The sequence below is a fragment of the Hydractinia symbiolongicarpus genome, chromosome 5 (genome assembly GCF_029227915.1).
Source record: "Hydractinia symbiolongicarpus strain clone_291-10 chromosome 5, HSymV2.1, whole genome shotgun sequence".
In the NCBI taxonomy this organism is placed as follows: domain Eukaryota; kingdom Metazoa; phylum Cnidaria; class Hydrozoa; order Anthoathecata; family Hydractiniidae; genus Hydractinia; species Hydractinia symbiolongicarpus.
Window position 1 is genome coordinate 26,899,547 of NC_079879.1, and position 262,840 is coordinate 27,162,386.

General features: G+C 33.8%; 18 protein-coding genes and 2 long non-coding RNA genes across 23 annotated transcripts; 15 read left to right on the forward strand and 5 right to left on the reverse strand.

Annotated features, from left to right (window-relative positions):
• Positions 1–19,645: 19,645 nt before the first annotated feature.
• Positions 19,646–22,046, forward strand: LOC130645749 (protein sprouty homolog 2-like). Its single transcript, XM_057451839.1, has 2 exons — positions 19,646–19,905; positions 20,107–22,046. Exon 2 carries the CDS (start codon positions 20,389–20,391, stop codon positions 21,526–21,528), a length of 1,140 nt encoding a protein of 379 aa, XP_057307822.1. The 5' UTR covers positions 19,646–19,905; positions 20,107–20,388; the 3' UTR covers positions 21,529–22,046.
• A 3,657-nt stretch (positions 22,047–25,703) lies between these two features.
• Positions 25,704–53,174, reverse strand: LOC130645748 (putative pre-mRNA-splicing factor ATP-dependent RNA helicase PRP1). Of its 3 annotated transcripts, XM_057451837.1 has the most exons (14): positions 52,983–53,173; positions 31,863–32,085; positions 31,302–31,489; positions 30,668–30,800; positions 30,343–30,588; positions 29,537–29,791; positions 29,107–29,219; positions 28,815–28,960; positions 28,167–28,366; positions 27,329–27,443; positions 26,771–26,961; positions 26,407–26,457; positions 26,098–26,216; positions 25,704–25,994 (listed from the first exon to the last, which is right to left on the reverse strand). In XM_057451837.1, the coding sequence occupies exons 1-14, from the start codon at positions 53,078–53,080 to the stop codon at positions 25,889–25,891; spliced, it is 2,184 nt and encodes a 727-aa protein (XP_057307820.1). In that variant the 5' UTR covers positions 53,081–53,173; the 3' UTR covers positions 25,704–25,888. The 3 variants fall into 3 exon arrangements, 2 of the variants coding, with proteins under 2 accessions (XP_057307820.1, XP_057307821.1); XR_008982733.1 differs by lacking the exon at positions 25,704–25,994 and having other exon boundaries at positions 26,118–26,216; positions 26,407–26,535; positions 52,983–53,174; XM_057451838.1 differs by lacking the exons at positions 25,704–25,994; positions 26,098–26,216 and having other exon boundaries at positions 26,314–26,535; positions 52,983–53,174.
• On the forward strand, positions 33,063–37,232 carry LOC130645750 (uncharacterized). Its single transcript, XR_008982734.1, has 2 exons — positions 33,063–33,151; positions 37,136–37,232. It is a non-coding gene; the product is annotated as an uncharacterized LOC130645750 (long non-coding RNA).
• A 4,809-nt stretch (positions 53,175–57,983) lies between the features above and the next one.
• Positions 57,984–73,988, forward strand: LOC130645751 (uncharacterized protein KIAA0825-like). The gene is made up of 23 exons (XM_057451841.1): positions 57,984–58,258; positions 62,467–62,612; positions 62,715–62,826; positions 62,935–64,023; positions 64,677–64,820; positions 66,257–66,378; positions 66,524–66,677; positions 66,788–66,978; positions 67,463–67,601; positions 68,125–68,249; positions 68,774–68,846; positions 69,548–69,599; positions 70,101–70,293; positions 70,436–70,475; positions 70,689–70,741; positions 70,816–70,952; positions 71,266–71,373; positions 71,493–71,545; positions 71,922–72,063; positions 72,135–72,258; positions 72,625–72,686; positions 73,079–73,125; positions 73,491–73,988. The coding sequence occupies exons 2-23, from the start codon at positions 62,482–62,484 to the stop codon at positions 73,806–73,808; spliced, it is 3,609 nt and encodes a 1,202-aa protein (XP_057307824.1). The 5' UTR covers positions 57,984–58,258; positions 62,467–62,481; the 3' UTR covers positions 73,809–73,988.
• An 864-nt stretch (positions 73,989–74,852) lies between these two features.
• LOC130645753 (cathepsin O-like) lies at positions 74,853–86,406 on the forward strand. Its single transcript, XM_057451844.1, has 11 exons — positions 74,853–75,118; positions 75,446–75,554; positions 76,174–76,315; positions 76,456–76,492; positions 76,568–76,581; positions 76,677–76,827; positions 77,164–77,237; positions 77,651–77,695; positions 84,797–84,891; positions 84,960–85,130; positions 86,051–86,406. Exons 1-11 carry the CDS (start codon positions 74,861–74,863, stop codon positions 86,083–86,085), a joined length of 1,131 nt encoding a protein of 376 aa, XP_057307827.1. The 5' UTR covers positions 74,853–74,860; the 3' UTR covers positions 86,086–86,406.
• A 1,378-nt stretch (positions 86,407–87,784) lies between these two features.
• LOC130645752 (major facilitator superfamily domain-containing protein 10-like) lies at positions 87,785–98,989 on the reverse strand. Of its 2 annotated transcripts, XM_057451843.1 has the most exons (13): positions 98,796–98,948; positions 93,817–94,109; positions 93,623–93,726; positions 93,323–93,481; positions 93,033–93,224; positions 92,509–92,599; positions 92,307–92,418; positions 92,127–92,182; positions 91,670–91,722; positions 90,759–90,849; positions 90,461–90,508; positions 90,087–90,176; positions 87,785–88,658 (listed from the first exon to the last, which is right to left on the reverse strand). In XM_057451843.1, exons 2-13 carry the CDS (start codon positions 94,037–94,039, stop codon positions 88,543–88,545), a joined length of 1,335 nt encoding a protein of 444 aa, XP_057307826.1. In that variant the 5' UTR covers positions 94,040–94,109; positions 98,796–98,948; the 3' UTR covers positions 87,785–88,542. The 2 variants fall into 2 exon arrangements, with proteins under 2 accessions (XP_057307826.1, XP_057307825.1); XM_057451842.1 differs by lacking the exons at positions 87,785–88,658; positions 90,087–90,176; positions 90,461–90,508; ... (7 more) ...; positions 93,623–93,726; positions 93,817–94,109 and adding an exon at positions 94,294–96,119 and having other exon boundaries at positions 98,796–98,989.
• Positions 98,990–99,794: 805 nt separating this feature from the next.
• Positions 99,795–117,174, forward strand: LOC130645755 (uncharacterized). Its single transcript, XM_057451846.1, has 5 exons — positions 99,795–99,943; positions 113,454–114,608; positions 115,413–115,603; positions 115,813–115,973; positions 116,179–117,174. Exons 2-5 carry the CDS (start codon positions 113,454–113,456, stop codon positions 116,802–116,804), a joined length of 2,133 nt encoding a protein of 710 aa, XP_057307829.1. The 5' UTR covers positions 99,795–99,943; the 3' UTR covers positions 116,805–117,174.
• A 900-nt stretch (positions 117,175–118,074) lies between these two features.
• LOC130645756 (xaa-Pro aminopeptidase 1-like) lies at positions 118,075–134,566 on the forward strand. Its single transcript, XM_057451847.1, has 22 exons — positions 118,075–118,228; positions 118,933–118,996; positions 119,327–119,431; positions 119,527–119,567; positions 119,650–119,701; positions 120,054–120,203; positions 120,781–120,876; positions 121,361–121,442; positions 122,353–122,497; positions 122,882–122,926; positions 122,998–123,084; positions 125,460–125,510; positions 125,628–125,686; positions 125,763–125,840; positions 126,125–126,196; positions 126,557–126,617; positions 126,934–127,108; positions 127,546–127,691; positions 127,778–127,825; positions 127,892–127,942; positions 128,485–132,004; positions 133,808–134,566. Exons 1-21 carry the CDS (start codon positions 118,109–118,111, stop codon positions 128,602–128,604), a joined length of 1,848 nt encoding a protein of 615 aa, XP_057307830.1. The 5' UTR covers positions 118,075–118,108; the 3' UTR covers positions 128,605–132,004; positions 133,808–134,566.
• Positions 134,567–134,990: 424 nt separating this feature from the next.
• On the forward strand, positions 134,991–139,667 carry LOC130645758 (ATP synthase subunit O, mitochondrial-like). The gene is made up of 8 exons (XM_057451850.1): positions 134,991–135,128; positions 137,473–137,517; positions 137,592–137,702; positions 138,398–138,470; positions 138,547–138,606; positions 138,688–138,800; positions 138,873–138,959; positions 139,477–139,667. The coding sequence occupies exons 1-8, from the start codon at positions 135,084–135,086 to the stop codon at positions 139,585–139,587; spliced, it is 645 nt and encodes a 214-aa protein (XP_057307833.1). The 5' UTR covers positions 134,991–135,083; the 3' UTR covers positions 139,588–139,667.
• Positions 139,668–140,960: 1,293 nt separating this feature from the next.
• LOC130645757 (cytochrome b-245 heavy chain-like) lies at positions 140,961–149,685 on the reverse strand. Its single transcript, XM_057451849.1, has 20 exons — positions 149,525–149,685; positions 149,009–149,104; positions 147,895–148,002; positions 147,732–147,816; positions 147,337–147,482; positions 146,928–146,955; positions 146,808–146,854; positions 146,147–146,172; positions 145,564–145,644; positions 145,030–145,144; positions 144,378–144,470; positions 144,216–144,287; positions 144,068–144,130; positions 143,858–143,912; positions 143,523–143,583; positions 143,330–143,449; positions 143,077–143,197; positions 142,835–142,906; positions 142,640–142,764; positions 140,961–142,148 (listed from the first exon to the last, which is right to left on the reverse strand). Exons 1-20 carry the CDS (start codon positions 149,564–149,566, stop codon positions 142,031–142,033), a joined length of 1,674 nt encoding a protein of 557 aa, XP_057307832.1. The 5' UTR covers positions 149,567–149,685; the 3' UTR covers positions 140,961–142,030.
• A 4,036-nt stretch (positions 149,686–153,721) lies between these two features.
• Positions 153,722–160,728, reverse strand: LOC130645759 (sorting nexin-12-like). The gene is made up of 5 exons (XM_057451851.1): positions 160,478–160,728; positions 155,666–155,761; positions 155,452–155,515; positions 154,615–154,675; positions 153,722–154,525 (listed from the first exon to the last, which is right to left on the reverse strand). Exons 1-5 carry the CDS (start codon positions 160,634–160,636, stop codon positions 154,420–154,422), a joined length of 486 nt encoding a protein of 161 aa, XP_057307834.1. The 5' UTR covers positions 160,637–160,728; the 3' UTR covers positions 153,722–154,419.
• Positions 160,729–166,377: 5,649 nt separating this feature from the next.
• Positions 166,378–180,012, forward strand: LOC130645754 (unconventional myosin-VI-like). The gene is made up of 33 exons (XM_057451845.1): positions 166,378–166,545; positions 166,850–166,919; positions 167,499–167,572; positions 167,663–167,792; positions 167,862–167,921; positions 167,999–168,044; positions 168,381–168,442; positions 168,745–168,842; positions 168,938–169,102; positions 169,187–169,370; positions 169,641–169,785; positions 171,960–172,117; positions 172,200–172,291; positions 172,370–172,442; positions 172,595–172,722; positions 172,811–172,906; positions 172,992–173,153; positions 173,301–173,339; positions 173,699–173,865; positions 174,205–174,340; positions 174,443–174,572; positions 174,692–174,782; positions 174,866–174,927; positions 175,688–175,776; positions 176,149–176,357; positions 176,924–177,014; positions 177,139–177,179; positions 177,254–177,311; positions 177,417–177,460; positions 178,053–178,135; positions 178,557–178,694; positions 178,768–178,897; positions 179,677–180,012. The coding sequence occupies exons 1-33, from the start codon at positions 166,423–166,425 to the stop codon at positions 179,903–179,905; spliced, it is 3,603 nt and encodes a 1,200-aa protein (XP_057307828.1). The 5' UTR covers positions 166,378–166,422; the 3' UTR covers positions 179,906–180,012.
• Positions 180,013–188,206: 8,194 nt separating this feature from the next.
• LOC130645761 (uncharacterized) lies at positions 188,207–188,882 on the forward strand. The gene has a single exon (XM_057451853.1). It carries the CDS (start codon positions 188,508–188,510, stop codon positions 188,865–188,867), a length of 360 nt encoding a protein of 119 aa, XP_057307836.1. The 5' UTR covers positions 188,207–188,507; the 3' UTR covers positions 188,868–188,882.
• A 1,672-nt stretch (positions 188,883–190,554) lies between these two features.
• LOC130645760 (metal transporter CNNM4-like) lies at positions 190,555–200,022 on the forward strand. Its single transcript, XM_057451852.1, has 4 exons — positions 190,555–191,090; positions 195,396–196,512; positions 196,666–196,803; positions 198,998–200,022. Exons 1-4 carry the CDS (start codon positions 190,764–190,766, stop codon positions 199,723–199,725), a joined length of 2,310 nt encoding a protein of 769 aa, XP_057307835.1. The 5' UTR covers positions 190,555–190,763; the 3' UTR covers positions 199,726–200,022.
• A 12,224-nt stretch (positions 200,023–212,246) lies between these two features.
• LOC130646097 (P2X purinoceptor 7-like) lies at positions 212,247–212,987 on the forward strand. The gene is made up of 2 exons (XM_057452236.1): positions 212,247–212,529; positions 212,692–212,987. The coding sequence occupies exons 1-2, from the start codon at positions 212,247–212,249 to the stop codon at positions 212,985–212,987; spliced, it is 579 nt and encodes a 192-aa protein (XP_057308219.1).
• Positions 212,988–213,754: 767 nt separating this feature from the next.
• LOC130646098 (uncharacterized protein K02A2.6-like) lies at positions 213,755–217,249 on the reverse strand. Its single transcript, XM_057452237.1, has one exon. The coding sequence runs from the start codon at positions 217,247–217,249 to the stop codon at positions 213,755–213,757; it is 3,495 nt and encodes a 1,164-aa protein (XP_057308220.1).
• A 12,243-nt stretch (positions 217,250–229,492) lies between these two features.
• Positions 229,493–231,354, forward strand: LOC130646307 (chymotrypsin-like elastase family member 2A). The gene is made up of 4 exons (XM_057452479.1): positions 229,493–229,653; positions 229,916–230,229; positions 230,582–230,858; positions 230,927–231,354. Exons 1-4 carry the CDS (start codon positions 229,599–229,601, stop codon positions 231,244–231,246), a joined length of 966 nt encoding a protein of 321 aa, XP_057308462.1. The 5' UTR covers positions 229,493–229,598; the 3' UTR covers positions 231,247–231,354.
• Positions 231,355–233,885: 2,531 nt separating this feature from the next.
• On the forward strand, positions 233,886–236,468 carry LOC130645762 (uncharacterized). Its single transcript, XM_057451854.1, has 4 exons — positions 233,886–234,082; positions 234,164–234,422; positions 234,512–234,828; positions 235,941–236,468. The coding sequence occupies exons 1-4, from the start codon at positions 233,953–233,955 to the stop codon at positions 236,081–236,083; spliced, it is 849 nt and encodes a 282-aa protein (XP_057307837.1). The 5' UTR covers positions 233,886–233,952; the 3' UTR covers positions 236,084–236,468.
• A 17,454-nt stretch (positions 236,469–253,922) lies between these two features.
• On the forward strand, positions 253,923–258,131 carry LOC130645763 (uncharacterized). Its single transcript, XR_008982735.1, has 2 exons — positions 253,923–254,114; positions 254,532–258,131. It is a non-coding gene; the product is annotated as an uncharacterized LOC130645763 (long non-coding RNA).
• A 1,614-nt stretch (positions 258,132–259,745) lies between these two features.
• LOC130646099 (uncharacterized) lies at positions 259,746–262,301 on the forward strand. Its single transcript, XM_057452238.1, has one exon. It carries the CDS (start codon positions 259,746–259,748, stop codon positions 262,299–262,301), a length of 2,556 nt encoding a protein of 851 aa, XP_057308221.1.
• The last annotated feature ends 539 nt before the right edge of the window (positions 262,302–262,840 follow it).

Genomic DNA, 262,840 nt, shown 5'->3' on the forward strand with positions numbered 1-262,840 from the left:
CGTAATTTCACCAGCTCCTCAAGTTGGGAATTGGATATATCCGTTTTAAACGTTTCTTCTCTGGTACTAGAACTCTCTGCCAATTCTATTATATTAGGAAAAAACTATCCTCTAAATAAAATAATGGCGGACATTGATATTGATCCGTTTGGTGACCATGGACAACCCGACGAGGGTCACGATGACACCACACCTCTGGTACCGAGGGAACGCACACGAGTACAGATACATACTCCCGATGAGGAGACATCATTCGGTGGAGGAACCTCTCTGCGCTCCAGAGTTACCAGTGAGCTGGTTAAATCGCTCTATGAGAAGCTACTAACTAAATATCCAAACGAGGACCCGAGTGTGATACATACTGATCTGTTTGAGTCTCGTGGTGGTGAATTATACTACAAGGGTGATAACAGACCTCTGACAAATGGTGGATCTCTAAGGTCTACCGGTACCATTGCAGATCTATTGGGCAAGAAAAGGCTGCGCAATTTGGGGTTCGATATACCGAAAGGTAGTATAACCCCCCGACAGGCCGCTAGGCTAAACAAAATAGAAGAGAGACTACCGTCACCGGATAAAATAGAGAATGCGACGGATATAGAATTAGAAACCATGTCCGGGGATGTGGTGAACAGCGCTGAGGATCTGGTCTCGCTGGTCGATGATAGTACACTGAGAGCCGAATATCCCGCCGGTGATATTCGCGGATTGGATAGTTCGGTGCAGCGGATCCGCGGAAGTCTCCAACTCTCGACAGCCAAAAAGGTAGATGTTGAGAACAAGATACAGAAGGAACGAAATAAGTTGAAGGAGTTGGAAGATCCGTCGTACACTGACGAACAGAGGGAGCAGGTGGCCGAGAGGTTGGAAAAGCTAAACGATGAGTTGGAGGCTCACCAGTCTGCCATCAATATCCTCAAGGGCTAACTTAACACCCAGATAAAAAGCATAAAGGAGACAATCGCCAAGGTACTTAGCAAAGATACTACATTGGGTGAAAAGATACGAACGCTATTCCGCGAACAGGGTATCACCATTGTCAGTGTACTAACAGCTTTCGGGATGGTTATCGGTCTTTTGGTTGAAACTTTGACACCCGGTGGTGGAGGACAGTCGACATCCACCACAAAAAAGCATGCTGAGGACGGTGGCGGTGGTGCGAGGGAATGGATAAAGAACAAGCTGAACGCTCTGGGATCTCTCCTAGGTAGATTGGCCAGTGCCGCAGCCGCGTCCCTACCGGGTATAATTGGATCCATCGTATCGTGGATCCTAAATAGAGCAAAGGAAGCGGTCGGTTGGTTGAGTCAAAACCTGTGGGCTTTGATAGTCGGAATCGGAGGTCTGATATACACCTACATGGTAACAAAGCGTTAGCGGAATCTGGAATATATGTTACATGTGTCATGTAACATAACACCCGCGGCATGGTACTATTTTTCGAAATACCACACGGCACCTCCGACGCCGATCATGCTTAGCGCGATAAATGCCAATTCCCTCTCATGCTGACCATTGCTGGGTGTATAAAAGTCGCTCAATACGGGCCTGCGCGGAATATCCGTGAGAGGTGATCCTCCAAATACTTTTTTATATTCCCGCATCGCGTCATCCAGCTCCGTGAATTTACCCTCGGCCTTCTTCTCAAGTCTGAGCTGCTTATTGATAAAGTCAACCCTCTCCTGTCTTTTACGTTGCCATATAACCTGAGCCTTCTGCAGTTGTTCTATGGCTAGATCATGCCGCTTCCGTTCCTTATCTATCCTATCCTTTGATAAACTTGAAAAGAGGTAGTTTGATCCGGTGAAGGCCAGAGCGTTCGCGAAGGCACCTCCCAACATCATTGCAATTGAAGCCATGTTTATATAATCCGGTATAATATAGTGGCGTTATTTTAATGCGATAGCTTCGGAGTCCATGACATCAGAGTCGTCCATGACCTCGGTATCGATGTATTCCACCTTGGGTAAAATCCTCTCAACTTTCTTGCGTTGGCATAAAACCCATACCAACCATTCCAGTATTCGCAACATTATATATTTATAGTTTCAGGTATAATTTTTTGCTTAACCAGATATTCTCTTGACATTTCACTTGCGGCGACTATGGCTACAAGCTTTCCGGTATCTTCCAGGTCAAACTTCTGAATTGAGGGTGGCGTCATTTTTAATACCTTTTTCCCGAGCATTGAATAGCCTACAGCGAAAACGCATGCGACCGATGCCTTATAAATATCGTTGACTATACTTTTCTTATCCATGTTTATATACTTCGAGATTATAATATCGCGATATTATCCCTTTATTCCATTTCAAGTTTACTCCTAGTTTTTCTAGCGTCCGATGGAGCTCTCGGTGGGGGATCCTTCACCTTACTCTGCGAGGTGTTGTTCCTCATCACCACCAACGCTCCAATTATTACCATGAATATCACACCACCGCCCATTATTGCGTAGTTGTTAACCCCACCTTTGGGACCATCTGTCGCGGAATCCTCAATTACAATATCCTTAGGATCCTCCAACAGTGTCTGAGGTGTCGGCTGGGTTGGTGTCTCCGACTGTGTCTCCGACCGTGTCTGAGGTGCCGATTCCGTCTTCGATTGCGCCTCCGCCTGTGCCAGGAGCAGTCTTTTATAGTCTTCCCTCTGTTTGCGGTTGTATTCGGCCACCCTCTTACCAGCCTCAACCTTTTTAGGGTTCTTCGTTGTCACCTGAACTGGAGTATCCGACATCTTTAGTATCCGTATCGATATTGTTTAAATTTTTTCCTGCGATATAATGCCTACCTGTTATTAAACCCACGCTGATTGGTGATAGTAGTGATCCAAACTTATAATATAGATCACATGTGAACCTTTGGAGTGCTGAGTTTAGGAACGGATCATTCTCCAGGTCATCACTCAGAGCCTTTTGATTTTTTATACCCAGAGCTGCACAGGCACCCAGGGAGTACATGTGGATTATTGACTCTCCCAGAGACTTTACCATTTGACCGGACAGTTTAGCCTCGTATATGGCGAAAAGTTTATCCACCTCACCATTCCCGAGCTTCTGGATCCCCGCCTCCGTATACATCTTCCCCAGATACAGGATGCTATTTCCGGTCAGCACGCACTCGAGCAATTTCTGTCTCTTCCCATCATCCTGTTCATCCCGCTCATCAATAAAAATTAGGTTGTCAATTGCCGTTTCAGCCATTTTCAATAGCGATAGGTATTTTTTAATACAAAAAAGGCAAAAACTAACCAATACCAGCAATAGCGCCACGGCTGTCACCAGTAATATGAAATTTATATATTCTATCATGGTACTGTAGTACTATACTGTAGTTTTCCTATAGATTTGTTACAAGAGTCTTGTAACAAAAAATGCCCATTCTAGCAAATCACGTGGGTTCGTGGGGATTCCATCCTCATGACTAAATGTGTATATTTGCCATCTTTCAGCCTTTCCTTGACCTTCTGGATCTCCGACAATTCAATGACATCATTCTCTTTGTGGATGGTTGCGAGATCATCCCTGTCCTTCGGATACCACACATATAACATTTTTGCCTGCCTTCGTAAGTTCTTCGGTATCGCGGTGTATGATTGCGTGAGTAGCCACATGGAGTGGTTTCGATGTCGACCGCTGATGGCCAGCTCCAGAAGCGGTTGCCTCTTTTTGTCAAGTTTCTCATCCGCGATGATGTCGTCGATCAGGAATAACGTTTTGTATCCGGCGTATAAATCCGTCAGCTTTTGAATCCATTCGTACAACATGCCCATGGGCTCAATTAGAATCACATATTTATCCCTCCAGAACCATTTACTCCCCATATATGTCTTGTTCCATCTTAATGTTGGACATATAATCACAATGAAATCAAAGTGGTTGCAGTACACACTCTCCAGCAATTTTACAACACGTTGGGATTTTCCACAGCCCGTGGGACCCACGAATAGTGCAGTGTGAGGATCTTTCATGTAGTCCATCTTAATATAGTACATCCATAATTTCACCGTTTTGAATATTTAATTGGGCATCCATGATTAGATATATGTAGGCGTTTAAGAATCCCGTTTCGGCCGCCTTTTCAATTTGCAGTGTGATGCCCTCGCTCGCATTTTCAATCCGTCGTCCGGTACTGTGCAGTGAGTTTTCATCTATGGTTCTGAAATCCACCCATAGGGCGTATTTCGTGGTCAGGTAGTCCGCGACCTTCACATCATGTAGTTGCAGATGATTTTTGTATTTCACCTGCATTACCATCCCTTTGCTTGCCCTCCGCAAAATACTTGCAAATTTCAACATAATGCTCAAACGGTTGCATCCCTTGAGCGAAAAGTTGGTTGGGCTTACCCTCAACTATGGCGGATACCTTTTTGATCTTAGGATTGTAGAACCTACCTGTATCTCGTTTGTAAGCTTTCTCTTCCTCAAACAGAACCAATATACCCTTCAGGGACTTGCATGGTGTATTGAATGACCAATTCCACGTTGTGTCTGACTTATCCACCCTAATTTGTCTATGTCTCAAGAATCTGTCATAGAGCACGGCCATGTTTTGGTATTCATTTGAGATGAATCTGGCGAGTGTGGGTTGTGTCACAATCTCATATTCTAGAGATATGTTGGAGATTTTGTATTTAGCGTCTGGCGATGGTGCCGCGGAGGCTCCCGAGGGTTTTGCCGGTGTTGATAGCACCACCCTGTCATAATTGTTGAATGTTATCTCATAAGACAGTCTATTACCAAGTCCGGCCTGATAATATGGGATCGTGCTATCCAGCATTTCAAAGTCTAGTGGTATGGTGAACTTATTGCCATATGCGTCATGGATTGCTTTGTCCGCGACCTCTGACGCGTCCTTGTCCGAGGCTTCCACTCTCAGCTTCATACAATTTTCCGTGCACCCATCGCTGGATATGATACCTTGTCTGACCGAGTTCCCCTTCTCATTCTTTGTCAGCCATAAATCTCTGTAGCATCCGAAGATATCAAAGTCATCAATGCTCAGAATCTCGGTACCCTCGAACTTGATAGCCAGCTTTTTAACAATCGCCCTCCGGATGTTGGAGACCAATGTTCTCTTGGTGTCGACTTTCGAATCGAGATTAATGTCGAAACTTAGTTTCGAAGTACCCGGAACAATGACATCATCCTTACCTAGATTGGGGAACCTAATCAGGAGTAGCTGGTTCTGATCAATCTCACTTGGGTTGTGAGTGACAATTACTTTTTGATGCGTTCCCTTCACACCGTGCGCGATTCTAAGTGAACGCTCTGGGTTTAACTTTTTCCCGTATTCCATGCTATTCCATATTACTTTTATTTTATTTTACTTTAATTCGGTTAATGTCGGCTATATGTATCCGCCGCGTCCCTTATGTGCAGTGTAACTGTTTTATTCATACCTCCCCATAGCACCTTATCCTCCTGACTAGTGACTCTCAAGGTTAGTGATTGAAGCAAACCGTTCTTTAGTTTCTTATATTGCGGGTTTTTAGGTTCAACATGCGTAAAATCATCACCATGCTCAGATATATGGTGTGTCATCAGCGTGCTGCTGTATTCACCATCTTCAAGATTTGATGAATTATCCAATTCATCAAGGTGAAAATATAGCTCCGTTATGCCATGTAGCTTCATTATTTTCGCCAATTTAGGGTTTCTGCTTAGGGGCGACGATTTCACATCACCTCCCACTATCGAATTCAAATCCCTCGCGGTGTACTGCTGACCCTTTGGTAAGCTAATCTGGGTATTTCCATCCGTCGGGAGTATATCTATTTTATCTAAAGTTATATATACGATATTGTCTGAAAACACCTCCACGATCGCAACCTCCTTCGTGCCATGCGAGTTGTCGATCGGACGATGCAGATAGATTTTCTTCTCGCTATTTACGTCTTTTATTGTAATATACATTATTATATTAGAGATTGTGAATATATTTAAATCAAAGAATGGATGACATTTTCAAATATAACCCGAACGCGACATATAAGCCGAATGGAGGGACGTATCTTCAAATATTGGGTGCCAGGGATCTGTACAAACAGGCCATTATTGTGTCTGAAAGCGGATCCTTCCCCGCTTCCTTTCCTAATATTTTTACCAATTATGAACTTGGTGAAAACGCGCAACGTATGAACGTGTGGAATGAGCAACCTTTTAGACTGTGGCAAACCCAGCTCAATTTCGCCACCTGGTGCGCTTCAAGTGCCTGCGGAGTCAGCTCCGAACACCTGAAGGATGGTAGATCCATGGTCAGGTCGATATATCGCTTTCATGTGTATTATCACATTAGACGAATCATTAAGCGCTTGCAGATACCTCTGCCCTTTGAGGATAGCTTCAACCGATACGACAATCCCTATTCAAATGAGGAGTTTCTAAAAATCTGCGGCGATTATGGGGTTGATCCCAACCCCATGAAATACAGGGGTCAGAACTTTTTCAGCTCATATCAAAAAAGACGTAAAGAATATCCAACTCCGGGGTTAAGTTATTTCACAAACGACTCCATGACGCGGTGGATTGTGGAAAAATCCGATGGATTTACAAAAACGGGCCTTGTGAAGATCTCGAGCAGTGTTAGGGCCTATGCCTATCTTGTTCTTAGTTCTCAGGCCTCGGCGCGCTCATCCATCCTCGGTAATGATTCAAGTGCTCTGACCGCCCAAAAAGTTTTTATGAATAACCTTGAGGATATTGTTAACCGTAGGGTCGATATTCAGGAGGACATTAAGCGTTATCAGGATACTCTAAACTACGCATCATCGAAAGTTGATTATTCCGTCGGGAGGGGTATTTATATGATACCCAGCGACATGAATCTCAGAATTAAGACCGGCGTGGTGGGTTACAACAACAAGATTTTGATATCCGGTGAGGATCTTAACATTGGTATTAATCGAAAGGTTAATGAATCACATAAATCCGTAGCGCCCGTCCATCCCGATACTCATCCCGATACCCATCCTGATCATCCCGATAAACACACCATCGTGAAACATGTGGATAAACACATTACCGGTGCTACCGGCGGTGGCGATGTCGGCGCTACTGGTGCTACCGGTGATACCGGGGGTAGTACTCATGAGGATGAGAAGATTGCTCTGATTTTATCTTTTACCGCGGCATTTAGCATATGGTATGCTTTTCGATAGAATCTAGAAATCATCTTTACCTGTTTCTGGTAAAGATAGACACCTATCACTATAATTGGGGGGCACGACAGATGAGGGTGGGGAGGGACCCATGGGACACGGTGGGGATTGGGGGACACGGCTGGGGAGGGGGGTTTTGGACAGATATTATAGAGCATGCCCGCTTATTTAACGTAAAGTGGTAAAGTGCACATGGATTTTATGGACTCTTCTATCGTTGATTTGACGTGGATGATCTATAAATTGACGTGGAGTGGTACAGAATATATTAATCGCTGTCCTAGGATCGGCATTTTCCTATCTCTACCTCTTGCGTGTATACCTTGTGGCCCTTGTTTTGAATGAGTGCCTGGATTTGTAGATATCTACGCCCTCTTCCAGACACCGCCAATAATCATCAAAAGGTAATGGATTTTTTGGTTACGCATTTTTTCACACCCTTCGCTTTTCGATCACCGCCCTCCTTTGTGAGGCTCTTGTAAGCATAGAGTTTGACCCTCAGGGTGACGAATTCAGTCGTGATTTTACCGCCTAATTCGTCCTTCATCAAGCCTACCATCTTGTTTTTCCCCACAGGAAAGTGGGGCCTTCTATCATCCTTGCTATACGCACTTGTGTCAAAGCGTGTTTCAACATCGTCCCTGATATCCCTGTAGAAGTCCTCCGTTCGTATATGGTACACAAAACTGTCTGTGTCCATGTAGCAGAGTTGCAATTTGCTACGGTACTTAGGTTGCATGAAATCGTAGTGAAACTCGCACATGACTAATTTCGACATATCCAATATAGCCTGGCCAATGTATACGGGCTTATTCATCTTGCCCGTCTCAACGCTTACCAGGTTTTTGCTGAACCTGCTTTCACCCTTGAAATTTAGCTTCATTACGAGTTTTGTATACTTATCCTCGTTGGTAACCATCTAAATATTGCGGTGGTTTCTAATGTTCTCCATGGGCTTGCCAAATACGCTTAAATTCATAAGCTTTTAGAAGGCTTTTTCGAACTCGTTCTTGGCAGGCGTTCTCAGCCTCGTATTGTGATCAATGTAGCCCCTCAACCATGCCTTTTGGTTGAACCGGATCACCCTGTGCACTTTCTTCAATTCAAGCCCATGTTTTAAAGCCTCGTGAAGGGTTCTTATATGCACCACCTATCTGCGCATATTCTCCAAATTCGGTACCAGTTCCTCAACCCTATGGACCATCGTGTGGTTGGGTAGAAACGGCAGTGGTCCCTCCGGGTAATCGATATCTACCTCTAAAATGTACCCATGCCTATTGTCCCTAACGAGCTTCCCGATCCGCCTTTCAGTAAATGCCTCGACGTTTGATACCCATTTGAAACCACCTGTTGGGAGATCCTGCCTCATAGTCCATCCGTATAGGTTGTTCGCATCGAGGTACTGCAGGAAGGAGGACTCCTCATTCCGGTTATACTGGTCCCCCATATACTTGTTATTGGCCTTGGCAGGCGCCTCGAAATGTCTCGAAGACGTCGGCCAATAGCAGTACGTTTATAGTCAGGTAGATGTCATGATAGTCTCCCATGATGACGTTATCACCCTCTGGGGTAATGGCATTCCATACCTCTTTTGCATATGCTTGTCCCTGTCACTTATGCCCTTCATATTCAGCTTTCTGTAAAAGGCCTTCTTGGGAGGTAGCTCCGACTCCTCAAATCGCTGCCATCCATCCATGTATGCAAACGGATACACGCCTTTTCGAAGCATCAGCCTGAAGGTATCATCTTTGTCGATGAAATTTGCCATTGACGGTACGTTTGCCTTTACCCGATCTAGATTAAGCTGCTTGGTGGTACTCGTCGATTCACAATTTTTACACCAAAATCTTGCGATATATTTGGCGTCTATGTCCTGAAATTCTAGGCATGTATCTGCACACTGCTTACATTTCATATCTGCAGCGTTCGTACCAATGAGGTTGCATGCCAACTTATCCAGGCTTGAGGGCATGAGTCGAAATGAATCGATGAACCTAATCTCTATTGTCTTGTACTTTTCCCCATCACCATATCCCATACCTCCAAGGGGTACCTTGATTTTCACGTTGAAACTTATATATTTTTCAACATTTTCGGCGATGCAACCAATGACCTGGGTGTCGTATTCTTCCCCTAATTCCCGGATGAACAGGATACACGGTACGTGCTTGCTTAGCCTTTTCGTCTTGGTGTCCCTTGCATTCTCTACCGATACTAGCAGGCTCTCGAAATCCGCATAGATGGCAAAGGGTACATTGAATTGCATTTTTCAGCCTCTGTTGGCATTGTGATCTTGACTGCCTCATGATCGATGCAATATCTATAATGCTTGTCCCTCCCTCGATTCAATTGTGGGAAAACCATGCAAACAATTCGGGCAGAAGTGCATTGCGTTCCTGTTCTTCAAAGTCTCCTTGCCTCGACAGACTTTTGACTGCCGTATAGTGGGTCTTTTTATCATCAGCGATGTGCAGTAGGGTCACCACCTTGGTACGCCCGTTATGTACCGATCGACGTAGTATATTGATCCTCTTTCCCGCTATATAGAGGACGTTTACGCAATGTCGGGGTTATTCGCCTCGAATTTGTATATGGATTTGATACTTGTTGGGAACTCTATACCATCCCAGTTATAAAGGCCTACGTAGGGTTTCAGCTTATCGATCCTTTGTGCGTCTTTTTCAATCTCCTCGTGATGCAGTGATGCTATAATGGCCCACTTGAAACACTCCTCATCATCGTTTTTTGGATTAATGACGGCCTTTTTGGATGCTACTCATTTGGGTAGTTCGATGTACGATGAGCCTCTTGTTAGTCTCAATTTGTGAAAGTTCACGTCGAGGTATAGTATTTGAGAGATTTTGAAGCCACTTTGGGGTAACGCTGGATTTTCCACATGTGTTTTAACCTGGGCAAACATCCTATCAAGCACGTCATCCACATCGTTACCCTGGAATACCGAGGCCATATTGCTGTGGAACACCTTCTTCACCTCGATGTACTCATCGTTGGCCCCCTCTATATTTGACGGTTTCTTCCACATAATCCACAGGGATAACTGTATCTTTGTGGACCCCATATCTTCCACCTGGTCCCCAACCAAGGTTTTCACGTTTGGTCGCACCATCCCGATATATCCGTCAACGTTGACACTTCCCATACCGGGAATTCGGAAACTTTGGAAGGTCCTGTGGAGAGCATGCTTATATTCCTGGGGTGTAAAATCCTGTCCTGGCTGTTCATATAAATTTTCGATGTCTTCAAGGTAGTCCTCGTCGGCCCCTTTTTCCACTTCATGATGTGGTGTGGGTCTTGTGTTGGCTGCCCCGTTATATAGCCCCATAACAGTACGTTTGAAGGCCGCATAGATCCTCTTGACTCCCTCCTTTATAGGTTTGAGGACAGCATCAACTAGCCAGTTGTACCATCCCCGCATCTTGGTTTTCACGATCGATTTTTTGACAGCTCTTCGTTCTCAAAAATGTCCATAGCCTCGGGCGTTGGTAGTATGGTTAATGGCCTCCAATAGGGCAGCCAATTCAGCATTGCGTAGGTTATAATACCCTGTAAGTCCACGGGTTTTTGCAATATCGCGTAATTGTTTGACTGTGTATGAATTCATTTCTCTTTATTATATAGTATTTTTTGTTTTGTCAGAAGATTTCGTTCTGCTCGACCTAGCATGTCTTTATTGCGATTAGGGAAAATTTTTTATCATACAAAAAAGAGTAGGGAAATTCCCCCTTATGCACGTAGAATATTATGGGAAATTGCGCTAGAAATTTTCGGATCTTTTAATATACTTTTGATGACGTTATCAAAGTAATGAATATTAGGGACTAGGTCTTGGCTATGCGGTGAATACTAGGGGATTGTGCTGAAGGCCGGACGCTGCCTATTAGGGACTTTTTCGTGGGCGTGCGCGTGCGCCAGATGTGCGTTGCGCCAGAAGGAACATTTCTCTATCTCTGCGCGTGGCCTTGTGGTTTTGGAGTTTGTTTCGTACTCACAAAGTCCTTGGTTCAGTCCACAGCGAGGGCATGTTTAGCAAGTGTCTTTACCACAGCTGCGGGTCAACCCATTCCATGTGAGGGACATTGGGTAGGCATATGCCAGTGTATACTTAATGCATATATTCGGAACGCAGGACCCGCGTTAATAACAATATTTTCAACACTGAAGTGGCTTTATCCTGTATAAACATTTGGGCTAATAGTCTAACATAAACAATACGAGGTTTTTTTGCTTCAAATATAGCTTTGTTAATTGAGCTTTCTTCGATGATATCAAAATGCAGTTTTTCTCATACGACAGCTCAGGGGGGTTTCTGCCCGATATAAAATTTCAACTCGGCGCCGGGCCAAAATCTTTTATGCTTTTCCATGAAAATTTAAGTATTATCTCATCCCGAATAGAACAATTATTAACTTAGCCGAGCTTAAACAATAGAACTTGCCAATCAGAAAGCGCGGTCACCATTTGCGAACTAGCGTGATTTTTTCTATTTTCCAATTCCTCGATATAAAGAAAAATTATGCTGGGTCTCCAGGCTACTTCGAATACAAACAATTTAAATTTCTGATGTAAAACGAGTTTCATTTAATATCTGACGAAAACGTACAACTTGAACAGGAAAAACTGCATCAAAGAAAAAACGACATTTCTCTGACAAAGGTTGTATACATGTCATTTTTGGCAAGATGCATAATATTTCCTTCCTTTTTGTTAAACTTAATTTCTTTAATTTGAAATTAAAAGATAAAGTAAAATTAAGAGCCGACTCTGTATTTTCCTGCTTTTGATGAAATCTTGTAAACAATGCGATATGTTTACATCCGCTAAATTAGATTTCAGTGATTGCAATTGTAATATTTTATCCGCTTGTCTGTGATATTATTATTCATTATCGGGTATGTATAAACTTTTTCCGCATTTGAAATAACACTACAAACAGCGGTAATCTTTTTGTTCTAACTTCTGACTATGCAGTGACGAAACGACGAAATTTTTAATTTCAAAAAGTTTCCCTATGACGAGACGTGCTTTATACTTTTCGTGACTGGGATGTACTCATTTCAGTCTTTTGTTTGTCTGTGTGCCTGTCTGCGTAAATGACAGGCGAAATGTCAATTACGTAAAGAGTACACGAAATTTATAACCGTGTGTATAGTTGTTAAGAATTCCGGCACTTTTCTTTTCGGGTTCTCGGAAGGGACAGTTTGAAGTCATAGCTGCCTAGCGTATAAGAGATTATCGCATTTTTGGGACTATGCTTAATGTCAAAAAGACCATTCTCGTCCCCTGAGCTGTTTGAGTTAAAACCTGAGAGTTCTGGGGTCGAGTATGACTTCTGCAGGTAATGCGTTTTGGCTAATTTAGGGGGGGGGGGAGATACATGTTGATAGATGAAAAATTTTCATTTGTGCCTATAACTTTCGTATAATGCAACCTTTTTCCCATGCTTTTTTGCCTTTTTGAATAAGTTAAGGTGTCAAACAACCTCGGAGACGGGAATACGTATAATAGTAAATGATGAAACCGCACCACAAAGAAATATTCTTTTCTACTAGTAATAACAACTCAGAAGCACGATCAATTTTTCCTCAAAACATTTAACAGCCGTAAAATGGTTGGTAAATCGCAAAGAAATTTGCTATACACTCAAGCGCTAATTTACGCCTTTTATCGTGTATATTATGGTTTTAAGCTACCATTATGAAAAGTTATTCAACTTGTATTTTTAGCAGAAAAACCAGAACGTAACTGTGTCTCGTTTAATGCACTGCCTCGATGCTTTCTAGATTTAATGTTGGGTCATTTTTGATGGAACTGATTTTCAGTCATTTTTCTTTATAAAATTTTTACCCGCTACATTGCATAATCTATCGACCCTGTTATCAGTTTGAGCCCTGTGAAGGGTGGATGAATGGGGTACGCTTTTGAGAGATGTATTATGAATTCATATTTTGAATGAATGGTTCCTGATGCTGTTCGTGGTCTAGAAGAATGTACTTAACACATACGAAAAATTGGTTTAATGATTTGAGTTTAATCTTCATATTTATTTTGCACACATTGGAACAAATTCTTATTTCAATTTTCTTTTATTTATGTCAGTGTTTTTTATGTTCTCGTCTAAGTTATAAGACGTACGTGAATAATAGAACTCTTCGTCATAAGCTATGCGTTTTTACTTTCCTTTTATGAAACATTATAACATATACATGGTCATAGCATTTCTTAATGTTGTCTTCCCACAGAGAAGCGCTAAGAGTCAAAGAGAAAAGTTTGAGGCGGGTGCTTCTCAAAATTTTCATGTTTTAGCGGGTTTAAAGATTTGCAAATCCAATGTGTCAATATTTTTTTTCTTTATTTCTAAAAATTATAAGCTGTCTCTCCAGGATAGCTCAGTATGCGCAAAACTGAATAAGATGATCTAAGGAGGTGCAAATTACCAAAAAAATTAAAAAAAACAATACTTGCCTTCTTTGAAACGAGATGACAACTAACAGATTTATATGTACTTAACTTTTAGGTTAAGTTCCAATCTCGTTTCCAGGATGGTGGGAGGGAGAGGTGGGCGCTTTTTCGCTTTTAAAGACGGCGAGACGAAGAAGTATCATTTACCCAAAGTCAAAAATTCGAAAAATGGTTTGGTTTGGCCCTTTCTGAAAATTAACTCGTTTTTCCATGCCTCCAAGTACTTGAATATCAGTTATCAGTGAATGTGCGGTCCGCTGCAACAAAATGTATATATTGTATGTATTTATATCGCATAGATAGCAAGCCATGCCAGACGAACGATTATGTAAAATGCTTGCTTTTTTTAAATACTCTGGTTAATGGCAGTAAAAACTTTGGATTAGGGTGAGAAAGAAGCGACATAAGTTTGTTTTAACTGAGCCTACTAATGTTAAAATTTTTTTTTCAAACATTCTAAACATGTTTTTCAAACAAACTATTTACGGGAACAGCAAAATATTTAGTAAGAGTATTTGCACTATTTTTATTATTCTCGATCCTTTTATATGGATATTAGCAGTGCCAATTTTTCTCTTTGCACCAACATGCGTTTTTCCTCTTTCATTCTAAAGGAGTACCTCGAGTGAGTTGATTGGTTATTTTTCCAGTTACCATGACAAGGAAGATTGTTAACTATACTCTTCTTCGCATTATGGCCGGTTTTCATGCCGCTACATTTTGCGCCCAGTCGTATAATGCGCCGCGACTTTTATCACATACACCGAACTATTTCCATTTAGCGATTTTTGCTCACGTGTTTTTTGCAAAACATGGCTGATGTAAACAGACGATATTTGTTGCTGCAAAATTTGAGAGTAGTCATACCTATATTTTTATGGCGTAGAAATAAACAACGTTGAAAATACGTAAGAAAAACATGTGGATGAGACGACTTTCCATAGAAAGAAGAATCAAAGGACTATACAACGTTTTGCTTATGGATTTAATGTCGTCATATCACGAGTAGTCTTTTTAAGTTTGTTTACAATGTTGTTTCTTTGTGCCTCCACAGACTCATTAAGGTTATTTTGTTTTTCATCTACTTCACTTGATTGATATATATTCTGATTCTCTATATTCATTTGGCTTTGACAAAAATTTAACACAGAAACGAGATGTTGCTAGCCATATTGAAATGATCTAATTAAAAATTCTTTCGTAATTCGTGTAGATTGCTACCTTTTGATTGGCTGTTAAGCTGAAGCGCACAATGTAGCTCGCAAAAAGTAGAGCCTGTTCAACTTTTTTTAAATCGCCCCAGCGCATGCAAAAGCGCGAGCTCAGCAGCATTACTCTGATAATGCGCATGCGTAGATCAAAAGTCACGGCGCTTTTTACGACTGGGCGCAAAATACAGTTGTATGGCAACCGGCCTTTACAAACGATACAAGTAAGAGCTACGTAGGTTGTTGTTATGGTTTTTAGTAGCTATTGTCGTGTCGGTCGCCGTTGTCGTTGTTGAGAAAAACGTATAGGTATTATTTTTAAATTTTAAGCCATAGTCCCCGAGTATACATACTGACCCCGTAGTAGCCATCATGGTCCCGTGTTTCTTATCTGCAAGCGTTTTTTCGTCGAGGCACTTCTGAAATCTATGAAATTGGAACGATATGTCGGACTGAATTTCCTGTTGACGGTGTTATTCGTCGAGCATAATTAACATCAGTTTTTATAAAATAAATATACGCTCGTCTCATTAAACAAACTAAAATTTTTGTTGGCTAGATAATGTTGTAAAGATTATTAATTTTCATCACCCTTGTTCCTAAAATGATAAGGCAACGAACACTGGGAACGAGGATGCACTTTTATCCGACAAAATTTCATCCGATTAGCATCGTTCATTGGTACAATAAATCACGCGTGGAGAAGTGCGCATTCGAAATGATGTAACACCATACGAACCGATAGGAAGCATTATTTCGTATAAACAATAATAAGGCTCGTCAAAATGTTATAATAATTCTTGTATGTAGTATTTTAGAAACACAATATTTATAAATAACAGAAAATAGAACAACTGAACCGTCAATCGTCGCTCCGTAATATATTATCCTTCCGGGGGTAATATATACAACACATACTTGTACCGGTTGATGTTTATTTCACTCTCTTGACAATTCTCCGGAAGTTTAATAATACTTGGATAGTTACAATGACTATTAAATGAAATAATAATCCGGGGGTAAAAAAGGTAAATAAAGTTAATTAGTGTCTTTCAATGAAAGGTAAAAAAGCAGTTGACATGGCAGCGTACAAATTTTCGTCATAATAGATCTGTGAGATAAACGTTGAGGTTCATTTTAAAGTTCTCGACGACAGACGCAATGCTAAAACGTGACGTTTATCCAAAGAGCTCTGGGGAGGAGAATACAACGACCATCCCCTAAAAACAAGATTGTTATGAATAAAAAAGGATGTTCACACACGTATATTCTTCCTCCTTTTAACACTGAATGGGCGAGACAAGCTTATCAAGTTTGTGATAAGAAAATCTTATATCTGCAAAAAATATCTCTTCCAGGGGCGTGGTGAAGTTGTGCACGAGTAATCTTTTTTTATTCGATGAAAGAATTAATTTTATTAAATTGGGCATTTCTACACGAATGAACAATATTAGCTTTATAGCTAACCTGGTTTATAAACCGTGTCGTACTAAGTTGTAGTTGTTGAACTTCATTTCTTTTCCATCTTTTTTGAGTCATGGCATAGAAATGTAATAATAGGTCTTAAGGTCAAAATTTTAAAAAAAAGCAAAACATTAAAGAACATATTTCATTAGGCAAAAAATTGTCACATTTACTTAAGAAATAAACTAAAATAATGAACATGAGTTGGAAAAGGTCTTGATCTGGCATTCGAATGTTTTTATAAAGACATTCGGATTAAATAATCGATCAAATAATAACCAAATAAAGGGCAAATTAACAGATTTCTGGCGAAAATAATAATGCTAACTTTAGTTCTTTTTGAAGAAGTCAGCAAGGTTAAGTCAATATTTTCTCGACTTTCGTTTTCATTGCTATCTTTTCTAAGTTGACATGCTAAAATTAATTCCGCCTGACGTGGCCCTGGCGTTCGTTACTAATTAAAAAATTTTTGTTTAACGAATAGTTTAGTGAGTTCCAAATTTTTGATTTGAAAAAGGGTGAAAAAATCTGTGCAAGTAACTGGGGATATGATTTAGCAAAAAAATGTTTACGTGTCAATTTTTTGGAGGGAGTCTCTAAAGAAACGACTTTTGATTTAGCCTATTATATTTTTGACGCCTTAAAATTACGTCATGTTTAGGCCGAGGTCGCTCTTTTTCCAAGGCAGAAATGAGGACAACCGTTTAGCAAAATTGATTTATAAGTTTTTGTTTAGTTGTATCACTATAAAAGTAACAAGTGCAGAAATTATGTAGATATGTGTTTATACAAAGTTTCATAACGGTTATTTTCAATAAACTTTTTAACAAGTGAAGATAATAAAAACGACACAGGACTCCATTGCAGTTTAATTTTCTTTACAAAAAATAATTCTTCATCAGACTCGTTGCAAATCAAAAATGAAATTTTTCCGTGAATTGTGTTGTCCCGGAATCTTTAGACCATAAAGGCCGGACCAAACAGTTCTAACATTTGATCCAACTTTTCATGAAAAAGTTTAAGGGATAACATTATTGATATTTTTGGAAAAGAACGTGTTTGCAAGACGTTTCTGACAAAGAATACACAAAATTGGATTCCATCACTTCCATCCAAAACATATCTCTGAATCCTAGTCTATCCTTTTGCATTTCGCTCTTTAATAATATTATCAAAATAGTCTTTTATTTTTCTTTATCAACCCGTCTTTTTGTTTTTCGATTGGTGGATTTCTTCGTCGTCTTAGTCTATAAGCTCGTTTTAACGCGCGACAAGAGTTGCAAATGCTTCCGCCATTTTGAAATTATGAATGAATGAACATTTGAATGTTTGATGAAATGTTTGATAAGCGTTGTGCAAACCAAAATTTTTAAATCTTAATCCAACATACAGAAAGAATGTTAGATGAAATGTTGGACTAACTTGCTCCGGCTTTAAGTGTCCTCCTCGAACGGCCCCCTCCCCAAGTGTCGAAGAAGCACTCTGTTTAAAGCAGCATAAATAAAATCAATTATCAGAATTAGTTAAATTTAAAAATTAATAATACAAGAATAATAAAATTAACGGCGTCATGTACGCGTCTGCTGATGTACTGTTTGGTATTTGTAAACACAACGGCGCAGTAACAAGCGATAAGAGAGATTATAGTTTTAACAACCTCTAAAAAAAATTTTTCTAGCAGAGGAGAGATATTGCATAAAAAACTGACTGTTTAGCCGTTTATATCTTGTTGCCATAGCGACATAATGCACTCAAGGCTTATAATTACAACAACAACAACAATGAATATTTTTAAAAAACGAGGCTATAAAAATATTGAGTTTAACGTTTGCAAGTAAATTTTAGGTAAAATAAACAAGAAATAAAATTAAAAGTAGTATTATACATTGCTTTATATTCTGAAAAAAAATATTTTTCTCTGTTTTAAGTTATAGTAAGTCAACTAAATATTTATTGAGCGTTTTTATGTCCACTATTTTTTGTGGATGACCCCCTGGTTTATCATAATAAGATAACGTCGAACAAGAAACCGCTTTCATTATGAAACGGATGTGCTTGTCAAAGAAACGTATAATTTACAGAATGGAACGAATGCCAGAACTTCCTCTAAGATAAAACCCTTATCTTCGTTGAAAAAATAGAAGTTTTGAACAAACTAATAAGTTTGGAGGAGTGAGACTATTCTTTATTACATATTTAGCAAAATTCGATTTATCGTAATTCGAAATTGTAGCCATTTTTTAGAATGAATGGACATAACGGAGATTTTTTTTCTATCATAAATCGTTTGCCCACGTGTGATATCTTTGAAAGAAATTCTTAATAGCAAACAAGCCGCAAGTCAATGGGAGAGAAAGAAAATTAAGAATTTGGAATATTTAAATGCAACTGTGGAAGTAAATACTTGGCGTTTTTTAAATGGCTTTTTTTAATGCCGGCGACGTAAAAAAAGGTCGTTAAGGGCAACTGTAAGCGCACTTTACTTGACCTAGCTTATTTTGTTGTCGTGGAGAAAGCATTTTAAAATCGAATGATCCTTATATTGAATATATCCGCGTAAAGCTCTGTGCATAACGAAGAGTCAGGAAAGTCAGTGAGATAGGTATTGCATTGCTTGTGTTGACGTTATGTTGTTTTGTTTTCCAATCGCAATGTTGTGAATTATAAATAGAGCACTTGTGCTGGAGCACTTCAGCCAGAAGATGGCTGCAAGTAATAAAACTTCTACTAATGAAGGCGAGTGTTTGTTTTTGAAAACATTTTAAATTTATTCTAAATTTTTTTGATCGTGTGCTTTGAATGTGGGCTACAATTAAATAAAGATAAATCTTGTTTGAATTTCGAAATTTTAAAGTTATGACTAAATGGGAATCAGACACTTTTTTCCGCCATAAAATCAACTTTTGTCAATTCATTAAAAGAGTGGATACGTCGTCTAATATTACTGTACTTTAAAACGGATGTAAAAATAAAATTTTAGTTATATTAACCACACAAAAGTTGCTTTGAATGTATGCAATTGACTTTCCGTTCTATTTTGTTGTCAATGAATGAACGTGGAAATGAGTAATAACTTTTAGACATGCGACGTTTTGTTCAAAAAGGCTACGGAAATTACTTCCAAACGTTTTTAGGAAACCTTTGGAATAAATCATCAGTTATGTGGGAAAATTTCGAGCAGTGTAAGCCGAGCCTTCTGTTTGTGGTTTAAAACGACTTGAGACAGAAGATCAATGAAAACAACAAAGGTGGTGTTCTCCGTTGATTTAAGAATTTGCGATCTCAAAGGGAGTTTATTTTTGTCCTAAAAAGTATAATTTGTTGTAGGTGTTTTTGCATATGGTGTCAAATAGATAAATTTTTAAATGAGGGGCAATTAAATGGTGTAATTAGCTTAGTGGTAATTACCTCGCAGACAGAAGTTTGGATTTTATCGCACTTGCTAATTATATGTTCTGTCAAAGTGAAAACTGCAGAGATAAAATGAGCTTGAAAGCAGTGAACACGTTACGAGGAGCCATATTTTTGTATATGCTTGCGATATTTGAAGCAAAGTTTTGAAAGGCTTGCAAAATTACACTCGGAAGTAATTATTGAGGTAATTTCTATTTAATGATGAGTTTCTTGACGAAATAATGCTATCAATAGTAGTTCCACTCGTATTTCGACTTAAAAGATTTTTGTACAGGTCCTTCTGCAAATTTTAGATGTTTCAAATACAATGTGTGTTAATAGACCAGGCGACTGCCATAATAAACGTCTACCATTGATAATAATGACTTTTTATTTATTTATTTAGCAAGTATATATGAGACAAAAGAAAGAAAAAAAATTTTACACTGGAAAGCAGATATCGTTTCACACGTTTATGAGGAAGATTTCACGCGAATAATCGATGTTTTGAAAGACGTAATACAAAAAAAGTTGTACTAGCCTTCGACAGTGTTCGCCAATATAAGAAGTTATTATCAAGAGAGAAATTGTTCTTGTAGTAATTAAAGAAAGTAAAAAGTTTTAATTGCAAACACTAAGAATGAATAACATGCAGAGATAAAATATTAAGAGAGAGAAAAAAGTTGAGATGGAAGCAAAATGTTCAACGAGTGATGATGAAGACGACACAGAGTTGTTATGGGTGAAAGCAGGTGAACCGGGTGAAAAACCAACTATTATTCGGCAAATTCGTTCGGAGAGCTCGTCCAGCGGATCAAGAGATAATTCCGGCGGCTCAGGATGCAATCGTAAAGCATTACTTACTGTGGAAAACGGTACTGTGTATAGAACTGGGACAAGTAATGAATCGTTGAATAAATTACAAACTCTTGCCAGAACTTCTAGCAATGACTCTCGTGTTATTGTGGTGAACGTTAGTGAACAAATATATCCGATTAATATTGACAAGCAACGCCTCCAACGGTGGAGAGACTTGCATAGCCCACGAGGAACAAGAAAGGAGCTTAGTAGTAGCGTCAAAAAGTGCCAGAATAATAACATTGAGACTAATGACAAAAGCACGTCGATTAGATTAATGAAACGACCCTTGAGTCAACCATTAAGACCTCTGTCTAATGTTTCGCCAAAAATTGAAAGATGTGCAAGCGCTGAGCATTCTTCTAGTCCTTTCAACAGAGTTAAAGCCCTGAGAACAAGAGACGAAGGGTACACTTCTCTCAGCGAAGACTGTAAAGATTCAGATACTGAGTCTGTACGTTCTAGATCTCTTCCTAGTTCCTGGAGGCCTTCGTACCTTAACAAAAGAGAAGAGCCTGACATTCAAAAATACGCTCAACGATTGACGAGTAATCAAAATGTCGACGTAAACTTTACTTCTTGTGAGCAAGAATGCTCGAAACACCGTTTGCTGAATAAAAAAACAAAGAAAAATAAAAGGAATCATAAAATAAGACATCATGTCGAAAATGCTATAGAATTATGCACTTGTTTTGTTTGTTTGCGTTCTGCAGTTTACCACGCTGAAGACGAAGATGACACAGACAGCTTAGTGGATCATCCCTGTTCTTGTGAGACACCAAACGGGAAATGTTGCGCACGGTGGGCTGTGATTAGTTTATTGGTCTGTTTTTTACCCTTTTTGTTGTGCTATCCACCATTGAAGTCATGCCTATGCATTCACGATGCACGAATAAGAAGGAAAAAAAAGAAAAAAGAAAAGAGAATGGAAAAGAAAAGAATTAAGATGCAACATCAACAAAAGTTATAGCAGGAATTATTTATTTTTTGTATTTTTTTTTGTTTTCTTTTTATATTTTGTTATTATTATTATTTTTCTACTTGAGTTGAAGTTTTTACAAAACGTTTGCGAAACTTTCTGTTCGAAAAGTGCCCCTTTTTTGAGAAAATCTATTTGCTGGCTTAACATTTTTCAAATAAATAAAAATTTTAAATTGTGATATTGGAAATACAGTTAGCCAAGACAAAAAACTGACTAGGTTGATAAATCGATTTTTAAATGCAGTTGGATTTATTACAATTCCTGTTTGGTACACACACACAAGCACAAAAATAATCTTTTCGGATGTAATATATTTTGATCATGTTTCCAATAAGGAAATGGCACGTAATTTGTCAGCCACTTTTTGAACAAACATGTACAGAATAAAAAATGCACAAACTTTATATATGTCATATATATATACTAATTTTATTTTTCTAGAGATTAAAAAAAAAACCTTGTACATACGATATCTGCATATTTATATTCGTGAAGAAAACTTATCACCTAAGCATTTTTATTGCATCTTTTTACAAAAACGGGTCTAACCGTGTTTTGAATGAAATAGCATTTGATGGATTTGGTAAATTTGAAAACATAACGTCTCAGCAGTTTTAAATAGGACTATTCTTACATAAGTTATATTCTTATAGAGATGTATGTACAATTTATTTAAGCTTGAATTCAACGTAGGGAAGAAAAAGATAAGCTTACAATAAAAAAAGAACATACATGTTGTACAACAAAAATGATACCAGATGCAATATTGAAAAACTATTTTTGACACTGGTGAATAATTACGTCCCTTTTGTTTTAAGAAAGTTTTCCCCGGTACTATTAAGAATGCATACAGTTCAACCTCTATAGCAGGCATCATTAGAACTTTGAAAGGAGTGTTGAGTAAGTTGCAACTTTAAAAAGGCGTCCACCATGACAGGTGTTCATTATAAACTGTCTGCTGCACATGATGTGCGCCATAAGGGGGTTTCACTGTATTTTCTACCTTTTAGGACAGAATCTTTATATTAAACAGCCTGACCCAGAACACGTGTAGTATCTAGGCTGATAAGAGTATTTAGCCCAGTTAAAAGAGAAATACGAATAATACAAGATCTAATTGTTGACCCCACTTTTTTCCATGTTTACTATTAGCATTACACTTTATCTCAGCTGTCATTGCTAAATGTCGTTTTTCATTGACAAAAAAGTGTTGAGCAAAATTACAGATTTTTGTGCAAGTGCGCACGCACTAACAAAAAACTTTTTTGCGCTTTAGCGGAAAATGCAGTCATATAAAATGAGCCATGAGATATTCCTTTTGGTTTGTACCTACTGCCATCATGGTGCTACGGAAACATCTGAATTTTAATTCAATATGTCGGTAAAGCTGCTGTCACCCTCTTTTCTATGAATTTCTGTTCTTAAAGCGTTTGTGGCACGAGGACGCTACTTCCCCACTATTTCGCTCAGACTCATTTGTTCTGTTTACACTTTACACCTATTGCTCGATCTTTTCGAGTTATGGAGAGTAGTTTGAAGAAAGTGTTGTGTTCTGCACATCCACATTGAGATGTAGGAGGACATATAAACATTCACGAGAGCAAATAATTCACAAGAGCCATTCCGTATTCAAGCTAGCTCCGGAGTAATTTTTTAATTATCAGATCTCTGAGGGGCGCTTATTCAGGCAATAAGTTTATGGAGTCACTTATGGAAAAAAGTAAATTTTATAACACAAGCGCCGCAAACTGGTTACGTTTAATAGCTACATCATCACCCTCATCTCCAAGAATTTTTTGCCTTTTTGATACGAGTCTTATGTCAAAAAGGCACAAAAACCTGAGAACGAGGGTGTTACATAATTTCTTTTACACTAAATGCTAAACAAAATATACTGCTGTAGTTTCATATTTCGCAGTGATACTTCCCTATACTCTTTTCTCTAAGTATCATATCTAAACCCTTTAGAGGCAGTTGTCGCCTTTTCAGAAAAAAAACACACTATGCAGTGACAAAATACCTTTTTTAGGTCCAGATAAGCGCCCTGTTAATTAGAAATTAGGGCGTAACCTCAATCCCAGGACCTGTTGTCTCTTTTTGCTTATCGGACGGCATCAGACCTATCAATAAGCGCAGCGCCAATGAGAGAAAAAAGGTCTGGAAACGAGGTTTGTCTGACGGATCACTTATGCAAAGCTACTACTTCTTTTCGCTTCATACTTTGTACTAGCCATATACGATCATAAAAAAAAATTACGGCATTTTTTAACTGGTTGGTATACATGGGAAAATCAAATTCTTTCTTAAGTAAAGTCCATGTTTAAGCGAGCGTACGGTTTGTACTAGCCATATACGATCATAAAAAAAAAATACGGCATTTTTTAACTGGTTGGTATACATGGGAAAATCAAATTCTTTCTTAAGTAAAGTCCATGTTTAAGCGAGAGTACGGTTCATTTGTCTGCATATTTTAATGCTTCATTTCAAGAATTATTTTTGACTGCACTTTGTTTTGAATTAAACAGTTGAGAGCGAATATATAAGGTCAAAAGTTAATCGTTTTTGATCAAAATAAGTCAATTTAAAAAACGAAATGAAAGCGAAATAAATTTAAGAACAATCTATAAATTTAATAAAATTATTTTCATAACTCTTTGACGACACGAAGGTCTGTGCTCAACAATCGAGCAGAAACTGTTAGACTTCTATCAACTTAAAACTTAATTGTAGTGAAAAATGCCATCCATGTTGTCGAGAGTTGAGTTGAGCTACCAATTATCGAACATTACGCATCTCAGATATTTTGTTTACCAACAACCGCAACTTTAAACTGTGAACTTTTTTTTCTCAATCAAAAAGATTTTTTTTTAAATTTATGGTGTGTGGTCTAAAAGTTTAAAATAATATTACAAAGCTAACTTTACCTAAAAATGTTTCGAACACCTCGCAAATTTAAAATGACGACCCCCATTTTTCCTCACATTTTCCTCACTTTTGCGGAATTTCAGATCTATAACAATTTTGAATTAATACTACAGAAAATAAAAATTGAATTACAAGCAATACTGGACAAGCACACTGAAACATTTTTTTAAAAAAATTAACGCAAAACGAAAACAAATCTGAAACTAAAATCAAAATTTTGAAAAATGAAAAGTTCTTCTTAATCATATAAACCCGGAATTTATGACTTAACACATTTATGAAATTCCGTCTATTTTTTTGACATTTTGACAAATTCTGAAAATTTCTGACATAGTGGACACCCTGACGTTAAACAGCAAATTGTAGTATTCAAATTCAGTAACATCACGATTGATATATGTTATCAGGATTCTCGCAGACTGCAGGGATATTTGAAACTTTAATAAAAAGTAAAATATGAATGCAATGAAAAAGAAAATTGCGATATAAGAATACCGTTTTTCCTCTATCTTTTGGTAATCTATTCAAAAGTAAGATGTAAGCAAACTTTGATGAAAAGGCATAAAAAAACAAGGCACATTAAGCTACGGCGCTTATGCGGACCAAATCACTATTTTCATTTGTTCAGGATTTCTTTTCTTTCCTTAGCGGGAACAAGTTACATTCAAGAAATGCTAACAAAAGAGCGAAAATTTGAACACGTGATGATTGACGAAATCAATATTTTCTATGAGAGATTAATACTAACGAAATGTTCTGGTTGATTTCATCTAACTTTATTATGCACGGATGAGCTAATTATATTTTTCCTTCCTTGACGAGGCACAAAGATGGTATCGATCGACATTGGAGACATGTGATAAACAAGTCATAAAAGAAAGGGGAAGCATAACAAGTGATTATTGAACACTATTTAACGAGTGATTTGCGTTTCCTTGACGTCAACGATGTTATCGAACTTATTTGACAAGTTTTAGTTTTTTTAGTTTTTTGAAGAGGACAGCTTTATCGAAGTAATCTAAATTATGCCACACGTACGTTAAAACTTTTTTCTGCATGAAAACCTTCGCCCAAGGTTATACCTGTCATACCGTATTAACACGATTAGGCGTCTGGATTAAGGTTTCCTGGGTTTAGAGCCCCTTTGAGTAAGAACTTTCTTTAAATACGCTCCTCTCCTAAAAGCCCAAGCGCTTATTCGAGTCATTACGATTACTTGCTTTATAAATAAATCTGCATGAAAAGAAATATTAGCAGTGCTGAAAAAGTATATCAAACAATACATTTAAAACTCATTGTTTTTATGCGAGGATTTCATGTACTCCAAAACGCCGCAGTGACAACTCCAATCAAATTATCGTTGACCACAACTCCATACAGTTCGAGAAAGTTTGAACCCATTCGAATCGGGTCGTTCGAGTGTCTATTTTCCTTTTTTCATTCGTTCGATTATTCTTTCGAGCACTCTCTTAGCTTCGCAGTTAGGAAAGTTGTTCATGTCGTAATAATTTGGAGCAGTGCGAACCAACCTTAAGTAAAGAAATGAAAGTAAAGATTTGCTTACATGAAAATGTTTTGTTTACTTCCTCTACATATGTTTAACACCACTCCATAATATTGTGAGCTACATACCATTCAGCTTTGACATCTGTACATGTTCGTATATAATTCTTTGTTGTTAACACAAACTCATTGTAGAGTACCCATTCAGGTTTGTGGTCAAGACAAGTCGAAGGATGCAGTTGGACCACCTGTGCTCATTATAATGGAAAAATTATTAAGTTATCAAAATAATAGAACAAACAATAAAAACTATTATAACAGAAAAATGTGAAAAAGTACGTAGAATGCGAAAGCAAAAGAGTTATGAAGGAAGGAATAAATTTTTTTTGCTGTATGCAAACTTAAACACAGTTTGTTAGATTGGATAAAAACACATACCTGATTGTCTTTTACAGTCAGATAGTGTCCAGTCCTCTCCAAATGTGCAATCTTGCAATTCAATGAAGTAGATTGGTGAGCAGTTAGTTTCAATCATGACACAGAACAAGCAATTGGAAAGGTAATCGCCTTAAAGGGAAGACCAAAAGGCCTCTTCACACAAGCGCTTTGTGTGACATGCCCCAAAAGAATTCCCCAGTTTCCCAATTCTACCTCACTACTTTAAAGAGAAAAATTCTTTGTCAGCACGCAGATGTTTTCAGTTTGGAACCTTGACTCATGACACAGTAAAAAGAGAATGAGACATGTCCGCACAATGCCTTGAAAAACACTTTTCAAATGACAAACAAAAGAAGCAACTTACTTGCATGAAGAAACCAGTCACTAAGGATTTGCGAATATTTATGTAATACTCTCTGCTATTAAAATCTGTGCTGGTTCGTTTCAGATTAAATCGATCCATAATGCGAGCTAACTGCTGTCGAACATTATCAGCGGATTTTAAAGATCGCAAATTCAAGAAGTTGTCATAACACCATTGTGTATCTTCATGATCTAAAACATTTTTATACAACTCTTAACACAGAGTTTCTTTACCCCATTGAAAAACGGTAAACACAAGGGTTACATAAATTTGCTGACATTCTGGTAACAGTACTTATACTAGGCACTGAAGGGGATGGTATGGAGTAAGTAGTAAGTACCATGTATGCCTAGAAAAATTAATAATGATACTAAATGTTCCTTATGCATAGGTTACCATACTACCTGATAAATTGGTCTTACTTCTAGGAATCTAATAGCACTTCCTAGTAAATCTATTAGGACTTAGATGCCTTTTATCTTAAACTTATAAAAAAGTTTATCTAACTTAGTGCCAAATCATTTAAATATTTTTTTCACTACAGGCAAAGAAGCTTACTCTGTTTAAAAGCATGGTAGACATTGAGTAATGTGAGATGATCACCATCAATATGAGCGAACTTCATCTTTGATTCATCGGCCGCTTTCTTCGCATCGTTTGGCCGCATGAAAACCTGAAGAAAATCAACGTTTGATATAACAGCTAGGCTCAATAACAATATCCAATTTTATGTTGTAAATATAGATAGCATAATAAATACATTGAAGCGCGATTGCGAAAAGAATTTTGAATTCAAAATGTGCAGTCAAGATAAAAAGAAAGTTCAATCAACTACAATGAAATAGTTAAAAATTTATCTCAGAGGCTAACTTAGTTTTGTCAGTTTAAAAAGTTAGCTTATAGATTGGGATACCATTATTATTAAAATTTACATGGAAAACCACTCCTGAAAATCATATTTTAACTTTCTGAGACAATAAAGCGTTTTGACGTCATAAACAAAAGTACTTAAAAACAAGGTATCTGTAATCTTTTCTTCAGTACAATTGTTTCGTTAGTTTAAGGACTTTCCCAGGACTTGAATTCTATTCTCAGGATTATCCAGGATAATCAATATTATCTTTTATAGAAGAAAAAACAATAACGTTTCCTTTCAATTTAGCAGCCAGCCGATGTTTGCCCCCTGTCCTCATCTACATAAAATTCTTACGAGATATGGTGAGTAGTAGTACATCATAAATGTCAATAAAAAATTCTTTAAACAAATGTTAAACTCTGGATCTTGCAGAATATTTCAAAAAATGATAACTGGTATTTTCCATGCCTCTTTAAAAAAAATTCCCGGTCTTTCTGGGAACTCTGGACCATGTATGAATATAGAAACAATACTACTGACCTGTTGAACAGACAGCATGGCCACGATGGAGAGCGCTTCATTTGAACAATTGAAATCAGTGCTAGCTATAACCATTTTGGCCAGTTGTGGATCTAGTGGAAACTCCGCCATCATGGAGCCCAGCTCAGTTAAATCGCCATCATCATCAAGTGCATTTAAGTAATTCAAAAGTTCTAATGCTCTCATCAGAGTTTCAGGTGCTGAAAAAGAGTTCATGATTTGCAGATTTTCGTTTACCAAACAAGTATTACATCCGTCATATGGAAGTTATACTGATGCTGTATTTAACGACACAAGAACTACAATTATGTATACAAGAATTAAATACAAAGAAAAAATTATAAAAGTATTAAAGTTTGCTTTTCATGAAAGCTTTATGGCTGCATCTCCTACCATTTCCACGTCTGCGTTCAAAATGTCCAAACTTCTTCATTACATTAAAAATGTCAGTGTCGTCTAAATTCTTATTGTTTGTTAAAAAGTTGTTCATCTGTGAAGGCTTGAAAGTTGACGTCTCAATTTTAAAAAAACTATCAAAATAAAGGCGTCGCGGCCAAAAAGAACTAACGCACATTCACAGACGTTAAACGCTGGCAGCTACAGCCAATAAAGCCTTCAATGTAAAGCTGCCTTTAGGTCACTGTGTACCTGGTGGATCCATAAAATCAAAATGAACAAGATCATCAATTCCAAGCTTTTTTAACTGCAACACAACCGAACCAAGATTCGATCTCAATATTTCTGGATATGTGTTGCTTTGCATTTCAGATTTGTAAGCTTTTTCAGTGTATAATCTATCAACAAGGAAATACATTTGATGATAATAATGGTAAATATAATGGCAACTCACTTAAGATTTGAAACTGGTCCAAATTAACTCCAATTTGAAGGATGTTTCATGACTTGTTGTTATTTCTCTTACTCTACATGCCTTACTTACCTGAAACACTTGCCAGGTTTAGTCCTTCCAGCACGTCCTGCTCTCTGTTGTGCACTTGCTTTTGATATAGCACTCACTAAAAGAGATTCGACTCGAATTCTTGGATTGTATACCTGTAAACGAGAAATGAGTAGCCAATTACGCAGGAATTAAAGTTTTCGACAATCCGTTAGTTAAAGCAAAAGAAGTTAAATAAAACCATTGTTGCATATTCTTGTTGAGTGCCATAATTTAAATTAATTTAAATATTTCCCCCTGAATTTATCATTATCATTTATTAAATTTATCATTATCATTTATTAAATTTATCATTATCATTTATTATCTGTATACGTGGAAAAAAATACAAGAATATTAAAAAAACTATGAAAAATGACTAATATTCTTCATGGCTATTTTTTAGTAAAAAAATACATACAAATGGACTCACTTTCTGTTTCGAAAAGCCAGGATCAATCACAAAAACAACACCATCTATAGTCAATGATGTTTCTGCAATGTTGGTCGACACAACGACTTTTCTTCCAATACCACCATTCGGCTTATTTGGAGGAGCGGCTTCGAAAATACGTTGTTGCAAATTAGGTGGCAATGTTGAATATAGTGGTATAATTTTCATATCACCCACTTCAGGACCAAGATTGTCAATTTCTCTTTTAATACGCTTACATGCTTCATCAATTTCCTAAAGACAATTTAAAAAAAAAATGTGAACTTGACTAAGGTTGACACATCAATGCTCAGAATGATGGAGGGTGTACTTCTTTGAAAAGTTTAAGTTCGGGGAAAGGCTGTCTATCCCACAAACTAACGGTAGGTATCAGCCTAAGAAAAGCTGTCGTTTGCAACTGAGCAGTTTTAAACATGCTGGTTGAAATCTTACTCAAATGTTTAGTTAATATTTTAGAGAAAGCACTCGCAAAATATTCTAGTTTAGAATGATCCAAATAATATCAACGTTCAATGTCCTCATCTTCATCATAATTTGAATCAGATAAATAGCAATTTTACTTTTGCTTAGAACTTGACCAGATCATACTTTTCTCTTCCTTTTATTACCGTACATAAAATATTGCTATAACCCTGACAAAATTTTTGGGGGCCTATTCGAAAAAGCAGAAAAATATTTTTAAAATAAAGAGGGCACTCAATATTACAGATTTGACATTTACGAGGGAGGGTGGTTAATAAAGGAAGTACATAGCATTCCGGTGCATATTAACATAATGGTACTACCTCTTGTCCAGTTAAAAACAACAAGACATCCCCCTCCACTTCCTCACAAAGATGTATTTGAACAACTGTTCGAATTGCTGCTTCTAAATAATCTCGTTCAGGTTCTGGTGTGTAGAATATTTCCACAGGAAATGTACGGCCAGGAACAGTAAGTAATGGTGCATCGTCAAAATAACCTTGAAACTTTCCTGCATCTAACGTAGCCGACATAACAATGACTTTTAAATCTGGTCTTTGTTTAACAACCTAAAAATTAAAAATGATGAAAAATAATGCTCATATTATAGCAATCAGTTTAAAATGCTTCTCTCTATCTCTAGATTACCTCTTTTATCAAACCCATTAAGATATCAGTAGCTAGAGTCCTTTCATGAGCTTCATCCAGAATTATAACTCCATAACGATCGAGTAGAGGATCAGTCATAGCTTCTCTTAGTAACATACCATCTGTCATGTATCTAAAATTATCATGCTTAATACCATAGATCCTTCAACAGCAGGTGGCAAGCATTACCTTCAAAAGGTATTTTCTAATAAAGTACGAAGTAAAGAAACCACATCCAAAACTATGCTGCAGGTTCAATATATTGCAAAACATTTTTTTCCTTTTTACTGTCTTAGATTTTGTACAATAAAAAAAATAAAAAATATATATTTTTTTCAAATGTTGTGAAAACGATTTTTCCTCCTTTGTGATCATCACTATTTTGGAAACTCTCCCTATTATTTTGTATTTACTAATTTAAAGAAAACAGTATTTTCACCTAATGAATAAAGAAACTCATTTGAATTTATTTTGAAATATATTTACTTGGAAAACAACTGTAAAAAGATCAAGCTTTCTCAGTTAAACTGTGAAAGCTTGGATTACACCTTGAATTGCTACTGCAAGCAAAAAACATTTGTAAAAGCACATTTAACTTGCATTAAATTAAAACGAAAATTAAAAAACTCTTTACTTTAACGCAGTTCTAGCACTTGAGCAGTCTTCAAAACGAATGGAATACCCAACTTCTTGTCCAAGAACCACATCCATTTCATCTGCAACACGTTGGGCTACACTCATGGCAGCAACTCGACGAGGTTGTGTACAACATACATGTTTACGTCTGCCTAACAAAACCAAATCTAAACTCCACTGAGGGATCTGAAAAAAAAATACATGTAAAGGAACATAAAACAACAATGTTAATCAGCAAAAATGTATGGTGGTAAGTTTAAATTGGCTTTTTGCCATTGTCAATAATGAGCAAATATGCTCAATAACAACATATAGCATTCTTAATATTATTGTAGCTTTGTAATAAAATTTGGTACAAGCTTTTTTTATGTTATTGTTCCAATAATTCTGTTGATTACCTTATTTAAGCTACATATATAATATATTGACAAAGTTTTAATTTTTTGCATTCGTGATAATGTTTTTCCATGGTTGTTTAAATGAAAACATTACATGTGTATATAGTACTTACATACAGTGATCATAAAAAAATTGGATACTTGACAGAAGATACACAAACCTGTGTTGTTTTACCACTCCCAGTTTCCCCAACAAGTACTACACACTGATTTTCAGTTGTCATTTTTATGAATTCATCACGGTATTCCCATACAGGCAATTGTAAACGTTTTTTTAATATGGCTTGGAATCTATCACTAAAAGGTCTTTGTGTAAATGGATTTAATTTTGGCACATGCTCTTTTAGGCCAGTAACAACAAGCTGGTTCTGTTGGATAGCAAAACTAAAAAAGAAAAAATATGTATCATGACACAAATGATGTAATAAATGGAAATAAAGATCACAACAATAACATTAAATAATTAAATATAATATATTTCTTTTGAATTAGGACTAAAGTTTTACAACACTTTTAAACTTAATATTTTCATTCTATAAATTCAGCAAATATCTCTTTGCATCTTATGCATGACAAAATGTATGCTAACTATTAAGGTAAGAATCTAAATTGTGTTGCTAATTCATTTCACTTAACATGCTCAATTTACATTTTCAACGATTATTTTCTTGACTAAAATGTACATTTAAGGTGGCAGTAACCCTTTCTAGCTGTTCAAATAGCTGAATTATTTACTCAGTATTTTATTTATACAATTTTTATACAATTTCCTAGAAATATAGGCCTTAATACATAATAAAATGATTTTAACTTAACACTAAAATTGCTGAGTCAGCAGAAATTTCTATTTAAAAATGTATCATAAACAAGAAAAATTGGCTTGTACGAGCTCCAACTCTTTACAATCTCATTATTTTTTATCAGCTTCTGTTTTTAAATGTTTCTTAGGTTAACCCTGTTAAAATGGTGTGCGGATTTTTTTTGTTCATTCTTATTTTTTTAAAAATAACATTTTGTTTTTGTTAAAAGATTCTTTGTTAGCATCCCCTGCTGCATTGAAAGCTGTTAAAAGAAAAATATTCTGAATAAAAGGATTTCTGCACACGGTATCATGGCTGCATGGTTCACCAAGCATGTCTGAAAATTTTAAAGTAAAATGAAAATGTTATCGAAAGTTAAAGCTCGTGCAGTGTAGCATAATGAAGATTGTCCTAAATTTCTACATGATGCACCATCTTTGTTGTTATTAACGTTTCTCTTTAATAATTACGTCATTTCTTTCTGTGCAATTTCGCAAGCTCATAGACTTGAACTATATTCGGCAGAACTAATTAATTATTTATGAATTTTATTTTAAAGAGGAATTGTTGAGGCTGAATATTTTTGGTGAAAGATAATAGTATTTTAGCCATAAAATCATGACAATTGTGCTATAACAGAAGAAATATAGGTATATAGTTCGAGAATTTTTAAAAGGGTTACTGCCACCTTAACTGACTTGGGTTTTTTAAATTGTTTATTATATGTAACAAAATGCTCAAAGCAACCAGACTTATTTTAATTGTCCTTCCTCAAGCTTGGAAATTTCAAAAACTCATGTGTCAGACTAAGGGAGAATACTGCATTATTGTGTGGACTCATTTAAGTCTGGACATTTTTTACATTTTTAATCCTGTAAATCTGGTGATTCTTTTATATTGGTTAGATACTACAGTACAGTTCGAATGTAAGCTTCCACGTATGAGCTATACAAAACTTTTTTCTGTTTATCCTGATTACTTTTCTGATCTTTGTGAGAGCTATATTGTGAGTGATTTAACAAAAGCTTTGCAATAAAGCAATACAATAATTTTTCTGGAGTTTCACTGTTAAAATCCCTTTCATATAATAATAAAATTTAACAGCTTGTTAATTATATATATATGCATGAAAAAATAGAATAAACTGCATACGAAATATTGTTACATGCAGTTTTTTATGCATGTTTTTAAATATTTTTTAAGAACAGTTTAAAACAAATATTATCTTTCTCAACATTTTATTCTATACTTTTTCTTTTAACAAAACATTGCACAAAAGATTGTAAAAATTTGGCATGAAACTATTGACCTTATACAGTGCTTATTTTGATATTTTTCAAACAACCTTGGGTGAAGGGTCTCTTTAAGGGACAAGAGAGGAGTTCCTCCACCATACCTTAGTTTAAAGGGGCGATTGTGGAAGTCCCAAGAAATGCCACATAGTGATGGTGTCACTTAAAGAAACACCCAGTCCAGTGTGTGAACGGTTGGCGCTAGGAAGGGCATCCAGCTGTAAAACAATGCGAAAACTCTTTATTAATGACCGTCAGAACAGTTGACCAGACAAACTGCGTGCATGGAGGCTATGGATTTGGGAGCAGAAATAAAGGAAGGGGAGAGATTGCTTGAGTTTGGAATGGCAAAGGACATGGTAGTTTGCAACATATCATTCAGTAAGAGACAGAGTAGGCTGATAACATACGAGTCAGGTGGCTGTAAGATACAGATAGATTACTTCCTGGTTAGAAAGTCAGACAAGAAAGTGGTGAAGGACGTGAAAGTTATATCGGGGGAAGAGTGTTTCCCAGCATAGGTTGCTGGTTTGTAATATCATCTTGAAGAGTGTTAAAGCCAAGGGAAAGTACAGGTCCCGTCGTAAAGTCTGGAAACTGAAGGAAGAGATTGTAGCAAGACAATTTAGTGCAAAAGTTCAGCAGTTAGCCCACAATGGTCAATGTAATAGTGACAATGTTGAAAGTACTTGGACTACTTTGAAGAATTGTCTTCTAGAAGCTTCTGATGATACCTGTGGGTGGACGAAAGGACCGGCTAGACATAGACAGACCTGGTGGTGGAATAATGAGGTTGCCCAGTGTATAAAGGAAAAGAAGAAACTTTGGAAAGAGTGGAAGTCAGGTGGTAGTAAAAATATTTACTTAGAAGCTAAGCGTCGTGCTCATACAGCAGTGTATAAGGCAAAATCAGAAGCAGAGAGAAACAGATTTGCAGATGTGTTAAGAAGGGAAGACCAGCGCAATGAGGTATTCAAGATAGCAAAGCAAATGAAGAAGACTAATCAAGATATTGTAGGTGAGAAGTGTATATATAATGATGAAAGTGTTTTGGCTAGCACAGAGGAGGAGAAAAGGGTAGCTTGGAAGAAATATTATGAGAGGTTGCTTAACACTGAGTTTGATTGGGATGAGGATAATTTGTCTGATGATGATGTTGTAGAAGGGCCACCTATGCAGATCAAGACAGAATGGGTAGTGGAGGCTATTAGGAAATTGAAGATTGGCAAGGCTGCAGGAGTATCAGGTATTGTTGCAGAGATGGTAAAAGCATCTGGATATATTGGAGTTGAGCTTATTACAAGTCTTGCTAATTAAATCATAAAGGATGGTGCTATTCCAAGTGAGTGGCAGTCAAGTGTAATGGTAAATTGTCTCAAGGGCAAGGGTGATGCATTAGAAAGAGGTAACTATAGAGGTTTGAAGTTGGTTGATCAAGTAATGAAAGTTATTGAAAGAGTGATTGATAAGTTACTTAGAGAAAAAATTGATATAGATAGCATACATTTTGATTTTGTTCCAGGGCGTGGCACTACAGATGCAATATTTTTACTCAGACAGCTTCCGGAAAAGTATTTAGGAAAGAGAAAGAATCTCTATTTTGCCTTTGTAGATTTAGAGAAAGCTTTTGATAGAGGGCCACGTAAAGTTATTTGGTGGGCTATGAGAAAATTAGGTGTGGATGAGTGGCTAGTTACGATGGTACTATCTATGTACAGCAATGCTAGAAGTCGTGTCAGGGTTAACAATTCACTTAGTGATGAATTTAGTGCAGGGTTCTGTACTTAGTGCTTTGTTGTTTGTTCTAGTCTTAGAAGCACTGTCGATGGAGTTCAGAACAGGTTGTCCATGGGAGTTATTGTATGTAGATGATTTGGTTCTCATAGCAGATTCGATGGAAGAATTAGTTGAAAAGTTTGAGAAGTGGAAGAAAGGACTAGAAGAGAAAGGGCTAAGGGTGAACACAGCAAAGTCTAAAGTCATGATTAGTAGCATTAAGTGTGATCTTGTAGTTGGAAAATGGCCTTGTGGAGTTTGCAGGAAAGGGGTTGGTAGTAACTCAATTTTTTGTCAGACTTGCGAGCATTGGGTACGTAAGAAGTGCAGTAGTATTGGTGGAAGGTTAAGAGCTGACATTCAGTTTGTATGCAAGCGTTGCAAAGGTGAGATTATAGAGAATGAAGTATTTCCAGCTTTAATAATGTACAACAGTGGCTCGTTAGAGATAGTTGAGACCTTCTGTTACTTAGGTGATATGTTGGGCAGTGAAAGGGGTGTTGGAAGAAGTGTTACTTGCAGGATAGGTTCTGCTTGGAAAAAGTTCAGAGAGTTACTTCCTTTGTTGACTAGCAGAGTCTTGTCAATTGAGGTAAAAGGTAGGTTGTATGAGGCCTGTGTAAGAAGTGTTATGTTGTACGGTAGTGAGACATGGGCAGTGAAGCAGGAAGATCTTGACGGTTTTTAAAGGAATGATATGAGAATGGTTAGATGGATGTGTAACGCCAGTCTGAGAGACAGAAAGAGTTCAGATGAGCTAAGAAACAAGCTATCCGTAGAATTTAAGATGTTATCCAGATAAGAAGATTGAATTGGCTGGGGCACTTGGAAAGAATGAAGGAGGGTAATTGGGTAAGAAAGTGCAGAGACTTGATAGTTCCTGAGGCAAAGTCCAGAGGCAGACCGAGAAAGACTTGGCAGGAGGTTATATGGACAGACTTGATACAGAGGAAGTTGAGTTTAGATCTAACACAGTCTAGATCAGATTGGAAGAGGGTCATTAATATACCCCGTCCAACCCATGATAGCATGGAAAACAGACGTTAAGCCGAGAAAGATGATGATGATGAACCTTCGGTGCTAATTCTCATTCTACAGTACTATTCTGACAAAACTTAGAACATGGCCCACCTATAGACGGGTTGTAACATCTTTAGAGTTGTGGGCTCATCTTTTGACAAAGTGGCCCATCTTTTGACATGCTGCCCTGTCAATTGAGAAGCCAGGACCAACTGGTGACATGGCGTTAAAAGGTATTTGCTTACATCGAGACCTTGTATGCAACATAAACAACTCCAATAAAATGGCAAAAAAGAACTGCTGCAACTTTCTATGGTGTAATCTTCTGTATAGCCAGCTGAGATTAAATCCAGTCGTGCATTTCAAGTTTGTTGTGGGCATCAAAAACAACACTACTTAGCAATGTTTTTAACTGGATTGTTGGGTGTATAATGATAAGCTAAATTATTATGACTCAGATATTAAGATATAACATTTAGCTCAGTGTAATGTAATGTTATATATATATACAGCTAGTTAGCTATTTTATAAGCTATTCATTTTTAGGTTTCAAGATAATCTTCAATGGAATTATTGCAACTTGACCCATTACGTTTGAGAGGCAGGATGGCTTTGGTTGGGGCAGCCACGATTGAAATATTTTGTAATATATTTAAAGATAGACGACAGACTTATGTGGATATCAAACTCACAACCACTTGGACATGAGTCAAACGCTCTACTGCCTGTGTTACTAATCCCCATTTATCAAATTTATTTGTCAGTTTTTGTGTTTGTCCGATTTTTGAGAAAAGCAGAACTTAGGACATGATATTTGTATTCATTATTACTTTAGCTATATTTGTAATAGATTATATTTAGATTCATGATTTATTCTCCTCTATAAATTTTTTGTCCCATTTAGTCCTTTCCTATAGACACTGCATTTGTCTACAGTTAAGCCAGTCCTGTCTTAATTTTTTTTTAATTTAAAATAGTGTATTGCCCATGTTAGTCTTGGAGTCTTCAGACTGACCCATGTTGTGGCTGTCTCTAAAAAATGTCAAGTTTCAAGAATTGGGCCTGTCCCATCTTTGACACATTTTTTTTTAAAGCATGAGAGGCTTGTGCCATCCTATAACAGCCTTTTAAAAGCAAAAATGTCCTTTCTCAATAGCTAGGCCTGTCCCATCTTATGACAGTCTTTTAAAAGCATGGGAATTGTTTGTCAATAGTAAGGCCTGTCCAATCTTTTATTACACTTTTTTAAAATGTGTACAGTTGAGTTGTGCCAATATAAGACTAATTTGCATACACTTGTACAAGGATGGCCCGGGCCCTTCAATAGATGGGCCATCCCAACTGCGAACACACTAACCCATATTTTGACAGGTCGTCCAATCTGAAGACGGGCCAGTCCTCATTAAAATGTAGGTTGGGGTCCGTAGTTGGGTCAGAACAGTACCGTTTACGTCCACTAAAAACAGTGTTCCAGATGTAACCGTGGCCAAAAAACAAAAGTTTTGCAGCACAGTGCATGCGTTTCAAAACGAACTAAATGCTATATATATCTTCTGAGATTGCCAATAAAAAAAATATATCATTGAGAGTAGGTTTAATAGAATGTTTTCAGCTTAATAAAATAGTTGTGGATGTGCAAAGGAACAGCGATTGACAGCAAAAACCATGATGATAGCCTAATTAGGAGAGGTAAATTGTTTAAATAGCCTTTTATAGACTATCTATCATAGCCTAGTTTGTCGTTATCCCTGATGATAAGACAGACTAACACTCCAAACATTTTAAAGAAAAAAAGAGAAAATGTTTGTCAAAGAACTGATTTTAAAAAATAAACATATTTATGTTTGTTGCTTTAATGGCTTAAAGTTACAAATTATTGCAGGCTTGCATTAAGATGGCGCCGCAGCTTAGTGATTATAACTCTTGCACTTTGAACAGGAGACCGGGGTTGTATTTCCCTTGGAAAAGGGTGCTGATAAGCCGCAAACTCCGCATAAGGGCAAGTTCGGGCGACTTTTTGAATTAATTTGGTGGTTGTCCTTCGAAACCGGCCATACTTTCACGAACACGCCCTGAGCATTTCTGAAATGCAACTCTGGACAACAGTTAAAAAAAGGCGCTTGGAGAAAAAGAAGTTAATAAAGTTTACATATAAGTTATTTGTCAAGTAAATCTTATCAAAAACCATCAAAAACAGTTATTTTAGGAACTTCGCTACCACATAGTAAGTTTATTTTAACGGCATGGCTAAAGAACCAGTATTGGCTCTTTAACTAAAGAACCAGTAAACTTTTAGGTGACGTGATTCATCTGGACCACCATACTAGAAGGCGTGCATTTCCTCATGTGCGCTCTTTCTAAAATGGCTCTTATTGCGGAAGGTCAGTTGTATTCTTCATTCAAAGAACTACAACAGAAAATTAGCTTGTATAAGCAAAGAAATTTTACTGGATTGTGGATAAGGGATTGTAGAACCATAAAAGCAGCACAAGAAAGGGTTAAAAAAGAATTAAATCCTGATTTGAAATATTACGAGTTAAAGTATGCATGTGTTTATGGAGGAAGGTCGTTCAAATCTCATGTGTCAGGATTGCGAACTTCATTAAGAGTTTTTTATTTATGCTTTTTTGTGAGAAGATTCTCCTAAATTGACAGCTCTTTTATTTTGTAAAGTTTTCCATAGAACTATGCAACAAGGATGCCCCTTTACCATAACTGTAAGAGCGTCTAAGGATGAAAAACACTTGCAAGTAAATTCATTTATAGAGGATCACAACCACCCTGTCAGTGAGGCAAATATGCCTTATTCAATGCACATCTACCTATTCAAATTGTTAGATTTTTCTTGGTTAACCTTTGCTTTTAACAATTAGAAGGTGTCCATCTGCAGTAAAAGGTATTTTGTATAATTTCCTCAAGTTTAATTAAAAGAACAAGAGGCATATTTCCCTGTTTTTAGTCAGTCTGGTAGTGAGTTAAGAGGGTTCCTTTCATACTCATGCTGCCATTACATAACTTTGGATGTTTTGAGGTAGGGTTTATGACCGTTATAAATAACGCATCACAGAATTTATTAATTAGGGCTATTGCACTAAATGTTTTTGAATATGTTTGAAACTCGTGGTCTAAAGGTAAGATTCTTGTGAAGAATTTCATAAATCCTGGCAGGAGTTATGCCTCTCTTTGGTCATGCTATTTTGTTTTTTGCAGATACAGTGTGCAAAAGCAGTATTTGGAAATATGGCATGACAAGTGAATAAATATATATTTAAGTTTTTATAATTTTAATTTTAGAATGTTCTCTTCCCATTGCACTTTTGATCAAATATTACTTCAATATCCACTGTTATTTCCTAAGTTACTGATTACTTGTCTTCTTTAAAAAAACGTTTAACCAGCACTGTAAGATCTGAAAAAACCTGGTGCTTTAAGTCTATTGAATCGCACGAAAAAACCCAGCACTCTAAGTATTTCTTAAAAAAAACGGTGCTTTAATTCTAATAAGTCTCACGAAAAAACCTGGCAACCTAAAGCCACTGTCTCTTACGAAAAAACCAGCGCTTTAGGGTAACCTTGTCTCCTACAAAAAACCGGCACTCTAAGCCTAATGAGTATCTTACAAAAAAACCCAGCACTGTAACTTTTACGAAAACCCGGTTCTCTAAGTACAGTACAGTACAGATGTAAGCGTACGCGTATGCTCAACTTGCAAAAATAATTGCTTTCAATAAAAAAAACAATAGGATAGCGAGTTCCTTTCAAATTGCGCGAAAATAATTGCTTCGTGTTAAAAACACAAGCATAGCAAGAAACATTGTTTATAACCAATACTCTGCGCAAGAAAAAATTAAACGCGAAGGCCATTGAATTTTTATTTTTTTTAACAACAAAACTAATTATAGTAACGCGATTTTAATCTCGATATATTTAAAAAACACAAGCTCTTTTAAAAAACAGCAAATCCAATGTTTTAAATATTTAAAAAAAAACTAATGCTACTTTTAAAACTTTTAGGTAATATTTCTTTATCGTCAAAACATATTTTTTAACATGCGAAACTTTTAAAAGTTCTTTTTATAAAAAGCAACGTTTAGCAACGCAAACGGAAAAACCCTACGTTCGGGACTTTTTCCTTCGCGATAAGATTTCGAAAACAAATTAAATTTTAATACCGAAGAAAGAAAAAATCTAAAAATATAACTTTTGACGTTTTATGGTATCACGCTACATTTTATTGTTAAAAACATTGTCTTTGTTTTTTCTAGCGCGCAACAGCTCTATCTCTTAAAAGATTTAAACAATGCATCTCGCTGTCTATTTAGTTTTCGCGCAAATCTTTTATTTTATAAAACTGTCAAACAATGGCTCGCCGTGTCACCTTGATAGGGTTGGTAACATTTTAAATACTTAAAACACTATCTAACGAAGCTTTCCTATCGCCGTTCTTTGTTCTTTAACTTTCTAAAAAATCATTTCTATCGCTGCTTTTCGTTTTTAAACTTTTAAAATGCGATCTAAAAAATCATTTCTATCGCCGTTTTTCGTTTTTAAACTTTTAAAATGTGATCTAAAAAAAACATTTCTATCGCTGTTTTTCGTTTTTAAACTTTTAAAATGCGATCTTTAAAAACATTTCTATCGCCGTTTTTCATTTTTAAACTTTTAAAATGCGATGTAAAAAAACATTTCTATCGCCATTTTTCGTTTTTAAAGTTTTAAAATGCGATCTAAAAAAACATTTCTATCGCCGTTTTTCGTTTTTAAACTTTTAAAATGCGATCTAAAAAAACATTTCTATCAAAATTAAAGTTTCAATCTTTGTTAAAATATAATAATTTCTATCACTTAAAAGCTTTATTTAACCCGCGCAACCAACAATGCCTTCTCGCTAGTTTATTTAGTTTCCACGCAAAACTTTTGTTTAATAAAAATATTAAACAATGGCTCGTCGTGTCACATTGATAGAGTTGATAACATTTGCAATTATGCTATTGGGAATAGTTATGTTAACACTATTTAACAATGGTTAAGCGCAGTTATAATAAGCTATTTTTTCTTCGATAATCTTTTGTTTATTACGCGCAAGTTAATGACTTACAAGACTCGCAAGATAATTAATAAGAACAAAAGACAAACAACTACCGCCTCCGAGAAAAAGGTGTGAAACTTGAGCGTACGCGTACGCTTACATCTGGACTGTACTGTATAACTACAAAAAAACCATCACTTTAAGTCTACTGTCCTTCACGAAAAAACCTGGCACTTTAAAGTTCAGAACGCTATTAGCTTAACCAGTACCTCTTATACGCCATTCACATTGATTATTTAGCAAAAAAACTGCACTGTTGAGATCCAAAAGGTGTAATACTTCATTCAGTTTTAACAAATACCATGTCATTTCTTAAATATCGTTGCACACATGCCATTTATAAATTTACCAGTTTTTTGAGCGATTTTGAGCTTAAAGAGCCGGTACCGGTGCACTAGCCAAGTTCTTATTTTAATTTTTATAGTTTTTTTGAATTGTTTGTGGTGAATCTTTGAGCATTTTTGTGGTAAATCTTTATTTTTTCGGGCATTGTTCGGGTCTATGCTGCTTTTTCGGGCAAATACCGAATTTACTTTAAAATACTGAACTCGCCCAAAAACGCACGCAATTTTTATGGGGCATGTGATACTTTTCCCTTTAGACGAGATATTAACTAATTAAAGTAATAACAAATCATAGCTGTGGAGGAGCTTGAGTTATACCAGTGATATTGTTTAATGGTTACATTGGAGAACATTGTTAATTGCTAATCGTCGTGTTAATGATATTAATAGTGGTGTTATTGAGAGTTAATTAATTGTTTGTTTTCACTTGGATTATTTGACTGGAGAAATTGTTTTCTGTTCAAGGTAACTAACATTTAGTACTAATTTTCATGGTAGCAGAGAAAAATGGCAACGTCGGTGTCATACAATAAAGCTCCTCCTCTGCTATCCCAAAGTAAGAACTATGAGGATTGGAAGAAATTAATTGGAATTTGGACGGAGCTTACAACACTAGATAAAAAGAAACAAGGACCGTCCCTTGTACTTACTCTTGATGGGAAATCACAGGAAGCTGCATTGGAACTTCCATCTGAACAAATATCATCTGAAGACGGAGTTAAGAATATCTTAAAGAGGCTCGATAAGATATATGCAAAGGATAAACTGACAGAAAAATTTGATGCAATTGAAAAATTTGAGACTTATAAACGAACAAAAGAGAAGAAGATTCGAGATTTCTTAACAGAGTTTGAAAAGAGGTACTATAAGATAAAGGCTTACATCAATTACCCAGATGACCTGCTAGCCTATAGATTATTAAAGGCTGCTAATCTTGACAGTTCTCATGAAAGACTCATAAAAGCAACAATAACAAACTTAGTTTATGATGATGTGAGACAGAAATTGATAAAAGTATTTGCCGAAGAATCAATTGATGGTGACTTAGACAGTAGTATGTCCTCCATCAAAATCAAAGCAGAACCATCGTTTTATGCTAATGAAGCATACCCAGACGAGTGTCAACAATCATCATCAGATGAAGAAGGGATATATTACACCAAACGTAATCTAAATCAAAGATTTGCATCATCATCAAGATACAACAAAAAAGGGAATACATGACGCCAAGATAAACATGCTTCTCGACCCAAAGCAGATGGCACAAGAAAACCTACTAAAAACCCACTTGACAGGAATGGTCGTGTATCTCGATGTGCGATATGCGAAAGTGTTTTTCATTGGCAACAAGACTGTCCGAAAAAGCAAAATGATACATACATGGTTCATGAAATCGTCCTTCTCAACGAAAGCGATAAACCAGGTCAACTCAAACATCTAGTATCAGAAACATGGAATTGTGGCCTACTCGATTGCGGTGCCAGTAAAACCGTTTGTGGGGATGTTTGGTTAGATCAATACATAAGCTCTCTATCTGATGAAGAAAAGAGGGAAGTAAAACATCACCATAGCAAAAGTTTATATCGCTTCGGAGACGGTGAACAAGTCCAAGCTTGTGGAAGAGCATCTATTCCTGCTATCATTGGCAACACAAAGGTAAAAATAAATACAGATGTGATACCAAAAGTCCTACCCCTGTTACTATCAAAATCGTTTATGAAAAGGGCCGATATGATTCTTGACTTCCAGAGTGACACTGCAAAAGCATTGGGAGAAACTGTTCACTTGGCCACAACCTCAAGTGGACATTATACCATTCCTTTGACTCGACCGCGTCAAGTAATTGCATCAATCGACAAACCTTATGAATGCAATTTTGTTTTTATCTCAAGGGAAGACAACAACATGACTGTAATCGCTGAAAAACTTCACCGACAGTTTGCTCACCCATCTCTCAATCAACTCATGTCATTGATCAATAAGGCAGGACCACCATGGAACAACAATAAAGAATTGATATCAGAAGTAAAAAGAATTGATAAAGAATGTAAAACATGCCAAATCTACCGACGACCACCACCTCGCCCTGTAGTAGGATTACCCATGGGATCTAAGTTCCTTGAAACCGTTGCGATGGATCTAAAATTCTACGACAAGAAAATCATCCTTCACCTAATCGATCTCTGTACTCGCCTATCTGCTGCAACAATAATAAAGGACAAAAACCCGACCACTGTTATTGAAGCAATACTAAAGACATGGATATCTGTTTATGGCTCGTGTGATAAATTTTTAGTCGACAATGGCGGTGAATTTGCTAACGAAGAACTCATCAATCTAGCAGAACAATTTGGCATCACAATTAAGACAACTGCCGCGGAATCCCCTTGGTCAAATGGTATTGTTGAGAGACACAACCAAACACTATCCAACATGCTAGACAAGGTGCTCAATGATACAAGTTGCAGCTTGAATATTGCTCTTTATTGGTGTGTAAATGCAAAGAATTCACTACATAATGCACACGGTTTTACACCATATCAGTTAGCAATTGGAACGAATCCACGTCTACCATCACTAATGGATGACAAACCACCAGCCTTGTCAGGAAAACCAGCAACGCAGTTAATGAGAGAGAATCTGGAAGCCCTTCACAAGGCTCGAGAAGCATTTATTGCAAGTGAGCACTCAGAAAGAATCAGAAGGGCACTATCTCACAACATTAGATCTTCAGGAGAAACCAAATATCTTACAGGTGATAATGTTTACTATAAACGGAACGATAGCAACGAATGGAAAGGTCCTGGCACTGTGCTTGGTCAGGACGGCCAACAAATTTTGATCAAACATGGAAGCTATTACGTTCGGGTCCATCCTTGTCATGTAAAATTGGTACATGACGGCGGCTGTGGTTCATCAGAAAAAACGACAGAGGCAGGGGACAACACCTTCACTGAGGAACAACCACCTAGATTCCAAGAATCAGAATCAGAATCAGGATCTGGCAATGAAAATGAAGATCATTCGTCTGAAAAATCAGAAAATGAAGATCAATCGTCTGAAAAATCAGAGCCTTTAAACAATGATGCACCAGCTCATCAGACACAGCCAATTTCTGCTGAAGCACATAGCATGCTGCCGAGGGAGAAGCCGAAATTAAGACCGAATCTTTGTCTAAAGTATAAGGACAAAGGTGGGGAATGGAAAAAGGCTAAAATCATATCAAGAGCAGGGAAAGTTGGAGGCAAGCATGATGGCTGGTTTAATGTAGAAACAGAAACTGGTATGAAGAGAGCGGTAAACTTTGCAAACATCAAGGATATTGAAATCAATGATGACCCTTCAGAAGTCACTCTGATCACCAACAGCAGTGAAGTACTGTCAGCAAAGTCAAAAGAACTACAGTCATGGATTAACAATTCAGTCTACATCGAGATACCTAATGAAGGACAAGAAACTATGAGTCTACGATGGGTTGTAACACCAAAGATTATTGATGGCCAACCTTCAGTTAAGGCACGACTTGTGGCACGTGGTTTTGAAGAAGTCCAAAATTTTAAAACAGACAGTCCAACGTGCTCTAAGGAAGGATTGAGATTAGCATTGACGATAATTTCATCCAAAAATTGGATGTTGAATTCTCTGGACATCAAAACAGCATTCCTTCAAGGAAAGAAGATTGACAGAGAAGTCATTGTTCTGCCGCCGAAGGAGGCTAATACCAAAAACCTTTGGAAGTTGTCAAAAACGGTGTATGGTCTTGCTGACGCAAGTCGTAGCTGGTACCTAAAACTGCGAAGTGAATTAATTCAACTCGGTGGAAAGCCTATTGAACTAGATAATAATAATAATAAATATTTAAAGTGGCTAGCCCAGAAAATCACAAAAACCTATAGTTAGTGGATTGTTTCCACTGGGGGCCACTAAAAGTTTTGGCACAGTAATGTGGCAATCTTGAGATTTCAAGAACTTTATCGTCTTATTGATGAGTTTAATATCAGCTAGAGTAGCTGTTGTTACTCTTGATGACACATCGCTTACGGTAAAGCTAATTTCTGGTCTTGACATACATGCCAACCAATTGAGCTTCCCAATTGATTGTCTCATTAACTTAATAGATCAAGGAATATTCATCTGGTCTTCAAATACATTGATTTTCGGAATATTGGTATGTTTCGTTGATGACGTGATTTGGGCAGGAAGTTCTACCTTCGTTAATGTGGTATCAAAGTTGAAGAGTATCTTCAAGACCAGTAGTGAACATATGCGACACTTCAAATATATTGGTATTGACCTCGATCAAAATGAAGATGGAACAATCACCATCAAACAAGCCGATTATATCAATGAGCTAGAGCCAATCACTCTCAGTATGGAGAGAATAAAATGCTCTAAGGATGAACCAATCAATGAAGTTGAAAGATCTAAAATGAGACAATCAATTGGGAAGCTCAATTGGTTGGCATGTATGTCAAGACCAGAAATTAGCTTTACCGTAAGCGATGTGTCATCAAGAGTAACAACAGCTACTCTAGCTGATATTAAACTCATCAATAAGACGATAAAGTTCTTGAAATCTCAAGATTGCCACATTACTGTGCCAAAACTTACCTTGAATAACCTAAGCATCAAGGTTTTCACTGATGCCAGCTTCAACAATCTCGAAGGAGGTCAAAGTCAAGGTGGTCATATCGCCTTCTTAACTGATGGTTCAGGAAAATCATCACCAATTTCCTGGAGCTCAAATAAAGTTCGTCGTGTAGTACGTTCAACTCTTTCAGCGGAGTCACTAGCTTCTGTAGATGGAGCTGACACAGCATTCTTCTTGGCTAAAATGATTGAAGAGTCTTTAGCCGAAAAACCTGAAGTTGTATGTTTAACTGATAGTAGATCACTCTTCGAATGTGCTGGTTCAACCAAGACAGTATCAGACAAACGACTCCGAGTGGAAATAAATGCCTTAAGGCAGATGATCAACAACGATGAAGTCACCCTACGATGGATCGATGGAAAACATCAAATAGCCGATGTGCTGACAAAGAAAGGGGCATCTCCTTTTTCCCTGATGGAAGTTCTCAAGTCAGGGGATTTAACATCGGTCATTGATGGTGAAAAATAGACATTTCACCATTGTTTGTGTTAAAAAAAAAAAAAAAAAAAAAAAAAAAAAAAAAAAAAAGGGGGCAAATTGCAAATTTATGTTATAATTGCTCATAGAAATTTGTTATTGAAAAGACGTTGATTTTCGTTGATAGACATCTCGTTGATAGATTGTTGTAAAAGGGACATTGAGATTGACATTCATTTTCGGGAGATAGCTAACCATGAGACTATGGCCTGATACTGTGAATGCAATTGATACGAATTTACAATCAACGAAAAGAAGAAAAGAAGGGAGATTGATACTTTTCCCTTTAGACGAGATATTAACTAATTAAAGTAATAACAAATCATAGCTGTGGAGGAGCTTGAGTTATACCAGTGATATTGTTTAATGGTTACATTGGAGAACATTGTTAATTGCTAATCGTCGTGTTAATGATATTAATAGTGGTGTTATTGAGAGTTAATTAATTGTTTGTTTTCACTTGGATTATTTGACTGGAGAAATTGTTTTCTGTTCAAGGTAACTAACATTTAGTACTAATTTTCAGCATGTGGCTTATCGACACCCTCGTCCCTTTGGCGGCGATTCAATATGGCTGAGTGAATGTTACAATAGCCCTGGATTAACCCAAGCCATGTAAGGGAAATTGGGGAAATGCCACAATGTGTAGGGGATCGTCTCAAAATGTTCGTATGTTTTTTTCGTATAATTATACGAACGCTACGAAGTACTTCGTTTCGTGAAACGAATGTCATACGAAGTGCTTCGTTTAAAATAAAAAATGTAAACGAAGTTTATACGAACTTTGTTAATATATGATACGAACTTAAACGAAGTTTTTTTTACCGTACAAAATGAAATGATACGAACTTTGAACAAAGTAAATTGCTATACGATCTTGAAACGAACTTCAAAAGTACCGGCGTGATTGCGCATAATAACGAAACCAGAAACAAAAGAATTAAACAATTTTTTTTAAAGACGAAAAGAAATAATACGCACTTTAAACGAAACCAGAAATAAAAAAAGTAAAATATACGAGGTTGACTTCTTTGAAAAGACTAGTAAAATTGCATATTCATAGGTTCAATCTACACGATCTACGGCGATCTTTTCGCTTTATACGATCCCGTTTTCATGATTTTTAAACGATCTACGGCGATCTTTTCGCTTTATACGATCCAGTTTTCATGATTTTTAAACGATCTACGGCGATCTTTTCGCTTTATACGATCCTGTTTTCATGATTTTTAAACGATCTACGGCGGTCTTTTCGCTTTATACGATCCTGTTTTCATGATTTTTAAACGATCTACGGCGATCTTTTCGCTTTATACGATCCTGTTTTCATGATTTTTAAACGATCTACGGCGGTCTTTTCGCTTTATATGATCCTGTTTTCATGATTTTTAAACGATCTACGGCGTTCTTTTCGCTTTCTACGATCCCGTTTTCATGATTTTTTAAACGATCTACGGCGATCTTTTCGCTTTCTACGATCCCGTTTTCATGATTTTTAACGATTTACGGCGATTCTTTCGCTTTCTATGATTCCGTTTTCATGAATTTTAAACGTTCCACAGTGATCTTTTCGCTTTCTACGATCCTGTTTTCATGAGTTTTAAACGATCTACAGAGATGTTTTTGCTTTCTACGATGCCGTGGAGACGATCCTTAAAGACCTTAGATAATAAATCCAATTAGAATAAACGAAGTTCGTATAACGAAACGAACTTTATAATTGTTGAAAAAATTTCAATATAAAACTATAGATAATAGTCCAATTATAATAAACGAACTTCGTAGAAGCAAATTTTTATACGAACTTCTTTAAAAATGATACGAACTACATACGAACTTTATTTTAAATGATACGAACTTTATACGAACTTGTAATTTTGATGATACGAAAAAGTTCGTATTAAAAATAAAATGATACGAAAGATTTAATAAATCGATACGAAGTTTTTTATACGAATTATACGAACTACGTACGAACATTATGAGACGATCCCTAGGCCGTTGGATATTGGAAGGGGTTGTCTGGTAGAGCGCAGACCCTAATGAAGAGGATGCCGATAAGCTGCAAATGCCCGCATATATAAGGGAGAGTTCAGACAACTTTTCAAATAAAATTGGCAGTAGGCCCCCAGAAACTTTTTTTCTCATAAAAAAACATACAGGCGCAATTTCATTTTGGACTGGACCCGATTATAAATAATGACATCACGTTGTGCAGAAAGTTTAAGGGAGCGCAGAGAACGTTCATGTTAAGACCTATAGCTTACATTAAATCGCTTTTTGCATGTAATTTACATTTAAATCTTTAAAAAATGGTTAGTTGCTCTGTGTTTCAATGCACCAATCGATTAGAGAAGTAAGTTTTCCCAGAATCGCATCTGTGAAAAAGAAAGAACTCAAAAATGGCTAAACAAAATACGTAGTGCAGGTGATCTACCAAGCGATCAAAGTTTTTATATTTGGTTAGCGCACTTCACAGATAGTTCTTTTAAAAGAGATCTCCAGGAAATAAACCTCCATATTAAAATATTGCCACTGTAAAAATGCCATTTCAGCTAGTGAACGCGATCAAAGTTTCTCATTTCTTCTCATTCCATTATTTGTACTTATATCCACAGAACACAACCAAATACATTTTTGCACATTTTTATATTAAATAAAAGAACATTATACCAATTTCCAATACAAACACAGACAGAAAGTGTTCGTAGCGTCGTAGCGCTCAAGTTTATATTCTTTGTTTTTCAAAAAAGAACTTTTTTGATGGAAGGACATGCCAAATATTTTCAGGGGGTAAATGTACACTTTTTTTGCAATCTTTGTAACTGTTTAAGGCTGCATGTAATGCTGATAATGCAGTTTCTAAAACAGCTTTGTCAAAACAACAGCTTATAAGTCGGTAACTTCTGCAACGCATTTATGACCTACCATAATCATAAGAATGATTTTTATTTATACAACATTAATACCCCAGTTTTACCGACTTATCACGACCCGAACATTATTCGATCTTTCGGACACGCATTTGAATGGTCCTCCATCACGGAGAAAATTTCAACGTTACATAAAATTTGTTTGCATTTGTGCGCAAAAAAGCGCATGTGGAGGAAAAATATTGCTGAATTGTGAAATAAAAATAAATTGGCTTGTAAAGTAATAAAGTTTTTTTACTGAAGCAAATGATAAAGTTTTTTGACAAAAAAATGTTAAAAAAAGCGATTAAATATATTTTTTATTTCTTTAAAAAGAAAATATTTTGCTAATAACGTTACTTTGAGTCAATAAAAGACACCTCGTCACTTTGCATCATTATTAATTTCTCCCCTTGTGAGACACAAGAGGTTCGAAATCGTGTGGCTGTAGCTTTGTAAAGTCTTTTTTATGAAGAGAATTATCCGATTCTATGTTTTCTAAGTTGTAATCTTTGCCATTATTACAAGACGTCTTATCAACGAACAATGTAAACAGTAAGTAAACAAACTTTTAGAAGGTGTGCTGCTGAGCTCACAGACTTTTTGCACGATGTGACGTATGCTTATTTATTCGGACCTAGTCCTCTCAACTTTAAGTGACCTTGCAAATTTATGTAAAATTGAAGATGTTTACAGATTAAGGTATAAATAAAGATTTTTAACGATTGTAAAGGGTTTATTTTGACATATTTATGTATTAGTTAATCAAAATAACATTTTTTTCAAATATTTTTTTTTTCACTGCAGTGCCCCTTTAAGTTATTGAAACTTTTTTTGTATTGTTTTAATTTTACTGAAATAAAAGTATTAAAAGGAACTACTTTTCTCCTTTTTTAACATATAAATATGTTATACATATGTGTTATGGATTTTGAGTTATTTCGTTGAACAAAACACACAAAACTAAAAAAACATTTTTTTTTGCGAAAGTATACCATCTTTCCAACCTTGTGCCAACGCCGTGCTACTAGCCACGGACTTGAAAATTGGTATTGGGGCCCTGGAAACATGGTTTTATCGGCCGGTACTGTGACCGTCTGTCTCGCAAACTATAAACTACTTAAATTTCAACTTAAAGTCTTCTTTAGGCGCTAATAAAGAGAAGAAAAAGTTGCCAAAGTGGTGCATGGCAATTTGATGTAGCGTGATCCCTTTTCTGTCTAATTAAATGAATATCTAAACTTCTAAGCAAATCACAACGATGGCGTTTAATGTTTTGTGGGTATCCCAAAAAAATTACGGTCGGTGTTTACTTTGGACTTGATTGCTCGACCCTGGAAGCCTAAGTTCGTAACCAGAATTTTTCGAAAATGTTAAAATAAGCAAGACAACAGCGTCTTAGCAATTTTTAAGCTAGTTAAAGGTTGGCAGACCACGGCGTAAGAGACAAAACAGTAAACTACTTTATTATGCAGGGATTTTAATATTGTTTTTTCGCTTTAAGAGCACCCTTGATATCAAGAAATTGTTTTATAGCTTGCAAAACTTCAAGCGTGGCTAATTGTTATCTTTTTTAATCTTGTGTCCTCTATTTTGTATTTTTCTGTAAAGAGCAACTATTTTTTGGTCCTATACAGTTTTGCATTGTGTTCTGTAGCTAAGTAACTTAATACTTCTTTTTTATATTTAGTTACAACTTTGGTGGGCTTTCTCAAGATGAAATTGTTGAAATCAAAGATGGTTATAGCTACCTAGCTAATGCTGGCTTTATCACAAGATTGAGTGCTATTTTATACAATTTATAAAGAAACAAAAAATGATTGCTTTGTATATATTTAATGTATATAATAAATAAACTATTTAGCGTATGATCCGCCAACTCCGTGAATCCAATAACTCCGTGACACTGCTTTCGAAGCCCACAACAATTTACCACAGCTCTGTCTACCATTTTAAATGAATGAATTGGATTCAGGGGGTTTGATACTACCACCTAATCTTTTTGGGGTGTCGGAACTCGCGCATGACAAAAATGTGGCGGTAAGTTCAGCCGGCTACACCTTTTTGTGATTTTCAAGTCAAGCACGACGGTGGTCATTTTTGATATATATTGTTATCTCAGTTAATTGATTATAATTATGGTCATGTTATATATACCTTTTCTGAGGGTCCAATGATTCGAGAATGTTTTCTAATGAATATTTCAATTTTTAAAATATTTTTGCTAGTCATCAGAAAGCAAACGTGTTTTTCAAATTTCACAAAGTTGAAGGATCCATCACGGCATTATTGGATGATAGTACATGTGGGATTCGGCTTATTTGTCCACAAATAAATGTATTTTTTTCTTGCCATCCCCCCCGAACAGTCCGCAATAGATAGCGCTACGATAATAAAAGTCTGAAATAACCGATATGTTGACGATATGGATATAAGGACGTTAAATGTGTTTTTTTCACGAAGTAGGCGGATTATACGCTATGGACAACTTGAGATATTTTCTACTAGCATGATAAAATAGAATCTTAGGACCAAAAGTGACCTTTTGGACAATTTCAGACAGTCCAAAAATTTTTTTAATAATATGGAAAATTTATCTGAGATTATTATTTTCTTTACAGAATATAAAAATCTTATTTCGTTCTTGACATATCCTGCATTAACTGAGAGGGTAAATCGAATTATTTTTTCGTAACATTTTTGTCCGCTTCAAACCAGCTGTGAATATTGGGTGTGCGTAGCTCAAAATGATAGACAGGGTAGCTATATCTCTCAATATTTGTGAGGCTAGCCATGTAAAATATGCATATCTATCTATTTATCTAGCTATCTATCTATCTTAATTTTATGGTTGAATTTGAGCCTTGTTTATTTCCTTGAATAAGGTATGCAAGTAAAAGAAACAATTTTAATAAAGTACCTGCTGGAAAGCACTTGCTTTCGCATCTCTTCTTCCCTATTTTTTTTATGATGAGAAGATGAGCCATCCACATCTAAGCGTCGTTTTCGATCAGACATTTCTGCAGTAAAACCTCAACACAGCACAACACAGCGCACAATCACTAACCCTCAAATAATCTGGACGGCCATGCATCCGCCATGCAGTTGGTAGACCACTGGATGTGAATTTCCGAAACCTCATAATAGCGGAACAAATCCGGTTCGTGCAATCCCATTTTCAACCCCGGGTTATATCTCAATTTGAGACTCGAAAAGAGCGGGGGAAGAAAATTGCATACACCTTCTTTAGTTCTTTTTCCAGACAATAGCTGATTTTCCCAACCTCTTCCCAGCGCCTGTTGTCTCTTTTTTATGGCTGGATGGCCCGCTGCTGGGAACGAGTTTGGGGTTTTGTCCAATATAAATGAAGCAAAATTTGTCACAAAATTATTCAAACGCAACCTCTCTTTAAAACAAATCTGTCGTATTTGTTGGATGAAAAGGTTGCAAACAGTTGTCACTCAGCAGCTAGGACGGAGACACATATATAAACATATGCGAGCGTTACAATTAAAATTTTTTTTTTCAAAAATAAGTACAGGATTTCCTTTGTCAGAAATAATTTGTGATTATTAGGGCTTATTCGAACGGGAGGATTATTGGCAGAAAAGTTAGCAGTGAGGATTATGTTTTGCTGCACGTTTTATCTTCGTACTTTAATTTCGTAGTACAGTGGAGGATAATTTTGGCGCTACATACTTTTTTTAATACAGATGCAAAAGAATCCAATTAGTTTATGTGAGTTATTTTTATAAAATCACTTTAAACGAAACTTTACAATTTCTAGTATTCTCTGTAGAAAAAGCTGTAATAAGTCCACACGCACGTGTTAGTTTCAAAGCATCATTGATTCTAATGTAAAAGTAGGAATTCCGAAATTTGTTTTGAGAGTCGTGCAAAAGTTCTAGTTACGAAGTTGTAATTTGGCTCAAGGAAGGGATTTCCAATTAGCGAATGTTCCACTTATCCGGGGTTCCACTTATCCGAAAAAAATTAGGAGATTTGGTAAGACAAATCCAAGGGAACGGGGAAAATGGTTCCACTTAGTGAAAGTTCCACTTATTCGGGGTTTCCACATATTGAGCGGTAACTGTATATCTTTTCAACAAATTTTATACAGCTCGTTGTGAAAACATATATTCATTTTAAGCTGCGGTAATAAAACTTGATTTACATAAAAGAATACTGAGGCTGCTTCAATCTGTGTCAGTATTGGATTAAAGAACTTCTTCGGGTTTTGAAATGTTCGTAGCATCTTATAGTTTATTTTAGCCTCCGTTGGTGGAGCAAGGAAAAGACGAGTAAACTGATCAAACAACCTTTTCATCCAACAAATACGACAGATTTGTTTTAAAGAGAGGTTGCGTTTGAATAAGTTTGTGACAAATCTCCATCCTACCGGTCATATCTAAAATAATGGAGAGACCTGTTTATGTTCAACTTGTGAACTATCTTGAAGAAAATGAAATTTTAACACCCAACCAATACGGATACAGGAAGAAACGATCTACCGAATTAGCCACACTCTATCTGGCAGAGGAAATCAGGAAGGAGATGGACAAAGGGAATTTAACAGGTGCGCTTTACGTTGACCTGTCAAAGGCTTTCGACACTTTAAGCCACTTCATTCTCCTGTCAAAACTAAGAAGTTATGGAGTCAAAGGTTTGTCACTAAACTGGTTCGCAGACTACTTGTTTAACCGCGCCCAGATTTGTGAAGTAAATGGTCAATGGTCTAAGCCCAACCCCCATTGTTTGTGGTGTACCACAGGGGCCCATTCTTGGACCCTGTCTCTTTTTAATCTACTTCAATGATATCGAAAATTGTTTGAAACATTCTAGAGTACTAAACTTTGCGGACGATACCGTGTTATACATTGGACGAAAAACAAGCCAGCAACTTGAGATCGCTTTCAACGCTGAATTGAAAAACGTAGACAGGTACTTCATTGAAAACGAACTTGTATTAAATCTGAAGGCTGGAAAAACCGAATCGATGATATTTGGCATTCGCAAAAATTTGAATAAAAACGGATCAACCTTGAACTTGGATATCAACGGAAAGCTAATTAACGCAACCACCGAATATCGATATCTTGGGACTGTTCTCGACCAGACTTTGTCAATGAACCATCACTTTATAAGTCTTTACAAGAAAATGTCTGCCAAGCTTCGTTTACTACTCTCATTGAAATCCAACTTAACGAACAATGCCATCACTAAAATCTATGTCGGAATGCTGCTGCCAACGCTTCTTTACTGCTGCACTGCAAACCTGAATCTTACCAACGGCCAGCAAAATAAGCTTCAATCGCTTGATAGAAGAATTGCGAAGGTGACAGAGAAACGTCAAGTACCAATTATGAATAAAATAAAGAAACATGCTGTCATGCTCGTCAGAAAATGCTTGGAAAAAAAGCAGTGTGTAGCAATTTTGAAGATTTCTTCGAGATAAGATCACACAGTAGAAACACCTGAAACAACAATTACTTACTGACAATACCTAGAGTGAGACTTGAAGTAAATAGATCTGGTTTTAAATTTATGGGATCAAAGATTTATAATGACTTGCCAATCGAAATTCGAAAATCCGATACTTCACCAAGTTTCGTAAGAAAAACTAAAAGCTATTTTAACCTGTGATAAATTATTTTATGCCTTATTGTAAAGCTAGTATTTTTAACTCATGTTTTTAACTGTTATATAATAATATTTTATAATTTTATTTTTCACAGGACATATATTAAGAGCAGTTTTTTAAAACTGAATTATATCTATCCTGTATAAACATTCATAATAATAATAATAACGGTATTGACAAGCATCGTCTTCAAAAATTTTCTAAGTGATATAATATTGATTTTGTGAAATATATTCACATACAACTTCTTACGCTCTTCTTTACGCATGAAAACCATGCCCTCTGCTTATATTTTTCCTGGATGTGCTATAAATCGTAAGAGCGCTTGCTTAAAACTAAAATGAAAAAATGCAAACAATTTTAACTTTAATAGAAATAGATAACACAATTCATTAAATTCCTGTGATAAGAACATCTAGTATTCTAATCTTTTAGTGCAACGATACATCGATTAATGTGCATATACAAGTCTTTAATTTTTTGGATATATAGAGGTCCACCATCATATCGCCTCCAGTTTACGTGTGCTATTTTTGCAACGTGAGTGTTTCATATTTCCGTCATTGAGCGAAGGAATCAACATGCATTTTGTGAGGGGTTTTGTTCAAGTAGACATAGATAGATAGATAGATAGATAGATAGATAGATAGATAGATAGATAGATAGATAGATAGATAGATAGATAGATAGATAGATAGATAGATAGATAGATAGATAGATAGATAGATAGATAGATAGATAGATAGATAGATAGATAGATAGATAGATAGATAGATAGATAGATAGATAGATAGATAGATAGATAGATAGATAGATAGATAGATAGATAGATAGATAGATAGATAGATAGATAGATAGATAGATAGATAGATAGATAGATAGATAGATAGATAGATAGATAGATAGATAGATAGATAGATAGATAGATAGATAGATAGATAGATAGATAGATAGATAGATAGATAGATAGATAGATAGATAGATAGATAGATAGATAGATAGATAGATAGATAGATAGATAGATAGATAGATAGATAGATAGATAGATAGATAGATAGATAGATAGATAGATAGATAGATAGATAGATAGATAGATAGATAGATAGATAGATAGATAGATAGATAGATAGATAGATAGATAGATAGATAGATAGATAGATAGATAGATAGATAGATAGATAGATAGATAGATAGATAGATAGATAGATAGATAGATAGATAGATAGATAGATAGATAGATAGATAGATAGATAGATAGATAGATAGATAGATAGATAGATAGATAGATAGATAGATAGATAGATAGATAGATAGATAGATAGATAGATAGATAGATAGATAGATAGATAGATAGATAGATAGATAGATAGATAGATAGATAGATAGATAGATAGATAGATAGATAGATAGATAGATAGATAGATAGATAGATAGATAGATAGATAGATAGATAGATAGATAGATAGATAGATAGATAGATGTGCATATTTTACATGGCTAGCCTCACAAATATCGAGGGATATACCCTGTCTATTATTTCCAGGAGGGGCCATGGCTTAGATGGAGAGTCCTAGAGTATTTAATGCTCATTTTGAGCGACGCGGACCCAATTAGGGCCCGCGCTCTACTAGACAACTCCCGGCAACATCCAACGGCCCACACAGCGTGCCATCTTCCCAATTTCCCTCACATGGCTTGGGTTAACCCGGGGCTATGGTAACATTCACTCGTCCATGTTGAATCGCCGTCAAGAGGAATCGAACCCCGGTCTCCCGCACAGAGTACGAGAGCTATAACCACTAATCTACGGCGCCATTCTCTATTTATTACATTGTGTGCTAAAATATCGAATTTAAACCAACCTCGTGCCCAGCGATTTGAGACCTCTAAAAATGTCCAATGTAAAAGTTACAAATATACAGCATTTTTTCATTATGGATTTGGATTCGTTTCGAGTCGTTTTTTATTCCAAGAAGTCACAAAATATGGATTATCCGGTAGCAGTTACCACCCGGGTACCCGGATTAATTTCGTTGTTCCGAATATTACGGTACGTTGGTTGATGGCCCTGGGTCGAAAATAAATTTTTGGCCATATATTAATTCTGGTAATTAAATGTTATAAGCTTTTAAGAAATAAACACATCACAGAAGAAAATACTATTAATAAGAAGTATTAAGGATTAAAAAAAATACTACCAAATAGCAGCATTCAGTTGAAGGGTCACGTAAATACGTGTATTTAGCGGCAGAAAAAAATATTCGTGACCAAGTAACACAGGATCATAACATTGTATCAGTGCAAAGTGAAAGCTTGGACGTGCGAGTCTGTTTATTCGGTTATGCCTTTTTTTCCCATTTTTGTGGGAAAAGAGGATTTGATCTATTTTTTACAAACGTAAATTTATCGCTAGCTACAGGAAATGACTTCGCAGCGATTTTAGGAACAAGACAGAGACCAGCTAGCTAAATATTTGGGAAATTGTTATCGACGAAAAGTGTGGAAATCCAAGCAAAAAAGATTGGAAGTGCTGTATATAGGCAGCTAGTTATATTGTACGTACCGTATAATTATCCTATATCATCCAGTTCTTCCAGACTGACAATGTATGCATTATGAAACAATCAGTCAGGGAAGATCCTCTTAATTAAACGGTAGCTACAGCTTAATTTTGATATCAGATTAATAAGGATGTATGATACAGTTAATTGGGCGTTTCACAGCTTGGTTCAGATGTACAAAACTTTGGTCACACACGTTTAACTGAATTTTAGCTTCTATCTAACTGAATAAATCCAATATTTACGTGCATATAAACATCTCCAATTAGTTTTTTCGTCAGTCAGTGTAAACACTAGGCGACGGTAGGCTAATTAGGGCATACCACCTATTTAGGCGACTCATTGTAGCCTATTTAGGCCATATGTAACCTAGTTAAGACATTACAATATTTAATGGCTTTTCACACATTCCTAAAGAAAAAAACGCAAAAAAAACTTTGTTCATAATGGATAGCCTAGCTACGCGATCATGATTCCAAAATTGTCACTCGTGCCTCGATATGTTCGCGCAACTAAGAATTATGTTAAAATGAACTATATAACCTAATTAGGTTAAGTGTCGTCTATTTAGGTGACGTTTTCGTCCGCCATATTTATTTTTAACCTGCGGCGTAAATGGCTGAAATCAATTATTTAAAACAACAAATAGTGCCACATGAGGTTTGGGCCATAAGTTACCAATGCGCGATGCAAATAAGACGATAATTGGTCAAAATTATCTGCAAAGTGGACAGATTTAATTCACATAAAAATTGTAGTGCGAAACGCAATGATTTCAACATATTTACAACAGAAATCTTTCGTTCACCTAGTTAGACTACGGGTAGCCTAATTAAACTACATCACGTCGCATAACTAAATGACTCGCCGAATTAGGTTATGCCTCCTAATTAGGTGTTTACGCTGACTGTTCGTGCACACAGGAGATCCGCTAAATTTGAAGTGTTACTTGCCTGGTAACGTAACGTGACATCCTAACTAGGATGCAGTACAGCTTAAATAGACTATCACTACGATGACCCATCTTTTGAACCCTGGGCACCGGAAATACCACTCTTTTTTTATAATGTAGTGGCCAAACTGAAGATGAAAAAATTTACTTTTTTCGAGAAGTCAAGGAAAAACTTTTTCTACCTCCTATATAAGATGTATGTCACCTAATTAAGCTGTATGATGCAGCTTATTAGGATATCTACTAATTTAGCTAATACAGCTTAAATAACACGATTTCCCTGACTGACAATCTACCACTCCACCACTCGAAAAAATTCTGAAATGTGATGGAATTGGAGCATGCTGACGTCAAAAATTAGCACCCATATTTGTATTACATGACGAAGAAAGTTTGTTTTCAACCATCAAAACAGAACCCTGGAAAGCAAAAACATTTCCATAGGTTGTTTAAAAACTGTTAAAATGGGATAAAGTGAAAACATCACAGTACATTGTATGAAAACAATCAAAATGTGATCATAGGAAGCCATAAAAGGCCTTGGATTCCTTAAAAACCACCAAAACAGGATCATAGAAAGCAGAAACAGTGCTGTAGATAGTTTAAAAATAATAAAAATGTAGTCGTAGAAAGTAAAATCATTAGCATAAATCATTTTAAAGACAGGTTATGTTAAAGTGCTCATATTCGCAAGACTTCTCAGAATCTTTACTTTGGCTATAAGAGACAAGAAAGTTAAGACTGAGTATGTCAATTCTTTTAACCCTAAGTTTTTGGTTGTTGGTTTTTTGGAGCCACAATTGTAAATAACCTCACTTGTTTCCGGCAGAAAAAAAACTAATGTTTGCTAGCAAACATGCATGCTTGGCGTCTTAAAAATCTTCAAACTTATTTTAAGTTAACCACAACAAATTAAATAAAGTCTAAATTTAAACTTCATTAACATTTTTAATTGTCTAAATAATTCCAAAGATCACAATTTAAAAAAATGAAAATGAGTATCCTGTGTCCAGTCAATTATCTCTGCTGCTGTTCATCAAATGCTCGTGATCATACGGAAGCCCATTAGTGCCATTTAATTTGGAAATGTGACCAAAGTGTAGCAAAGAAGTATTTAAAATTTGATATGCCCCACTTATGAAGACATAACACAAGCAGTGGAAATTTAAATGGCTGCCCCAGTTATGAAGTCTTAACACAGGCAGTAAGTAAACCAACGTCTACCAAACACAAACAGTTTTTTAAAAACCACAAATCTTTAAAAAAAAATGTCTTTGTCTCAGTACAATTTAACTGAAGTGAACAAAAAACTTCTAAACAATTTGCTTAAGAACAAAAGCCACCACATTCAAACTACTTAGCACTGTAATTAGCATTATTAGCTTACTTGTTAAAAACAAAACTGTATTGGACCGTGTTTTTGCTTACATTTAACTTAACCAGCTTTTAAGGGAAATGCACCTAGACAAAATAACCTTACAAAGTCTTTCGAAAAATTTTAGTCCTTATCTTTTGTGTGTCATTTATGACATAAGTAATATAGCATGTAACAAATGTAACTATGACAAAGCTTTACACATTGTGTAAAGCGGATAGAGTAGAAGTGTACACAAAGTAATGTTTTAAAAATTTGTTGCTATAAAAATAGTAGTTTTTGTTGAGCAATGACAACGTTTAAGCTTCGAATTCGTAAAGAGTTCTTCCTTGACGCTTCAAGGCATAAACAACATCCATAGTGGTAACGGTCTTGCGTATAGCGTGCTCTGTGTATTACATTAAATCTGGTTAATCCTTTAATTAACAGTCATCAAGAACTTCACGTGGTTTTTACAACAATAATGGTAGCAATGCTGTAAGTGGGGCAGCGAAAATGTGTTTTTGCGATGCTCCTGTTATGAATTCATAAGTAAAGCATGTGTTATAGTTTTCGCTGCTCCTGTTATGAATTTACAAGTGAAGCATATGTATAAGTAAAACATATTCAGTACAAACTTTCTAAATTGTCGATTCACGAAAGTTTATCCACTAACATTTTTAAAAAATTTGCTGTTTTTGAAAGTTATTTCTTAACTCTCCCTCACTTGGCTCGCCCTCCCGATATAAAAAAGCGACAATGCTGAAGCCTTTGCATGCTGGTTGGGTGATTGCCTTTTGCAACTACATAACATTAGCCGATGGTAAACATATCATCATTAATGGATAGAAAGCCGTTGGAATATACAACGCCATTGTACTTCGATTAAGTAAGCTAACAAAGATAGATCCTTTCTTTGATATTGATCCTTTGGTTGATCAAGACCCTACCTTAATAGCTTTGAATCTGGACACGGTTTTCAGAATTGATGAAGAGGAGCTTATAATCGAGTTACTGGTGAAGAAGACGATGACGACGATGCGTGGTTCCTGGAAGAAGACAAGCCTAGAAATTTGTTTTATCTATTTTGTGATTTTGACTATAAACCCAATTTTGTAAAAAGACATTTTACATACCATCAGAAAGAAAATTACATCGTTAAAAAACACTTCTTCCTTTTTCTATCATAAGAAATATAGGTCACCTTTTTATAAGAACATAAAAAGTAAGTTCATAATCACCAATCTCGAAAGTTTATCTCGCCAAAACTTTTCAATTTCGGATTTTGCGAAAGTTTATCTAGCGAAAATATTTCAATTTGTAGATTCGCAAAAATTTATCCAAAAAATTTCGCGAGTTTTTTGGACTTGTAAATGTTTCTCTTGTGAAAGTTTCTCTGAATAAAGTAATAATAAAAAACTTCATAATTTAATTGCTGTTGTTTAAAAATTCTATGGACTTTTTGCTGAGATGTTTGCAGGACTGTTTCACGTTATTTTAATAAAAATGTTCTCTACCTAATCATCCTTTAACAATCTAATTATATATTTTCTTAAATTAATGGTCAAATAGAATTAATGAAATATGCAAGTCAGTAACGGGAATTTTTAACGTCCTTGGGGATTTCATCCTAAGGGTTGGCTCTTTCTCCCCTGCGACTGTAACTGTGTTACATTACTGCCAGAGATACGTATAGCATTGTTATAATTTGCTTGCCTGCCACACATGCTGGTTAGCGGTCAGTAGATGGCATCAAATGGGCTGACAACACTGCATTTAAATTGACATACCACCTCTGGAAAAAATTTCTAATTTCTATTTGAATGTTCTTGATTATCATCTGCTATCATAAGGAATATTATGGTTAAATACTATTGTTGATACATTACATTTTAGGCAACTAAATCAATAATGGATTTTGATGTGGACCAATTTATGGAAAGCCTTCTTCTAAGACTTACAGAAGGTCCGTCATTTAATGGTGAAGAATATATATTAGCAATAGAGAATGTCAATAAAAAGATCAGTGATGTTAAAGTCCAGTATGTTGATATGAAATGCTTACAATAAATTCGGTTTATAAAAAAGTTTCCTTTTATATATTTTTCTTCTTATTATGTTTTCTTTTTCTTTCTAAATTTTAGGATTGATGCTGGGGAATCAGAATTACAAGAACACCTAAGGCATCTTGGATCTTCACATGCTGCAAACTGCCAGTCAGATCCACTAGCATTAAATTGTTTTCTCAACAATGTAGTAAGTATTAGACAAATCAAGTAGATATAACAAATCAAATATAGAAGCCCTGTCACAATTGGTTATACAATCAGAGAACTATATTATAAAAAAATCCTCTATATTTAGGTACAAGCAACAGAAAGACATGTTGGTCTGGAAGATTATATTTTAAGAGATCTTATAAATTTTTGTCACCGTAATTGCATTACTATTCCTTCATCATCTGAGGATAATGATGTTTGTCAGTCAAGAATGTCTTTAAATTTTTGCGCAGATGAGATAGAAGACCAAACTATTCATTTGTGGGCTAAAATTGGAAGCAGATTAAGGAATGGAATCATCAATCTGTTGAAAAGACTGCCTCTAACAAATATTCAGTTTGGTCTGCCTGAAAAAAATAATTTGGAAGTTAGTGATAATCGCAGGTTGCATTTGTTAGAACTAATGTGCAGTTTTTATCCTTCTGAAGAAGTTGCTGGTATTTACTGTCAGGTGCAGTTAGGAAAACTTGAAATTAGCAGCCAAAATATGAAAAAACAGTCAGTTGTATTTGTGGGAGATGATGACTCTTCCAGAACAAAAGCATTTAAAACATTGGAAACAGTGATAGAAGTTGAACTATCTATGGTGAATGAAGACTTGCAATTATTCCAATGTTTATCTGATCAGAAGAACAAGTATATATTATTTCAACGACTTCTTGATATATACACAAATAATATTATTCATTACCTTCGTATATTTGTCTGCTGTCACATTAAAGATTCAGGATATAATTCAAGTTTATGCAAGGATAATTTTATCATTGAAAAATTTACTGCCAATGATTTGCGAAGTTTTGCAAAGTTGTTTTACAGTTTAAGCAACTGGTCTGTTACAGTGGAAAGGATTGCTGCTGATCTTTCACTTAATGAATCAGACAACAAAGCTGATGATTTGACAGCAAGGTCTAGTAAAATTAAAGTGACTAGTCTGATACAAGATGAAAGCAATTTCCTTGGAACCTTTCGCATACATGACTGGAAAGAGGAACTGAAACCCTTGGTGTCAATTTTAAAGCAGGTTGTATCATCCTACATATACTGTGTTCGTGAGAGTGTAATTGGGGCAAATGCGTTGCAAGAAAAGAACATGGATAAAACAATGCTAACCAATGTTCTAATATCAAATAAAGTTTTAAAGTACCATAGCTTATATCCTATCAGTGTTTCTTATGTATGTACTTATATTTTCAGCTTTTACTTTTACTAAAAATTCCATATATTTTGTGTTAAAAATTTGTCAGTGTAGTTTAAGCTCTTATGTTCTTTAGTTCATTATTTTTACAAAATTGTAAGACTCAAATTATCCACACATATTTTTGCCCTTTTAAAAATTGAGTTTTTTATACTAACCACGGAAAGTGCTACAAAAACTTTATAGATTATTTCATTATAAAACATTTTACAATTTTTTGTCTTGGAGAGCAGACAGGTTAACAAAATAGTGATAAAAAAGAACAAACGGGTATAAAGGAGTTTGGGTCAATGCTAAGGGCCAAGGATAAGGTTTGGGTCAAGTTTCAAGCAACTGCTAAGCTTGCCAGCCCTGAAAAGTTAGTAAGTTAGCATCTTGAGGCTTACGTTTGCAAAATCTAACAAAATGGAAAAGTATTTTAACTAAGAAATAAAAGCATTAAACTACTGTTAATAACAAGTGGCAAGTTAAAATCTTATAAGGTTTGAATATTAGCAACTTGGTAAGCCATATTAAGATTCAAATAAAAATTTAGGAAAAAAGGAGTTTAAAAAAATTGTGTAACTTCATTCAAAAATCCAGCCTGGGTTAATAGTTTTTAAATTTGCACTATAATTTTTCTTTCTTTTTAGAATTGTGGTACATTCATCACCTTAATAAGTGAAATGATCCCTTTAACAAAATCTGAAAATATTGGTGTATTAGACGATATTAGAGAAGAGACATTGAAAACTTTAGTAGAGACTATTCAGAATTGTATTTCTTATTACAGTAAGGTAAACTGCCTAATAATTAATTTTGAATTTGCTTTTTAATTTCCATACAGTAGGTCAAAGTGCCTCTAAATCTTTCTATAATCTTCTACAAGATGAAAAATGTTATTCTGAATTCTTGTAAATAAATATTGGCTTGTTTTTTTGGGGAAAAGTTTACATAATTTAATGATATTTTTATATTGTACTTAAAGCGGGTTTCCACTGAAGCCAATGTGGTCAAATTGATCAATGTTGATTTAATCGATCAACGTTGATCGAATTGATGTTACTAAAGATAAAAAATTGCATAATCTTCATTGGTCGACATCTACCTGGCAGAAAATTCAATCAAACTCAAAAGTACTTTTCAGTCGATCAAATAAAATTTATCCAATGAGATTGATTTAATTGATCGATGAAGGAATGAACTTTACTGACAAGCGGGAAAAAGTGAAAGATGGCTGAAAACATTTTAAACAAATGAAAATTTAATTGCATATTTGTTGCAGCAACATCAATACACTATTTAACGCGAACAAATGTTAAAAGATGAAAATGCATCACTGATAAGTGTTTATTCGCAGATGAATGTTGAGGAATTTAAGATAATATAAGTTCACAGATTTTAGTGTCTTGGGACACCACTTTCTCTAGAAGTTACAAAGACAGTCTCACAAAGCAAAGAGTTTAAAGGCAAATGGCTGAGAAATTTTAGAAAAATAGTACGAAAATATTTTTCTTTATCGTATTTAAATGTCATGAATTTCTAAGTACACGCTTAATGTCATTAGTTCTTATCAAATTTTGTGTTATTGTTGTGAAATAAATTTGAATGAATCGCTAAGGATCAAGGCATGTTAATTGAATGTTAATTTAATTGGAAACCACTTTTAATAAAAACGCCATTGATTGATTCAATCGCTGTTGATCGATTCGACCACATTCGTTTGAGTGGAAACCCGCTTTTATAGATAAAGGGCAAAGATTTGACATAAAATTTTGCAGTTTGTTCTTCAATAGTATCTGCTATTTAACCTTCATTCTGTTGATTTGCATATTGTGTTATATATCTGTTAACACTCTTTTGCCAACTCTTTTTTGCTATGCTGCATGGTTTTCATCGTGGTCAATCGTTTTGAGAATTTTGGTCACATGATTAATCCAATTACCCGATTTTTTTAAAATAACACGGAACAAATAAGGTTAAAGGGATCTTAAAAGTTGTTTCAGAAATTTTTAAATTTTTTTAATTATGCATTAGTATTAGAATTTTTATTTAAAATTCCCCTAAACCTACAGAACATTTGGTCAACTATCCTATAATTCTATTTGGATCATTGCCTGGTAATTGTGGCACCCAATAAAGAGGTTAGCCTGGGTAAAAAATCAACTTAAGATTTTTCCATGTTATTTCACCATACAAAATAATTTATTTCTGCTTGTTTCCTGCTTTCAAGGTTGTGGTTGAATTTAAAAGTGCACCTTCAAGCATTGATGTGGTTTATCGAAACTTGTCTGATATCTCACTTATGTGGACACAGTTGGAAATATGGGAGAAAGTTAGTGGATGCCATATTAGGTAAAATTCCCAGGATTACTCTGAAATTGACTACTGCTATTCTATTTAATTTAAAAGTATGACCTGCAATTTTTATTTTTCTTAAAAAAAACATTAAATTTAAACTAATAATGCGTTATAAATGTTACTTCTTTGTTATTTTTAGAAGAAATGATTTTGTTACAGTAAGAAAGAATCTTGAAGATGTTAAGGAGACATATGTTCACCTAATTATTAGCTACCATCTTGATTTATTAAAAAAGTCTATTGTGTACGATGCTCACAGCACTAATTGGGAAGACGATAAACCACTATTCGAGGTAGGTAGTTCCTGAAGAATAATGCCTGGAGAAAAATCCTTTGTTTTCTTTTGTTTCTTGATCATTTCAACGTATTTTCTAATTTCACACGTCCGGCTTTTTTCTTCTAGGGAGAGAGGTGTTCGTTTCCTGTTGAAATGTTTAATTTTTACACTCGTAGCCTTGTACATGACTTGCTATCAACACTTCCTGTTTCTACATCTCAACGTATTATAAAAGAAATCTATACAGACATGCTAAAGTTTTTTGCTTTTCGTTATGCATGCATTAAACCATCTTATTCAAGATTAAAGCAAATCAAGTAAGTCTTTTATGTGCCGGCTGTTTGTCAATGTGTTGATTGCCAGGTTGTTACAAACAAATATACTTTTCCTCCCGTTCTTTGTTATCATTTCTTAGTATAATTCATCGAAATAATACTGTTGTATCCATAGAAGGAAAATATTTAATATATTTCCTCAGCATTTTCGCAAAAGTAAAACCAACTAATTTAAAGAGAGAAAAAATTGCTGAATCTGAGAAAAGCAATAAAAATCCTAAAAATAGAAAAAATATTTTTGAGTGCAAACATCTGAGCACCATTATATTAGTAATGGACTACCACTGAACATTAATATTCTACTGCTTGTACTGGGCAAATTGTACAAGATATGCAGAAATTCTTGTGGCAGTCTCATCGATTTATAACAATATTTGGTAAGGTTTGCAGACAAGTTAGAATTTTCTGCCAATACTTGACGTTCTGCCAATACTTAATCTTAATGATTTAATGTGAAATATTATAGGGCAGACATCTTGGTGTTACTATCAACTTTTGAATCGATAATGTTCTACCTAATTGAAAGTGCACAAGAATATTTTGATGTAAAGAATCCGTTGTTCTCTTTCTGGCATACTCTGTGTGGATCTTTACTTGAAGTGTTGGTAAGTTAAAGGTGTTTCTAAGCATCCCAAAGTTAGTAGTTCCGTACTAATCATGTTTAAATGCAAATCTATTTTAAAAAGTTATTTGCAAGCCGGTCAATAAGAAAATAAATTGCTCGCCCAAGGTCACAATAATTTGGACCGGGCGAGCAATCTGAATAAATATAGAATAAGTTTACAAATGCATATTTCAGTCTTTTTTATCTATATTTGTTATCTTTTTTTATATCTTTTGGTTATTTTTTACTGTAAATAATAAGAAAAATAACATTGATTTCTTTGTGAGATGAATTGATATTGCTCAGCCAGACAAACTTTTTGTGGAATTGGGGGAGCAATTAATGGCTCAGCTAGTTTCTCATTTCTCAGAATTGGACGAGCCTTTGCGTGAGCAAGAGTGATCGCTTTACCCTTATTGATAGGCCTGTAGTTGGATCAAGTGTCAGACCAAATCACACTATGCTTCTGTATTTTAAGTTGTGTAGCGAATATAAAAAAAACTTGTCAGTGTTATGTTTTTTAGGTTATTCTAACTGCTCCATTAAATGTGATCACTGCTTATCTGTCAGAGTCGGTTGGGTCTGAAAACAATAAAGAAAGTGTGGGAATAATTTGGTACAAGGATAAGTGCATCTCACCAAAGGAATTGTGAGTTATTTTTTTTTTTAAGTAGAGCTGTATTTTTTTTGAAACACAGTTGTTGGAAATATGACAAACTGTGAATATTAAAAATACTTGTGCACAAAGATTTTTTTTACATGACATTAAATAATAATGCTTTTTTCTCGTTTTAATTACACTCTATCATATAACAGGTTCAAAACTGTCATTTGACACTCTGTAAAGTAACAGGGCTGTAGTGAATTTACCTAGGATGGTGGAATATTGACACAAAATTCTTTCACAAAATAACAAGTTATGCATTATGTTTTATAACTTTTATTTTCATCATTTCCTCAAGAAAGTGTCAAAAATTATATTTTGTCACCAGTTATTTTTGTTTTTCCAATTTAACGAAAATAAAAACATGCACAAAACAATAGATGTACATTTGAAAAGTTTATGTTGCGCTTTAGTTTATATGGGGAGCCTTATATGACTAAGAATGAGTAATGATAAAAAGTTAACTTCTCTATAGATTCATCCTATCTATGATTTTTCTTTGATTTTAGATATGCTGAACGATTAGTTACATTTGAAATTTTAATCAAGCATCCAGTGGTCAATTGGAACTTGCTGATCAAAGTAAGTGTACACGAATACTCAGTCTTCTGTTGGATTCTATGAACTTACTAATTTGTGTATTTTAAAAAAAGAATAATTACATTGCCCTGTAATTTGGTTACTAGCTGAAGTTTCTTTTTCGAATTATCTTATCGTTTATAAGCTTATCTAATTATATATTTAAAAAAGGTTCTTTTGGAATTTAAATATTTAGTTTAGATTGTTTAAAAATACACCTTTTTTATTTTACGTACTTCCACATTAGCTTCACAATTATTTGCTCGGCAAGCAATAGGTCACACTTGATTTATAATTTTTTGAACACTTCTTTACATAGCACAAGTTTTCCTTAAAAAATTTTTCCTATAACATGTTATTTATAACAAAATGCAAAAGTTATTTTTTGTTGCGAGTAAATTGTTTGTGTATGAAGTTATTCATATTTGTTCTAAAAATAATTAGGAAATCAGAAGTTTAAAAATATGTTTTCATGGTGTTGTTCGTTTCTACCTAGTTGTAGGGTGTACAAATACAATTAACCATAACACCGTTTTCTCTCCCCCGTTGGCCTGTCAATCTGTATGAAATAGTAAATTTTTATGCCCTTTTCCAACTACCCCTTCTCAAACTACCAATTAATTTCAACTATCTCCAATCATTATACACTTCAACCATTAGATAGAAAAGAGTGCAATTAATGTTATTTCACACTTGTCTTATAGTTTATCGCTTCAAATAATGCTGATTTAGCAGTTTTAATTTGGAAAAACACAGGTATGTAAAACATTCCTGGCATCAGGTTCAAGATTAAAGCTTTTTTTGTGATTTTTGTGGTAAAATATAACTTTAATAATTACTTTCATTCTCAGAGGTTGTATAAATAATGTTAACAACACTGAATGTCACAGTTCAGGTTTTAAAATATTATAAATCAAAAAGTAGCATATTGATTTACATCAAATTTTATTTATTTTCTTGCATGTATATATTTTGAGAAAATTATTTAAAATATCTCGTGTTAGGGAATTTGAATTATGTACAGGGTTGTGATTTAGAACCGAATTTGAGGAATTATGATTTGTGCACAGCCTTGAATTACTGTTAGGAATTCTATTTAAATTCCTTTTCGAATTTTTAAGCGAAGTATGCATTTATTCTTGACAAATTCTCTTGATATTCAAAAATTGTTTTTAATTTTTTTTCAAATTTTTGGTAGTTGTTTATTTTATACAAGTTTGTGAATGTTTTGTGAATAAAACTCTATCTTTATTGCAGAATATTTAAAGCAAGTCAGATACTATGAAGATGAGACTTCAAGTTGGAAAATGAATGAAATGTTCACCGGTACAAATATAAGTGTAGCAGAAGAAGCATTAGTTAAAAATAGTTACTTGAAACATCTTTATTACGTTCTGTTGAGAACTTCAAGTTCATCATATATTGCTTTAATGGCAAGTTTGATTGAGGAGTAAGTGAGAAATTTTAATAATCTTTGAATTGATGTAAACTATTCCTTTTTACTGCTAATGATATAGATATTATTTAGGATTAATGTCGTACAATTTTTATTGCGATTGTCTATTTAAAATAAAAAATGGTTCTTATTTTAGTGATAATTCGAAAAGTTTTAAAGTTTCGGAAGGTGATGAGGTAAAAAAATAATTTCTTGATGCCATTTTTTTCAACATTTGTTTGATTTGTTTGTTTGTTTGTGTACTTGTTTTTTCGCTCGCTTGATCGTTTTTCATTTGTTCGTTCGTTCGTTTGTTGGCTCGTTTTTTGTTCATTTGTTTGTTCATTTTTTTATTTATTTTTTTATTTGTTCATTCAAGCATCTTTTTTAGTTTGCTATCTCTTTGTTAGATTCCTGTGTGGTTGGAACTGATTGCAAACCATTTAAAACCTGCTTTCTTAAGGTATGTTGGTTATTAACATGTTAGGCTGTTTTTTATTGATTAGGCTCTTTCTAATCTGTTAAATATGTTATCAGGATTCTTCATCCAGCCATCGACCTTCTTCTTCATGAAGATGACATAAAAGCACAACCTTCATTCACATTTACGAAACTTCAAACTTTACCATGTGGCTGCCCTACTGTTGCTGAAACCGATGGAAAGAGCTTCAAATGTATGTTACTAAAAATTGTTAGAATGTTAGACCGGACCGAGTCATGCCAGAGACTATAAAAGTGTGAATCTATCCCTTCTGCTTAGTACCCAGCATGAGAATAGGATCGATATCTTAGGCGGTTGCCTAGTTGAGCGATTGCTGTGCTTGTACGACTTTTGAGCTCAAATGGGAGCTTTAATTGCACTAGGAGTCCCTTTGTAGGATCCTCGTTGATAAGAGCAGCAAAAAGGAACTGAAGAGGCTATCCTGGGTAAATAATTTCAATAAATAAGCAAAAAGCACATGTATTGTTTGATATTTTTTGTTTTAGCTGTAGCAAGCCTTCTTCATAGTTGTCTGATGACAACACTAAATAGTTTAACGGATACCATCACGTCCATACCAGATGTTATTTGGGAGATGCTAGCATTTGTAAAAAGTATGAACCTTTTCCCACCAGCATTTGTTTTTTTTATTAATTTGAATAAATTGTATTAAAAATCTTTGTGAGCTTGATACTGATCACATACTGTATATAGTATTTTTTTTCTTAAAAAGGCGAGGAAAGATTTACTGCATCCTGGCTGAAACAAACACATCTTGGAACCAAAGTATGTTAACCCTAGCATTTTTTGTTTGATATACTTTTCATATTATCAATTCAGAAGTATTAATTAAAAATTGTTTTATTAAATTGCTTTTTTAAAAGAAATTAACGAAACTTTCTAAATTTGTTATTTTAATGCTTCAACTTGGATTATATCTGTTTACTTAAGTGACCCCTATCGCTTTGGCTTTATTAAAAGTAATGTATAAAATGTGTAAATGGGTCCACGTTTTAGGGACCAATAACGTATATACATTTAGTTGCATTGTGTTTTGTGTTTTTTATTAGTTTGCACATACCAATGTAGTTTTGTTTTGGTTTGGTAAAAAACAGTAGTGCAATGTAAATATATTGGAAATGAAGTTTTTACTCATATGTAGATTCTTGCTTGTCTTCTGTACTACATTCTGTCAACAAAAGAGATATACAATAACTTTAACACCATCCCATCTGAAGCTAGCCTTGAAAATGTCAAAGCTTTTGCAGAATTGTTATGGCATGTGGTGTACCATCTAACACATGGTAATATCTATTCAAATTGAAAGAATTTGCATTGTAATTTCTGTTTACCGAGTTAATGTTCTTTTCTGTAGATGTAATGGACAATCCAAAGATCTCGATGTATGTATTTAAGGATTTGCAAAAAACTGCAGATAGTGTACAAGAAAAACTCTCTACGTTAGATCACTATTGCAACAGAAGTGAATGCAAGCACAGGTAATCGCGATTATAAAAGCGGTACAACTATACTATACTTTTTTCTGCTTACAATTTTGCATCCATGACTTCGGTGGATCTAGAAAGTACGCTCAAGGTGCATGCATGACTTATGCATGAAGTATAGCTAGTAAGTATGAGGTCTTGGACATAGGGTGTAACTGATAGCAATATTAACTAAACAGATATGAAAGGAACCGTATATTGAAATTATTTGCTTAGATAATCATCTAGAACTTGTTTGTTTACTCATTTCCCTTAATTCATTTTACCAGTGCAGTGACTAACTTTTTTCTTCATATTATGAAAATTGTGTAGGTTTATGTGTTATCTTTTCTTAATTTGTTTTTATTTTTATTTTGGCAGTATGGAAAAAGAAGAAGAAGATATTTATCAAGCCACTTTACAATTGGTTGATTCTGAGGCTGGTATGTGCAATAAAGAATCTTTTTTTTAACTATGTTTGAGAGATCATGTTGGTATATATAGTAAGCATTTGTGTATCCCTGTACTTACGTTGCTGTGAAGAATGACCTTTAATTGGTGACTCACCCCTTAGCATGTTACACGGCACAGTATACAATATGGCATATATTCTTCAAGTGTGTTAATTTTTTGTATCAAAATAAAATTCTGAAAGATCAGAACTAGAAAAATATATACACTCTGTAATAACAATTAATTGTAGAAATCATCAAGACTCCATTTCCAAAAAATTAAGGATATTTGTTAAACTTATTCGTATATGAGGCAATATAAAACCGCCTTGGATAGACATGGCATATTTTCTATAGTTGAGCATGCCCTAATCTTTTTGTAGGTATGACTTCCCTGCAGTATCTGTATGATATTTTAAAGATAAATCAGGTAAAATAATATATTCTGGTTTTGTTTAGGAGCTTAATAAAGAAACAAAAATGCAGTTATTTGACAGCTATTGTATAGGATCTTGTGTTTTACTACAGTTTGTTATAATATAGCTAGCGTCGCATTGCTACATATTTGCAGAGATGCAAGAATGTTTAGTGCTCCTCATGATCAATTTTGATGTCTTTTGCCAGGCCTCAAATAGCCTTGAAATATCAGCATTTACAATTATTTACAATTTTTTACTTAAGCGCCTTGTTGAAAAGCTATAAACAGTAAAAAAAACGCCTTAATGTTTGACACATGTCAATTGTCTTTATAAATCTAGACTGCATTATTTAAACTGTAGTTGATTTTTTCTGTAGCAATCGATTAGAGAAATATTAAGCAGACCTGATGAGATTATTAATTTTCAAGAAATTGCAAACAACAACTTAGAAACAACAAACAACGGTTTTAATCCGCTGGTTGAGTTTCGAAGACTTGGTAACCGCGAGTTTGTTCATGCTGATTTGTTAGAAGCCGAATTAAACTGGGAACATCTTATACGGTGTATAAAAATCGAGAAATGGAAATTAATGATCCAAAACAGATTTGAGTTTCAACCTACTTATGAAACTATTCTTCGAGAAGATGAGAAAAATGAGGTGGCAAAAATTCAGGAAATTTTTTGTTTACACTAAAATAAATTATTTTTTTGTAATTTTTAACCTAAATTTCCCAATATAATTGTTTTCAGCTTTTTGAAGATATCGAATGTACTTAAATTAGCTCTAACTTGTGCATTGTCCTTTTTTAAAAAAATGTCTTCCAAGCAACAATTGTATTTAAAAATATCGGATGGTGTTTTTAGATATATTCAATTCATGATTGCAAGAAGTGCAAAAGATTTTCAGATTTAAAAACATGTAGGTTTTTATTATCGCTTTTCTTTAAACATGAATCTATGTTTGTATATTTCATTATCCTTAAGTCACGTGTCAATTTGTCAATGAATATAATTTTGTACATTTTTTATTTATATTCTTGTTTGTATTTAAAATTATTTATTTGAAGGTATAGTTTTTGAATTTTTGATTTTAAATAAATAAAAATACATGATACATATACGTGTAGCACATTATTTTTATTTTATATTTTTCTCTAAATAGTTATTGTATGAATTCCACAGCATAAGATATACTGATAGTGAGCATATGAAAGAATTCACAGAATTTTCCGTCTTCGTATTTCGGGCACCAGATTTTTGTCCATACAACGCATCAGTTGATCTTGACGCAAAAACAGACCAAACTCACCTATTATTATAGAGGTTCACAGAATTTAATTTCGCAATTCACTATTTTTCAAAGTTTCGCGGAATTAATTTTCGCGATTTTAAGTCTTCTAAAAATATATAAAGTAAATAGAATGATTTTTATAGGTGAGTTCTTATCATGGCACCTCCGGGAATGTTTTACCCCGATCGGAACTTTGGTCATGGCAGGCGGGCATAATCAGATTTGCCATGATAAAAATTCAACTATATATATACACAATCTGGATAAAGTATCTGCGTACATCGTCAACATATATCGTCGCACGTAGTGTAGTGGGTTCGTCTGCGGCTCGCAGTTCTGGGGACGGCGGCAAATTTACTCCTGTAATGCCTCATGCTTTTGTTACAGTGTTTTTTACGGTATTTTTATGTTGGATGTTATTATATTTTTATATTTTGTTTTCTTTAGTAAAAACAATGTTACATATTTTCTTTCTCCTGCTTCATGTTTATAAGATATCAACTGGTATTCCATATCACCTCGTATTTGATGAAAGCTCAGTGTACACTCACAGCGTATGGAAAGAGAAATTATTTGCATTGCAACTTCGTGGAAGTGCTCAAAGCATGCTGGATGAGGAGGTTTCCAGAAATTTATTTAAAGAATTTATGAATATATTTGAACGAAGTTACAAACATGATGAAGAATATCATCAAAGATTTCAACATTTTAAGGTTGTTCATTCTCGCTTACTTTATTCTATTATTTTCTCCATACCAATAAAAAAGGTCCAATGCGATGTAGGAACTCCACAAAAGTCGAATGTGACGTTGTGCCGCCCAACAAAGTTAAATGTGACGTTGCAACAGCACGAAAGTTAAATGTGACGTTGCAACACCCATAAAAGTCGAATGTGACGTTGCAACGACCATGAAAGTCGAATGTGACGTTACACCGCCCATAAAAGTCAAATGTGACGTTGCAACGCTACAGAAGTTGAATGCAACGCCAAAAAAAGTCGAATATCTGTGCACATCCTTTTACATCTATACTTTGTTTAGGAAAGTCTCAGAAGGCATGCAGTATCAAACGAACGAGAGAAACGTTTGAATGGAACAGCGAAGTATGGAATAAATAAATTTGCAGATTGGTCAAAGGAAGAATTTGAAAGTAAGAAGAACTCACACAGGCTAATAATTGTTTCTAAATGAAATCTTGGGAGATTTAAGGGCCGATTATTACTTTAAAATATATCAATAAGGCAGATTTTAGCGGGATAAAGATGTTTCATGGTTATGTGAAATGTTCACAAACTATCTTGTCTTTAGTAATCAAGTCACGCCACAAGTAAATTTATTTAGCATAAAAGCAGTTTGAGGATATAATTTGACATTCTTTTTGGATACATGTGTAAACATGAAATATACTTCTAATGGATATGTGTTAGGAAAAACACAAAATTTGAAGAAGAATATATATAAGAATATATATAAGAATATATATAAGAATAATAACAAAAAACGTTATTTAATTGAAGAATGCGCACAAGTAATTTCCTCATTCCGGATTAAGTTCCTATTTCGGCTGGTAGCAGGTCGGTTAGGATTTTCATTGACCTGGACTGAGACGTTTGTTTTGTCATGGCGCTTTATATATTGTAAAAGTTGCTTTTAACCATGCTGGACTCCTTACACATACAAGATCCTAAAATGGACAGCCTCGAATTGACATGGGCCATTGCTATGTACAACAGGTAGTTGATGGAAAAATGACTAATGCTTTTCTTAAGATTTGTTCAGCGATGTCCAACCACAACGAGATAAATATGTTTCTATGAGTAATAACTTCAAGCCGATGGATGTTGTTGCAGAGACAGAAAACATTCAAACACCCTGCCTTCTGCATCGTCGCAATCCTGACAAGATAGATTGGTAGGTGGTATTGTCTCAAGAATTTAAAGCATTGTATTAACGGTCTGTCTATTGCAATTAAATATCACAGACTAGCTGCATTCTATTTATTCTAAAATCTTCACAACCTAAAAACTTCTTTTTTATTTTTTTTTATTTAGGAGAAAGAAGATAACTGCTATTAAAGATCAAAAGAGTGTATGTATATATGTTTTATAAAAATGTTTTTTATCATCTTAAAGCACCACTTCAATCAACTTTTTTTATTTTTAGTGCGGCAGCTGTTGGTAAGATTTTCTTTCGATGTAGACAGCATGATAAACAGACAAAGCGTATGCTAGCAACATAATGAAACGTAAGCTACGATATGTTTCGTTTTTAGGGCATTTGTTGGTGCAGAGCAAGTTGAAACCTACTGGGCTATAAGTGGTAATCCATTAATGGAGCTAAGCCCTCAAGAACTGCTATCTTGCTCACCTTACATGGGATGTGAAGGGGGAAACACGTGTGCAGCTTTAAGATGGCTTATTGACGTAAATACATGTTTTGTTATTACGATCTAATGATTTTCATGCATCTATATACAAACATTCATAAGATCTGTTTTTCTTTTCTTTAAGGAAGGAAGCGAGATTTCTTTTTGATTTTCACTTTGCATTTGCTTGGTTTTATAAAATTTAAAAATATGTATAAAATGTAGAGGGTCGATAAATCTATGCACTTTCAAAACTTCTATTTTGGGTACGTACTTGATCTGAATACAACGTGTACGTCTTTTTTATATATCGACACTTTTTCAAATTCAAGAATCAAATAATTCTATCTTTTATGGAGCAGAAGAACATGTCTCCGCTCTGTTGTGTTTTTAGATGGATAGAGTCCTTGTGACGGAAAAGGCATATCCATATGAAGGAAAGGATAGCAAATGTCAGTACCGTAACCTGTAAGTCCTTTTCAGAGAAAAATAGAATACTTAGAAAAGTTGTTTTTATCAAAAAAAAACAAAAAAAAACTGAAAAACTGGGGGAAGTCTTTTTGCGGTTTGAATAATTTTAGCCATCTGTTCTAATATCGAAAAAAATTCTTATATCGAAAATTGGATGTTTGGACGACCTATATTTTCAAAATTGAAGTTTTCTAATGAAGCTGAAGCCTAATATAATAAAAACTCCAAAGTTTTTAGTTAAAATTATAAAAGTGGCCTAAAAACAATGTGGAAAAGAATTTTTCTGATTAGGTATTTTCTCCCTCTTTTAATCTTGTTAAAAACCTTTACACATAACATGTTTGACTTGTCCAAACATTCTCCAAGAACAACGTTTATTGATGGTATGAATTCTACATCTCTGATTCTAGAACAGATGTTGGTCCGAAGATTAGTCATGTGTGTGGTTGTAAGCCGTAAGTGAATACGCTATTTTTTGTAGGTGGGATGTTTATACATCTTTTTTTGTAGACCGTAAGTTAATACGCCCTTTATTTGTAATCAAAATGATGCACAAATCTTTAAAAAAAGAAGCAGTTTCTGAGCAAGAGCTCATCCTAAAGTGAGTATGAAGAAAATAGCTTTTCTGTATAATAGCTTTTCTGTATAGTTTCTTTTATTATGTTAGACAATACGTTGTATTTTGATTGGTTTATTTTACGGCGCATGCGTTAATGTAAAAACGTTGTAAACTCTGAAACAGCGTGGTTAGACCCGCGAAGAATTTAATAAAAACAGACAGAGTTATTTCTCTTTTTTCTGGTTTTTAAATGGCGCCCGATGAGGGACACAAAGATTGATTTATATAATTAAAGAAAATTGGATGCTATTGCTGTTGAGCAAAGACATTGATCAAGATTGGATCAACGAAATTTGAACGAAAGACACGTATGAAACGAAAATAGTTCAGTAAGCTCATTCGCTACTTGACTTGACTGACCTTTTTTTTGAACTGCTTAATAATTTAATTGACATTTAAGAACGTTTTTAGACAGCCATCTTTGACGTTACGAAATCGATATTTTTGCTTGATTGCAAAGATATTTACGGATTTGATTGAAGTTTCTTTTTTTTGTTTCTTGTGTGCCAGCACGTGGTTTAGACATAAGTATAGTTTTTGGTTTTACAGCTTATGGTTTGGGGCTATAGAAGAGTACGAATTCATGTTTTTTCTTGGTTTGTTTTGATACGTGGAGTTGTTGTTTAGACTTATTTATTTTGAAGGTTGTTTTATTTTAGTTTCTAAACGCGTGTTTCTTTACATGCCATTTTTCTGTTTTGTGCATAAGAAAAAGTTTACTCCTGTTGGGTACAGACTGCTGTTTACCCTCCTTGTGGATAAGAATTAGATCGAGATAGATTTTGGCTCCTGTTAGGCACAGGATACTTTGTAAGTGTTTGGGTATACTTCTATTTTAAAGCTTCTGAAGATGTCTGATCTACAAAAGAAAATTAATCAAAGAAAGGCTATCCGCATCCAAACTTCCTCGGTTATTAAAAGAATAGAAAAGCTATTATACAGAAAAGCTATTTTCTTCATCCTCCCCCCGTAATTGACAGAAATCAATTACTATACTTGTCCTTAAAACGACGAAAGTTCTGCCCCTCTATCGCAGCCCGCCGGCGTACTCTACTTTCTACGCGGTGTTCATCGCACGCACCACCTGAACTACCTGAACTCTGTTCGTCGATGACCATAGGATAAAGTTGATTATCTTCCGCCTCAGTTGCCTTCACCTCTTCTTCTATCACTTCGAACGGTATTAACTTTTGAACAGGTCGATGCACATAAGTTGACCGGCCTGATGTCGAATTCACTTTTAATTTTGCACCTCGAGTTCGACCCAACTGTCCTAGCAACTATTCTTGTCGAAAATGCAAACACAGACATCACATTTCCATTTGTTCTTCTGATGGTTCGCAAGCAGGTGCTCATCACAACAATTTTGTATCATCATACAGTGGTGTTTTAATGCAAACTGCTTCTGCTGATGTATCTGATACATCAGGCAATGCAAAAAAGCACACGCGGATTCTATTCGATAGTGGCAGTCAGAGAAGCTATCTATCTCAGGACTTATGTAAGACTTTAAAATTAAAACCGTTAAGAAAGGAAAAGGTTATTGTTAAGACTTTCGGAAGTGACGATTCCAGGGTTCAGGATCTCCAAGTTTACCAGGTTAAGATTAAACATAAGAACTGTCATGGATTTTGTTTTGTTGAAGCATACTGTGTTCCAAATGTTTGTAGTCCGTTGACCCACCAATACCTTGAGTTTGTAAAAGCAAGTTACCCTCATGTGGAAGGTTTAGAGTTGGCTGATAGAAACGTGAATTGTCGGGATTTGAATGTAAACTTATTGATTGGGCTAGATTTCTATTATAGTTTTTTTACTGGGAAAATGAAAAAGGGTTCGGGGGGACCTGTAGCATTGGAAACTACGTTGGGTTGGGTCTTAAGTGGAAAATACGAGTCCGAGGAGCAGAAACAGCACTGTTTGCAAACACAGCATGTTATGAAAGTGGAAGTTGAGAAGAAAAATGAGTTACTAAGAAATGAGTTAAAGAAATTTTGGCAGGTTGAATCTGTAGGGGGTCAAGAAATTTCTGTAATTAATGATTTTGAAAATCATATTTATCATGATGGATCACGCTATGTGACAAGGTTACCTTTCAAGCCTGATCACGATCCATTACCTGATAATTATTTTGTAAGCGAAAGAAGACTTAGATCCACGGCCAAGAAACTGCATGCTCTAGGAATTTATGATGACTATGATAACATTTTTAAGCAATACGTCCAGGAAGGTATAATTGAAAAAGTAGGTCGCAATGAATTAATCAGAGAAAGTGGTAATGTCCATTATCTCCCACACAGGGCAGTTGTGAGGGAAGATAAGCAAACCACTAAGATTAGGGTTGTATTTGATGCATCCAGTAAGGCAAACGGTCCTTCTCTTAACGATTGTTTATACTCAGGTCCAAACTTATTATGTAAGATCTTTGATGTACTTTTTAGGTTTCGGTTGAACAAGATTGCAATTATTGCCGATATCAGGCAAGCCTTTTTAAATATTAGTATTGATCAACCTCACCGTGATTTTTTGCGATTCTTATGGTTTGAGGAGAACAAAGTGGTAATTTATCGTTTCCTCAGAGTTGTTTTTGGTTTAACAAGCAGCCCTTTTCTTTTAAATGGAACAATTCGTCAGCATTTAAATAAATTCTTAGATATGTATTCCGAGATTGTGAAAAAATTGGGTGAAGATTTGTATGTAGATGACACGACAACCGGTTGTAATTCTGTTGAAGAAGGGAAAAAATTTCAAGAAGTTGCCGTGGATGTGATGAGTAAGGCTGGATTTGAATTAAGGAAATGGTTTACTAATAATAATGAACTACAAGTTTTTTTTGATAGGCGAAAGGGGTGTGATAAGACTATTGGAGATGACATGACTTTTGCTAAAAGCCAAGTTAATGGAATAAATAAAGACTATAGTCATAAGGTTTTAGGATTAACATGGGATAAACACACTGATTGTTTTCTGTTTGATTTTAACGAATTTATCAGAAAATCTAAGGCATGTTCTTTCACAAAGAGGAATGTTTTAAGTTTATCTGCTTCTATGTACGATCCACTTGGAATTATTTCTCCTATTACAGCTCAAATTAAAACTTTTTTTCAGTCCTTGTGCGTGGATAAATCGGATTGGGATGAAGTTATTTCAGGTGGTATTGAGGCTAGATGGATCGATCTGTTAGAAAAAATTGAGTTTTTGAGCGTAGTCCGCGTACCAAGGTTTTCCTTCGTTGATTGGACCGAAGTTGTATCTGCAGAGTTGCATGGGTTTTGTGATAGTTCTCTTAGTTTATACTGTGCTCTTGTCTATGTGAGGATTGTTACCAAGGTTGGGATCAAAGTATTTTTTTGGACGTCGAAGACCAGGGTTTCACCACTGAAAACTCTTTCTATCCCTAGGCTTGAACTATTAGGATGTTTATTGCTTTCTACTTTGATTGAGGATGTCACGAGGGCTATTGCTGGAAGGATAAAAATAGATCGCATTGTTGGCTGGACAGACTCACAAGTAGCTCTTTGTTGGATCAGGGGTAAAGAGAGAACTTGGAAGTCCTGGATTGAGAATAGGGTGGTGAAAATAAGGAAAATTGTTTCACCTGACATGTGGTTTCACGTAGCTGGCGTAGAGAATCCTGCTGATCCACCAACAAGATCTATCGATGATTTTGTGAGTCTTTTTAATGGTATTTGGTTTAACGGTCCTTCTTTTCTTTTAAACGACAACATTCATTATGACGTAACAACTGACTTTTCAAAAACTGAAGTGGAAAAGGAGCTAAAAGCTTCGACTGACATACAAAACGTACTGACTGTTACTGAACAGAATGCGGTTGACTTGAACGAAATCGTTGATTTCTCTCGATATGGATCATTAAACAAATTAATTCACGTCGTAGCCTACGTTATTCGCTTTAAGAACAATTTGATAGCAAAGATACGTAAAAATGAAGAATCAAACAACGATGAAAACCTGAATGTCGATGAAGTAACCAAATCTTTGGACCATATTGTACGTGCCGAACAGCAAGCTATGACCAAAAATTCGAATTTTAATAAAACAAAGTCGAATTTAAATGTTTACCAGGATACTGAAGGATTTTTTAGACTGAAAAGTCGTTTTGGTGAATCAAAGTTAACAGACGATCAAAAGCACCCGCTTTTACTTCGAGAAGGAAGTCATGTGACAATGTTAATCGTTCGAAATGCCCACGAAGAGGTATTGCATTTTGGAGTGGAATCAACGTTGGCGAAGATTAGAGAAAGATTTTGGATTTTGCGTGGCAGGAAGACAGTGAGAAATGTTTTACGACGATGCGTAATATGTCGGCGATTTCAAGGACGAACGATGACCTCACCAGAAAGTCCGGATCTTCCTGTTTTCCGAGTGGATCATCTGACGCAAGCTTTTGCTACGACAGGGCTTGATTACGCCGGTCCTCTATTTGTAAGGATTCACGGACATTCCTGCTCAAAGGTATACATTTTACTTTTTACTTGTGCTAGTAGTCGCGCAATCCACCTTGAACTCACGCCTGACATGAAATCACCTGCGTTCATCCGAGGCTTTAAGCGATTCGTTTCAAGAAGAGGAAAACCAAATGAAATTGTAAGTGACAATTTCAAAACATTTAAGTCGTCCGAGGTTAAAGCTTATATGTTAAAAATGAGAATTGGTCAACGCTTCATTCTACCAGCCTCCCCATGGTGGGGTGGATTTTATGAACGTCTTGTTCGTTCCGTAAAAACATCTCTTAAGAAAATACTAAGAAAGTCGTTTCTAACGTTTGAAGAGTTACAAACTGTTTTATGTGAAGTCGAGAGTGTAATCAATTCAAGACCACTCTGTTATGCGAGTGATGAAGACGTTGGAGCTATGATCACCCCTAATCATCTTATCTTTGGGAGATCATTGAACCATGCTACAACTAATAATCAACCGATTACTGTATTAGATGTGACCGAATGCACTCGAAGAGTCCTTCGTTTAAGAACAGTCTTAGAACATTTTTGGAAACGCTTTAGTATAACTTATTTGAACGAACTGAGGCAACGACACCTTTACGAAAGGAAGAAGACAGCAGACGCAGAGTTGAGGCTGAATGATATTGTACTCATCAAGGACGACACACCCACACCACGCTCGCAATGGAAAATCGGAAAGATAGAAAAATTAATTGTTGGAAAGGACGGTCGAACTCGAGGTGCAAAATTAAAAGTGAATTCGACATCAGGCCGGTCAACTTATGTGCATCGACCTGTTCAAAAGTTAATACCGTTCGAAGTGATAGAAGAAGAGGTGAAGGCAACTGAGGCGGAAGATAATCAACTTTATCCTATGGTCATCGACGAACAGAGTTCAGGTAGTTCAGGTGGTGCGTGCGATGAACACCGCGTAGAAAGTAGAGTACGCCGGCGGGCTGCGATAGAGGGGCAGAACTTTCGTCGTTTTAAGGACAAGTATAGTAATTGATTTCTGTCAATTACGGGGGGAGGATGAAGAAAATAGCTTTTCTGTATAATAGCTTTTCTGTATAGTTTCTTTTATTATGTTAGACAATACGTTGTATTTTGATTGGTTTATTTTACGGCGCATGCGTTAATGTAAAAACGTTGTAAACTCTGAAACAGCGTGGTTAGACCCGCGAAGAATTTAATAAAAACAGACAGAGTTATTTCTCTTTTTTCTGGTTTTTAAAGAGTATATAAAAAGAAAAATGAGAAAGAGAGGGTGTTATAAAAACAGCAGTAGGTATATAATCTTGTTCCAAAAGTTATTTAATTTTTGGATCTTCTCAAGTGGATAAGCAAAGGGAACCTAAGGTAATTGCATATTTGGCGGAAATATATTTTCACAGATGAGTCAACCTGCAGTGTTTTGCGGGAGTTAATTTTATACTTGCAGGGCTACCCCAAATTTAATATAGGATGTAAAAAATGCTGTACAGGAAAAACGGAATGCAAGCTGACAAAATGTCAAACAAAAAGGCAGGCTAAAAGGATTGTTTTTTTTAAAAAAACGGAAATTTTCCTCTAAATATAAATACCTGAATCAAACTTATAAATCTGTACAAAAGCTCAACTAAAATGTGCGTATAATATGAAGTTTTATGTGTAAAACATAGTGAATGCTTTTAAAAAAGACCTTCTGAAAACTCGCTGGTAGAGTTTAATAACATTGCAGTGTTTAGAGTTGTTTCCACTCTTATAAAGAAGTACAATAAAGGAAAATTAAAAAAAAAACAGATTTAAGAACCTATAACATCCAAATTGTAAATAGCCTGTAATCTTTAAAAAAATTAATAGCTACCTGTTTTTCTTGGAAAACTTAAAGTCATGTACATAAAAACTAGAGAATTGTAAAGTGAATTTAAACTTTGAAAATGTACAAAATGTCTTAAATTTCATGTCTTATAAGTCACGCTATGCGACTTTGCCTATTTTGCTGGAATTTATTTTTGCGGATGGCAGATGAACGCAAGAAATTTTGCTCAGATGAAGGTATTTTACTGCGATCATATTATTCCACAATTATACATCATATTCATGTAAACAAAACAAAGATGATTAGGTTAATTAAGCTTGCATTTTTATTTTCATTGTATTTTGTATGTAGTGAACAGAATGCCACTAAAAATACATAAAACACGAGTCAATAACGTTGGAATTATTTTTCACGGATTGGCATTATTTAAAATTTTAGCGGATCCATGCAAAATGTATTTATCATGAAACTTAATTTTGTGGATTATACTAAATTCCACCAAATAAGCAATGGTTTAGCCTTGAAAAGGGTGAAACATAAGTAGCAGTGAGCCTTCACAAAAATTTTGAGTTGCTCATCAAAAAAAGTGTGTACAACAATGACGTCACCAGACAAAAATAAAATAAAAATGAAATTGAAAACGAAAACATTTTTAAATCAATCTCTGCATGTTTAGAGTCGTCAAGAATGAGGAATACATGTTGTATTCTTTATCGCAGAAAGGTCCACTTGGTGTGAACGTTGACGCAGTACTATGGCGTGACTATATTGGTAAATCTTAAAATAATTTTTTTCAGTATTATCTTTCATTCTGCAAATTATACACGACTCTGTGTTAGGTGGAATCATTCAACATCATTGCACCCATCGTCTAATGAATCATGCAGTACAACTGGTTGCGTATTATTTAAAAGATGGTCCTGTGCCATATTATGTAGCAAGAAATCAATGGGGTCGTTCGTTTGGCGAAGATGGTTTTGTTAGAATTAAATATGGTGGCAATGTATGTGGTAAGTGTCCTTTTTCAAGTTTCAAAATGAAATACAATGTGCTAACATCCAACCTCGTTCCTCGGGTATTTCGCGTTTTTTAATTAATTCAATAACGGCGAAAAGACCCTGGCACAGGATGGTCACATCGCTTTTAATTTATGATAATGATGACGAAAAATAATTTATGCACGTTAATTGCCCTGCATAAATTTACATCTTCCCCGTGCGAGGGATTGTTGTAAACAAAAATAACAACTTTAGTGGTCGATTTGTTGTAGATAACGAAGGTGTAAGGCCAGGTAGCTAAAGGTTTGCTCCAATAATGGGAAGACTCATTCGAGAAATATTTCAGTTCTACATGGCATAAGCAAATTTGTCTAGATAGTTAAATATGCTACAATATTTGAGATGTGTGTTTTCCCCTACAAACTGTAGCTAGCTAGCTATAGCTAGTCATAAATCAATGATTGTTGTTAAATTTATTTATTCTAATTAATTTATTTTTCTTGGGTACATAAACTAATGTTGTCAAACCAAAGTCAAAGTTTAAATTTATTTTCATCAAGATTTTGGTGACAAGCTGGTTGTGTTCTCTTTAAATCTGAATGGGTTAATGAAATTACTCATCATATATTTTTAATAAACATTAAGTTGGCCAAAAACCGTATATTTATGCAAACAAAATGAACCCATTTGATATACTACCTTGGATTGACTGCATATATCCAATATTTTTAGACTTTTAGTATCTCAATTAAGCAGGTAACATATAAAAGACTGGTATAAAAAGGTATTTCGTGGTCCCACATGCTTTTTTGCAATAAGAAAATGAAAAACAAGAGTTACTGATTTTAAATTTGTTATGAAATGTTTTACGTCATAAATGAATAGTTTGTTTTCTGTATTTAAATAATATCCAGTTATTTTATTTCTCGTAGGAGTTGCTCAAGAACCTTCATTTATTGAATTATGATGTGTATTTTATATAGTAACATAATTAATATAACTAGCAGTTTAGATATTATACCACATTTTTAAAACACGTACATACCTTTATGACCAACCTGAATGTTTTTTGAATTTACAGAATATCAATTTACTTTCACTTTTTTTAATATTTGTGAGTTAATAATACCTATATTCTCAGCATTGTGTTTCTTATATAAAAAAAGTATATATTTTATATTTTTTCACCTTATTTTTTTAATAATAATTACAATTTTTCTTTGTCATTTTGTTTTGTATACATTAATGTTGAATTTTAATTAAAAAGAAAACTATCGTTGTTATGCGGATAACGTTTCTTCGTTTATAAATTTTTACTACCGCACAGAGATTCCTGCGAAAGTTATTTTTTGTATTCTTCTCTTGTGGCATATATATCTACAATGTTATTCTAACATAAACATATTCTGTCGTATGTTTCTAACGTACAATAATGGGGGCGGATACAGGCTTCTACCGATGAGAACTGATCTTTAGTGTTTTATTTCTCCAAGAGATACCATATAACTTTACTTTGGTTGTTAGAGAAATATTTTCTACATAAGCACCCAAAATTTTTGGCAGGATAGGGTTCTGGCTGCTAAAATTTACTCTTCCCGATTTTTTGTTAGTTTGAATTGAAGACACTTAAAACAATTTCCTACATTTTAGCTGTCCAAATGAAATTGACCCTTAAATACTTTCGCGGGTAGAAACTTTCGCAAACTTTATGCCTTTGGAAATTATAAATTAGCAAAACGCGATAGTTTTTCACCACAAAAAAATCCAAAAACATGGAAATCTTTGAGGGTTTTTTCTTCTTTAATCATTAACTAAAATAGCAGTTGGTGTCTTTGCGCTGCCCAATCTTGGAACGCGCCCCGTCTTAAGACAGAACTATCCAATCTTTGGACAGTTACAAATAGGTGGCTGGTCCTGAGACTGAACTATCCAATCTATGGGCGCACATGTCTAATTTTGTGGAGGGCAAAGACAAAAGGAAAATTTTGGACTGTAGCTGTTACATTGGATTGAAACTTTTCTTGCTAAATCAAAAGTTTAAATGGTATATCAGGTGTGTGTGAACCCAACAATTTAAGCGGCCGTCAACTTTATCAACAAGGCAAAATGCCCTGGGAAGAAGGTTGAAGATTGGGCAAAACATTTTCATTCTTATTTGTGGCTACCACATTAAACAGTAATGGATGCATACTTTGAAATACTAAAAAGAAGAGAGAAAAAAAGATTTTCGGGATTTTTTGATTTTCGGGAAATTTTTTCACGCGAAATTCGTCCCTAGTTTAAACTCGCGAAACTTTATGCTTTTAAGAAATTCTTGGCTAATCTTGACTTTCGCTAGATATGTTTTTTGCGAATCGATCAAACTCGCACTTAACCTTCAGATCCGTAGGTCTTCCGCAGTATGCCGATTGCGGGGAAAGTTGATAAAAAGCTTTGGAACAACAACGATTTTAAAGATAACGATTTTTAACTGGGAATTATCAATTTTCCTAAATGATTAGAAATTAAATGTCTGGCATTAAATTATAATATTTCTCGATTCGACAAAAATATTTTACACGGTATGTTTAATGATGCTTTTGGTTCGCCTAAATTTAATAAAATTTCCAAAATTTCACAAACGCCCATTAAGACATATTTTTCTGGTATCTAATACAAAAAAACACTTCCATTCTTACATTTTCTTCCACCAATTTTTAAAAGTACAAAACTTGCAAAATGCAGTATTCAAACATTTCAAAAGTTATAAAAATACAAAACTTTGTGTGTTAAAATCACGTAAATAAAAACTATCTAATAAATAGTTTAGCGACCACCACCATAAATAAATTGCTATAAAATCTAACTTGTACGCTAAAAGTCTCACTATTTCGTCTCTACAAATTTCCACGAGGCGAATTGAACGGCGAAATGTCTCTGAGTATACTCATTGTTTTAGATTCCACTTTGAAAAATTCGCTTTAGTAAAAATGCCAGAAAAAAAAAAAATACTCGTTCAATTATTTCCTAATTGCACCTCGTAAACGTGCGATATCATATTACCGACGACAACATGAAAAAAAGTGTCGACTTTAACGACGTGAGATTAGAAAAACTTCTATAAAAGTCGTATAAAAGTATTAAAACACAGCCTACAAAGACTAAACACAAAAGTCTAGATTTTTAAAATAATAACTACTGGTCGACAAAAAATTATTTAGAAAAAATTGAAACATAAATCAAAGCAAATAAATTGAACCCCGCACAGCAGGGTTTAGAAATTTTTATACGATTTTTTGATTGCATACAATAAAAAAATAAAAGCAGTATTTCGTCATGCTTTTAAAAGCGACATTGAAAACAAGAAGATCGTGTCAAAGACCATTTCCATGACTGTTTCGAAAAAATATTTAAATTTTGATTTCCTATCAAAAGTCTTCGTGCTTTACTTGTTCTTTGTCTCAACGTCACTGATAATTGTGTTTCGAAGAAGAACAAGTGGAATTACAAAAAGCAATGCTCCAATGAAATAACACACAAACGATCCAAAACTCCAATACACTGAAATAAAATTATAAAGTTGATGGTCCCGAGAAATAAAAATAAGTAAAATTAAGATAGAATATTAAAATAAAAGTTTAAAATAAAATCTGGATTATTTTTTCTACATAGCTACATAACAAAACAAACTTGTGATTACACAGAGATGAGTTTACAAATACCTCATAAGAAAGGCATCAGTTTCGAATGCTTTTTCGAACGTTTCACTATCTTCGAATTTTTGGACGCTCGTCGTAGCAAATATTTTTATTGACTCAGCTTAAAAACAAGCTTGTTTTAAGAAAAAGAAAGAAAATGGCGGTGTCCGAAGAAAAAGCTTCTTCAGATATAGAAAAAAGTTTTATGAAAGAGAAATTGGAAAAGACAATATCTACTGAAGAGGTTGAAGATGGTATTAAAACCGATGCAATGTTGGATGAAATTGCTGCAAAGGTCGATGCGTTGGACTTTAATAAAACCGAAGAAGAGGAGGACGATGAGGACAACTTTCATTCGAAATGTGTCGAAACAGTGAAGAAGCAAGGAGAAACCATCAACACTCTTGTACAACAGTTGCGAATCATGTTTGATGAATATCAAAGTATCGATCAAGAACGAGAATATTATGAAGAATTAAACGATGCTCTTATTCGTTGCTTAGAACTGACTGAAGGTAGGATTGAATTTGAAAGTGATGATTCGGACAAAGAAGAGGAAAATATAACTAATTTGATTTCCAAAGAACCGAAAGACTCGTCCGTCGAAATAAAAAGTTTAGAAAAAGAGAATAACAGCGACGTGAAGGAAACTGAAGAATTGAAAGTAGAAAGCAAAAAGGCTGATGCGAAAGAAGAAACATATGAAGATGAAGAAGAAACGAACGAAAGTGAAGAATCGAACGAAACCAAAAGGTTCGCCAAAAGTGAACTTATACGTTTAAACAGAATTTTATTGCGAGAAATATTTGAGCTTCGCCACCAAATCGATGTAATGAAAGAAAACATTCGAGAATACTTATACTCCGACGAAGAAAGTGAAGATGACACTGCCACCGACGAGGATGAGCATGTTTGTGAGCACTGTGCAGGTGGAGAGCTCGAGAAAAGAAGAAGAAAGAGAGACGACGGCGACGACGACGATGATGATGATGATGATGAAGAAGAATACGAGCATTTGGAGGATGAAGATTCGTCAAAAATTAAAGACGAACCAGACACGGAATAAAGAAGATCTGATAAACTGTTTATATCTTCATGGTTATTGTGTTTCACAAATTCTTTTTAAAGACGTTAGGTACGCAGTAAATCAGGGAGGAGAAATGAGAATTAATTTAAAATGTTATAGCTATATATATATATCAATGTACTATTTATTTCTCTGACTTGTTATCTATTTATTCATTTGTTTATTTTAAAAAAGTGAGGTAAGTATATAAAATGTTGTCCTCACCTGAGCAAGTCAAGGCAGGAGCAATTGCACGAGCAAATGCACCAGCAGAACGCAAGATACCAATACTCTCACCGGTGTCACTTTCATCAGCTAAAATATGAATTTTCTGTGTTGACAACTGATCACAATCATTTTGCCGAACAAACAACATTGCTTATCAAAAAAAAACAACTTTGCTCGCTTTATTACTCTCTGGCAATTCGCCTCTTGTGATTCTTTTGTAAGTAGCGTAATAAATCCAATTAGCGCCTCAAATAAGCACGTATTAGAAGAATAAGTTACAATAAATACAGTACGGTATTAAATAATCATTATTGAAATTGCAAAATAGAGTCAATATGAAACAGTGACTATTCCACACACACTGAACTTACTGTGTTGTGTAAATAACGACGTTAAACATGGTACGACCGTCCCTGCACCTAGTGGATTAAATGGAAAATTTGGTTAATTTAGCGGAATGTATTTTGCGGACAACAATAACATAAAATTGGTAGCAATTTTAATTTAGCGTCCGTCGAAAAACAATAATTCTGGCGAAAATTAAATATGGCGAATTTTTGTTAAGTTCTCTAAATTTCCTTTCTTCAAAAACTTCTTCTCTTAATGTAGAGAACTTTATATCAACCAGCTTATATAGAAAGAGTAACAAAGTATCTAATATTTTCTTACCAAATGAGTAAAGAAGTAAAGCTGCATAAGTAATTTGAACTGAATATGTAACACTGATCAACATCATAGCTGGTATGATGGCGACGATACCCTACAAAATAAAAGTGGTTAAAAAATGAAGCAATATCAAAACTAGCAGACCTAATACCACAGTTTAAAGAATCTTGACTGACAACAGCTTGATTTTTGAACAACCTTATAAGTGTGACTGGATTTTATGTTAGGAAAAAATATACTGTTACTAACACAAAGAAAAGTACGGTCGTCAAGAATATCAACTAAAGCGAGCCTCAGGTCCCCGCGAAAACTACCAAACTTTACATATAATTTTTCATGCACTGAAATGTGTACAAATTACTATTTTTGACATACAACAAATACAGTAGTTGTCTCCTGCGCTTTTTACTATAACTCTTCCCTTTTATGCAGACTTCATTAATCTATAGATAGTCGATAGACTACTAGGGGATTAAAACCCAAAAATTGTCCACATCAATCTAAAAAGATTTCACCAACAGCATGCAAAAATGTTTGAGTTTGTATAAATCAAATTTAAAATGTTCTAACACCATGCACGCTTTTTTCTTTTTGTTTTAGAAGAACACCTTTATAAAAAAGAGTCTTAGATTCTGCCAAAAAAAATCTTAAAATATTTGTTTAAAACTAAGAACAACCCGGACTCTTTTTCAACTTTCTTTTTGTCTACAACTACCGATAATTGTCTTTACTCGCGATCGCTTACAATAACTGCGAAAAAACATTCATTTTGCTTTTCTAGATCAACATAAATTCCAGGGAACTTTAAAAATAAAATTCCATTAAAAAAAAACAAGAACATTTTAATGTAAGCTCAAATTTTACTTCTTTTAAAAAAAGTGTGTATTTATGGTTGTTTACATATGACGACATACCTGCATAGCTATTTTCTTTTCTCTATTCTGTTTCACCCTGCGAACATATCCTCCTGTATTTAAAAAAGTATAAGGATTGTTTATTTGTTCATGACAGCATGCTTATTGACACTTTTCTTGTCATCATCACGACGAATTTCAACAGATTTCACCAAACAGGATCTCTTTATTTTTGCGGACAACAATAACGTAAAATTGGTAGCCATTTTAATTTAGCGGCCGTCGAAAAATAAAAAAAAATAAAAAATCTGGCGAGAACTAAATATAGCGAATTTTTGTCAAGTCCGCTGTATAAGATCTAAATAAGCATATTATTTCTTTTACGCCTCTTGAAAAAGAGCGCCTAGTAAGTAAGTTTTTAAAATAAATGCCTCTAAGCTCCCAGGTTAAAAACCCTGTAAATCGGGGATGCTGGTTTAAATTGGTGTAGTTTTAATAAGCTGGCTAGAAAAATTACCTTGTACTATCATCATGATAAGACCAGCGAAGAAAAATAACTTCCCTTGTTGCATGCTGGAAAGAAAAGTACAAAATGTGTAAAAACAACCTTTTTTATCTCCTAAACTTACAAACGTGTTTTTTCAAATCGTGATTAATGAAATTAAAATTAATTCCCTTAAAGTATTTGCATATATACCTAGTAAAATTGAACCTCTCGTGTGTCAAAAATGTCAGTGTAAATTCCAGACCAGAAAAGAACAAAAGATACAAGAAGTTGGTTAGAGTTAAACTCTTCAATACTGCAACTTCTAAAAAAGAGAAGAGAAGAAACATTTACTGTATCTGGGCAAACATTAGAATCGAAATAAAAACAAAACAGATCGAAAGTGACAACTCACTCTTGTCATTCTTTATACTTGATAATGTGAATATGTTGAATGGATTGATCAAATTCAATGCTTTTGACAGGTTAGAAGAAATAGTTGTTTCCTAAAAAATCGATTGAAAACCATGTGGGAATGTCTTTATTTTATAAAAACAACAGATTTTTGAACACAAGGCTGTCAATACAGTAGAAGAAGTGGAGATTAATATTTTATTGAGGACCCATGAAATCTTTAAAAATACCCTTCTAGGAAGCTAAAAAATAAACAAGTTTTATGTAACTTTAAAGCATTTCAAAGTTGAGTTTTGAAAACATTTAGGCTCTTATTTTTACTTTTAATAAAAATTTGAAACAATAAGAAATGGTTTGTTTTTTTGTCAATATTAATGACAATGTGGAGAATAATAACACACAACATATATTTCAAATCAGTAAGAGCATAACAGTAATACCTGATTTCTAAATTAAAAAAAGACCCCCTTAATGCAAGCAGCCTTGAACAGCACATGCGCAACAAATCTTCGTACATATGTTTACCTTTTTCGTGATTTTAGTTTCGTCCAACAAAAAAACTGCGAAGAGTAAAGACATCATTTGGAAGGCAATTGCTACTTGCGCAGGCAGTGTGAATGAATTAGCAAGTCCAGTGCCTTGGACTTGTGATGCAAAATATGCACCAATCATAGGTCCGGATATAAAACCAAAGGAAAAGGCCAAACCAATAAATGCCTAAACACAAGTTATTTAAATTATAAAAAAAATAATTTTGCATTCTATCGTCAGTATAAGTTAATCATTTTCAGTGACATTAATATAAGAGATTCTACCATTCCCTTTCCTCTGTTTTCATTTGTAGTAACGTCAGATATCATAGTTGTGCACAATGTAACAGAGCCTTTACTTAGCCCTCCAACTACACGTGACAATAAAAATATGGAGAAAGTGTCAGCTTTCCACCAAATAATATATGATATTGAAGTGCCAATCTAAAAAAAACAATAAAAATAGATAATTTACATGCGTAAAGATTGTTAACATAAATACTGAGAAAATAGAACTTTTTTTAGACTTTACTAAAAAATATAAAAAAGGAACAGTGGTTAAAAGAAAGTGTTGTTTTTACTCACCATACTTAATATCAAAATTTTCTTTCTTCCATACACATCTGAAAATGCACCAATGATTGGGCTTGAAACAAATTGCAATAATGAAAATAAAGAACCGAGGAGACCTAAAAAGTCAGAGACTGGAATGTCAAATCTTCTTCACTACCTCCTACACACATTCAAGAAAATTCATTTCAAGACAAAACAAAACTTACCTCCAATTAAAACGTTGTTGTATCTGCGCCTGTCAGGCATGTTAAGTTTGTTTCGTATCCATTCCATGATTTTATGAATATAATCCAACGCATAGTCTGACTGTTCTTGGCTGCTGTTTTGTTCATTGTAGGATTCGATGATGGAAGGAAAGAGAGGGAGGATTATAGTGAACGCGATTAGATCAAGAAATAAAATGAAAAATATGATATATGTGCTCTTCATGATGCAATGCGATAGAGATTACACACAGGTTTTTTCGGTCAGCTATTTGTTCGTTTGTTTACTATTTCAACTAAAAATAAAACAAGATGCAGATTAGAGCAGTTTAAAAATAAAAATAAAATGTTGAAAATGTTCAAGTTTCATACAGAATTTTGCGATGATGATTAATACCACTACAATTTCTTTCTTTTCCAAACAATTTTACTATTCACTCTAGTTTCGTTATTTTTTTAAGGTCTGCATCTTAACAAAAAAAATATTTACTATTAATACAAGAACATATTTTTAGCCATCAAATTCTTCAACATAAAAATGCTTATAATCAGCTGTATAACGATTATTTCAATCTTCAATTCAAAAAAAGCATGTACAATCACATGTACATCACCATCACATTAAATGCGAAAAAAATGTCCCTTAGGTTCTTTTAATTTACACTTGTACATCTTTTCTTCAAGAAAAGTAATGATATAGATATATACAAAATGAATCAATTTTTATAATTACAGTGTTTACAATTCACATAGAAGCATATAGTTTCCTACATTAAATGAGATATAATTAAATAATAAAAATTATTGAATTTTTCCAATACTCAGATATTGTCTCTTGTTTACAAAACACACAATTTTTATGAGTAATGGTGATCATTTCTCTAATTTTAATTCAATGAAGGACTATATAATGTATTCTAAGATTTATATATAACCTGCTTGTTCTCGTATTTCTTTTTGTACATCTGCATGCAAATTTTTCCACTTTTCAGTAAGTTGAATGCGAATAAAATTTGCACGCATATACTTTTGCATAACTACTTCTAATTCACTGGTAAACTTTTCACAATTTTCAATTGCTTCAGTTCTGCCCGAAACTAGTAATCTTTTTTTTGTAGTGTTTTCGATATCAAGTATGCCATCATACACAGAGATGCAGTTATCTATATTTATATATTTTGAAATCCCAGTAACAAGGCATTCCAGCATTGCCTGATTTTTGTTGACGTTATTATTATCATATAAATGAAATATAAATGACGGTTGACAGCACAGTCGTTGAAAGTTATTGCAAATAAATTCTAAACAGTGACATTCTAACTCTGAAACTAAATTCCTGGTTGTATCAGTGGATTTGACGTGAGGTAAACGTCCTTTTACTTGCATGCAATCATTGATGTGTTGAATAACATTAATAACCTGAACAGATAACTTAATTTTCTTTAAAATGTTTTCCTTTACGTTTTGAGAAGATTTAGAGAATTGTTGCTTTTCAAAAATTTTAGCATAGTACTTCACAAACCAATTATAGCTACTGTTTACTAAATCCTCATATGAAGGGTAAGCCTCACAAAGTGTAATCATTTGAATCACACCAGTGATACAAAACTTGCATGGGATGTGAAAAAAATGGCAATAATTGTTTTTCAAGTGGAACTTTAGGTTTCGTTTCAAAGAATTCACATTGTACATTTCACTTATTGTTAGCAACTCAGAGAGGTCTGCTTCTTTTGGAAAAGTGATAACATTACCATACATAATAGACAGTACAATTTTAAAGGATTGTGCTGAAATATCTTTTAATGGGATAATATCAATCTCCCTCTCCATCCAGCTACCACGAAACATAAGAGAGAAGAATTCTGAACGAGCTGACAAAATACATTTGTGACATTTAAACATTTTGTCTTCGACCTGTAACATCACATCAGAAAATGTAACGTCGGTTAACAAAGAAGAGATGTCAAAAGTGTCATTCTCAATATTATCTCCATATATCATACGTAATGGCTGCAATTCCTCGAGTTTCACATCTTCATCAACATTCTTTGCATCACAATCGATATTTTGTTGAAGTTTTTCAAAAAGAAGAGGAGCGCAAATTTTTAGTATACACCGATGTTTAATTCTAAGCTGATAGCGTACAAGATAAATATCAATATCACCAAACGAGTCGTTTTTCAAGGACTGAAGTTCTTTCGACAACTCAGCTTTTAAACCAGATAGCATCAGTTTTTCTTGTGATTCTTGTTTAACTTTATAAGCAGAGCTGGGCACAAACACATCACTTCTTACCTTACTCATGTCTAAAATAAAAAATGAAAAGAATATTGACTGACACTTTTTATTTTCTTAAATTTAAGAATTCGTCTTGAAAATCAAGGTAAATGTGTACATATATGCGCCAAATACTGAGATTCTTGATCTTGCAGGATAAATCTTAATAAATAGTGACATATTTAGGGTATCCCCAAAATGTCAATATTTTTAAAGTAAATTTTAACTCAACCAAAAGGTGTGCATAGTGTAAAAAAGTACAACTACAATATATACAAACTCCAAATATAAAAATAAAAAAACTATTTCTTACAAAATACAAAAGCATAATTCTTGGTATTACAATATACAAATTCTGTTAAACTAAAATAGTTATGCTGCTTGATAAACTTTTAGAAAACCAATATTATTACAGCTAGTTATACAAACTTTCTGGTGTAAATTTAAAGCAATTACATGAGGCCATTTCAAAGAAAATAATTTTTTGTGGTAACAATTTTATAAAATGTAAAAAATTTAAACGTCAAAGAAACCCTATTTTGATTTTTGATACTTAAATCTTTATAAAAATGATGCTTTGAGTAAAATTTTAAATTACCATAACTTCCTTTTAAATTTAAATGGGGCAATATAGACTTTTTTTAATAAATATTTTTTAAGGAAACAATTTTAACTAACACAGAAAAACCTCATTTAGAGTAAAGAGTTCACTCTTTTGGAAAGTTTTCCTCCTTTTCTTAGACTTAGCTTCACAGATTTCCATGCTTCGTTATTGTTTAAGTTATACCATGTAAACAGAGCTTGAGAATATTTTCATTACTCAAGCTCCAACTGGAGGTATAAACATATTTACGCGTGCCATTGTTTTTAATGACTTGACATTTGCACCAGGTTTGGAAGTTGGCATATGTTTTGTCCTACTTCTTGATTGTTAGAAGAAGTGAAATAAGAAGGGAAGACTGTTTTTCCTGTTGACTGTCTAGCTAACTGCAATAAATGCAACATCATATAGCAACCATGAGACTACTGGTTGCATTAGAAAGATTCCAGCACAAAGAAATAATGACACAGAACTTTAAAAACTTTAATAAACTCCAGTTCTATAAATCAATGAAAGAATGTGACTGAAACCTTGTATATCGCTTAAATGACTCAAACTTTGCTTGCGCTTGCATAGATGCTTAGTTAAAATGTAATCAGGTTGTAATTTAATGTTTATTATATTCAGAGCTTATTATATTTAGTACAAAATATGGCACTTATAGCCCGTTTTATGCAAGGTGTGAAGAAATAAGATTTTAATATACCTATAAGACCACCTTGATAAAATTCCCTTCTAGGATTTAGCTGCCCTTATTTTACATTTCTGATTACACCCTGGTAAACTGAATATAAGAAATCAATTACTTTGAAAATCCCGAACATGAGGAGGGATGCAGACATTCAGTCATATAACTACAAACAAAATGAAAAAAATAATCATAATAAAAAAGCTAAACACCGCTACCATGAAAAGTTACTAAATGACTTTTCGAACAATATAGATTTGTTTTAGAATGCAATCAAGAAAACCTTTTCCATTGAATAAGCAAGTAAATCATTATCGAAACAATAGAAAATGTTTTCTGTTCATATTTTATTGGAAATGCAGCCCTTAAAATTAGAATTTTTTTACGTTGGCAATAAAACTGCCGACGTGAGATACATTTCAACTGATTTGCGTCGGCATTGCGTCAGCATTTTTTTTTGTAGTCAAATTTTTCAGCTGGCAAAAACTTTCGTCATTCACCTTGTATTGGGGCTAGACCTCACATAAATTCGATGTATTGATCTCCTAAGACGATGACAAATGGAAACGGAGTACAAGTCCCATTGACCTACCTTCCCGATGGTGTACTTCGTTAAGTTAATAGTTCACTGCCAACTGGCTTTCTATATGTTTCGAGACAAACTCATTAGAAAGTACGGTTTCCCAGTTTGGCTTAGTAGTAGAATGTAATGGAGAACAGTAAATTTAATATTAGGAAGAAGCAAATAAGTTTGTCAGTGGTTACTTTTCAGCCTAGCATCCTTACCTAAATTTACCACATTATCGAAAAAATATATTTTTTTACTCCTAACTTGGTGTTTTCATCGGGAATGGCAGCAATTAATGAATTCATAAAAAAATTCTGAGATTGTGTAATGATTTATTACAAAAAGATGGTTCACCATCAATATACTAGAAATAATGGACATATACTGTGGTACTACCAAAATATTTAGTTACAGTATGCTTGTGGTTTAATTTTGTTTTATCCCTCTAGGTTTACCCGTTTGGATAATACTTATACCCGATCAGGGTAAAAGTGCTGTGTATTTTGCCTACACTAAAAATTGAATAAAACATAGATTCCTTGTATATACATCTTAACATCCCTTTGGACCTATTTTCTGTTTGGTAAAATACAAAGATTTCACCACTGTAAAAAAACAAAACATTGTGAAAATAAGTAAACAGAATCTTTTTATCCAGTTTAACATATTATATTTGATGAATTTGTCAGAAAAAGAAGGTGAATTATCTTTTTTCACAAAATTTGGACACATACCACATTTGGATATCGGATATCGATTAGACTGTCTCATCTCTAGCTACAAGTTCAGCAGTCTAATAAAATAAATAAATTCATTAGGTACAGCTACCTATGAATGTTTTTTCATACCTTGTTCTTTTTCTATATGCAATGAAAGCAAGACAAAAAAACAGGACTGATGACAACGCAGATTTTTCTTCTTTCTTGTCCTGTCTTGTCTTTGTCGCTTCCTCCTTCCTTATTCGCGGCAGTGTAGTTTGTTTTTATTTACATCAGCTCACGACCCGGCCCCAAATGCCTGTGATTTTAGATCCAACGCGTGCGACGCTAGGCTGGCGGGCGCTGCCGGTGGCGTGGTGGTTAGTTGTTTTCGCGTTGTACCACATCCTCCCTTAATTAAAGTTACGATGAGTCTATTTGCTTGCATTCCTGTTTTACTTTTAAGAGTTGCCCACCCCCCAAAAAGGATTTATAAACAAGGAAATATCTGTAATATGTACTATATTAATTTAAAATCACAAAAACGGTAGTTTCGAATACTGTATTTCTTGCGTTGATACAAAATTATTAAATGCAAGTTCCTGGTTGTGCGTCCAACCATTTTTTCCATTCAATTATTAAGTGTTGTCACAAAAGCATATAGCTATGTATTTTTTATTCAGAGTCCTAATAAATTAGAAAGATTATCCTCAGAGAGTTAGTCCTTTAAACAATACCAATATTTTTTTTGGATATAGCATGGTTTCAAGTCTACAACCAAGAAAGACTTGAGGTCATTATTATTACATTTATAGAACGGAAAGCTGAAGTTGTATAGAACAGCATAAGAACAAATCAGTATGAATAGCCACAACACACTGGAGACAAATATCAACCTTGTCCTCAGGGCGTCTCGTATTTTTTCAGACATCGAAAGAACGAACCCTGGGGACGAAGTTGCTTCATATAATCCATTTTGATGATTTTATTACTTGGAAATAGGTCCCTGATTGGAATTCTCGACGTTAAATCAGAACGAGTGTGAAAAGGTGTGATAATGTACATCGAAAAAACCCTTGATTTTTAGACATCTGTCGTGTAAAAGTTCAAAACTCTAAAAGTCCCCGAAGAGGGTACAGCGCGTCTTATTATCTGAGGGGCAGGGTCGCTGGTTTTTATAAAATAATATGTCCAAAATGAAAATGGAAAGTGAAATCGAGCAAGTCATGTCATCATCAGGGTGAACACCACATCGCATTGCATCGGCTAGACATCCGTCGCATCATAAACTACTAAAGGTTGGTTTTTTTATTTATTTACTAGGAGGCTCAAGTTGAAAAGATTTAGACAGTCCAACCTATGCGGGTAATATTCTAAGCCCTGCCCCTGGTGGGAAAAGTCTGAAAAAACCTGAAAAATGGATTTAGTCCTAAAAAATCTGAAAAAATAATTATGTTAGAGAATTTTCATAGCAATTTGAATTTTAAGCACTATAAATGGAATCACAGTCCCGATATTTACTTGCACACGCATCTACGTGATTACATATATAATGCCCGATGCCCGCGCAGAAATAGAGGTAAAAATGTAAACAAACCAAGCGGAAAAGTTACCTCCATTTCTGCACGCGCAGGATAAACACGGCACTATGATTGAGTGTATTTAGCTAAGAAAAAAAATGAACATCTAGCTAGCTATATATAGCTACACATTAAAACTTGAAAGATTACATTTTCTTCTTTTGATTGCAAAGTTCACTTCCATTGTTGTTTAAAGATGAGGGTGAAAAGACCTCTGACAAATGCCCAAAGTCTTGGGTTTGTTGTTTTGGTCCGAAGTAAATTTTAAATTAAAGAGACCCCTTTTCCCACATTTTTTGCATTAAGCAGTCCAGTCGATTGCGGAAAAAAAACTTGCCGTTTTCAGCAAGTTTTACTAGATTGTCATTTTTAGCAATTATCAAAAACTTGCTGTTTTCGGCAATTTTTACTAGATTGTCATTTTTGGCAATACAAAGAAGTTGCTGAAAACGGCAATAAACCAAATAAAAAAAATTCTTGTCTTTTAAATTTATTCTCATGAAATCATACTCATAGGAAAAGTCAGCCATCTTTGAACTATTCGCTGGGCATGCGTGTCTTTTATGAGCGCCAATTTTGATGAGGGCGCTAAAACCTTAAAAGATTATGACATATGGGCAACCTCGACCCCCAGGTTCTTTATCCATTTTTTATAACGGGAGATACGTAATACTTTTTCGCCATCCTAATATTAAAAAGAGAAAAAAAGCCCTGGAGTCAAGGTTGTGGCATGGAAATAAATTCGAAGGAAGACATTGCATTGACGTTCCAATTTTTTTCTATAAATGACGGCTTTCGACTTGGATTTACAATACAGTTTCCAATATTTTTTGTGATTTAACAATTGAAAAGACGTAGCGTTAATCATTTTGCTTTTCAACAAACTCTTTAAGTTCCAGAAAAAAATCGACAAGTAAAGCGTGACTGTCCTTTAAATCATTTAGCAGACTATGAAATACTCCTGTGTGTGTTTGCATAAAGTTCACGAAATATATTTGTTTATGTGCACTGTACGTTTAAAATCGTTTTACTTTAGCCAGCTTAGTATAATTAATCAACTCTTGGTCGAGTTGCTTTCCATTAATTGAAATAAAATCTTCCTTAAGGAGAAAGTCGGATTTTCGAATACATTCTCTCCATTCGTTTATTTTGTTCGTAAGCTCGTGATGCCTGTACCCCAATAAGGAAGAATTTTTAAAATCAACCATTTCGAAATGCTTTGATTTAAGCTCTTGAAGTTGGTCGTAATTTCGGCATACATTTTTCCACATATTTTCCGTTGGAACACCAGACTTCGGAATCCATCCTAAAATTAATTTTATTCTATCATGGGACCTTTTTGAAGGAAAAGGCATGAAATATAATTTTGTTACAAACTTTGAGTATGGTATAATTGGTAATCTGACTGAACAAGTAAATATAATTTGGACAAGATTCCATTTTGCTGGTAAAGCCTAGGAAACCCTCAACACTAAGTTCTGAATCTTGCATGTTTGCAGCTGCGCTCTGACGTACAAAACAATCAACTCTTGTAGTGATCCAAAAAAAAGATTAGCAATAACTCCCATGCCTGATGGTGATCTTTACATTTCTTTGCGACAAACTGTGCGCTATCAGTTTTGTATCCGTTTAGATAACATAGCTTGCTGAGATAGGGCTCCCAGTTTAATTTGAAGAAAGCTTTGATAGAATTCATTTCAAAGTGCCCACCAGCAGGGCTTAGTAAAACCCAGTCAAATTCCCAATAATAGCCAACAAGCTCATTATGTTTGCTCATACTGTGTTTAACAAAAGTTTCCTTTTTGAAGTGAGACATGTTACAGATTAAACAAGTGTATGTCTCCTTAATTATGTTAAAACACAATCGAAATGGTAAACCATCACATTCAACTATAATCCATTGGCGTTTTTTTACCACCATACCGTTCTATTCCAACTTCATTTCCAATTTTTCTCAAAACTTCTGTACGCGTTTGGTATGAATTTGGATTCTTGTGGAATTTCAGGTGGGTGATTTGATTGTATATGCTCGTATCTCTTATTCTGTTCCCCTGTAGGTTTCTTGTGAAGTTTCTTTGTTTCAACATCTGCAATCACGCGGAGGTTTTTTGTTTTGTGGTCTTAGAAGATTTCTTGATGGTTTTAGTTAACTGTGAATGACATATATCGCATTTTCGTTTCGTTTTTTTGGTAAAGTATCACCAATCCATTTTTTTCACAAACAATACATATCAGGGATGATTCCCTTTCTATTTTTTCATCAATAAAATCAGTAACCGATCCTTCTGTGGTTTTTTGTTCAGCTACAACCGATTTGATATTTTTGTCGATTATATGGTATAAGCTGTTGTAGTGCTCTTTGTCTAATTCTAAAAATACTGGATCTTCTGTGGCGCGGATCTTTCTAACCAAAGGTTTGTCTTCATACCATTGAACTGGTTTAAGATACTTGTTTTCTTGCAGATGACCTGAGTTATCAAGAGATATCCATATGTGAGTTGTTATCATCGACGATTTTACTTTGTTTACAACATGCCAGGTCTTTGTCCGTCAACCAATTGCTAATTGTGTCATATTATCCACCACCCTTAACAGCTCCATTCAGATCAACCACTTGTCTTGATCCTGTTTCGACGTAAGTTTGAAGATTATTTAAAAAAACAGGTAAACAATATTCCCATAATTCAGCTTGTAAATCCCCTCGATTACTTTTGAAAGAAGATAAACCTGTCTTTTGTTGGGATTAGCAACTATTCCGCATACTGTTTTATAGTTTACCAAATTTCGGTTACTTTCAACAATTGATTGATAGGTCTCATAACTGCTGAGATAGTTTATCTGTTTGTATTTACTCTTCAATTCTGATGCATTCTTTTTTACTGAATGGTGTATTTTGTTCCCAACCAAAGAAGATATCGATGTGAGTTGTTCTTCAGTAATCAGTAAATATTGTTTTAAAGAATTTATCAATTGCATTTAAAAGAGGTTCGTTGTTATCATCTTCATCGTCGCATTTAGCGGCTTCTTCTTGAGTGATAGCAAGTCTATCTCAACCAGGACCAGCCCTAGACACACGTTTCCTCTTTAACGGGTGTTTTAGGTGCTGCAATATATACTTCACAGTTTTCACAATGTTTTTTGAAGTCTTGAATTGTGGTGTTTGAAAGAAACTCATGCCATTCTTTTGCTGCATTTCTTACTCTTAAGGACCGCCTTGTGTTTATTACATACCTTTGATGGGTGAATCCCTCTATCATCCTGGCTGATATTGCAACCAAGTCGTAAAAATTCTTTAGCATAAGCCTCTTTCGGTGCTGGATAGTCTGTGTCCTTTAAGATACAATTTCCATATCAACAACGATTTTGTAAGTTTTTTTCATGATCTTCACTCATTTTATACCAAAACCACGTACGTCGTTAAAAAAACGTGTATGTAAATCAATTTACATTCATTGGAGTGATTAGTGTCTGTTACAATGAATTTGATTTCAGTTCTGATAAATTTATTGGTTTCGCTTGGTTCGTTAGTAAATGTTTGTCCCCCCTTTAAGAATGGAGGAAACAAATGGTTATTCTATATATATGAAAGATTTGCTTATAAATGTTTGATACATAGTTCAAACATTGCTGTTTTTGGCAATATATACAATCCAGTTACGCTCTTCCACGTGGTGAAATGCGGTGAAATTCCACATGAAAATGTTAGATGTAAGGCAAATGCAATTGGTTTTGTAAAGCAGCCACACATCAATCACACAACAGTGGCAACCAAATTTTCAGCTCATAAGTGTTATATGAAAGGGAAATGAAATAAACTTACACCAATAATAATGTTTATCTACATGTCTAGGACTGCTTAAAGCTTACCTCCCACTTTAAAAAAAGTTTATTTGATCCTGTTTGTACATGTTTAGAATTAGTAATTTAACATTCATTAAGTAAAATTCGAAATAATAAAGCAAATAAAGCCACATTTTCTTGTGTTTTCAATATGCTTTCTTGATGAAATCCACTAATATGTGGGGTTTTTTTTGTTAGGGCCTAATCATGGGATGGATAACAGAAACAGTTAAAATTCTAAAAAGGGAAGATTGTTTTGTAACCATAACGTTTGTATACAATTTACTTAAAAAGTAGGATACACCGTAGATACTAAAAGTAGGAACCAACAGTAACCAACAGTAACCAGCAGTATTTCGAAGTAACCACCAGAGAACCACCAGTATTATGAAGTAACCACCAGAGAACCACCAGTGTTATGAAGTAACCACCAGAGAACCAGCTGTTTTTTTAAGTGACCACAAGAGAACCAGCAGTTATTATTAATTTACTCCAGATAAGGCAGCAACAGCAGCGCAAAGGTGTTGTGATTTTTATGCACAACACTTTGTGACCTTAAATACCAAATATAAATAAAAGTGCACCTAGTTCCCAGGGCTTTTTTGGATACTTTGCTCTTGCTAACCAGCTAATTTTAAGTTGTTTTACAAGGTGCAATAAATGGATTCCGCGAAGATTAATTTTCGAAAATATGAATAAATTCGCGGAATTCGCAGTAATTAACTAACTTAAGTTATTTATTTATTTATTTCGCCTAAAGGCAATAATGGAAACAAGAAGAACAGAATGAATATAGTGTTTTCAGGATTAAAGTTCATTCCTTGAAATAAAATGTAACACGTTTCAACGAAAAAACGTTTATATTGAAAGCATAATTTTTTTACTTGAACAGAAACCATGTCAGAAAAACAAACGTATATTTTCTGCCAGATGCCACAATGTTTCTCCACAGTATTTATTAATTCATTAGACCACAGTATTTATTAATTCATTAGAACTTTACTTTGTCTACCAAAAGAAAAAAAAGTCTCGTTTTGGACCCTCCTCCGTATAGCGAATATTTCGTTTACAATACACAAATTGCAAAATGAAAATCCTTCGGTCAAATACATAATCAGATTAAGCGGAATAATGTTTTAGGAAGCGTTGAAGGAAGTGTGTAATCGCTGCGAAAAATAAACTAAAATTTGATATAGATTCCTCAACAGTGAATACAATGGCAGTAGAGGTATCTCTCACGCTCGATGACTTCAAACTGTCTAGTTTATTAATTTATTCAATTCATTCGAACTTTAACTTTGTCTACCAGAACAAAAGAATGTGTCGTTTGGACCCTCCTCCGTATATTATTTTTCTTTATATTTTGTTTACAATTCAGATATTAGTTCGTTATTTATATTATTAATTTTGTTTTTGTTAATTCTCGGATGTGATTTTGAAAGCCTTCTGTCTCGACTGTTGCATAAAGCCCTAGTCACACCAGACATAAACATTTCAGAAAAATGGGTCATGAACTGTTGTGTACATTATAAAATGTTTCACATTCGAAGCAGTGTTGCGTTTATTTCGTTTTATCTATTTAACTGGTCGTTCTTTTGTGGTTACTTAAACTGCTGCTTCTCTGTTGGTTACTTCAAAATACAGGTGGTTCTCTGGTGGTTACTTCAGAATACAGGTGGTTCTCTGGTGGTTACTTGAAAATACTGCTGGTTACTGCTGGTTACTGCTGGTTCCTACTTTTAGTAAAAGCGAGGATACACATGGAACTGTTGTAGATCTAGGTTGGCCTGTAAATGATCCAGTTGACGTCAGTTCAAAAATTCTTGATTTTATTGATAACACAATGAAGAATGACAGTGAGACTATTGCACAAAGATTAGATACAAAGTTGCTTGCACTATTTATTACTGATTTATTTCCAGATAGGCAATGATTTATGCAAGACAATGATCCCAAACACACAAGTAATTGAGCAACATATGTATTAGCTAAGTTTAAACATCGCTTGATTTATTTCGAAAACTGTTCAAACCTGGCCATGATAAGCCTTATATTACATACTGTATTTTATTCGAAAATTGTCAAAACCGAGTTTTCCTGAACTTAAGAGATCATTGTTCTTTGTTTTGAAAATATAACAATGGGTCTTAATTTATTAAAAAAAACAACACAAAACACATTTTTAGAAAATATTGGAAAGTTTCTCGTTGAATTATAATGTTTGCCTTTTGTCCATAATAGCAAGTATAGTGTAAGTGCAGCAGGAAAATTGTGCGAGTATTTCTGGCGTACTCCTATGTGCAGTATATTCGTCATGTGCCCGTAGAGTACCCACGACAGAAATTACTCGTACCCAAAGTTAAATACTTGTGAATAGTTCTTACGATTTGCAATGTAGATATTTAGTGCATCACAAAGTTTTTAAAGCGTAAAATACCTAGTTAGAAAACAGGAAATACAGCATATTACTTTTGTTTGACACATTTGGGGGAGTAAATTTAGGCAGAATTTAGCAAACAAATTGCAGCATATTTGATATTTACCATGTTGGGTAAAAATTGAACTTTGCTATAAAGGAAAGGCCCTTTGAGACTTATCATGACATGTTTTAGTTTGCATTTGATAACCAGAATTAAATCTCAGACACCTATTATTGGCAAATTTTTAAATCACCTTGGACATCTCTTGCAGTTTTGTATGATTTTGCTATGAAACAAGACCTGAGAGGTTTAAAATGAGACTAAAACATGATTAATAAAAAATATCATAAGGAAAGCCATAAGCTTCTTAAAAGGACTGTTTGGTACAAAAATAATTTTATTATATCAACTAATTTCCCTCATGAAGTATCACCTCTGACTCGTCATTTTGCCTGAATAATTCTGCATGAATGAGAGACTTAACACACATGTTTTTCCAGACATAGAACATTGGTGACCGTTAACGAATAGACCTTACAAAAAAATCTTATCGACTTATTTTATTTTCATTGATTATTTCTGAAGTTAATATCCCTATGTAGCAGGAAATTTGGAAATGTGTTATAAATAATTTATCAGATTTCACATGTTATGTTATTATTTGCTAAAGGCACTTTGCCTAAGATAAAAGTTGAAGATCAAAATGTATAAGAGGCCAATTTAGCGCTTGAAACCAAATTAGAGAACATATGTTTCTTTTTTATGAAACAACTCTGAACGTAGCAAGGTCAAAAAACTTGGAACACCTTTTCCTGCAAGTCAAAAGCCCTTTTATCTTTTGTTTATCATAATTACTTTAATGATCTTTGTGAGAGCTATGTTGGGAGTGATTTAACAAAAGCTTTGCTAAAACAATACTGTAATTATTTTCTTGTGACTGCGAGTTTCATTGTTAAATGAAAACTTATTGAAAGCCGAAGTAGCTATTGTACATGCTTTTTGTCAAACTGAAAATGAAACAAACACATAGGTAAAGGCCATATTGTTGGTACACTGTCCCTTCAGTTACATTTTACATATATTTGAAAAAACAGATTCAATTAAGTCACTATTGTTATTGGTTATTGTTTTGCCATGGTGTGCTTATTTAAAAATAGCATAATGAAGGTCTTTTTAGAGAATTTAGTGGGCTTTTAAAAGTTACATTTTTCCATTTTAGCACATAAATTCAAAAAAAGAGTAAAAAATTGTTTTATTTAAAAAATAAAATAAAAAGAGGTCACAAATTTTATTGGTGTTCAACTAGGGGGTCTTATGGAAACTTTTTAATTATTTGAATGTAAAATTTACTTAACCTCAGATTTTTTTGGCATTTTATGAATTAACATGATCCTGGTGCATGAATTCACCTCTCCGTTACTCTGCTGTTTTTTTAGTCGAATAACTGACTTGTGACTATTTTTTTTCTATTTTATGACTTGTGACAATTTACGCACACAGCAACGAAATTACATGAAAATTGTTGTGACAATTGTGTACCAATTTCATGTCGCGTACATGAAACTCCGTCTGCATTAAATCAAAATTTACAAAGCCCTGTTAAGGAGCAAATCAACACTACTCTCTTGGAAGTTTTTCTTTCACTGAAAATTAGGTACTTGCCAAAGTCAATGTTTTAAAATGGAAAAGATGCTTGCTGGTACCCAACTCGCTATTTTAGATCACAACCACAACATCAACAGGGAACAGGTATATAAAAGATTGCAAGTTATATAATTTTTGATATTAAATATTCAAGTTTTAGTACGTGCTTTAATAATCTTTAGAAACACTCAGTTGAGGAAGAAGAAATTCGACAACCGCTTTTTAAGGTCGCGTATTTCATATGAAACGAAGTTTCATATTTTATAAATGTAAAAAAAGTCTCTGAAAAAAATGGCATGAAAAACCAATTTTAGTTAAAGATTAATACCAATGCCAGGCAACATTGTGATGAAAGAAAGTAGAAAAAAATGATAATAATGATTCTGTAACATTTTTAAAAAGAATTTCCTAAGCAATTACTAAAGAAGTATTGAGTAGCACTCAGTTGTGAAATACTCATCACTTGGAAAAGTGCCTTGTTATTTTATCATTAAGTCAAGTCATTTCAGTATTACTGAATATGGTTGGAAAGGTATAAACAGATTAAAATACCTTTTAAAACGACAGAAAAAATGTCCCAATGGGGTCATTTAAAAAAAATATATTCTGGAAAAATTTGATGACGAGAAAAGAAACATCTTCTTGGCATACTGAGCTTTGATAACAATATAGACTGCATAAAAAAGCTCTTTAACCTGTTTAGCTCGTCTTTTAGAGCCATATGGCAGGCGGTAAGTGCATTGTGCTCAAAATCAAGAATTGTATGGGTGATCTTTTCTATAAACAAAAAATGTGTATGAAAGCATTGCAATTGACTATTTGGGACACATTTCCAGGTGTGTAGCCTTTGATTCTTATAGTTAGTTATTATATTTTTTAGTTTGAAATAATGATCTTGCTTGAGTGATATTGGTTTTGCATGTGATTGAAACCTAAAAATAGCATGCTTAATTCTGTTTTAGGCATGGGTAGAGGTCTGTGAGTGTGCTTGCCCCTATATTTAGATAGTTATCAGTTGGAAACCAATGCATCCCAAGGTAAGGTAGATAAAACAAACAGAAAATTGATCCCAGAATTTCTCAATAATCACAATAAAAAGAAATTTTAATCACATTTAAGTCATAAATTTATAGTTCTACTTCCTTAAACATGTGGATCTACAAGACACCAATCATAATCTCCATACCTTTAAACTGACACACATGATTCTGGACACCATTTTCGTCAGTATTTCACACTCGACACACACACAACAATAGTTTGACTAATTTCTAGGTTTTTTTAATATTATCAAGTCACTGATGACATTATCAATGTCCCTGTTATGTTTGTCGCTTTAATGTTAAGTGGATTTTTTTGTGGTATTTAACTTGTTCACAATATTATAAAAATGTACAAAAAATTAAAAAATTTAAAAAATGCTGATGTTTTGAAATCTAGTACTTGTGAAAATATGTCATACAATTAATCCCCTCCATCTATTATTTCTGCATATTGGGGATCTTCTTCAGGTTGAACTGTAAAATTGTCCTCCAACATATTAGGTTCAATCACATCTTCACTGTCAGGTTGTAGTCTTTTGTATCTTATATTGTTTTTTCGGCAGAGGAAAATTAAAAGTAAAACTGCAATTATTAGAATACTTAATGTGGCTATTAACAAAGTGTCTTTCCAATTAATACTGGCTGTTGTGCCAGGCTTTTGACACAGTGTTTGAGCATAAGCACATTTTGCTGGATATGTTTCCACTCCCACACAAACTTTATATTTTGAGCATGGTTGAAAACCTTGAACCACTTTTGCATGAGCATTACCAATAAAATCTGTTTTTTGTATAACAAATGTTTGGTTATAGTTTGGTCCCACTATATTAATTTTTGGATTTGGTACTTGTACGTAGTACAAATCCACTGGATGTAATATTGTAATAACGGAAATGTCTGTACTATTACCAAATGCAAACAAGAGTTTAACTCCATGGTTCAAAAGACAGCTATATCCATTAATTAGTGGAGACCATGTTTTTAAAGTTGTGTTGTTCTCATCAACAAATTTTGTGATATTAATTGTGTTAGTTTTATTTAACCTGACTGTAAGAGTAAGCTGCCATTGGTTTTTCCCAATAAAACTTGACATTACTGACACACCTGTGTTGCATATAACTTGTTGTTTACTTCTGGTGCAGTTTGGAAACTGTATCCATTCGTGTATGTGATGCAGATCATAAACGCGTTTGTATAAAGCTATTTTTTTACCTGTATGGGTAAATTCGCTTGGTATTGTTGTCTGAATGTAAAAAAACTTGTTTCTTACAAAGCATGTCAGCTGGGACAAATTCTCACATGTTACATCTCCAATAATGACGATGAGAATGAACAAACAGATAAACACAACTTTCATGTTTAATTAACATTGATTAAATACATGGATTTTTCTTACTTCTACATCTTGTGTTTTTAAATTTGATATTCATCCTTCCTAATTAGGCACTATTGAAAGTGAATTATTTTTTCTATAAAGCTTAAAATTATTTAGTATTTCAATAACCTTTTATGCAGTATTGTAATAAAAAATGTTTTAAAAAGGCTGATTGGAGTTTGGCATAAAAACAATTAGTTAAATCTTTATTTATTAAGAGATGATTGATTAAACTTAATCCATAATAACAATGCACTTTTTAAACCTACTGAAATTTTTGAGATATACAATTGTGCTAAATCAATTGATATGTCAAACTCTTTTTTTCTTTTTATAGAGTTAGACTATTATTCATATTTAGAAGAGAAGAGTTTGGTAAACAGTTTGTTATGATTAGAAATTCAAAGAATTTAATTATAATGCTTCTAATTGTTTTCTATGCTATCAATTAAATTAAAATGCAAAAATAAATATGCCAGAGGTGATATGTAAGCAAAGTTCAATGAGGAATTGGTATCGTTTTTGTAGTGTTTTTTAATTCTTTTTAGCACCCTAATTATAAAGTGTTCAAGCTAACAAACATAACCTGCTTTGCTTCCTTCATCACTTTACACTGTTTAATTTAAATTGTTCCAAATGGTCACACCCAATTAATCTAGTAAAATTTGTACAATCTTATTATAGGTTGAAAATCCTTGTCTGTTAAATAATTTATTGTACAAGGTTTTACTTTTTAATAAGAAACAGAAATATAAGAATCAACAATAGCATTATAGCATGACAACAACAACACATTCGCAATAGTGACACACCTGTTCCTTTTATTTATTTAACACATATAAACTAAAGTAGGGTATGCTACTTTCCCTGTTACCACAAAACATGTTAATTTTAGGACACAATAAAAAATTAATATGTTAAAACAGGTAGTCACTACGTTTAGGCAAATTTAAAGAAGCTAAATGAAAACGATTTCAAAAATGTGATAATTCATGGTATATACACGCACTCTTTTATAAGAAAATTAAAACTCAGACCGGGGTGGTTATTATTCTTATTTCTAAATTTTTTTTATTTATAGGTCTATTGTTTAGAACAATAGACCTATTGTTTTACAGCTGAAATACATGCCTTGTGTTATTAAAACCATATTCTTCTAAAAAGCGTATACTTTATAACTAACATAAATAAAGGGATGGATGTGGTTATCCTGACAAGTATTAAAAGGAGAACGGTGTATTTAGTATTGTCTTCAAGGACCAATTAACACTTTCTGCATTTATAAAGTGTTAATCGGCATGTGAAAAAATTGTCTCCAATCAGCCACCGTGATTTATTAACGCGAAAATAAATTTATGCTTTAGGGTATATTTTTTTAAATTTTTATAAGCAATAATATTCTTTAAATTGATACCTTTTAAAAAAGTTCTGCATGTATATGTAATTTTTTAATTGTGTATGTGCCATACATTGATTCTGCTTCTATATTCTGCATAAAATCGAAATTCTTTTATTATTTTACTTTATTTTTAAAGTGCTAAAATAGGTGAATACGCAACGAGACTCTTTTTAAACGCAATCCATACACCAATCTTTACTTAATAAAGATATTGTGTGGGTTTTGCTTCATTCATACATTCACAGACAGGGAAAAATATCCTTAATCTTTATCAAAAACATATTTCCGCCATCATTCGTCTTTCTTCTTTGATGTTTACTGAGTGGTGATAAAAAATATTTTGCTTAAATAAAAAGTGTGTAATAATAAATATTGAATATATACTCATATGCAATTGTGAAATGCTAGTTCAAATCCTAAGGTGCTGTTTTTTTAAAAAAAAACTTGCATGTGAAACCTTGTTCATGACGTTGCAACTGCCCATTTCGGACATAGTTACTCAGTTACAAGTTGAAAACCAATACTATCCTTAGGCAAGATAGTTATGAAACTCGAGGTAAAACTATCAACTTACCTATACTTCACAGCCAGAAGGGTGCAAAATTACAACTTTGTATTTTTGCGCTGGTATGCTAGTTGGAATTACAGAATAATCTACGTTAGGTCCCACGAGGTGTAAAACTTTTAAGAAAAAGAGCCATGCTGACATCAACAATTAGCACAGCTTAAGAGTTAGATTTAACCAAATACCGTAATATTCTAAGAAGTCCTAAATAAGCTTTAAACATTTAAAAGTTTAAATTTTGTAAATCTAATATAGGAATAGCTAAAATTACTACTTGTAGGAATGGACTTTAAAATTTGCAGTTATGTGATAACATATTTTCTTACGGATTCAATATTGCATGTATCTCATGTAGCCTCAAGGCAATTAATTGCATGATCAAAAATCGCATGATCAAAAAAAAATCTATGTCATATTTCTGCAATGTAAAGGTTAAATAGTGAAGGTGAATGCTCGTTTTGAAGCCTTCTTCCCCTCTTTTTTTAATATGAAATAGGTTGTATGGATTCAAAGATTTTCCAAAACTTTTAGTGATGATTTATGCCATTTTTGCTATAATTGAGAGCATATCGGAGGAGAGAATGCTTATTTTATTTGCATTTTGCAATGAAACAATTATCTAAGTTATCTTAGCTGATCCAACTTTTGACAAACTGCTCGTGTTCCAACATTTCAAAATGTTGTTTAATTTGTTTAATTTGTTAAACATAATATCTTATTGCAAAATGTCTGGAATATTTTGCAAATTCTACAGTTTGCATGTGTAGTTAATCTTGCATTTGCTTTATATTGCTTATCAAAACAGTTTTGTATATATGCAAAGTAGTGTTGGAACTTACCTTTTTGACAATAACATATCCCTTAGAAATAAAGAAAAAAATTAAAAAAATTAAAGTGTTGTTCTAACCAGTTATCATGTCTTTATTCTTATTTTTTTATTAGATGTTGTATTTTCTATTCTGCATTGTTTGGGTTTGTCATGGTGCTTGTGCAAAGTTTCCTGATTGGTTAATCTCAGACATAAAGGTACCAACTACTTTAACAAAAACGAATGAGGGAAACTTAATCCTAACCAATGGTTTGATCAGTAGAGAGTTTTCCATATATCCTGATTTTACTACTGTGGATTACTACAGTCACAAAGAACAGGCATCAATTTTACGTGCTCTTAACCCAGAAGCTGTGATCGGTTTAGATGGGGTTGTTTATAATGTAGGATATGTTAAAACAAATATAACTAGAGCCTACTTAAATAGAACTGCCCTAAAAGATGATTTTAAATATGCTGAAAACAGCTATCATTTTGTTGGTTATGATACAGAAAATCCAAAAGCCCCATTTCCATATAAACCAATGAGAGGAGCTCCACAAGACATAACTTGGCCACCAAAAGGGTTGCGGTTGAATGTTTATTTTAGAGCTCCTGATTCTGCACCATATGATCACAGAAATATACAAGTTTGCATTCATTATGAAATGTATGATGGTTTGCCAGCAATGTCAAAATGGATCAGTTTGTCAGTACTAAGAGATGAATCTTTGGGAAAAGTGGCAGCTTCAGTATATTCTGTTGAAATTCTATCAGTAAATCAGCAATGGTCCCAGCGCTCACCATGGGATGGTCCATACAATACATACCAGTGGCTCTTTATTGGTACTGACCAAGCCCATGGGTCACAGGCAAACTGGAAAGCAGAACCAAATGTTAAAATTGCTGGTGCATTCATACCTTGGGTAAACGTCACTTACGATGTCCACAGGGGTTATGTTCCTTCTGTGAGACTACAATCTAATGGCCTGGAAACATTCCATGTTCATGAATTAGCACATGGTGCAAGTGATGAAACAAGAAGGGCTTTAGGTCGTCATCGTTTAATGCGTTTACTGGCTCCTCACGTACAGGAGAATCCAATATATTTCCACCTGACTCGATCAGACTCTGTATCTTTTCGGAAGACTGTTGAGCAACTTGCTGAAGTTGGATTTGAAATGGTGATTTATAGCTTCGGTTCAGGCTTTAACATGGAGAGTGATAACGACACCTACATTGCTGGAATAAAGGAGGATATTGAATTTGCAAATAATCATGGAATTGAAGTATGTATTAAGCAGAACTGCAGTTTAATATTATTTTAAACTGACTTAAATTTAATTCATTAATTTTTTTTGTGTGTGTGAATTCTGCTTAGTAGATTTTTAATATTCAATAATATTTGGTATGTTTGAAAACCCATCATTAAAAGGCAGCTATTATTATATATTGTAAACTGATCATTTTTCTCTGGAAAGTCATATAGTAAAGTAATATATATAAGGTTTATTTCAAGATGTGTTCCATATTATCACCTGACTGTTATGATAAATTGATGAGTATGATACTTTTATACTCTGATACTTCTATAGCTCATTTTATTTGTGTTTTAATGTGGCGCCGCCATACTAAAAGGTTCAAGATCCTTTGGTACCATAATATTGCCACCAGAAGAGAGTGCAAAAACATGAAATTGGCTTACCTAGCTTACCTTTTGTTTTGATTGTACAATCATTCCAACTTGCCGCTGTAAAGTTACAAAATTTCAAGATCTAACAAATTTCTAAACTAAAATTAAACATAATAATTTTTTTCCTTGGTGATTCAAAAATCAAAGCGTAAAGAAAATTTATAATTCAGTACAAACGCAGTCATAGATAGCCGAGTCAAAAATTAATAAGAACTCACAAATTTTCCAAAAAGTAATTCCTGTAAAATCTAGGTACTACTTTATGAAGTGATGTTTTACTTTTGTAATGATAAAGGTAATATAATTTTTTTGAAGTTTTTTTTGACCAAGTAACAAAAATCATGTGCACAGTTACTATTGCCATGTGTTGTTTATTTTTTAACATGGTGGATTTTATCAGGTTGGTGGTTACGATCTCATTGTGTTGGACCGAAACTTGGAGTATAAATATATGGCAATTTCCCCAGACAATAAAACATTAGGTTCTGCTTGCATGGCTTCCAAGTGGTATGATGTTATATCTGGAAAAATATTGAGTTTTATTGACAAGACTGGATTATCAATGGTGGAAACAGATGGTCCTTATGGAGGGTGACTAACATAATAATTAGATATGAAAAAACTCTTTTAAAAGTCATCTTGTGTTTTCAGCCTATTAAATCTACAACTTTTTTATTGTAGCTAATCATATCCTTGATATTAAGATTTCTTTCTATTCTTAGAATTTGATTGATCAGCTAATTTTTGGGATCAATTTATTTTTCATCAGTCATTTACTGATAAAGTTGTTTTTCTATTAGAGGAACATGTGCATCCGAACAACATCCTTACCATGAGAACTTAAAAGATTCTCTGTATAAACAAGAGATGCTACAAGGAAAACTTTTTCTAGAATTAAGAAAGAGAAATATATTTATCAATCAACCGGACAGATTTTTCTATCAAGGAGGAAATAAAGAAGGTAGGTGTTTAAAGTTACATAAGAAGATAATCTCTATAACTAAACACCTAAATATCATATGCCTGTTTGTTAGTTTGTTAATCCTCGAATGCACACATGAATAGTGGCTCCTAGTAGGCTTTTAAATAACAAAATTGTATTATGAAAATGTATTAGGAGCAAGTTATTTGAAGGACGTAATGCGTAAAAAACTTGAATTTGTTAGGTTTGGGCTATAATGAAGTTCAATTTTCATTGCCAAGATGGATCGATTTGAGCATAAGCCGTCAAACAGTGTTTGACAGAATCTACAATTTACCTCCAACTGCTGCTTGGATGTTCTTGCCTTTAACAATTTATCATGGTGGTGGTGATGCAGCTCAGTTTGAGCCACTCTCCAAACATTTGACAGAATACAGCTTTGGCTTGGCACAGTATTTGGGTGCTGGCGTAGCTGCTTGTTATCGTGGATACCGCATATTTGATACTGAAGAAACAAAAGAAATGGTAAAGAATTGGGTAACATTTTATAAGAAGTATCGTGATATTTTAACTAGTGACATTGTTCGTGTTCGACGACCCGACATGCAGTCTATTGACTCTTACATGCATGTGAACTATAAGCTAGAAAATAAAGGTCTTGCTATGGTATTCAACCCAACACTTAAACACATACAAATGAATCTCACGCTACCATTATATTATACTGGAATTAAGAAAATTGCGTCCATCTCACAGGAGGAATATGGCTTTAAAGAATATCCTCTTGATATGGGCTGGGAGGTTGAAGTGTTTGTAGATATCCAACCACAGAGTGTCATGTGGCTGTTGGTTAAAGATGGTGATGCTTAGCACTATTTTTTTTGAAATTAGGAATAAATAATTATTTAAGATGCAATAAGCCTTTTTTTAATTTATAAGGCACAGTTATTCTTTTTTAGGAAGTCAATCAGAAGAAAATGTGTGAGTCTACATGTGTTTTAAATTTTACTTTTTTTTACCTATCAGAGAAACCCAAAGATTCCCATGCTTTACTTTCAACAGAATTGTTAATACAAAAGGTTTGCCACTGACTTGCAATTTTATTTGTTTTATGACACTAGTTTCTGTACTTTTTGCTATATTTAATGTTTTGTTTCGCTTTTTGTTTTTGTAATATTTTTATATTTTTTGTAATTGGATATATTTCATAAAAATTATGTTTTTGTGCATGGAAAATATTTGAACAAATAACTGAATATAATTCGAAATTATGAAGTTATAAATATTAGCAGATAAGTTCACCTGTTGATAAGCTTAGATTAGGCAGGATTTTAGCTAGAAATTCACAATTGTAGCCATGAGGCCTTAGATAGAAAATTCCATGAGAGTATTCAAGAGGTGTGACATATTGTTCAAGGGAAAAATTTTGAAATTCTATAATCTTGCATGCCTGAAAACAACTCTATCGATGTTAATTCTTCGTAACATTGATCATGTTTTCTTCCTCGCCTGCTAAACTCCTCTGCTACCATTTTTTTAAGTGCTTGCCCATAAACATACCTGCTCTGACTGATGGCAAATAAAAGTAAATCAAATGATCTAGCCAAATGCTCTCAAATCAAATCTATCAAAAAATCAACGCATAGTGCAGTCATGGCTAGTCATTGTTACATGCTTCAAATAATAAAAATAAAATTGTATAAATGTAATGGATTTTTGACTATTGTCCATCTAACAAAGAAGAAAGCTAGCTAACGCTCTGTCAACCTTAAAAACTCTAAGTAACTGTTTAAAATTGTTCTTTTTGCATGGAATGTTTGGAAACAGCACAAAGTTAGATATACAACTAATAGAAATTTTAGGTCTGAAAAAGTTATTTTTTATTTAAATCACTGCCTCCTTACATTGTTATTTGATGTTCTTGAAATTATGTGTTAATGTGATACTTTTTATGATTTTAAGTCCATCCTTCCACACTTGTGTATAACTTGTTCCAAAATTAGGACCATTTTCTCAATGTGATGATTCCAAAATAAAGATATTAGTTGTTCAGTCAAAGTCATCGCAGTGTTGTCCAAATGTTATTCAGTAAGATATTGAATCTGTAGTTATTTTTGTACATACATAATCAATAACTTTATTGAAAAATTTATTACTGACAGATTATTTAAAATATGCCTTCTGCAAAATCTACTGGTCATGTGTTGAAACAGCTGCGGCAGTTTATGTGCAATAAACAGCATGTATCTGAATGTCTACATGCTTACATCATTCCATCTGGTGATGCTCACCAGGTAATTGATGCTTACATTAACTATGATACATTTTGATTTGTTTTCTTTGTTCTTGTTACCATACGTTCTACTTTTAGATGGTTTTTGAACATTACCTTTTTTATAATAGGTTCTTTTGAGGGAGGACTTAAGGTGGTGGTTATACATTTGTTTTGTCAATTTCGAAAAATTGAATCTTGCGTTATACAAAAATCATATGTTTTTAACATACTTGTTGATTTAGATTGTGAAAAGTTAGACCAGTCTTTTTTGTTATAAATTAATGAAAATGCTTTTGTTTATGCACCAAAAGTATGTGCGAACGACAAATAAACTGTAGGACCATATAAGAACAGCACGAATTGTTAATCAATAAAATTGATGCAGAGGAAAGTTGTCTAGGATGGAACAAAATTATAAAAACAGAGCGCTAGCGCTATATTACAGTATTTTTCACTGCCATGTTTTTTAACAACCTTTTCTTGACTTTGTAGCACTTGCTATTTTAAGTGCATTAGCAATGAGTTCACCACCTTGTGATAAATATATTTTGAAAGAGAAATAGCAAAAATGTGTTGATTTTTTTTAATTTTAAATTTATTCTTCACAAATCAAGTTCGATTATTCAAAGAATGCATCACCAGCTTTATTTTGACCACTACTTTCATTCTTCTTTATAATCCTCCTACATTTTTTTTTGAAATTTTTTTTGCTTTCTTTCACAGAGTGAATACATAGCACCATGCCATAAGAGGAGAGAGTTTATATCTGGTTTCACTGGATCTGCAGGTACATATTTCTAAAAAAAACAAAGAAATTTGTATGATAGTAGCCATATTTTGTATTTAAAATGGTATTTAGAAAGGTAGTACAAAATTTTTGTGAGGCACAATTCGTGTGTTTTTACACAGGCTAAGAGGGATCTATATTAATGCCTGTCGTCTGTCTACTCAAATGGTTGTGCAACATCTTTATCTGTGCCCCCGCAGAGTAAACAAACATCCTAAGAATGCTTGAAATATTCCCATAAATGTTTTAATGGGTCAGCAACTGTATAGGTTAGGAAAAATGTAGGAACTTTAAGATGATCAATATCAATGAGGTCATGTTGATGTTTAGGTACTGCCATTGTTACTCAAAACGAAGCTTTGTTGTGGACGGATGGAAGATACTTTCTGCAAGCCGAAAAAGAGTTAGATCACAATTGGACGTTAATGAGAGATGGTATGCTTTGAAATAGAGTTGAGATAATTATCGTAAACCACCACACCAATATACTTTTATAGCATGGGTGCTTTATAACTGTGTTTTTCGTTTAGGTGTTGGAAAAACCTTGAAAAGGGAGGAATGGTTAAGTCAAGTAAATACAGTTTCTTGCACATTTATTTAAACCTGAGGTAAACAAAAATAATAACATCTGAATGGCATTAGTTAATTTATAGAAGCTTCCAGAAGGTGCTGTGGTTGGAGTTGATCCATACCTTTTGTCTCTGGGTAGGAACGTTTTAATATTGTTTTGAGATGAACAATGAAAAACCCTGACACCTTACTAGCGAATGTGCAGACATAATGTCATAAAGTTAAATTTGTTTTCTTTGATCAGAAAAAGAAAAAACAGAAACATATTTGGCAATGACACAACAAAATCGTAAAACTCTCAAATGTACAATCTGCATGGTCTTTACGCCTCCTAATAATCCTAAAAAAATCAAAATATGAGTTTCACTGCTAATTAAAAAAATTGAAAAAAAATTCTCCTACATTCTATTGAATATCCTTAAAAATGAAAAGGAGATCCTGATTTTATACTCCAATTCAGCACCTTAAGGTTGATCTTGTTTTTTAGATGATTGGAGACTAATATCTCAAGAACTAAAGAACTCTGGAAAAAGTTTAATAAGAGTTGATCATAACCTTGTTGATCTGGTGTGGAGTCAAAATGGTCAACCAGATGAACCCTGTTCTGAACTTATTGCTCTTGGAGAAGAATTCTCAGGTAATTAAGATCATTGTATATTTATTCTTGTTTTATTCGTGGTAAACACGCTTCTGGACAATCCTGGAAAATAAAAATCTGAAGATAAAAAGTACTCATATTGAGCTTAATTTTTGTCAATCAGGATGTTGCATTCTTTATACAAAGCAGAAAAAAATCCCTGTAATCCCTTCTTAACCCCTTAAATTCCTGAAAATATGTCATAGTTTGCTGTTTTGCACTGAAATCGTCCTAGAATCTGAATCAATTTGTCCCTCCTAAATAAAAAATAGTTGTTGTTATTTGTTTTGTTGTTGTTATTGCTTCTGATGTTGTTGTTATTGCTGCTTCTGATGTTGTTGTTATTGCTGATGATGATGTTGTTGTTATTGCTGATGATGTTGTTGTTATTGCTGCTTCTGATGTTGTTGTTATTGCTTCTGATGTTGTTGTTGTTGTTGTTGTTGTTGTGGGCACACTCAATAAATGTGAAGTGAATCCATCTTCCTCAGCAATGCAAAAAGGCTTTTAAACGATGTATTTAGTGGTTATACAACAAAATATGGCTTTCTTTTTAAAAGTTTTATTTAATAATTAGGTAAGCAGTGGCAGAAGAAAATTCATGAAATTCAAGAGAAACTCAAGAGTAAAGATGTGTATGGTGTTGTGATATCAGCTCTTGATGAAGTTGCATGTAAGTTGTGTTTGTGGTTTTAAAAAGTACTATCTGTGACAGAATTTTTGGACAGAGGTATGTTTTTTAAATATGGGCAAAAGAGTTAAATAATCAAAACTCCACAGGTAATAGACTGCAAAATCATTGCATTTTGAGAGTCCAAGTAGACGTTTATAATTTGCTAGTCGCTTTTGCCAGCACGCCTGCATAACGAAATAATCCTCGTTGCGGCCCAGGCCCACAAATGCAATTAGCACATTTGAGTTTGGATTTAACCAAATAACATAAGATCCTAAGTCTCTTTAAACATTGACAAGTAAACTTTGACAAACTTCAAAATGTTTAAATCTATTATAAAAATAGCCTACCTAATTTCCTGGTGGAATCAACTTTGAAAATAGCTGTCAACAAGGCTTGTAGTTCTTATACAACTCTGACTATGTAATTAATATTTGTCTATCACACAGATACAATCATTTAAAAAAGTGTATTCTAAACACAGGGCTGTTTAACCTACGTGGCTCAGATATCAGTTACAATCCAGTTTTTATGTCATATGCTATTGTAACATTGGACGGTGCTAGGTTAGTTATTTCTTTAATACATGTTGATAACATGTCTTTTTAAAAATTGTTGTGTGAAAACTATTGTGTAAGTAAGCATTTTAACCAATCAAAACCGTTAGAGGGTGAAATGTTATGGCAACAAGAATTCGGCACAAAAGCTAAAATACTTTTCAGTTTACAGGGTTGATATCTTTTTATATATGTTGGAAAAAGTGATTGTGCAAGTTTCTTACAGGAATTGGGTCGTTCTATGATTTGTGAGGCGAACAAGACTAAAACTCGTTTTTTGTTTTGTTAAGAGTGTACAAATGGATATAAAGTCTAGTAATAAGCTTTAGTAGCTGAAAAAAATTGGATTTAAAAGCGTAACTGCCACTTAAGAAAGGGATGTCTTATTGAAAGACCTGGTCCAGATTCAGTTTCTTTTCCAATGCAAAAACTTAATATATACATTACTACATATGTAATTATTAAGTTGTCAACCTGCATCACCTCATAATGTCTCATCTACAGTCAAATATTTCCAAATCTCCAAACACACCACTAATTTAAAACTGTGAATGTAAAGTGTTAGGAATATCAAATTAAAAATTTTATGAATGCGCCACATAAAAGTTCACCGAACAAAAATTTCTGAAGTATGTTATATATTTTTACATATGACATGTATAATCTAAATCTCCTATTGTGTTCCTTTTTTATTTTAAACAAAAATAATTCCCCTTTTCATTGTACTATGTAACACTTAGAAGAACAAAAACAAGCATTAATGTAAAGGAAACAGACCGAAAAAGAAAATGTGCTCTTTGGCTTCTAATTCCGCTTAAAAAGGTCCTACATAGTTATAAGAAACTCAAGGGAATTTGGTAAACTAGGAGTCAAGGATTCTTTAAAAGGTTCTTCACACAGGTATATTTAAATATTTCAGTTTGTTTATTGACGAAGCTCGTCTGTCATCACAAGTAATCCATCACTTGCAACTTAGTAACCAGACTGTCGATCTTAAAGTTCTTCCATACACTGTTTTGCAAGAAGAAGTTAGAGCGCTTGGAAAGCTGAGCAAGAAAATCTGGGTGAGAAAAATAGGTTAATGCAGTTGTGCATAAAAAATCTTTAAGTTAAAAGATGCTTCTGAATAACTTGATCTTAAATTCCACAGCAAGTAAAAAATAAAGAAGGAAAGGTTTCACAGCCTTTAAACACACAATTTGTGTTCATCATTGTTTCATTCGTTAGAATATCCTAACTTCAAAAGATTTTCATCTATCTAATTCTTTGGTTAATCTTAGTAAATTTTGTGACATAAATATTGTCTAGACGAAATAAAATGACTTCGATATGAGTTTATGCAGGAATTGGATTATTAGTTTTTTTCTGATATTTTAAATCCAGGTAGGTGCATAGAAGTTTCGCTTGTTGTATGTGTTTTCGTTGTATTGTTTATATACGTTGTTTAGATCAGTTCAAAATGCAGTTGCGCATTAGCAAGTCTTATACCTGAGGTTAGTGCAAAATAAATGTAATGTATTAAAAGTATTTAAATATTCTTGTTATTTGAGTTATTTTTATTTAGAAGTACTTAGTCACTGATATATCTCCTGTTTGCATGGCAAAAGCTGTGAAGAATGAAGTCGAAATTAATGGGATGAAAAATTCGCACGTATGTATAACTTATTTTAATCTTTATGAGAATATACTGCAGCTATTCTGCGGTTAGCTATGTTGGGAAAACAGTTGTGCTACCCTATAGCTACATTTAGGATTAAACTAGCATTTATTAGTAAAATGGATCAAGTTTGAATATTACACTTTTTCACTATAGCTAGCTAGACTAAGTATGAAAGGACAAGGCTGAGCTTTTTAGCTGGGTCAAAAGTCAAAACTTAAAGAAAAATTACATCACAGTTCTTAGCCTTATATTACACATATTTGTACACACCTGCGGGGAATTTCATTGTTCATTAAGTTACCCCATATGGGTAATACGAAATATTTCTTTATAAAAGAATATCAGAAAAATTTTCAAGAGGATTACTTTTGCATTATCTAAAATTAAAAAATTTTCAAGATAAACTTTTGCGATTTTGTGAATTTTTTTTGGTTTAAAACCAATGTCCCACAGAGTGTGTAAATTTTTCGTTCTTACCCTATTGTCATATAAGCTATGCAGCAACTTTTTTGCAGAAAAATAAAAACACATAAAGAGTAACAGTTTCTTTATTAAAATATTATAAATTAATTTTAAACAAAATAGTCCCTGCGGCCATTTTGGTGTCAGCGGTATGAAAAACTGCTTTTTGTACAAGTAAAAGTCCTATTATTTCAGTAAAAAATGAAATAATGACTTGAAACTTAGTATTACATGTTTTTAGACCAGTTTAATGAAAGGAAACCAAAAAAATTTTTCACTACTATCATAGTTTCTGAGTTCCTGAATTTAGCCATTTTTGGAGACGCCGATAAACTGTTTTTGACAGCATATCACTTTTAACAAGCTACATGTACAGAAAATATTAAAAATGATTCACAGAAGTAAAATAAGTCAGACAGATAAAATGTGTCCTAGGTTTAGGACCAAATACTTTTTCCAGCCCAGAGAAAGTGGTAATGTGCTTTTAAAGCACAGTGCCGAATATTCAATCTAAATTTATGCCGTATAAATACAAATTTGTTAGAAACTTATTCTTTTGTCCACCTGGACACGGTTACTTGCACTAATCACTCAACCTAGTGCCACTCACAATTAATTTTTGAATATTCACAGGAACTTTTTTGCAAAAAGAAAAATGCTAAACACCTGTATTTGCTTTGCAGAAGTAACAATAGGCTTCATCATAAGTCCTGTGTTTGTTTATAAAAAATATATTCATCTTTAATGCTATAGCGCTCCACTGGATTTGTGACACATTGCATACTAAGTGCCCTACGTGTGACACAGTTTACCCTGTACTAAGTCTTAACCTGGACTGAGACTTCAGGTCTTTCTGCTACAAGTGAATATCACTTCTTGCTATAGTTTCCCAAAATTTTGTTATTTCATAAAAGAAACCTGAAAATCTACAAAAATTTATTTATGAAAAATAGGTTTCTGCTTTTTGTGCTCTACGTGTGCAGTTTATTTTGTACTATTATCCTGTACTAAGCTTTAACCTGAAAGTGAATATCACTTCTTGCTATAGTTTTCCAAATTTTGTTATTTCATAAAGGAACCTGAAAATCTACAAAAAATTATTTATGAATAAGAGGTTTCCTTTTTTAACAAAAGAAAACTGAACATTTGCAGAAATTTATTTATGGAAAATAGGTTTCTGTTTGCCGTGAAAACATATTTAACCAACATACAATGCCTTGCATACCTAACTAGCTATATACTCAGTTTTTGACTGTTCACTGTTATGGGAGGTCCAAAATAGTAGCTCACTATCTTTATTTAAAATGACAGAAATCTTGTATGTAGCTAGCTAGCTAGCTACATAAAAATAATATATATAGCTACTTGTACTTTATCACTTAATTATTTAAAAACAAATGTGCCCATGGAGTGCTGGGATGGTACTAGGTAGCCTAAAATCACAAAATAAATATTATCCAGATGTGACCAATCCTCATTATCAAATATCAGAAAGGGGTTTCTGTTCTTAAATTCTCATTGTGAGGTCCCGCAAATTCTAAGAAATCCAACGAAAAAAAATTATTCAAAGCTTCCTCTTCTCTCCCTTCCACTACTCATGGCATTTCTTTATATTGTCTTCAGTTCCAAGCCAAAATTCCTTTTCTTCCAACCCGAAGTTCAGTTGTGTCTCATTCACAAGTTTCAGCGCTAGCGATGGAGAACGTCGAGGAGCCCTGGGTAATTTTAAAAAAATGTGCTTCTGCCTTATCTTTTTTAGTTTTTGCTGCTGATATCAGCATATTTTAGCCCTCGAGTGCCACCCTCCATATATATAGGAAAAAAATGTCTTTAAGTTAAAGAAGCACTAGGAACTTAGATAAACACGTCAAACTGAGTATTTTATTTATTTATTTTTGTTACAGGTAAGAGACGCAGCAGCTTTATGTGAATACTTATGTTGGCTTGAAGAACAGGTTTGTGTTATTCTTAATTTCCCTTGTACGGCCATAACATATCTATCTATTGCTGAAAATATTTTTTGTCTCAATTTACTAAATTTAGTACTACCAATATTCATTTCTGATGTCTAGGTGCATTATGGGAACATAACTGAAGTGACAGCAGCAGAAAAACTTGATAGTCTTAGAAGGTTGGTTTAATTACATAAACATATATTCAAATACACTTTTATCTGAAAAACTTTGGCATTCTCACTTCTGTTTTAGCGAGCAAGAGAATTTTGTAAGTTTAAGCTTTGAAACAATATCAGCATCTGGTCCGAATGCTGCAGTTATTCACTATCGGTATGTGTTTTTGTTTATTTTGAAAATTATTCTGTTTTTTGGGTCGTTTCATGCCATTATGCGAGCTGTTAACTGTTTTTTATTTACGTTCTTCACTCTTCTATCTTCATATTTCTTTACAAACAAAGAAAATCTTTAAAATGGTTTTGATGGTACATTGGACGTCTACGTCATTGATGTGTCTTTTTCAAACAAAAGCTGACAAAATATTGGATATAAAATCTTATAATTTTTTGGATTATATTTGTACTTTAAATCTTCTATAATTATCTTTTTACAACCAGACCGGAAGCGCCATCAGCAAGAACAGTGCATAGTGACGACATGTATCTTTGTGATTCTGGTGGTCAGTATCTGTAAGTGTCTTCTATATGCGCTTGTTACATATTAACAAGGTAAATGATAATTTGATAATAAAGATTATTCGCTTCGTTGTCGAGTTAAGTTCAGCGTTACATTTATTTTTCATTGTTTCATATTTCAAAATTCGTGAAAAGATTATATTTTTCTTGCTCTTGTGTGCGTTAACCTGACTATTTTATTGAATAATAAAAATCAACACGAAATGTGTCAAAGTTATTTGCAGCAGGTATTGATGAGTACGCGTACAGTATCCTGACAGTATCCCTGGTACGAGTATGCGTACAGTATTCTGACAGTATCCCTGGTACCATTGTTTACACGCTTATTTTGCAAATTTCAAATTTATATTTTAGTGACGGTACAACAGATATTACAAGAACAGTTCATTTTGGAACACCGACTGTGCACCAGAAAGTACTTCATTATTTTTACGTTGAGGTCATACATTTACAACGCCCCACAAAAAATGGCTAGTGGCGGTTTATTAGGCCGGGAAATTCTCAGTGTGACTTTCTGTTTTTTAGAGAGGGGGGGGGGGTTTGCAGGAAAAGGAAAAGTTTTGAGAGTGCAAAATGTTGTACAGAAGGTGGAAATGGTATAGGCGTTACAAATATTTCCCATTAATATGGGCGTTACTAATATTTTGCATTAGTATGGGCGTTACTAATATTTTGCGTTAATATGGGCGTTCTAATATTTTCCATTAATATGGCGTTACGTTTTCTATTAGAAATGCTTCACCAGAGTTTTAAAAGGACATATACAGTTGGCTACTATGGTATTCCCTAAGGGGACTAGAGGTCATGTTTTGGACGTATTCGCACGAAAAGCATTGTGGGATAGTGGTTTGGATTATCTGCATGGGACTGGTCATGGCGTCGGAGCTTTCTTGAATGTACATGAGGGTGTGTGTTAACTTCTCTTTAATAAAAAGTCTGATTAATTTCATTTTTTGATTGGAACTTATTTTTCAACTTTTGCAACACGGGTTAAAAATAAAAATTTTACTTTTATCGTATAAAGGAGTGTGGTGCGAATTATTTGTTCATGATGGTCACGTTATTGAAATTTAGGGTTTTTATGGACTTATTTTTCCCCAAATGGTTATCTTTATAATTTTTTATGTTAATTGTTCTTATGGGGAAAAAACTGCCCGGCTGACCAGACCAGCTCACAGCATATAAACAACCCCTCTTTATTATTTTTGTTATGGAAATATGAAAACCTAGGTTCAAAATATGTCAATCAGTTTTTTAAAAAAATTGAAACCTTGTAATCAATGAAAATATGATAATAATGCATTGTTTGGTGTAAAAATGTTTGCACGTTCTTTTATTTGCAGGACCGATAGGCATCAGTCCACGTGTAAGCAATGACCAACCACTCGAAGCAGGAATGTTTTTAAGCGACGAACCTGGTTATTACGAGGATGGAGCTTTTGGAATCAGAATAGAAAATGTTGTTCTTGTTAAAGATGTCACATTGGAGGTAAACATCTTTTTAGTGGCGAGATCTTACTGATATATTAGACCTGTTTTTAATTCCATTTTTAATAATATTTTTTTTTTATTTAGCATAATTTTCAAAACAAAGGTTTTCTTGGATTTGAAGTAGTTTCCTTGGTGAGTTTCTTATATTTCTAAATCTTGGTAATTTAAAAAATTTACCACAATATTTCCAATATTTAGGTGCCGATCCAACGAAAATTGCTTATTCCAGAAATGTTGACCATGCAAGAAGTAAGTAAGATACATTTGCACCATGTAAATTGACTACTGACAGGATTCAGAAAAACATGGAAACCTGAAGTGTTGACCTGTCTTCAGGTGACTCGCGACCCTGACCGTTAGGGAATTCTTGGAAAACTTGAGAAATATTTTAATTTTGTCATATCCTATGAGGATAAATGATTTTAATTTTGTTTTGTTTTCAGCACATCAAACAAGAAAAAATGCTTTTGAATAAATACCTAAAGATTTTTCCGAACCCTGCAATGATCAGGGGGGTTTGAGTTGTAACATGCGAGGGTAATTCGAAAAGTTGGAAATAACTTGATAAGTTAGGCAGAATTTGGAAAATTGTCTGAGGATTCTTAATTTCGTGTGTATGCTAGGATGCAGGTCAAAATGCAGTTCTAACAAAAATTCTGTAAATTGTACTAATTTTGAACAATGATGGTTTCTATGGTTACTTCAGCTCAAGAACGTCACTATTCCATTTCTGTCATAGCTTCTGTTAACTACTCAGTAAATGTCTTTTTTTAAACAGAGCTTTCCTTTAGATAACATGGTTGAACGACTACCATTCTATGATTCTTGAGAAGGTTGGCAGCTACTTAAAACAGCAAGGCAAGCACAAAGTTCTCGATTGGTTGATCAGAGAAACTGAATGTCTGGGCTGATAGTTACACATGCGCATTTTTAGAACTACATTAGAATAAATTTTAACAATTTATGTTTTTATCCTTACATAAAAAAGAAAAGAATAGATATGTTATTTTAAATTTTTTTAGTTTTTGCGTCCCCGCCATGTTCTTGCTTTTTTAGTTTTTTAGTAGTCGATGTCGTTATCAGTATCTTCCTTCATAACAAGTTTATCGTACAATACGAAATTACCAGGCAGCACAAGTTAGATTAATTGCAGGAGGTTGATGAATAAGCTAACAATGTTTAAATGCTTTCGAAGATTGGTTGAAAACAAAATTATAAGAAAATCTTTTCAAATCAAACCGACATTTGGATAGCTTTGAAGACGTGACTAATAGACACATGTTGCTGGCAATATAGTTCTTTTGTGCAGATCTATAAACCAAGGACAAACCTTTTACAATTATAAAAGTTCTATATATAACTTCTTTATCCCTATGAACACAAAACAACATTAGCATAACATCCAACGGATAGTAGTGCTTTTAAACAGCATATGATTACCAGCTGTTTACTCGTCACCCGTAGCTTTTAAATGTCTTTCCAGTCTTTCACTACTATTTCAGAACATTGTCATTCGGCTTGTCGTTTGAAAACATTTCTCGTGCACGCCTCCACAATGACTGGGTTGTGGAGTTCGTTTCGTAATCACAAGGTCCGTGGTTAGGTCCGAAGCGTAGGCATGTTTAGCAAGTGTCTTCATCACAGTTACATCATGTCAAGTGAGGGAAATTGGGTAGGCAATGTCAGTGACCCAATACATTGTTTTTACCACTAAAGTGGCTATTCAACCTCGTTCCCGGGGCATTTTGCATGGTCCACAAGACCCTAGGGACGATGTTGGTGGATATCCTGTATAAATTTTTGGAACAATAATCATAATGCAAACTTTCCCTGATCATATCTGTACACTGTTTCTTTGTTGCTACAGTCGACTCTCAAAAAGTCAAACTCCGCCCACCGACCAGCAAAAAAAGTTAGTTAATAGTCGTTGCTTCATTCATACTAAATAGGGAAAGGGTCTTAGACTTCAAGAGTTTTCTCGTTTTTTGATATAGGTGTGTTATCGAACAACTTTTTTTTAAATTATTTTCACTCTACGTCGGAAATTAAAAAAATTCGAATTATCAAGAATTTTTTAGCCTGACTGAGTCGTAAAGGGCGTCAATTGCGAGAAATCGAGTTTCCGAAACTCCACTGTATGATTAAAAATGCACTACATAGAGTTTAATTCTTCCCATTTAACTTTTGTAAGCCCTCCGATAGGTCTCATTTTAGATCTCGACGTTAATGAGAAGAGGCTAAGCATGATGTGAGAAGTTTAGTTAACGGTGAAAAGGGTAAGAATTTCGGAAGGTTGGGTAACAATGTTAGAAGACCGGGCGACGTTGAGTCGACATTGGAAAGTCTGAGTGACAATTTAAAAAGGCTGGGTGACCATGTAAGAACACTGAGTGATAATGCAATGTATCTGGCACAAGATATGTGTTGCATCATCGAACAAAATCTTTAGCGACGAACTATCGCGGTTTTAGCTGTTATTGAGAAATTTAGTTAATTTAGTCACGTTTTACTGACTAATTTTTAAACCAAAAATGACCACAAAAGTTGTCCAATGTTTTTCTTTCAATTAAAACTTCAACAAAAGAAAGATAACATCTACCTTATTCCAAAAAAGTCATAAAAGTCAAAAGTCATAAAATTAACGCGGTTTTTCAAAATTCGCGTTAATTTTATGACTCGTTAATTAAAATAATGTTAATTTGGTGACTTTTTTATCTCTTTAATAATAGCCGTATTTTGTCTGTCTGTCCGCGAAAGCCGCTTCCTGTTACGGAAACACGAAATGCGGTATATAAAGGACGGGCGACCCCGTGGATTTTTCCACAGGTTAACGGCTAGTCTATATTATAATACCCGTATACGTCCGTCCGTCCGTCTGTCACGCAAAATGGTAGCTTAGCTGCGCAGGTAGCGAGACGCACTCAATGCGGTATAAAAAGGACGGGCGAACCCTCTGATTTTTCCACGCGCTAACGACTAGTAACATAAAAGCCTAAAAAACATAAGAATACAATTTTTTTTATAAATTTTTAACTATTTCATCCTCCATCGGACGATAGCTCAACGATGTTCTCTTTTTCAGCGATTTTTTTAAAAGCTTTTGTATCATCTTCATACTCTGATCCAAGCGGAAAATTAACTAAAAAAGCACTTTTTCTTCCGAAATTTTTAAATTTTTAACATTGTCTTTCCAAACAACGAAAACTTTTATTTCGATTTCCAAACTGCCTTGTTAGAGGAGACCGCTTTAATACCTTGGATTCGACTGTTGCTGTAATTTTTGCTTCGCATATTTCTCAGATTCGCGTTAATTAAATGCATTTTTCGAAACCATTTCATTGAACCGCGTTAATTTCATAACCGTCAATTTAATTCGTGTTAGTTTCTTGACTCGTTAATTTCATGGAATAAGGTAAATAATAAACAAGACATTTGATTTTTTTTTTTTTTTTTTCTTCCATTAATATTTCTCTGTTTCTGTTTTTTCTTTGGATATACTTTTCTTCTGTTACGCCCACTTGAAACGTTATTCAGATGGAAGATGAGCGCAGATACTGACAAGGCTTATTTTCGTTAATAACGGTTTATAAGGCTCTCATAATCGTCAAAAAATGGACAGCTTTAAAAAAGCGTTAAAAATGGTGGTTGGTTAAAAAATAATCAGCGTCAAAACATTTAGTTGCTTAATTAAATTGACCAAAATTTTTGGTTGTCACTTACTAAAACTAGGTTACGTTTTTTGCCATTCTCGACCACAGAGCTCTTTAAGATAAACTCGAATTCGAGGTTTTAATCTCAAAGAGCTCTGGGGACGAGAATAATTTTTTGCCGACTTTTTTACACACACGGCACGGTCATTTACGGCAGGAAAAAAAGTGTGCGCATGCGCCATTATTTGTTATCAAATTTTCTGCCGCAAGCGATTCATAATGGCCACCATCGCACGTGCTTTAAATTTCCCTTAAAAACAAATGTTTTTCGAGCCTCTGCGGTAGAGATCATCTCTTAAAAAGATTTTATTTTAGTAGAGCAGGCCTTGGACTATACAAAAACTCTGGATTCCACTACCCGATCACTTTCACTTTTGTTGGGAGGAGACAGAAAGAATAGCAATGTTTTGATCATAAAATTTTATATGTTGTTGGAAAATGAAGAAATTAGCCTTCCAACGCAAAGTCATGCTTTAAGACATGTGTTTCCTGAAAGCTGATAGCCTATTTTATCAAATAAAACCAGTGGTTTGTGGCTGCCACTTTTTTTCTGAAAGAAATTGGTCCTTGGAAATGACCTTTCACAAGACTTCATAAATCGGTAAATATCATTATTTTAAATGAGAATTGTGCACTCAATAAGATAAATATAAGCAATAAACCAGTGTTAGATGTGAAAAATGTTGCTTGTGGCTACCCCCTAACCTTTCACAGTCAGGGTAAACACTTAATTAGGCGACGGTAGGCTAATTAGGGCATACCACCTATTTAGACGACTCATTGTACCCTAGTTAGACCATATGTAACCTAGTTAAGACATTACAATATTTAATGGCTTCTCACACATTCCTAAAAAAAATCGCAAAAACACTTTGTTCAGAATGAATAGTCTACGCAACCATGATTCCAAAATTGTCACTCGTGCCTCGATATGCTCGCGCAAGTAAGAATTATGTTAAAATGAAATATTACATGTCGCCTATTTAGGTGACGATAGTAAAATCCGCAATAATTTAATGAAGATATTCTTTCACAAAAAACGCAAAAAAAAAAGTATTTTTTTTAAGATGGATGTGGTAACAATTTGTTTTGTAACGTTTCTTTTTTATTCACATCCTGTTTTAACATCGTTAAAATCTTAGTCAAACAATACCACGTTTTCGTCCGCCATATTTTTTTTCCTGTGGCGTCGATGGCTGAAATCCATTATCTAAAACAACAAATATTGCCACACAAGGTTTGGGCCATAAGTTGCCAATGTGCGATGCAAATAAGACGATAATTGGTCAAAATTGTCTGCATTCACATAAAAATTGTAGTGCGAAACGCAATGATTTTGACATATTTACAACAAAAAGTTTTCGTTCGCCTAGTTAGACTACGGGTAGTGTAATTAAACTACATCTTGTCGCCTAACTAAATGACTCACCTAATTAGGTCATGTCGTCTAATTAGGTGTTTACCCTGACTGTTTCACAGTTCCCCAAAAGGGGTTAGGGGTTAGTTAGGGGTTTAATAATAGTTCTGCTAAAAATAATTTTTCGCAGTGAAGGTTTGTTTGTTAATGAAAAACCTCATACAAAAAGAAATCGATATTTTTCTCTAATATGTATATAATTAACAAAACAACAAGTAACACTAAACCAGAGATGCTCCTGTGCATTTATTTGGACAGCATATCTGTTCGTACCCTGGAAAAAGTTTTTGACTTATATAATTGAGGCTTATGCCGAGTTTGTGGTGTCTGATAAATCATGAAAAATTTATGTTTATCTCGCCAAAAAAAATAGTTTCATCAGAAAAAAGTCAGGGATTTCACAGGAATATGTTAAACATTAACTCACATGTCTGTACATTTTTATGCACACTTTGCTATCATTTTACATGCTTTTTTATGAGAGCCTCAGGTTTTTTTAAAAGATAATAATGCTTAATCATTGTTTTCCAAACCAAAAATAACCTAGCCTGCGGTTGTGGTAAACACTGGAACCAATCAGTCATTTAAAAAAAATATAAACAACTAGGAAAAAACGCTGGTGTAAATAGTGCGTTAATAATTGGCTGCGTATCGAACGTATATTCCATAGACTTTAAAGGGAAAGACTCCTGTTAGGTAGAAGACCTTCCAAGCCAACATTAAGAAATCGAAAAGGAGGACATTTAGTAAGAAGTTGGGAATTATGAAACTTTTTCTTACAAAAAAATACATTTTATAATGGGGACTTGAAAAAGAAACTTTTCTTTTTTCGGGAAGTGGGCTGTACGAGGTTTGTACTCGGGGTCCATTGAATGTGACGGCTGGTCTGTTAAATTATTGAATTATAAAAGATTGAAAACAATTGCCACACATTGCACACGTGATTCTGGTAGCTTATATTGTACTTTCTGTTTGTTCACATTTTAGGGCACCAGTCCCAAATTGTTCTATGATACAAAACATGTTGGCACGATTTCATTGAAGTAATTTTGACCCAACAATTCACAATTTCAAGCGTCATTCAAACGTGATTTGCATGTGAAGATTTGTTGACAGAAGCGGTTAAAAAAAAAAGATGGAACAATGATGAAACAGAGGAGCTTGCGGATTTGCTCGATTACCACTTTTTGTTGGATGCGTTTGAAATAAGAATATATTCGTTAAATACAGATTATGAATTGAAATAAAAAATACTTGTAATAGCCTAATTTGTAAACTATTTTTATATAATTCAGATTGACTTTCGTCGTGAAAAATCTTACGATTAAGGAATGGTCTAGGCTTAAATGTCTAAAAATGTGTGTGCTTTCGTTTAACACATATATAACTGTACAATTTTTTTCATTTGCAATCAGTTGCTAGTCTAACAACAACAACAATAATGATAAACATTTAAAATGTTTCTAGCCCAGAAAATCACAAAAACCTATTGTTAGTGGATTATTTCCATTGGGGTCCACTGAGTCTGAGTGAAGCTAGCTTTCTCACATTTACGTTTAGTTTTAGCAGGCTTCTAGAAAACTAATCAAGACCAACCTTAGAGCTAGCTAAGGTTACAGATCAGATGAATTATTTTTTTTCCTTATAAATTTAATTTTAGAAGTATAATAATTTACATTTCTAATAGTTGTCAACCATTTTTTTGTGAAAACGAAAGTGAAATGTATGGTGTAGAAAAGCTCAAAATTTTAGTAGTAAAAAAAGTGGCAGCTACTACCTAATACGATAGAACGCTCGATAAGGGATACATACAAACAGGAAAAGTAATTTTTAGGCAAAACCTTGCGTCAGAATGTTGTACAAGAGTGCTCCTGTACTGGTAAATTGTGAACTAGCCATCCGGGCTTTTGTGGACCTTGCCGTCTGTTTAGGCTGCCCCGGGTTGCAACCAAAGGGGAAATAGTAGTCTATGGTCATCCTTCTTTAGTTTTAAAAGAAAAAAATGTTAAATTTTCTTTTATTGGGCAACTAAAACAAGATAATAGAGAGTGAGGTCAATATCGATGACGTCATAATCTTATGCCGTAGGCGCTTTTTTAAAAAAATTTTTTGGCGCATGCGCACACTTTATTTCCTTAAAATCGCGGTTTTGAACGACCGTGACGGTTGGGGTTTTAAAAAAACCCGTTGAAAAGTGAGGGATGGATCGGAGCCCAGAGACGGGCCGCTTTCAACGACCCAGTTGTGCAGCTCACTGAACAAGATGGCGTCTCTTGCTCGAACTGCTCTCCAAAGGAACATCCAATCTGTATGTGTTTATTTACTTTTTAAACGCAATTTAGGCTCCTACTTACTTCCATTTTTTTACCTTTTTCTTAATTAAAAGTATTAGTTGCAGTGCCACATAGTAGTAAGGGGAAATCTCGATTTTGAAACGGAAAACGTTGCAAAGTTTTCCTCGACTGATGACCAACCATGACAAATAAAGCCTTGATTGTCTCCTAATTTGTTCTGAATAATTAATAATCAATTTTTAGATAGAAAGAGAGTCTAAATTTCGCCTGAAAAAGCCTGCATCCATTTAAAAAATTATAAAACAAAACATACTTTTTTAGGTGTAGTAAAGCATCATTGCGTTATCTAAGAACCCTACAGAAACTTACTATGTCAGAAAAACACAGCAAACATTACTTTGCCCATCAAAACAAAAATTGCGGGGGATAAATGTGTTTTATAGTGATTAATGTTTTATTAACAGCAAGACATCGAACCACGAGGGTGCCGATAAGCTACGAGGGTGCCGATAAGCCGCATACGCCGTAAAAAGTGCGGGCGTTTTCGGGCGAGTTCGGCGTTTTTAAAAAAAATCAGGTATTTGTCCCAAAAAACCTGCATAGTCCCGAACAATGCCCGAAAAAAAAAGATTCACCATAAATGACTCTCGAAGAATTATTTAAAAAAGTATAAAAATTAATGAAGCGATTACAGTGCACTTAAAACTTTGAGGCCAAATAACTTGGAAACGAGGTGGTGACGTCAATGATTTTTCATAGTGTGGGTAACTAGGGACCACCTGGGACCAATTTGGGTAAGTTTTCTAAACCTGGGTTCCCGAATCCGTTTCGGAATGGAAATCAAAGAACCTTCAAACCCTAATATCTCTGCAACAGTTTGTCAAAAGTACACGATCCTGTACATTTTCTTGATCAACGTTTCAAAATCTATACAATGAAAGCAACAGGTATAAAAATTTCTAAAGAAAATATTTTGGGTTTTGATGGGCCATTGCTGACTTCAGTAGAATTTTTAAACCATTATATCTCATTAACTGGTCATCAAAACCGCACGATCATATACATTTTCTTGATCAGCACTTTAAGCTCTACATACTGGAGGCAACAAATAAACTAAATTTTGACAAAAAATTTTTTAATTGCACTCCAAAAAAACTAAAACAACCTATTTTCCCATTGTCCTTCAGCCTAAGTGGATTTCTCCACAGACCTGATCGACTAGTACTATAATAGAAGATTAAAGCTCTTTTGAGAGATTTGCAAGTTTTCCTGGGATGTTATTACTGATGCCTACGTGTCAAGAACATATTCAAGCCTGGAGGTAGGTATCTGGATCTCATATTTTTCTATAATTGGTTCACTATACTGGTTCCCAAATATAAATAACGTGCCAAGGTAGATGATAAATTGCCTCTTATTTTGTAGCCTTTTTTGTTTGCTTTGCTACTGAGAACAAGGTTTAAAGTCCAACTTGCACCACCACAGTAGGAAATTAAAGATCATCTTAATTCTGAAATCGCATATTTACTCAACATAAAAGTTTTAAAGGAGTTTGCAATGAAAACATATTCTGTCAAGAGATGCTTGGTGCATTTTTAGAGCATCTGTAACCACGAAATTCAAATTTTCAACTACAACCTCAAAGGTGCAGCCACTGAGAAATATACTAGTTGATAAGGCTCATGGAGAAATCCACTTAGTCAGAAGGATAATGGAAAATAGGTTGTTTTAGATGTTTTAATGACATCAGCAACGCACCACAAAAAAAAATTAGAACTTTGTTTTCGCGTTGCCTCTATTGTGTAGAGCTTAAACACTGATCAAGAAAAATATATATGAATCATGTGCTCGTGATAAACGGTTAATGAGATATAAGTTTTTTTTAGGAAATTAGTAGCCCTGTTGTCTTTATCGTGTATAGATCCTAAAATGATGAAGAGAATGTTTAAGATGGAACCTTTTGAAAAACGGTTATGGGAATGTTGAGGTTTAAAGGTTTTTTGATGATGTCATCAACCCGGTCATTCCGAAATGGATTCAGGGACCCAGATTTGGGAAAATTACCCAAATTGGTCCCTAGTTACCCACATGGTGAAAAATGACTGACGTCACAACATTGTCTTTATAACCTTTTATGTGCTCTAAAGTAAATTAGATGCCTGTTTACAGCATGCTACTAATTTTATTTTTTTAATGCTTGCCTTATATAAAACTCTTTTATAAAAAAATGATCTTGCTTTCTTGGTTCTGTTTTGCTAAATAACTAGCCATTTTTCTAAATGTATTTTGACAACTCTCTAACTAATAAAATATTCAAAATTAACTACTTTTTAATATTCTGCAAATTCTTTTTTTTAGGTCAGACACTTCAGTGGCAGTCTTGCAAGGTGTCAACTGGAGCAGGTAAGGAAACACACCTGTCGAAAGTGATTTTAAAGTAGGAGTATAAATAATTCCAAGTTCTTATTCTTCTTTAGGCTCCTATTAAAGTGTTTGGTGTGGAAGGCAGATATGCTCATGCACTGTTTTCAGCAGCCAGCAGAAGTAATGCACTGGATAAGGTTGAAGGAGAATTGAAACAAGTCCAGGTATGTACTTTTTGTCAACATCAGTAAACATATTTAGGATTGCCACTGTAATCTATGTTTTAGGGATTGTTAGAATTAATTTGCTTGGTACATCTCTCTGACCGACTTTTGGGGTGGGTGAAGTGTGGGTGGAAATAAAAAGAATATATATTAACCAGGATTGTTGAGTAAAGTGAAATCTTTCTGACAGAAGGTGACTTTTAGAACAAGCACCTACTTTTCTTAAAAAACCCTACTCCAGATAATTTCATTCACAATTCATGATTCTTGAAAACTTAGCTACTGCAAGTTTGAAGTGTAACGTGAGTATGTTACACTTTAAACTTGCAGTGGCTAAGTTTTTAAAATTTGTCACAAGAATTGCCAAATTAAGTTCGTATGGTGGGAGAAATGAACATTTGAAATGTGTGTTTAAATGTTTTTTTTTGGTTTTATGTCATGGCAGCCCGAAGTCCTTTAATTTTTATATTTGTGCACTTTATATATAATATCTTTTTGGCGCCTCACAGAATCTGAAACCTACAAATTACAAAAAAAACTAAGCCTGTTTATTATCAAACAACTCTCCTGTGTCAGCACAAAATTACTCAAAATGCGACTTCTGTTGTACGTTGTACAAATATTGGTTTTAATTTTAAAACCAATTTTTTTATAGACAGCATATTTTACAACCAATAACAAATATATATTTTTAGGATATGTTGAATACAGATGCTAAATTAGCTGGTTATTGTAACGACCCTACTGTAAATAAACTGGATAAATTTGGTAAGAAATATTTTTATTGTGATAACTTGTAAATGTCGATTTGCAAGCCTATAAATTTTTCTTCTGTCGTGTTTAGATGTTATTACCCAGGTTATGAAAAGTCAAAAATTTTCAGACTTAACCGTGAATTTCATGGGTAAGTGCGGTATTTTGACTGAATTTTTCTCTCCAACTACAGCTTGAATTTTCCAGTTTTTATTTGTCATTTTTTGTACAGGTGTATTGGCCGAGGGCAATCGCTTAAAAAGAGCCCAGGGTATTATTGGTGCTTATGAAAAGATTATGAGAGCTCGTCGCGGTGAAGTAGACTGTACAGTAACAACAGCTAAAGTAAGTTTTAATTGGTAATGTTCGTAAGCCGTATCATTAGGTCAACTTTAATGTTGTTGTTGTTGTTTTTAGCCGATAGACGCGACAACAATGAAAAGTTTAACTAGCACTTTACAGAAGTTCATTAAACCAAACGAAACGTTAAAAATTGAAACCGATGTAAGATGTGATATTAATTTTAGTTAACTCCGTATGATCTCAGATTTTACTACATTTAAAGGAAATTTTTCTACTGTAATAACATTTAATTTTGCAAGTAGAAAATTTTGCTACCACCTGGGATGTCTTGATTTCACAATAAATATGTGAAATAAAATTCTAGTGTGTTGTCCAAAGAAATATGCGAAATTATTAGCCTTCGAAATTCTTTTTGAGGGTTGAAAAGTAAATAGGAAACGAATAAGGACGAGTGTTTTTTCTTATTAAATGATGTGAACGAAAGAGAAAAATACTTTCATTTTATTGGCTATTCTTCTTTAGTTTTTATAATTTTTTAAATTTTTTCGCAATCAGCTGAAATAATTTCGAATTTCAATTTTAATCAAAATGAATCCAATTTTATATATCACAATTGTTCGATCTTTCTGCTTCATACTGAAATGAAAAGCACCTTAAAAATGTTTCATAATGAAATATGTCAAACATGAAATTTAGTTGTGTTATTATTTTACCATAGACGGATGATGCACTGATCGGTGGAATGGTAATCAACCTAGGCGATTATTTTATTGATATGTCGACTTCTACCAAGATAAAAAAGATGTCTCAAGCATTGAAAGGCGAATAATTCGTTTAATCTAGTTTTGTATAAATATGTTGGTTTCAGTCCAAGAATAAAATGTTAAAAGTTTAAAAAATGTACGCAAATTGTTTCAGTGTATTTCATACGTGTCAAACTTTGTCAAGGATTTTCCTCACACTTGATACTCGATACTCGGCTCGATCACACGTATTCTTGTTGTGAGCAACACTTTATGAGAATTGAGCGACACAAATAAGATCAACATTACAAACAAGAGTTTATTTTTCAGTTTAAAGAATTTTATGCATAAAAAAATAGGTATAGGACTTGGTTGTCTTTTGTGTCGTCGGCACTGCAGCATAATAAAGTTTTGTGCTACTTGTTTTTCGTTTGTTTAGTTTTTGCATCACAACATACGTTTTTGAAAATAAGAATTATGATATAGGAGCAGAAAGAAAATTCTTAGATTTAAATTCAATAATTAAGTGGCGCAAGTTTATCATTGTGCTTGCACTTTGTAGTTTTCTTTCTGCTGCAATTCCTTTATTTAAACTGATCATAAAAAATTCATAGAAAACTTCACACCCATAGAAACAAGAGGGAATCACCACCTTTTTATATGTGTTTCTTTCCCTTATTTAATTTGAAAAAAAAAATGCCATTTAATAGAAACACCTGGAAAACAAGAATGAAATTAGTAACAATTTATGTTCTGAGTGGAGGTTTAAAAATGTTAACTATACCTAATCATACATGAGGCGAACTAAAAGGTTAATATTTTTTTCGACAAATGTTTATACTTATTTATGGAACACTTCTTTTTATGCTTGTCGCACGATTAGTTGGTACTCTTAGCGTAGATAAAAAACCTTCAAAGATGCTAATTGTTACTTGACATCAGCATATTTCTTCATAAGCTCTGGCTTTCATTGACGCTGTGATATGTGTCGCAAAGCAAGGAGTTAGTACTCTTGTCACAACGCTATTCACGCAAAAAATAGAAGCATCGAACTGTACGATTCATTTGACGATGCAGAAGAGGAAATTGAGAAATGTTTTTGCGTTTCGCGAAACGATTCTTGTTGAAAATTTAACTCTCGCCAAACACCAAAAGTTAAAATTAAAAATTTAAAGGATTGAACCTCAAACATATCCTTTTATTATCAAAGCATATATTTGAACTTAGAATAAACCATTCTTGTGAACTCACAGTAACAAGTCGAAAGTCGTGTGTATGATAAACTCAATGTGGGTAGATTAACAATATTGCGATAAATAACTTACAAATTTATTCGGCAAAAATTATTTAGCGATAAACAAATAAAAGTAAATTAGGATGTGTTAGTATGAAGACTATATGATTCAACGCGATTTACAAAGTGCTAACACTGAATGTGGGTGTACTTACAACAAACCGATGAATAAGTTACAAATTTATTCTACAAAAATTACTTGGTGATACAAAAATAATATAAAAGTGTATACAAAATATAAATGCTATATAAATTAATGTAAGGTACAAAAAATATAAAACAGCTGAAAAATATACATATATTAGAACATTAATTAAAGAACATTTATGTATACTAGTCGTTAGTCCGTCGCAGCCAAGCTACCATTTTTCGTGACAGACAGACGGACGGACGGACAGACGTATACGGGTATTATAATATAGATTTCCAAAGAAAATTTGTAGGCTATCATATCTGTTTACGAGATAATTTATATTTGGCTTGCGAGAAAAGGATATTATGGAGATAAATCAATGAACTATATCAAATTTTATAGCGATTCTTTCTCTACTCCTAATTTGGGAGAAAAAACTATAAGTTTTATAAGCAAAGAAACTAAGAGCCTACCTTTTCTTATAGTTACGGTTAATGAACTAGCTCACTGTTTAAGAAGAAAAAAAGAAAAAAAAATGAAAAAATACAACCTGAAGATAAAAACTAATATTGAAAAATATTATATTAAAATGAAAACATATGCATTACAGGGACTTGGTGGAGAGTTTAAAATTCCTGTCATACATTTATTTTCAAAGTCTCTCACACTCCTTACATAGTGGAAACCTGTAACGAAGAGATTTTGACACACCTCAATATATGAAAAAAACTGTGTGTACTTTTCCCTGCTCAAAAAGAAACTTCGAAAGTTGAAATCAAAAGTTTACTTGAACCACTAGTTGTGATAAAATTACAAAAAATAAATGTAACTAATCATTTAAAAGAGGATAGGAAGCTGCTTTTAAATGTTATGACACACTTTTTTATAACAATTTTTTTAAAAAAACGATGCTAAATATGGCCGAAAAATAAGGACAAAATAAGGAAACGGTAAATTTTTTGCTTAGAAACAACACACAAAAACATCGAGATCATAATATCTACAAACCACTGTTTTTTTATAAAACAAGCTGTACCGTGTTTAAAGAAATCCTAATCCACATAATTTATGTTTTCGTGGTATTGTCGGTACATCATACGAGTTAAAAATTTTCTTTGTTGTAATAAAACTTGGTTGTGTCATTACTGTGTTTGTTCGACATTCTATGCAGCGTGTGGGACAAAACTGCGGGACCACAGAAGAATACACCAACATTTTGGCTATGAAAAGAAGAAAGAAATCATATCATGACGACTCCAAAATTGTCGAAGAAGCAGCAAGAAATTAACTAAATTTTGCGAGTTTTGCTATTTTCGCTAGATTAGGTCAATACAATAGGCATCATACAGGAAATCTCAGTGAGGTTCGACAATAATTTTTATTATTTACAAAATTTGTCAATTTCATAAAAATATAATGTTATTTACTTCACAAAACATTTCCTCATCATCAGTATATTTTCACTATATCGCATTACTATGTATTAACTATTTGTTTCTATCTTTTACTCTATTGAAAATTGTTTCATTCGCTATGATTCGCGCAAATTATTCTCAGCAAAATCTACACACAGTACTCCTCCTCGAAATAAGTCCTGGTGAAACAACAAACAAAAAATCTCGCAAAAACCTCATTAACCCTATGTACCTTACATAAAGTAGAATCGCGTTAGACCCTTTTCAAAATGACTTGAAGTTACGAGTAGACTTACCCTTTATGCTTTGCAGCAGTTTGTACAAAAATCTGATCCCAGTTTGGTCTTCCAAAATTTGTTTTTTGTTGAAGACCAGTGATAACATCTGTAGAATCACTTTCATGAAGTACAATGTTGCGAGCCTAAATAGAATTCAAGGATGACGTCAATATCATTAGATGTGGACATGATGCATTAAAAATATAAGCTTACGTCACCAGTCCCCCATCCTCTCGTCAGATAAATATGGTACTCAAGAAATCCAGTCATCCCTCTTTCTGTCATCTAAACAGCAAAAACACCTCCCTTTGGTGCCAATAAACTATATTGTGTACAGAAATCTGCTGTGGTAAAAAACATAAAAAAAGACAACTTATGGTTAAGCATACGTAAACTATACTACACACCAGCCAACACTTTATTCAGACTTTGCTTAACCCTTGTAAGTATATTACCTGAGTTTCTAAAGATTGTAGAAGGTCGGCGAACCATTCAAACGCGTTTGTATCTGGACAAATCCAATAAAAATATACTTTCTTTATAACCAAGTCATTGTGAGATTTCTGATGGCGGTACCTGAAAATAAAAATATACGTTTTTTTTAGTTTTTTACACCATATTCTGCACACTCTTCTGTAACAAATTACTACTGAAAATTTCGAAATCATTTGTTTTCAGTATATTAATATCAACAAGTTTAAGACATACCAAATTGACTTTAATATTGACGCAAACGGAGTGACACCTATTCCAGCACCAACGCAGATGACTGTTTCATGACGAAACACATCCGTGCTAGCAGTTCCAAATGGTCCATCGCATGCCAGCCTGCAATTTTGATTTCCAGTTAAACACGAATCCAATAATAAACATATTAGAAAAGTAGAATATGAATAAAGACCTTGGAATTTTCGACACATCCACACTATCTGTGTTTTCTTCACAACTTTTTGAAAGTGCCTCTAAAAACAATTTATAGTTGTAAATCATGTATGTTTGTGCATAAAAACACATCAATATCACGTGATAGTTGAAAATCATGTATGTTTGTGCATGAAAACACATCAATATCACGTGATAATTGAAAATCATGTATGTTTGTGCATGAAAACACATCAATATCACGTGATAGTTGAAAATCATGTATGTTTGTGCATAAAAACACATCAATATCACGTGATAGTTGAAAATCATGTATGTTTGTGCATAAAAACACATCAATATCACGTGACTCACCGGTCCAATCACCAACCACACGAATATGAACACTGAAAAAATCTTCTTCTGGACACTAAAACGAGATTATTTTACATTCACTGTATAAAACTGTAACTTTTATAAGAGAAAATATGTAATAAAATAAACTCGCTGTTTCTCTTTTATAAAACCCTAAATACGAATTTTGAACCTGACATGAACCTGACATATTCAACAAAAACAACCAACCGATGTTAATGTAAAGGGATGCCATTCCAATCGTGAGATAGCAGGACAATGAAGAAATATATACTGTAACAAAACAAAATATAAAAAGTTATCATGAACTTCTATAGATGCATTAAAGAATCCTATTTATTAAAATGAAATATTATACCTGTCCAGCATCCGCATGGAAACCAGGCTTTCGCATTTGAATCTCGACCACTTTGGAAGGGTGTTTTACGACCTTTTAAATCAAACAAACATAACATTAATGTGATTCAAAACTATAAAACAGCACTCGATGTTCTACACTGTACAAACCTTAAAAACCAACCTTTTTCACTTCGCAAGTTTGGAACGAACGATAAAATCGAATGCATCTTTCGATGAAATAAATCACCATGGGAACGACGATCCATTTCCATGTCTGAAAAAACAAGCGATTTGAGTTGCCTTACTTTACTTATGGAGTGAAATCTCCCGAATAAACACTTAAAAAGTTTGTCTAGAATAATTAACAATTTAAAAGTTTGTCTAGAGCCGATACAAGGACTTTACAAATCATATGAAAAACGGGCCAAAAATTGAATGCGAAAACTTAATCAAAAGGGACAACGTGACGTATAACCACGACGAATATGGCTACTGTTAAAATTGCAAAAAAAATGGAGAACTGTCAAAACAACAACCAGCAGTTGAGCACACAAATTTAAAAAAAGAAACTTATATTAGCTTTTCTGCGTGCTTTATTTTTACTTCGTTAAAATGTACCACGTTCTACGGTTTTACCCACAACATCAAAAAGGATACATCAAAATCACACATGCACGTTGAAAAAATAATACTATTTTCTCCGTCGTAGATGGGCCCGCCTTAATTCTTAAGGTCGCTACTAAATCGTAAACACGACAGTAAATGAAGACCTTCACAATCCTAAATATTTCCGATAAGATGTTATGTTCAAGAAAAGAAAGAGAGAAACTGACTTGTGGTCCTTCTGCTTTAAATTGAGGATGCGTTTGACACTCTGGTACGCTCCATCCCGTAACACATTTCTCTGGATTGTGTGCATCAACATTAGTCTGTGCTCGCAGAAGTTCTCTAAAAACATAAGAACGAAAATAAGTGGAAGCGAGATGATAAACTCGATCAGTTAAGTCATTTATATTCCAAAAATTTTTCTAAAAAATACGTTTATACACAAAACACACAAATCTTTCTTTCTTCAAGCAGTTAGTTGACGTACACGGACAAAAACTTAACAGAAGAGCAAACAGTAGTACAGGATTTCAGTTAACGATATCAAAAATGTCTAAATGCGTCACCTCAAAAAAAAAAGGGATATGTGAATAGTTAAGCAGGGACTAAACATTTCTAGACTGCATCCAGGAATATGTTTTTTACCAGCTGCTCCACTTAGTACAATCCAGTGTGACTTGAATAATAAATGAAATCTTTACTCTCCAATGGAAAGTTTATAGCAGCCCTGGTTTTATACACGCAACAAAAAAAATGCTTACCCGAATCCATGTAAAAACAAGCCAATGAAAAACACAACGAACAAATGATGCGTAAACCAAAACACTTCAAAATAAGATCGCCTAAAAACCAAAACCAAAACTTTATACTAGGGGGGGGGACTGTCCCAGGTAGGCGGCAAAGACGAAGTCAAGAATATACATGAAGTATAAGTTCTATTGACCTATACTTTTCTGAAGTTGCCATACAACTAGTTGTAAATAATTCCAGTGGTTAACTGAAGGCGCTATAAGCCGTAAAGCTTTTTTTTAAAGTTATTTGATCTATGTCAGCATCTTGTAAAACAGGGCAAGATCAGTTCGTTTATTGAATGATCAATGAAAATACAGGAAAATAAACATGACACACTCGACACACGTGATAATAAAGTAGAGTAGTTTTAAATTCAAATGTTTCATAAAATTGACCAGCAACAATTACAAACAAAAGTGACACATGCTTTCGAAAAGGAATAATGTTTTGCTAGAAATTTACATTGGCAAAAAAGGAAGTTACCCTGATTGGGTAAAGGTAAGGCAAAGGCTGCTACTAATTGTCAGCAACTGATACATTACAAAAACATACCTGATAAACTCTGTTGATGATGACACCTAAACAAAGCAAGAAAATAATCAAGTACATTATAAATACTCAATGCGATTAACGTAGTATTCTTTTAAATGAAATTAGAACTTTCAATTTTAAGCTGAAAACTGTTTTAACTTTGTCAGTTTTTAGCAGGGCCATCAAAAATGGAGGGACTGAGAGGAGGCGTACACTACACTTTCACTCTAATAATATTTTAGAAGATATCACTATTTTACTTGAAATGGTTTAAAATATTTTTTTACATATTTTATAGTGTATAGCTCATATGATGCGTATCAAAAAAGAAGTTTTTATCAAGAGAACGTAAGTAAGTAAAATTTGGCCAATCTGTTTTTATTATCATGTTGATGATCCTGTCCAGCTTATAGAGTTTTAGATTCTACATAGATTTTGTGATTCTTTAAAAGTTCCAATGAAAAATTAACAAATTTAAACACTAAGAAACATTGTCTACCTGCTTCTCTGTGTACAACATCAACTTGGAATTAGGGTCACTTTGTTTTCTGGATTCTTATTTAGGTCTCCTTATTTTGTTTGTTCGAAAACAGTTGGCAGTGGAAAACCTGTTTTTAATTGATTTTCAATAAAATCTCTCTATTTATACAATCTGCAAAAAATAATGGTTTTACTTCCTTACCATGACTATCAAAGACAACGTTATGATAACTCCAGTTATACCTGCAACTAAAAGTGCAAATAAAATTGCTTTATTTATTATACAATGGAATCCAGAGACAAAAAAAGCTTATCTACATACCAGTTTGCAGCAACTCAACCACTGGATCCTTCAAGAGAATACAAAAAAACATTTATTTTTAATTTTTTTATACTACTTTAGATTTCAATGGTGAAAATAAATTTTGCTTAGAAATCTGTGATATAGGATGAATATGTTTTGTAGTATTCAACAAAAAAAGTTGAGTGTTCAGAAACTCATTTTGGCAAGGCAGCAGTTTGAAAATTGCATATCATATAGTAAATTATGTAAAGTATTTGGAAACAATTGGAAATTCATTCTCAGAATCAAACAGAATTTTCATCTTTTTATTTGTACAGGCTGTTTATGCCAGAACTTTTTGCAGTTCTGGTTGTCGTATATAGTAAAGTTAAGCCAAGAATGATGATGACGATGACATTGAAGTTAAAATAAATTATTTTGTTCTCACCAGACTATCACCTTTCTTAATAGGATTTAACCGAGTGGTTGTGTTAGTATCTCTCAGATTATTTAAAAGTTGAGTAGTTGCGTCTAGATCGTTCAGGCTGTTAAGAAGGTGCTCAAAGTTAAAAACATGCGAGCCAACATGTAATGCTAGAAGACAACATCAAAATAAAAACAGAAATATTTATTATGTTAAAACATAAATGTAAAAGCAACAACATTGTACCATAGATTTGAGTTAAATAGATTCAAGAAAAACACAGTTGTGCGAATATCAAATATAGTTTTCACTAGGTGAAATAAATTAGCAAGTTATCAAAACATTTTTAAACTACAACAAAATGTCATATTGTAATGGCAGTAATGACTTTAGCAGAAATATATTCTAGTTAAGCGTACCTGTTGCAAAACATATCATGTACGCAATACATCTATGAAAAGTAATATTTTTATCTAAAATCCGACCAACAGCATGCGGCAAACACTAAAAAAAAAGTTGTTGACACAGGATAATTTGTGATACATAAACAAGTTTAAAAAATAAAAATTTCTTTACACTTACAGGAATATCTCTTATTAATGACAACAGGTTTCGGCACACTGGTAAAAGGATGAGCATACAGTTAAAATTAAGCATTGCCGCTGATCCACGAGCAACAGGTAGTCCCGACTGAAAGAAAATCAACAAGTTATTAAATAAAAAATGTTATTATATCTTATCTTATTATATCTTATATATATTAATATCATGGGTGTAAAAGAAAAACAGCACTTACATTATTTTGCATTATAGAATTAATTTTCATGGTAGTAAAAAATCAAGGGCTGGTTATAACATACTTTTATAAAGAAGTAATCAGAGTACAAAATTTTGATGCAAAATCTTTATCACAGTGTGATGCTTAACATGTTGGTATGCAAAGTTTTAGAAAAGGAGGCCTTAAACAACTTTTTTTAAGTAATGTGATTGATGTAATGGTTATTGCATAAAAATAGGTGACAAATGTCTAATTAAATGTTAAAAAAACATTTTAAAATTTTTATAAAATAAGCAGAAGCTTTTAGGAAATCCAGATGTAAAAAGAAATATAGAAGATTGATTATTTATAAATTATGTATATATATATACATATAAACGAAAGGTGTTAAAACGAGAAATTACTAAGTAATCTCAAAGCGAAAAATCACTAATAACCTTCCATGTAAAAGCATGTGTGGGGTTTTCTACAAGATGTTGGTTGGTCCTGATTTGTGAGTAGAGCAGTATTGTTCAATCTTTGCTCCACATTCCTTTTTATCTCCCCTAAATATGTGACACCACGTACGTATGTACCCTTATATATTTTACACACAGAATGAGTATTGAACGATCTTATAGAGGGAACAAATGTTTTGTTTTTTTGTCAGCCATTTAATTGACACACAGATATGTGAATTAATGTAGACGTTAAACTTTTTAAGGATTGTTGTGAGGGTTGTGATCGAAAACAAAAATAAAAAAATACAAGAAAGTTAGAAAAATTGTGTATGTCAGCAACTTAAATAGTTTCTTTTATTAAGTTATGAGAAACATAAAAATGGGAAATATGAAGGATGTGGTCGTTGGATAAAATCTTGTTGACAAATTATTATGAGGTATATATTCACACAAATTGCAAAACATAAAAATATTAAACCTTAATGATGTACTTCAAGTAATAAAATTCATCTTCCGTATCAAATTTAATGTAGCTCAATGCAAACAAAAGAGCATTTATTGCAAACCAGATAAACTAAAATAAACAAACAAAATTGTTTGGTATAGGAAATAGTACATAGACAAACATACACGTTTTTACAAACTTTAAGATACATTGGGTCTCTCTTGATGCATTGCGATATTGCAATGTCACAACTGAATTAATTTCCCATAGAAAAAGAAAGGGAAAGTTGCTAAGTAAGTAAAAAGTGCTTTGGGAATAACGTGCGGCCTTAGGTAGCCTAGCAAGTCGCCTAACTTATGACTCAATTTGAGACCTCTAGCCTTCTTAGCAACTGGGTTGCTCATATATACGACCTTTTTCAAAATCAGGATCATACTATTGTGAAGTGTAAATGTTGAATGTAAAACATATTTTCTCTAATAACATGTTGTTAACGAACACTTACATGAACAGCAGTAAAAAAGTAACAAAAAAAATATATTAACTTACTAGAACTAGATACTTTGGAAACTCATTGACAAACCAACCCATTGTAGAATTTCATTTATCTACCTGAAGCAGTGAGAAAGTGAAAATATTAATAACATGCAATAACAAAGGATATGTTCAAAAATATTAAATGTCTAAATTTCTATGTACTCTGAAAGCACTTTAAACATTATTTAAAATATAGTTTACAAAGACTTTTAATAGTTTTAAATAATATATCACTTTATTATTATATGTTAATATAGTCTTAATAAACAAACAATTAACAAAAGTTTCCATCTATATTTTGCATTCAAACTGAAAGTAACTTATTTACATCAACAGGATAGCCATAATTGCCATGAAAACTTCCACTTAAGTTTGTGAGAGGTTATTTCTTAGCAAATTTAAGCCATCAATATGGATTAAGAACTTTTTCTGAAGATACAATTTCTTGTATTCTGCAATCTATTAATTTTGACTCCAGAAGTTCAGGCTTTATTATTTACAGGATTGTTAGAATAAAATAAGATAACCGACTGAAAATTTTTAAGATTATTAAATCTTAGTCATATGATATAAACAAAGTTTCAGCAAAATATGAGTGGATCGACGGGATACTACTTTGCCATGGAAGAATTTTGGCAAGAATGTTAACTCATTTAGCCAACAACGTATTGTCTGTAAGTTATTCAAGAATTAGTCTGTACAAAATGGTGTTCCTTTGTGCAATTATGCTTTAATAAGAAATAAAAGATTGTTATTATTCAGCCAGAGGTCGACTTGAGAAAGTTCTATCTCGACCTGGGAGATAGAACTTTTTTTTTTTGAGACGAAATAATTATTGTATTATCTGCATATAGATGATGGTAGTTTGAGTTGATGACAGATTTTAAGTCATCAATAAGAAAAAAGCAAGGGCCACAACACAGATTTCTGCGGCACTCCTTGTGTCGTTTAGAAGAGTCAGCTACATTTTTGCCCATTAAGTAGGACTTGACCCAGTCAAAGGCAATATGTCAGACGGAAATCAATTCTGGCCTGTCATTTTGTCCGGCACATTTCTGTAGCTATATCTCCCCAATTATAACTTCAAAAATTAAAAATCAAAACATGCAAAAATACCGAGATAATTCAAATATAATTTTGTATCTTTTAATCAAGTGTCGTTCCACATCTCTTTCGTTTTGTTTTCATCTACCATGTGCCATCATGAAAGTTACTTAATCATGATCACACATACCACCAATATCAAATGTGTTAGGCGCTGTTAAAAAACAAAGTAAGGCTGCGCATTTTAATAAGCCAATTAAATCGCAAAAAAAGCCGTCGCTAAAGAAAACTTTAAAAATATAAAATAAAATAAGTTTTAAGTTTGTATTATTATTATTATTATTTGTAGACTCATCACAAGCGAAAGGGAAAAAATATGCTTCGTTTTCAAATTAAAAAAAAATCTTTATCCATGTGGCTCAAATAAAACTTAAAAATTCATTTAGAAAGTTCAGCTACATTTTAACAAAATTTATACAGAAAAAAAATTATACCGCTTTTCCGTTTTTAAAGTTGTTCATATAAAAATGACACTTGACCTTGGTTTCCAATTGTTTTGTCAAATGAAGAAATTATCTACAATTAAATCCATGATGTAATAATGTCTGTTCCGCTTGTAAGTGCAGTTTTGCAAACTTGCTTCATCTGGCTCCGTCTGCGTTTACTTCCGCATTAGTTAAGAACCGCATGGATGGATTTCTTGGGTAAGACCTGGTAACCAACAACAAAGGGGCTAGGCAATAGAGATTCATGTCTATACGTAATTTTTTTAACTAAGTCAGGAGTTGGTGAATTAGCTATTCATGGTCAGGTTGAATATGAATAGGCTTGCTTATGGATTAAAAGGATCAGGATTATTCAATAATTCTGAGATCTAAAAGTGTCTGACCAAGACGGAAATCTATCGGACGTTTTGTCTGACAAAAGTTTGAAACAAGCTACGGACCAAGCTGGAGATGTGGTGGACATTTTGTCTGATGAGTCTCCAAAAACTATTTCGAAGGCTGTAGACAGGGTATATCCCTCGAAAATTGTGAAGCCAGCCTTGTAAAATATGCACATCTATATATCTATGAACACAACACGAACAAAGTTTTGTTGGTTGAGCTTGGTAAGAATAAAATCAGAGACAGCAGTTTCTATAGAAAAGAGTTTTCGAAATCTAGACTGTCTGTTATTAAGGAAGTTGTGCTCAAAAATAAAATAAGAAATTCGCTTATGCACTAACTTTTCAAAAAATTTCATAGAGATTGGCAGAATGGAGGTGCTACTTTTACGCCGTAGATTAGTGGTTATAGCTCTCGTACTCTGTGCGGGCGACCGGGGTTCGATTCCTCTTGACGGCGATTCAACATGGGCGAGTGAATGTTACCATAGCCCTGGGTTAACCCAAGCCATGTAAGGGAAATTGGGGAGATGGCACACTATGTGGGCCGTTGGATGTTGCCGGGAGTTGTCTAGTAGAGCGCGGGTCCTAATTGGGTCTGCGTAGCTCAAAATGAGCATTAAATACTCTAGGACTCTCCATCTAAGCCATGGCCCCTCCTGGAAATAATAGACAGGGTATATCCCTCGATATTTGTGAGGCTAGCCATGTAAAATATGCACATCTATCTATCTATCTATCTACTACTGCTACTTTTAAAAATAGGCAAGAACCTTTTAGTCTTCCAAAATTTAGGTACATTAACCAGTAAATATTATTAACAAGACATGAGAAATAGCAAACTGAGAAAAAGCAATCTCATATTTCAGTGTGATCCAATGAAAATATTTTCAAACAGTCATGTAAAATATTGGCAGGTGAATTTTCCTATAGCTAGACCGGGTTAACTCCAGCTATGTGTGAAAAATGGAGAGATAGCACTCTACTTCTGCAAGATGTTGGATGTTGTTGAGGGACTTCTGGCAGAGCAAGGACCTTAATTGGGTCTGCATAGCTCAAAGCGAGCAAATTAATACTCTCCCAAGCATTAAATACTCTCATTTAAGCCATCATGGCCTCTCCTGGAAATAATAGATAGGGCATATCCTTTGATATTTTGTGAGGCTAGCCATGTAAAACATGCACATCTATCTACAAACCCGGAAATATAAATTGGGATTTCCTTTTGAGCTCCCCCTTTCCCCCAAGTCAATAAGAAGATGGTATTGGCCTAGCTAGTAATCCAGGAACCTTTAAGGTAAACAACATTGACTTTGAGTGGAAAGGGGGGCAGTTAAAAGGAGTTATGACATAAAAAATAAGGAAAGAAGGCCTAGTTTTATCACATTTTTCCGGGGTTGTACCTAGGTAGACTTTCCACTAAAAAACTCTACCGCACCAGTACTGAGTAATCACAGTAAACCTTGGGGATTTTCACGAAACGAATTGAGCGGCGAATTGTATCTGAGCATGCGCAGTTTTGTTTGTTATGATTTTGTATCAAAATATTCGCTTCGCTGAAAAGTAGAAACAGTTCCTACTTTTTCGCGGCTAAAGGTTTCGCTGCTAGTTTTAGACCAATCAGAACGTGGTTAACCAATGTAAACAATGAATTTGGCGTCTAATTTATTTTGTCGTGAAAATTAAAAAGCGAATTAGCCGTTCAATTCGCTTTGTGAAAATCCCCCTTTAGAAAATATAAACCTAATTTCCAGGCTCTTTTGCGTGATTTCGAGCTAATTTAGCCGACCATTTTTCTTTTAAATTATTGCATCCCCCAGATCCGAGAATAGTTTTTATCCTTGTATGAAAGTATACCTTATTGCTATATTTAAAGTATTTCTATGTATTTTCACAAACACAATGATTTAAACTCGTTAACGTTATTTCCTTCGACAAAAAAATCCGTAAAAACAAACACATAACTAATCACAATCTTGCACAAGAATCACAGTAAAAACAAAACTCCACTTTTAAAATGCTCATCGCCAAGCCAAGCTTTGTACAATAACTGCTTTGTAAAGTAAAAACTGCCACCCATCATCATACATTATGTTTGATAAGTAATTCCCCCTGCAATGCGAGTAATCTCAGCTTTTGTCAAAAATTGTTTAAATAATTACTACAAAGCTCTTTGCATTTCTTTACAAAAACTTTTTAGTAGACTCGAGGGTAAGATTATATTGAGTTGGTGGTGACTAAGCCTGCGTTTCTAAACATAAACGAGTAAACAACACAAATTTTTAGTAAGATATATTTAAACCAGTTACAAAAACTTCAAAAAAAAAAATATACAATTTTTTGTGTAACGAGTGTGTACAATGAAAATTTGGAGTATACGCCTGGGTATTCAAAGTTAAGGAGCGGTGATTTTATTAAAATAAACCTAGACTATTTCGTGTTAAAAGGGCATAAAAAGCGATAAAAAGATATTTCTCGAGAAACTTCAAGCAGTAAAATGCAAGAAGTTTTAAAAAATCGACACTTTTTAATATTTTCAGAAAAGTGGAGCGATTGGATGCGGTAGATGTGGTGCAATGGCTGTTTTTCGCACAATAAACAGAAATGTGGTTGCGGATGAAACAAAATTATAAAATTTAAAGCAAAAAAATCAACATAACTATTGAAAAAGTTAGTTATTAATTTTAAAATAATCATAAACTGAAAGAAAGACGCTCTCAAGATTGAAAATGCATCAATTCACTCAAAATAACATTATTACGTCCGAGGAATAAGTCTTGCAAAAATGCTATGATTTTATAAATTTTTGTAAAGAATTTCGTGAGTTACACAAAAAAACAAACCGCAGCAGGTTAGTTCGAGCACCTTAAAGTATATTCGATAAAAACATCTATGCAATGTTTTGTCAATTTCTGTACATAACATCTTTCACGCGAACGCCATCAAAAATATTAAATTTATACACCACTCAATTCATCTAAACATTTCGTATTTTCCCAGGAACATAATTTTTGTCGATAATCGGTTCTTGCAGGAACATGTGTAGTCCCTTTTCGTTTTGTGCCAGAGGATGACCAGCCACTCTGAAAAGTAAAATAACGATAAAGTATTACGTGACAGACCCTTGAAATGCTAACCACCACGTCAAAGTGTATACAAAAAGTCGACCTACCTGTTAATAAAAGCTTCTAACCCTTGTCTTCTTTCTTCTATGAAATCATCTTCAAATATACCTAAAGGTTGCAAAAATTTGTCAGCAGAAGCCATAAAAACCCATTGCAAGTACACTATTTTTTTATAAGCAACCCTATTTGGGAGATCAGGCATTAACTTGTTTAGGGTGTTGCTTAACTGGTTACATAGCACTTCGTTTTTTATTGTCACAGCATTGTCGCCGTGAGCACTAGCCCGGCCCTTTGGATTGTATTCATCAGTAGCTAGTAAACTCAACACACATGAAGACATATATTCTTCAAGCACACGGTACTGCGATACCATTTGGAAAGAGTGCTACTTGATAAAATCGTGGTCAGGGGTTATAAGACCCGAAGGTTCCTATAAGTAAATTGCTTATCCAATTTAAGCCCTATTCCTTTAGCAATTTTGTTTCTTGTGGAAAATGTGTTTTGCTGTCTACAGAACAACTTTTTTGTTTATAGTTAGACTGTGTAAAAGTATTATTATTTAAACAGGATTTGGATTTAAACAGCCACTAAGGTGTAAATCGTTGAATATTTTTGTGTATCGGGTTCACTCCTTTCAAAATAACTGAAATTTTAAAGTTACTTAAAAAGTATAAATATAGTTTGCAGCTAAAACATAAAAGTCACAAAAGAATACAATCCAAAGGGTCTAATTCACAATACCAGCAGTGTGTTGCTTCAAAGTGACATGCTAAACAACCAGCTTAGCATATCACTTCGTTTCTCAATCCTGACTAGTTTTTGTGAAATTCGTTTTCTCAATTTGTGGTTAAGGTAACTGTATTCTGAAGTAACGCAACACTTACCATCATCGCCTCTGAATGGCAACATCTTCTTTAAAGCTTTCCCAGGCAACGGTGGAACAACAATCTAAAAGGAAGCAAAATTGATGTGGAAAATTAACATGTCAAGGTGTTGTATAAATACGATATCAAAAGAAAGTTAAAGAAATGTAAACCCAAAAAGAGGAACATGAAAAAACGTTAAAGAATACAACGCAGAATAAATACTTAACCATACCTTGCTATCTCTTTCAAGTTCAGTTCGTAACCATTCAAAATCGCTATATCTCCTTCTTACAGCTGAATCTTTTAATTTAAAAATCGGTATGTTTGTCTAAATAAAATAATTGAAAGTAGTCAATCCTGTTAAAAATCTTACGTTAGGCGACTATTTGTTGAGAAAACATCTAAGTATAAATTATTACACCAAGTCAAGAGTCTACCAATGGTAAAAGCTTAACCTGCTGATTCTAGCAGGTTAAGAGGTAGAGTCATCTGATTATTGTTAACAAAGATCAAAGGCTAGGATATTCCAATATTCATTTTATCTTAATGAGAGTACAAGAACATGGGAAAATTGGAAGGAAGGACGCACTACGTGGTTTTACGTAATAAGTAGTTGGTAATAATCAAACCTTTTAAACATACATGGCGGTCAATCATTTTTTATGTCAGGTTAAAAAATCTTAAATTTTAGAAAAAAATGATCACATTGACCGAGATTACAAGTTATTAGGAGATTTTCTTAGGTTTCCATTTTTTTAAGATTATTTAGTGAGAGATTTTAAGACTACCCTGTTTTAAAGATACTGTAAGGGTATAGACACATTATTCAGTATATTCATTATTTCTAAAAAATTATGTTTTTTTCTTCAAAATTATTTATTTAATATAAAAGCAAATTAAATTGTCTATAGGATAATATAAATATGAAATTTATATTTACTCCAGGTAGGCATAAATCCACATCTTTATTTTTCACTAAAACGTCCGAAACTCCCCTCCGTTTTTTTTTTTTTTTGCGTTATATTTATCAATCACTTTAGCATTAAAATAGTTCTATATTTCAAATATTACCAATAACAAGGGGGCAGTAAATTTGCGACGTTGTAAAGTAAAAAAAGAAACAGCTATGGTGTCATTTATGTTTCGTACCACAGCATAGTTTCGTAGACAAGAGCATTTATGATAACATTATCAAGTACTGTTGTTATTATTTCCAATGGATTGCTAAACAAGAAAAGGTCCAAAATACATCATATTTTATAAATAATATTTAATGAAGGGTGCAGTCAAAAGTAAAAACAAACCCAAAATATGTTTAAGGAAAAAAAATTGTTTCACTTTATTAAAAGTAAAAATTGTTTCAGAAGAAATAATTTGTTGCAGATAGGACCTCAAGAACTGTATAAAAGCTTCATAAATAAAGTTTGTCCTTTATTGAAAAATGTTGAATTTTAGCTTTTAAAGGTGAGGTAAATATTAATTTCACACTTGTTTCTTCAGTAATCTTTTCTTCCCTTCATCTAATTTATATTTTATCAATAAGGACAATTTATGCAAACTTTGTTTCCATTTTAATATTTCACTTCTGTTTAAAGGAAACTTGGTGATGCACACGCTTAAAAACAAAATTTTAAATGAATTGAAGTGACACATAAACTACTCTAATCAAATTAAGAATTTAGTCCTGTAACATAGATTAAAATGTATATGGTAAAAAACAGAAATCTAAAAATAAATAATTCTGGGTATATAAATTAACGCAATCAAAAAGCCCTGAATTTACGCACTTGATTTTTACTATTTTTCTTCATTCTATTTAAAGTAATTTCCATATAAAATACATTTTCTCTACATTACTTTAAGCAATTAGTTTATCACTGAATATAATGTTGAATTGTGAACTTTTCTTCTACTTGTATTTTCTGCCAATATCAAGTTTCCAGCCACCTTGTTTGAAATTTAGTTCACCGGACAAAGCTGGTTTTTTTATGAACATGTTGATCTGTTTTTTGATCCCTCTTAGAGGGAAATATTACCCTTTTCACTTACTTTGGAGTGCAAATTTTACACACACCATTTCATAAGAGACGTGCAATCACACACGCACTCCCCCACAGTTGGGCAGATATATAGATAGATAGATGGATGTGCATATTTTACATGGCTAGCCTCACAAAATATCGAGAGATATACCCTGTCTATTATTTCCAGGAGGGGCCATGGCTTAGATGGAGAGTGCTAGAGTATTTAATGCTCATTATGAGCTACGCAGACCCAATTAGAGCTTGCGCTCTACTAGACAACTCCCAGCAACATCCAACAGCCCACACAGTGTGCCATCTCCTCAATTTCCCTGACATGGCTTGAGTTAACCCAGGGCTATGGTAACATTCACAGATTTAAACAATAGAAGTAGAAGTAGTCCTTGAACACTAATTATGTAAATAAACACAACAGTTACAGTACTGGAATAAGGACACCTAATCACCTGGATCGCGTATCAGCAATTCGCGCACGATTTACGATGCTGTCGCGATAGTAAAATTTTTTAGCATCGTGAAAGTCCTGATCCATCGGGGGGTCGACTTTCATGATGTATCGTGACTTTCGCGATCCATATCGCGACCCTCATTATACATCTTTAAACATTATAAAAATCACGTAATTAATGTCATGAGAGAATTACGCAATTAAATATGCATAATTGTTTTTTGTTTGTTTTTAAATCAAAAATATTTTTGTTTTCGTAGCTTTGTTCTTGTTTAGACTCTTAACTTATTTAGTTGTCTTACGGGCCCTCCCGACCCTAACTTTCACAATAAACAAAAATAATAAAAATATCAACAAACAAATATTTTTTTTACCCCATCTCGTGAAAGAAGAGATTATGAATGTTGTAACACCCTCTTTCGTTATGATTAATATATGTTTAAAATAACGTTGCTTGCTAAAATCTTAAATTTCTTAGTCGATATCATTTAGGAAAAATAATTAATATCATTAAATCTTTTTCAATAATATTAGAAAACTATTTAAAACAATGTAAAATACGCATGTCGTAACACCCTCCTCCATTATGAAATAAATAAATAATTTTAATGTCAAGAAAGACTTAAATATTAATTTTCTTATAAGACTGCACAAAAAACATTAAAGGAACACATAAATTTTGTGTTTTATTATTTTAAATGGAAAAATAACTTCCTGTATAAATTTCAAAACAGCCTAAGTATAACCTGGTATATTCTGCATAACTTTTGAAAACAAGTTTTTTAACATGCAAGTATTTTTATCTTTTCACCTTCACATCTATTGTTTAATACTTTTAATGTTATTCATGATCCATTGCGACAATCACGATTAATAGTGACGATCGCGATGTCATTGTTATTTTTTTATGCATCAGGACTATTGCGAAGCTCTTCGTTTACAATTTTTCTATCGCGATGGTCACGATAGGATCGCAGATCATCCGTGTCGCTCATGATACGCGCTCACGATGTTAGGTATCCTGATTCCAGTACTGTATGCTAAATATCTTTATTAGCCGGGCCCAGGAGGTAGGAAGAAGCACTATGCACAACAAATCATAAGTGAATTCATTTAAACTTTGTAACTATATACTTTGGAACAAACAATATTTAATGTAAATTGAATCACAGAGAGCTTAAAATGGCTTATCATCATCATTCTTAGCTTAACATCTGTTTTCCGTGCTAACATGGGTTGGACAGGGTATATTATTAACCCTCTTCCAATGTGATCTAGATTGTTCCTAAAATAGATGGCGGGGAAAAAACAAATATTGCACAATAGTTCATTCAAACATGTGAAAACAATTTTTGGGACCCCATATTTGATGTCATGTACACGATCGGTGCCCAATGTCGATCATGCACGCAATTTTTTATGGCTGGAGTTAATTCAGTTTTTCAAAAAAATTAGAAAGAGTTAAAAAACATTCTTGTTTTGCAATGTTAAGAATACCTTGCAAAATCATGCAAATAAAATATACTAAACTTTTAAGAAACTTGTCTAAGCTCAAAATTATAAAGCTCAAATAAACAAAATTTAAGCTTTATAGGTTTCTTTTAACAAATGATTTTAATTGGGATGGCGTAATACATGGTATCACAGTCCGGTATTTACTTGCGCGCGCATCTAAGTGATTACGTAACGCCCGATGCGCGCGCAAAAATGGAGGTAAAAATGGAAACAAATCAAGCAACCACGGAGGAAAACGTTCAAAACAAACAAAATCCACAATAAAAACGTGGCAGAAATTCAGGTTTTAACATTTATTCACTATATGTAACAATGCTATACTGGCACAATTTTATTTTAACATTCACACAAATACTACATGCATTCAAAGCTTGACTTCTTTCGCGTAGCATTCCGAGCACACCATCTGCACAATCTTTGTTTTCACTTCTAATTTTGTTTTGCAAAGTAAGGGATTACGCAAAGTAGACATCTAATCTATGCTTTGAGAAAGCGTTCGTTTAACTATAATTTAAACCATAACATGTACATTAATGAATAGTTCTTTACACGAGCACGAATGATAACATAAACCCCTGTGAATTGAATCCTATAACACAGCAGTTAGTCGATCTTTTTTCTTTTTTGGCTTTGCTAGCCTTGTGTTTTTCTGCACTAATGTTTCGTTACCTCCATTTCTGCGCACGCAACTTTTTTGGATAGCATTACGTAATGTTGTTTGATGCGGGCACAGGAAAAACATGGCAATATGATTGAGTGTATTGTGTCCCCAAAATAAATGGGGCGTACGCCTTATAAAAAGGTATGCTTTCACTACAAGATTAAAAACTTTCCGTTATGCTTAAAACATTACAATGATATATTTTTATTATTGTGTCCAGGGTTATATTTTAGTGAGTGAGACACATGTGCAAGCAAGAAAAAGCCAATAAGAGGCCACAGTGACGAGGTAGCTGATGTTGCCTCATAAATAATAAAAATACATATGCATTGGTATGCATTAAAAGGCTAAATTATTCAATCACGCAGCAGGTATTACCTTCATTCTTACTTCATAATCTGTGTATCTTTTTTTACCAACCCCATGAGTTTGAGGATTGGACACATCTATTTCTAAAAAATTTGCTGGAACTGCATACGCATCAGATATACTTTGAGGTTTTGAATCCAGTCGACTAGTATCGATTTGATCAGCCATTATAACTAAGAGAATAAAATTGTTGGGCCTGGACTCCCAAGCTTTTGACTGCAGATCACTGCTTTCGGCTTCCCAGATTTTATGAGATGGGACGGCGAGGCAAAATTGGTTTTCCGGGGGTTTAACGGCGGCCCTAGCGTCTATTTGAATATTTTCCTATTGCTTTCTGGTTTCGCGCTGATGTTTATGAAAATATTTGAAACTTTTTTAATACAAAAAATTTGACTTTTATTTTTATTTCCTATATAGATGTCTCTTTTTTCTAGTCAGAACAACTGGGTGCGTGATATTACCTTCTATCTAGTATATAACGCTGTTTAAAGAACCAACATTTAATATATCGATGCCTCAATCCTTCGCCACTTTGAACTCTGCTAATCTTGTCTGCAGTTTACAGTGTGTATTTTTTATAGAATAACTTATTTCTTTATTTAAATATTATTATTATTATTTTAGTAGGCCATTGTAAAATATGGAAGTGCCTGAAAGACAGTTAATAAAAAAGAATGATTTTTTTTATCTAAATGTTATTTAAAACCAGCGAATTTTTTTGCGGGGTCAGGGGTAAGCTAAATTATACATTCGGCCCGTGTTAAACGCCTCGATTAAACCAAATATCGAGACTAGCGTAAACAACTTTGTTTTCCATTTATCCAAATTTCGTTTCGTTTGTAAAGGTTTCTGGAAAATTAAATAAATGTGGCTGAAGAACGATTGAAGGTTGGATAATGTATAGTTGGCTAATCGTGGCTTCTGATTTTCGTTTATGGTACCTTTGAAAGTTGGTATTATTTACTATATATCTGCACGATTGTTGTATCATACGTGCTGATGTTATAAGTGGTGGATTTGATACCATGCCCACACAGGGATATTTTGTTCTAGCTAGCTAAATACACCAGACTGTTAGCTATCTAACTAAATGGTTAGGTCAATTGTTTATCAATATATAAAAGGTTGCGGGGCTGGGGACAGGGTATTCTAGGTTTGCAAGTGAAAAATAATAAATGCCACTTTTAATAGAAACCAAGTCCTCATTCCATTTTTCCAATCAAAAGATTTTATCTTTGCAGATATGGTAAGGGCGAAAAAACAGAAAACAACAAGACAAAATTGGTAAGGGTAGGCAAGGCAAGAAAGGCAACAATACTGTTCTGACCCAACCTACGGACACCAGCCCAACTTTGGACGCGGGACTGGCCCGTCTTTCTATTCTATCGTCTATCTATTGAAGGGCCTGGCCCAATTTTGGACATAAAATAAAATTAACTTATATATAATATTTCTTTAAATCATAGTTATAGTCTTTCTGTTTCTTGAATATATAACAAAATATTTCAATCATGGATGCTCCAGCCAAAATGATTCTCACTCTCAAGTTATGTAATAGGTCAAGTTGCAATAATTCCATAGCAAAATAGCTTAAACAACAGCGTAGCTATACTATAGCTACCTGTGAATATATAATATGAAATTACACTGAGTTAAATGTTATATTTTTTTTATTTTATCTGAGTCATACTTGCAGGATAGGTTCTGCTTGGAAAAAGTTTAGAGAGTTACTTCCTTTATTGACTAGCAGAGTCCTGTCAATTGAGGTAAAAGGTAGGTTGTATGAGGCCTGTGTAAGAAGTGTTATGTTGTACGGTAGTGAGACATGGGCAGTGAAGCAGGAAGATCTTGACCGTTTAGAAAGGAATGATATGAGAACGGTTAGGTGGATGTGTAATGCCAGTCTGAGAGACAGAAAGAGTTCAGATGAGCTAAGAAGCAGGATAAGTCTCCGTAGAATTAAAGATGTTATCCAGATAAGAAGATTGAATTGGCTGGGGCACTTGGAAAGAATGGAGGAGGATAATTGGGTAAGAAAGTGTAGAGACTTGATAGTTCCTGGGGCAAAGCCCAGAGGCAGACCAAGAAAGACTTGGCAGGAGGTTATAAGGACAGACTTGATAGAGAGGAAGTTGAGTTTAGATCTAACACAGTCTAGATCAGATTGGAAGAGGGTCATTAATATACCCCGTCCAACCCATGCTAGCATGGAAAACGGACGTTAAGCCGAGAATGATGATGATGATGATGATGATAATTATTTGGCTAGTCATTATGCACAGAAACATCTCCAATCATTCAACAAATAAGTCTCTAACTGCTTTGTAAAATGCATTCACAGATATGGTCGTACACCAAGAGTTGCCAAGTAGTGTTGCTTTTGCTACCCACAACAAACTTATAATGCATATATAACTCAATTTAATCTCAGCTAGCCTTACACGAAAATACCTCATCAAAAGTTGCAGCAATTCAGTTTTTCCACTTTATTGGAGTTAGTTTACATTAAATACAAGGTCTTGAAGTATGCAAATATCTTTTAAGGCCATGTCGCAAGTTAGTCCTGGCCCATCAATTGTCAGGGCAGCATGTCAAAAGATGGGCCACTGTGTTCAAAGATGGGCCACCGTGTCCAAAGATGTTCCTTTCCGTCTTAAGACAGGCTGTGTTCTAAGTTGGGTCAGAATAATACCAAAAACTGCAAACTGCCTTGGGAATTAATTTTAAAAAATCTCGAACTAAAAAGGAATCCTATTTGTTTTCTGTGTCCTTTTAACAATAGTGAGAACATAACATTGCTCTTACTTATAGAATATCTGTCTTTAATTTTTCTAAAATTTGTCTTTATGTTGCTAAGGTGATGTCACAAATATCTGGTGTTAGAGTCAATTCAGCACCAAAAATAGAGTCGGTAGGCGAATGATTACTCAAAAATTCAAAAAAAAATTGTATCCAACCATCCAGCCATTAAAGCGCGCCATTAAATCGCTGATATTTAATGATAACTTTGGCACCTTGTTTAAAAGAATTTCCGCGCGCCGTTTTCAGAAAGTGAAGCACAACAATAATGGTGGATAATCGCTGTGGGAAGTTTCACACCTTTTTCTCGGAGGCGGTAGTTGTTTATCTTTTGTTCTTATTAATTATCTTGGGAGTCTTTTAAGTTATAAACAAAAATTCTTGATTTATTTAAGAACAAAGAAAGGCAATAAAAAAGCTTTGTTAGATCGCATTTTTAAAGTTTAAGAATAAAGAGCGGTGATAGAAATGCTTTGTTAGATCGCGTTTTAAAAATTTAAGAGGGATATCATAGCCAACTAAAAATAGAGTATAGGTTAAAGGATTACCATAGAGAAGAAAGATCATGTGATCGTCCAAGATGTTACATCTGTGAAAGTATTTACCATTTTGCTAGGGAGTGTCGAGATAAAGGTAAAAGTAAGAGTGATGAGATTAAATTTAAATTTTTTATGGGGGAAATAATGGAAACTCTTGTTGGTGAGACATTTACCATTGCAGTATTTGATTCTGGTTGCAGTAAAACAGTTTGTGGGCAAAATTGGTTGAACTATTGTGTAGAAAGTCTTTTAGACGAGGATGCTTCATCAATCAAAGACGAGCCATCATCAACAGTATTTAAATTCGGAGATGTTAAAGAAATCAAAGAACACCAGATCCAATTTAGTTCCACTGGACATTATTGTATTTTCATTAACAAAGAGAGTAGCGCAATTGAAAAGACTTCTGAAGTATGTCTGATGATGAATAATTTGGATGATACTCAAGAAAGAGAAAAGGTGACCCTGAAATTGCATAAACAGTTTGCACATCCATCAAAAGTCAAGCTTCAGCAGCTTTTGAGAAATGCTGATATAACTGACCCAAATCTCTTAAAAATGATTGCTGAATTACTGTAGAAAGTTTATCATTTCTTGAACATGATAGTTTAGTAGCCGACGTTTTGGGAGAAGGATCTCCCGAAACCTCGCCTACTAAACTATCATGTTCAAGAAATAATAAACTTTCCCAGGAATATGAATACTGAACAGACAAACCGAAATAGTATCTTCAATAATGATTGCTGAAGTTTCAGATAATTGTGATACATGCATCAAGTACAGAAGAAATCAACCAAGGCCAATTGTTGGGTTACCACATGCAACAGTATTTAATTAATGGGTTGGCATGGATTTGGAACAATGGTCATATGGTGATAAAATTTGGTTGTTACATTTTTTTGATCACTTGACCAGATTTTTATAGCTCTCAGTTACCATAAGCAATAGAGGCTTTAATGGTGACGGCCATATGTAAGAAGAAACATATTATTGTTAGAATATGTTGCAGAAAAAAACAGAAAATTGAGCATTGTTCAGTTAACAGAAAAACTATATGTTTCACAATTTATTATTTATTGATAATGAATATTTATGCACATAGCAACACTTCAGAAAAACGAAATTATAATTGTAAAAATAAGTATTCTGATATTAATGTGTCTTGTGTGTTAAATTGATCTCATTGAACTTGGCTTAAAATCTTTAATGTTTTGTTTTTCTTCTGGGCTCCTAACATGGTGATTTAATATATAGCATGAAACAAACTGACCTGGCTACATGCGATATCTGTCCTGAAGATATATCCAAAGGGTTTTCCTGATACCAGAGGTACATGATCCAAAATTTGCTAGAGTCATTGGATGCGTTGCCATTATATAGTAAGTGAAGCCAAAAGATGGAGTTGATGATATACTAGTAGGTTGCAGTGATAGATGCTTCTTGAAAACGTGGAGCTAGCTGGCTTACTATATTGAAATCTTTAGTTGGATTTTTAAGGCAATCTTGTCAGCTTAGGTCAGAGACCAATGTGATGTGAATTTCTTAATTTATATGCCATTGGTAACAGAGGCTAGGCTCAGTGGCCTGGCTAATTGAGACAATACCCAATGTGGGTAAACAAAACAACATGCACCAATTTTAAAGCTCAATATAGTGTTTTTCCATATCCAACTTCACCCAACCAGCTAGTGTTTTGTTTGTCTTTAGTCAAAATTACATGAAGTTCGTTAAGTTTCCAATCGAATTGCATTAAACAGTGCAATTGGTAATGCAAGGAAACTGCACAGCTGAAGCAATAGTCCTCTATTGATGCTTGCATGGTAGTTTCAAATACAAAGAGTCTTATTGTTATTAATTTTTGTAGATAGGAATATTCTATAAAAATGACACCCAGAGAACGAGCACGAGAAAAACAATTATACGACACAATCAAGTCAAAAAACAATTATGTATTAAGGCAAATGAACAAACTACCAAGTGCAGATGGCTTTAAATGATGCTTTAATATGTTTTGATAATTGAATCTACTTTTGAAGCCCCTACTACCCCCAATTTAACTTTTGAACTTTTTATGCAATGCCATTCACCATTATATAATAATGCATTTTCTTATTTTAATAAAACGTTTACACACAACAAAACATGGCTACCTACAACAGTAAACACAGTCTTTTGTTATTCAGAATAAACACCACAACATCTTATGTAACTATGTTGCTATGTGCAATCTATAGCCTGATGTCATAATCAGTTATAACCGTAAAAGATGTGAATAGAATTAATTTTTGATAATAAAAAGTGTTGTTAAAGATACAATTATTGATAATCAATGTTTTTGAGAAAGTGAAAGTTTGAATGAGCATCTGTTTAATGTTCTGTAAATATTTAATGTGTGTATAACATCACCTTTTATGATTGCTAGGTGAAAAATAATGTTAAAATGTTTTTTAAAATTAAAATTTAATCGCCTGCTAACCTTATTGACACCTGGCTGGATTATTTTTGCATTTATTATTTTTGCTTTCAGTACCTTCAAAACATTAGATGAATATATTTTTCATCAACTTATGTAAAATTAGTATCATTATAATTATAGTTATATAAAATTAAAGTGAGATGAACTTTAATGACTTAAAAAAGGTTTGGGCTCCAGATGGAAGAGATGGATTTAAGTTGGGCAAAGTGATTGATATAGGGAGTGACTCGATCTCTATTGAAATAACAGGAAGTAATGGAAAAGTAAGAAATTTTGTTCTTTTTTTTATTGATGGATGTATATTTTTTTGGATTGGTTATGTTGGTGAGGTGAATTGAATTTCTTGAATTTGAACATAAGAGGGCCAAAGTATTTCTTTTTAAAATAGACTTTTTTAAGAGTTACTTAACAGTTTTATTTAATCAACTATCATGAAAATGCCTAAATTTACTAATTTTATATGTGTGAACATGTGTTTTACTTTTTCCCTTAAAAATTGCACTAACTGCTGACTTTTGGTACCTATTTTCCTTAACTGTGTTTAAATGCATCAAAATGTTTGTGTAGGTAGTGAAAGCTCCGTATAAAAGAGTGTTTGCAGCTGAGGATGACAATGAAAAAGATTATAATGATAATTGTGAGTATTACATTACTCTATTAACGGTGTGCTACATAAAGTCAATGTTCGTAATATCGTACATTTTTCATGCTGGAAATTAAAAAAAAGTGTTTAATTCATAACTCTAAGTCCACTTTTTACTTTGGTGCAAATTATAAAATGGTAACTATAGGTGCAGAACTAATGATGTATCAAAGTTTGTTGAAATTTTTCTGTCAAAATGTTTAAGTCAGCAAACGTCAGGAACATGTATAGGTGTCTTGTGAAGAAGACAATGCAAATTCCATGCCAAGACATATACACTGCTTAGTGATTTTAGACATTTAATTTTTACAATATATGCCTATGATTTCAATTGCAAAGTAAGTTGGGTATAATAATACCACTTTGAATATTGATCAAAATTAAAATACCTGTTGTCTATCTGTTAGACAAAGATTATAGTTGTAAGTAGTGATACGCAAATTTTCATTGATTCTCCAACAGGTGAATTCCCATGAATGTTTTCACAGGTTATAACAAGTTTCTTTAAAAAGCTATTATAATGTTTATATCTTGCATTATGATAACCTCTCATGAGTTATCAACGTTTTCTAGGTGCGTTGATGTATCTTAATGAAGCCACCTTGCTTCACAATTTAAGGTTACGATACAAAAAGGACAAAATTTATGTAAGTTGGAATTATTTAATACTCAAACTTTTTAGCATTTTTTTATTGCAGAATAAAATGATGCAATTTCAATATGTTTTTTCTTTGCAGACTTATGTTGCAAACATCTTGATTGCTGTCAATCCATACCATGATCTGTCTAACTTTTACTCCAAAGATGTCATTACGAAGTATAAGGGAAAATCCCTTGGTGTTCTTCCACCACATGTATATGCAATAGGTAAGAAGTTAAAAGTTATAGCAACTCATAAGAACCTGCAGGAATAACATTGTTCACCTTAATCTTTAGCTGATAAAGCACACCGTGATATGAAAGTAATGAAGCAAAGCCAGTCAATCATAGTTAGTGGTATGTGTACACATCTTTGCATGTTAAAAAAAAATCCTTGTGTCAACTGTTGTAAAATGTCTTTTTGTGTTATTTAGGTGAAAGTGGAGCTGGAAAAACTGAGTCTACAAAATATATCCTTAGGTATGCATTGTACTTTGTATTGCTTAATGTAATGATCATTCTAACATTTATCACTATCACCTATATCTTTTTTTAGTCTTTTTATTCCATGATTTTACTGTTTTCTAAACATCTTTTTAGAGCCTTGAAATATTTTTCTAAATCTTAATAATATAATCATTTTAAAAAGAATTTAAACTCTATGCCTATGAGGAAGTGAGGTTAAAATATAATGAAATAAAATTATGGGTGAAAATATTCTATGCTTTGATGTTACTGTAACATTTCACTTATCGCATTTTTAATGAAAAAGGCTCCAACATTTGTTTATTACTGAGCTTTTTACATTTATATCAGATATCTGACTGAAACTTGTGGTCATAGTGGAACAGGAAATATCGAAAAAAGAATTGTTGAAGGTAGGTTTGTTTTTAGAGAATTTGGCGATTTATGATTTGATGAAAAAATACATTTTGTTATTATTTTCAGAAATTAAGGTTTGTCAAAAAGATCAAATGCTTTTAACTTTATATCAGTAACATTTCAGTTAATAGTCACAGTGTAAAAAAGCATCAATTTATCATCTATGGTTAGTATAAAATGTCTAGCATGACAAAGACTTAGTCAATACCAACTAACAATCTTAATCACACGTTGATGTTTTTTATAAATAGGGCTTCTTATCGTAAATTTTTAAATTCAAATAATTCTTTTCTCATAGCAAACCCATTGCTAGAAGCATTTGGTAATGCAAAAACACTTCGAAACTTGAATTCCAGTCGATTTGGCAAATATGTTGAGGTCCATTTTTCAGACAAGGTTTGTTTGTTGTTATTAAAAGTTTTTCAAACTAATTAAACTAACTACCGTATTGTTAAATTGTAATGTATTTTTGCACAAATTCGTCTTTCTAGGCACAGTTAGTTGGTGCTTTTATTTCACATTATCTCTTGGAAAAATCAAGAGTTTGTCGTCAGAGTCCAGGAGAAAGGAACTATCATATATTTTACAGAATGTGTGCAGGAGCGCCAAGTGACATGAAGTCTGCTTTGCACCTATCTGATGCAAGCAAATTCAATGTATGTTAAAACAGTAGTGATTATTCTTATTTAATGTAATATTATAAACTGCTTTTCATGTTTTTTTAACTTGTTCATTTCCAGTACTTAAATAAAGGATCCATGAAAGAACCAGGTATTAATGATGTAGCTGATTTTCAACAACTTGATAATGCCATGAATGCAGTAGGGCTTACAATGAGTCAAAAAGCAGACATCTATCGAGTTGCTGCAGCTGTTTTACATCTTGGTAATATCGAATTTCAAGAAAGCACCAAGGACAAAAAAGGTAAGGAAAGTCAAAAAGTTCATAATTTCAAAAAGTCTCAGGAAAGTTTGCCTAAATTTTTGGAAAATCAAATAAGAGGTTGTGCATAACTAACATAAAGTGTGAATAGGCAAATCTTATTGACCATACTTCATGGCCATATCTGTCTCCAGACTTGCTCAAAAAGCTGAAGCGTCAGTGGGTGAAAAATTTAGGAAAAAACAGAAAATTCAATCTTAAAATTTTGAAAGTCACCCTGTTCAGGTTGCCATGTTATATAATTTTGTTTAGGAGGTAGTGAGCTAACACCTGCGTCAGAAAGAGTTGCTGCTGATGTTGCAAAATTGCTTGGTGTGCAACCCAATGAGATTTCTATGGCCCTAACAACTCGAGTAATGATGACCAGTAAAGGAGGTGGAATGGGAACCCTGTATAAGTATGGCTTTTTTGTAACGGATTAGTGTTTTACTAGAAGAGTATTAAGTGCTGAAGATCACAGGTTTAAAGCCAGATGACTTTTAACAGAGATTTAGATAATATCAACTGAATATTCTTGCTTGGCAGTCACCATAATAATTAGGCTTTTATTGCAGGCTGTCTAGTTAAGAATTTAACTAATTAAACACCTTCCTGTTTAATTAGTTGTTGTAACACAGACTTTTTAACACTATTTCCTATGGGGAAAAGGAATAAAGTGCTTGTGGCAAATTCAAATTTTAATATCTTCAACATGCATATTTGCAATGCATTTAAACCAATTTTTTAATTAAATGCTCTAAAAATGCAATTTTAAAGAATTCCCAAAAATTAACCTAAACATCTCTTTCGAGTCAAGACCAACAGTCAAATCTATTGATACTAGAGTGACAGCTTATTTGAATAAACTAAAAAATACAACACTGCCTCAGTTTCAAGATCAGCTGAGCAGAGGAAAGTGTTGTAATGAAAAGTTTTTGTTTATTTCTTTTGAAAATAATGTATCATCTCTGTGTGAATTGCTGCTTGAATCTGACGGACATTAGATGCTTAACTGGTAAACAGTATTATTAATTTAACAGCAGACATGGGAAATATTCTCTTTCCGGGTTCCAAACAACCCAAAAATGCCAGTTGGATAATCAGTTGGTACAACATTAGAATTTTGAGACTTTTTGATGAGCAGTTGTGCCATTATTTTTAATATATCCAAATCAATATTAAAACAAATAGCGGAAATAAAACACAGATCTGCTAAAGTAGGCCATTTTCGGGAATTTGAAGGAATGTAGGTCTGTCCACAGACACACAAGTACTACAAATAACATTAACAGCAACAACATAGGAAGTATTGCAGAATGTAACTTTCACTTAGCGACCACACTTATTTTCTGAGGAAGGTAGGTTTTCATGTTTAGCTTTTAAGAGATAAATCTTCAGTAAATTTAATGTCACAAATATCTAGCTTTGTTTTTGAGGATCAGTCTGTCAGCAAATAAAAAATTAAAAAATTTGAAGAAGACATATTGCACCAGTGGGTGTCGTATTTAATGAGCACCCAGATTTAATGATAATGACTGGCAATTTAAGACAAAAAAAAACACAAAGAAACCTAAAAAGTTTACTTTATTGAGTCCGTTGGAAAGACCCGAACAGAAAATATTTGCAATGACTTATTGTCGAAGATTGAGAAAATAATGCCACTACTTCCTACTGCAATTGTTGTAGCCAACAGCTAGAAAACTAAAACCTTATCTAGCTAGGAATTATTGATTGATTAAAAGATATATATCTTTAACAAGCTACTTCGCAATACACTACTTAGCTATAGCTACCTATGAGCTAGCGAGCTATAAAAAAAACCCGCACTAAACTGAGGTGTATTATTCTAAACAAATAATAAGATTATTTCAGCTAGCTAAACCATCAGCTAAGGCTTCAGAATAATAAATTTCTTCTCTACCACACGGTGAGATCCTATTTTGAACATTTCAAATCCATTTAAACATCAACAGTGGAATGTTTAAACCTGCCACATTACTGCCCCACACAGGGGAATTTGGTGGGCAAAAAAGTAGATTTTGAACCAAATGCTATTTAAGGACAGAAAGAATTGTAAAATGGTAACTAAACTAGAACACAACTAAACCAATGGTATTACGAACCATCTGGGCAAGTTCGTGTGGATAAAAATTTAATGGCAAAATTTTGCCCATAACAGACTCAAATTTTTGAATTACTAATAGCGTCACGCAAAAAATTCTGACGTTAGCAAGATGATAATTATCTAAATTTATTCCTTTCGTCTGATACTACAATTGGTTCAATTTATGTCATAAATACAACTCTGCCAGAAGTTATGGACAGCGGGCATTTACCCATCCTCCCTTATACTTATAAAAATAGGATTAACAGGACCCTAAAACAGTTATCAGCAGAAACAATCAAAGCAAAAAAAGAGCTAAAAAGGAAAATAATAAAGGATTATGATGGATAGGAAAATGGAGCTGAATTCGGAGAAACGTCCTGACAGGCATATAATTTACAAGTGTTTCTTCGGAAACAGAAACAGAATGACATTTACAGGTCATCATGACTGGTATTAAAAACTTTAAACATTTTTGTTTGTGCTAGGATTCCTCTTAAACCGGAACAAGCTGCTGCTGGACGAGATGCTTTAGCCAAGTCAATATATTCTAAGCTGTTTGATCATATTGTGACCTGTGTCAATCAATGTTTTCCTTTCAAGTCATCACAAAATTACATCGGTGTGCTTGACATTGCTGGGTTTGGTATGTAGTCATATTTTTTTATGCTACACATTTTCATTCTGCAATAGTGTATGAATATTTTAATCTAATTCTTTTTTTATAGAGTTCTTTGAAGTGAATAGTTTTGAGCAGTTTTGTATCAACTACTGCAATGAGAAACTGCAACAATTTTTCAATCAAAGGATTTTAAAAGAGGTTGGTGAAAGCAAATTTTACTTAACTTTGCCACAACTTATAAATTTCATAACTTATTTTTTTTATATATTCACCTAGGAACAAGCGTTGTATGACAAAGAAGGACTAGGCGTAAAAAATGTAACTTACGTTGATAATCAAGATTGCATTGGTAAGGACTGGATTATGTTAAGTGAAAATTTTGGAGTGTGTCTATCAATTCCATTTACGTTTTTGTGCTTTCTAAGAGTTTAATTTGGACAGTGAAAAAAAAATGGCAATCTGTTCGTTATAGAAGTGGTAGGAGATGTGTTTTGTTTTTAGACCTTTTTGAAACTAAACATTCTGGTATTATGGATTTGCTCGATGAAGAAATGAAGTTTCCTGCACCTAGTGAAACTCATTTCACAACAGAAGTTCATTCTAAGAACAGTAAACATTTCCGATTAGCTGTAAGTAACTTCTCCTACAAGATTTCACAAGCTAAATTATCAAATTTTGACTGCCATGCATGCAGATATAACAATAATTTTTTTGTAGATACCTCGCAAATCTCCATTAAGCATTCATAGAGCTGTGAGAGATGATCAAGGATTTTTGATCAGACATTTCGCTGGAGCAGTATGTTATCAAACGGTGTGCATAACTAAGTTTTTTTCCTTCCTTTCGTTTGTTTGTTTGCTTGTTTCTCGCGAACGTTAACATCTCCTTTATTACATAGGCTGGCTTTCTGGATAAAAACAACGATGCCCTTCATGATAGCTTAGAGCAAATGATGCTTGAATCTTCTGATCCATTTGTAAAATCACTTTCACCTCCTTCAAAGGCTTCCAATATGAAGAGTAAAAAACTAGCGTTTGAAAGTGTTGGAAAGAAATTTAGGGTACGTCCTTGTGCAGTAGTGTATAAGCTTTTCTTTTTTATTGTTCTTCCTGAGGTTTTGTTTGTATCCCAAAGCAATGTAATTTGGACTTTGTAATATCCAGATATTGTTGTGACAGGAAAAACGGAACGAAATCTTTTCATTTAGGATCAGCTGAATCTTCTTATGAGCAAGTTAAAGAATACAGTAAGTTGTTTTGTTGTTATTGCAAGATTGCCGAAATATATCTGACAATCAATTTCATCGATGGCTGGTGACTTGTTTTTCGGTGTGGATGGGACTGTTAGTCAATCCTTTCTGCTAAGCGTATAGCGTGAAAATAGGATTGAGACCTTAGGAAATTGTTTAGTAGCTCAAAATGGAGCTTTTTAACGCAATAGGGCTCCCTTCATTGGACCAACTTAATCTGACCGGACAACACTATCCTTGGTAAATAATCGTTAATAGATATAAATAAATCCTTTTCTTGTCATATACCTGATGTTTCATTTTTTCTGTTTGTTATTGTTATATAGTACAAAGTCAGATATCAGGTTTCTGTATAGGGTTCCAACTTCATTCGGTGCATAAAACCGAACGATGAAATGAAGAGGGGAGATTTTGAAGGTGGACAGATTTTAAGTCAATTGCAATGTGCTGGGATGGTATCAGTTCTTGAACTCATGCAGGAAGGTTTTCCATCTAGAACTGCATTTAGTGATCTTTACAACAAGTAAGCATATTTAACGATATTATAATTGATGTTTTCATTAAATGTTTTCCCCTTGACATTTTGATGACTTTATGGAGTGGCCGCTGCTCTTGGAAACTCCTAAAAGCTTTAGAAATGTAGCATACTGAAGGAAGAACTCCTGGAAAGCTGCAAAAATAAAAATTAGAATTCTGAGAAAATATTTTCTTGATTTGTTTTTTGCTTAGGTCAGGTGTTTTTAAGTTGTCAGGTCAACCGTGGATATTTCTGTTCTGTTGAAGCAGATTAGCCCTGGAAAAGTCAGAAAACTCCTAAAATTTTCATTTTCAAAAGGAGTGACCATCCTGTTTAATGTTTCAGGTATAAATCTTTTCTTCCACCCAAATTGGCAAGACTAGACGCAAGAACGTTTTGTCAAGCATTGTTTCGTGCAGTTGGAATGGATGATGATGATTTCAAATTCGGAATGACAAAAGTATTTTTCCGACCTGGAAAGGTAAACAAGATACTTTGTTCATAAAAAGAATCAAAAATGGAAATACTCTTTTTAATCCTGCGCTATATATGTATATATATTTAATTTTTTATGCGATTTTAGTTTGCAGAGTTCGATCAAATCATGCGCTCAGACCCTGAAGCACTTAACGCGCTGGTTTCAAAAGTGTTAAAATGGATTATTCGAAATCGTTGGAAAAGGGCGATTTGGTGCGCTGTGTCTGTTCAAAAATGTACGCTCTTTCTGTTTTTTGTTTCTCTGTTAATGTTCGTTGTAACTATAGATCAATTTTTAAGTATGTTTTATTTATTGCTGCGTTTGTTATTCATGGTGTCACCAATAATTTTTTAGTGGCAAATAAGATCAAATTTCGTCGTGAAATGTTAATTCGTATACAGAAAACTGTCAAGATGTTCATTGCTATCCGAAAACATCAACCTAGGTGAAATGTCCTTCTTTTTATTGCGAATCTTACTTACTTTAAGCAGATGTGTATTGTAACTCTTATGTGATACTTTTCTTCAGGTATAAGTGTTTGGTGAAAATGAGGATGCTGGAAGTACAAATAGAACAAATGATGCAACTGGGTAAGTTACGTTGTATCACCAAGTTTTTTGTTTGCTTAAATACCATAAAAGTCAGTTTCTTATTCATATAATGGTTGTTTTCCGAGTAGTCACTTTATTGGATTTGTTAAATCCAATCTTATCTGCTTTTAAGAATGTCTCAACAATTTGTCCACGTATTAAGAAGTAAACTTTGACATAAGTATAACCAAAACAGCAAACAAGGTATAAATGTATATCTGATTCATGGGTTTTACTCAGTTTTTGCTTGATTTGTAGTAAGACTTATATGACGTGACCTCATTGATGTCAGTACCAGTATGAACTAGATAAGATTATCTTAAATAATTTTTATTTTAACCTCGAAGTTGTTAGGACGTTGCCAATCATAATATTCGAAAGATAAATCATTTTAATCGTTATAAGGATTAGCTTTATCCTCCCTAACGCCGAATTAACTTTTAGTGCAAACTTTCCGATTCGAGATTCATTAAAAGGATTTAGCCCTTTTCATTCCTAAATCAAATTGACTTTCAGTTTAAACTATCCGATTCAAGAGTCACCCATGTATAAAGTTTAAAAAATAATACTAATAAAAACGAATTATAAAAAAAGACTTCTCGATTTTATAGTAAATTTTGTAGTTGCTTAAGTATACAGGCTTAAGGTTCATTTGCTTAACTTCTTACATTCGCAGCCCGACAAGTCACTTAGGTAAATCGACGACTTGACGAAACTTTTGTATTTTTTTGAGCTTCTAATAACGTCAATTGTTTTATAGTCTCTTCATTAAAGAAAGACAAAGACAAATTCATCCAGGAAGTCAAATTGTTGAAACAAGCTGTTGATAAATCCATCAAACAAATTAAGGTGAGTTTGTTACATGAAATCACGCGAAATGTCACGAAATGTTCTTATTACACAACTTTTTAAATTATCTTATTACACAACTTTTTATATATATCGTAACATAAAGGGCGTGCGTAAATGACTTCGAATCTTGTTGCTATCAACACATGAGAATGAGTATGCGCCCATGTCAGTATACGCCCATGTCAGTATACACCCATCTCAGCCCACTTTTACCATTTTCTACTTCATATTATTCAGATAAACTTTAGAATCCATATTAATCCATATTGTCTTTGTTATCTTGATTTCGTGTACCAAAACACGACTGGATATAACCGTGTAAGAAAAGTTTGCAGCTAACAAGTTTTTTTACAAAACATCCATTTTTAGTGCACGGTGATGAAGCAGAAAGATTTGGATGTAACATACCATCAACTTGTCAAGCAAACAGCAGACTTACTGAAACATTTGCAAAGTCAAAAGGCTGCGCAGCAAGAGCAAGAACGAATGCGAAAAATTCAAGAGGAGATGGAAGCTGAAAAAAGAAAGCGTGAAGAAGAACAACGAAAAAAAGAAGAAGAAGAGCAACGTCGGAAAGAGTATGTTAGTTTGTTTGTTAGTTCATTCGTCGCTTTGCTTGCTCGTTTGTTCGCCCGTTTGTTCGTTTCCCCAGTTACCTGTTTGGATATCTGTTCTCACAAAAATTAGTACGTTTTAATTAAAATATACAGTCACTGGACCACGATGATAGTTTAAAAAATCAAAGTTTTTAGAACGGGTCCAGAAGTGCTGTATTAAGAGGCCGGAAACCGTACTCTACTTCTTACGTGTCGTGACAACATTGCTAATGCTAAACAAACTTGTAAATGGTGAAGTTTGGCAGAAAGAAACTTTAAAGTTTCTTAGGTAGATCGAAGAGTCCAAGAAATACTTGAACATCAGGAAATTTAAATAATTCGGTTTTGAAAAATCGTTGTTAAATCGTATATGTTTATGCCTCAATTATTCAGAATTGTAAATGTCGAAATTTTAATAAAGACGAGCTTCTTCAATTATAAAAACATACGTGGCGAAGTGTTCCCGTGTAAAATTACTTGATCACGTGACCGACAATGTTATCTTCATCATGGTAGTCCACATAACATCCAAATGTTTACCATTTTAGGCGAGTGGCTGAGGACGCCCGACTAAAGGCAGCCGCGGAGGAGGCGGAGAAGAAAAAGAAGATCGAGGAAGAAAAATCGAAGGCTCTTATGGTATGATCTTTTTAGTCGTGTTATATTTATCTTTCTAGCTCTGTCTTATTTGTCCATGTTGTTTTTGTTTTTTTTGTTTTTTTTTAAATTGTTTGTTTGTTTTTATTACAAAAATAATTTTTAGGCTAAATTGCAGCAAGAACAAGCTGACAAAGAATTACAGATGTGAGTTTTTTTCACCACTTTGACATAATGTTTCGATTTTGTTTTTTCCTGATGTGTTTAATTATTTTCTCCAGGTCGCAACAGGAAGCCCAAGAACAACGTGATTACGAGTTAGCACTCCGCTTAGCTGCTGTATGTGAATAAATAATTACTCATTCTCCAAATAATTTTTTCTTATGTGTTGTGTTGATACTGAAGCATAATGGTTTTCAATGTAAAATATTTTTGATTTTGTAGGACCCAGCCACAATGGAATCAGCTGATCAAGTTCAATTAAAAAGGTACGCTCAAAATACGGATGATTTTTGATCAAATCTTTATTATAATACTCTCTGTATTTCTGTCGGTAAGCCAAGTTATAAACCGGGATTTTGTAATCCAATAGGTCTTTATAATCAAACCTGTAATTAAAGTACGAACCCCCGTCCAAGCAAATTGCGTCATTTCATGTAAATAGGCGAAAAGGATGCATGATATAGCGATGTGATGAATATGTGCGACAGGCGATCCACTGTGGAATTTTCCACGAGATAACGACTGTTGTGAATATCTTATGTTTAGTGTAAATACTATGGAATTTATATTTTAATTGGGTCGCACAATTTTATGTGTGCATCAGCCAAAATTCCTTATAGTTCCGTCTCTGGTGTAATGGCAATCAGCGGCTTGTTGCCGGAATCCCATGGATTGCTAAGTAAAAGATATCAGTTGCTTCGTCCTTGTGTTAGTTAAAATGCTAGAACACACGTTCACTTTTATCGGGGGTTAAAAAACTTGAGTTTTCTATCTTATTTAATGCACCCTTTAGTTCCTGTTTTCTTTCTTTCTATTTTTGTTTGTTTTTATGCTTTGTTAACTTTTTAATTTTTTTAGAAACATACAAACGGATAATAAAAATGACTACTTGAGAAAATGGACATACGCTGAACTGAGAGATACCATTAATACTTCATGCGGTAAGCTGTTCTCAAAAATTTCATGAATGCCAGAGAGAATTTTCGTCACTGGCTTATCCCGACCTAAATTTTCCCCGATTGCATACAAGACTAAAATTTCTTCAATTCTTAAGTCTTTTAATATTTTAAATGGTAATTCCTTGTCACTAGATAAAAGGTAATATCCATGAAATAAGGATAATGATAAAAGGCTGTTGTGTCAGAAATTATTAGCAAACGTTAGAAATAAAATAATCAAGGAAAATCATTCACCGAGAAATAAAATAATCAAGGAAAATCATTCACCGTTGTCATTTTTATTAATGGGTTAAGGCAGCTTGTTTTAATATCAATCTTAATGTGGCAACAAAGAGGTTAGAACTCTTTAATTATCATCCCGAAAAATGTAACTCCTAACGAAAGCACATTTGTTTTTATTTAGATCTGGAGTTACTGGAGGCTTGTCGAATTGAATTTCATCGCAGGCTAAAAGTATATCATGCTTGGAGAAAACGAAACATGAAAAAAAATACGCATGCGCCAACACCACAACGGGCACCTGCTGACATTATCAGAAACAGTAGGTTCATATAAGCATTAAAAAAATTTTTTGTCTATATTTACTCATCTTTTTCTTATTTATCTCTCATTAGGTGAAAATGATGTGTCTGGTATGAATAAGAATGCAACGAAATCTTCTAAAGCTCAAAGATTCTTTCGTGTCCCATTTTCTAAACCAACGGATCATTTTCGTGATCCTGAGTACAAGAAAACAGGATGGTGGTAAGAAATATTTATTAGGTCGAATTTTAGCTTTTCCTAAGTTTTGTGAAGCTATCCACAAAGTGGTGTCTGTTTTTAAAATCCATTTTACTCCTCGAAATTCCACAAACCATGTTTTAAACTTCCAAGCAGCCAACGCGCAATATTAGAAGCTTTACAAAGTTGTGGTAATTTGTCTTTTTGGTAGAATACCTTACAAATTGACGTTTAAGCTTTGGAACTTAATACAAAGTTGTTTAAACAGGTTTTTAGTATTTTTTTTGCAAAAAATTTTTTCGTTCACCCAAGTTACTGATATGCAGAGTCCAAATTGTTTTTAGCAAAAAGCCTGGGATGAGGAAATAAGTTCCATATTTGCGCAATTTTTCATGTTTATTAATTTACCTCCATAATATCTATAGTTACATGAAATTTACTTGTCTATATATCTCTTCTCAGGTCTAAAATTACGAATAACAAAAAATGTTAAATATGCTTAACCTTAAATACGCCGTTGAAATTATGCAGCATAAATAACTGTTAATATCTTTAAAATAAAAATAAAAAAACTTATAGAAGCTCGTTAAATAACTTTTTAAGCTCTATAATATAAGTTTATCATCGTTTACCTCCTTGGCATCCCTACATGACCGTTTACCTCGCCATACATATACATTTAAGACAGCGTTGAGTTTTAAGTCTTTCCAACACCACCCTAAAATCCCTCAGTTTACCTTAGTTGTTAAAACTCAAATATCTCCAAATTATATTTTTGTTTGTACACAACTCTTAAATTTTAGGTATGCACACTTTGATGGAGAGTATGTTGCACGTCAACTGGAAATCCATCACAATGGTATTCTCCTCCTGATTGCTGGAAAAGATGATATGGATATCTGTGAGTTGAGTCTAACGGAAACGAAGTTAGAAGCCAGACCGGGTGCTGAAGTTACGGCAGACGAGTTTAATGACGTATGGAAAAGTTACGGTGGTAAACTTGACCAGTCGTTTAAAGCAAAAAAAAGATGAGGAAGTAGGAATTAACATAACACATTTTAAAAAAAAATTCAAACAATCTTATTTGAAAATTTTTACTCTACGTATGTAGAATTTGCACTAAAAAATACCCAATTTTGCACTTTATTTGAAGAGAAAATTATATCGATTCGTGATGTTTTTGTTGTTATTGTATATTTGTGCGAAGCTTCGAATCGCAACATGTTGTGCTTTTGTTGGCTTAGTTAATGATAAATGTACTTTGCGTTAAAAACAATTTACCTCGTCTTAGCTGAAAGTAAAAATACGCAAGTACAATACTTTCCGATTTGCTTCCCATCATATCGAATTATTAAATTAGAATCGACTTTTGCCCTTTTTAATTTAAAAAATGTAAACGTTTTGTGGCCCGTTTACACGTTCTCAAGAAATTTCAAAGACGGATTTTCACTGTATCGTTTTCAAGGTGTATAGAATTGAAGAATAATTTCATTTTATTAGCAAATATTATCTCATTTTTTAGGCACAATTTTTTTAAATGAATTTAATTTTTTTGGTTTATAGTATTTATTATTTGGATAGGGATTTTTTTTACTAGGATAATATTTATAGGATAAAAATGTTTCGTTTGAAAAAATTTTGTTTTTTGCTTCCTGCAAACCTTTTACAATGAGAGTAGTGGCAGAAAAGAATTTACTTCAATTGCAACGCCTCCTCAAACCTCATCTTTTCTCCTCAATGTTGAAAAAGTCTCCTCCGAATACCTTAGACTTCTAAAGATTTTTTAAAAATTGTGTACAAGCTGTTTCATGTTTTTACTTTCAAAATGCACAATGTTACATGGGTGCACAAGTAATATGTTTCTCACTCGTGGACACTTTTAAAATCTCATCGAATACTTTCCAATTTCTTAATTTAACATGGGAGTAAAAATAATTTTTTTTGACCCGCACCCGTAAAAAATTAAAAGAAAATCAATTAAAAAAAATATAACCTGAATGCGCCTTGATAATCGGGGAGGAATAACAACATGCGCGGAACAGCATGCGCAGAACAACATGTGCGGAACAACATGCGCGGAAAATTAAAAGAATAATTCGATGTTTTTAAGTTTAAAAAGTTGGTGACATAATAACGCACACATCCCATATAAAAGTTTTAAATCCATGTGGCTACTACTAGACCAAAAGTTATTTTATTTTATTTTATTTTTTTAATAGGCTGCGCGTTAATCATTAAAGAAAAATAAAATACAAAAATTTTAACCACGCATATAATAGCGGATCAGGGCCACAAGATCCTGGGGATGAGGTTGCCCTGCGCTGTAATTAGGGAGCACGTTAAATTAGAATTTTTTACGGTAAAATGCCTTAAAACACCTTTTTTATTAAAACCGTTTTCATCAAAGTATTCAAATCTCAAATTTAAGTTTATAAAAATGCGAACCCCCTCTGTGTGTCTTAATTTTCATCTTTGCTGGCGTTTTTTAATAAGGTCATAAAAACCACAGTAATAAATAGGCTTACATTTAGAAAGTACTTAAGTACTTAAGTGGGTCCGTGTATATGTAAGGTTTCCTGGAAACAAATTAGAATATTGACCAATGTTCATTACAACATAGGACTTATAACGTTATTGTATTGAAAACTGTTCGGTAAAATATCAGCTTATTTATCTATGTTTCTATTGCCTGAACATGAAATCAACAATATCGAGAGAGTACAAAAATGACCTGAATTTTTTACACCATCGCTAACAAACATACGTGCGCAAGTGTTGTCAATAAATATCATTTTTGTGGTTTATTTTTTTATCTCCGTTGGCTAATTTTTTAAAAGTTACTTAGGGCGTTTTTCTGGATTAAGTTCTGGATTGGATTAAGTGGATATTCCGTAGTTTTGATTTTGCATCTAGGAAATAGAATAAAAATAATTGCCTTATATTGCCTGCAATGAGAGTTTTTTATCTTCTATTACAGTTTTTGATATTTTACCGCTAAAATCGCTGCCAACCGCTTAATATTTCGAAATACAAAAACTACAATGTCTGCCTAAATAATAACACCAGTAGTGCAACCTCGTCCCCAGTAATTTTCGCCTACGATAAAAAATCTGTTTCGAGTAGTTATTTATCCAGATGTTATTTTTACGTAAAATCTTTAGAGCGATGATTTATGACTGGATTATGGATTGTTATGGATATGGATTGTGCGTTATATGCAACTACAAATTTTGCTTTAAAGCAGACGAAAAAATCCCCATCCGAAATCTCCAGATCTTTTTTGTCTTTTATAAGATACTAGTCGTTAGCTCGTGAAAAATCTCGCGATGGATTCCTCATCACACATACTTCTAGCACCGCCATTTTGTGCATCATAACATGGCGCAACGCAATTTGCTTGGACGGGGGTGTTTACTTTTATTATAGGTGCGATTATGACTTTCTCGATTATACTTCCCAAAGTTTTTAAATTGGTTCACAGACAGGCAGACAGATAGCGAGTATTATAATATTAACTAAATCTAATAGATAATACAATCGAAAAAGTATTTTTGTTCAAAGTTGGATTTAAGTCTGGCATTTCTACGGCTCTTGACATAATTTTCTAAGCATAAAAATGTTGAATTAAATCGATTCGCAAGTAGCTACCACAAAATGTGCCAATCTTTTCAAGTCAGACGTCTTGACATCACACATGTCAAGACGCTTTAAAAATCCTAAAAACTACAATAGAGAACTTTAAGTACTCTTTCTTCTTAATTCACCGTCAGCAATTGCGGTGATGACAAAAATATCTCAACATTCGAACGGTCATGCTTTACATGCTTCGCTTACGTTGTAGGCGTTAGTATGTCGTATGTTTCAAGTGATTCCAAGTTTGTTTTTTTTGCTACTTAAATGCTAATTTTGCCCTGTTTTAGTTTCGTAAACTACGGTTTAAATGCTAGGAAAGCGGAAAAAATTCGCTTTGCTTAAAGCAGAGGCGACACCATTAAAATCGAGAATCTCCGACACAACACGTTTGAAATCGCAACTGTTTTTTCGATCTTATCGGCTGCGCAAACATCGTGAAAATTAAAATTTTACCCAGAAATGGATAACCATAACAACAAACTTATAAATCTTTGCTTGTTTGAACCTTGCAGTACTGCCGTATATAGTATAGCTAAATGATTATGTTTATGCTTAGTAAACAGTCATTCTTAATATGCATTACTTTTTTAAATTACGCAGAAACGTTGTTATGAAAGAACAACTGGGAACCAAAATTCAAAAGAACTGTTCTGCATCCAGAATAGCTGTTCCTTTTCACCATTCAGGATTATGACGTTGTCTCTCATGGGTTTTATTTTACCAACGTTAGCATGTTCCATCAATGATATCGAGCTTTTTTGAATTTATCTTTATTTTAATTAAATAGCGAGTGATAAATAGAAAAGAACTGTATAACGCTGAGATAGTAGTAATAATTTATTCTAATAATGGTAGTTAGTATTCTTTCTCAGTAATGAGAAACTTTGGTCGGTGCTGTTCGATGTACTTTCTTGGCCAACATATTTCATTCGTAGTTATTCACTTCTTAAACATTCTTCTATCAGCTATATCAGTTTAAAATATTAGTTATTTTTTTAGCCAATAACCTTCTCCTGATTCTTTAAGCAATAATCGCAAATGGAATTTTCAATTTGTATTGTATTCTCAACTTTCTGCTGGTTATTGAGAAAAGAATTACGGAAATTTACACTGCACAGGTCTAGGCACGAGTGAAGCGCTTGTAGGGACAAATTTTGACATTCGCTGTCAAAATTTTTCCGTACATACCAGCGTATGTAGGGAAAAATTTTGACAGCGAATATGAAACTACCAGTACAAAGTTATTTTTGTATATAGTACTGATCCTTGTGTGCGTTGAGAATCCTCTGTTGAAAGTACGAGTTGGCTAGTTAGCCTCAAAATATTAGCTAACGACAATTACTCATACAAGATGTGGAAATCAGCTTACGTTTACAGAACACGGTGCGCGCGTTATTCACACCCGGGTCTTGAACTGTCGTCCGCCGTTAAAATAAGATAACCACAAAATGTAAACAAAGTTGAATTTACTTTTTCAATTCTCGACAAAATGGTAGAGAAGATACAAGTAAATTCCAAGAAAATTTATTTCATTTTGATATTGTTCCAGTTCACAGGTAGCGAAACAGCCCGGGTGGAAAATATAGCACTGTATGAGACTTCAGAAACTGCAAATATAAAGAACGGTGTGATTTACGTCAAACCAGAAACAGATGTAAAGCTTTGGTTGTTTGGAAGCGAATTAGACTCTACAGAGATTTCTTTTTCTAAAGTTGCCAAACCTGTTGACGCACCATGTGATAGTGACAGAACCACTGATCCCTTAAAGGTAGCTACAACTGATGTTGGTAAAGCAAATGTAGCTCTGAATTTTAAGGTAAGTCTCTTTCAATCTTTTAGGATTGACTAAATTTTTGCTTTAAAGCAGACGAAAAAATCCCCATCCGAAATCTCCAGATCTTTTTTGTCTTTTATAAGATACTAGTCGTTAGCTCGTGAAAAATCTCGCGATGGATTCCTCATCACACATACTTCTAGCACCGCCATTTTGTGCATCATAACATGGCGCAACGCAATTTGCTTGGACGGGGGTGTTTACTTTTATTATAGGTGCGATTATGACTTTCTCGATTATACTTCCCAAAGTTTTTAAATTGGTTCACAGACAGGCAGACAGATAGCGAGTATTATAATATTAACTAAATCTAATAGATAATACAATCGAAAAAGTATTTTTGTTCAAAGTTGGATTTAAGTCTGGCATTTCTACGGCTCTTGACATAATTTTCTAAGCATAAAAATGTTGAATTAAATCGATTCGCAAGTAGCTACCACAAAATGTGCCAATCTTTTCAAGTCAGACGTCTTGACATCACACATGTCAAGACGCTTTAAAAATCCTAAAAACTACAATAGAGAACTTTAAGTACTCTTTCTTCTTCATTCACCGTCAGCAATTGCGGTGATGACAAAAATATCTCAACATTCGAACGGTCATGCTTTACATGCTTCGCTTACGTTGTAGGCGTTAGTATGTCGTATGTTTCAAGTGATTCCAAGTTTGTTTTTTTTGCTACTTAAATGCTAATTTTGCCCTGTTTTAGTTTCGTAAACTACGGTTTAAATGCTAGGAAAGCGGAAAAAATTCGCTTTGCTTAAAGCAGAGGCGACACCATTAAAATCGAGAATCTCCGACACAACACGTTTGAAATCGCAACTGTTTTTTCGATCTTATCGGCTGCGCAAACATCGTGAAAATTAAAATTTTACCCAGAAATGGATAACCATAACAACAAACTTATAAATCTTTGCTTGTTTGAACCTTGCAGTACTGCCGTATATAGTATAGCTAAATGATTATGTTTATGCTTAGTAAACAGTCATTCTTAATATGCATTACTTTTTTAAATTACGCAGAAACGTTGTTATGAAAGAACAACTGGGAACCAAAATTCAAAAGAACTGTTCTGCATCCAGAATAGCTGTTCCTTTTCACCATTCAGGATTATGACGTTGTCTCTCATGGGTTTTATTTTACCAACGTTAGCATGTTCCATCAATGATATCGAGCTTTTTTGAATTTATCTTTATTTTAATTAAATAGCGAGTGATAAATAGAAAAGAACTGTATAACGCTGAGATAGTAGTAATAATTTATTCTAATAATGGTAGTTAGTATTCTTTCTCAGTAATGAGAAACTTTGGTCGGTGCTGTTCGATGTACTTTCTTGGCCAACATATTTCATTCGTAGTTATTCACTTCTTAAACATTCTTCTATCAGCTATATCAGTTTAAAATATTAGTTATTTTTTTAGCCAATAACCTTCTCCTGATTCTTTAAGCAATAATCGCAAATGGAATTTTCAATTTGTATTGTATTCTCAACTTTCTGCTGGTTATTGAGAAAAGAATTACGGAAATTTACACTGCACAGGTCTAGGCACGAGTGAAGCGCTTGTAGGGACAAATTTTGACATTCGCTGTCAAAATTTTTCCGTACATACCAGCGTATGTAGGGAAAAATTTTGACAGCGAATATGAAACTACCAGTACAAAGTTATTTTTGTATATAGTACTGATCCTTGTGTGCGTTGAGAATCCTCTGTTGAAAGTACGAGTTGGCTAGTTAGCCTCAAAATATTAGCTAACGACAATTACTCATACAAGATGTGGAAATCAGCTTACGTTTACAGAACACGGTGCGCGCGTTATTCACACCCGGGTCGTGAACTGTCGTCCGCCGTTAAAATAAGATAACCACAAAATGTAAACAAAGTTGAATTTACTTTTTCAATTCTCGACAAAATGGTAGAGAAGATACAAGTAAATTCCAAGAAAATTTATTTCATTTTGATATTGTTCCAGTTCACAGGTAGCGAAACAGCCCGGGTGGAAAATATAGCACTGTATGAGACTTCAGAAACTGCAAATATAAAGAACGGTGTGATTTACGTCAAACCAGAAACAGATGTAAAGCTTTGGTTGTTTGGAAGCGAATTAGACTCTACAGAGATTTCTTTTTCTAAAGTTGCCAAACCTGTTGACGCACCATGTGATAGTGACAGAACCACTGATCCCTTAAAGGTAGCTACAACTGATGTTGGTAAAGCAAATGTAGCTCTGAATTTTAAGGTAAGTCTCTTTCAATCTTTTAGGATTGACTAAATTTTTGCTTTAAAGCAGACGAAAAAATCCCCATCCGAAATCTCCAGATCTTTTTTGTCTTTTATAAGATACTAGTCGTTAGCTCGTGAAAAATCTCGCGATGGATTCCTCATCACACATACTTCTAGCACCGCCATTTTGTGCATCATAACATGGCGCAACGCAATTTGCTTGGACGGGGGTGTTTACTTTTATTATAGGTGCGATTATGACTTTCTCGATTATACTTCCCAAAGTTTTTAAATTGGTTCACAGACAGGCAGACAGATAGCGAGTATTATAATATTAACTAAATCTAATAGATAATACAATCGAAAAAGTATTTTTGTTCAAAGTTGGATTTAAGTCTGGCATTTCTACGGCTCTTGACATAATTTTCTAAGCATAAAAATGTTGAATTAAATCGATTCGCAAGTAGCTACCACAAAATGTGCCAATCTTTTCAAGTCAGACGTCTTGACATCACACATGTCAAGACGCTTTAAAAATCCTAAAAACTACAATAGAGAACTTTAAGTACTCTTTCTTCTTCATTCACCGTCAGCAATTGCGGTGATGACAAAAATATCTCAACATTCGAACGGTCATGCTTTACATGCTTCGCTTACGTTGTAGGCGTTAGTATGTCGTATGTTTCAAGTGATTCCAAGTTTGTTTTTTTTGCTACTTAAATGCTAATTTTGCCCTGTTTTAGTTTCGTAAACTACGGTTTAAATGCTAGGAAAGCGGAAAAAATTCGCTTTGCTTAAAGCAGAGGCGACACCATTAAAATCGAGAATCTCCGACACAACACGTTTGAAATCGCAACTGTTTTTTCGATCTTATCGGCTGCGCAAACATCGTGAAAATTAAAATTTTACCCAGAAATGGATAACCATAACAACAAACTTATAAATCTTTGCTTGTTTGAACCTTGCAGTACTGCCGTATATAGTATAGCTAAATGATTATGTTTATGCTTAGTAAACAGTCATTCTTAATATGCATTACTTTTTTAAATTACGCAGAAACGTTGTTATGAAAGAACAACTGGGAACCAAAATTCAAAAGAACTGTTCTGCATCCAGAATAGCTGTTCCTTTTCACCATTCAGGATTATGACGTTGTCTCTCATGGGTTTTATTTTACCAACGTTAGCATGTTCCATCAATGATATCGAGCTTTTTTGAATTTATCTTTATTTTAATTAAATAGCGAGTGATAAATAGAAAAGAACTGTATAACGCTGAGATAGTAGTAATAATTTATTCTAATAATGGTAGTTAGTATTCTTTCTCAGTAATGAGAAACTTTGGTCGGTGCTGTTCGATGTACTTTCTTGGCCAACATATTTCATTCGTAGTTATTCACTTCTTAAACATTCTTCTATCAGCTATATCAGTTTAAAATATTAGTTATTTTTTTAGCCAATAACCTTCTCCTGATTCTTTAAGCAATAATCGCAAATGGAATTTTCAATTTGTATTGTATTCTCAACTTTCTGCTGGTTATTGAGAAAAGAATTACGGAAATTTACACTGCACAGGTCTAGGCACGAGTGAAGCGCTTGTAGGGACAAATTTTGACATTCGCTGTCAAAATTTTTCCGTACATACCAGCGTATGTAGGGAAAAATTTTGACAGCGAATATGAAACTACCAGTACAAAGTTATTTTTGTATATAGTACTGATCCTTGTGTGCGTTGAGAATCCTCTGTTGAAAGTACGAGTTGGCTAGTTAGCCTCAAAATATTAGCTAACGACAATTACTCATACAAGATGTGGAAATCAGCTTACGTTTACAGAACACGGTGCGCGCGTTATTCACACCCGGGTCGTGAACTGTCGTCCGCCGTTAAAATAAGATAACCACAAAATGTAAACAAAGTTGAATTTACTTTTTCAATTCTCGACAAAATGGTAGAGAAGATACAAGTAAATTCCAAGAAAATTTATTTCATTTTGATATTGTTCCAGTTCACAGGTAGCGAAACAGCCCGGGTGGAAAATATAGCACTGTATGAGACTTCAGAAACTGCAAATATAAAGAACGGTGTGATTTACGTCAAACCAGAAACAGATGTAAAGCTTTGGTTGTTTGGAAGCGAATTAGACTCTACAGAGATTTCTTTTTCTAAAGTTGCCAAACCTGTTGACGCACCATGTGATAGTGACAGAACCACTGATCCCTTAAAGGTAGCTACAACTGATGTTGGTAAAGCAAATGTAGCTCTGAATTTTAAGGTAAGTCTCTTTCAATCTTTTAGGATTGACTAAATTTTTGCTTTAAAGCAGACGAAAAAATCCCCATCCGAAATCTCCAGATCTTTTTTGTCTTTTATAAGATACTAGTCGTTAGCTCGTGAAAAATCTCGCGATGGATTCCTCATCACACATACTTCTAGCACCGCCATTTTGTGCATCATAACATGGCGCAACGCAATTTGCTTGGACGGGGGTGTTTACTTTTATTATAGGTGCGATTATGACTTTCTCGATTATACTTCCCAAAGTTTTTAAATTGGTTCACAGACAGGCAGACAGATAGCGAGTATTATAATATTAACTAAATCTAATAGATAATACAATCGAAAAAGTATTTTTGTTCAAAGTTGGATTTAAGTCTGGCATTTCTACGGCTCTTGACATAATTTTCTAAGCATAAAAATGTTGAATTAAATCGATTCGCAAGTAGCTACCACAAAATGTGCCAATCTTTTCAAGTCAGACGTCTTGACATCACACATGTCAAGACGCTTTAAAAATCCTAAAAACTACAATAGAGAACTTTAAGTACTCTTTCTTCTTCATTCACCGTCAGCAATTGCGGTGATGACAAAAATATCTCAACATTCGAACGGTCATGCTTTACATGCTTCGCTTACGTTGTAGGCGTTAGTATGTCGTATGTTTCAAGTGATTCCAAGTTTGTTTTTTTTGCTACTTAAATGCTAATTTTGCCCTGTTTTAGTTTCGTAAACTACGGTTTAAATGCTAGGAAAGCGGAAAAAATTCGCTTTGCTTAAAGCAGAGGCGACACCATTAAAATCGAGAATCTCCGACACAACACGTTTGAAATCGCAACTGTTTTTTCGATCTTATCGGCTGCGCAAACATCGTGAAAATTAAAATTTTACCCAGAAATGGATAACCATAACAACAAACTTATAAATCTTTGCTTGTTTGAACCTTGCAGTACTGCCGTATATAGTATAGCTAAATGATTATGTTTATGCTTAGTAAACAGTCATTCTTAATATGCATTACTTTTTTAAATTACGCAGAAACGTTGTTATGAAAGAACAACTGGGAACCAAAATTCAAAAGAACTGTTCTGCATCCAGAATAGCTGTTCCTTTTCACCATTCAGGATTATGACGTTGTCTCTCATGGGTTTTATTTTACCAACGTTAGCATGTTCCATCAATGATATCGAGCTTTTTTGAATTTATCTTTATTTTAATTAAATAGCGAGTGATAAATAGAAAAGAACTGTATAACGCTGAGATAGTAGTAATAATTTATTCTAATAATGGTAGTTAGTATTCTTTCTCAGTAATGAGAAACTTTGGTCGGTGCTGTTCGATGTACTTTCTTGGCCAACATATTTCATTCGTAGTTATTCACTTCTTAAACATTCTTCTATCAGCTATATCAGTTTAAAATATTAGTTATTTTTTTAGCCAATAACCTTCTCCTGATTCTTTAAGCAATAATCGCAAATGGAATTTTCAATTTGTATTGTATTCTCAACTTTCTGCTGGTTATTGAGAAAAGAATTACGGAAATTTACACTGCACAGGTCTAGGCACGAGTGAAGCGCTTGTAGGGACAAATTTTGACATTCGCTGTCAAAATTTTTCCGTACATACCAGCGTATGTAGGGAAAAATTTTGACAGCGAATATGAAACTACCAGTACAAAGTTATTTTTGTATATAGTACTGATCCTTGTGTGCGTTGAGAATCCTCTGTTGAAAGTACGAGTTGGCTAGTTAGCCTCAAAATATTAGCTAACGACAATTACTCATACAAGATGTGGAAATCAGCTTACGTTTACAGAACACGGTGCGCGCGTTATTCACACCCGGGTCGTGAACTGTCGTCCGCCGTTAAAATAAGATAACCACAAAATGTAAACAAAGTTGAATTTACTTTTTCAATTCTCGACAAAATGGTAGAGAAGATACAAGTAAATTCCAAGAAAATTTATTTCATTTTGATATTGTTCCAGTTCACAGGTAGCGAAACAGCCCGGGTGGAAAATATAGCACTGTATGAGACTTCAGAAACTGCAAATATAAAGAACGGTGTGATTTACGTCAAACCAGAAACAGATGTAAAGCTTTGGTTGTTTGGAAGCGAATTAGACTCTACAGAGATTTCTTTTTCTAAAGTTGCCAAACCTGTTGACGCACCATGTGATAGTGACAGAACCACTGATCCCTTAAAGGTAGCTACAACTGATGTTGGTAAAGCAAATGTAGCTCTGAATTTTAAGGTAAGTCTCTTTCAATCTTTTAGGATTGACTAAAAATGGGCAGATTTTTGCTGCAGATTTGGTCACAAAGTTCACCTAATCAACAATTACATTGAGGCATTAACTTTTAATTCTACAGGCACAACTGCATGAAGCTCACAAACAAATTTTGGAATGGAAACATTACAGTGACAATTTAGAGTTAGGGTTGGTGTTGGTGTGTTTAACCTGTATTCAGCGATTCGGTTTTACTTTAAACAGTTTTTATTTAGTGTCGATCTGGACACAATTTTTGTATTCTTGCCATAACTTAGGTTTGTTTTCATCCAGGGAAATTTAAAAAATCAGGGATGCAGAACAAATGTAATTTGTTAATTGAAGCGAGCCCTGAGAAAGCCACCACAGCAACAAATCCAAACCGAATTGCTGAATTAGATTCTTTTAGAACACTTTTTATATATCTTACCAGACTTTAAGTGCGGAGATGGCTATTTCCCCCCCTTTTTCAAAAATGTACTTACTTTAAGGAAACTTCTAAAATTTTCGAGATGTTTTATCCATTATATGTATACCTTGAAATTTTTTTTAGCTTATCCTTTGTAAAAAAAAAGGAGCAAAATCATCCAAACATTTGCTTTTGAAAATATGTATGGGGCTCATCTAATAAATTGTGTTATTAAATATAGATGGGTACAATATGACACAAATGGTCTGACGTCAATTTTTTTTCAGAACAATGAATGTGCACACACAGGGGAAGAAAATATATATAACAGACTACTGTAACAGTGAGCACTAGGTCCTATACAAACTTGTTTATGAAATTTTATTGGAAACTGACAAACAGATCTAAGATTATCAGGATGTCACCCAAAACTTAGGAGACTTTAACATTTTAAGGGTTCTTTTAAAATTTTAATGACAAGAAATGTTAAACTTTGCTGTTATGACATTGTCAGCAAAATTCATATAATCTAAAAAATTTTAAAATGAAAAAAACTTCGTAAATTTTTCCAAATTCACAAGATTTTATAAGAATGAATTTTTTTTTAAGAAAATTTAAGAAAACTTATTAAACAACCTCCTATTTCAATTTAGGTTCCTTTTAAAAACATATATATTATTTATGTGATTGTTTTTTCTCATAAAAAGACAACCTCATAAAAAATGACCTATATTTGCATGAGTTAATTCTCTTAAGCTCAGAAATTCTTCTATGTTTTTTAAAAAATATATATATATAAGGAAAAAAATTAATATTTAAAAATTTTTTTTTTATTAATTTGTATAGTTATGTATTTGTAATATTTAGGCATGTTACTTTAGGATTTCTAAATGTGGATAATTACTGTTTTAAACTTGCATAGACAGATGTTTTGATATTGTTTCCCTGTTTTGAAATATACCAATTACAATATTAATTTCAATATCAGTACAAAAATCAGTTCTAATAATATATACAAATTAATAAAAAAAATTTATTAGCTTTTATTGAATGATCAAGCAAAGGCAATGTATTTTATTGACCACCATACAAACATCTGATTAGATTACATTCATAGATCTGCTTTTAAAGTTGATATAAAGTTGATCTGAGAGTTTTTGTAAAATGTAAAAAAAACCGTATTTCTCATATAATAATTTTTTTTTGTAATTTCAGTTTAGCTGCATAATAAAATACATCTAATACTAGCAAGTAATACGACTTTAAAAACATCATAATGACAATTTAGCCTCGAGGTTGTTTAAGCATTTTTTAATTGTTATGTTAATATAGCTAACCTCCCACGAAGAAACAATATTAATTCCAAAGAAAAAGGTTATGAATTTTTTTTTATTCCAGAAATCTTTTGTGGTTCTTGACAAAAAAGTTAATTATGCATGTTATGATATCATATAAATAGATAGATGTGCATATTTTACCTAGCCATGAAAAATATGCACAAATATTGAGGGATATACCCTGTCTATTATTTCTAGGAGGGGCCATGGCTTAGAGGGGAAGTCCTTGAGTATTTGATGCTCATTTTGAGCTACGCAGATCCAATTAGGTTCCGTGCTCTGCCGACAACTCCCTGCAACATCCAACAGCACACACAGTGTGTCATCTCTCTTGGGTTAACCTTGGGCTATGGTAAAATTCACTCATGCATATTAAATCACCACCAAGGGGAATCGAACCCTGGTTTCCCAAACAAAGTGCAAGACCTATAATCACTAAGGTATGGCACCATATATTTATATATATAACTTAGATGCTGTGAGACAACGATTTACATCACATGCACTTCAATGGTACGACAAGCTGGAATGTCCCCCACGGCATATCTCATTATTCTCTTCGTCATAATGCACTTCAATGGTACGACAAGCCTGAATGTCTCCCACGGCATTACATATGCATTTCAATGGTACGATAAGCTTGAATCTCTACCATGGCATATCTCATTATTCTCTTTGTCATAATGCACTTTAATGGTATGACACACTCACAATGACATGTACGTCTTGGCTGTACTGCAATTGTGAATGTCTCCCACGGCATTACTTCCTCACATCTCATTATTCTCTTCTATTCTTCAATATAAATACAGGCCATTTCGTGAAAGGCGTGCGATCGCACGTGCACGCCCCCACACACGTGCAGATTTGTTTAGGCGTGCGATTCATCGCACGCGCAAAACGTTGCTGTAATTAAAAATTATTGTATTTATAACAAAGAAAATTTATTAAATAAACCTTAAAAATAAATAATCATTCTTTTACTGAACTCTAAAAATAAACGATCATTCTTTTACTGAACTCACAATAGATCGCACGTGAGCAGTCTTTACCAAATGTTGATAATGTGAATTTAATTGCTACAATTTGCTTTCTTTCTTTTTGCTGACCAAGGGGTATTATGCTGAACATTATTTAAGTTGAAATAACTAAAAGATAATATAACTAAAAAGAAAAAAAAACTTTTTTAATAACGAAATATTCTTTTAGGTAATAATTTTTATGATTCATCGAACATAAGGTTTATTAAATATTATTATTAGTGGCTGTTCCACTTTTCGTCATTTAATTTAATTTAAATATCTGTTTGCCCCACAAGTAATAACAAAGTTTAATTAATGAGTCTGCTTACGACTTCTTCGTATATGGGTTAAAATTCCTTGCCGTACATTGTTGGAACTTGCACTTTGTTTGTTCCTTACGCCAAAACAGCAGCCCCTGTGCAGTATACAGGGGTAAAGGAAATGTTTTTGTAAAAAATGTTTTTTTTTGATCGCACGCGCAGAATTTTTGATGCGTGTGATCTCCCGCACGTCTGCCCAAAATCTTACGAAATGGCCTGTAAATAATAATAATATAAATTAATAATAGCATACAGTAATAATATCAAGTAATGATATAATCAACAGGCCACACACATGTATCTGTCCAAATTTTTGGCCGACTTAGGAAGCCTGACATCCCAATCATTTAAAACGCCATGTGTAATTAGGCAGGACTCTTGCTCCCACTGCTGGACTAAAACCTTGACAACACTTGTAGCCAAATAGTTGTTCAAGGAAACCGTGCAGCTAGAGCAAGTGTCTCCATCTTTGTTGATGCGTGAGGGATAAGCCAGTTTAAAACAGTCATATACTGAACTCGGCTAACTCTGTCTTTAACAATAGTTGCAGTGACGAACACTATGTGGTGATGAGGCAATGATACTCTGTATTGGTTGACCAGAGTGACTTCACATAAAAAAAAATGTTGTTAGTTTGCCAAACCCTACACAGCATTATGTATAGTATAGGGAGGACGGGGCGGGGGGGATCTTTAGCTCAAACCGGTTGTTTGCAGAGCCAAAATTGAAATGGACAATGTGCAGGTATTTGTAGGCCTGTCCCATTAAGCGAGGCATCTTAAAGCTAGTAGGCGAGGCAAGTCTGCTATCCTGTATTGACCAATATTGTTTCAAGTAAAGTTTCCTTATATGTGATCCTAAGAACATTAGCAAGTACAAGGCAATCGAGACACCACTGCAGTCACCACAATTAACATGAGCTAAATGTTCATTTAGCTTCATTAAATTCATTATCAAATACATGATGTCGTGCATAATAAATATAATTATTAAATCTGGACAAGATTTTTTGAAAACAATTGAAAAGATTCATAAACAACTTCTGTAAAAACTGATGCATTTGGTATCTTTTTACGCAAAAATGATTTCAATATTTCAAATTTTTGTAGTCAACTTAACTTATTGGTACCCCCTTTTTGCAAATGTTATCAAAAATCTCTGTATCCCTATCTAGCTATCTGACTAAATTTTCTTGTCTTTAGGTTGCTGGAGTAACGTTTTACTTATGTGTGAAAGATAACAAAACATCACAATGGAAGCACCAAGGTGAAGGCCCGACAATGAAAATTATTGTGGAGAAAAAAACATTTTCTCTACCTCTTTGGTTGAGTATCACCCTCATTGCAATTCTGATGATGTTGTCTGGATTGTTTTCAGGACTTAACCTTGGTTTGATGTCCTTAGATCCAAACGAGTTAAAAATTGTATCCAACAGTGGAACAGCACGTCAAAAGAAGTATGCTAAAAAGATTATGCCTGTGCGAAAGCATGGAAATTTTCTATTGTGCACATTGCTTCTTGGCAATACACTTGTGAATTCATCCTTCACGATATTGTTAGATGGTCTAACAGGTGGAATTGTAGCTATTATTGGATCAACCCTTGCAATTGTTATTATGGGTGAGATTGTTCCACAAAGTATTTGTTCTCGCTATGGGCTAGCTGTAGGTGCTTACACTATATACTTGACCAAACTCTTCATGATACTCACCTTTCCTTTATCGTTTCCTGTCAGTAAACTTTTAGATTGCATTCTTGGGAAAGAGTTAGGAAACGTTTATAATAAACAGCAGCTACTTGAAATGCTCAAGCTTCAAAGTGAATACAATGATCTTGAGCAAGACGAAGTAGGCATCATATCAGGAGCTCTCAAATATAAAAGTAAAACTGTTGCAGAAGTGATGACTCCACTGGAAGATTGCTTCCTATTAGACGAAGAAGCCATCTTAGATTTTCAAACAATGTCTTCAATCATTCGAACTGGTTATAGTCGAATACCAATTTATTCCAATGAACGTTCGAACATTGTAGCTTTATTGTTTGTCAAAGACTTAGCATTTGTTGATCCAGATGATTGTATTCCACTTTTGAGCGTGATTAAGTTTTACAATCATCGTGTTCATAAAGTATTTTTTGACACCACGTTGGATAAGATGCTGGAAGAGTTTAAGCAGGGTACGTCTCACCTGGCTGTGGTGCTCAAGATTAACGATAGTGGTGATGGGGATCCATTTTATGAAAGCACTGGCATTGTTACGTTAGAAGATATAATTGAAGAAATTATTCAGGCCGAGATTGTTGATGAAACGGACGTTTATGGTAGGTTTTTTTGAACTGTCAATTTCGGAAACAATTGATTTGATTTATCTTGTTTTTATTTCACACATTTTTGACAATTCAAAGAATTTCTCTCTCTCTCGTGAGAGGGCAAGTTGAAAGTTTTTTATATTTAATTTGTATTTATTTCTTTAGTTGATAATGTTTCTGGTCAAAAAGTTCATCGAAAACACCATAACCAGGACTTCACTTTGTTTTTACCTTCACCTGAGGATGCTCAACCAAAGTTATCACCACAATTAGTGTTTGCCATCTTTCAATATTTAAGTACCGGTACGTATTAGATCAATTACAAAAACTAGTTGCTAGCCTGTGGAAAATCCACGGGTTCGCCTCGCTATTGCGCAGCTAAACTATCATTTTGCGTGACAGACAGACAGACGTATACGGGTATTATAATATAGATACATGCCGTTTGTGAGGTTTTAAAATTTGTTTACCTTTTTTTTTTCCATAAAAATGGCAAAAATGTGGTTTACTTCATGAAACTTTACAAGCAGTAAGTTATATTATTCCTGATTAATTTAAGAAAAAAATGAGAAAAGAGGTAATATTCTGTGGCAAACATAAGGTAAAATTTGTGGTTTACCATGAATGTGGTATGCCTAAAACCTTATTAATTTGCAGGTGGGAAAGTTGGTGTATTTAGGTGCAGATTTGGAGTCAAGGTTTGTTATAGCAATAAGGCGAAAAGTGTGGTTTACCTTCAGTAAAAGGGTAGAAAATGAGGTTTACTTAGTAATTTATAACCAAATCCTTTTTGGCAACTTTTCGGACATAATTTCTTCTGAAAGTTACTTTTTAATCTGTACTCAAACAAAGTTCAGGTTAAATTTGAGTAAATAGGTAACTTAATGATAAGTAAAGAATGATGAATAGCTTTGGGCGCAACAATTATAAAGGTAAATTTCAGAAATGTGGTTTGCTTTCACTTAAGAATTGGGTTAATTGGGTACATATTGTGGTTTACTTCAATAAAAGAGAAGAAAATGCAGCTGAGTTCATTGAAAAGATTTGAGTATGTATAATTATGTAGGTTACTGATGAAAGAATTATTAAAATACATAAAATCAAATTACTATAATAATTAGGTAACATGATGTGGTTTGCTAGAGCAAGAGTTCTAATAGCATATATTTAGAAGCATAATCGTCAAATGTATATATGGTTCAGAAACATAAACACCCTCTGTGAATTACATTTTTTAAAAGTTGTAAATAGAATTACCAAGAAAGTATGTTGTTTAGAAATAGAAGCCCTCTGGAAATTATATTTTTATATACTTTAAAATATATTTATTGATAAAATATATGGTTTAGAAACTGAAGCCCTATTGGTATTATATTATTAGAAAGCTTTATTGAGGGAACATTGTTGAGAAATAATGATACCTTTGGGAATTCAACGAGATATATAGCAAGATCTAGTAGAACAAATATTAAAGTAAGGAATGTGTTGAGACAAAAAGTAGTGATAAAAGTGAGTCACAATATTTTAAAGTAGAAAAATGAAAGTAATCAATAAAAAAGTGAAGTGTAACTTGTGTGATAAAGCATTGGTCAATAGACATAAAGAAGGTTCGTGACATGTGCTTTAAGTGTAGGCTCAAAGTAAACCACAAAATCCAAATTTACTGAAAACAGATTGGATTCCCTTCGACATAAGTGTTTTCTATTTATTAAAGAAGTTATTATTAAGAGAGTTTGTTGTAAACTTTGTGATGTGGTTAGACATTGATAATTAGAAACCACAAATTTTACCTTTTTAGATATATTTCTTTTAATTTGAGCAAACTGTATATTGTAATATTCCTAGTCATTTTATTGGTATACCAAGAAAGGTTCATTTACATAAATTTTAAAAGTTATTTTCATAACATCATATTTCAAGCATGGGCTAAAAGTAAACCACAAAATCCACATTCACTGAAAACAAATGACAGTTTTTATTTGCTTTAAGTGAATAGTGAATATGCTTTTTATACAGTTTCTTTAAGCAGTTGACATAAAAATGAAAAGTAAACCACATTTTTTACCTTTTTACTGAATTTGACCAACCCAATATATTTCTTACCCATTTTCTAGTCTAATAACAAGTTTGTGTTCTATTTCGTTGATATTTTAAAAGATTATCCCAATTAGTCACGTTTGGGCTGTTTTTTCAAACCTCACGAATTTTTGTAACTTACCATTATAACGCTTGTTCAGCATGAAATTGTTCTTATTTTGTTCCTATATTTTGAGTATTCTGTTGAGTATTCAGTAAGGAATGTAAAGTTTTAATGTCCTTGGGGATTCCATCCTAACGGCTGGCTCGTCCTCCCCTCTAACTGTAGTTATGTTGGTACATTACAAATATCTGCAATCTATTCAAGCGAATTACAATACAGTCTAATTGTTCTTATAAATTTGTGTTAAGAAAAATTAAAAAGTATATACATTTTCACTTTTTATGAACTTTTCTCTAGCTGTATCTGTGTTCACAGGAGAACTTATCTCTCGCTCTGTTTTGAAGAAGTTAATCGAACATCCAGGTGTTGTAGAAGAAAAAGAAGTAAAGCCAGAAAAAGACGAGAAGGGCGTGTATTTATACAAAAAAGGTTCTCATACCGACTTTTTTGCGCTTATTTTGCAAGGCCGTGTAGAAGTTACAGTTGGTGACGAGAATATAGTCTTTGAAGATGGACCATTTTCGGTGTTTGGGATAAAAGCATTGACGAATGAGTCTGGCTCACAATACATGCCAGATTTCACGGTTAAGATACTGTCTACGTTACAGTTCTTGAAAATCAGCCGGTCATTGTATCGTTCTGCAGTTCGTGCTACAAAAATGGAAAGAGAAAATAGAACGCCAGAAAACTATCACGAATTTGACGAGATATTTTGGAAAAACATAAAGAATAATGACGTTCTCAGTCACAAAAGCGATGTTTCAAGCTTAAAAAGCATGGGGAGTGAAAAAAGTACTCCAAATAGAACAGAACAAAACAAGAACCACAAAAACAGTTTACTTCGCAGACTGACTCCAAAACGTGAAAGAAAAAGAGACTCCAACGAACAAAGAAGAGACAGCAGGACTGAAAGTCATAAGATTGGAACACCTTCTCCAACCTTTGTTGACAAACAGTCACTCGTAACAGCGGAGGAGGGTGATGCAACGACGTCATCAAATGAATTCGACAATACCCGTGTATAATTTAGGAGTACAGCGGGTTTATGTAGGGAATAAATTTTACTCTAACGTTATGTTTTCTACACATGTATATATTTGTACTTTGTAAATACGACATCTGCTCATTCTTTTTGTCCTACTGGCATTGGGAGGATGGATGGGTAGTTCTTTTGCTGCACTTTTTTTTAGGATATTTTAAAACTGAGAAAATGAGGTGTGAATTTTATGTTATTAATTTTTGCATATTTTTATTAACGATGTAAAAGCTTCTTTCGTTTTGTTTTATTTGATGAATCTTGCATTTTTATATGCAGCCCCATTGGTCAGTTGTTATGTAGGGATTTTTAACCCCGCAATTTCACGAACAAGGCTCTGATCAATCACTTGAATTTCTTAGGTATTGTCTGTTTAACCCGAACCCCGTTGCCCATTTTTCTCTTGATACCCACTTGGTTTTGTCTTTGGTATCTCATACTTTACTAGTGTCAAATCTTTTTTCCCGCGAAAGTTTCTGACGTTGTAGATTATTTTTCTACAAAAATACAGTCTGTTCAAATTTCAAATAATAGAATTTTCATTGGTTGTTTAAAATGGCGTCAGCTTCAAACGTTCTGGAAGTTTATTTGTCTCAACTATTGAAGCTCCTAGTCTCTTAGTAGTTATGGCAACATCTATGTTTAGAAAACGTTATGAACCTAGATTGCTGGATTGTTATAAAGTAAAAAGCTTTCGGCAAAATAACTTTATTTCGCCTTTAGATATTAAAAAACAATCATTTTTGTTTTACGTTTCAAAAACTCGATCTCCCTTTTGAAAAACAGTCTCAGTTTTATCTTGGAAATGAAATGACGATATTCAACGCATAAGACGAGGTTGAATAAAATTTTCGTCAGTTAAAAATACTAATCATAATTTGGTCACTGACCGTTATTTTAAAAAGTTAGAAGTTTGAACTTTTACGCCCTAAATTATTAAATACGAAATGAAAAAGCCTTCATTACAAAAGTAGGAAAGTTATTTAACGTACGTACCAAAAAGTTTGATTCCAAAGAAATGTATTTAATACACTGCAAGTAGAGTTAAATATTTTTTTGTGTCACCCACGTGCTCTCCTTACAATAATACCTCAAAGCTCAATACCGTAAATGACGGATTAGGCGCCCGGGACGCGTATTTAAAAATTTCGTCTTAACTGGGGGCTTGTTTTGCAGGGGCGTTAATTCAGCAGGGGCGCTTATTAATCTCTTTTTAGAAAAACAAATGTTTTAATCTTTATTCTCTTAATTTTTATAAATAAAAATCCGAATCCGAAAAGACATCCCCATTTTTCAAAGGGGGAAGGGATGGGGCGCTTATTAAAGCAGGGGCACATTTTTCAAATCTTTTTCTAACCCCGGGGCACTAATTTGAGAGGGGCACTTATTGATCACGAGGCACCTAATCTGTCATTTAGGGTACGTGGTAACACTATTAAACAATTTCTTGCATAAACTGTATTTCCAACGACAATCGTTGTTGTCTTTCACGCCAGTTTTGTAACTGCCTGACTTCTTTAGCTTTCTGTTTTTCTACAACGTACATTTTTGAATTGAATTTAGTATAGACTGTGGTGAAGATATGGTTGTATTATTAAATATTTTGACACAAGGGTGGTCGTTCACGTGTACTGGTGAATTTCAGACTCAAATTACGGATTCTTAGAATTTAATAACAATTTAAAGGAAAAAGTTATTTTTATCTTAACAAAATGTAGTCTTCCCATAACAATGTGATCAAAACAATTTCTGTTTAAAGCGAAGTATTTTCCATGATTTGTGAAAAGGTTTACAAGATCTTTCAAGCAGCTGGATGTTTTGAATAAGTTTATCAAAACACTTACGTAGTTACAAGCGAAACACAATAATAGGGAATCAGTACTTTCTTAAGGGTGGAGTTTTTTCCTCTTTTTTAAATTGTGCTGATTTGTGTGGATTATGTCTACACGCAAAAAAATAAAATCACAAAAGATATATAATAGAGGATTAGAAAATTGTGAGCATTAATTATAAACACATGGAAAGAAAATTTTCTTATATCTCTGAATTTTCTTTACGTAATCATTGCCAGGTCAAAAGTCAGATGCCTGTTTGGTTCTTTCTAGCAATTTTTACACTACTGCAATATTGCGCCATTCTCTTGTGGTAAGTTTTCCTCTCCAATCAAAACATGGTAAATAACCTCATGATGGAAAAGGATAAAACAATAAAATATAATTAAATGGGAAAAAGAAAATTGTGTATAAAGGTGGCCAGACACAAAGTGGAACATAGGGGTGGCAAGATATAAAGAAAAAAGTAAAACTTTTCCATTGTGTATTGCAAAAAGTAAAGCATAAGAAATTCATGATGGTAAGTTTAGAAAGGTGTTCATATGTATTTTCGTGTGTATATATGTGTTCATATGCACCACCGGCTAAACTATCTGAGTTCATCACTAACATATTGCCGCACGTAGTGTAGTGCTGCGGCTTCCAGTTTTTGGGACCGAGAATCGAATCCTGCTCGGTGCCAGGCAGTATGTTAGTGATAAACAAAGCAGTTTTTCTTAAAAAGTGTGTTAACGAATTTCTACTTAAAAAGATTATTATACAAACTTCCATCTCTATATTAGTGTTTTGTGTGTTCAAAAGGGTTGCGCTGTAGCTGGATTTTGTGACACTGCAGAGTAATTTCATTGCTTCATGTTAACAGACACACAAAGACTAAATATGCATTAACCAAAATGGTTTAGAATAAAGATAATCGGTCTGACGAATATTATTTAGTATTACTTTTGGAAACATTTTCACCGCAAAAAGAAGGGTGTACCTGAAAAAAATTGTTATGAAAAGTTATTCATTCTGATTGATCGTAAACACGTTAAAAATTGTAAAAGGAACCGCCTTTTTTTACAAAGCACAAGTTTAACAGAATCTAGTAAATGTTAGAAATTGTATTTCGAGAAGCAAGGAGCTGTCTAGAAGACACTATGTATTGCGTTTCGAAAGTCATCACTGTTCTGGCTCATTGTCTCCCTTTTTCGGTATGCTTTTTTAAAATTCTTTGTTATTTCTAGCAATGGGTGGTATTTCTTCTCAGCTTACCATTGTTGTTAACTTTCCATCGGTCAATTTTGAATGCTGAAATGATAAAAGATGAACTAAGTGGAACAAAAACAGTGAGGAAAACAATAAAAGCTTCATCTGATAACAGAGAGTTTAATCCATGCAAGTCAAAACGACGACTCGTGTACGATGAAAGATATCAATACAAAGAACATATTTGTGTGTCTGCTACACCAGATTGGAAGACACTGAAACATAAATATACCAACTTGTTAAATAAACTCTTCGAATGTGTGCAAATAATTAAAGAAAAGTGGGTTAAAGAAGCAGAAGAAGAAAAAGGGGGAATAAGAACGGTGGGAAGACGAGATAATTTTAAATTGCTTGTTGTTCAAACACGATGTGAAATGCGATGGAAGAAAACAAGAAGATAGCATAGCCACCATGTTCAAATATCAGTTAATTCGGTATATCGGTTAATTCGGTATATCGGTTAATTCGGGATCGGGTTTCAAGGTTGACGTCAATACAAAAGCAGTTTTTAATGAGTTGATCCCTAATATCTATGGTTTATCACAAAAAAAAACTTTGTTGTTAATATGTTACTTAAAAGAAAAAAAATGTTTTTAAATGTGCATATTTTTTAGTTTATGAAATAAACATGCAAGGAAATATAACATTTTTAACTGAAAATATCCAACCTTTTCCTAATGCACTAAAATAAAGAAAAATAAATTGATTGGTAAAAAAATTGTCATTGAACTTTCCAATCAAGGTATACTAATTAGTTTTTTCTGTGTTCTAGTGTTCTGGGGGTCGAAAAAACTTGGGAGTATCAATCTTCTTCGTTCCTAGGGCTCTTGCGTTTTTTACTCTAAGACACGTACTGTAAAAGCAGATTTAAAATCTTTTTACGTATGCTATTTGAATCTTGCTAGTGACAAGCATTCTAATGGGAAATAATATTATTAAACATTTTTCACAAACAGGTCCTTTTAGATATACCCATCTTATCTGTGTCTTAACGGAATGTAACTTAATCACGATATGGCTAGGTTAATGAATACTTTATCAGACAAAATATTTGTCCCCTAATGATGAAAATTTTGTCAGTCTGTCCATTTTTAAAAAATCTATAAAATTAATATTTATTTAACATAAGTGTTAAGAGACGTACAATATAATTACCTGCGGGTGATTATATCTTATGTTTTCTGAAGATTTTTTTTAATTATTATCGATTGTATTTTTTGTTTGTTTGTTTTTACATGTATAACGGTGAGAGAGCTTCTTTCTGCATTAGCAAATTGTTTTGAATTTTTGCAGTAAATGTTTATAGAGATTGATTTATGTACACCTTGTATGACTTTTTAATTGTTTTAACTGAATTTAATGATTGGTTTTAGATCTGAAGATGGTTCTAATATCCGAAATTTATTGTTAAAATAAAAACTCAATGTTGATGGCCATTTAATTTCTAAAATTTCATTTGTTTACAAAGTTTAGATCTTGATATCTCAAAAACAATTTTTGCTCGATACACCTCTACCTTTTAGGCTAAAAATAATAATGAAAATGGAGACAAAACTAAATACTAATGTTCTGGCATATTAAGTTCTTAAACTTTGTCTGTTTTTGTCTTCAAAATGAATTGTCTAAATTTTATTACAATAAAGAGCTAAAAATATACAACGGAGAAGCAAGATGGAGTAGTTCTCGTACTCAAGATGGTAGCTCATATGTAGCAAAATTCAACGACTTGTATATGTACTATAAATGCCATGATGATTTAACCGACATATTTATGATCAATGATGTAACAGATCATATATATGATATGTAACTCATCATATATATGATCAATGATGTAACTGATCATATATATGATATGTAACTCATCATATTTATGATCAATGATGTAACAGATCATATATATGATAAGTAACTCATCATATATATGATCAATGATGTAACTGATCATATATATGATATGTAACTCATCATATGTATGATCAATGATGTAACAGATCATATATATGATAAGTAACTCATCATATATATGATCAATGATGTAACAGATCATATATATGATAAGTATCTCATCATATATATGATCAATGATGTAACTGATCATATATATGATAAGTATCTCATCATATGTATGATCAATGATGTAAAAGATCATATATATGATATGTAACAAGTCATATATATGATCAATGATGTAACAGATCATATATATGATATGTAACTCATCATATATATGATCAATGATGTAACAGATCATATATATGATATGTAACTCATCATATATATGATCAATGATGTAACAGATCATATATATGATATGTAACTCATCATATATATGATCAATGATGTAACAGATCATATATATGATAAGTATCTCATCATATATATGATCAATGATGTAACTGATCATATATATGATATGTAACTCATCATATAAATAATGTGACTACCGTGGGTAATTAGTACATCTTTTACCGTAACAAGATAGCCGAGATGCGGGAGATGTGCCGAACGTCATAACACTCGCCGAACGTTTTGACGAACGACCGCACATATATATTATATATCTTTCACACATCATATATATCATTTACACATTATATATGTTATATGGTATATAGGAGTCGTTGAATATTGCTAAATATGAGCAAACTTAAGTGGAATAGATTAACACCAAGATTTTTATGCCATAAGCTTCAAGCGTTTGTACCTTTTAAGCTTGAGAGTCAACAGCTCGAAAAAGTTCTTTAATAACTTTTTACGGCTCTCCAGTTTAATATTTTATGACAAAAACAATAACACTATTCGATAGGCAATTTATCTGCCTTTTAAGAAAATATATACTTTTATATACTTTTATTTTGCAGCTTAGAAATTATATTAGTATTCTCAACATAAATAATAGATTTTTAGTGTATCCTGGAAATGCCGTTACAAGATTAAGTTTTTAATATTCACAGCCGTTTATGGTCAATTGAAGTGATTTTTTCTTTGAAGAGTTTTGTATGAGAAAGAAAGATCGCACTCTTTTGACGTATATAAGATACGTCAAAGACTGCGATTAATGAAAGTTAATAATAGTTTGGTAAAAATCTTAAAGATAAAGATTTTTTTTTTAATTTAAGGATTAACTACTGTTAGTTTAATATTTCATAGAATGGAAAGTAATTACCACTCTATTGTTGATTTTTTTGTAACGCATCTCAATTGCTCTACTATTTCGTCCGGAAGTTATTCATTAAACTAAATTAATAGCTAATTAGGTTAATTAATAAATACATTCGAGCAAAATTAAAATTATAACAATATCCACTTCCTTAGGTGAGTATTGCTCAAAGCTGTCAGTAAGAATACTCTTTAATACTTTTTAAGTGAAATTTTATAATGTTTAGTTTTGTGTTCGTTACTTTCCACCGTCAATACGTGCTGACGTATGCATTGTCAAACAGTCAATTAGTAAATTTAATTTGACATATATCCATCAGCCTGAAAGCATGGAAGAAACACTGATGTTATCTCTAGGTCAATAAATACATACGTCTGACAGCGGACGTATGACAGCGTCCGTCCGACAGCTACGTCCGAGAGCGTATGTTCAACAATATACGTCCGAGAGCGTATGTTCGACAGTACACGTCCGAGAGCGTATGTTCGACAGTGTACACATAACCGGACGGACGTCATAGTCCATTGAGAGTGGAAGGAGTAGACCAATGGTAACCTGTCTTGGCGCGTGGAAGCACGTGATTTACGTGTAAGGTCCTTATTTTGCCGCAAAAGGCCATATTACACCCTTTAGAGGCCTGTGCACGTAGTTGACGTTGTTCTAAAACCATGGTGCCAAAGAAAACGACTTGGCACGATGTAGTCTATTCACACTGATAAGACTAGACCCATTGTAACCTGCTTGGGCACGTTGAACCACGTGATTTACATTTAGCATTCTTTTTAGACCGCGAAAGGCCATATTATAGCCTTTAGAGACGTAGAAATCTAGTGTTTTTAGTAGGAAAAAACTTTACTACTGATAAAACGAACGCTGTTTTAATTTCCCCCAATAAGAGTTTTCCAACTTTTTAACATGACCCAAGTTCTAAATTTATCGCATTCCTAAATTTTAAAAAAACTATTGAGTGCCTTGGCATTTATTAGATAAAATATCCCTTTGTTACGGCATGAACAATGAGAGATACCATCATTTTGCAAACATTCTCCAAATTTAAAAAATATTATAAAGGACGGTAAAATGTTAAAAACCAAGGTAAATGCTTTTTCAACTTGAAGAAAGATTTCATTTTGACTTTTGGAAACGTGTCCAACATTTCATCCAACATTTTATGAATGTGTTGGACGTTTGTTGGATGAATGTTAGATGGATGTTGGATAAAAATTTTGCGCAGGTCAAACGATCATACAACAGTTCATCCAACATATATGTCCATTCATTCTCTCTTTCTATAAAAAAAAAACATGTCCATTCATTCTTTTTTTCGAAAAAGACTTTTTCTTGTAATGAAAAGTTGATCGCGATCAAACTTTTATCCAACACATTTTTGCTTCTTCCAACACATATTTTTCTTCTTTTTCAAATTTCGCTTTCGGTCAAACGTGTCCAACATTTCATCCAACACCGAAAATTTTTGATGTTGAATGAAATGTTGGATACGTTTGACTTACATTTTAGTTTTTAGTAAAATCATTAACAGTAAACTAGTACTGATATAAGCATACCTTATCCTATTCAATGTACCATTAAAAAGTTCTTCGTAAGCTTCTAGTAAAAGGAGACCAGAACACTGCGATATCAAAGTTGTATATATACATAATTTCAGACTAGATATCGAAATAATGATAACATGTAATTGTTTGGAAGGATTTTTCTCAAAATAGTTTAATATATTAAAAAAGCAAATCTATATTATAAGTCATAAAAAATAACATCACTAACTATAAAAAACACTATCCTTGAAATCCAGTGGACACAAAGATTTTCGTGGATGTTTTGTTCCATCGTGGATGTTCTGTTCCGTCGTGGATGTTTTGTTCCATCGTGGATGTTTTCTTCCATCGTGGATGTTTTTATCCATCGTGGATGTTCTGCTCCATCGTGGTTGCATCAAACTTTACTAATCAATATTCGAGCTTTATTTGGAAGACATCTTTTGAACTCGGGATGACAATAACAATTTCTGCTTTTTCTGCACATGCAGTATTTAGCAAACTGTCTTGAATAACAATCACCGTACTTGCATCGTTGATATAATGGACAGTAACCTCCTCCAGGGAAATTATCCTTTTTGTTTAACTAAAAAGAACAAATTTAACTCAAAAGATTGCGACAGCTTTAATTTCTGACGATATCTGAAAATTTTCTTATTGCATACAAATCGATATGAAGGGGATATCTGCTGTTGTAGAAGGCAAAAAAAAGCTATTGCAGGTACACGAGACTTGTAAACCAGCTCCTGTTGTTAACATTGTCAATACATAAAAGTTTGCCCAACTATTCACCCTCCTAGTCCAATTTTACAACATTTTTTAAAATTACCTAATCAGTGATAAGATTTATCAACCTTTCTAGACTGCTTCGCGTGGTCAAAAGATTGTGTATTTGTTTATTCCGTAAGAAAAAATACGTTATTCTACTTACAACACCAGTGCGCAGCGGATCCGAGTGACCAAATTGTACATTTAAAATTAGACTGATAATAACCAACAGACACACTAAGGAAGCAAATCAAATCTATGTAGAAACTGGTTTTCCAAGGAAATGATAACTATCAAGAACAGCTTGAAATTAGAGTAAAATAACTCATTAGATCAATCTCTTGTTCCTTACTCACTATCAAGTACTTTATTTACAATCAAAAATATCTGATGTACTTACCGTGCATTTGAGACATCTTGGTAAAATTTCGTTTTAGCTTGTCAAAATTAAAGCAGTACTTTAGATATCTGATACAGTAACACTGTTACCATCCTCTTTTATATCCATCATTTTCAATTAAGAAAACTACCTTTCATGAAAAACAACAATTCAAAGGAAGGCGACTACAGAAAGGGAATATAATTTCCTTGCCAAACATTATGACGAGATGAAGACGTGAGAGTTCATTGCAACGCAATCTTAACTACGGATTATCTTTATAACCAAAATTTCCTTACGACAATCATTTAATTTGGTCAAGTATTTCTTAAAAAAATATATGGAAAACTCGTCTCTCGAACATATTTAAAACGTTCTTAAAAGTATCTCTAATTGCATACTAACTAATTTTTCGTGCATTTACCAAATTACTGTCATTTAGAGCATCCTCTTTTTACAGTTATAATTTGAGATGGGTTATTAAATTTAAATTGTCTTAACAATGCGTTTCAATATTATTGGCACGTTGAACAGAAAGAAAGTTCAATGCGAATAACGAATTACGAAACATATTTTTAATAATGAGTTGATGGCTATGATTCAATGTTTTTTATTAAGATCTTTCTCCTTTAATTCTGTGTAGTAAGGTCGAAGGGATAGATGATAGATGTATTTTACTCTTTAACTTTGTTAGCTGAGAAGTTAAGCGCTTGTGTTACGGTGCGATTTTTTCATGCGGATGCAGGGAGATTTTGTTGAGATAAACACGGAATTGCTTTTGTTTGCTTTAAAGTTAAGAATTATATGCTATTTTGATTTTCTAAAACTCCATCACTCTTTTTATGCCTTATATCAGTATCTAGTAGCTTAGATCAGAAACAAAAGGTGAGCTAGCTCAGCATATTTGCATTTCACTTTTATAAAGTCAACTACTTTAAAGGCAGAAATTTTCGCGGGCAGAAATTTTCGCGAGGATCAAAAATCGCGAAATTTCGCGAAGTTAATTTTGCGAATTTTACCTCTGGAAGAAATTTTAGAGAAATAACTTTCGCGAATTTTCCAAAATCTTCATTTTTGCGAACAAAAACTTTCGCGAAGGACAATGAATTTTAATGGAAAAAAAATTAATTTTAAATCGAATATTCTCTTTTTCGATTTTTAACTGATTTTCAGAGTTAGAATTTTAGAGCCATTTTCCGGGCTGATTATTCTTTTTGTCGTGATTCTATTATTTCTACCCTTGTCCTCGAAGCCGCCCTCGTTTTTAAGAATTTTCGGCTTTTAAAACTTTGAAAAAACTTTCGCGATTTTTAGACAAAAGTTGATTTTTCGCGAAAATAACTTTTGCGAATTTCGGGTTAAATTTCTTACCGGGCAGAAATTTTCGCGAAAAGGGGCCAAAATCCCGAAAATTTTTGCCCGCGAAAATTTCTGCCCTTAAAGTAGCTAACAAAAAATAAAATAATTACGCGACAAAATGCATAGTATAATATAACGTTTTATTTCACAAGCCACAACAAAATAACAAAAGAGTTAAAAATTACACCTAAAATTACAATATGTGTTTAGATTGGTCAATGGGCAGTTTGAGAATAAAACGACGCATTCTTTTCGCTTTAAAGAAAGGGAAAATTTTACGAAGTCAAATTGCGCTACATGGACACTAACAACTTAGCAGCGTCCAGGCTCTGCGCTGTCTTTATCTATCTATCTGTAGTGTTCTAATACCTAGCTGACTAAGATGAACCTAGATTAGTCTGACCGATCAACTATGTGACACACACGCGAATTCTTATATTAAAATATACCGCCATATTTATTTCGTCTCCACGTTCTATATATACAATTCTCACGGTCGCCGATTATATACAAATACTACATCCTCTTCTTTCTTGATCGAATTCTTCATTACGTCATCGTGTTGTTCATCAATCGAACGTCGTCGTGTTGCTCATCAATCGAACGTCATCGTGTTGTTGATTCATCGTACGTCATCGTGTTGTTGATTCATCGTACGTCATCGTGTTGTTGATTCATCGAACGTCGTCGTGTTGTTGATTTATCGAACGTCGTCGTTCCACATAATAAAACATAAACCATCACATGAGTAAATACATGATTAACTTCTTTGAAAAGCGTTTTTTTTTTATTTCACATGCTTCTTATTTACATGTTCGCAAAGCGTGATTAACAAAGGTGTGAACATAATGTGTGAACTTCTTCATAAATGTTTTGTGTCCAGTATCACTGAATACTGTCCAAATTTCGTGTAACATAAGTTCTGTTATCAACGTCACGTGTTTCTATTGTTTCTTCTTACTTCGTGAAAGATATGATTTCCAAGGATGACTTTTAGTTTGTAAACACTTCTTCTCGTTGTGCTGCTGATGTGTTTCTAGTTTGGTTTCTGGAGTTTTGTCTTCAGTCACTGTTCGTGTTCGCATGTCCAAATTATTTTCTTCATCTGGAACAACTTCATCTGGAACAACATCATCTGGAACAACAGGTATTATTTTAGCAATTCTTCTTGTGTTAGACGTTTGGCAGTTTGTTTGTGTGCACACAGCTTCACTGTCAGAACTAACTAAGCAATCTAGGCCTACTAGTGGAACAGCAATTGTGATGAATTCGCCATTGTATCCTGTGTTGTTGCTTTTCTCAGTCTCTTTAGCTATTTTCTTTTTTCTGTTGTTGTTTTTACTTTCTGTCTTCTCATGTTTCTCTCTGTGTATATCTTCTGTTTGATTCTTCTCTACTTCCTCCTTCCTTTGTAAATATTTTCTTAGATGTACCTTGTTCCTCATGTATCTTCTTCCTTGTGCGTCTTCAATTAACGCACTCTTTTCGTATGATTTGATTACTGTGAATGGTTTAGGTATCCAATTTGTCGATAGTTTGTCTTTCCTCATCATATTTCTCGCTAATACGCTGTCACGTACATTGATGTGATGTTCTTGTACTGTTTTTCTGTTGATATCAGCATATTCTTTTGTTTTTCTCTTATTTCTTCTGTCTGTTTCGTCAAGTTTCAAATTTTCTGACAAAAACTTGGAATATACAGGAATTTTATTTCTGATGTTTCTACCAAACATGACAGTAGCTGGAGGTGTGTTGGTTGTTGCATGAGGTGTAGTTCTGTAGAGTAGGAGAAATTTGTCCAGTTCCTTTCTCCAATCTTTTCCGGCTGCATGAGCACATTGATTTGCTTTTTTCAATGATCTGTTAAATCTTTCAACCTCTCCATTTGCCCATGGTGAATATGGCGTGGTGCTGTGAAGTTCAATTCCATTTTCCTTTAGGTAACTCTTAAAGGGGAAGTCCGGTAAATTTTCAAAATTTTTAAAATCACAATATTACATGTCTGTATAACAGCCAAAAAAAATTTTTCAGCTAAAAAGTTCTAAAAGTCATGAAAAAAGCAATTTTGCCTCATATCATTTCTACTTTCACTTCATGATATATTTCCGCAACGAGTAGTCTGGACACTAATATTCTTCTGACGTCATTCGTGACAACAACATTCGGCGCGTTACTTTCTTGCAGTAGTAAACTTATCTTGAAGTAGTTATGTCATCTTCCTCTTCTGATGTAAGCGATGTTGAATTTAATGAAGATGAAGAGTTTGGTTTATCTCCTTTCATGTTCGAACCGGAACGGAGTCAAAGTGAAGTGGCTGCAGCTTTAGAAGCTTTAGGAAACAACGTTGGTGCTAAAAACTGCAATGTTGAAGCTGGAAATCGTGTTGGAAATGTTGAGTGGTGCCAGTGCAAAAAGTGTAAAATTATGGTCACTGAAACGGAAAGTTTATGTTGTCGTGATAATAATGATATTCCGGACGGTCATTTTCAAGGTTTCTGTTGATTAAAATATCTTCTTATCGTGTATTTTACTTCCTTGTTTGCTACATCAATCACTTTCTGTTCTGTCACAACAAAGTTTTAGAAAGCTAAACGTTGTTTATTTACACACGGGGGTACGCCTTTTTAAAGATCTTTTTTCTTTTTTCGCTTAGGTCATACGTGTGTTACAAATTCGGATGAATTCAAAATGGTTTGTTTGCCGGAACCCGTGTTACGGACAGCACTAGGTGCTATTCACAACATGAGAGGGATTCGTCATAAACTTTGCAACAGATCATATCGGTTTGCTGCTTATAAACAATATATATGGTGGGTGTATGGAAGACTGGGCATAGGTTATCGAAAGCCTATACCATCATGTGTTGTGTGGGTAATCCGTAATGAATACCCGCAGCCCGATGGGGTATACGTGCCATACACAGAATCAGGAATGGATTTGGACACATAAAATGTATAAGAACATGTATAATTGTAAAGATGATGAATGAAATTTTTACAATATATGTTTTTAAAATATAACAAATGTCCCCCGGAATTGTAAAATAAGCGTTTCTTGATGTAATGCTAAATATCATTTATAAACCTGGGGGTTACTTTTAGGTAAATCTTGAACGCATATTCGAGACAACAACTTCCTTCCCAGGGTTTATTTTTAATGCAATATTTCTGGGTGTTTCAGGCAACTTAAAAAATATAGGAGCTTTGATTTTTTGAACCAAATCAAACACTTCCTTCATCAAGTCCTCTTGGTATTTCTTTTCTTTCGGATCCATTACTTTTTTTGCCACCCACTCCTTCGTAATTTTGGTGAAAGAAACTTTGAACTTCAACCTCCCATCGGATGTAGTGGCTTGTTGTCGTTCTACACCCGAGTTGTGGTCAAGCACAGCTAGTTGCGTCCTAGCAACCATCCCAGCGTACGAGAATGCTAAGCGTTTGGGACAGTACTTATTCAACAGGGAATGGTAAACCTCGAGCTGTCCAGTGTGCTTGAAATCAAATTCAAGTAACCATGATAACAGTAAAATCAATGGTACATTTATGACTTGTTTGAAGTGGTGTAATCGACAACTGAAGTATTCCGGCGTGCAGAAAGCTGTTGTCATAAAATACGTCACGATAAACATTAGAGCCCAGACCTCGATGATAACAACAAAAAGATGGCGTCGTTTGAAAAAAAACAGTAACAATCCTAAACTTTGATAGACATTTATATCATTTGTAATACGAATTTTTAAAAAAGATTTTGCAGAAATTAATAACACGATGGTGTTTATTCAACACACAAATTTTGAAAAATGACCGGACTTCCCCTTTAAATTCTTGGGAGATCATTTGTTTCCCATTGTCGGCAATTAACTTCGTTGGATATCCAAATAACTTGAATGTTTTATCTAGACCTTTGATTACATGGTCAGTGTCAATCTTTTTAGTTTGTATAACGACAGGATATCTGGATCTGTAGTCTATCAGCACGATTAAGTAGTCCATTGTTGGATATGGACCTTGTATATCAAGTGCTAAGGTATGCCAACTTGTAGGTGGAATTTCAGTCGATTGGGTATGTGTTGGTCTAACTACTGCTGAACTTGTTGCTTGACATGACATACAAGTTCGGATCATTTCTTCAATCTCTTTATCTATCCCAGGCCACCATACTTTTCCTCGTAGAAGTCCTTTGGTTTTGACTATACCAAGGTGATGCTCATGTGCGCTATCTAAGATTCTCTTTCTGAGAGTCTTCGGGATGACTAAACGGTTGCCCTTTAGCACTAAGTTGTCTTTTACTACTAGTTCATTTCGGCAGAGATAGTATTGTTTCATTTCAGGATATTTATTCCATTTCTTCAGTTTAATGTTTACTCTGAGCTTTGCCAATTCCTCGTCTGTTGCAGAATCATCAGCAATTTCTTTTATCGTGACTGCAATTGGCGTAGCATCGTTGATTATCGTGTTGACATAATGTTCTGCTTCGTTAGTAAAGTAGTCACTTGTTCCAGGTGCTTCTAAAGGAGACCTGGAGAGAACATCTGATGCGTTGGTTGCTCCTGGTTCATATACAACTTTAAACTTGTACGGTTGTAATTTTAATACCCATCGTTGTATACGTGGTGTGGGATTCCCTCTTGATGATAAGATTTTCTCCAGTGGTTTGTGGTCTGTGATAACTGTGAAGTCACGATCGTATAGGTGGTAATGGAATTTTTGTATTCCCCACAACACTGCAAGACTTTCTCGCTCTGTTTGAGAATATCTTTGTTCAGTTTCATTTAAAGCTTTAGATGCATATGCTATTGGCTTGAAGGTGTTGTTCCTTTGCTTCTGTGTCAAAATAGCTCCAAGTCCTATGGGTGATGCATCTACAATTATTTTTGTATCAGCATATGGTTGATAATAGGCCATAACTCGCGAGTTAGTTAGTTCTTCCTTTAACTTGACAAATGAGTTTTCTTGAGCTTCATTCCATTGAAATTCTACATTTTTCTTTGTGAGCTTTCGTAGAGGCTCTGTAAGATCAGCATAATGATGAATGAACTGGGAACAGTAATTAACTAGTCCCAGAAAACTTCTTACTTCTGTGGCATTTGTAGGTCGTTTGGTTTGATTCACAGCATCCACTTTAGATTTATCAGGAAATATTCCTTTGTCGGTCAGTCTGTATCCAGAGAATGTGAGCTCATTTACTGCGAATAAGCATTTGCTTGAGTTGACTCGCAGTCCATTGTCGTAGAGTGTTTTCAGTAATTTGTCCAGTCTTGTTGCAGTTTCATCTATGCTTTTTCCCCATAACAGGATATCATCCGAAATTGATTTTGTTCCATCACATCCTGCAATACATTGCTCAATTGTTTTCTGAAATTGTTCAAATGCAGAATTAGCTCCATAGATGAGTCGTTTTGATTGATAACAGCCTTTGTGAGTTATAAAGGAGGTAATGTGTCTAGAACTCTCATCAAGCTCTATTTGATGATAACCTTCTCTTAGATCAAGCTTGCAAAAATATTTTGCGTCATTGAGTTCCGGTAGTATCTCATCTAACTTCGGAATTTGATGTCTCTCTCTTATTATAGCTTCGTTTGCTCTTCGCATGTCAATACATAGTCTTATTTTCCCATTTGCTTTGGGTACCACTACTATTGGGTTTATCCAACTAGTTGGTCCATTTACTTTTTCTATGCAGTCATTTTTAACTAATCTGTCTATTTCATCTGATACTGTCTGTCTAGTATGGTATGGCAATCTTCTCACTGGTTGCTGGACTGGTGTGATTGACTCGTCAATGTGAAGTTTAAGCTGGAAATTCTTGAGTTTCCCCATTCCACTGAAAACTTTCTTGTGTCTATCTAAAACTTCTTGTATCTTTGGGTGTAGGACCTCTGAATTACTTGTTTTATCTGTGATGATTTTCTCTGCATTAGACAGTAGCATTTGTACAGGTGTTGTGTCCATGTTATTAATAGATTCAACATTTGGTGGGCCAATTCTGATAAGATCTAGTATCTTCGCACTTTTTAATCCTAATAATGCTCCTCCATCACCTTCGACTACATAGTACTTCAGTTTTGCTATTTTCCCATATGAAGTCCTGGTGTTTGCCTTGAATGTTCCTCTGACTTTCAATGGTGTTTTTCCTTGATAAGGATATATTTTTGTAGAACATTTTTCTAGTTTCGGTGCAGGAACAATCTTTTTGAATGTTTTTGAATCCAAAATATTTAAGGTTGATCCACTGTCGACAAGGATTGTTATTGGTGATTCTTTAACCTCTATCTCAAACAATGGTTTATCTTTCGACTTGATGCAGAATACATAACAATCATCTTCGTCACTTGAGTTTGACTCTTCTTCACTTGCATTGTCTTCTGTGGTTCTAACTTTGTGTTTCTGTCTGTCTAATTTTGTTTTACAGCATTTTGCAAAGTGTCCAATGAGACTGCATTTCTTGCATGTTTTCCCTTTTGTTATTCTACAATCTTTGCTAGAGTGTGACGTCATACCACATCTACCACAGGGGTTATTGTTGTAGAACTTTTTGCTGTCTCTGCTATCGTCACTCTTATTATAGACTTTCTTCCCATTGTTTTTGTTGTAATTTCGTTTGTTTCCGAAATGATTCCTTTTCATCATGGTGTTTACTTCACCTACACTTGATGCGTTTTCTTCAATTTTCTTTGATTGACTTGCTGACTGTTCTAGAGCTCTTCCTATTCTTAAAAGTTTCTCTAGATTCAAGTCTGTTTCCTGAAGTAACCTTTTGCGAAATTTTGAAGATCGACATTTTGCGATGACTTGATCTCTGATCTCATCATCCAGATTTGTGTACTCACAGTATTGTGCTAACTTTCTTAGTCTGGTAACAAATGCATCAACTGATTCTCCACTTTCTTGCTTTGCTTCGTGGAAAATAATTCTTTCATATGGTACATTCTTCTTGACATTGAATTGATCGTTTAACTTTGTCAATGCTTGTTGAAATGTTGTGGCTTCATCTGAATCGGGTAAAGTGTCAAAGATTTGCTGTACTTCCTCTCCTGCCATGTGCAGAAGTGTGGCTCTTTTTTGACCATCATTTACGATCCCAGACGCCTCAATAAAGTAACTAAAACTCTTTCTCCACTTTTCCCAACGCTGTGCTAAGGTCGATGGCTCCCCTTTTGGGTCAAACTGTCTTAATGCTGGCAACTGTACTGGTATTGCAGCTGTAGCCATTCTGATTTTGACTTTTTATGCTTTTGTTTCGATAACTAATTCTATTAAAACTTGCATGAACTCGGATCCTCTGCTCGTCGCCAATTTGTAGTGTTCTAATACCTAGCTGACTAAGATGAACCTAGATTAGTCTGACCGATCAACTATGTGACACACACGCGAATTCTTATATTAAAATATACCGCCATATTTATTTCGTCTCCACGTTCTATATATACAATTCTCACGGTCGCCGATTATATACAAATACTACACTATCTATTGCTATCTATTTCTCAATCTGTCATTAGGCGATTTATTGATAAAAAAAAATTAAATTTCAGTTTTGTGAGTTTTTTTGTTTGCTTTCTATTTTATTTCTGGCTTTTAACGGAATTAGCAAACCGATTTTTATACTTCAGTGGCATGAATAGTCACGGGTTTGACAACTAGTTTCTATCCATATATGCCTCAGAGCGTTGAAAGAACCCGAGAGAAGGAAGGCGACAAGAGTGTGGGGGTGCGGGTGACTTAGCCCTTGAAATAAAAATGATGTAAAAATAAATATTGTTTTCTTCCACCTTCCAAAACACACCCGATACACTGAATTTATTTTTTGCAACATAACAATAGTTAACCAGGTGTTAACAACATGACGTTAACAACATGACGTTAACAACATGACGTTAACAACATGACGGTAACAACATGACGTTAACAACATGACGTTAACAACATGACGTTAACAACATGACGTTAACAACATGACGTTAACAACATGACGTTAACAACATGACGTTAAAAACATAATGGCATCCATGCCTGAAAAAAAGAGAAGAGTGGATTACTTAGACTATAACGTTGACAATATTCACGTCATATTCAGCCGATTTGATTTATTTCTGCATACAACACAAGAAATTCATCCTTATCTTACATGCTTAGTCTGTTCTATGATTTTTAAAGACGAAGTGGAACATTTAATACAGTCCTATGGTGTTACGGTATATGAGAATGTCACAGTCCATATTATTTTGGTGTAGAAAACGAATAAAATTTCTAACCGTTTTTACTATGCATAATAATTTCGTAATAATTTATTTGACAATAAAAATGTTGGATTTTAATGCGTTTTCTGGAAATCTAAAGGTGCTAAATTTCAAAATCCTCCCGTAGGGCAAAACAGCCATTGCGGAGACAGAAAGCAAAAACAAAAGTTGCTTCCTACAGCACTTACTGTCTAACTGTGTAAGATTAATTTTTTTTAGGAAAATAATTTTTCATTTCAGCATAGACGCCCAGCATGCCAAAAAAAAGATATTTGAATGTCAGTTTTCACAAGGATCTGAACAAAGCTGGACGGACTAGCGTGAATTCACTACTAGCGAATTGCTTAAAAATCAGCGTTTTATATAAAACTTCTGATGGTTTCAAAGCTCAGAAATGATAGCAACCAACCATATAATAAGAAAACGTGGCAAGAACAACAAAAACCATACCACGCCCTTCAGAGGTTTGCTTTACAAGATTCGATTTGAGGTTATCTCCATGTTGGATGAAGTGTGGCCTGGGCACAAGCGATTACATCATTGAAGTGGGCCCTTTAACTATCAGAAACAAATTTCTTGAAGAAAAAAAAAATAAATAACCATAAAAATATCCGCAAAGACGGATACAGCGAATATTGATAGTTACGGCGCCATAATAACATTTGTTGTTACCTCTGCAGAACTCTCGTTGATTTTAAACACTCTCACCCACGGGTGTAATGAATTAACGATGCTTTAATCATTTGGTTGACAAAATATGTCTTACATCTCGGAGGACATTTTATTATGATTTGAGGTGAATGCAAAAAGAAAAGGAAAAATCACACACGAAAAACTAACGATTTTAGTTCCGTGATTTTTTTGTAAAGCGAGGGCAATATTGAGAACTTCACTATCTTATGGAAGAATTTTAAGATAAACTTTTTTGTCCTTTGTTTTGAGAAAAGTGTTTGTAGAAATGGACTTTTCACACATAACATGCTCATTTTTGTAATACAAAAGGGTTTTCGCGCTAATTCGCGTTAAATTATATATATTTTTTATATTTAGCCCGTGTGCTAATCAGAAAATAACCAGAAAATTATCAGAACGCAAAAAATATCCCCATATTGTATGATTAGTATTAATTTCACAGTTTAGGAAATATAGACAATATTTTGAACATGGGTAATAATTATTAGATGTATCCTTTAATAAGACTACAAAAAATATATCATTCAGAAAGTCTACTAGACACAAATGTTTCCGCGCATGTCTGTTCCTTCGTGGATGTTTTGTACCATCTTGCTTGTTCTATTTAATCAATATTCGAGCTTTATTTGGAAGACATAAATGGACTTCGGGATGACAATAACAATTTCTGCTTTTTCTGCACATGCAGTATTTAGCAAACTTTCTTGAATAACAATCACCGTACTTGCATGGGAGATATAATGGACAGTAACCTCCTCCAGGAAAATTGTCAACCCATGGAAGCTGAAAGGAAAGAGTTTTAAATAAGTGCGACAGTTTAATTCCACTTAAGATTTCACAAACGGATCAATATAAAAGGAAACCTGATGCTTAAGTGTCGTTTTCACTTAGCGAAAATTTCCGCTATAGCGCGTGTCCATTTTACAAAATTAAAAATGCAAATCAAAAGAGCTTTTGGGAAAGCAAAAAAGAGCTATTACAAAAAATGGTATTATTATCCTTTTAAGTTTCTTTGCCTTTTATGCTTGTGATGACTTAAAGGATCTCCAAATAAACGGCGCAAAATTCGCAAAAAATCTCCTGTTTTTAAAATTTGCCCCAGCTGCTAATGATTTCAATTATTCACCCTCTCAAACCTTAGACACTTAAGCTAGGCTCGCACTAGGGGTTTAAGCAAGTTTAAGTGGTTAAAAACCACCTGTTAAAACAGGTGGTTTTTAATTTTAAACCGTCGTGTGTACATGCGTTTAACATCTGCAGCACACAAAAAAGCTAAACTCACGAATCAAAAAATTTTTTCTTTGAGTTTAAAGTTTAAAGGCGCCGACAATGCGTCGTTTCAAATAAATAATTGTCAAAAAAACCCAACAGATAAAGTAAAAAATGTTTCAGGCAAAATGTCGAAGTAACAAAAAATTATGCCTGGTGTTAGAAAAGATTGTTGAACACTCGTTGTTCCGAATTTAAAATCCTGGTTCTCGCCCAATTTTTCTATTAAGTTATTTCGCTGGTGTGAAACACGCGACCACTCGTTGATTATCTCTGTAAAGCTTCGCTGTGCGTTTTTTTAAATCTGAGATTAGAATGGTTTTATTTAACCTTGGAGGAAACTTATAGTGCGTACATACAACAGTTGAAGTCCAAGTTTACACTAACTTAAAATCATGACTGTTAAACTCATTTAAACACCTAGTGCAAACCAAGCTTTAACTAATGAAAGGTTCTCTAATCTTTCCAGATTTCTTTGCATAGTCAAAATATTGTGTTTTTGCATCTACAATTACGTTAGAAATAGTACTGTAGAGAAATGTTTGTACTTACAGCAGTTGTGCGCAGAGATTTAGAGGTGACAAACTGCGCACTTAACGCTAGGCTGATAAGTACCAACATAAACACTGTAAAAACAAATTGTATCAATGTATAGGTACAAATGATTTTAACTAAACTAACAATTAGGAATAGCTTGTAATTGTGGGGAAACAAATTATTTTTTAAAATATTTGAGCGGTTTGCAAACACAGTTGATCTACTTACCGGGCATTTGAGACATGCTGGAAATATTTCTATAACTTGCTTTAGCTTATCAAGTGTATAAGTTTGTAAGTAAGTATGCCAAATGTAAGTAAGTATGCCAAATTTGAGATGTCTTATACAGCAGTGCTGTATGCGGAAACTTAACTTTAGAAAACACAAATTTGTGTTCGGCATATTATGTTCATCGCTTTTTTTTATTGGCTAAGTTTGTTCACGTGATTATTTTTATATCACATATTTTTATTTTGTTTAATTTTTGCGGACAGTCGAAATAACTCATGCGTGTGGACAATCGAAATAACTTTTTCTAAAGTCACCAATGTTTGATGAACTTTATATGTTACCCGATGAGTTTGAACCACAAGTAAACGTGAGGCTCTTTTGACAATGTTTTTAACATTTAAGGCCGTTTTTCATTAGCCTTATTTTAACACAAGTTAAATTAATTAATTCAGCACCTTTATTCGTCATTATGTTTTTTATCAAATATCTGCGCATATAAGAAAAGGTGAAGTTCAAGTCAGCTTATAATTAACCAACGAGATTGAAGAATTTAGGCGTAAATATTCCACCGCTTCAAATTACGCGAATAAAAGACGGCTTTAACTGTGTTGTTCGTCTCAAATAAAAGGTTTTTGTTTTTGTGTTGAATCTTCTTCGTACTTAACTTACTAAAGAGCTGTTTATATGAGAAGCGGGACGGGACGATTGCCGGGACAGGACGTTTGCCGGGATAATTTTGTCCACCTTTGCCGGGATCCCGCTCTCATTAATAATTATACTAAAAATCACTTTGTGTTTATACGGAAAACTTTTGTCCCGGGACAATTTCGTCCCGTCCCAGCTAAGTGTGTGTTTATATGGAAAAAAACGTCCCGCATGAGCCGGGATCCAGCTTAGGCGGGACGGGACGAAATTGTCCCGGGACAAATTTTTTCCATATAAACACAAAGTGAATGTTAGTAAATGTTAGTATAATCATTATTGAGAGCAGGATCCCGGCAAATGTCCCGTCCCGGTAATCGCCCCGTCCCGCATATAAACAGCCCTAAAACTTGCTAAGCAAGTGTAAAGTTGGTTTAGCTATCTAAGAAAATACTTTAGGTAGCTGCTTACATACATACGATATAATCACCCGCAGGTAATTATATCGTATGTCTCTTAACATTTTTAATACGCCTTTTCGGAATTAGCGAAATCATACTTAATTTTTCTGCAAGTAGTGGAAGTTTAAACCCTCCGTTCTCGGGAACAAAGCATACATCCCCTCTCGAATTATTCTGGTACGTTTTTGTTAACATTTGGGCACCAGTATTAAACCCTAAACTCTTAGATCTTGCATCACCGGTCCAAATACAATCGATTGCATCCCACATTTCTGACAATGATGAATGAGTTCAGAAAAAAAGAGTTTGGATTGGGATTTAAAATATTTAATCAATTTCATTTATACACAGCTAGCTAACCTGGTGGTCAACTGTTCGTTATTTATATATGCAAGTGGATCGCTGAAATTCCATAAGTACACTAGCGAAAATTAGAATGTTCACAAAGATTTAATTGACTTTTACGACGATTTAACGAAGGTAAATTCGCTAAATTATTCCTTTTAAGTTACATGTTTACTTTGTTATCTTCATTAAAAACTTGATATGAGTTTAAAGTGCGAAAAAAGTTTCTGTAAGAATTTGTTGACATCTTGTCAACGCTAAACCTTCAAATAATATATTAAAAAAAACATTGGGACAAATTTGGTACGTCTTTACAGCACGTGATCTTAGTGCAGCCAAAAATAAATGTAATTGATTTTATGTCATGACCAGATTTATTTCTAAACCTACTTAGTATCATTTAAATACAGCCATACTTCATAATGTTTTAAAAGTATAGAGTGGGAAATATATTACCCTATTGTATTTCACAGAAAGAAGCAGAAAAGATTTTCAATTTTAATTTCACTTTTATGATTAGCCACTTGTGATTTACATCATCCGAACGATTGCGACTTAAATAAATCAAAAGGCTATCATTGCTTCAAGGATAAAAAATGGGAAGAGCAAAACTGTTTCAAAATTTATGTAGCTTAAAACATAATTTTTCTGCGACCTTTTAAGTGAGTAGAACTTTCAAATGAGATTCTTTTTTGCTGTTTTTATTACTATTGCGACTAGTGAAGCATAGAACGGTACCAGTCTAGTGTAGCAGTCAAGTTGTAAACAGAATTACTTTGTTAAAAAAGTCTTAGAAATTTGTTATTCTTACAAATCAATTAATTTGTTTTATTATTTGTACAGATTTGTGTTCAGTTAAGGTTAGGGTTAGGTGCTTTTTAGTGAATATTTCTTTTGCTTAGCTATAAGGAATTCCTTTTAAACCTAAATAAAAAGGTTGTTTTTACCGATTGCTGCGTTGGAAGCAGTGTTATGGAAGCAGTGTTATGGAAGCAGTGTTATGGAAGCAGTGTTATGGAAGCAATGTTTGCAAACTGGTACCCCTCCTTACTTTTATCTTTATATTTATTTATTTGTTTTGCCAGTTGCCTAATATAATTACTATAATTACTTCTTCACACGAACGGAGAACTAAACCATATAGCTATCCTCTATAACGGAAAGTGTACAGATGAGCCGTTCCGTCAGGTATCTGCTGTAGATCCTGCCACAAAAACTGGCTTATGTAACATCCGAAGTAATAACTTGTTGCTGATTCTTCCCGCCAAAAAGGTTTAACGACAAAGTGCACAAAAAAAAACGCAAAGCAAATAAAGGAAGCATTTCTGTTGAATTATTTTATTTGTTTACACAGCATAAGAAGGAAGCAGTTTTAATAAAACTTTGGACAGGAAATTGAAAAGCGATTCATTAGAAACGTAAACAAATTGATTATTTCCCGATCTACTTTCCAAATTGAATTAAATTTACATTTGTCTTTTGTTTACTTCAATGTCATTAGTCCGTTCCCATTGCGACGTAATGGAAAGCTTGCGCTTACATTGTGACGCAATCTCGTCTCCAGGTTTTTTTCTTCGCTTCATGATATATTGGCTAGCGCGGAAGAAGTGATGTATTGGTAGGTCGAGTTGCCCCGTATAGTGGCTAGGTATTTTTTAAAGAAACGTTTGCTTTGCTTGTCCAGTTTTTTGAGGTAAACGAGCATAGAAGTAGTTGGCTAACCGGTTAAGCGGCATAGAATGCCCACTGGTTATGGAAAATATATCATCTTTATTTTTAATGTTAGACATTCATTACTTTTTTGACTATAAAAAAATTTTAAATATATTTATTTTTAGTTTATCAGCTACCTATTGCAAGTATATATTTTCGTGTCGTGTTTTTGAATAACCCTTGCATAAAATACATTAGGCTCTACTTTATTACTTATAATGTTTAGCTAGCTTCATTATTTATTGAATGCTAAAGTAATTTTCTAGTCAGCTAGAAAGACCACAGAATATAAGGATTGCTTTGTAACTAATTCCTTTTTACTGCACGGTTGCTGATTGTGAATTTGACATAGCAGTTTAAGACTATGGTTACACGTAGACAATATGAAACTTATGCTAGCATGAAAGTTCATATTGGCATAAAGTGAGAGTGTGATTACATGACATGAGGCGTAAGCAACCTTAGAATGATCTATTTGGATAGACGCAAAAATTTGTTATTTTTTATGCTCGTCTTGAACACAAGTGTGAAATTAACCCGGCATGACTTCTAATGTTACCTAAATTATGTTACACAGGCGTTTTAACACAGACATGAAATTTCTTGCCCGTATAAAATTTATGCCAGCATGAATTTCATGTCGTCTACGTGTTACCATGCACTAACCCTATATTTCAATGTGCTGTTAAATTTAATGTTTAAACAGCTTGTCGGCATTAAGCGCCATAGTAATTTATGTGTGCTTGAAGTGTATGTCGTTTAATGACGTGATCTTATGACGTTTTTATTACAAGGCAGTCAACACATCAAAAAAACATAATTACAAACTATTTGTACGATTATTGAGTTTAAGTGGTTTCCGCAAAATGTAATTTTCAGTAAGGAAAGTTGAAAGATATAACTTCATTAACAATTGATAGAACGACTTAAAGCTTGCCATGATACGTTTTTACATTTGTTAGATAAAATTTAGACAAAAAATTTTTTTTCTTTATGTAAATGGTGCAAGTTCCACAACTTAGTCGGTTAGACGCCGATGTACCATTTGTAAACAAAATGTAAATTTTGACAGAATTACATATGCTGAAATCATTCTTGTGATTGCATTAAATCAGACAAAGTCAAGCAAATTTGGAGAGACCATAATTTGTGACGACAATAACTTCTGCAGTATCAGTAGCTGGTTAAATCTTCACCACACATAGAGTTGTGGTGTAGGCTGTTGTCTAGTTAAGAATGGAATATGAAAATGTTCGATTAAGATTAATCAACATTATGCTCTTATAAATATCGTGACAACATCTTTTGATCCAAATTTTTTTCAGCATCTGTACAAACTTTTAACAAAATATTCTAACAAAAAAAAAATTGTACCTATTTGCTCATGGTCAAAATCTATTTTTTGTTTCAAACAGTCTACTTTCCCTCCTTTAAATCTATAATCTGAAACTCAAAAAATTTTGGCTTAATACAAAATATTTTTTTCTGCCAAAACCTTCACTTAGGTCTAAAAGCACCCCATAAGAACAACTTTTAAGCACCCCATAAGAACAACTTTTAAGCACCTCATAAGAACAACTTTTAAGCACCCCATAAGAACAACTTTTAAGCACCCCATAAGAACAACTTTTAAGCACCTCATAAGAACAACTTTTAAGCACCTCATAAGAACAACTTTTAAGCATCCCATAAGAACAACTTTTAAGCACCTCATAAGAACAACTTTTAAGCACCCCATAAGAACAACTTTTAAGCACCTCATAAGAACAACTTTTAAGCACCTCATAAGAACAACTTTTAAGCATCCCATAAGAACAACTTTTAAGCACCTCATAAGAACAACTTTTAAGCACCCCATAAGAACAACTTTTAAGCACCCCATAAGAACAACTTTTAAGCACCTCATAAGAACAACTTTTAAGCACCTCATAAGAACAACTTTTAAGCACCTCATAAGAACAACTTTTAAGCACCTCATAAGAACAACTTTTAAGCACCTCATAAGAACAACTTTTAAGCACCCCATAAGAACAACTTTTAAGCACCTCATAAGAACAACTTTTAAGCACCCCATAAGAACAACTTTTAAGCACCTCATAAGAACAACTTTTAAGCACCCCATAAGAACAACTTTTAAGCACCTCATAAGAACAACTTTTAAGCACCCCATAAGAACAACTTTTAAGCACCCCATAAGAACAACTTTTAAGCACCCCATAAGAACAACTTTTAAGCACCTCATAAGAACAACTTTTAAGCACCTCATAAGAACAACTTTTAAGCACCCCATAAGAACAACTTTTAAGCACCCCATAAGAACAACTTTTAAGCACCCCATAAGAACAACTTTTAAGCACCCCATAAGAACAACTTTTAAGCACCTCATAAGAACAACTTTTAAGCACCCCATAAGAACAACTTTTAAGCACCTCATAAGAACAACTTTTAAGCACCCCATAAGAACAACTTTCAAGCACCTCATAAGAACAACTTTTAAGCACCCCATAAGAACAACTTTTAAGCACCCCATAAGAACAACTTTTAAGCACCTCATAAGAACAACTTTTAAGCACCTCATAAGAACAACTTTTAAGCACCTCATAAGAACAACTTTCAAGCACCTCATAGGAACAACTTTTAAGCACCCCATAAGAACAACTTTTAAGCACCCCATAAGAACAACTTTTAAGCACCTCATAAGAACAACTTTTAAGCACCTCATAAGAACAACTTTTAAGCACCCCATAAGAACAACTTTTAAGCACCCCATAAGAACAACTTTTAAGCACCTCATAAGAACAACTTTTAAGCACCCCATAAGAACAACTTTTAAGCACCTCATAAGAACAACTTTTAAGCACCCCATAAGAACAACTTTTAAGCACCCCATAAGAACAACTTTTAAGCACCCCATAAGAACAACTTTTAAGCACCTCATAAGAACAACTTTTAAGCACCTCATAAGAACAACTTTTAAGCACCCCATAAGAACAACTTTTAAGCAACCCATAAGAACAACTTTTAAGCACCTCATAAGAACAACTTTTAAGCACCCCATAAGAACAACTTTTAAGCAACCCATAAGAACAACTTTTAAGCACCTCATAAGAACAACTTTTAAGCACCCCATAAGAACAACTTTTAAGCACCCCATAAGAACAACTTTTAAGCACCCCATAACAATCCATAACAACAACTTTTCATTCAACAACAGTTTTTCTACTCTAGTTAATGCGCTTTTGATATTCACAACATTGGCACAGGATGCTCAACATGACTATGTGGCCACCATATTTGAACAGTTGCTTACCGCTTGACTTATAACTAATTTTTCCCCCGAAGTGCTATAAGTATAATTGACCAGAAATCTCCTACTAACCATAAATAACCTTTCAATCTTGGCCCAATACCTTAGCGATAACTTTTCTCTTAAAGATAAATAAGATGATCGCAAGGACTGTACAATATAGGAATAGAAAAGAAAAATGTAGAAATAATAAATATAGGAAAAAATATAGGAAACAGGTAGAACAAAAGCTAGCTAATGTTTTTTTGATTAACTACAGTTACAAATAATTATAGTTTTTAAACAAGATGCATTAGCTCCAACAATGACAAACTTTGACGTTAAAACAACATTGACGTCAAAGGAATGTATGATAAGGTTGCATATCACTTTTAAGTTTAAGGCTAAATAACTTAGAGACGGTCAGAAATAACTGACGTCATATCCTGCGTGGGTAACTACGGGAAACCTAGGACCAAATTAGGTAAATTTCCCAAACCTGATATAGATAATTTGAAGTCATCAAAAGTCAAATGACGATTCTCTTTTCCATTGTTCTCATGCCTCAGTGGATTATCGACTGGTCTCTTATAATAATACGAAGAGTTTGTGTGTCTACAACAGGCAAAGTGGATGTGTTTATTTTCTTTTTATGAAGATGAAAGAATTATGTCTTAAATTAAAAATTTTCTGATGTGCACAACAGCAATAACATTAATGCAACGTCAATATCTTAATTTAAGTTAATGAAGCCATTACAATGCACTAAAATTTTGAGGCTAAATAACTTGGAGACGGGGTGGGGGCGTCAGTCAATTTTCACCGCGTGGGTAAGTAGACTTGGACTAAATTTGGTTAATTTTGCCAAACAAAATTTTAAACCCTTATATCTCCTTAAACTTTTTTTGAAACCACCTGATCTTAAACATTACTTTGATTAGCATTTCAGTTCAGGAACCGACAAATTTAAAACTTGAACCGACCAGTCCTATTGCTACCTCTTTTTCACCAGCACCTATATGAGAATAAAATTCTCTGGGGATGAGATAGGTTGTGACGCTGATAAGTTGTTTCATATAATACGCAAATCAGACTGGTAGAACCTGTTATAACGTGTTTGTCAACAACATTTTTAGTAGTAGTAAAATTTAAAGAGGGTAAGATAAAGTTTTCTTGAGTTGTTATTTCGTGATTCTTCTAAAAATATGATTTTTCTTAAGTAACACATAGATAGCAACAAATGATTAGTGAACAACGTAAAATACGACAAGAAAACATAGCCATCTAGATTATTGGTAAAAAAAGTTGGCAAAAAAGATGGTGAAAAATTCCAGTCCAGCAAGAACATTAGACACCTGCGCGAAATTAGCTAAGTCATGTTTTGCCGACTAAATTTTACAAAAATGCACACACAATTCCATTGTGTTGGGTTCTAAGTTATAAAACTTGATAGGAATGATACCCCTCTCTCATGAAAATGGAAAAGCATGTGTGCATATTTTGTGAGCACATATTTTTTTCTGATTATTTTATTTCAAAATGATATAAAAATCAGGTACAGAAAGTTATGGTCATTGGGTTAACCGGTCTAATGTTATTAACGGAAGTATGCATCAAAGAACACGATTTGTGTCCTGAATAATGCTACTGCGGTCTTTTTGTTTTATTGGGACAAAAATAACTGGCGACATAGGCGGGAAAGCCTTTCTTTTAACTTCAGAAGTAACGTAATAAAAAAGGTTCCTCGTATTATAAAGTTGGAAGTAGCCAGTTGCAGGATGGAGAACGTAGACTTGTTTAAATATTTTTGTTTTTTATGTGGATGTTCATTACAAAATTGTCTGAAGATCTGAATGGCTAGGTTAAGAAATTTGTTTAGCATGTCTTGTCGGCATTTTAATAGGTTATTTTATCTTATATTTATGTTACTTTTATGCTATATTATATTTTTCGCATCACTTTGTGAATTTGTATTTCACTCCAAACATTATCACAACTGTCCAAATTAGACAGTAAAGATAAATTTGTCTGGCACTGATTATTTTTGGGGTAGCATCGATAAAGCTGTGTCAATAACAAATAACATTAAAAGGACACATTTGATCAATTATTTTATTGAGACTGAAAACAGAACTTTGTTAAAAATGAAGTCATTTCTATTCCTTACCATTTTCATTTTAGTGCAAGACAGTTTAGCGCGTAAGTATTTTCCTCCTTTTCTGTTTGGTGTAATTATTGTTAGTTTATCTTTTTTTTTCTTTTCATTAACTCAATAGAAGAAGAGAACATCAATAAATTATATCTATCTGTCAACAAAATATGCCAAACATTTATTTGGTTATGGAATCTGTAATAAATATCGCTTGACAGTAACTGCAATTTAAAAATGCTTTCAATATCACCAGATAGTAATAACAGTAATTTAACTAAAGCAAGATTAATATTAATTTGTTCATCTTAGAATCTTGCAGAGATAACAGTGGTGAATACTACTGCAAGATTTGGAGTGATAGTGATAGCAACTTCTGTAATCGCATCGATGCTCATCTTTACTGCGAGAAAACATGTTCTCTATGTCCAGTAGTATCAACTGCAAGACCAACAGCAGAACCAATCACATCAACTGAAGCACCACGTTCATGTGGAAAGTCAACCGTACAGCAGAGTAGAATAATTAATGGTGTAAATGCACAACCCGGAGCGTGGCCCTGGATAGCTTCCCTTCAAAAATATCATAAACACTTCTGTGGGGCAACTCTGCTCACTCCAACATGGGTAAGTAGATCTTTTTTTATTTTTTAAATCGAAAAGAAAATTTAAGGCGATTTTTTCTAGAATGTAATACACATTTCTTCTGGCAATTTTTTCTTGGTTTATATTATGTGTTAAGTAGCTATATTTTTTTTAAATATAATTCGTAGCTACTTTATATCTATGATCTGTTTGCAGCGATTTGAAAATAATAATCTTACGGTGGAGAGTATGCCTAACCGATCCTTTACGTTTTGAAAACATGTTTTGTAGCGATTTCCTGTCCCTATTAATTATGACGAAAAATAAAAGATTTAAGACATGCACATATATTTTTTCTCTTACAATCAAACAAAGTGAAAATTTCATTTCAAAGGTTTTAACTGCCAGTCACTGTGTTGAAAGCATATCTTCATATGATGATTGGAGCATTAAACTAGGCGCCCATGATCACCGTGTGTCAGAGCCAACCGTGCAACGAATGAAAATTAAACGTATAATAATGCATCCCAAATACAGCAGAAGCACGTTGAAGGCAGACATGGCTATGGTTGAATTAAGTAGTCCTGCAAGGTTGAATGACAGAGTGGCTTTAGCATGCTTGCCGAAAAAAGACCAGTATCCATCTCTTGGAAAGAAATGCTATCTTGCAGGTAAGATATTTCACAGTTAAGTATGTCCTTCAACAGATACTACGGTTATTAAAAGTCTATTTTGATAGGTTGGGGAAGCGTGGCACATCCTGGTGGTGTATATCACACACTTCAACAAGTCAGGCTACCTGTAGTTGAATCGACAGAGTGTAAATACAACGACGAAGTTGTGTGCGTGGGCAAAGGAAAAACTCCCCAGCCAAGTGGAAAACAACAACCAAATGCTTGTCGAGGTGATTCTGGTGGTCCGTTAGTCTGTCAACAATCAGATGGAAGATGGCAATTGGAAGGTGTTGCAAGTTTCGTTTACACCTATTGCAAATACTACACTGGTTATTCTCCGGTAAACAAGTATCTAGACTGGATAAATGGATACTTGATGTCGTAAAGCAGATGTTATGTAGATAATTTTGTTTCAACGAAATATTGACATGACTGTATTTATTTGTTATCTGAAGCCATTTTGATTTAAATACATTAGAAACTGTCATTTTGACCTGCTACTGTAATGTAGAACTCAGCTGGCAAAATATTTGCATATCATTTTCATTTCATTCAGTTAGCTTCTACTTAACAGATGCTTTACACAACGTGATGTTAAAACGCATTTGATTTCGTGTTATATACATCAATATACTTCTCTATTTCATTTAGTATTCGACAAACATTTAACTTATCGGTCTAAGCTTTGTCGAGCCTAAGTGACAAAAGTGTTAGAAGGTAATAAAAGTTAGGACAGGCGAAACTATGCGTCGACTTTTATTTTTTGCAGACAAATGATTTGGGCTACTTTGTCTTGATACGCCGCAAAAGAAGTCAGACCGTTAATCTACTTCAATAAAATACAATCTCGCATATTTTTATTAACTTTTCACGCATAAAACTAAAATCAAGTTATGGGTAAGAGTGTAACGCAATATATAAAACTAACCAGGAGACATCGCGCACTTGGTTGAGCGCTTTGTGCAGGGAATGTCACACAATCTGGTGGAGCGCTTACATTGGTGCTCTGCTTTTTCTATTTAAAAATTATTTTCTATTATTATGATTATTTTTATTATTAGTTTCTAAGAGAACTGTTATCAATGAGGGTCCTGCGAAGGGGGTCCTAGTGCATTTGAAGCTCCTATTTGAGCAACGGACGGCGTGCAAGCACAAATGTCGCTCAACAAGACAACAGCCTAAGATATCAATCATATTTTCTTCCGCAACCTTCCGCAATGGAGGCTAACGCTCTACCAAAATAGCCACTAGTCGGTTATCAACTTTTGATTAATCAAAAACACAGCTCCAACCTGTCGTTACTCCTCCTTACAAAAGCAGTCAATATCAGTTTTTTAAGTTATTGTGCTTCCATGGTAGCTCAAAAATTACTCTTAAACAACGCTGCATTGCACGGAATATTTCTTTAAACAACGCTCCTTTTAAAAGAAACACAGGTTACTACGGCCTTTCATTGTTACTTCGTGATAGTACCACAATTCATTGTATCACCTGACAGATAATAAGAACAGATTGATGAAGCAAGATAATCTTTCTAAAAAATAAAAAAACAAGTCTTGTTAGGATAAAATACATTAAACAAATAAAACACAAAACATGAATACTTTCGTGGACAGAAAGTGTAGCGAGAAAATAAAACTGTGAAATTGAGGGCGTAAACCTTCGTGAATGACGTTTTTATGCAAATTTTGCGACAAATTATTATTATTATTATTATTATTCCGAATATTTATACAGGATATAGACCGAACCACAGATCGACCAGATTGCGACCAGATTGCGAAGCGAACTCCATAACCACAAGGCCACTTTTGCGATCGAGAAAAAAAGTGTATTTTGGTGTAAAAAAACTTTCGCAGCTAAAGAAATTCAGGAAAAACACAATTTTCTATTCATTTTTAATACTCCTAATATGTCAAAACACACCGTGAATTGTCAACTTTGCTTTCAATTTTATTTACCACTATAAATCGCCATCGCTTTCGTCGTCATTTGCAGGACTACCCACAGCGTTATCTTAACTGATTAGTCGTCATCATTTAAAATTGGATTAATATCACCGAAGGATTTGTCAATGGCAGTGTCTTGAAGTCAAGCTATAATGCATCCAAAATTTCTACTGCTATCCATCCACTTCTAGCAATTTGCTTTTCTCTATCCATGATTATGTAATTAAAAAAGTAAGTGATAGTAAGTGATACTCCAAAAGCCTTAACTATGGTTCTTATATTTTTATTATCAATTGTGATTGATTGTGCACCTTTTTGGCAAGATTTTCCTTCCCAACAGGTACGCATTTGAGTGGTGTTTAGTGAAACTTTATAAAGGCGGATCGAATCTCATACATTTCAACTTTTGATATCACACCATGAAGGAATAGAACTTCATAAACGTAATGAAATTATGAATGTAAGAAAGCGTACGTTGGGTTTCACCACTAACAGATACAGCGCCTTTAAACAAACTTCCAACATAACTGTTATTGTCTTAGCTACGTCGTTACTTTTTCGTCGTTGCTAATTAGTATTTATACTAAAGTGAAATTCGTGACTGGTTTTATACGCGCGTGTGATCGCAACAAAGTTGGTAAAAAATATCGCATTTGCCAATTTTAACACCAAAAGTTCGTGCGAGCTATAGCACGACTTTTGAATCGTGCACAATCGCAAATTGTACGACTATTATCATGAGGTTGCATGTTGTAGTCCCCACTTTTGGCGCACTTTAAATGTAGTATTGTCAGCCTATTTGGCTTGTGTGACAGATTGGCTTCTGTTGAACGCATACAATATAGAGCAATGGTATATCTCTGGCGGGTAATGTAACTTAGTTACTGTCGGAAGAGAGGAAGAAGAGCCAACCGTTAGGATAGATACCTGAAAGACGTTTAAACTTTGTGTTGCTTACTTATATTTTTTTGGTATGATTTACTCATTGGATTGAATGTGTAGTTTATGTCACGTTGTAGCATGTAGGAAGTGTAAGAAAACTAATTAAGTTTTAAATAAAGGAAAATTAATTATAATGGTTTTTTTTGTCATTTTTTGACAACATAAGAAGCAACAACAGAGTAGGAAGCCAAAAAGTAAAAATGGCAGAATATCAAGTTTTAGATTCAGGCGAAGCGATTGAAAACGAATTTAATTATCAAGTGCAACTTTCATGTCGTCCACATGCTGTCGAAATCAAAAGTTTCAGCGTTAATTTAATTCGTTTATTCGGTTTGTACTTACATCTTAAATATGTCCATATTTATCTTTCTTACTTTATCATTTTCTTTAGTGTACATTTAAATATTTCAGCAATCTTACACATCGCGAACGCGTCGTTGCTAATTGGACTTGGAATCGGACTACTAGAAACCTTAAACAAATCAAACCAATTCAACAAAAATGGAGGTCCAATTTGGGCAGGTGGTTTTATTTGTGTCACTGGGATCATAGGAATGATTGTTTCTTTCCAACCAAAGAATAAAAAAATGGTAACTACATATGTTGTGTTTAATATCATCGCCTCCATCTTGTCTGCTGCAGCTTTGGGATTAGCAATCGCAGGATTACGGTACAAGAACTTAATATTATTTTCACATGCAATAATTTATACTAAAACCTTAAACATTGTTTTATACTTAGATAAACATTAATTTTTAGAGTATTCGATTCCTGTTCATATCTTCAGTTTGCAAGTGAAAAATATGTAACAAAAATTAGATATCAAAGGAAAGGAAGATATAGTTATTATGGATTTAAATACTCGTCACAACCATACTATTATACCGGCTACGCCACCGTAACTTCCACTCCATTTTATTACCCGAATGGTTGCTATGCTGGAATACATACAGGGAGGGCTTTGTATGGCGTTGTCGTGGCATTTGCACTGTTTGAAATTGCTGTGTCAGTAACAAGCTCGTTATTATGTTCGAAGTTATACGAATGTTGTGCATGCTGTGAATACAAGGAGAAGGGTAAGTTATTGTATATAAATCATGTTTTGTGTTCTAATAATGTTAATTCATTTTATCTCGATACTAGTAGTTTGGGTCAACACGCGCATTCTCAGTCACTTTTGCAACATTTCTGACCTCAACATAGTGATGTTTAATACGTATTAACCCAATTTTAAGAGCAAAAAGTTTGATTGATTTCAATATCTTCACAAAAGGCATTGTCTGCTTTGAGATATAAGAAAGCATTGACTGGTTCAAAATATAGTTGACTCTCCCTTATTCGAATGCCCACAGGGAGAAATTTTTGTTCGAATTGTAGAGAAATTCGAATTATAGAAAGTCTCTGTAATTCGAACTTTCAGCTTCAAAGAGTGAAAATTCGAATTACAGAGAGAAATTACGTTAATTTTAAAATCAAGAAACATAATTCAAATTTCATGCAATCTTTAATTTCATATTACACAAAAAAGAAACTCTATTTGAAAAACTGTTGAATATTTGATTGCTTTACAATACCAGTTGCACCACCTTTATCAGGTCGACAAATTGAATTTGTCAAAGCCCTGTTTACACTCTAAAATTCAAATTAGGGAGAGAATTGTGCTGAAAGGACTGAAAAACTGTTATAAAATGTTTCGAGTTATAGAAATTCGAATTGTAGATAATTTTTTTTAAGGAAAATTGACGGTGACTGAGCACTCGTTCGAATTATAGAAATATTCGAATTATAGAGATTCGAATTAGACGTAGTCAACTGTATACATTTTCTTTTATGAAAAGTTTTTTTTTTCACTAAAACTACGCCAGGACTTCCTCAGGGCAGAAATTTTTTTTTATTTTTTAGGCCTGCATATCAAGTTATGTTAATGTACTGTTTTCCTTTTGTGAAAGGAGTAATAACTCAGAACTATTTGAAACATCGTCATAATCACATAAACCCTATAGTTTATAACCACATGATTTACTTAAACAAGCCGTTGGCGCCGACAAAAAAATCTGTCGATTTAGAAACAGCTTAGAACTTGGTCTATGCTGACTTGTTTTTTACGAAATCATAGAAAATTATCTGCACTATTTACGTGAGCGTTGACATGGCAGAGTATGTTTTAATCATTTCATATCTGTTTCAGATGACAGCGAAACAATTCAAGGGATTAATTCAAATACGCAACCGTTGATGCAGCGTCAACAGAATCAAAATTCAATCCAGTCATCACATAACAATGCACCAGGGTTTGTTCCACATTTATCGCAGCGGCAAATATTTCAGTGAGAATGTTTCAATGGATCAAAGTCTCTGTTCTGTTACAAATGTTGGACATTTTGTTTATCGCTAAAAGATGATGAGAGGTAGAAGGAATTCTTGCAATACAGTGTGATATGCATAGGGTAAAGGAGGGAGAGGGGTAATTTGAGTATGTTTTCGGATTTTGTTACAGTTTTTGCCAAATTAAAAATCTGCTTTTCCACTTTTACCTCTACCCAAATAAAGTCTGTGTCTATGACCCACAAACAAAGAATTGCCTTTTACTCTGATTTGTCTTTTAATCTATTTTTGATCATAATAATTCACCACTGTAATATATGCAACTCATTGGATTATCATCATGTGTATGTAGACTTTGTTTTAGTACATAATATTCTGAACATGAGTACAATTTTTCAGTTTTATAATTCTTTCAAATTGTCACCAGTTAACCTTACAGCAGAAAGTTCGCTTCCAGTGGGGAAGATCTTGGGTTTAATCCTCAAGTAAGTCATGCCAAGGACTAATAAAATGTGAATCTGTCCTTTCTGTTTAGTGTTCAGCATAAGGATAGGATTAATATCTAAAGGGGTTGTTTTTTTAAAACGATTTTTTCGTGATAGCCATGTACAATAATTTTGAATGACAAACATAGGACGTTATGTACACGTTGGTAGGCGATGTTTTAACAATAAAAAGACCTAGAGCTCCGACGTTGAATAGACGTCACAAGAAATAATCTCGATAGCTCAATTTGCTTAATTTCAGCTGTTCGTGCTTTTTTTACACTTTTTCAATCTCAAATGTTCTTATTTGCGTAACATGAAAATGCTTTTAGATTTATTTTTGTTTCTTTGTTTTTATGTTAACCAGTTTTTTTAACAAGTTTAGGCTCTAGGAACGTTACAGACAGCCTTATGAGAGGGTTACCTGACAATCTATGTAAAAACATGACTTTTATACGCTATATAGAATTCATAGATAGAATTCATAATAACTGCCTCCTTTTAATACACAAAAGAGTACTTTGTTTTCTGAATTCACCACATGTTTTTTTTTTGTTTCTCGTGGAAATCAGCAGCTAATTCGCCACCAAATTCGCAGTGAAAGGAAATCAGCATGTAGTTCGCCTACAATCCATCTTTAACATAATAGTGATCTTTAAGCTTGGAGTCAGATGAAGAATACAACCAACTTGATGGTTTATTAAGATTTTAAAATTTAAAGTTCCACTAATTATACGTGACATCATAAACTAGCTCTAGATGACGTATTAAATTTACCAGTTCTCTCAGGTTTTTCCCACTGCTTTTCTCTTATGTTTTGTGCGCTCTTTCTGGGTTCATATCTCATAAATCTAATTTGTGTTCGAAAAGACTTACCATCAGATTCGCTTTTCTCCAACCTATTTATAAGTGAATTGTCTCTTCTTTGTCTTAATTTAATATACTTTTTATAAATTATTACGTAACATTTCTCAAAATAAAGCCAGTGTTGTGACTTTTTTCTCCGGCGAACTGTGTCATAGGAAGGATTTGTTGTATTACTAGCAGGAGTAGATTATTGAAGACGTAACCACTATCTCTATTGAATTGATCCAACATCTTAAAACTTTTCTCATTCATGCTCATTATGCCTTGGTTCATATGTGATATGATCGACCGTTCACGTTAATTAACTAAAAATTTTCGATAACATAAGTCGCAAATAGCCAAATTATAGCGAAACACAAAATCACTGTCTTTACCAGTTCACTGTCGCCGCATGGTGTAGCTGCTCCTTTACATTTGTATCCACAAGTTGTAGTTGTCGCCGCCGCTTATAATTAACGCGAATGTTAAGGCGGATTTCCATTCACACTATTTATACGCTCGCGCGTATTTTTGAGATAGTATATCATTATGGGCATGCGCAGTTGTTATTCAAACAGATGATTGCATCATTCTACAGCGAATCCCAATCCTCAAAAATGTAAACGAAACTCTATCAAGTCTGAAGCAGAGAGAAGGATTTCTTTTTTTTTTTTTTTAAAGAAACAAGGAAATTTTTTTAAAAATATCCTAAGTGAACGACAAAAGATTATTTTTTTCTCGAATAATGGCGAAGCAACAGAACAAGCTGCAGCAAATGAGTTCAAATTTTGATAAGATACCCGCGCAAAATAAAACAGTGAAGATTGACCAGAGAACTTTTACGCCGGAATGTTGAGCGCGAGCATGGGAATACGCGCGTGTATGGGAATAATTTGAATGGAAATGCACCCTTATAACCGATCTCTCACGTCTACATACGCAAATTATAACTGCCGCCGCTACTTATGATATAACGCGCCTTTCACAAACCGTCCTACAAAATGGAACATATATACAGATGGGCAAACCTATGGATTAGTCTTAAAAAACGACAATCGAAATTCTCATGTTCTAAAAAAAGAGCCGTGTAAAGAAGCTTAAACATTCCGTAGCGCATATTTGCTAACATTTATGTATATATTGCGCACTGTCCAGGAGGTTATTAAAAAAATACGATATACGATAATATTGCCGCTTAAACATTTTTATGCGTGTGAAACTGCAAAATTGTACAGCAATAAAAACGTTAAAACAATGTTGCCGTACTACTAAATTAATAGCCCTGGTTGTTTGTCTGTCAATAACTTGTAAGCTTCACAAGAAGATTACACTGCTGTACAACCTCGTCCCCAGGACTATTTGCTTCTCAACGGCGCTGCGCTTTCTGATAGTTCTAGCGAAATAGCCCTGGACCAGGCTGGTCACCGTATCGCATCTGATTGGCCCACGGCATTACCCTAATTATGCAACGCTTTTAGCTGGCGTCAGCAAAAATCCTAAAAGTGATACATAAACAAATATGGCACCGGAAGATGTGGCGTCGTTGTTGGTGGTGATTTTCAATCCTTAAAAAGCATTATTTTTCCTTTTTAATCTCATTTTCTCCCCCTTTTTTTAAGATGTCTTAGCTAAAGTAAGAATTTCTTTGAAATGTACGATATTTTTTGTTAAAACGTATTGGGTGTTGTTGCTAGCCAGTCCATAGGTAATGCATTCATAAATATGGCTTGAGAGAGAAGTGAAGTGTTGCAGGTGCTCTTCTTGTTCATCTCTCATTGCAGAAGATGTTACCATCTACGCCTAAAAAAGTTTATAAAGGTGGTAAAGGAGTGTGCCGAGTTTGTGCTGAAGAAACATCAGCACATCACTTGACCAGAGCTTTTTCAAAAAGTGGAAAGGAAAAATCCTTACATCACAAAATATTTAAAACATGTGGATTAAACGTTTTCGAGTTTGAACCATTGCCTACAACAATTTGTTCCAAGTGTGACAGGTTTATCAATAAATTGTTTGACTTCCAGAATAATGTACAACAACAACAAATCCATTTACAACAGCAAACAACAGTAAAAAGATGTGCAGCCTTTTCACCAAACCAGCAGTCAAAACCAAAAAAAAATCAACATTAAAAATGAAAATTATCCTGCCCAAAAAAACTGTTTCCAGTCAAAAAAATCTCTACAATTTACGCCTTTACTGAACATAACAAATGAAAAAACAGACATAAAGTCAAACACAAAAATACTTCCTAAAGAACTTGGCAAAACAAAACAACCTGAAAGCGACTTCATTACTGAAGATCAAGAAAATAAAATTATTACTGCATTACAAACAAGGAGAATTGATATTATCATTACTACCATAAAAAAATAATTGCCCTAAATTAATTGATGCCATTAAGCAACTTGTTACAGATGAAATAAGCACTGCATGCAAAAACTTGTGCAAGAAAAGTGGTGGCTCTGTCTTGTTTGACTTGTTTGAAGAATTGTGACGACATGATGTTTTTTAAAGAAGGTAATTTATGGTCAGAAGTCACACAATATAATCCATTTTTAATAGACATATTGACAGCTGTAGCAGTCAGAAAACATATTGAGCTTGATCTACAGATAAAATTGTGTTTTATTTACTCAATTTCAATGCGGCACAGATGGCATGAATTGTCCTAAATCCAAAGAATAAATACAGCACTTGTTATTGAAGGTGGCTGCAGCAAACAGGTAAAAAATACATTTATTGATTAAATAACATAAGTCGTACAAATCTTAAAAATCAATTAAAAACAATAAATACAAAAAAACTTCACACCATGGTTAAATTCCTCTCAAATAAACATCCGTTGGTTAGTTATAAATTATTATGCTTTATATTCTATATTTTTATTGCAAAATTATTAAATTTAAATAAATAATTGTCATAGGGTAGTTTTGTTTTTTGTGCTTTAACTCTGTTGCGACAGGTAGTAATATATCCTCATATCCTGCTAAACCTAAGCAATTACTCATTCTTATTTCTGTTTTTAAAAAACATTGGCCTGATTAAGTACGGCGGCTTGCCCCGGTTAAGAACAGGGCAGGAAATACATAATCAGGACAACATAATCAGGACAGGCCGGCTTATTACTCAGAAAAAATTATTATGCACTTATAAAAGGAACATAATAAGAGCAGGCCAGTTTGTATACGACAGTCTAATATTATTTCTCACTTATTGTAGAACGCACATAATCAGGGAAGGTCGGCTTATGTATGCCAGTCAAATATTATTTGAGACTTATAGAACGAACGTAATCCGGGCGAACCAGCTTATATACGATGTTTTTATATTATTTCTCACTTATTATAGAACCAACGCACATAATCGGGGAAGGTCGGGTTATGTATGACAGTCAAATATTATTCGAGACTTATAGAACAAATATAATCGGGGCCGACCGCTTTTATATCATTCGTCATCACTTCTGACAAGCAAATAGCCCTGGTGGCAAAGTTTTTGTTGTTCTCAAATGAAACGAAATTTCGTGACAAATACTAAATTTTAGGATTTGCAAGTTTAATAACTTTTCACCAAACTTAATTCCCGCAAAAAGAATAATTTAGATTCCGTGAAATTTAGTTGCTTCAAAGTATGTATATTATGTTGAAATGTATTTACTACAAGAGTACTTTATACTAAGAATTACGTTGAGACTTATTTCTTTCGCCATGTCTAGTTTTTAGGGGTGTTCTATCTTCCAGAGAATGTTTAATTCACAAAAGTTCGAAGAAAATGCCAATCACAGCCTGCCTGGCCAGCCATTATATCAGCGTTCATAATCCGGTCACCACGACATAACCAGTGCAAAATAACATAATCGGACCATGCGTACATAATTCGGCTGTCCCGGTTGTAAACAGGCCGTTTTCGCAATCTGGGCAGAACATAACCACTTTGCAATTTTCTATTTTCAAAGCTTTTTTAAAATTACGTAATTTTGTGGGTGAAGCAGTTGCAGTCAAAGCTAACATGATACTGTGAGGGAAGAATGCTTGGAAAACTGATAAGTATTTAAATTCTGTACGAAATTCTCCAGCCCTAGATATAACATACAGTAATTCATCAATTTTTTAGCTTAACCGTATTATGTGATAAATTTATATTATTCAATTATCATAGCTATACATATACACATATTTTGTTTGTGAAACTTTTTCAAATGGATATATAATATATATTAGTTTGTTTATATATATTTAGTTGCTATATTTAAGGCATATTATTTTTATATATAATAGCTATGTATGTAGCTAGATTTTTGATACGTTATGTTTACAAAGAAAGCTAGCTAGCTAGCTAGCTACACTTACCATAATTCCACACAATGCGCCTTGCCTATCACACAAGCCAAAACATTTTTCTCAATTTTTGATCTTAATATTTTCCTTCCCTGATCTAATAACAGGGACTCTGGATGTGCAAATAAAATTTTACATTTGCCTGCAACAATGCTTTTTGAAATTTTGAAAATAGAATTTTATGCATCATTCAAATCTTCTTCAAACAAGGGTTCGTATTTCTGACTATTAGCTTGGTCTTCGAGTTGTAAGAAACCACATTCAATGCCTACTTTAGTTAAACATACTAGCTGATCTTGAATAATTGATGTTAAAAAAGAGACAACAAGTACAATATCGCCTCTGCCTTTCGTTCTGGAACAAAGTCGGGTAAAAGTTGATAAATTAACGATTTACCAAACCCTGTAGGCAAAACAGCTATAACGTGGTGTTCTTCTCCAAAATACTCGAAACATTGAACTTATTTTGGTTTCAAAATAAACAAGGGTAACTTTTCATACTTTTCAAAAACATTATTGAGCCGCCTGAAAACACGTACCACATCTTTCCAGCCCATCGCCAAAATCGTAAATATGCAGAATTTGCATAAATTAAAAATGAACCAGAATCTGGTTCATTTGATGCCCACGTGACCAGCCTGTGCCAGCGCCTTTTCGACGCCACGGTAAAAGGTGCTGGGTTCGAGCTTGACTGCTGTAATATATGAAATCTAAGATTGTAACTGGATGTTGATTGCAGTAAACGGCCATTTATGGCACATATGAACCGCTGTATAAATGTTCTTGCACGTTTTAATTCATTTAGAGATAGATTATCATTTGAAAAGGATTTTCTAGTCCATCAAAATCAAAAATATCTTTTGAGTATTATTTTTAACTATCTGTTTAAAATGATCAGATGGTGTAACATTAAATCAAAAGATTTGAATGTTAATAGTATTTAGGAGATAGTGGTCCTTTAACTTTAAAATAAGAAAAAGACAACGAGTTTGAAAGTTAAAAAGTATTTATTAGTTAAGCTTTTCGTACACTAAGTACATCTTCAGACTATATAAACAGCTCAAAAAGCTTAGTAGGCTTGTTTTTAAATTTTTCAGTCTGTATTGTTCTTACCTGTTTTTATCCATTTTTATTGTGTTCCTAATTTTTATCTACATCTGAGCCTCAACATTCCTTCAACCTAGGTTTTTAAAGAAAATGGACAGATCAATATTTATAATCGTATCAAAACACTTATTACAATAGCAATAATGTATGGAATGTAAATTTTATGCTGTGCAAATAGCAGAACCATTTCTAAAACACAATGCAGAACTTTCTCATGTGTGTGCATTTCTTTTTAAATAATACACCTATTTGAATCATTCGCAATAGACCCATGGACGTCCCTCAGACGTCGAGGTGAGAAAGTCTTTTGACGACTTTTTAACAAGTCCACTCTTTTTTATAAGATAAACTTTTATAAGAACATTGACCATGAGAAATCAAAACAAAATAGAAACAAGGGCTCGGCTAAAATTATTCTAAAAAACGCAATAAACATGGAAAAATAACTTACTAGAAGGAGATTTCGCGGAAAATAACACTTTTTTGAGTCATTTGCGGTCTCAAAAATTTCTTGTTTCTTATACCAAGGGAGGACTAAATTTTACTAGGTTTGGACGTTTTTTAGATGTCTTTCCGAAAACATTTAAAAAAAATTCTCTTTAGAAGCTGTAGATGGCTCCCCTTACACGAGCCATATCTTGAGACATGTAAGTACTTATTTCGTTGTGGTGTAGGTTCCTGATCTAACAAAACTGGAAGTTATTTTTGCTAATTTGTAAGTCTTTGACCTAAGCGGGTTAGAAATATACTATTCACATACTGATTTTTTGTTTTAGATGTTTACGCTTAAGCACAGAGCACTCATGCATCTTCTTTGTTGCTTTTGAAGACCTTCTTTAACCTTACAAAATTTTTAAAGTTAATACAAAAAATGATATGAAAACAATGGATGGGGAAATGACAAACCTTGAGAAAGAATCAGGTGTTTACTTGTTGGCTAAGTTGGAGAAAACTGACATCAAAAATTACTGGACGCCACAGTACATAGGGAAAAGCTATCAACTGGAAGTACGTCTCCCAAATCACGAAAAGATTGAGCAACTTTTGAACAAAAAAGAGCCGATTTATGTGCTCTATATTCCGATTCCACATCCAGCAGCGTTTGAATTGTGCTTAAAATCGGTGAACAACACTCAAATTTAAATCATTAAAAGAAAATAACTTTTTCGTCATTGAACAATTTTGCAAAAAAACAACCATAGTACTGCAGCCTAAATCTTTTTCTATAAACATTCATAGCTGTAAGTGAAGCAGCATACATTTTGGTATAAAAAATATTATTACTTTATTATTTTTTGTTGTATAACTTGCTTATTCTTTATAATAAATTTAGAGGTACGTAAAAAAATGGGTTTTTTTTATCTCTATTAACAAGCTAATGAATCTAGCTAGTAGGATGCAAACATGAGAAATGTTTCAATGAGACCTTGGAGGAAAGGAAGTTATAATTATATAGCTACGAGGCCAATTATTTATTTGTTAATAAAAAATAATTTTTTTTAAATAAAGCTAAAAGTAGTCAATTTTTTTTGGAATTTCGTAGTATTTCATAGAGGAGGGCTAACAAAGCTGTATTTTTATATTTTCATGTTTTTTTTCCTGAATATTCTTGATCAGTCTTGCACATAGATAGTATCAGCACTTTTCTAGCGCTTTGATGCAACTAAAATGCAACGCGATAACCACCAAAACCTTCCTCAGTGATGCATTCTTTTTCAACAATACAAAAAAGTTTGATGGATTCATCAGCACCATCATTTTAAGGCATGATTATAATTTATATGAGGGCAGACCCACTCTCGTGCCCTGGGTTTTTTGACTTTTTTTGATATGAAAGATGACGTCGAAAATACCCTGGTATCGTTGACCGGATTTTGAAAAATGATTGGCTTTCACATTTTCGCATAATTATAATGATTTTTTACCTTAGTCAGCACTTTTCAGGTTAATAATAATGGTGCATGAAGCCGGGACCATCAGATTTGTAAACAAAGCTAGCAAAATTTATGAAAACATTTTGGTGTTACTTTGTTAGATTTATTGAAACATAACTGACTCAGAACTGGTGCTGTGTTGTACATTAAGAAAGAATAGTAGACTGCTGAAAGAACATCCCTGTCTTTTAAAAAATGTTTACTAGCTAAGGTAGCTAAAACAAGGTTGTTAATATGCTTAGCACGTAGTAGGTGATAAAAAACCTGCTGCAGACGTGGTGATAACATATATCTTTTTGTATTTTAGCTTGGTACTTTGTTTACATTTAGCTAGCTCAACTTTTTCAACGTTTGCAAATTACGATAGGATTAGACATTAGAGACTTTATTCCTCGTAAAATGTAATAGCAACATATTTGTTTGAAATCCTACAAATATGTATATTTTTGGGACCCTTTTTCCGAAAAATTGTCAAATATTTACTTAAATTAATAAATTTATTCAAGAAAAAGAAAAAAGGGGGAATCTTAGCGTCTCTGAGAAATCTATGAATTTCAATAATACCTTAACCACATTTATCCAGACGCAGGTAAAATCAACCTACACACAGCTTAAAACGACGCGGATTTCAAAAGATCTTCCAAATTCTCCTCAAATGTCCTCATTTTTTTTAAAAAAATTAGGTTTTCTTCTCAAATCTCGTCAAAAAAAATTTGGCATTTGGTTATTTTTTATATATGCTTGATATTATACTGTTTATTTTGGATCACCAAAACTTGTGGCCTCCAAACACTTATCTTCTGTAGGAAAATACTGAGATGCCAGTCTGTGTGTTCCTTCATTTTTACAAGTGCAATAATTCTCTAAAATATCCCTTTTTGCTGTTTAAGCTAACTACATAACTGAATGTGTACGGCAAACTGTTGTTATATATCTGAAGCTGTCTACATATATCCAGAAATTAGTCTGGCCTTCTCTTCACTACCTTTTTTCATAAGATTCAAAATGCCACAAAATAAAAACTATCTCCATAAACTGGGGATTTAAAATCTAACAATGAATTATCTGAGTTCAGCAAAAAACATCTTTATTCAGGAAAGCTAGCTAAATTATATTAAAGTATTATGTAACCTTCTAATAAGACAGCACATCTTATTTAAAAGTTGAAAGATGTTTATTGCTGTTACCAAGATAACTTTTCTTGTATATTTTAGTTGTGAGACAATACAATATGTTAGTACGTTTTGTGTTGTAGGAACATAAAATTCCACCCGCTAAAGTTCCACCATTGTCGCATATATTAACGTATGACGCGACCAAAAGTTCTTGCCAGCCTTTTTTACTTAACTGAATTTTTTGCCGACTTTTTTGACTTTGGTGATGATTTTTTTTAATTTAGTGTCTATGAAACTGTAACGGTAGTAAAAAGAACAACTTCTTTGTAAATAACATTTCAAGTGGGCGTAGAAGAAGGAACAAGAAGTTGAGGACCCAAGCAGAGTGAAAAAGAAAGTAAAAAATCATTGTAATTGACTAATTTATATAGTTTTCTTTATCCTCTTTTTGAACCTTGAAAAGGCTTGAAAATTCAACCTTTTTTGGTCATTTTCGATCCGGAAATTAGTCGGTAAAAAGTTAGCAAATTCAAAAATTTAGTCGACAAAAAAGTATTATTTTTGGTCGACATTTCTTGCTCACATTTTTTTACCGATAAGTACTATGAAAAAGAGTTTCTACATTTATTTTTTGGATACAATCTGTATTCTGTAACTCTGCTTAAGGTTCCGTTACACGTAGCAAAATTTGCAATAGCAAATAACATACAAGTGCTTGTGCAAGTACTTGTGCAATACAATATTATGTGTAACAGCTGCTATTATGCATTGCGCATGTCCTTTTACAAGAACTTATGCAAGTTCTGATTTTTTAAAAAAGGATTTGAAAAAATCGACGTTTGCTATAGCAAATAAACAATAGGTTGCGATCAAGTTCGGAATGTTAATCGATTAATGATATTAGACATTTGTTTTCCTTGTTGTTTTCATTATAATTTTTCATTGCAATGCCAGTCAAAGACATACAAAAGAAAATGGTCGGTTTGGGATTGTATTACGGTCAATTAAAACGAAAGTCCGAGTTTCGAAGAAAGGTGGAGTAGGTTCGGATGAGGTTTTCACTCTCCAATGGTCTTTCTATGAGAAGGTGGATAGCTTCTTATCTGATTATATAACTCCTCACGCCACAGAATCCAACATTAATGTAGGCGAAGATCCGAATGGTGATGATGAAACTCCTACGCCGGCGCTCAATCATAAACGAAAAAAGTCATGTCTAAAAAAAGATCAAGATGTATCTGTTGCAGACAGATAAAATCGTTATCGAGCGATTGAATGAACCTCCTCAGACGTCGTTCGCAGTTGTAAACCTAAAACTGAGTCCTAATGAAATCGAAACCCAAGAACAATTGTTTGGTAGAATGATTTCGAAGAATTTCTTTGATATAGAAAACATGTACACCCGAGAAAAGTGTAAAAAACGGAAATGTTCCGCGTCTTTTTAGTCACTAAAGGATGTTATTGCAAGCCCCTTTCGTTTGTCTCTCTAATAACCATGGTCGCACGCGTTGCTTTCTTTTTTGCACTGACTTTTTTTCACCTTAACTGCCAGCGATAGCGCCAGAATTTAAACAAGGTCTTCTTGTTCCCAAACCATTTTTAAAATGAAAGCACAAGAACTCACATTTGTTTTTTTTCATTTAAAATCGACAAATCTTGTGCAAGCTTGTACAAGTGCTTGCAGAAGCGCTTGTATGTTATTTGCTATTGCAAACTTTGCTACGTGTAACGGACCCTTTAAATTATGTTCGATTTTACAACCGGTGTCCGCTATTAGTTGATGATCAACTATCATCAGCAATAAACCTTGAAATTGAAGGCAGGTATAATCCATAATAGTAAGAATGTTTTTTTATATCTTTCATTTTTTCCATTCAAATTATAAAATTATAAAAGTTATTTAATCGGTAAAGAAAACTACTGCCCTTTTTAATCATAAACTTATTTTTTTTTATTAGCGGTGGCGCATTAATATGTAGTAGTTTAGGAAAGACTGGCAAAAGTTACTAAAAAACATGTTATAAAGTATAAAATGTCATAATCTTTAAATTCAAACTGTTGTCTGATTTTTATCACTAAATCGTTTTTTAATCACTTCCACTTATATTTATATTTAAAATCGACTAGTTGACGCAAAAAAAACAAAAGTTGATCTTACCACCCAAATTCACAGTGGCAAAACTGCTTTCATTAATGGTAGAATATGAGAAAATTGCAATTTCAATTTTAAAGGCATTTTAAGTATTTGGGGTGACTACAATACTCGATGATGAAGCAGTATTCATAAAATAAGGGAAGTTATAATCTTGCCATAGCAAAGCTTGGATGTCGAGATGTTGTTGTAATCCAGGCTAATTTAATTGGGTCTTTCGAATTAGCACGATGTAACAGACGATTAAGGATTTCTCACTTCATTTCAACCAGTATGAACAAATAATCAGATAAAATGGTTGTGTTTTTGATAGCTTGAGACCCTGACCAAAAGCTACGTCACGAACAACACGCTCTTTTAATTGAACCTTTTTGTCCTATTTATTTCTTAACTTAATAAACTCTTTTGTTTGCGGAGCCATGTCCGTGAATTTTTCCTCTACCGGCGATTTCAAAAAACTCAAAATGGCGATCTTAAAAGATACGCAGTTATATGATAGGTTTGAAGTAATAGTCCACGGGATAGCCCGCCCCTTTCGCGTAGCTAAGCCCGTGTTTCGGCTTACCTACATATTTCGCGTTTTTTCAGCACGAAGTGATCTTGGCAGCCATATTGCAATAATGTTGACTATTATTTTTTTCGTTTCTTATAAAAAGAACTTATTGAAATCATTTTTTAACAACTTTTTTTTATTAAACAAATGCTATGAATAATTTCTTTTTTTTTTGGAAATTGCAATTGTTTATGCGTTTACAATATAATTTTTTTAAAAACATTTTTAAACCTTGCTATGGTAGTTAACCTGCAAATGTATACTCTATTATTATGGTTTTATCAATAATTTAAAAATTGGTAAATTCTATGTTTTGTGGTCTACGAAACAAGAAACTTTCTGCAAATATTCAAGAAAGCGCAATTGATTTACAAATTCTAATGAAACTGCCTTACATTTACTTTTTTAAGATATTCACATTCCAGATTGGGCGGCAATCGTTTACTTGTCAACATATTTAACAATCTGGTCCGTAATTTTATTCACCTTATTTGTTACTTTCAAATCAATCTGATAGGCCCCTTCAAAAGTCCTAAGATCTGAAACTTACAAGGTATAATTAATGCAAAATTCAATCAATTCTGCTAAGATTTTAATTCCGACAAAGCAAATATAAATACGCAGCGATGTCCGAATCCAAAAAAAAGGGACTATATACAACTTTTTGCAGATTACTCGAAATTTAGTTCTCTATATTTTTTCCTCTGTTCTGTTTTTATGTCTAATGTGAAACACTGCGAAAGTTGATATAAATACTATCGATTTATTGCAACGGGCGTATATGCAGAACAAAGGTATTGAAATTATGTTTGACTGTGAGCTATTAAAACTTGCAAAATTTACAGATCTAGCTGTGCACCTGAGTTTCTAATGATTTGAGCGCTGTTAAATGGACCTTAGATTGACCGATATATGATGATATATTTGCAGACCAAAATCAACAAATGCGAGTACTGCTGTTTCAAGTGTGTACTATTAAGATACGAAAATGTCATATGGGGACTAGAAGTTTACCAACGCTTTATTAAAAGTTCCGGGGAAATGAATGCAATATATTTTTCTAAGAATACAGACGGTTGTGGTGAGTAAGGATAGGAAAAGGTTTTCTAACAAAAATGAAATGAAAAAAGAAATAAACAAAAAACAAAAATTTTACCAAAAGTTAGATTTAATCATAAGATTTAATTCTTCTGACTACTCGTTTGAATGTATTAATTGTAGCATTAGAACTCCTCTTTATTCCACTGCACTAAAATTGCAGTCATATTGACACTTCAAATGTTATACAAACCAACAAAGATCAAAAAGGCAAAACAAAAAAACCATCACCAGAATAAACACGCATTCATTTTTGGATGCCAAACTGTTCTTTGCAAAGATGCGTCGTGCATGTCACGAAATTAAAATTTATTAACCGCTTCATTACATTTGATTGCCCATGAAGGCACATTCTTTATGCATGCGACTGTGACACGGAAATAACAATTTTGATATCATTAAGTAAACTGATAGGAAGAGTACACCAACATTATACAAAATCCCACTCGCATTATGACGTCATGTTTGTCAAATGTGTATGTGACAGTTGTGGGCGTATGTTGATCCGCGTAACAGTGTGTGACAGGGTGACCTGGAAACGGAGGCAAGAATGTTTTATTCACTAAAGAGACATAACTTCATTTCCAATGTCAAACTGCTCGTGGACGTTCATCATTTGTTTGTTTTTATGATCACAAATGTTGCACCGTCAGCATTACCAAACACATTTACAAAAAAAAACTATATTTTTATTTATGCATTATAAAACGCTTGTGGTATTTACAGAAAGGGAATAATATCTTTCTTTTTTCAAAAATATTGGAGAGGAGGTGTGCAATTGCACTGATTTTATCAAGAATAATAGTCCACCACTCGAATTGAAAACACATTCTAGTATTTTTAGAATTAATTTGAGCTAAAGCTAAAAATAAATATATCAGTAGTATGTTTTGGTCATCTGAATAAAGCTGTTTGAGAATGTCGGTGATGACCATGCTACAAGTTGCGAAACCTTTGCGATCAATCTCTTACTTCACCTCAATTTTTGCATCAAAGAAGACATGAAACCTTGTTAGTGAAGTAATCTAAAGTGGACTTATAAAGTACTTATAAAAATATGTCTACTGTGAATGTGCATGCCATTTCTCGTTCAACAGGCTATTATTTTATTCAAGTTAAGTGTCGACAAGATAATTTTATAAAATGCTTCAATCATATTTACACACTTTTTTTGAAGAATATTTACTATTATCTTTAAACTGCAATCTCAGCCATTTATAAAAAGCATATTCTTTCAGTAACAAAACTTTTTTTTCAGACAGTCAATGTTATGCTCGAAGCCTTTGGTATTGTTAAAGTACTTCGTGTGTCTCAACATGACAACGTAACGCGTTGTCATGGCTTAGGATGCTGGAGAAGCTTAAAATATTATCTATTTGCAAGGGTTGTTAATAGTAAATATATACGTATTTGTCAACGATTATTACTACGTCTTTAATGAAAGAACATCTATCTTTTAGAAGAACTCCAGATCACAAAAATCCTTGGTCAGGTATGCACGAAGGAAAAATTGTTAAACATTGAAATGAGTTCACAAATTTAAAAAAGAAATTCGAGTGGTAATATGTCTTGTGTAACCAAAAGTTCCTCAAACAATGTCTGCAAGAATAGAATGCTGATATGGTATTGCTTTACAGAATATAAAATTATCCAAAAATTTTTCTTTTTCTTTCTTGTACCTAAATCTGCCCAATTGTTCTTCATTTTCTTTAACCCTCGTGGTGCGGTCTTTATGTCAAAAAGCCCAATCTTGACATAACTTTTATTCCAAATTCAATTGACCGTAACTCCAGAACAAAAACGAACTAGACGCTCAATCCAGGCTCATTTCATAGAAAAAGGCCTAAACTTTCATTTTAGCGTCCAGAAATTTGCGCTGTCCTCGTGAACCTCCCCCCCCCCCCGGACAGCCCACTCGGCTGTTGACTTTAGTTTAGCATAAGAAAGGATTTCACGCATTAGATGTGTCGCAAATGCATTGGGCGCACGCTGAATAGATGTGCGATGACACAAATAATCTGGAGAAGCAAATGATTCATTCGATTGCATACTGCGTGTTTTTTAGCGAAGTTTGTCAGTATGATATTGCCCACTCATTAAGAAGACTTCGCAATTATCTTTTTCTTTTTTTTTCTTGATATCCTTTGAAACACGTTTGTATTTCAATTTTACACTTTTTAAAAATTGATAAATTTCCTGGCATACTGTATATCCATACGTATTTTTCATCTTTCTTTGTGGTTTAATAAAACGTGTCCAAAACATTTTTTTTCATTAGAAAAGTTACATATGTTTGTTCATTTGCTTATTGATTAAAGGCTTGGATGTGGTTACAAGAAGTTCGAACAGTTGTAAGCAAAATTGCTATTCCTATCGACCTTTAATTGCTCTTAACAAAGCAACATTTAATAAAATTTTCCTTCTTATCTTGAATTATTTAAATCTACGCTAAAAATCTCATAAGGAATAGGGGGATTCTTTTAAAAATACTTCACAACTTTACTAATATTTTTAATACATATATTACTTTACAATATTAATGTATAAATACATATATATATATAAATATGCTACAATCTATTTGATATTTTTGTGTTCAATAAATTAGTTATTAGATTAAAAAATAAATAATATTAATAAATAAACAAATAAAAAAACATAAAGTCTACTATGTTTTAATTAGTCCCCATCTCAACTCACATCCAGTTCTTAAACGTAACTCGTCTCTTTTATTTGTCTTAGTATTTTTAACAAATCGGTCGCCGTAAAGTTGCGTGCACTTCAGTTTTAGACCATCTTTTTTGATTAAGTTATGAACCCAATTTTTTTCTTCAGTATTACAAACGATTTCTTTGTAGTTATAACTTGACACTTGGGATTGGAGTACAGTTACTGCGCAAGGCATTGACTTTGTTTCAATCTGATGATTATGTAGTATCACCTTCACCTTCTTTGTACTGTCATGCAGCTGTATTTGTGATTGGAATGATGTCGGTCTTTGTTCAGACAATTGAATTTGTATTGAAATTAGAAGCACCGCAATTTTTACCAGTAACTGGAAAAAAGAAATTACCATCTTACAATATAATTATACAAAATACATAACTAGATTTTAATTACAATCTTTTTTCAGAAAACAAACAAACACGTAATTGGTGTAATCAAAGAATGTATGAAATCCAACTGAATCTTACCATTCTTGTTGTTTTGTCTGTGTATCACCTATCTATCCTTAGTGGAAATGTGTATGTGTGAAAAGGTCGGATGGCGATTTTTATACTATTTCGTTGGTTTTATTATTTAAATATGTATACTACTTTCTGACATCCGGTTAGCTTAATTATTTCTTTAATGGTAAAACACAATTAGCCTTTGACCCAAGGGCAGTTAATTAAGTTTCACAGTGATGAAAAGGTTTTCATTTCCAATACCGGGTTAAATATTTCTTGCATTTCGAGATGGGTTACAGAGTAGCTATTGGTTGAATATGAATGCAATAAAAACTCCAGGATAATGAGGACACCAGGTCAACATTTTCATTGTTGTTTAAGAAAGTTGGAATTTCTTTTAAAAAATTAAGTGAGTTTTACGTAAACGAGAAAGTTTTGACCTTAAAAAAAACATGAAAATCTTTTTCTAAATATGGTAAAGCAACCGAAACAAATTAATATTTTGTATTTTATTTCGTTTAATTTTACACTATGACATTAACATTGTGCCATCAAAAATTGTTGTAATCTAATTTGTGTTTTTAAAACAACCGATAAAAACATGCGTCGTAGACAATAAAAATTATTATCGGGATTTCCTATATTCCGAAAAAAGCGGGTGATTCACATGAAGGTTCACAAAGAAGTAATGTGAACACATTAGCTTATCTATGTTTCTGTTGTCAGATAAAACTAAGTGCGAAACTGATGTTTTAAATTTCGATAATTTAGAATTTTTGATATAGGTCCCTCGTTATTCATATTTGAAATTGAGGATAAAATTTTTAAAAGAAAGGCATAAGACGTCAAAAGGTTAGTTTAATAACATGAAATCAATAAATCTAAGAGAATTTCAAGAAGACAAATTATCTATCATTAATCTCTCATTAATCAATATTATAACGGAGCACTTCCCCAGCCTAGATAATTAACTTTATTAGGCTTTATTACACAGGAAGTGATATGTAAATCATCTATGATGGAGAAAGCACGTTGCCTTTGTGGTTTAATCGTAATGACATCAACTTATGTGATTTTTTAATCATTTCTAAGTAAACTGGATCAGTCTGTACGCGTGAGAAAGAACGAATTGGTAACTTAACGTGACTGAAAATGATGGAATTGAAAGTGCAATAAATCACCGCAGGTTTAGACAGTGGAAGGTGAAAGTTCAAAATTTTCTATAGGAGATACAAGCTAAGGTTTGTTTCCATTTTCTTCCAGGAATTTAATGAAGATAATAATTATTGTTATTATTAATATTCTGTTCGTGGTGAGAAGTTTTAAATAAACTTTGGACAAAAAAAATTGTGAAATAAAGTTAAAGGTTAACCCAAAAATTATTTTTTTAAATTCAATAAACAAAGTAAACAAAATCAAAATTTGTAGTTTTGTTCCGCACTTGCAACAGGAAAAGTTGAAATCTCACCCTTTGTGTTTTTTAAGTTTCCACCGAAATCTGGATATATCAATTGAAAACAGCTTTCCTTTTATGACATCAATGTGTTCAGAAAGAACTGTCATGAACAGAGCGTTGTCGCGTATAATCTGATTTTACGTTTAAGTTAATTAACTAGTTATAATTTTATTAACATTATTTTTTCCGGTTATTTTTTCAGTTTCTACAGAGTACCTTTAGAGAAAAAAATCAAGCTTGTGTCAGAAATGGTTCCAAGACGTATGTCGTGATGGTGACTTGCAAAAATATTCAGGATGTTAGAGACCTGAGTGTCACGAAATGAACTATAGTATCTTTTTTAGCTTTTCAATTCATATACAGTCAACGCTATATCCCAAATACCCCTTATCTCGAACTTTCGATATCTGGAACCTTTTTGCCATCTCTTGTAGGCAAAATTACGTTGCATATCTAAAATTCCCTTATCTCTAACTTTCGCTTTGTCGAACAATTTTCCCGATCCCTTCAGCTCATTTCATTGCGTTATCTCGAACTTTTCCCTTATTTAACGAAAAAAACATTCAATTATATAAAAAGTTTGATGTATACATAAAAGAGACTTTCAAATGTTTACAATTTTGGATTTTTGAAATCCTACTTATTTTAGAAATGACTAACAAGCAGAAGCTCGTGGTAAAAATGTTGGCTGGGAAATGCTATAAAAGAATTGCAGACAGGGTAAAAAATCTAGTTCTAATTAAGAACGTAAACCTTCGTAAACAAGTACGGTTATTTCACTATCCCGAACTTTAAAGGCCTTCGACGCTCCATATCTCGACTATCCTCGAACTTTTAATATCTCAAACTTTTTTCCCTGAGAATTCGAGATTTTGAGCGTCGACAATATTTGCTGAACAAGAAATCATTCTTTCTATAGGTTAGACGTCGGTTAATATTAAGTTATTATATCACTTTAAGGAGAATTACGCGATACCACCCCGCATGAATACAAACGATAATTACAAAATAGTGTCAAGAGGGCTTTTCTGCTTTTATAGTGCTAGATAAAGTAGTTGGTTGGTAGTGGATCTGAAATTCTTCGTTTGATTTAAACTTGTTTACAGGTGTATCATACCCTTTATAACAAACTCTGGCCAAAATGGCTTCATTTTTGTTACAATGACATGGTGCTGACGCAAGGTCAGCACGCGCAAACGAAAGATGGTAAATTGTGGTTTAAGTAGCAATCCTGACAGGTTTCTGCAACGAAGAAGTTGCATCAATTAGTGTTTTTGCATTGCTTCTCTAGTCAGCTACACTTTTGCAGCGTATCCAGGATCAAAAGCGAGAAGTGGGGGTTAAAAGAAAATACGAGTAAAAACAACGTCATCAAAGTAACTTTATTAAATTTTCCCATCTCATATCTTATTTATGCATGAAGAAAAAAAAATCATACATACTTTTCAACGTGGCTAAGTTAGATTTTTAGTTACAACCGCTTTTATAGATGTGGGGATGTGTGAGCATCTTTTTTACATCGACAGTAACTTCATATATAAAAAATATAAGGGCTGTTTAGCAAATGTGAGGACATTTTATTTAGTCGAAATATGCACGTGCAAAAAATAATTTCCGGTTTCTACAACTGGATTAAACATTCTCTATTATTTTCATGCGAAACAGAAAATTGATGATGTTTTTTCCTTTATCTATTTTTGGTGGTACTAAAATTAGTACTGAATCAAACTGTGAAAATTGGTTGACCCAGTATTGATAAGAAATTTGAAATTATAGCTAGCTTAGTTGTGCAAGTAGTAGAGAAGAATGTAGTTGTTTAAAAGTGTTTTCATTTACACAAGCACTTACCAACAGGTTCGTGTAAAACGTTTTCGAAACAAAATTGTGGCTTATGGTTGACGTCAAAATGTCTAGCTCTGGTATTTCTGGTTACCCTTTCTTATCCATAATGTTTTTAGCTACCTGCAATTTTATTATGATAAGCGGAAGTAGCTAGAGATAGATTTGAGTTGGTTTTGTAGTTGGGCTAGATTATGTAGCTAGGTAACAACTTAGATTTAATGGGCAAATTTTACATAGCTAATCTGGTTGGATATTGTATAGTCTTATTTCGCATGATATTACAATACCATATTTCATGGAAGAATGGAGATAATTAGACTTCGTGGTGTGAAAGTTTTGGGAGAAAATACTGAATTGGTAACTGAGTGTTTGTTGCTCATGAGACTAATATTTCACTTGTTAAAACAGCATAGGAGGTAAAGGGTAAGCAGAAGTACCAAGCTAAACTTTGGCATAGTGAGGTAATACTCCCCCTGATCCCAATTATTTAACGTATAATCGGATTTATAAAACTGATGGTATTACTCATTGACCTTGCTTAGCATACGCAGGTTTTTTTAACTCTCTACTTTTAAATTCAAACTAGTTTAGGAGTATCTATTTGAATGACTACAAAAACTGAAAATCTTGCAGTTATTCTAATAGGGTGTCATGCAAATGTTAATTGCAAAATATTGGTTTATCATTAAAATAAATTTTTGTACTAGTAAAATAGCAGATCCACAAAAACCATTCAGAACTTTTGCTTTGCATGATACATTGGTAAGGGCATTATTTATCCTCTAGGACAGTCTACAATTGTCTTTAAAAATAATATGTTAATGATAGACCAATATTGTGCAATTAACATAAAAAATCTATTTACAATCTGACTAGCTAATAATATGGGGGTATACATGGAGGTATCTTTTATACCTCCATGCTAATAAGCAGTTTACAAAAATCGTAAAACTGGATTCTAAATATTGCAAACAACATTTTGTAACACTGTCTATCAATAAACAATCAATGGGGTAATTGCACAATTTTTGTAAAATCCTATAATTTGCTCTTTCATGACTTTGATAATAAATGATAATAAATATGCTGTTTAATATTTAATTTTTGTGGTGAAAACCTATTCTACCATGAAGGAAAGCGTCGTCGACCAGCTGAATAAGTGCCGATATTACGAAAAAACTGTTTTTAAAAAAAACAAAAAACAGAATGATATTAGAATCAAGTAAACTTTCTGCGTTGGACCCCATAGAAGCTCCTCCACACATGGGAACAATGACCCTCGATTCCTTGTTTTTACAAATGGTCTATTTATACTGATGGAGGGTTAATGATATAAGTGATGATGAATCAGAATGCGAGTACGACAATGATGATGACGTAACTGGTACCATTGAAAACATATACAATTTATTTTTTGTAACTTTTTAAACTTTTTATAAACAAGTAAATAGATAAAGTTATTTTTTAACTTTTTTATTTGGTGCTCACTGAAATCTTAAAGTAATACACTCAATTTTCACGATTTAACGATTAACTAATATCCACTCTTAAACGAACTATCCGCAAATCATAATTCCCGCGAAATGTAATTTTTAAAAAAAATTATTTACCGCGAAAATCAGTATAAGCGAAAATTAGAACCATTAAGGTATGCTGTTTTGTTAGTAGTTAACTAAGTGTTTTATCTAGTTTGGTATAAATGCTTTAATCCTATCCAATATTATTGTTTGTGTCATATGTTACATTTATCAATACGACACTTACAAAGTTGCACCTTCACTTTTTTTAATTTTTTTTTTTCAATTTTTTTAACTATTTTCAATTTTACAACAATAACTAGAACATTATATGATTACAAGGGACTAATTTACTACATAACACAACATATTCCTAGCTAACGATTTAACAGTTCAACTTTGAAATTTCATGATCAACCACAATATCATCTCCTACATCGAACTTTTTATATAAACTTCTCGAACCTCTTAAACATGTTAAACCAGATCTCAACAGAGCAAAACAAAGTTTTGTGGGTATATGTGTGACTGCAGTTGAAATGGGTATGTTCTTCTTATCTGCTATCATTTCCGAAAGCCGACTGTAAAAAGTGATGCATTCGCGACCCATGCTTCCATACCTATAGCCAAAAAGTGAAAGTAGTTATGTAGCTAGCTACAGTTAACTGCAATGAAAATTTTGAAATGTTAAACAGAATCTTTAGGTTAGGTAGCTACACCCTTGGCGGGATTAGGTTTCAATGATGGTATTCTGCCCACAACAGATATATTTACAGAGAGTTAATATTTGCTTACGAGTACAAATGACTTTTGTGAAAACCAATTCTACAAATTATCTGCTAAATCATTGTTTTAATTAGACGTGCTAACGATAGGGAACCCTGTGTTTTTACTTAAATCAAATCATTGTTTAATTTACGAACTGTCACTAGAATTTATGTCGCAAAACAAGGTTTCGATTATGCTGTATCCTATGCTACAGCATTATTGGCTAACCTAAATAATACTATCATACAAACCAACTGTTTTTTTAAACTATATTGATTCTCACCTTCTGCACAGTTTATTCGTGTCAGATTGCAATCAATGTGCCCCATTAAGCGATATCTAAAGACATTCTATTATCAAGTAAATCTCGACGAAATATTCTTTTGAAAAACGCCTGTACTGATCCTTGGTATATGTCTAAAAAACATGTGACTGCAAGTCATTTGGAATGCTTTTTTTTTCTTCTTCTTTTATAAGCATAAAACAAAAACACTTTAGCATGTTCTTTCACACACCACCTAAACAAATTGTTAGAAAAATATCAATATTACCAAAAAAAAAACTGATTAAAAGGAGGTCAAACTGTGCTGTTTCAGTGATTTAACAAAGGTTTTGAGTTGCGTCGTAGAATAACTTTCATAGTATGCAGAACAAAAACACAGTTTTGATTTCTTAAGCTTTTCACCTGCGTGGCTGGCACAGCGGAACCATTCAATTTTTTTTAATTAGTTTGTATTTGTTTTTATTTATATTATTAACAAATGTTAAATGTCCACGATTACACTGCAATGGAAAGCATCGTATTCACTAGGATAGCGGTGGAATTTCAGGATACTCCTAGCTTTGACAATTGTTAACTGGAAAGTCTGGATATTCGGACAAAAGACTATAAAACTTTATATTACTCCTGCCATACCTTTTGCTTACTTTCTCATTTATTTATTTTTGTTATAAAACTTAAATTGTATGATCGTATATAACAAGGCCCCAAAAATAAAACGCAACCTGTAATTAATTAATTATTATTATTTTTATTATTATTTTAGCGATTTAAAATAGATTTTTTGTAAATAAAATCTAATCGAATATATAATATTAAAAATATAAAAACTTTATTTTGGAAAATTCTATAAAAACTTTGTTTTATAGAATTTTCCAGTTGTATACGAGTACCTTTAGTTGCTTTTATTTTCACTTGAATTTGATAACTAAAAATTGATCCTGGGAAGGATATATCATAAGTCATAACTGTGGAAAAATACATTTGTTAGATATTTCATTTAGTAAGAATGAATTTTAGGTTGTATACACTATCTTCTCAAATGTTGTTCTGGCTGTGTTTAACTAGTAGTGGAGCAAGTATTGTCGCACAATCTAATGTTCCAAAAAAAGTCGTGAGACAAGGGGATGTTTACTTAATTGGAATATTTTCTGTGTGTTCACAGTACGGAGTTAGCAAGTTTAACCTTACAGCTTTTGCAGGACATCTCGGTTTGGTAAATATAATAGCGTCAGAGAAATTTGGCTACGTTTCTTATGACGTTTGTAACGACACAAGCTTGCTTTTACAGATTCTCATGTCACTGGCTTTTGATCAGTACTATGTGTATAACTCAGATGTTCCACCAATTACGTTTGAAAGATGTTCTTGTGCAAAATCATCAGCTGCCGTACTAGGAGTGATTGGTGTGATGTCAGATGACATGGCAAAGTTAGCAGCAAATATTATGATGCCCTTAAACATCTCCTTCTTTTCTTATAACAAATTTAATATAATTCCAGATGTAGAAAACTCGCACCCGAATTACATTCCGTTTAAAGGTATCGTTGAGATGTCTTTGCATATAAAAAATGTCATGTCTTATTTCAAATGGAAGCGGTTGGTGTTATTATGCGACCATTGCAACGTAATGCAAGATCTTTTTTTAACTGAAGTATGGAGTGCTCTAACTGACATTACAGATACTTGTATTTCATATTACAAAGTCGATAAAAGCATCAACGGTTCAAATATCGACGACTTTGTAAACATTCTTACAAATGATAAAATTAACATTGTGTTTGGTGGTATGGACAATCCAAAAGGATTCAGAGTTGGTGATGAACTATTTAAAGCCTTAATAAAACGTAATATCACAAACAAGGTATGGTTTTTGGAATTAGGTAACTACCCTTATAATCTCAATTACATTGATCGCAGAATATTGCACGGCTTGTTTGTTATGTGGAATCGATTATCCTTGAGCAAAACTCCTAACGTAATGGACGTATTAAATCCTATTATTACAGAAAATCAACAGATAGATGATCTATATATTACAACGTATCTTAACAATTACAAACACAATAAAAACTTGGGTGAGCTAAGGGATGTCACATCCATACACAATGCAGTTTACAATTACGTCAGTCATGTAGCTTTTCAATTTATCCACGTATTTTCTACATACACTTGGTGGACTAAACAGAAAATAATAGAAAATATTAAATTACGAATAAGATATACTATCAGATTTTATAATCAAAACACAACAGGTGTCCCATATCACCGGTATTCTTATGATGATAGCCAAAAAATAATGTTCAACAGCTGGCACATACCAAAGGAGTTTTCCTGGCCCAACAATCAAAAAAATGCTCCTATTTCTGTATGTTCAAAACAGGAATGTCCACCTTCATTTGAAAATAGAAAAGAACACTTTTTGTCACATGAGACATTATGGCAGAAAGAATACAGTTGGGTCTGCAGAAAATGCAAACCCGGGCATTTTAAAAGCAAAATCGGTAACCAGTCTTGTATAAAATGCAATGAACATTTAATTGCAAATGATCAGCAAACAGCTTGTATCGATCCATACCAAAATGAACATCTAAGCATTTTCGATATACCAGTACTTATTTCCGAAGTAGTGTCCTTAACAGGGCTTCTGTGGCAAGTATTTGTCATCACAGTTTTTGTTAAGTTTCGCAAGACGCCCTGCGTAAAATCTTCAAACTTTGTCATGTCTATAACACAATTGATTACGTTTGCAGTATTTTTTCCTTTTTACAGCTACGTAACAATAGAAAAACCTTCCTTTCTAATATGCACAGTGAAGCCGTGTGTTATTGGAATAATCTTGACGTTTGGGATATCTATCACACTTTCAAAAACACAAAAGCTTCTTTTTGCCTTTCAAGCAAAAACAAAATTGACCAGGTCTGCATTAATTCTGACAAAGGCAACAGAAGTGTTGATACTTAGCCTATTGTTGCTAATTGATTGTGCAATTATTGCTGCTTCATACCTGCAGATCAAAGTGGAAGTTCGAGAGCATCCCGACAATAATGTAATGAAAAGGTACTTCTATTGCAGTACCGACAACAATGTTTTGATCCACGCAGTTTTCTTGTTATGCTTATCCATCACATGCAACGTACAAGGATTTCGCGCGAGAAAATTACCACAAAATTTCAACGAAACAAAGTTTATTCTATATGGCACATTCGTTTTCAGTTTGGTAATGGTGATGTTATTTCCGTTATATTATAGTCAACAAAACCCATTAACAAAAGCCGTTTTAAACCTAATCTTACCTTCCATTGGGATTCTGCTTCTGTCGATCATTTTATACGGTAACAAGGTGTTCATAATTTTGCTTCATCCGGAAAAAAATACAGCAAAGTCCTTTCGAAAGGGGGTTCTTGAAAATATGAGAAAAAGAGTTGAAAAAGAAACAAGACGAAGGGAAAAAAAAATCTTGAGAGAAAGCACGTCCAATCAAAGAACATCATCGGTTAAATCTCAAAGCTGTTTTGAGAAAGATGAAGAATCGATATCAAGAAAGATAAAAGAAAATAGCTAAGAAACAGTCGCAAACATAAATACGAAAGCTAACAATAAAGTGAGAAAAGTAGAATACACTATTTCATTGGCTGTAATTACTTAAATAATTGCACATTTCAGAAAAAGTGCTTCTTAGTTGAATAAAGCCTCCGGTTTAAATAGGTGAGGCCATTACGTAGCTCAGTTCTTGAGATTGCTTTGCGTGATAAAGGTTTAAGCAGAACGAAAGATAAAAATTATTATTTAAGACACATTATTTTTCATAAGCAACCAATACAAGTATGTTCTAAGGTTAAAAGAGATGTATTTGTATGTTTACTAAATTTGTTTGTTGTATATATAAACTGGGAAAATACATTCTGGCTAAGGGAATAAAAATTTTTTTTTTTCAAATACCTTAAATACCGAGAGGCGAATTGCGCTGCGGCACGGCTACTGAATAAAAGTTTACGAGAAGTGTTGATTTTAAAGACCAGACTGATTGGCTTGCTCGCCTGCTCCATAAACTACAACTATAAACCATGCATCATTTTGTTTACATTTTTGTGAGTGCTGAGT

Coding starts and splice junctions, on each gene's coding strand:
- LOC130645749 (XM_057451839.1), top strand. CDS start 20,389: ATGGAAGCAAAATGTTCAACGAGTGATGATGAAGACGACACAGAGTTG.
- LOC130645748 (XM_057451837.1), bottom strand. CDS start 53,080: ATGTCTGATCGAAAACGACGCTTAGATGTGGATGGCTCATCTTCTCAT. Junction 30,589..30,667: donor TAATGGGTTTGATAAAAGAG/GTAATCTAGAGA, acceptor TTTAATTTTTAG/GTTGTTAAACAAAGACCAGA. Junction 27,444..28,166: donor CCATGCTGTCTGTTCAACAG/GTCAGTAGTATT, acceptor GATTTTCTTCAG/GTTTTCATGCGGCCAAACGA.
- LOC130645751 (XM_057451841.1), top strand. CDS start 62,482: ATGGATTTTGATGTGGACCAATTTATGGAAAGCCTTCTTCTAAGACTT. Junction 62,613..62,714: donor ATCAGTGATGTTAAAGTCCA/GTATGTTGATAT, acceptor TCTAAATTTTAG/GATTGATGCTGGGGAATCAG. Junction 70,294..70,435: donor ATGGCAAGTTTGATTGAGGA/GTAAGTGAGAAA, acceptor TTCTTATTTTAG/TGATAATTCGAAAAGTTTTA.
- LOC130645753 (XM_057451844.1), top strand. CDS start 74,861: ATGTTACATATTTTCTTTCTCCTGCTTCATGTTTATAAGATATCAACT. Junction 75,555..76,173: donor GTCAAAGGAAGAATTTGAAA/GTAAGAAGAACT, acceptor GCTTTTCTTAAG/ATTTGTTCAGCGATGTCCAA. Junction 84,892..84,959: donor ACTATGGCGTGACTATATTG/GTAAATCTTAAA, acceptor ACTCTGTGTTAG/GTGGAATCATTCAACATCAT.
- LOC130645752 (XM_057451842.1), bottom strand. CDS start 96,117: ATGAGTAAGGTAAGAAGTGATGTGTTTGTGCCCAGCTCTGCTTATAAA.
- LOC130645755 (XM_057451846.1), top strand. CDS start 113,454: ATGTTGTATTTTCTATTCTGCATTGTTTGGGTTTGTCATGGTGCTTGT. Junction 114,609..115,412: donor CAAATAATCATGGAATTGAA/GTATGTATTAAG, acceptor GGATTTTATCAG/GTTGGTGGTTACGATCTCAT. Junction 115,604..115,812: donor ACAGATGGTCCTTATGGAGG/GTGACTAACATA, acceptor TTTTTCTATTAG/AGGAACATGTGCATCCGAAC.
- LOC130645756 (XM_057451847.1), top strand. CDS start 118,109: ATGCCTTCTGCAAAATCTACTGGTCATGTGTTGAAACAGCTGCGGCAG. Junction 119,568..119,649: donor GGGAGGAATGGTTAAGTCAA/GTAAATACAGTT, acceptor GTTAATTTATAG/AAGCTTCCAGAAGGTGCTGT. Junction 127,109..127,545: donor TTTCTTGAATGTACATGAGG/GTGTGTGTTAAC, acceptor TTTTATTTGCAG/GACCGATAGGCATCAGTCCA.
- LOC130645758 (XM_057451850.1), top strand. CDS start 135,084: ATGGCGTCTCTTGCTCGAACTGCTCTCCAAAGGAACATCCAATCT. Junction 137,518..137,591: donor CAAGGTGTCAACTGGAGCAG/GTAAGGAAACAC, acceptor ATTCTTCTTTAG/GCTCCTATTAAAGTGTTTGG. Junction 138,607..138,687: donor CTTAACCGTGAATTTCATGG/GTAAGTGCGGTA, acceptor TTTTTTGTACAG/GTGTATTGGCCGAGGGCAAT.
- LOC130645757 (XM_057451849.1), bottom strand. CDS start 149,566: ATGGGTTGGTTTGTCAATGAGTTTCCAAAGTATCTAGTTCTA. Junction 144,471..145,029: donor TTAAAGCAGAAGGACCACAA/GTCAGTTTCTCT, acceptor TTGTTTTTTCAG/ACATGGAAATGGATCGTCGT. Junction 144,288..144,377: donor AAACTTGCGAAGTGAAAAAG/GTTGGTTTTTAA, acceptor TTGATTTAAAAG/GTCGTAAAACACCCTTCCAA.
- LOC130645759 (XM_057451851.1), bottom strand. CDS start 160,636: ATGGCTGATCAAATCGATACTAGTCGACTGGATTCAAAACCTCAAAGT. Junction 155,516..155,665: donor AACTTGAAAGAGATAGCAAG/GTATGGTTAAGT, acceptor GCTTCCTTTTAG/ATTGTTGTTCCACCGTTGCC. Junction 154,526..154,614: donor TTAGAAGCTTTTATTAACAG/GTAGGTCGACTT, acceptor TTTACTTTTCAG/AGTGGCTGGTCATCCTCTGG.
- LOC130645754 (XM_057451845.1), top strand. CDS start 166,423: ATGAACTTTAATGACTTAAAAAAGGTTTGGGCTCCAGATGGAAGAGAT. Junction 168,443..168,744: donor CGAAAAAAGAATTGTTGAAG/GTAGGTTTGTTT, acceptor CTTTTCTCATAG/CAAACCCATTGCTAGAAGCA. Junction 172,118..172,199: donor GCTTGACATTGCTGGGTTTG/GTATGTAGTCAT, acceptor CTTTTTTTATAG/AGTTCTTTGAAGTGAATAGT.
- LOC130645761 (XM_057451853.1), top strand. CDS start 188,508: ATGGTAGAGAAGATACAAGTAAATTCCAAGAAAATTTATTTCATTTTG.
- LOC130645760 (XM_057451852.1), top strand. CDS start 190,764: ATGGTAGAGAAGATACAAGTAAATTCCAAGAAAATTTATTTCATTTTG. Junction 191,091..195,395: donor ATGTAGCTCTGAATTTTAAG/GTAAGTCTCTTT, acceptor TCTTGTCTTTAG/GTTGCTGGAGTAACGTTTTA. Junction 196,513..196,665: donor TGATGAAACGGACGTTTATG/GTAGGTTTTTTT, acceptor TTATTTCTTTAG/TTGATAATGTTTCTGGTCAA.
- LOC130646097 (XM_057452236.1), top strand. CDS start 212,247: ATGTCATCTTCCTCTTCTGATGTAAGCGATGTTGAATTTAATGAAGAT. Junction 212,530..212,691: donor TCCGGACGGTCATTTTCAAG/GTTTCTGTTGAT, acceptor TTTTTCGCTTAG/GTCATACGTGTGTTACAAAT.
- LOC130646098 (XM_057452237.1), bottom strand. CDS start 217,249: ATGGCTACAGCTGCAATACCAGTACAGTTGCCAGCATTAAGACAGTTT.
- LOC130646307 (XM_057452479.1), top strand. CDS start 229,599: ATGAAGTCATTTCTATTCCTTACCATTTTCATTTTAGTGCAAGACAGT. Junction 229,654..229,915: donor AGTGCAAGACAGTTTAGCGC/GTAAGTATTTTC, acceptor TGTTCATCTTAG/AATCTTGCAGAGATAACAGT. Junction 230,859..230,926: donor AAAGAAATGCTATCTTGCAG/GTAAGATATTTC, acceptor CTATTTTGATAG/GTTGGGGAAGCGTGGCACAT.
- LOC130645762 (XM_057451854.1), top strand. CDS start 233,953: ATGGCAGAATATCAAGTTTTAGATTCAGGCGAAGCGATTGAAAACGAA. Junction 234,423..234,511: donor TTAGCAATCGCAGGATTACG/GTACAAGAACTT, acceptor ATTAATTTTTAG/AGTATTCGATTCCTGTTCAT. Junction 234,829..235,940: donor CTGTGAATACAAGGAGAAGG/GTAAGTTATTGT, acceptor TATCTGTTTCAG/ATGACAGCGAAACAATTCAA.
- LOC130646099 (XM_057452238.1), top strand. CDS start 259,746: ATGAATTTTAGGTTGTATACACTATCTTCTCAAATGTTGTTCTGGCTG.